The 268,522-nt window shown below is 47.2% G+C and overlaps 3 protein-coding genes and 1 long non-coding RNA gene across 8 annotated transcripts; 1 reads left to right on the plus strand and 3 right to left on the minus strand.

Moving 5' to 3' along the window:
• Positions 1-6,071: 6,071 nt before the first annotated feature.
• Positions 6,072-32,003, minus strand: TMEM242 (transmembrane protein 242; the record flags this gene model as incomplete). Its single annotated transcript, XM_081139904.1, has 4 exons — positions 6,072-7,282; positions 27,151-27,288; positions 30,922-31,022; positions 31,916-32,003. 4 exons carry the CDS (start codon positions 32,001-32,003, stop codon positions 7,184-7,186), a joined length of 426 nt encoding a protein of 141 aa, XP_080996030.1. The 3' UTR covers positions 6,072-7,183.
• Positions 12,026-32,032, minus strand: LDHAL6B (lactate dehydrogenase A like 6B). Its single transcript, XM_081139903.1, has 4 exons — positions 31,916-32,032; positions 30,922-31,022; positions 27,151-27,288; positions 12,026-14,820 (listed from the first exon to the last, which is right to left on the minus strand). Exon 4 carries the CDS (start codon positions 13,616-13,618, stop codon positions 12,458-12,460), a length of 1,161 nt encoding a protein of 386 aa, XP_080996029.1. The 5' UTR covers positions 13,619-14,820; positions 27,151-27,288; positions 30,922-31,022; positions 31,916-32,032; the 3' UTR covers positions 12,026-12,457.
• Positions 32,033-54,349: 22,317 nt separating this feature from the next.
• LOC308558321 lies at positions 54,350-59,791 on the minus strand. Its single transcript, XR_013998981.1, has 3 exons — positions 59,519-59,791; positions 58,490-58,627; positions 54,350-56,316 (listed from the first exon to the last, which is right to left on the minus strand). It is a non-coding gene; the product is annotated as an uncharacterized lncRNA (long non-coding RNA).
• A 1,004-nt stretch (positions 59,792-60,795) lies between these two features.
• Positions 60,796-211,883, plus strand: ZDHHC14 (zDHHC palmitoyltransferase 14). Of its 5 annotated transcripts, XM_081139899.1 has the most exons (10): positions 61,689-61,917; positions 67,841-67,935; positions 149,402-149,562; positions 169,378-169,536; positions 184,420-184,557; positions 187,750-187,798; positions 196,539-196,641; positions 197,327-197,436; positions 200,940-201,042; positions 210,509-211,883. In XM_081139899.1, exons 1-10 carry the CDS (start codon positions 61,789-61,791, stop codon positions 210,905-210,907), a joined length of 1,446 nt encoding a protein of 481 aa, XP_080996025.1. In that variant the 5' UTR covers positions 61,689-61,788; the 3' UTR covers positions 210,908-211,883. The 5 variants fall into 5 exon arrangements, with proteins under 5 accessions (XP_080996024.1, XP_080996026.1, XP_080996027.1 ...); XM_081139898.1 differs by lacking the exon at positions 67,841-67,935 and having other exon boundaries at positions 60,796-61,917; XM_081139900.1 differs by lacking the exon at positions 67,841-67,935 and having other exon boundaries at positions 60,796-61,917; positions 210,554-211,883.
• The last annotated feature ends 56,639 nt before the right edge of the window (positions 211,884-268,522 follow it).

Raw genomic sequence — 268,522 nt, forward strand, 5'->3', positions numbered from 1 at the left:
CTTCCTCCCAGTGGGACCCAGTGGGATCAGACCCTGGGCTCAGTGGCTGGAAGTCCCTGCAGGGGCCTTGAGGTGCTGCCACCAGCAGGTGTGGACCTCACCTTCCCTGAACCCGAGCGATCCCTACTTTCTCTAATGCTGTTAACGGGCAGGTGCCTGTCACATCAGCATTTGAGAATGGTCCCAGGGTGGCTGCTGCACTCCTGTCCACAGCAACCTTGTGGTTCAAACACCTCACCCTCCAGAGACATCACCAGGTCCCTCTCAGTTACAGTTCTGCCGTCCGCTCGCATTTTCTCTCCTTTAACGAGAAAAGTTAAGCACCAAGGAGGCCTATTAAAGTGCAGTCTACAATCCACCCCTGCATGCCCCGAGCCCTGAGCAGGGACCGGGCTCAGGAATGTCTGATCATTCAGGTTTGGGCTCTGCCGCCTTCTGCTGGCCGCCTGAGGCAGGTGCCCCACCAGCACTGGCCATGGTCCCTCCTTCCAGTCCATTCTCTCAGTCAAAATATCCTCCCTGTCCCCCTTTAGATGCCCAGTGGTCCCTGAGTGATCAGGGGTGTGCTACAATGGTGGAGGTGGGGACTGTCCCCCAACGGTGCCTGCTTCACCAGCAAGTGTGGCCTCTGGAGCCCCGGCTGGAGGGGGCTTCCACCTGCTGGGTGACAGGTGAGAGATGTGCAAGACCTGGGGACCCAAACATTGGAAGGAGCCTACCTGGGGGGGGGGGAGGGTGAACAGAGAACACTGTAGGAGGCACATTCAGGGTTATTCAGTGTAAACCAAACAGCATCAAACCCAGTATGCCCAGAACTCCAGCTGGGAGGTGTCAGGAGCTGGCTGCTATGTTAAGCAGCCCAGACATTTAACCCTCTCAACAGCGTGAAGACGGGAGTTCTCGTACCCATTTGAGAGATGGAGACAGTGGGCTTGCGTGGGCCATTTGCCCAAAGTCATCCCAGCTGCAAGTGGAGGGCCAGGCTTGTGGTTGAGGTTGGGAGTCTGGAGAAGGCTTACAGGGTGCCCCTCCCCCCACCAGCGGCCCCTGAAAACCCCTGGGGGAGGGTGGCCTGGCTACATGGGTGCTGCATGACTGAAAAATTTAAAAATGTGTTTAATGGGGTTTGTCATAAAGGAGTTTTAGCTGCAAAGAAAATGTTTATCGCAGTACTGAACAGAGACTCTTAACTCCCCATAAACAAGGACCAAGTTTGGGAAATGACCAGCCCAGAGCCAGGGAGGACGCTCCTAACCAAGTTGGGGGCACCGGGCAGAGCTCACAGGCCGCCCTGGGGGTCCCAGACAGGAAAAGGGGCTCGCAAATCACGCATCATCAGGTCCTCGTGCTGAGTGCAAAAAGAAACAGCTGAGGCTCATTTAACTTGCGGACATGCAGCTCACTGGAGTCTCCTTCTGAAGAGCTGGGGCTGGTCCTGGGGTAGGATTCACACAAGTGACCCCTGTCCCGACACCTGAAGAGGTTTCTGCAGGGGGTGGTGCAGAGCATCCAAACCCAGGGATGCTGAACCCCCCGCCTGCCCTGCCAGCTAAGAGGTTGGGAAGACTTCCCCCAGGTGGAGTAAATGTTCCTTTGCTTACACAGGGTCATGTCTTGCTTTTCCGGGTGTTCCTGGAGGAGGGGGAGGACTGGAAGGTAACAAGGAAATGGAGAAAGCCCAGGTGAGGCAGGAGGGAGAGGCAAGGGGGAGCTGTGGCATCGCCTTCCTGCAACCTCAGAATAAAACAAAGGGAGGAATGAGAGGTGGGGAGCGTGCGTGCCCTGCGCCTCACAAGAGGTGCCTTCTATTTAGCCAGGGGGCACCTGCAGTTACCGGGTGGTTTTGGTATGATTTTTGGAACAAACACACACAGGTACTTAGAGATACAGGCCTCCTGGGACCCCACTTAGCTCAGGAATCCCTCGCTGTCCTGCTGCAGGGGCTGGTCTGGGAGACGGTGTCTGCTGCAGGTCCGCCCCATCACCGGCCACCAGCGGAGATCGCCACTGACCAGCGTGGGTGACGCAGCTCTTGGGCCACTGAGCAGGCGGTGATTTAGAAGTTTGGAGCCACGGAGAATAGTCATTGACCTGATCGGGATGGCTCAGGGCCCATAAGACTCTCGGCCTGTTGTGTATTTAGAGCAGTTTTTAATTCTAGTTCTTAAAGCCCAGGCACGGAGTGTGGCATCACACATTGGTACCAGGAGGGATGCTATTAACCTGCCAGCCCGAACTTTCCTATAACCCCCGCTGTCTCCTGGCAGACACAGCCCAGGAAAACCAGCCGACCCGAGGGTTTGTCATGCTGAGTAATTAATGTGTGATGGCGCCCAGCTCAGAATGATTTAGTGACTAGTGAAACGTAAGATATAATGCTGCGGCTCACATCAAAGGCACAAACTGAGTCCATTAGGTGGAATTATCGGACTTCTTTCCAGGCCACATTGGGTTCACAGGGAAGTGGGTGGTGGATTGGTTTCTGTCTAGGTTCTTCAATGAACAGCTCCATGCCCAGGTGAGCCACGCCCATGGTGTTCCCAATGCTCTTCTCCCCGTTCTCAGAGTAGAACTTCAACTCAGGGCCCTGGCCAAAGGGGGGGCGGCAGGGACAGCCCATGTAGACGACCCACCGGCAAGGTTTCCAGTGAGGACGTCTACCGTGGGCTTCGCTCAGAGTAGGAAACAGGGATTCAGCCCCCACAACAGGGACAGTTGGAGAAGACAACCAGTAGCAATAAATAAAAATAAGTGCACGCCCATCACCCAGGTTGGCAGGGCAAAGAGGCTCTGCAGAGGTTGGCACAGCTCGGTAAGACTGTCAGGTTCAAGCTTTTGTTTAGATTCAGTTCTGTCAACGTGCTCCTTTCAGCTGGAAGCCTGTGCGTGCTGGAGACCGGGTCTGCGCCCCCGCCCCTTGTTCCCCAGCAGCCCCCTGGATGTGTCCCCCAAGTGCCTGTGGCTGCTGCAGACATGGACCCCACTCTGGGCCCAGGGGTCAACAGCAGTGGGAAGGCGAGTTTAGGGAGTGTTTTCAGACGAGCAGGTAGAAGGTGTTCCATAAATGCACCAAGCGTCCTGTTCGCCAGATTCAGCTTCTTAGGAGAGTCCATTGAGAGTGGCTCTACCCCGTCTGTCATTACGAACACGGATACCCTCTCCTGTCTATTTTCTACCCTTGTTTTCCTTTTCAGTAAGTGATCAGGCCTCGCAGAATGAAGCAAAGGGTCTGGCCCAAATCACTGCTGCTGCTTGGGCAGCAAAGTTGAAACTCTACCTGTGTGCTTCCTGGTAACTGCTGGTCTCACTTTCTCCAAAACGGAGTTATCTGCCTCAGACAAAATTGGCCAACAGCCTCACTCGTTACAGATGAATGTCATGCTTGCAAGAGGTGCTTACTTTCATCTTCTAGACTCACCGAGTCACAGCCTCTGATCATCAATCCCGGTGACACCAATACAGGCCCAAACACTTGACACGTTCAGTGACTCTTGGCAGAAAAGAAACAAATCCCACTTGAACGTGATAAAATACTATAAAAATGTGTATTCTGCTGCCTTTCATGAGAAATGTATTTAGAGAAAATTTTTAATTTTTTTTACCTAGCTGATTTTCATTTGTACTTAATTATTTGTTTTACTTGTAGAGAAAACTACATGAAGACAAGGTGAAATATACAACATTCTTCATGAACCAGACCTAGGAGATTAAATTTTGCCCCAAGTGAAATAGCTAAATAGTGGATTTTAATTACTTTTGTCCCCATGGGCTTCCCCCCCTTAATTTCTTATATTTTCCCCTTAGGTTGCAATGATTAATTTGCAAGTTGAGTCCCTTACTGGCCATGAAACTGAGCAGAATGTATGATGGGTGAGATTAGGCGTCACGTTTTGTCTGAGCAGGTGAGGAAAGGTTTCCCTGGGGCCAGAGGGGTCAGCGAGATGGAGCGAGGGTCACCCACAGCCACACCTCAGCTCTGCTGGGCCTCGGCGGCCGCTCGCCTCTGTGTCATTAGAACCCGTGTTTCAGGTAGACACAGACTGCCAGGCATCTTTCGAGGCGGTTCCCATGCCCTATTTTTCATTCCTAGGTTGTCCGGGAACCACATTTTCTTGACTCTGGATTCATTTCTACAGGACAGCAATAACTCAGCAATTTATTCCCTTGAATAAATCCCGAGGCCTAGGAAATCACCCCTTCTCTGCCCACCAAGTTTTTTGTATATTGGTTTCTCTAACAGCCCTTTAGGGGGCTGAGATTCTAAATACAAAGCTTGATGCTCAACTGGTGTAAGTGACGTGCTTACGGAAAGCTGCCTTAGTGTTGGCTCACGCGGGGAATGGAAATGGCTCAAGTTACACAGCCCTTAAAAAATTTCTAGTGCTCAGCCCCCATGAAATGGATTGCTTATGGGGAGATAACGTCTGCTCTACTCCTTTTTAAGTCTGTGAAAACTGTCATCCTGGTTAATAGGGTGATTAAAACTCTTTATGCTCCAGGAGATAAATGTGATTATGTTTGTCACACTCTACCCGAGATAAAGACAGCAGAGAAGGCAGACTTGAAATTCCGTAACGTTTCCTCTCTCCCATATCCAGGAACACTCAGAACTCAATACGCAGATGGTGCTTCACATAAAGAATAACATTATCTGTTAAACATTTTTACTTTCCATTAACCAATTTAACAATGTGCCTCTGGTAGAAAAGCAGACAAATGACTACATCTTCCGATATCTGAGTTCTGAGTGCAGAAAAATACCACTTCAGTCACACTGATTGTTTGCCTTTTAAGTTTCATCTTTGTTATTTCATTTGGGCTTTTAAATGCAACCAGAGCCTATGCTTAGTGCCTATTCTAGGGACTCTGTCCCCTCAAACTTCCCTCAGCAGGTGACTCACGACCATTCCTATGTGATCCCTGCCATCCCTCAGGGAGCACAGATATATGTATGCGGAAAAGGTTTTGTAAACATTAGGCATGCCACACTCTACGTATTCAGATGGTCGTTCCGCCAGGCCCCAAGGGGGCAGAGCGCACCACCATGGCCCCTGGCACCCTCCCAGGGTCTGGCTGCCATTGGCCCGGGCAGTAGGTGCTGTCACAAGGCCCTGAGAGGAGTCCCTACCCTTAAGGAGCTTACAAGGCAGGAATCTATTAAATAGAATCAAGATTAATAATGATTTTTCCTTTTATTATCCCAGACAAGCTAGAAATTCTCATTTTCTCCTACCCAGTGGAGGGCTTTTAAAAAATCAATAGCTATTCTCCACCTAAGAAAAATAAAAATCTAGATTTTAGCTGTAAGTAGTTGTAGGTAGCTCCCATTCTATTAGGGGAACCTGGATTCAGACTAATCATGTGGCAAAAACCTGTTCAATTGGATTCCAGCCTTTCTTTCCTTCATTTCATTCAAAGGCCAATGTTGAGGGAGGTCATGGAGATGTGATTGCTAGTTGACCCGAGAGCTGGACCCCGGGCACTAGGAGGCTCCCCACCACCTCCCCTGTCTCTGGAACGTGCGCTCCACTTGCCCTCTCGGCTCCTAGAAGCTACCGCGAGGATGCAGCCTTGAGACGGAAATGTGGCGTTGAGACTCTGGATGGTGTACATGACTGACCTGTTACGGCCTCTACATAACTTTTAAGAGTCAATGGACAGGTGCAGAAAACTACTCAGTCTTGTGGTGCCCAGGACAATGCTCGTAAGGACGTTCCTTAAACCCGCCACCTGCCCCTCCGAAGAGGCCTGCCCCTTCCTTCGGTCTTGCCCTGCCCTCCGAGTAAGGGCCGTTTCAGAAGCTCCCAGGGAGGTTGTGAAGCAACAACTAGAAGTCTTTCCTTAGCTGAGATTTAGTTAAAAATGAAAGGTGGGTGAAGAGGAGCTTTGCTACTCCACAACCCTTTCTGTTTAGCCTGGGAATTTTTGACAGGTTACATATGGATCCCAGAATTAATTAATAATGCAGCAGTTTGAACAGGGTAACGCGGTCCAGGGGAAAAATGTATTTTATACACTTGACATTTCATTTAAAACTTTTCCTTAGAACTAAAAGGTTCCATTATAACAGGTTAATTTCAAATGTACTTTATTAAACCTGATTGCTAATTAGAGCCTGAGCAAAGATAAAGAGATTGCACAAATTATATTCAACCAGAGGTTATTTTTCTGGACATGTTGACATATTATTTTTCTTTAAATTTTTTAAATCTCCAGTAAGAATAATTGCAACTAGCCATTATTCTGTTTTCTGTAAGAGCTCATGGAGGACAGAAAAGGGGTGGGTGTGTACATAAGAATTTACCCGTTTCATCAGCCAGGTGGAACTAAATGCTTAATACTGAGACGTAACACTCAGGTAACTTTCTGGTTAAAAATACTTACGACAGGTGATAACTGGGCAATTTTTCCATTGACAACTGAGACAAAACTACAAACTGCCAGTTACCGTTTCGGGACTCCGAGCCAATTTCTAAAAAGACTACACTTTACACCTGTGATGTCATTCTTATTTTAGCACAGCTGTACCTTTTCAAGTTATAACCCCTTACTGGCTTCTTGTCCCTGGGAGAACTCACAGGACGGTGGGTGAGGTTATCAGGTAAAGGGCACGTGCCAACAGGAGCACTGCGAGGGACAGGGCCCAGCCCTGCCCAGGCCAGGACTGCCCTAGGCGGCACCCGAGTCTGCCTGGCAGGCACGAGTCTCCCAAGTCCTGACAGTCACAGGCTGACGGAAGACTGTTGAACTCACGTAATTAGACACACTGACGTGCTGCTGCTGTTAGGAGTCTGTTATCAAGATTTTCCATCACAGGCTCTTACACTTTTTTTTTTCAGGTGCAGAACTTGGTTTCAACTGCTTTAGTCACACACAAGTATTTCCCCGGGGATCTCCTCCACATAGAGAAGGTATCCATATCATTGTTTTTAAAACAGTCTTCCTAATTTTGGGAAAACTTTATTCCCCCACCCCCGCCCCGCCCCCCCATCACATACGCACGTGCACGGGCGTTTTACACTAAAGTGCAGGACTGTGAACACACCCAACACCGTCTGTCCCGCGGGTTTGGACAACAACCGTACATCTTCCTGAGGAGAAACCAGTGAGTCCCTTTGCTGTTCGGCGTCCCCAGAGCCTCCCTCCGTGACAGTTGCTTTGGAACTCAGCCGCCGTGCGCATCTCATTTGGGTTTCAGCGCTTCCTCCCACTCCACGGCGGGTTCGGAGTTCTTGGGAATTGCTGGAAATATTGATTGCATTTTGCTTCGAAAGTCTTTCATCTAAGAGAAGGGAAAAGTTCATCAAATGTTAAAAGGAGGGAAAAGAGCCAAACAATTATAGAGGACGGCTGCTGACTGGATGATACCTCGCTGTTCCGGGGCACAGAGCCAAGGAGGACCAATAAAAGGTAAGGAGCTATCCCAGCTGCCTTGAAAATGACATACACCTGTTTTCTTTAAGTATAAATGTATTGGGCCTTAAGTAACAAACTCCACTCTGAATCTGGAAAGCACTCTCCCGTCAACCCTGCATAATAGTTACTCCCAGGAGGGTGTGCGTTGCTGGCTTTCTCGTATAAAGATGCAGCTGAGAACGAGAGTTGTGTATCTGAACCATGGACACACTCAGGCCGGTCCAAGTTAGAAGAATTTTAGAGCCAGAGAGGCGCGGAGAGAAGAAACTTAGTAGGGAGTTAATAAAAGAATAAATCAATGAATGGCAGATAAATGAGAACGTTTTTATGTGCCAGACAGTGTTGAAGAATCTAGGCAGAGGCTTTACCAGGGGAGGCTGATTTGGAACCCGAGAGTTGGAGCAGGGGGTTGGAAGATCTTAATATCCAGGGTCAGCCTGGAGCACCTGGCTCCACCTGTGAGGCACACCGCCCTCAGGGAGGGGAGCACTGATTTATGGGAGCTGGGTGATCTTTCCGTTAGATAGGACTAGCACATGCTCTTTGGCTCATTCTTCTTAATCGACATGGTCCTGCTATGAGGCTCTTTCAGAAGCACTCAGTGTAGCTCTGCCGTTTCTCATCAGCCCAGCCCATCGTGTATCCCAGGGACGCAGATCTCCTTGACGGGTATGTGAGGCACCCGGGCTCATCAGCCACATGCACGTCATTCGCAGAGGGGTTATCTTGAGAGTCGGCTAATTCTTTTTTATGGTGATGCTTACCTATTTCAATTTGAACCCAAATCCAAATTCAGGGGGTGCATCTTGTTTGGGACCTGTCAGTGCCTAGGTATTCATTCTGGTCATCTTAGCACTGCTGTTAGCAGCAGACTCTGGCAGACCTCTCTGTGTAAATCCCAGTTCAACACCTGGAAAAGCTGCTTATGCTAAGCAGCAGTCTCCAGGTGTGTAGAATGGAGACAATTACCTGCTTACAGGGTTGTGAGGATTAAGTGAGATAATACACATAAAGCACAGCACCTAACATGTGGTAAGTGTTCAATGTAATTAGCTATTGTCATTACAGCGTCATCAAAATACATGTGCTATATTCCAAGAACAAAGGTCATATGGATAAAATATTATGGTATGTTTATTAAAAGCATTATTTTATAGTAATGTATCATTTTAGTTTAAATATTGACACTAGAAGATACATAAGGTTACCCATTACATGTAGTCTGTAGGAGGTCCATGCCAACCATGTCAATGTCGGGTCCCAGACACCAATCTTGAAGACACACACATCCATGGGACATCCCCCCCTTCTTCTGTGCAGCTCTCTAGGCTATACTGTGATGAACCCTTCAGGAGAGGTTCCTAACTAGAGGCAGTTACTGGGGAAGGACTGAAAATGTAGGGTTTTTGGCTGTCACATCACAGGGGATTACTTTCATCTTGGAGGGCAGGGATGCTAAATGTCCAGGATGGCCCACAAAAAGAATTGTTTTGTCCAAAATACTAAGTACCCCCATTGAGGAGATGTGCATAAGCCTTTCTCAGTTGAAAGACAGACATCTCTCTGGCTAGGGTTTGCAATGTGCTGCCTGGTTCTTTTCCTTCACTTTTCTGGTTGAACATCTTATACACCTAAGCCTAATGACAGCTTTCAAATGGAGCGTCAGATAGCCGGCACATGAACAGAATCATCCACCACTCCACCTTCTCGGTGATCTGGAACACGGCCAGTTGCTGAGAAGGGGAAAGCTGGGAAACGCAGATGAGGCCGGGGTCAGAGAGTAAAGGGTGGCTGCCCTACTTCAGCATGGTTCTGTTCCTATTTTCTCCTCTTGGCCCCGATTTTTTTCTTTCCTCTCATTTCCCAAGTATTGTATTATTCACGTGTTCCCAGGGTCCTAAGTGAGTAGCTGAACCATTAGAAGGAATCGTATCTCAAAAATAGCCCACTAGGAATAGATAGGCTTCAGAGTGAGGCAAAGGGAGGGAGGCAAGTGGCATAAAGAACACCATTTAGTGCTCCTTTAAATTTGCAGCGGTGGAAATGGAAACCGAGAGTCCACATTGAAGTTATAAACAGGGCCTCAAGTTGCTTTAACAATGGGACTCCAGAGAAGGTTTTAAAGCTTATATTATTTATATTACGTGCAGTAAATGAAAACCTTCAATTTTTCCACCTATATCGATTTCTGATATGCAGTTCAGAGAAGGTATTGGTCTTATCGGTGAAATTCTTATCACAGGCAACAGAACACTCCCCTGCTTAAAAATGTACTTGAAAAGATTTAGTGCTTGGGTACATTTCGGCAAACTTGGTTATAAATGTACTGAATTCCATGATAATCACAGCCATTGCCATAGAACTGTCCCCTACTCTATATACAACAAAAGTTCCAAGTTTTAAAGTGTCTTTGCCATTGGCCAACTTATTTGCAGGTCTGCTGCCAGCCTCAGTGCTGGGTTTAGAATGATGAAAGCTTTGTAGGACCAAAGTCTTTGGATATGTCAATAATTATAGCACCAGTGTTAATTCTGAAGAACCGGGAAATTCGGCTTCTTCATAAACTAAAACAGTAAGACTGTAAATGTTACTGGAACAGGAATAATAATGTCTGCCATCTGGGATCACCTATGAGCCAAGTACTGTGCCAAGTATAAGGCAATTATTCAGACTTCATAATTCTATGTGGCAGAAATGAGGACCACACTTTACATGGAGAAACCAGAGGTCAGAGAGGTCAACCCATTCATGGTGACATGGTTTATAATAAGTACAGCTGCCTGACTGATGTCCAGAGCTCTTTCTTGACAGTCACTGTGGTCTGTGACCCGGAAAGACACGGTACCTCTATAACCTCTACTACGACCTTCACTGAAAATTACTTTACAAACATATATACCTCTTGCAATGTGGCCGGTTTTTTTAGAATGGCATGGCAGATTATTATCAATGTTCACCAAGAGCCAGTACTCATCTACTTGTGGATACAGAGGGATTAGATTTCTCGACCCTTTTTGAAGTTAGGTAACCATGTGACCAGTTGTGGCAAGTGAAATCTGAGTAAAAGAAGTGAGCATCACTTTTGGGGTGAAGCATTTAACTGCAGGTGTTGATTCTCCGGGCTTCTCTTCCCTTTCAGCAGTAATCATGGAAACCTGTGTTGCCACAGTGGCGCCTGGAGGTCAAGGTGGCCTGAGGTACCGAGCTAGCTGTGGAGGACAGCTTCCCTAGAGTCTCGTGTAAACAAACCCACAGTGGATTTTACATGAGACAGAAATAAACTTTTATTTTAAGCTACACATTTGGAGATTGTTTTTTACTGCAGCATAACCCAACCTATCCTGATATTAATGGTGAAGAGAACACAAAATAGACATGAGGCATGCTCTGATGCCCTTCAACAGGACATTAAATTTGACCGAAACATGGCTAAATAAAACTCAAGGCTTGGACCAAGGAGAAGAGGAACTCTGCACAGTTGAGCTTAAAGATAAAGAGCTCTTACAACTACCTGGAACAAATGAACCTGCACCCTGCCTGCCTTCAGGATTCTCAGTGCATCAGTCAATCCCATTACATGACACTGCTTCCTGGGGAATCAGGACACTTCTAGATGTTGTCAATGAAATAGTAAGGGGACGCAGATCAGCATGGTATAGAGTCATTGTTGGGGGCAGATCACTGTCCCGTGTCTAGTTAAATTCAACTAAGAACTGACTTAGAGAGTAAATGCTAGTACCCTTCACTTTTGATTAGGCCTATTGGTATCCACATGGATACTGAGTATGGTCAACCATATTTATTTAATATTCAATTGCATTAGGAAAGCTAACATGAGTAAAAAATCTCAACTTATTTTCTAAGTTATGGTACTATCATTTAGGTAAAGGTCAGACAAGCCCCTTCATTTCCTCCTAAATGCTCACTGTATCACATGCATAAAGTCTAAAATCTGTAGTGAAGTCCATTGATTTAGGAATAAAAATGAAAAGTGCAACTTTTTGAGAAATACAATCCCTGAAGTACTCACTGAAATGGCCAATTTTTATGACAGCGATTGACAACGGGGCACAATTCGAAAGCAAAAGCTTTCCACTAATGTGAGGAAACAGCAACAGGGATGACCCCAGAGTGTGTTAGGGCCACGGCCACGCTGCTGCTAAGACTCAGCCCAATAAGAACAATTTATAACACGCTTCTTGATTCACAGTGCAGACAGGTCAGGTTCTCAGAGGCAGTTCTAAAATGATTTCAGTCAGGCTTTATTTTTAGTAACTGCAAAATTTTAGGATGTTTTCTTTCTCTGCCAAATAAATGACAGTAATTGTACCACCTCTGACTGTCAAGCCTCTTCCTAAAAGCTTTATATTTTACTGCATTAAACACTTCATAACAGCTACCAACCTGATCACTATTATTTTCATATTTTAACCTCATGATCCTGCTTCACTGGCATGAGGGTGCACAGCAACATGCACACACACAGGCACACACACACACACAGGCACACACACGCACAGGAATACACGGGACCTGCTTGCAGCTACTATTTCCTGATGTCCTTTTAAAGGCCCTGCTGACAGGCAGTCAGGAGAATGAAGGCAGCTGATGGCTCCACTACAGAAAGGACTTCTGTACATTTATTTTTACAAATGCAGAGAAAGTTACAACTTAAAAAAAAAAAAAGTATATAAACAAAGAGTACATAAATCAGCCAGAATGAATTAGCATGTACTTAATGAAAAGAATCAATTTCTACAACACAATAAACACCTACACCCCACATTCTTTTGGACCAAATGGCAACTACATATAAATTCAAGGTACATCAGTGGTACAAAAACACCTTTGGTGCAGTCACTTAGAAATTGTTAAAAAACCAAAACTGGAAGCTAAACAAAAGAGCAGGGAGGCTAAATAAGCAGGGGAGGGACTCTACGTCCTTTCCTGTTTGTAACTTTTAAGAACCCCAGTTTATTCAGAACCCTGACGTGCACGGCCCATCCTCACCGCCTCGTCCCGTGACCTCGGAGCGGTGGTTTCAGCGGCGCTGAAACCGCAGGTCCTTCTGAATGGCGCGCAGGGTCTCCGCGCTCCTCCGCAGCCGCGCCTCCTCCTCGGGGGTCAGCCTCACCTTTATGAGGTCGGAGATGCCGTTCTCTCCCAGGACGCAGGGGAGGCTGAGGGACACCTCTTCATTTATCCCGTAGAGGCCCTTAATTATGGTGGACACCGGATGCACTCTCCGGAGGTTCTTCAGAATACTCTCCGTTAAATCAGCCACAGAAAGGCCGATGGCCCAGGAAGTGTAGCCTTTGGCCTTGATGATCTCGTAGGCGCTGGCGATCACGTCCCCGTGCACGTCCTTCCACCGCTCGGGGTCCCCGTCGGCCCCGATGGCCGGGTTCAGGTCCCGCAGCGGGACGCCCGCCACGTTCACCCCGCTCCACACGGGGACGCTCGAGTCGCCGTGCTCTCCCAGGACCCACCCGTGGCAGCTTTCCGAGTGGATACCAAGCTTCTGGCCGATCAAGAAACGAAAACGGGCAGTGTCCAGGTTACACCCACTTCCAATGACGCGGCTTTTGGGAATTCCACTCAACTTCCAGGCGACGTAAGTTAAGATGTCCACCGGGTTGGAAACCACGATCATCTTGCAGTGAGGACTGTGCTTGACGATACTAGAAATCATCAGCTCAAAGATGGCCACGTTTCGCTGGACCAGATTAAGGCGCGTTTCCCCCTTTTCCTGCCGCGCGCCCGCCGTGATGATCACGAGGGTGGAGTCTGCAGTGACGCTGTAATCCTTGCTTGCCACGATGCTTGGCATTTTCACGAAATGGCTGCCCTGCTGAAGATCCATCATTTCGCCCTTCAGTTTGCCCTCGGCGGTGTCCACCAAGGCAAGCTCGTCGCCCAGGCCTTTCAGCACGATGCTGACAGCACAGGCCATGCCCACCGACCCGGCCCCTATAATGGAGATCTTATTGTGACGAACGGCCTTCTCGGAAGTCAGATTCTTCATAAGCTCGTTCTTGACAGTCGCCATCCTGGACACGGGGGCAACAGGCCAAGGGCCCCTGAGTGGGATGCAGGCCGGCCGGCGGGGACACAGGGCCAGCCCCACACTCGGGAAGTCCACTCTCGCGGCGCTCACCCTCCGGCTGGCCCACCCGACTCCCGCGGCCCAGCTCATGGCCATTCACTCAAAAGGCTGGGGAAGTGAGTGGAAGAACGCGGCCGCAAGCTTTGAGGGGCGAAGGAAGGGGGCGAGTGATCCTCGGCTCCCTCCTCAGCCTGCACTTGCGTCTGCGCTGGGCTGTGGGCCGTTGACGCCTCCGCAAGCTTGGTCCTGCGGCTGCGCGAGGCTGTGGACAGTTGAAGCCTCCGCAAGCTTAGTACTGCGGCTGCGCGAGCCTGTGGGCCGTTGACGCCTCCGCAAGCTTGGTCCTGCGGCTGCGCGAGGCTGTGGACAGTCGATGCCTCCGCAAGCTTGGTCCTGCGGCTGCGCGAGGCTGTGGGCCGTTGACGCCTCCGCAAGCTTGGTCCTGCGGCTGCGCGAGGCTGTGGGCCGTTGACGCCTCCGCAAGCTTGGTCCTGCAGCTGCGCGAGGCTGTGGGCCGTTGACGCCTCCGCAAGCTTGGTCCTGCGGCTGCGCGAGGCTGTGGGCCGTTGACGCCTCCGCAAGCTTGGTCCTGCGGCTGCGCGAGGCTGTGGACAGTCGATGCCTCCGCAAGCTTGGTCCTGCGGCTGCGCGAGGCTGTGGACAGTCGACGCCTCCGCAAGGTTGGTCCTGCGGCTGCGCGAGCCTGTGGGCCGTTGACGCCTCCGCAAGCTTGGTCCTGCGGCTGCGCGAAGCTGTGGACAGTAGACGCCTCCGCAAGCTTGGTCCTGCGGCTGCGCGAGGCTGTGGGCCGTTGACGCCTCCGCAAGCTTGGTCCTGCGGCTGCGCAAGGCGGGCCCAGCTCGCGAGGCCGCGGGACGGCCTGTACAAAGTACTTCCCCTTGAATTCAAGTTTTAGAAACACGAGTTCTCTTCAGTACATAATGAGTGTCATTAGCCAGCCCGGATTTTGTATTTTCAGTACGTATGCCGAGTGGGAATGCTTTCATTAAGCACAGAGGAAAATGAGGTTAACTTCTACACCGGAACGCGCGGAGGAAGGAGCCTGGGCGTTGTCTCCCAGGGGTGCCCTGCACCGTTTCCTTGCGTGGGCGCAAGCGGGACCCTGTGCTCTGTCGCATCCAGTCTGAGAACCTATTGGGAAGGATTCCGCCGCCTTTAGCCCGTCGGGACCCGGATGCGCCGCTGGGGAAGCCACCGCGCAAGGGTAAGGGGGCGCCGCGAGCTGGCCGACGCTGAACCTCCCGGGGGGGGGGCGCCAAAGTTTCTGATTGAGAGCCCTGGTTAAAAACAATTTTTAAGTACAGAGGTGATCGTGTAGTCGTCTATTAGAATGAAAATATATCTTAAATATCCCTAAAGTGGTAAATATTAACCCATGCACAAAGATCATTGATTAAAGCAGTAAAATAAAATGACCCTTGAACAAGAGGGTTCAGCGCCCACTTGCGTGGGTTTTTCTCAGGTGACCCCGCAGGTGACGCCGCACTGTCCCGGGTCGGCTGCTGAGCTAGCGCGGCGGGGCGTGCCGCCCTGGCGCCGCGTTTCTCTGGGCATTCTTAGGCACTTCTTTCAAGTTTCTCAGGACATATAAACTTTACATCTGATGAAATACAGGGTGTCCCCAAAAAATGTACACACACACTTGAATAATTATAAAGGCAGTGTTTATTAAAATACATTTCATTTCACAGCTATCAGCTGTTCAAGTGTGTATGCATTTTGGGGGGCACCCTGTATACACCCTAATAAACCCAATAAACTGCAAAAGTCCAAGTAAAAATAATGGCACTGTCTCCCCACTTATTAGCAGAATGCTGACCGTGTGAGGCTCCCCGAGCTCCCCTCCGAGCGCGAGGCGCTCTCCAGGAGGCTGGCGCGGCAGCGAGCGCCCCCGCGGTCAGCACGAAGATTTCCGCTGTGGAGCAGCAAGTCGGCGAAATAAGTATTTCGTATTCAGGACTTGAAAAGCTATTCTCACTGTTCTTGCCACTGAGATGTAGTCCAAGAAGAGGAAAAATAAGCAAAGAAGCTGGGGAGGGGCGGAGAGGGAGGCAGCGGAGCCCCTAGGAGCCTGTTGGGTGGACGGCTGGCTCGGGGGGCGGGGCCTGCGCGGCGGGGCGGGGCCTGCGCGGCGGGGCGGGGCCTGCGCGGCGGGGCGGGGCCTTGCGGCGGGCGGCTGCAGCTCTGCGGCACGGACGGGAAGCACCACGTGTATGGTTTCTCTCCACGCCGGTGTTTATATTTACAGCAACAGCAACATTTTTAAATGATCATCTTTATTTAATGGTGGCCAGCATTTTAGAGGGATCCTTTTAAAAGACCAACTTTTGATAGTTACCATTTCTTTTATTCCAGTCATAACTTGAAATGTTTTAACCTAGTGCCTGTTCCCACCTTCTTCCTATAATGATGCCTTTGACCAGTCAAGTCATTTTCCAAGATAAGTGTTCTTGAGGATGAAATTCAAGGACATAAAGACTCTTAGCTAGACAGCTTCTTTCTACAGTAATTTTCTTTGTAGAGTTTGAACCTCTTTGAAAATATAATCTCTGTGAGAGCTGCCTCTTCAGTTTCCCCCCTTAACCACAACTAAATCAATTTTGAGGGGAAAAAATAACACTCTCCACAATCAAATACCTCAAACAAAGCAGTTTTTTATGTACCATAAGTCTTGATAAGAGAACTAAGAAAGATGAAATGTACATGACCTCCCCCGCAGAGTCTCCAAGGTGCGGCCAGCCAAGTATAACTAGGCAGCACCCTACCCTAATGACCTTCTATCTTAGGTGGCTCATTGTTCCTTTTGAAAGGAACACCTAACTCACATTATCAGTTCAAAATGCAGGAGAGTATTACAGCTGATGGAGGGTTATGCCATAGTACTTTTGGTTACACCGCTTAGGAGGAATGAAACAGGAAATAAAGATGTCCATCGGTCTCTGGACCAAGAATGATTAAAACTATTCCTTCCACCTGGACACTCACCCCCAGCTCCCCTGCTCTTTGTCAATCTAGTTCAATACAGATGCTCCTCAACTTACGATTGGGTTATGTCCTGATAAACCCATTGCATGTTGAAAATACTGTAAGTGGACAGTGCAAATATTACACCTAATCTGCCAAACATCATGTCTTAGCCTAGCCCACCGAAAACGTTAGGACACATACATTAGCTACAGTTGGGCAAAATCATCTCGCTGCCACTATCAAGCATCACAAGAGAGTGTTGTACGGCATAGTGCTAGCTCAGGAAACTGATCAAAATTCAAATTTTGAAGTACAGTTTCTAGTGAATGCGTATCACTTTAGCTATCATAAGTTGGGGGCTGTGTGTATGCCATCTTCTCCTAAATCTTCTATAATGCCCAAGCAGAATTGACTTTTTAAAATCCTGTACCACCAAAGCACTTTGTACCTCTCTCCATGACAGGATTTATCACACAATTAAATGTAACCCAAAAGGGATCACCTTTTATGTACCAGCATATCCCTGTCCTCTAGAACAGAGCTCGGTCTGTGAAGAGGAGTTCAGCAAAATGTCTGTAGTAGGAAAGAATAAATAAGTCATGACAGAACTGAGTTAAGGCTAGAGGGCTAAAAGGTGAGAGAGATGGAAAGGCACTGAGGAAAGGGCTAGGTAAAGTGTGTAGGTATCATTTGGGGTTTCTTAGCAAGGTTAATGCATAAATTTCAGGTAAAGCTATTGATAAACTAAAGATTTCTTAACCATTCTCAAAGTCAATACCTACCTTTAACAAGTTAGAACATACCAAAAAAAAATTTCTACGTTAGGAACACAGAAAATACACTGGCAGAGAGAATATTTTTAACCTTTAAAGTTATTTAAAATGTTTTGTTCTTTGGAAAGCTTTAAAAAAAACTCGATTGACAAGAAAAAAAAAAGTAATGAGAGCAATATTAATATTACAACCTGATCTAAAATAGCCTATTAACCCACCAGCATGCAAGTAGGGCATTATATAAACAATTGTGTTAAAAGTCTTCTTTGTGATTTGAAAGTCATAAAATGCAAATTGTAGTTTTAAAACAAATTAGTGGGCTGTAATTATATTGCTCATAGATACTAACATCTATATAAATATGTAGTCTTTGTGTGGGATCTTTACAAATCCAAGCACCTGAGAGTGTTTTCCTTTGGCAGCAATACTGGGAATGCTGGGGAAGGACAAGAGCAGGGCCCCAAAGCTTTGTTTCCTAGACAGAATAAAAATAAACTGTCAAATTGGAAAGCAGCACTGGGATCACCCTTCTGTTTACGGCCTCAGATACTAGAACAGGCAGGCTCTAGTAAATTATCCAAACCTCATTTTTGTTCTTCAAAGGCATCATCTTACACATATTTTTTGGTGCAGTGTAAAAGAGCTGCTTGTATTAATCATAAAAACGGGGGGAGAGGAAGTATTTTAATGTGGCACAAAACATGAAAAACAAATTAAAATTCATTAGTATGTGTAAACATCCCAAATTGTATCTAAAAATTGAGAAACTTGAACTGTAAGGTCTAATAGCATAGGTGTTTTATTACCCCACTTATTTTCTGCTAGTGGATGAAGTAATAGAAGTAGTACTGTAGTCCCCAGTAACAACAGCTTAGTCATCTAAAACAGGTGACATGAAGAATAGCTTTGTTACTTTCAATTTGGGGTAGATACTGAAGTTACCTTTATGAACTCAAAACTGCCAAAATGGATTAACTCTGGGTTGTAAAGGTTAAAAATTAACTTGCCTTGAGACTGTCTGGGCAAAGAACAGTGTCAGCAGTGGGAGAGGAAGGTGTGCTCCCAGTAGGGATGAGTAAGTGCAAGGCTCTGAGGTTAGGAAGGTGGCCTGTCCCCATGGCTAGAATTGAGTGTGACAGAGACTATGAGAGATGCAGCTAGGCTCCCAACCAAAGCATGACTGACATTCTGGACCAGATCATTCTCTGTGGACCTGCTCTGTGTAGAGTAGGATGTTTAGCACGTCCTGGTCTCTATCCACTAGATGCCAGTAGCACCACTGCAGTTGTGACACCCAAAAATGTGTCCAGAGAGTGCTGAATATCTTTCTTTTGGGGGTGGGGAAGGCAAAACTGCCCCTGGGTGAGAGCCAGTGAATCAGTGAGTAAAATCACAGAGGGACCCATAAACCATTTCAAGAAACTTGGACTTTATTCTCAAGGGAAGAGGAGTCATGGAAATGACAGACATAGTGTGATCAGATTTCGTTTGACAGATGTTAACTAAACACCCCTCTGTGCTGGGCACTGGTACAGGTGCTAGGGACACAACCATGAAGAAGATACATGAGGTCTCTGCTTTCTTAGAATGTACATGCTTTTTGTGAAGACATAAAACGGGAAAGTGGTCAGTATCATCTCATTTTGCACTAAGTGCTGTGAAGAAAAGAAAATAGGTAACATCAGAGAGGAGCTGAGTGGTGGGAGTGAAGAGGCGACTTGACTTTAGACCAGAGGGCCTGGGGAAGCTTCTCTGAGGAGGTGAAATAAATTGGGGTTGAAACCCAGGATAGCAACACAGAGCCAGCTGTGCAAGACCTGAGGAAGGGGTTTTCTGGGCAAAGCTACAAGGCCCGCAGCAGGGCTAAGGCTGGTGGGCGTGGGAGTGTGAAGTGGGGTGGTTCCAGGTGACCTTGGGGAGGAAGGGCCACATCCAGTGAGACATCAGGGGGAGCCCCTGAAGGGTTTTAAATAAGGAATAACGTGATCTAACTTACATTTCAAAAGTACCTTAATTGTGGATAAAATTCTAGAGGACGTCAAGGAGAGGCCAGTTTCCTAGACAGGAAACTATTTCAATGCAGAAGGCGAAAGGTGAATGGCAGTGGATGGAGGTAGATGGAGAGGAAAGGAGCCAGGCTGTGTTTAGCAGGAGAGCTAATAGAAAGGACTTGCTCGTGGATTAAACGAAGGGAATGCAGAAGAAGAGAGACTCTAAGCTGACTCTCTGCTGGGTTTTTGGCTTGAACAACTGGGGGGTGGGAGTGGCACTTACTGAAATGGGAAAGACTAAGGGAGGAACAGGTTGGGCAGAAGGGGGGGGAGTCAGGCTGTAGCTATCTACTTGGACATCAACGGGCTGTCTGTCCAGCTTGCTTGAAATACCAGGGTCTAGAGGAGACAGCACAGGATAGAAAAGAGGGGAGTCCAAGGGGGATGCTACTGGATGCTGACATTTAGCGGTCAGCCAAGAGAGGAGCCAGCGAAGGAGACAGGCAGAAGTGGCCGGGATGTAGGTGATGTCTCAGAAGCCAAAGACAGTGTTTCGCTGAGGGAGAAGGCTCAGCTGTCACATGTTGCTTGTGAGGTCAAGTAGCAGAGGAGTGACCTGGATCTGGCCACAGGAGAACACTGGCGACCCTGACACCAGCAAACTGGTGAAACTCAGGGGTGCTGGGGAGGAAGCTGAGGAGAGAAAGGGGAGCCGTGAGACTGCGACCATGGCAGCTCTCTCGGGAAATCTGTGAGAGGAAGCAGACACATAGGCTGGTAGCTGGCAGAGAAGGAGGAATGTCAGAGAGGATTTTCAGAGGTGGCAGAGACTAGAGCATGTCTCCACACACGGCTCAGCGGGAAAGCTGACAATCAGCGAAGGCTGAGGGTGACACGGGAGCACAGTCCTGGGGCAGATGCCAGGGGTGGGACCAAATGCCCAGGCATGGGATGTATGGGGGGGCTTTGGTGGCACACTGGCGTATGACCCGTGGGGACATGAAGAACGGCAGTGAATGGTGCAGGTGCAGGTGGCAGTCTGGGGGAGAGGAAGCCCAGCGCAGTCCCGCAGTGGTGGGGACAAAGGCTTGTGGGGGGCAAGGCAGAGGCAGGAGAACAGAGACTAGTTGTGATGATCATGGAGCAGGAAGCTGCTCCCACCCATGGACATGGGGGTGGGGGAGTAGCAAGACCTGGTGACCGATTAGACAGGTGAAAAGGAGCGTGGCCATGAGCAGGATCCCGCTTTTCTCTCCAGGCAGCTCTGCGATGACACCACCATTCACTGAGTATGACCCAGGAGTAGGCTGGGAGGAAATGATAGTTCAGTGGGAACACATGTGATGCATGGAGGGCACCCAAGTGTCAGTGTCTAGTGAAGCAGCCCATGAGCCGGGAGCTCAGGAGTCTGGGCAGGAGACACAGACCTGCAGGTGGACAAAGCCACCAGAGTGGAGGGGAAGCGCGAAAGAGAAAATACAAGGCAAAGGCAGGAGTCTCAGCACACTGTGAGCAAAGGAAAGTGGCAACAATTCAGAATAAACAGGATCCTGGGAAGCGAAGAATCAGAGCAAACTAGGGTCATGACCAACCACCAAAAGAGCAGAGAACTATAAACACCCAGGACCTGTTGGCACAAGACTCGAACAATAACTGTTACAACAGAGCCATCAAGAAACAAGATTGTGTTCAGATGACACACAGCACATTAAAAAATTCTTTTTAAACTTAGAAATAGTTCAGCCAGGAAAATTCAACTTGAGAGACACCTCCAGTGTCTGATCCAGGGTAAATGAATAATAATATAGAAGCTATCAACACACGTGATACTCCTCATAGTTTTAGATACTGGAAAGTGACTAACCAATAACAAGTACCTTTTAAACAAAGCTTAGGGGGAAGTGGACACTACCAGGTGTTCACTCCTTGAAGCTTTAGTTAGTTCTGCCCGCCTGCATCCCATTTTCTATGCTCAGAGTGAGAAGTAAGGACAAAGAGAAGGAAAACCCAAGTGAAACCAAGGCTAGCTTTCCTCCCTCCAGGGGAAGAGGCTGGGAACACTCTTGAGGTTATTACGCATGATTTGTGTTAGGCCTTGAGCAGGAGGCTTTTATAGCAGAGCTTATCTTTCTTAGTAATTGTTGCACATTCCCACTTTATAAAATGCCTGAAGCCCTATTTCACTTATAAAAGGAAACTGGTGGCTTTTTAAAGAGTTATCTTGGCAACAGGCCCAAACAGCTGGAGTCTCCCCTGCCCCCCAGAAAAAAATGTGCATTGGTCATTATCTCCCTTTGTAAACTGAGCAAAAGTCCCTGGGAGTCGTCTGTCACCAAATTGCTCCTCCACGTTTTCATAGAGTGCCTCTCACCACGGGGGCGCCAAGCCCATTAGAGCTGCCGAGGACAGGAAACAGGGTTACAGAGAAGTTCTTGTCACCTCAGACCTGGATTTAACTGATATGCTGTACCACTTCCCATTACTGGGAAGCGACTGCAGGGAAATGTTCCTCAGTTGAGCTGTCTGAAAGCTGAGCGTGACAGCTGTAACTGTCTCTGCAAGATCACGGTGACTGTGTGCTGGGCCTGCCAGTAAGTACTATTAGAGGAGGAAGCAAGGCTGGATCTGCTGACGAACATAATCAGAACAAGAAATTGAAGCTGGCTTCCTGGGGGCAGAAGCCGGTCAGGATCTTTGGAAGCTCGGAGATTAGATCAGGCAAGGACACGAAGGGAAATGTTTCGGCTGCTTTTCAGACTTTGGAGGATGACTCAGGAGTCTCTGGATTTGTTTTTGATCTTTGACCTAAACTGATGAAAAGTATACAGCATGAGGTTGGTTTCCTTCTTACACATCTTAGAAACTGAACACTTTTAAGCTTCTCCATAGTTTTATTTTCTCTGCCTCATTTGAAATAGCGTAAGAATAAATGTACTTAACGAGATACATAAGAATGTTGGTAAAACTGAAATTAGCAAATCCAAAAGAAAGAGATTTGACTATAATTAGCAAAAGCCCTCAAGTTAGTCATAAAGTAATTAAGAAGTGAGCCTAAATATTAACATAAAAAGTATGCCCAGCAGCAGCTACTAAAGAGAGCTGGAGAAAATAAATTTTATTAGCATGCATCTAATACTGTCCCAGAGGAAAGGGATAGTATTACTTGTCTTAAAGGATCTTTCTTAGAATAGGAAAGTCAAATGACAATTTTTAGAGGAACATTTAAAAAATATATGTTTTATTTTGTTTTTCCAAGAACAAGGCCTGAGCGTTTGAGAAAGAAGCAGCCTACCTCAGCAGAGAGGAGGCAAGACCCCAATCACAGATTATTTCCATAAAAGCCTTTACAGCAGCAGGGCGTTTGGAGAGATGCAGTCAAGGAAGAGATTACTTCCCATCTATCAGATTGGCAGACATTTCTGAGTAATAGAAGCCACCAGTGGCAAGGGTGCCAGGAAACTTGTATGCACTGTTGATATTTTCTAAATTGGATCAGCTTTCCCGGAGGGCTGTTTAGCAACAAATATCAAAAACATTTTAACATGCACTTTGATTCAACAATAACAACTCTGTCTTTAGGACAAATTTCTTGACCAAGAAAAGTACAAAAAGATGTGTGCATATTAGAGGTTTTCTGTGGTGTTTAATAGTAAAAAGTCACAATCTAAATACTGCTGGCAGGAGGATGTTTAAGTAAATTATCTTGCACAGTAGAGTACCATGTAGCCACGAAAGTGACAGATTTATATACTCTGCTGTGCAAAGAGTCCAATGACTAGTCAGTGAAAAGGGTTCTAGAGAAGTACAGTAAAACAATATTATGTACAATTAGATGAACGTGCCTACAGAGGAAGGTCCCAAAGGATGTTTCTACTGGAACAGGTGATTACAACTCAGTGAGATTTCTAGTAATTGTTTCCCTTCCTGTACTTTCCTATATTAATTCTTTTTTTCTTTCTTTCTTTCTTTTTTTTTTAACATTGAGTACCTTTTTTCTTTTTCTTTTAATCCTTACCTGAGGATATTTTTTCTATTGCTTTCAGACAGAGTGGAAGGGGGAGAGAGAGAGAGAGAGAAACATCTGTGTGAGAGAAAGACACCAATTGGTTGCCTCCCTCATGCATCCTGACTGGGGCTGGGATCGAGCCTGCAACCGAGGTACATGCCCTTGGCTGGAATCAAACCCAGGACCCTTCAGTCCTCAGGCTGACCCTCTAACCACTGAGCCAAACTGGCTAGGGCAAATACATTTTTTTTAAAGCCATTTTTGTTTAAAAAAAGAGGTCCAAAATATATTTTTCTTCAAAAATAAATACCAGTATGTACAAATAAAGACAAATACCTCTTATCCTACGGTAAAGGGTAAAAAAACAAACCAAAAAACTCCCTTCATTTATAAGTTAATTTTTAAATTTAAATCTCTGGACAATCTAAAGTATTTCACAGTAACTAAGAATGCTTTCATCATTCACGGTTTTATTTCTGTTGAGCTCCTATGAGGGCAACTGTGAATTATCTGTAAAGTCTAACTACGCCGAGTATCATGAACATATTATACACAAACCACAGTAAACGTCAGCAATGGGAGATTCTGACCAGAACTTTGAGGCTATAAACCTCACTTCAGACAAATGTAGGACATGGGTCCACAGGAATAAAAAGCTACAAAGCTTCCAACTTCATCAACCAGGAATTATTTACACCCCCATTGTTTTTCCTTCTAAGGGGAGGAAGAAAGACAAGGCAGTCCCTATAAGTATGCTCAACTTCTTCAGAAATCCTGTCAAACATTAACACAGTATCTACTATAATAAAAGGTAAAAAAGTTAACAAGCTATTACTTTTGAGTAACAAGCAAGTTAACTATAGGTAGCATGGTTTTTTCTTTGGTAACTGAAGAATTACCAGTTGATATAACTAAGGGTCCTGTTGACTGACTAAAGATCATTGATCCCAACTATTCTCCAGACTTAACCTGTGTGCCCTGGCAAAACAATCTATCACAGCGCCATGCTGGCTCCCACCTGGCCTGAATGTGCCAGTCTCCTAGGACCATAAGCCCATAATGACTGTTCATTCTTTCCACAGTTAAGTTACTGTGATCAAATTAATGCAGCCTCAGTCATAATCAGATGATGAAATACCATAGTTCAAAGTAACTGATGCACCCATACTGAGCCGTCAGGCCGTACTTGCGGTCCAAGGCTGATCAGCAGGTGGAGGGAGGGTCCCATCTTAAATCTGGATGCACTTATCCACTTCAGTCTACTGACAAAATAGCTTCCACTAGCTCTCCTTTTCTGGAACCTCTGATTAAATGATATACCACTGTGTAAAATACAAATTTATACTTATATTTCATGTATTATACGTATTCTATGTGAAATGAAATTCCACAGTAATTATCAACAAATAAAAAGTAAATCCAAAAGATTCCTAAGACACTGAAGAGCTTTGCTTTAAGCATTCCCTACACAGGCCAGCAGATGTAGCTGTGAGTTACAATAGGGAATGTAAGCTGCTCTGGGTCAGCCATTAGATGGCACCCCTTTTTTAAAAAAAAAACTGGGTTTATAGTAGAGATTTAATACAACTAAAGGCAGCTACCAACAATTATTTGACACTGAATTGATTCTGATCTAGAAATCTCAGTTATTTACTGAGTGTACAGACCTGGACCACTTCTGTTCAACATTCTCTGAGACTGTTTTCCTTACTCATAGAAAGATGACATTTCCCATTAAGAGGCAGTAAATAGTGAGAAACGTTCATCGCTGGACTTTTCTGTGGGCAGCCTCACAGTTCTCATCAAACTCTCTAAATGCAGAGCTGAAACACACTACATTGCTCTCCACAAGCCTCAGTGCTTGTGTCTGATAAGAATTTGCAAAGAAAGTCTTAAAACCTAAGCCGCCCGTACGTCCACTGGGGAGCTCTGTCTTAGTAGTGCCTGGCTCAGGGTAGGCCCACAAGTATCTTCTGAATGAACAAATCAATAAATACACTGCTTTCAAAAGATGTGCCCTTGACCAAGTGCCAGTGGTTCACTTTTCTGTGAGACAGTTCAGCTGTAGAGATCATGCAGACATGCCTAATGACCTGTGCAGGGAGTGTGCTTGCAGTCCCTAATAGTGCCAATCAGAAACGAGTATTTCTCCCCCAAATGTTTTATTTAGGGAATAATCCTCTTATCAGTCCCATACAACAAAGAAGTTCACATTCTAGAAACTAAAATAGCACAGTCTAGCCCATAAAGCCCAAATTCTCAAGCACATAATTTAATTTAAATAACCTAATTTTGTTAGTCTATGAAAATTTGCTAATTTGCTAGCAATTACTTTAAAAATAAAGGTTAGTCAGACTAGGAGAAAAGCAACCTCTGTTTGTTGGTATATTTTGAGTGAAAAGTACACCACCACCTATGTTTAGTTATGATTAAGTGAATGTGAAAAACTCAATGCCAGTAAAAATAATAATAATGTTTATTACTCCAGCAATTCTCCCCTCCCTTCCCCCCTAAGTGAACCACTCCCATCAGCATGCATACATGCTGCTAATCCTCCTAACTTAAAAAATAAACACAAACTCTCTTGACCCCAGCTTCTAACTATAACCCCACTTCTTTCTTTCCCTTTACAGCAAAACCTAAGACTTGCTTATACATCCTGCCTCTGGTCTCTCTCCTCCGTGCTCTTTGGGATCACTCCACTCAGGCTTTACCCTTCAATGACTGCCACATGCTACCTCAGTGAACCACCAGGTTTCATCTCATGCAACTTAGCCCAACATACACCTCCTGGAAAGGTTTTCTTGGCATCCAGGTCACCATTCTCCTGGCTTCCCTACCTCTTCACTAGGGAAATCTCATTTGCTACTTTCTTCATTCCCTACCCTCTAAACCTCAGGACTGCCCAAGAGCTCCTTCCTCAGACCTCTCTATATTCACTGTCTTAGTGAGGTGATCTAGTCTCATGGCCTTAAATACTATCTATATACTGATGAGTCTCAAATTGGTATCTTCACCTTGCACCTCTCCCCAGAATTCCAACTTTCTATATCTAACTGCTTTCTTGAATCTCCACTTGGCTATCTAACACATCTCTAACTGCCAAGCACCAGACTGAGCTCCTGACTCAACCCCCAACATCTGCTCCTGTCACACTGATCCCCATCCATTTTCCAGCTGCATAGGCCAAAAGCCTTGGAGACATCCCTGACTTTTCTCTCACCTTTTACACCCAATCTGTAACAAATCTTTATTGACTCTACCTTTGAAATAGATCCACCTATTTTCATCAACTCTACTGCTGCCACATATTCCACACCACCATCATTCCCACCTGTCAGAGAGCGTGGTCCACAGAGCTTCCTACTACTGGTAGTTTAATAAAAAAGAAGATAATCATTCTGAATGTATGGCTTTATAGCTTAGAGTCTAAATTACACACACACTCAGGGGCTTTTAGGATTTTCCTCATAATGTATAAACACATTAATAATTTAAACAATAATTTTACAATGCTTTAACTATTTTAGAAGAATACTTATATATAAGGATGTCAAACAGCATAGAAAGTTGTTCCAAATGAAATAATTTCGCTGTACAAGTAGCTAGTGCCAATTTACATAGAATGAACATATGCTATGAATTAGTTATTAATTATATTTGAAGTTTCACCACCTTCAAATACTTAAATTACTTATATCATTTACTAGTAATAAGAAGTTGCCTAGTTATTAGTAAGAATTTAGTCATCTTCTCTGTCATCACTTCCTAAGACAGTGTACAAACTATATAAATGTGAGTTTCAGGAAGATTTGGACCACAGAAAGAACAAACATTCCAGATACCAATTACAGGACTACAGTTACTTACACTGTGAACTCCTAAAGCTTTCCAGACTGCAAAGCTGATCACACCAACCCCGCACCACGCATACAGTGAGCCCCAGCCCAGGGCTCGCAAGGCCAGGGAAGACCCGCTCTCAGGAAGGGCAGCAGTGGCCATGCTTCCCTGCAATGAGACAGAAAGGTTGGGGTAAAAATCAGCAGTTCAGAAGAATAAATATTTGGGGAATGTTGATATAACATTCCTCAAAATAAATAAGCAAACATACACAAAAATACCCCAAAAGAAATCTTTGAAATTTATATAAAACTATAACTTACATGCCTATGTTAGTGAGAATGAACATTTTCCTAAGTTTTGAATTGTATGTTCATGTTATTTGCACACTGAAAGTTTTCTTCGTTGTATATTCTCCTTCTATATTAATGTTCTTCAGCCCTTATACCTATCATATGTACTATCCTATTTTCCTAGTTTGGTTTACTTTTAATTCCTTGTATTTTGCTTTTTAGTTTTTGGGTTTGGTCAAGATGTGTTCTAACACTTTTAAGCTTAATAAAACTTCCCCCATCTTAAAGTTAGTCATTTCTCTTTTCTGGTAGCTGTATTTTTGTTTTTAAGTTGTCTCTTCTTTGTACCACTAACTTTTTAGTTCATCTGGCATTTATTTTGGTTTTGATGAGAACTGATGACTCAAGGGAGTTTACTTCCCCAAAACCTTAGCAGCCGCCCTACTGGTTCGATTACTCTTCTCCTCCCAGCTTATTCAAGAAGCTTATACAGAGGTTCATTTCTAAGCTATTTTTGTACCACTAATTTATCATCTATTTTTTTGCCAGAATCACACACATTTAATTATAGAATAAAAAGTCTTAACATCCAGAAAGGACATCATACTCATTACTTTTTTTCAAAAATTTCGTTACTGCTTTTGCCAATTAATTCTTCCAGAAAAATCCTAGAACATTCTATCAAGATTTCTCCAACTTCCGAACAAGTGGAGAAAATACCCACTCATAGGCATTTTCATTAGAATGACATCAAACTAATTAGCTAATCTGATAAGAGATCACAAATTTATAACATTCTGTCATCCACCTGGAAGTGTATCTTCATTTATTTGTCTTTTTCTTTTTTAGAATAATTTTCTTTATATTGCTCAACACATTTCTTAATACAGGGGTTTTTTTGTACATGTATTTTGTGACTGTGAATGTTATTGACTGCACAAGGAACTCTGTTTACCTGTAGCCCATGTGTACCTAGCACGTGCCTAGACCTGGTAGATACTCAGAATTTGCTGACTTACACTTTTTGTAGATATGACTTAAACCCAGCAAAATTTTCAAGAAATTTTTCTTTAGCCATTCTCTATGATGAAAACAATTATGTTTTCATTTTCGCCTTTGCTTATGTTCCTGTAATTTCAGAGTGGTTCCCTACACCCACATAAATGCACAAAGTTCTAGCTGGCCTGAATTTCCATCCAGAAGCAGTACTTCTAACCAAATATTATTAAACTGGAGTCAGTTTAAGTGCTTTAGCCTAAATTTTATTTTAGAAACTTAAATTGAAAATTCTTTATTTTCCTGGAAAGGACAGAAATTATATATGTATTATATATGTGCATATATTTTTAAATGTCTACATAAACTCACATTTGTTTTACTAAATTAAGTTAAAAAGGTAACTACATATAAAAAACACCCTTAATGACATAGTAATATTCCCAATAAAATCTTAATTTTGTCAAACTTTTAGATTTAAAAAAAAAAAATAGTACGTGCTACATCAGCCTCAGGAATTGATTGTGAGATAAAATGAGTTATTCTTAGAAAGCAATCCAAACTTCACTATTCAAGCACCACTATCAGTTAGGTTTTACTAATTTCTGCCACAAGATATATTTCCACTCTGAAAATAAAGGCAGAAATTACCATGAGGTTCATAGTAGTAATTTGGGAAGTTCCATATAAACCCTGAGGATTCAGAAGGGGATCCAGATACACTTTAAATGTGGTCTCTTGCATTACAGTATTCATAGAGTTTAAGTATGATTATTGGATTATTAAAGATACATAAAATCCTAGCCAGTTTGGCTCAGTGGTTAGAGCGTCGGCCTGAGAACTGAAGGGGTCCCAGGTTGGATTCCAGCCAAGGCCACATAACCTCAGTTGCAGGCTCAATCCCTGGCCCCAGGCAGGGCTCATTCAGGAGGCAACCAGTTGATGATCTCTCTCACATAGGTGTTTCTCCCTCTCTCCCCTGACCCCACACTCTCTCTGTAAAGCAATGGAAAAAATATCCTCAGGTGAAGATTAAAAAAAATTAAAATAAATAAAAATACATAGAAGTGGAAATGGATTCAACTGGTTTATGGTTTTTTACAGAACACTATTATTCTAGAGCAGGGGTGGGGAACATTTGGCCCATAAAATCATTTGGTCTGGCCTTGCCAAGGCAACTGAAGGGGGGGATTCAAAATTCAATAAATCTAGGAGCTTTTTTCATAGCTAATTTTTAAGTTGATAATTTTGTATGGCCCATGAATGATGTTATAAATATCCAAATGGCCCTTGGGAGAAAAAAGGTTCCCTAGAGCAAACATCAAATTGTAATTATGTAGTTATTTGTGTGAATATTTGTTTAATATCAGTCCCTCACACCAAAGCTAGCTTTCTGAAAGGCAGATATGTTTTCTTCATTTTTGTATCTCTTATAGCTAGCGAGCACAGTGCCTATCACAAAAAAGAGCCCAATTTACATCTGCTGAAGCAATAAAGTAATAGATAAGTAAACCAGGGGAGGGCAGAGTCAGAACAATGCCTAAGAACAAGCAACCACAAGCAAATGTAAAGAAAATGTCTCATCAACTAGGTAAATAAGCTATGCACGACCACAACAGTGATTGCTCAATCTTGCTCCTTGAGTAAGGATTTTCTTCCTTAAGCATGTTATAGTCAACCAAAATTTACTGAGCACCTACTGTGTGCCAGGCACTTTTCTAGAGAGGAGGGCGGCAGTAATGCACAAGCACGTATGATCCCTGAATTCAAGAAGCTGACATGTTTTTCATCAATACTAAGATGCACTTTATTTCAACATTTTAATATCTCTGAGATAGAAATACCTCTTCCAATCAAAGTTGTGTCAGGAGTTTAATTGGCATCACATTTTCTTTCTTAGTAATACATAAAATATTGGGGCCACTTACAACTGATAGTGAATTACCTAGATTTAGATTCTAGAATCATGTTGGGAATAAAAAATGTACTGGATGAGCTTTCAAATTTTGTTTTGCTAAAAGTTAAGAAAGCACATAAGCACCTCTTTTTTGTTGCTGTTAATCCTTGCCCTAGGATATTTTTTCCATTGCTTTTCAGAGAGAGTGGAGGGGGGGAGGGAGGGAGAAAAAGAGGGAGGGGGAAAGGCAGGGAGGGAGGGGGAGAGAGAGAGAGAGAGAAACATCGATTGGTTGCCTCCCGTACATGCCCCAACCTGGGCCGTGAATCAAGCCTACTACTGAAGTACATGTCCTTGGCCAGAATCAAACCCAGGACCCTTCAGTCCATGGGTCTACGCTCTAACCACTAAGCCAAACCAGCTAGGGCTAAGCACCTCTTTTTAATGAAAATAAAGACTATTGATTCGTTTGTGCACTTCTTGAAGCTATGAGGTATACATAGGTTTACTTCTAAAAGCACTATGGAAGGCCATCAACATTTTTTCCTATGTAAAATAGCTGCCATTTACTTGTAAACAGTAACAGTGCTATGAATGGATTTCAGTGTCACAAACCTTATTGAACCATTCAGGGCTTCTCTTTTTAGCCAATGATAATGTTGTAACAAATCCAGCCAGCATTCCCGCTGCAGCAACAGTACCTAGGAAAAGTCCACCTGCCAAGAGTTTGGGGAGTAGGGCGTGGAGGATAGAGAGAGATTAAAGAAAGGGGGGAAAAAAACACCTGAAGTTAAAAAGATGTACACAAGTAAATTTCAGGTACTACTTAAATCCCATTCAAAATCATTTTTGAAATTCCAGAAATGATGGCTAAGCACCTCTTGCCAAAGGTAAAGGACAGGGCTGTGAAACCTGCCTGACCTCATGACCTCTGGTTCCTGAGATCATTCTGAGGTTTCATTTCCAAGCACAGGGAATGGGCGTAGGGATCCTTCACTGGGACAGATGGATCTTGAGACCATCATTTTAAGTGAAATAAGTCAGAAAAAGTCAACCATATGATTTCACTCACATGTGGGATATAAAACTGCAAGCAATAAATGAACAAACAAGACAAACAAAAACTCATTGACACAGACAACAGAATGGTGGGCACCAGAGGGTAGGAGGGTGGGGGGTGGGTGGGGGTAGTGAAAGGTAAAGGGGGTCAAATATATGGTGATGGAAGGAGACTAGACCTTGGGTGGGAAGTACAGAATGCAATATACAGGTCATGTATTATAGAAATGTACACTTGAAACCTATGTAATTTTATTAGCCAATGTTACCCCAATAATTTTAATCAAAATGAAAATAAAATTTTAGTTCTACAGATTGAAAAAAGAAAAGGGGGGCACAGGGAAACTGCAGAAGGAATTGCAGCTCGAGACACAGAACAGCTCTCGGAGCCAGCCCCCCGCTGGGCACTGACCCGCCAGGGCTCCGGAGCCCACCGGCCAAACTCAGGGGCATCGCGGGCGGAGGTCCCCAGGGCGGTGACAGTGGCAGTGCGCTCGGCGCAGGCAGAGCCGGGGAGCGCGCCCCTCACCCGCATCTCCCCACCCCACACCTTTAACCAGGAACAGCCGGTCATCGGCGGGTCCCGGGGCCTCCAGCCCGGGGGACCGCTCCCGGGTCTCAGGGCCCGCAGGCTCCATGTTTGCAACGGAGCCGCCACTCCCGGTCCGGCGACAACTGGGCCCGGGTGGGAGCAACAGCAAGGCAGGAGAAAGGTTCCGCTCCCACCTGTCCTGTACAACCTGAATATCGGTCCGGGCCGGCGCTGTCCCCAAACCCTCTCCGCCGCCGCGGGAGGGGAAAGGCGGGGGCGCCCGAGGCCGCAGCCGGCCAGGCGGGCTCCCGGGGACCGTCGCCGCACTTTAGCCCTGCCTCCTTGAAACAGACTGGGCGGCAGCGTGGGTCCGAGGCGGCGCCGGGAGCCGGGTTCCGGCGGGGTGGGGACCCGGCGCTCGCACCCGCGCCGCCTGGGCCGTCTAAGCTGCGCCGTTTCTTCCCCGTCCCGTCCCGGGGAAATCTAGCGCTCGTCACTTTAGGTGTAAGCGGCGGGCTGTGGCCCGGGAGGAGAGCCGGCCTGGCAGCCCGTACGCGAAGCGCCTCCCCGGGGTTGCGGAGAGGGCGGCGCCCCTGCGGGGCCGTGGGCGCGGGCGGGAGCGCGGGGACCGCCCCGCACGGCCCAGGCCAGGCGCCCACCCGCTCGCCGCGGCCGACTCCGTCAATGGCCACCTTTAAACTTGGGCGAGTGCAGCGTCCTGTCCTCCGCAGCCTGTCTCTGTTCTCAGACAGTACCTGCAAACCTGCGTTTACTCCTGAGCGCAGCCCACAAGTTTCTACCTTCCATCCAGCTCCCCAAAGTGAAGGACAGTTTTACGCCTTCCCGCCTTCCCGGGGGACAGGGGTGCAGGAGGCAAGTAGAGGGAGGATGGGTCGGCTTTGCCTTCGGCGGGCAGTTTGCATTTTGAGAATCCTCCTCAGAAGCACAACCCGAGCAGGAGGGACAGAGCCCCTGGGACGGGCTCGAGGGAAACAATAACCCGGTTCACGCCTCACTTGCCCCGGGCTCCTGCCACTGGCTCTGTCCCAGGTCCTGGGAGATGGTGATTCCAGAGCCTGGGAAACCCGCCAGGCACAGGACGGCCTTCCTGACCCTGAGGTTAGAATCACATCCAGGCATCCCCAGTTACAATGCTTAAAGAAAACGTATTTTAAAGACAGTGTTACCCAAGGTCTTGTATTCTACAGTGCACACAATTGGGTACATCAGGTGCCATCTGATGACCTGGCCTGCTTTAGGACCCCCCAAGCCCTCTGTAGACTGGTTTCTATAGCAATGCATGATACAGACAGGTGACTGGAAACTTGGAGCACAGACTGCAGGACAGGGTCGCTAGCTCTGAAACAGTAACACAAGCATTTCCGAGCGTGGAAACCGGTGATCAGAAAGTGTGGAACTTCAGTGCTCCACGCAATTCGAGCAAGACTGTTGTTTCAGTGGGAGCGTAATTCCCTTTTAGGAAAACAATAGAAATTTCTTGCAAGCCAAATGGGCTTCTGGGAAAGCAAGTTTCTCTGAGACTATGTGGCTATTTTGGTGTTTGTTTTAGTCAGCTGAAGTCCACACTAGCGATGCGTCTGACCACACTCTTATTTTAAACATTTTGGCTTCTGCAGATTTTATTTCAATTTTGAAAGCTAGAAACCTGCTAACGTTCAAATTCCCAGAATTCAAGTAGCCCTCACTCCAGGTAGTTCCAAATGCTGATAGGCTTTTCTTCCATCTATTTTTAAAACATTTTTTTGGAGCTTCCATTTCTCTCTGCTTAAATTATGAGGCTGAGTTATTTCTAAAATCTGACAAGAGTCACATATTGGTCATTCTTCTCCCTGCTGCTTGATACAAGATAATTGTCAAAAATATAGTGCAGAGATCTTTCAGAGTTACTATCTGATTAAGTGTGTGTGTAGAAGAAAAGATCTACTGGACTGTACGCTGAATTATTAACAGAGGCTAACTTGAAGAAGTGGGGAGGCGAAACTTGCTAATTCAGTAACTTTCAACCTTTTTCAGCTCATGGCATACATAAACTAATTTCTAAAATTCTATGGCGCACCAAAAAACATATTTTTGTGCCAATCTGACAAAAAAAAAAAAGGTATATGATTGGTCATAAGAAAGGACGCTGGACTGACTGAGAACCCGCGCAGAATTTGCCTCCCCCATTTGCTGTTCCTGTAGCCTCTTGAATTCATCCCAGCAGCTGCCCTGGGCTCCCACAGTTAGAGCCACTCTGATATGCACTGTGGTCAGTACAGTGCAATATAAATGGTAAGCGTGGGATTAACTCCTCTGTGGTGAGCTGAAACTACACTTCCAAAGCTTGAGCGTCATTTCTCAGTTCCAGCATCTCATTACTTATCTCTCAGAATTGTACTGTATAACTGTCCCAGGTCAAATAATGGAAGTCTGTCTTCATCACAGTAAATGGAAGTTGCCGTTATGGGCTCCTTCCTTTCCATTTTTCTTTTTTGAAGAGAGTAACTTTCCTATCTCTTTCCGTGCTATCAGTTGAATCATTACTGTTTATGATAAAGCAAAAATCTCTTTGAAAGCTGTTTTATTTCATAAACCACTAGATATTTACTTACAAGAGAGGGATGCATATAACCTTCTTCAACTACATGCTTCAGTCTTCATGTGAACATCAAATATGATTACATGTGTTCAAGCATTTTGTAAATTGTCAACTATTCTGACGATATTATGCATTATTATGTTTAGTCTTGTGTGTATCCCAGTCATAGAAAAACCCTTTATCATTGCCAAAAGTAAAATATATTTCCATCTGTGTGTTACTATCCTGCCAAGATTTCATACACAGGCACGTGTATGTCACATTTCCCATTATGATCCACAATATCAACCATTATGTCACTAATGTTTATTATGTTTATTTTTATTAATTATCTTCTATTCTGATGTATTAAAATTATAAACTACAAAATGACTAAAAACCAGCATATAACTAGCAATATGTGTGATGAAAGGGTGACTGCATAAACCAAGGAAACCTTTCATGATCAGATACTGTGTTTAGATTGACTTAAATTTTCATTCATTCAATGAGTATTAACTGAGCACCTATTATGGTCTTGGGCACTGGGTTTAGTGTGGTTAGAGTAAAGAGGCACAGCCCTCGGCTTGTTGTGCTTATAATTCCACAACCTTCCTTTTCTAAGTAAGTGAGAATTTTATCAAAACATCTGATTTCAACCTTTGAGGTTGATATTCTTTCTAACTGTATTTCTTCTACTTTCTGTGTTAATAAATAAAATATGGACTGAAGCAACATTTTTCTTTCTTTCTTATGAAATCTGCAGTGCTTCAGGTCAGCCCTCTTAGTATCAGCTGTTATTGTCCACGTGGGTAGAGGGGTCCTAGGAGGTCGGCTGTGTCTGTGCTGAACCTGGACTGACGGGTGCCAGAGTTCAGAGGGGCATGCAGGGAAGGGTTAGTTCCCAGAAGTAGGCTGAGCAACTGAGGCTCCAGCAAATGACCTGGAAGCAAGTAGGCTTGTTCTGGGAGACAAAGCACATGCCTGGGGGGTCATGGCAAGAGACGTCTGCAGTGCCGGTGGTCTAGTTGTGAGATGAAGTGTAAGGCTTTCCAAATAGGTAACTTGGCATCCTGGGATCCAGGGCAGGGGAGGGCCTTTGGAGCTTCAGGCAGGAAGGCTGGCATTACCAAGAGATTCATCTGTGGATAATAGCATCCCAACCCTGTGCAGAGCTGAAGATCCAGAGATGATTACTGGTCATTGCAACAAACCCAGTTAAAATAGCGAGGGCACCGAAACAAGGCCATGGTCAGGATCCTGGTTACCAAACCCGGGGCCCTGTGGTGCTGAGTCAGTCAGGCGAGTTTCCAGCCCAGGGTCCGTGGACGGAGCCTGATTGGGGTCAGGAGGAGGGCTGGTTTGCAGGTGGGAATCAGCTCAGCCCTACAGGGGTGGAGCGCTGGAGGAGAGGAGGGCAGCAGACGGGGCCCTGCCTTTAGTGGTATAACTTGTTCACTTGCCAGAGGGCATCCAGCTGGCGGGGAGGGCAGGTGGCACTGGAATCCAGCCTGCATTTTGTTCACTGAGCCCTGTACCCGGTGCAGGGCTGCCATTGTCCTCAAGAAAGGTTACTTTCTCTGGTTCATAAAAAGGCAGCACATGGGCAGTATTGACTTTGGAAACATGACATTTGACAACTTGATATTCAGAGGCTAGAACCCAATTTAAAATATCCCAGCTGATGGGAGTGTATCTTAGACCTCAGTGTGTTAAGGCAGAAAAAAAATCTTGAGAAAAATCCTAAAGTGTCCAGGCTGGAATCTCAGAAACACCTGATGGTAAATGAAGTGCCTATAGATGCAAAATGCCTTCGCAATTCAGATCATCAGTCAGAAAAGTGCTTCTGAAGCATGCTCAAACTACTTGAATTTACTCTACTTAAAGATATATATATATATATATACACATATATATATATGTATATATATCTTTATATATATAAAACCTTTATATATATATATACATAAAACCTTTGGACAATTTTTTATAATTTTGGCTGACCAACTATCACGCTCTGCATTACAAAAGAGATGTCTACAGTTACTCCTTGCTGGGCAGTCTATTTCCATTTTAGACACAAATTTAACTGAGATCTGACCCCTTTGATTTACTCTCCCGTACAAAAGGACTAACCTTTTAGAATGTGATTATACAGCATGATAAAATATTTCACTATGTAGTAAATTACATGCCATTTAAAAGATAGTCTCATTTATTTAGGTCAACTGTACAGGGCCCGGTGCCCTTTTAAAACATTCAAAGCTTTTGATGGTTCATTGCTGAGCGCACTATAAATAAGTACAGCCTCAAATTGCAGGCAATGAAAATGCGCTAGGGATACATCAGAGCCACCCCCATTAGTGATGCCTCTTTCAAGGTGATAGAAAGAGCCTGAGCTGGTTGTCTGGAAGCCTAGTCTGGTTCCCAGCCCTGCCGGTAAGGGGGCGTGATTGTTTCCACGTCTCTTAAAATGGGCTTTCTATTTCTCTCTGTAAAATGTGGGGAGTATTGAATAGATCAGCACTCTTCGAAGTATTTCAGGGCACGCCAGTCCCAGAAGCTGTTAGGCATTACTGAGGGGAGGGGGGGAGGTTTTGTGATCAAATAAGTTTGACAAACAAAATACAACAAGTTTCTTTGCTTCAGGGCTTCTCAGAGTCTTCACAAGAACACAGTAAATGATTGTGTAAGTTATTTGTCCAGGGAATCCTTTGTTTAGGAGCATCTTGTGCACCGCAGACTGCAGTTTGAGAAATACTGAACTAGTTGGTCACTAGTGTTCTTTCTGCCACTCCCCCTTGTATGATCTAGCTAAGTTTGGAGAAATGAGGCTATTTTGTTTAGGGGACACAGAGTTATGCCTCTTCTTCCTCTTGCAGCCTAAGGTCAGATCTAAAATGTAATGCCTTCACTCTGCCCTTAGTCTGAACCCTAAGGGTGGTTGAAAGAGCAAAGACCAGATTTCACTAAGGGATGGAAGTTTTAATTCTACTTAAGCCAAATATAACATCTCACTTTCCCATGTCAAATTTAGAGCTGTTCTTCACGTTCTAAGAAAGAAGAAAGAGAGCTATTTGTTGGGGGTGGGGTGGGAGTGGGGGAGAAATCCAAAATGGTCATGAACAATCTACTGCATTCCAATCAGTTAGGAAGAAAATCGCAGTCCCCAAACCACATTCTGAATTGGTATAGTTGAGAAATCAAAATAGACTGACTGACTTACAGTAGAATTAGACTTACTATTTCTTTCTTTCTTTTTTTAAAATATATATTGATTTCAGAGAGAGGAAAAGAGAGGGAGAGAGATAGAAACATCAATGATGAGAGTCACTGATTGGTTGCCTCCTGCATGCCCCCCCCTGGGGATCGAGCCCGCAACCCAGGCATGTGCCCTGACTGGGAGTCGAACCCCGATCGCCTGGGTCCTAGGTCAACACTCAACCACTGAGCCACGCCCAGCCAGGCTAGACTTACTATTTCAAGCCCTGCTATTTATTTATCCTTATTTGGTTGCTTTTCACAGAGTTGCATGACTGTGGAAATGGAAGTGACCTTGAGAGTTCATGTAGCGGGTCATCTTGTATCTGGGAAGGATTTCACTGAAATTCTCCTAAGTATAGATTCAGCAGCCGGTCCATCTTGACTCCTGATTGTAGAGCAGCCGGTTGCTTTGGGCACATTCTAGCTTATCCAGAAGTTCTCTTAAAGGAATCCCATGTGCTGCGGTTGTAGGAGCGGTATGTCTGGAGAAAGTCAGTGATGGGATGTATGCCAGTCACATCCTTGGTTCTGAGGGAAATGGCTATATACAGTTCCACCTGCTGAGGTGGCCCTGTTCCATGTCACATGACCCAGCTACCCTGGCCAAAGCAAACTGGATCAAGATCACCACCAGACCCAAAGACAGCCATCTGCAGACCAGTCACTCTGCCCCAGGCAAGCCCCACTTACCGCAAGGTTCCCCCGTCTACACGACACAGGGCAGCACGTGTTCTGACTGCTCCCTCGCCCTGAAACTCTGCCCTTCTCTCCTGTGTCCCGAAGCTGTCCCCTGATTTCTCCCACCCAGCCCCACTTCCTCTGGCCGCCACGCTGTAACTGTGGTGATCTTTGATGCTACTGTCACTGGCCCTTGTGGCCTCTTTGATAAAAGTGGAAAATTGCAGCTTTCTCTCACGTAAAGTTGTGTGACATTAGTAGGTCACTGATACCTGGCATGTGTGCCACACGCTTCCCCACTCACACACCCTCCAGAAGCCAAGGCCCACAGGGAGGCCTGAGCTGAACGGCATTATTACCCACACCCAGCCCATGGGGCTTTTCACTCCCAGAGTCAGGTCTGACCCAGCTTCTGGCCTCTCTCTGCGTTCCCTGCTCTACTGTAGCTCTGCACCCACAACCGGCCACACCTGATGGTCAGACGGAGCCCCGGGTAATACTGCGCTTCCCTGTCAGCAGCCTGTAGACAAAGTCCCTCTTCTCATGACTTCAACAGTAAGGTTGGTTGTACCTGAAGCCGGTTGAGCACCGTATTGACTCATGTATCACCTGAAAGGAAGCCCCTGAGGCTGTGCTGCAGGTCTCTCTCCACAGCCCCGGCTACATAGGCTTAAAAATGCAGAGAATGGTGCTGAACTTAAGGGTTTAGATGTAGATTCTCTGGCCATTGAGCAAATCCAGGTAAACAAAGCTCCCAAGACACAGTGCAGAAGTTACAGAACTTGTGGGCAGGTTAAACCACACACAAGCTCTCCCTGCCACATGGAGATGGTCTTTACTAAAAAAGAGCAGATTGTCCCTAAACCAGAAGAGGAGGTGGTGTAGAGGAAAAAGATGCCCCAGAAGAAACTAGAAAAACAAAAACTTATGGACTGGGAGTAAATTCAGCATAAGATAAATGCTGGTAAAAGTTTAGAAAAAAGAATAGTCAAGAAATTTTTGAAAAGGCAGTATAGTGAGTGGAGGCTTGCCCTGCAATGTTGAAATGCATAAATCACATTAAAGTACTAACCATAGCGCAGGAGTAACTAACTAGATTCGTGGAGCAGAATAGTAGGCACCAAAATGGACTTAAATGCATCTAAAAGCTTAGTAAACAATAAAGATTTTTCAAATCAGTGGAGAAAGTAAAAAAAAAAAAAAAAATGACTTTGGGGCAACTGGCCAATTATCTGGAAAAAAAATTTGAATTCTACTTCATGTTACAATGAAACCATAAAGGCAATGGGAAAAAATACAGATGACTATCTACCGAAACATCCTTGAGTTGCGGAAGAACTTTCTAAGCATAAAACCAAAGGAAGAAATATACACTGATTTAACTATGTAAATCTTAAAACTGCTCTATGGCAGACAGTGTAAATTTGCTCAATTAATTCCATCTTTCCTTTGCCCTTGCCGGCCCCTCACCTGCTGGGAGTGGCCATGTGACCAGCTCTGGCCAATGGGAATAAGCAAGAGTCAGCTGGTGTGTCTTTCTCCACCCTTCCTCCTTTTGCAGGGAATGCAGACTTGATGGCTGGTGCTTCAGCAGCCATTTAGTGATCATAAGAGAAGCAAGTGAAGGCCAATAGAGGGCAGGGATGTGAGCCCTCACCTTGTCTACCCTCTGAACCAGTTCCAGCTGCTGCCTCTCCAATAGGTAAGTCCTCTTTGTTTTAGTCAATGGAGTTGGATTTTCTGTTACATAAAAGTCAATTCATTTCTGAGTCTGAGCCTAAGGCAAAATGCCATGTTTTAGTAAAAGGCAAATAACAAACAGGGAAAGATATTTTGTGACATATAGTCACAAAAGCTAAATTCTTATTAATATAAAAACCTCTATAATAAATAAGAGGCAGTTACTCCAAGAAAAATGGGCAAAGAATATGAACAGGAAGGTTAAGAGAAAGAAATTTAAATATCCAATCAATTTATGAAAAAAAGTTTAGCTTCACTAGTAATCAGAAAGTTACAAATTAAAATAAACCTGATGATTTATCAGCTATAAAATTGACAAACACTGAAGCAATTATATTTTCTAGAAAGCAATCTGACAAAATGTCTCAGTGGTTTTGTAAGGCTCACGCCCTTTGGACATCTGTGCAGTGAAATGGTCAACAAAGTGCAAAGATTCACTGCAAGAACATCTCTTGCAGCCTGTTGGTAATCATAAAATTATGGAAATGGAAGAATAACGGAGCTCTGCTTAAATAAATTATAGGATTGCTCCACCTAAAAAAATGTATCCATTAACCTGCTGTAGCAGGGCCATATTTTTGACATACAAAGGTGTTCAGTGTTCATTAAGCAAAGAGCAAGTTGAAAACACCTCAGTAAGGATAAGACATTTCTGTCTTTGTTAATATGTACATTTGTGTATTTATGTGCATGAAATGGCATGGAAGAGAGTAAATCAAGGCATCAGCTTCATCCCTGGGCTTGGTGCACATTTCCTGATTATTTCTGTAATGAACATGCATTGCTTCTGAAATAAGAAAATTACTACTATAAAAGTATTTATTGGGGAGCACGGAGTTGAAATTGAGGAATTAGAGGAATTGCTTATTTAATGGTATCTGGCTGAGACAGGCAGGGCAGGGGGTCTGTCTCACTGTAAGGATATGAGAACCTTCCTCTTATTCAGGCTCCTGCCTCTGCAAGGAATCCTCGGAGCACAGCTGCTGCCTGCTGCCGCCACCTCCTTTAGCTGGCCTCTTCCCACTGACAGTTTTGCTTTACAGTTTAATATATTCAGCCAAGCGAAAGCCAAGCTTACAGCTCTAAGGGTCCTTCTGCTTTTTAAGGTGGCTTTGCATCTCTGTTTTAACAGGACAGGTGACTTAAAGCTGAACTATTCGAGAGTAATCTTATTTCCCTGATTTCCAAGATTGTTTAGGGTTGGGATAAGGGTATGCCTCATGGAAGCCCCTAAAGATTGGCTGAGGGGTAGGTGTAGGACTTCTGTAGAAAAAGAATTAGCATTTTGCTTTAAGGGAGGCAGCAGTGAGAAGGCAGTGAGCAATGACAAATGATCTTCGGAGAACTTGATTCTGCGAATTCCTGTACTGACAGCTTCGAACTTCCTATTTTTCGTATTTCTTAATACATGAAGCCACAAGAAAGGGCTGGATTTCCTTTGCTGTATTTCTCAGTGTCACTTCCAAGTAATACTAGAAATGACCATTTCCCTGAAGGCGATTATCACCACGACCTTGCAAAGCCACATGTGCCAGCTGGAAAGTCTCCAGGATTTCTTTTTCACAATGGAAAATATTCTATTAAACCAAGAGCATGACTGAGGAAGGCAGGTTGCATGAAAAAATATTGAAATTTATTGTAAGTATATCTATCAACCAGGGTCCCAGCAGAAGATAGAAAATGTCTCAGGTGATTCAACAGAAGATTGTCTGATGGAGGGACTCTACAGAGGAGCGGGCAGGGTTAGGGGACCAATGAGAGAGGTCAAGGCACCCAGTGGCTACAACCGTGGGAAACTGTTAGAAACCCTGAGCTGAAGGGAAGTGGGGCCCGGTGGGATCTGGAGTCAGGTAGGGTGTACTCACTGTCTGGGGCAGGAGGTGTAGCCTGTAAAGTGTAGCCACTCCCACACTCAGGCACCGGAGCAGGAGGGGATCAGAACAAGACTGCCCTGCTCCCTGCCCCTCTCCCTGCCCCTCTCCCTGCCCTGCTCCCTGCCCCACTCCCTGTCCCGCTCCCTGCCTGGCTCCCTACTCAGCTCCCTGCCCCGCTCCCTACCCTGCTCCCTACCCCGCTCCCTGCCCCGCTCCCTGCCCTGCAGTGTGCCCCGGGGCCTCCAGTGGGCCAAATCGGAACAGAAGGCAGCTGAAAGGGACCTCGCAGAGATCCCCGCACAGAGAGAGCAGGAAGGTGAGGAATGCATCCGAGGGCAGAGTGGACAATGACCAGCCCGTTCCCTGAAGGAATGTTTTGTTCTTTGAAAGGAGATAATCCTTCTGAGGACAAATTTGACACTGGTTAGCTGTGTTGCCTCAGGATTCAGCTATGAATGGCTTCAGGAACATATCGTTTTTAAGAGATTAAAAAAAAGTGTCGGGGTACGTTCCTGAGGCAACCAGTCGGTGTATCTCTCTCACACAGATGTTTCTCTCTCTCTCCCCCTCCTTCACTCTCTCTGAAAAACAATGGAAAAAATATCTTCAGGTGAGGATTGAAAAAGACAGTACTGTCATTTATCAAGCACAGGCTCCTCTCCAGGCCCTGTGCCAAGGGCTTTGCCTCCGCGAGCTCACTGACTCCCCACACCTGCGGGGCGGGCACGTTATCCCATCTGACCCGGGGAGGGGAACTGTCGTCCATAGGATCAGCCACCTCTTGTTCCAGGTCACCAGCCGGCTAGGGCGGCCTTTAGAACTGGCGGCAGGTGCTGCCTCCTGCGGGGGTACTGTGCACATGCCCGGGGCGGGGCAGCCGCTGGGTCCTCAGCCCCGGGGTCTGTGGGTCTGAGAGAGGCCTGGGGGAGCCGGCTGTGCTCGCTTATTGCCCGTTTCTCTCACTGGGATGAGGGGAGGAGCGCACAGGTCCTGTTCACCACCCTGCCCACCCTCCCTGCATGCGGTATGTGCCCAGCGATGTCTGTGAAGTGAGTCGTGGCTGCGTCTGATGGGACGGGTGTTTGTAACGCAGTCCTCCAGCCAGTCACTTTGCGGTCATGCCTTCATTAACCAGAAGCGCACCTAACGTTTTTAGCCCTGTGGTTTGGAAGTGTGTTCGGGTCTGGATGCCTAAGGTCAGCAGCCCCTAGAGAAGGCGCCTGCAGGGGGCTGTGTAGGGACACGGCAGAGCCAGCATGATGGCAGAGCTGGACAGTGACATGGCACATGTGCAGAACCAATCAGATCTGCATGTCGGCGAGAGTTGTGGCCTGGCCGTTGGGAAGATGGAAAGGACTCGATCTCGGGCAGGTAGTTGGGACTAGAGAAAGTCAACCGACAGCTCAGTGGGGATGCAGTTTCTGCCCTGCCCCATCAGGCAGGAATACTACCACTTGAACCCAGGCATCTTCAAGATTAACACCCTCTGCAAGGTGAGGGTTTGCAGTTCCCTGCTGTCCAAGGTCACGAAAGGTTCACCGGTCCACACGTGGTGCAGGTGGGACCCCGGGACAGATGCAGGCTCACAAATGGGGTCTCCTCCAGGACTCGGCTGCCTGGCCAGTGAGTCCAACACCTTGGAAGACAAACCAGGTTTTCTGGGGTGATGAAATCATTCCCTCAATGGGTGAACTGTATTTCTAGCCCTAGGAAAGTTTAGAATTGGGCATGGAGAGATTGAGGTGAATTAACCCTTAACACTCAGACTTTTGTGCAGTTCAGGAGGGCATTGGAAATCATTGGCAAACTCTGGGTGTAGTTGGATTTCATTGTTTGTAATAGAATCAATCGTATTAGAACAAAGACAGACTGGTCTTGCAATACCAATGTAAAATGTGTAATTAAGTAAAGATTTTAGACTTGTGATTTAAATGAAATACAAAAATTTGATTAAATTTATAAACAAATGAACATTTAAGTGAACTCAAGAGTCACAGTATTTAGAGTTTAATTTGTTAGATTTATTACAGTTATTTCAGTACTTGGAAAGGCTTTGCTGCTTAGGATAGGCATTTAAAGTAATTGAAAGGAAAGTGAATATATTAAATTTATAACTGTAGCTTTACATATTTTAGGGAATTTAATTAACCAAGATGTAAATGGAAGTGATTGTTTAAGGGAGTTTAGTCTATTCAACTTGATATAATTGGTCATTAATGAACGAAAAAATTATTCTTGTTTTACTAGTTGTAGAAGTAGACTAAGAGTTGCAATTTGAACTTGGAGGTGCAAGGAAAATGCAGTTTAAAAACCTGCCATGCCTCCCTCCTTCCCAGTTCCCTAAAGCTTTTGCCCAAGAGACTCAGGGACCCCTGTGGCTTTATGAGACGAGAGGATGGGCTGCCCATGTGTACTGGGAGACGAGCAGTGAGACGCACTGCCACCTCTCTAGAAGGGATCTGGGACTTACTCGCTTACAGGGTCAAAGGCAGATCGGGCACCACAAGAAAGCCACACCTACTCTTCCTAAAAAGATGTCCTCAGTGATGGGCCAGCATCGGATGGAACCAGACCACACCTGAGAGAGCCCCAGATCTCTCTCCCCACCCCCAACCTTGCCCACTCCCTGCTCTTGCTTAGATCAGAACCTGGGTCCTGGAGTAACATTAGCTATTACTCTCTGCCCAGTGCTATGGAGACACCAGTACCACTTAACTCTGCCCCAAGTTCACATGTAACTGGCTTAAAGAATTACAGTTCATATTTTAAAGATAATGGGCTTTACTCAGCTTTCAACAGCGCATAGATCTGGGCCTGACAGGACATAACAGAAGGTGCTCTTATCCAGCTGGCGACAATTAGAAGTGGAGTGGTACCTTTTGAGCCAAGGAATGAGGCAGCCCCCAAAGAGAGTCACACACCAGCCACATCTCAGTCTTCCCCTGGCTTCTCCAGCCGCAGTGACACCCTGATAAGCAAACTATGAGCAGCGTCTCCAAATAAAGACCCACCACAGGAAGAGAAGGACAAGCATGAGGTGAGTGTGGCAGGTCCCAGCGAGAACCTGTTGACTCACGTGGGCACCCAGGGGTTACGATCGGTGTCGGAGCTGGCTACGAGGAAGCAAGCACAGTGCCCTCCACACAGCAATTCTAGTTAAGCTGAGCAAAGGTAAAACCAATTATTAATTTAACTTCTTGACAGTAAAAAGAAAATTTATTAGTAATGCCCTTATTCTAACTTAAATTGACTTTTATCTACTAAGACTCAGGAGTGAATCCCTTCATGAGATTTTTATTAAGATGGAATAGAAGATCTATTTCAGACAATGGAAATGACATTACCAAAGACTCGGAAATATGTCTGGGCCTCTTCTGGGAGCGCTGCCTCATTCGCCCAGGAATAAAGAGGTGGACTGAGAACGGTACAGCAGGACCATCCCTGCGGTAGTCCCGCAGTGCGGCACGCATGTCCTCAACGTAGCGCAGCCCCCAGTCTTGTGATCGCTGGTGACCTTGCTTTCCCTTTCTAAACCAAGAGCTCCTTGAGGGCAGAAACGATGTGTTTGTTTTTTTTTTTTTTGGTATTTCCAGCACCCAGCCCCATCCCAGGTAGCCAGCAGACACTGAGTTGGTGTCTCGTTTATGGCTGAGAGATTGGGTCATACGTGAGAAGTGATGGGCTTGGATTAGGTAGAAGGAGTGTGGCCTGGACATGGCTGATTGACCCTCAGTACACATTTCAGTCTCCGTCTGGGACTTTCCTGTACGGCAGAGGCTAGAAAGCTGAAAGCTACATTTCCAGACACCCATGCATGTGAATTAGATTCTACCCATTAGATCATTTTCCTAAGCTGGGAAGTGAGATGGGGGGCGTCCTTCCCACCGTGGCTGTTGCTGCTGGCAAGCAAGGTTGTGGGTTTGTTCCAAAGTGTCCAGTCACTAGTGTTATAGTGCCTTTGTGGGGTGTCTGGGTGACTCCCTGATATCTGGATTGCAGCTGTGATGGGTTGTGTTTAAACTCAGCACTTCCAGCGCAGCCTCCTGCAGCCCACTGGCCTGTCTGGGGCAGAGGTGGAGCTCCTCAGGAGATCCAGTTGCTGGTCTTACTTTAGGCATCATTTCTGGAGGTCAGCCTGAAGAAGGCTCATCCAGCCTCACAATGAGCCTTTAAGCCCGGAATTCCCTGTATTCAATCTCTTTCTGCTTAAGATAACTGGCGTGGTTTCTGTCTCCTGATTTCTGTAATGAAATCATGCAGTATGTATTCTCTTGTGTGTGTCTGTTTTTTAAGTTTAATGTGGTGTTTGTGAGATTCATCCATGCTGAGTATTTACCAAGGTTTGTTCATCTTCATTGCTGTACAGTATTCTTTGGCATGCCTGTTCCACAATTTATTTATGTATTCTGCTCTTGATGGATGCTTGTGTTATTTTTAGTCTGAAGGTTACCGTGGATAGTGCTACGATGAACATTACTGTTGTGTCTTCTGATGCACCCCTGTTGGGTATAAACCTAGGAGTAGAATTAGTGGGTAACAGGGGATGTGTTTAGCAGATTCTGCCAAACAATTTTCCAAAGTGTTTTTCCCCTGTTAGCTTTTGCTGCATAACAAATCACCTGAGAGGGTGGTGGCTTAAAACAATAACTAATTGTTCTCTGGGTCAGCATAGTGGATGGGACCCACCTGGGATGGTCACTGTGCTGTGTGTCGGCCCTTGGTTTATGGTTTCGTTCACTTGGCTGGCAGTTGGCTGGTTGTTAGGAGCAATGGGGCTACTGAAGGTCACTCACCGTCTAGCCAGGGGGCCTGCACTTATTCACAGGGTGGCAATAGCAGGGTTGCCAAAAGCAGCAAAAAAAGACAAACTCCAACATACCAGCTCTTTTCAAGCCTCTATCGGTGTCACATCTGCTAATGTTCCATTGTCCAAAGCATGTTACATGTCCAAGCCCAGATTCAAGGAAGACCTTTTGGAAAAAGAAACTGCAAAGTCAATTGCAAACTGTGTGTCAGTTGTGAATGCTTACATAGACGGGAAGAATTTGTGGCCATTTTTAATTTGCCACAGCATTTGTACCAATTTCTGCTCTTAGCGGCAATGACGAGAGGCCTGTCACTCGTGGCCTCACCAATACTTGGAATTGTAGTCCTTTTCATTTTAGCCAGCATTTTATTGTGCTTTTAGTTTTTATTTTCCTGATGACTAATGATACCTAACACCTTTTCATATACTGATTGTCCATTTGGAAATACTCGTTTTTGAAGAGACCATTCAAGCCCTTCGCCCATTTTTTAAATTGGATTCTCGGCCTTCTCAGCACATACGTACATATGTTCATTATCTATGTATTTTTACAGCTGTCTCTTGCCTTTTCATTATTTTCATTATTTAATGGTGTCTTTTGATAAACAGAAATTCTTACTTGTAATAAAGTCCAATTTTCCACCTTCTCCTTCACATTTAGTGTTTTTATGTCCTGGTTAAGAACTCTGCTTACTCCAGGTGATGAAGACACTGTTTAGGTTACCTTCTAGGAGCTGTATTGTATTACCTTTCACATTTAGGTCTGTGATTCACCTGGAATTTATTTTGGGGTATTAGTAGGGAATTTAGGTTATTTTTTTCCATACTAATCCACCACCATTTAATGAAAAGACCATCTTTTTTTCTGAACTCTGCTATGCACCAGTGATCTAGTTATTTCTTTTCACCTTTATACTGAATCTTGATATCTGGTAGTATGTCTTCCAACTTTTTTTTCTTCATCAAGTTATTTTTTTTCAGCCCAGCCGGTGTTGCTCAGGGCTTGAGCGTCGACCCATGAACCGAGAGGTCACCAGTCTGATTCCCTATCAGGGCACATGCTGGGGTTTCGGGCTTGATCCCCAGCTGAGGGCGTGCAGGAGGCAGCTGATCAATGACGACTCTCTCATTGTTGATGTTTCTATCTCTCTCTCCCTCTCCCATCCTCTCTCTGAAATCAATAAAGATATATATATATATTTTAAATTAATAAAAACATATATTTTTTAAAAAGATATTTTTTCACTTTTTTTGCCCTTTGCATTTTCACATAAATTTTAAAAACAATTTGTCAATTTCCAATATTGGTCCTATTATGATGTGCCTAAGTCTGGATTACATTGTATGCATCTTTCTTAGAGATCAGGATTTCTTGACTCTGTGGCTTGATGTCTTTTGTTAGTTTTGGGAAATAGTTTCTGCCCCATTCGTTCGCCTCTCCTGGAGTGTTCATTACACATACAGGAGAATTTTCCACCATGCCCCATATCCCTCTTTCACTCTTTTCTCCATTTTCATATATTTTCCTCTGAGCTTCAATTTAGATTTTTGAACTTATCTATCTTCCAGTTTGCTAACTCTCTCTTCTGCTTTTCATCTATCATTAAATCTAGTTTTTGAATTCTCAATTCATTTATTATGTTTTTCAGTTCTAGAATTGCCATTTAATAATACTTTTGTAATAGATTCCAGTTCTTGGTGAAATCTTCCATACAGGGTGGGGCAAGAGTAGGTTTACACTTGTGTGTACCTGAAACACAGAGCTTATTCTTGTATTATTAATAATTAATTATTGTATTATTTTCCATATGAACAACTGTAAACCTACTTTTGCCCCACCAGGTATTTTAATCTATTTTCATGACCATTTCAAGCATAGCTATTTTAAAATCTGAGTTTGAGAACCTCTGCATCTGGATTGCGTGTATTTTTCTTTCTGTTGTCTTGGTGTGTTTTTTTTCCTCTCTTGAGTTTTGGTCATTGGTCATATTTTCTGTCAGGGCTCGTCAATTGAATGATGGGCATTATGTATAATAAATTATAGAGTCTAGATGATGATTAGCATCTTACAGAGGGGGTTTCATTCTGTTTTGACAAACAGATCACCTTGATCCAGTCAGGAATTGAGCAGACTGGAGCTGAGTTTCAGCTTAAGGCTGTTCTGTCTCTGTCTCTGAGTCATCCCCCCCTCACTCCTAGGTGTGGCCCTTCAGTGGTCTCAGTTGAAAGTTTGGAGTGTGTGCCAGGACTCCTCTATTTTGGAGGGCCCTGAACTCCAAGTTTTGTCTTCCTAGCACCCTGAGAACTATTAAAATCTCCAAGGACCCTTTTAGTCTGAGAAGCTTTCTGTTGTGTGGTTGCTTGGTTTCCACCTGTTGGGCTGTGTCTAGTTAGTTTAAAAATATGTCAGTGCCTTAGGGAGAAATTGCACAGGGAATGTGGCGCTCCAGGATGCTGGCTCCTCAAATCCTTTCCTCTGAAAGCCCTGAAGTCTACTTTTCATCTCCTTAGACCAGTGAGACTCCTGCAGCACCGGCTATTTATGTATCTGTCTCTGTCTCCATCTCCGTCTCTGGCTTCGGCTCTGTCAGTGTCTCTGTCTCTGTCTCTGCCTCTATAAACTATATCTAAACTACCTGGCTCACTTCAATGCATTTTATTTCTCTCCAGGATCTTGACCCCGTAAGTCTGGCTGCTTTGGTCACTGATCATTGTTTTAATAGTTTTTTTATTTGGAGGGGGTGTTTTTTAGCTGTTTGAGTCTGCTACAAGCTATCCATACGTAGGTGCAAGTAGAAGTTTCCCAGTCTTTAATGTTTAAAGAACAGTAGTATGTTGTCAGAAATATGTGCCCTGCGAAGGGAATGTCCCTTCTCTCCGGCGCAAGCACGGATGGCTTCCTGCGATGCATGTGTGTCTTCTGGGTCTCACTGCCTTATTCGACATTTGACCTCAAGCAGATTTGGAGAGTTCTGAAAATTTGGTCACAGCTTCTGTAACTTTCCACTGGTCCCCAAGGACCTGAAGTTCCTCAAACTAATCCCTGGGGAACAGAATGGTTTTCCTTGGCTGCCTAGCAGCTGGGAGTGTGGCTATGGCAGCGTTAGCTGATTCCCCAGTGGGCAGGATTAGCCTTGAAGAATCCACTGGGGTGAAATATGTGTTTGTGTTAGCCAAAGCTCAACAAGGGAAAGTGGCTTAAATAAGTCCCTGTTGGGAAATGGCCGTTGCTATGCCTAGGGAAACAGTTTCCATAGGAAACAATAATAAAAATAGCATTATTTTTAAACTGGGAAGAAATGGCACTTTAGGTACCCAGATTTAAAAATATTATAAAATCACAGAGGAAATGTGTGAAGATTCAGCTACTCTGGTTTACAGCATCCTTTGCTGCATTCTTTGGATTATATTACCTGGGACCAAAGGTTGCAAGTAAGGTTGTGAGTGGTCCCTTACTTGTGATGGTCTATCCTACTGTAGGCATATTTAGTTGAAATCACTTTAGTATCTTATTTCTTAGTCATAATTCTAGAGATAAGCTTTTTCAATTACCTAATATAAGCTGTTCTTAAAATTAAGCTCACCTTCTGAATATGAGGACATAGTTCCTCACATCCTGCATGTGTTTGAATGAGGTTTTGAAACACCTTAAGCCTTTTCTATAAGTCAAAAATGTGAAAATCTAGCACTCAATCGAATGTTTACATTTTTGGCCTATTGAGAGCTGTTTTCTTAAGGTGTACAGTTTCTTTCAGCGGACTGTTATCAACTGACTATCCCAGCTTCTCTTCTCCTAATTAATAATTCATCTTTGATAGGAGCAAATGACTCTTTGGAATTTTTCTTCAATATCTTTGACTTGTTTTCTATAGGTGTCCTGAAATTACTCGCTGCGTACAGACCCTTCTTAAAACATTCCCCCTTCCTCTGATGACTGTATTATTCAGGTTAGGGAACTATAGACTTCTGATGGGGGCAAATGAAAAGTGTTCTTAATCTTTTAAAAACTGACTTATTTTAACAATTACTTTCTGCTTTCTGGCAAAGCAACTCAGCCAACCAGAGACATATTTGGAGGCACAGGGTCAGATGAGGGTGCTAGAAAGTGCTGGGGCAAATGCCCCGGTCAGAGCGCCAGCTCCCACGGGTGAAATTGACCACTCAACCTCTCCATCTTCCAACTTTAAAGAGACAGAGAACTTCAGGATTTTATGTAACAGGCAACAATTAAAGGTGAATTCAGGTAACACCTCCAGCCTGGGACAGAGTGTGCCTAAAATGCCTCCAGGGTGAATTCCGGCTGCCTCAGACAATGCCCCTCCTAGGAGCTGCTTGGCACAGCACTCAGAGGTACCCATCCAAAGGACAATGGCTACTGTCTTTTACGGGGGTCACTGTGACCAGGTTATCCTGCCTCCGCGGCTTAGCCGTCACGGCCTGCGTTGGCGTCTGAGCCTCTGTGCATGCCCAGCTCTGCCTGCTATTGCCAGGGAATTTCAGGGTCCTGAAGGAAATAAAAGGTGACAGGAATAAAAAGATGCTGGTGCCAGTGATGCCTTGCTGTTTAGAGACAGCTTCAAAGGAGTGACACAAAGAATGGCAGTAAAAATAGATGATGTTTTGATTTTGTGGTAAAAGGAATTTCCACTTATTAAAATTCTTCCTCCCCTTCAAAGCCAGAGCTTAAAGCTGCCTCCTTTCAGAACCTTCTGGCTGGCCCCACCTGGAGGGAACACCAGCCCCTCTCACAGCATCATAGTCTTCTCGTAGGTGTTGTTAACTCTGCGTAAACAATGGGTATTAGCAGGAAGCAAGCTCCTCAGCCAGGGATAGAATGTCGCAGGTCACTGTGCCCTCCGCAGTAGCCAGGAAATGACTTTAAATCAAGTAGTTTGTGTGATCTCAAAACACATAACTTTTTCTGAGCCTCAGTTTCCTCCTCTATAAAAAGGGGGCAGTAATAGTACTGACCTAATTGGGGTTGTGTGAAAGGTAAGTAATTGAAGCGAAGTGGGTAGTGATGCTCACATGAGAGTCAAGTACGTAGATTGGGGAGTGTGTATACGTATTCTCATAACATTGATGGTACCCAGCCTAGGGCCACCTGGCTAAGGTAAAGCGAGAAAGGACGGTGCCTGGCACACTTCCTAAGCACATGCCTTCTCCCCCCCTCCTGTCCTTGTCTATTAGTGTGCGTGGCCTCATGCCAAGGGAACCTGGCTGAGAGGTAGGGAAGCCAGATGAGAAAGCATGTTCCCTGTCATCAAATGAGTTTACAAGCACTTTCTTGTCACATTGTGGAACCTTTCTCCTAAGGTTCATGCTGGTTGCTGTTCTAGCCGTGCTACGAAGACATTGCACTGTCGAGACCTTTGGTTCACAGGAACATCTTCCCCACTAAGCAAAGACTACAGGCGAGTTGACAGGTTACACGAGAACGAATGGACCCAGAAACCTCCGAGGCACCGCGCAGAATGCAGTGTTACTGCGATACCCTTCGCGGGGTTTCTCGGGTAACTGGCATCCCCGCATCCCGGCTTGTAGTCAGGCTATTCCTGGCTTTGCGGCCTTCCTTCCTCCTGCCCACTCTTCCCGCAAACCCTCACACTGGCCCACCACTCCGTCAAGCTGCGCCCCAAGGACAGCGGCCTCCCAGCGCCAGAGCAACATGCTCCCCGCCCTCCAGCAGCCCCGTGGCGGTGGCCACTGGCGAGCACCTGTTCCTTCTGCCACCGCCCTCATCGGCTTCTTCGGAATCACACCGCGGGGTTCTCCTCTCCCGCCATCCTTCGTCGCTGCCTCTGCCCGCTCCCGCCTCTGTCCTTTAAATACCAGCATTCCCCAAGGTTCTGCCCTGAGCTCCATTCTTTTCTTGCTCTATGTATTTATTCCCACTTGACTTTAGCCACTCATGTGCTTATTAACATAATGGACCAGTGCAGAAAAGCTTAATGGAGAAAAAATTTTAAATCACCAGTGACATTTGTTATGCATATTTATGTAGCTAGTTCCATGATTTTATAAAAATTGGATCACTCTATACATGTGTTTGATAGCATGCTTTTTAGAACTCAGTAATATGGCTTAAATATTGTAGAGTTTTGACCATCATTTTATGTGTACCATATTGAATTAGTTTGCTCATGTTGCCATAACCAAGTACCAAGGGCTGGTGGCTTAACCAACACACGTTTATTTCCTCCCAAGTCTGGAGGCTGGAAATCTGAGACCAAGGTGTCAGCAGGGTTGGTGTCTTTGAGGCCTCCCTCCTTGGCTTGAGGACAGCCATCTCCTCTCAGTCATCACTCACCTTCCGAGGTGTACGTCTGTGAAAGGGATCAGGGCCCGCTGGGGTTAAAGACCTTACCTCCAAATACAGGCTCATTCCGAGTCGCTGGGGATTAGGACTTCAATGAATGAATTTCGAGGGTGCAGGGGCACACTTAGCCTGTAACACATCTATTTTTTTAAAACAGTTCTTCACTCATGCGATTTTTCCCCAACTATTTAAACAATGCCTTGATAGTTGCCTTTAGTCCTTGGTTTTGAAATTTTCTCATTATACCTTTGACAGAGGGTGAGGAGAGTTTCAGTAAAGGTCCTGACTAAGTGCCAGCTTCCCCGTGAAACTGCCGGCAGTTGGTTACTTGGGTGCCCACCTCAGCAGCACATACACAGTTGGTCACTCCTCACTGGGCCCTGCGCTCCAGCGAGGGCACCATCACTATGGCACGAATCCCACGGCCTGGGGCAGGCCGTGGTCACCTTTAGGTCACTGCCCTGAGCACCGGAGATTGGTGCTTGGCCATCTCTGCACCCCGTCTACAGCGCGTGCCTGGGACTCTGCGGATGGGCAGAGATACAGTTCAGCAACATACTCAAGTGTCGGGTACCCAACACTTTTAAGGTTCAAATTTTACATTTTTCATATCACCTCACTTCTCCCTTTCCATACTTTTTTGTTTTTTCAGCCTGCAAGAGACTTTTCAAAACTTTGCCTTAAGTTCACTGAACACTGTTAATCTAGATATATTGATTGCCCTGTTAAAATACTAAAGTTAAGAAAATGGAATTTTTATTAGCCACTCTCCCTTTTGCCAGGAGGGTAGTAAATATTTAACAGAGAAGAGCTGATTGAGATCAAGTAACATGGTTAAATTTTTCTTGTGGTGATGGTTGTACAAGTGGACAAAGCCGTCTCAGGGGTCCCAACAAATATTAATATATAACTGAGCTCTTTACCCTATTTACACCGCACTGGTGAGTGAGACGTGCCTTTCTTCCTTCCCAGGCGCTCCTTCTAACCCTGCTGACGGCTCACACTTTGCCCACCCCTCGGGTCACCGCTGCTGAAGTGCTGCCTGTAGCTCGGTGAGGGGATGCAGACCTCCCTGTCAGTGGCCGACAGAAAGGGGCTGGCCGACTACAGAGTAAGGACGGTGAAAGGGAAAATCCCCTTACACTGGGTGGTTTCTAAAGGACAGATATTTATCTGGGCAAACATTATTTGAAAATGCTTTTATTCATTTCTAAACACATTGGGGTATGGAAGTGAAAAGATAATCCCGTGCTTCAAAAAATACAAAGATTGCCGAGTTATAAAAAAGTTTAGCTATTAAAATATAATAATCCTCCGTGTCGATCACACAGCTTAAACGCTGGCCCTCCTTTTTCTTTTTCCCTCCCTCCTTCCTTTTCAGAGAGAACAAAGAGCCTGAATTTTCCGTCTGGCATTCTTTGGGTTTTTTTAAAAATTTGGCATACATGTACATAACCACAAATAATAGACCCTGTTATCATTCATATAAGAACATATGTATGCAACCTTCTGCAAATTTCTTTTTTCATTTTATATCTTTTTTTTTTGAAATTTACATCTCTATTCTTATAGTTCCAATTTTCCCATTTCATTCTGTATAATATTTCATTGTATGAATAATCTATAGTTTATCAAGTCTTCAACTAATAGACATGTTATTTCAAATTTTAATTCTTTTTACTACTAAAAAGCACATTGCTTCAGTGGGTGTGCTTGTCCCTGCCTGTTCTGACTGCACTAGATGAATGCAGTGGACCAGAGTCCCGCTATCTCACCTCCTCACCAGCATTTGCTATTATTTCAACTGGTTTTTCATTATCATCAACACTGTCTACTGAATTTGGCACTAGGCAAGGGGAAGGGGTTGAGGACACTAATCTAAATCCAGACTGCTCAAATTTTATCTTTAAATGGAAGTATGAAAAGATTCAAGTATCAGTCATAGGTTTACATAGAAAATATTGACCAGGAATTTCATTTGAATGTGCATTGAATGAAAAATATAAATTCATTTTCTGTATTAAACAGTGCTCACCAAATGTGCCTCTCTTACTTATCCATAGAGGGATTGTAATTAAGCTTCGTTTGGTAGAAAAACATCAATTTGAATAAGTCTGTCTTGTCCCCTCCTGATTTTATTCTTAAACTACCACCTTCTCCTAAGCTTCAACAGTGAACTGCTTGCTCATGGGTAAGTTGACACTCTGAGAAAGGTCTCAATTTTCTTCTGAAAGAAAATGATATGAACAGTGAAACTGCTGAGGAAAGGGAGAGTAAGTACGATTAATGCCTGCATATGAATTTACTATTTACAAGGCACTGCCACACATTTTTTGATCTCACAACCAACCTTTGAGGTAGGTGGGTTTCAGTTACTCATTCAACAAGGATTTTATTTCCCATAAATGCCAAAGATGCCAAGAAAAGTCTGTTCTTGGGCCTGGTATTCAGAGAATAAATAGACGTCAAATGTTTCACTGTGTATCTTTAGTTCAGAAGTAGCATTAGACGTTTCTTAAAATCCATTCTTTACAGAGGAGACGAGAAATTTCCAAAATCCACTGTGGACTCTTTTTGGAATTCTTTCTAAGCAGCATTTTTGGTTGAGATAAATGTTTCTGTTTTGCACATGTCCTTTGAGGAGCATGTGGGTGTTGACTGTCCAGATGTAGGTGTTCTGAAAACAGAGGCTGGGCTCCCGCCTCTGGAACCAGCCTTGGGGAACTCAGAGCTGGACTCTGGGGTCTCCTGCCCAGGTGTGATTTTAGTAGAATTGTTTCTCATCACTGCTAGGGACCATCCCCTTCTACCATTATGTTTGCTGCTCTGGTGCACGTCTGATAAGCCATCAGCAAAATACTTTGAGAGCCTTGTACCTCTTCATAATTTTCGCTTCTCGAAAACCCAGCGTATAGTTTTTTGTTTCTTAATTCACAACTGTCTGTACTTGGGTGTCGGCTTCGGCTTGGGCTTCAGGCACATTCCAGATTTATCCAGCACCTGCAGCTAGAAGCAGTAGGGATATGCTTCTTCAAAAATGCTCTTATCAGTGTGCGAGGGACTGGGGGCCTAGGAGAAGCAGCGGCCTGACCCAGGCAAGTATTCTGTGGCTTCAGCGACGCTGCTGGCATGCACGTGGCTGAAACCTCCTGGGTTTTACTGTGAAGAAATGCCAGACAAACCCAAACTTAGTGACGCTGTACAAAGTAAATGGCCTGTACTCTTCTAAAATATCCAAAGCAAGAAACTAAAAGAAAGGGGAAGGGGGTACTGTTCCATATTGAAGGATACTCAAGGCACCTAATGTCTAGGTGCCATGTATGATCCTGAACTGGGAAAAACTGACTATAAAGGACATTGTTAGGACAATGGATAAAATTGGAATATGGGATGTATATATATTTGCCTATAACTATATTAGCCTGGAGAAGGGCATAGACCAAGTTGTTAACATCAGTTACTTGGTAAAGAGTGGGGGTGGGGGATTAAGGGGAAAAATACTATGATTATATATAAAAAGAGCATACAGGGTGAAAGCATGCATAATACAATTCCATTTTTGTCAAATGATATAGGTAGATGTGTGTGTGTGTATGTGGGCGTAAACGAGTTACAGAAGGACGGTCAGCAAAAGGTTACTGATTAAGATGATGGAACTTGAACTTTCCATTTAAAATATTTATGTGTAATATAATTAAAAAAATTTTTTTTCAACGCACATGTATTATGTTTATAAAAGTACTAAAAAGTAATTTTTTAGTGATAGAAAAGGCAAGAAAAAGTCACTTGAGAAAATTACAAGAAAATTTTGGATTAAATTTTTTTCTGTCTCATCCAATTTTTCTTGTAGTGCTGTTTATTCCTTTAAACACCTTACATGCTGTGATACAAGATGTTCCCAGATGTGCTGAGCACATGTGAAAATGGGAGCCAGCCCTCTGGGTTGGAGGGAATTCAGGTGTCTGGTTTTCTGAGGAATGTTGGTGTCACTTCCTGCCGTCTCAGAACTCTCTGAAGTAATCCCTTTCTGGAGATTTCAAAGTTCTCCTTCTAAGACCATGTCCCTTTGACCTCTACGTACTTTGACCACACTGGGCACATACTTGTCCTGGCCCCTAAAGGTATATAAATCACACAGTGTCCTGGGATCTGAGTATCTTCCTCCTGCACCAGGGATAAGCCCATACTTCCTCTTGACGGCCTGGAGGCATTCTGAGAATTACCCAGGTGGGTCTGTGGAATGCTTTGAGCTGTTCAGATGAAAGGTATAAAGCTCTAATTTCGTTGATAACATAACCCCTGTTGTCAGTGGCCCCTGAGTCAGATGACAACAGGGAAAGACCCACTGGAATCAAAGATCCTGTCGACTGTCAAGGGAGGGTCAGCCAGGTGCTCTGAGTGCTCCTGGTGGCCATGCCTTTGGTAGCGTTAGGAGGGTGGTCATGTAAAGAAGATAAAGAGTTAATGCTCCCGGAAAGAGCTCTCAACTGATAACAGACAGGTTGGTGGATAAAGTCCAGCTTCCTGGCCCCTCAGGTGGAATAACCAAGGGGCAGGTTCTGGGGCACTTCCCAGAGGATCTGAGCTTTAGCTGCCCGCAGTGTAACTTGCTCATCCCAGTAACCACAGGTTCCTTCTCCTCCTGGTCTCACTTCCCGAGTATCCTGGTGGTGTTTTCTGGAATCCCTCCCAAGTCCAGTCTACTCCAACTAGACAGCATGTTTTTCCACCATTCCCATTTCCCTGAGATCCTAAGCCTTTTTCCTCTGCCCATCCAAATTATCACAGTCCTGGAGTCCGTTTCTATGGCCTAGGTCCCCAAACAAATGTGAAATGAATGAATAAACTCTACCGTGCGTATAGTTTTTAGGTGGTGAGCTAAAATCTGTGGCTTTCACACCAGGTTCTAGTGAACTTCTTTAGGTATGTATCCTACATGAACTAACTGCCGAAGTTCTGAGTAAACATGGGGTGGGAAGAAACAGGTGCTCCTAGGAGACAACTGCAAACAATCATATCAGCTTATCTAAAAACTTACTTGTAATGGGAAACTCAGATATAATTAAAAAGAAATAATTCATTTCTCTTTATTAAGAAAATTTCAAATATAAACATAAGTAGATGTAGTAGATAAGAATAGCATACTGTGGTGGACACACCCTAGAGTGGCCCCCTCAGCCTAGTGTCCATACCCTTGTGTATATAATTCCCTCCCCTGAGTGTGTGGGAAACCTGTGACTGGCTTTCTCACCAATAGAATATGGCACATTTGATGTCACCTCTGTGTGATTATTTTGTGTTATGTAAGATTCCATCTTGCTAGCTTACTCACTCTGGGGACTCGCCTTGCTGGCTGGTTGAAGTCAAGTGGCCATGCTGGGAAAGCCCACTGACAGTGAACTCCAGGTGCTCTCCAGGAGTGGAGGGCAGTCTCCAGCTGACAGCCAGCAAAAAGCCAGGGTCTTCAGCCCTGTAGGTGCAAGGAGATGAATTCTGCCAGTGACCAGAGTGAGTGTGAAAACTGATTCTTTTCCAGTTAAGCTCCAGATGAGAAGGCAGCCTGGGCAACACCTTGCTGGCAAGTGTGGGACCCTGAGCAGAGAACCCCAGGTGCCTGGACACCTGACCCACAGAAACTGAGGTAATAAATCTGTATTGTTTTAAGCTGCTAAATTTGTGGTAATTTGCTGCAGTAGACAACTAACAATTTTCAACAGTTTGCCAATATTGTTTCATCTATACTGTCATGTTCTGGGGGAATGGGTGGGCTGGAGTATTTTAAAGCACATGCAAATACTTTAATACGTATCTCTAACAGGGAAAGACTTTTAAAAAGCATAATCACAATGCCAGAAAAATTAGGTTTTAATTGACAACAGGAATGAGAGTCTTTTTTTTAAGCCATCACGTCAATAGATCAAATATATTGATTGGACACCCCAAGAAAAGTGCTCAGAATAAATCGAATAACATCCCGTTGATCCTATGAACTAAAGGATTGGGAAAGCATATGAGCTTTCACTTGAAATGTCTGAGGCTTGCCAGTTGTTTTTTATTTTTTTTAAAATAGTGCAGCCAAAAAGTACTTAATTGTCCCCATAATATGCTCATCCATCATGCAATATCTAAAACCATTGGAACTCAATTCTGATTGTATAAGATCCTACCTATTCCCCTAACCTGCCTGCTTTGGAATGAACACTTGTAAATCCCATTTTTTATTCATAACTCCTTATAACCTGTGTCATTCTCCGATTGCCACCCCCACCACGTTTTCCTTCCTAGGAAGCTCTTCCCACCTGGCCCCAGTTCTTCTTCTCTTTTGATTAAACCAGTCTCTTCTCCCTTTGGCACAGCTCACCGAGGCAGCGCTTAGTGGGGGGAATTCTCGGGGTTTGGGGTTCTACCCCCTCTCTGCCTTTGTGGTCGCGGGCAAGCAGTTGAGCGTTCCCGAAGCTGGATACGGCAGTGCCTCGCAGGGTCGCAGTGCAGAATGTACCTTTACCCATTGCACAGGAACGTGCGTAATGTGGAAAATGCCAGCGCGGAGGAGGCACAGCCGTGCCCACCGCTCCCTTTGTTAGTTCCCGTCTCCAACCGCCGAGCACCAGCAAAGCCCAGCCCCGCGTCTCTCCCGCCCTCCTCGCGGGGGATGCAGGGACTTGTAGTTGTTTGGTTCCCAAGTCGCGTTCCTGGCGGAGCAGGGCGGCGAGAGGAAGAACTACACATCCCAGCGGGCCGTGCAAGTAAAGCGGGGCTCAGAGAGCCGAGCGCCGGCGCCCCGCTGCCTTCGCTTTCCGCTTCCCACGGGCTGCGCCCACCCGCTGCGGGCTCAGACCCCGCGGCAAAGCCGGACGGGGCGCGAGCGCAGGAGCCTGTCGGCCCGAACTGTGGGGCGGGGCGAGCACGCGCGGGCGGTCCCTCTGCGGCCGCGGGGACTCGAGGGGAAAGCAGAGAAATAAAGCGAGCAAACTGTGAGCGCCCGTGTCGTTGAAGTGAGAAAGAAAGGGCCAGGAGGCTGCAGCCCACGCAGAACAAGCCGCTGGGCTTGTCCTCCCGACGGGAGGCAGGGGCCGGGGCCGGAAGCGACCCAGACCGCTCCGCTCTCCTCCGCTCCCCGCGGGAATCCGGGGAACCCGGCCCGAGACCCCTGCCCGCAGCCCCCACCCCGGGGTCCGGCCTGTCTCGTGCTGTCCTTCCCCATCCCGTGGCCGGGCCCCCCACCCCCTTCCCAAGCAGCAGGAAAGCCACCCGCTACTCGACCACGCGCCCCGCTGGGGGAGGAAGAGGAAGGGCCCGAGCAGGCCCGGGAGGGTCACCTCCCCGTGCGGGGTCCTCAGAGCCCCGGAGTCGCAAGAATGGGTTTGCGTGTTGCTGTGCGCGCGCGAGCGAGCGTGTTCCGAGGCGGCAGCTGCTGCCGGGGATAACACCCGGGCAGAAACGGGGCGCGGACGCCGCTGCGGGGCCGCGCTGTCCTCGGGCGACGCCGGAGGAGCCCCGCGCCTTTCCTGGGGTCGCGCGGGGCGGGCCCGAACCGGTGCAGGGCTTCGCGGGGGAGGAGGAGCGGAAGGAGGAGCCGGGCGGGAGCGGCGCGGGCCGCCGCCCACCCGGCCGGCAGGAGGCGGACCCGCACCCGCTCGGAGCGCCGCGCGCGCGCCGGGCTGAGCCTCGCAAACAAGTGTCAGAGGCGCTCGGCCCGCGGCCCTGAGACGCGCTCCGCCGCCCCCCGGGCCCTCCTCGCGCCGGCCGGGCTCCTGCGGGGCAGGCAGTAAGGAGCCAGGGAGCCCCTGCGCGCAGCCCGAGCCGCCGCCGCGACCCTCGGCCCCAGCAGCCCCGCAGCCCCGCAGCCCGCGCGGGGGCCGCGGACTCGGCTCAGCCGCCGGGCGCGCCGGCGCGGGGTCGCCGCGAGAGCAGCACCGGGGCTGTCGCCGAGCCCGCTCCTGATAGAATAACGTGCTCGGTGTCCCCACCCCTGGGAGGGGTTGCCGGTGCCGCGAGCGGCCTCCCAGTTTCCATCTGTCTCCTGGGGAAGATCCGCCGCCGGGAGGAAGGATTAGAATAAACCTGGCCGAAGCGCAGAAGTGGCTCCCGAGCCAGCCGGCGCCGCGGCCGCCGCCTCGTGTTCCCTCCGGGCGCAGCGCTTGCGGATCGGCGGGCCGGAGCCCGGGCGCGGCCGGCGGGCCGGGGGCGGCGGGGTTGTGCGAGGGGGCGGACGCGCCGCGAGCCCGGAGCCCGCCAGGCAGCCCCGCGGGGCCCCGGAGCCCCGGCGCGCGGGCTGGAAGCGACTGAGGACCGCCGCGGGCTGCGGGCGAGCACCGTCCCTCCCGGGAGGGGAGCCGGCTATGACAGCTGGGCTCCCCGAGGGCTTCACCTGGGCGTCCTCCGCAAAGTTGTGGCCGAGCTCGGATCCCGCTTAGGGGCCGCGGCGCCGGGGCTCGAGGGGCGGCCGTGGCTCGGCGGGGCCCGCGCGGCCGGGGGGCTCCTGGGGCCGCGCGCCCCGCGCCGGCTGCCCTCGTGGATGCCTCCCGGCAGCGGCGGGCCCATGAAAGACTGCGAGTACAGCCAGATCAGCACCCACAGCTCCTCCCCCATGGAGTCGCCCCACAAGAAGAAAACCGCGGCCCGGAGGAAATGGGAGGTTTTCCCGGGAAGGAACAAGTTCTTCTGCAACGGGAGGATCATGATGGCCCGGCAGACGGGGGTCTTCTACCTGACGCTCGTCCTGATCCTGGTCACCAGCGGGCTCTTCTTCGCCTTCGAGTAAGTGGCGGCGAAAGCTCCCCACGCCGGGCTCCCCGCGCCTGCCCCCGCTCCCGCCCCTCCCCTCGGTACTTTCGTTTTCCAGAAGCCTTATCTACCGAATATTGTTATATAATGCAGCCCTCTCTCTCTTTTGAAGGTCTGTTTGCTTCTGGGCCCCGAGACAGTGCAGCTCTGGGCCGGGCTCTGGGAGGGGAGGGGGCGCTGCCCCAGCGGCCGGTGGCACCCCGCAGGTGCCTGGTTCTGGGCGCTGTCCCTGTTGAGTTTGGAGACTAGCAAACCAGCCCAGGTGTGGCCTGTGGGAAGGGGCATTAAATAGAAAGACTTCGTTTCTTGCTCAGAGACCGTAGGGCATCTTGCTAGGCTCAGTTGACTAAATCTTACCCATACCTTTGCTGAGTAATGAAGAACCTTGGTTATTTTTAGGTTTCCAAGTGTAGGCCACCCAGCCTGGCCTGGAAGGGTAATTTCATTCCCCTCAGATGTTCACTCCTGAACAACAATTTCTGATTGACCACGATGTTTCTGAACTGTTCACTTTTTAAAAAGTTTCAACGGAAAGTGTTCCAAACAAACACTTTTCCCTCTCGTCGGTATTTGGGACCAGGTGAAAGGAGACTTCAGACCTGGTCAGGAAAAGTGTGGCCCTGCCGGCGACTTTCTCGTTCCAGAAGCAGTGCTTTGGGACTTGAGCGCTTTTATCTGGAAAAAAGTGCGCGTGAGTCTTTGCTGTCTTCAGGAAAATGAAATTGGCCGGTAGCAACTATCCTCCTGCCAACTAATGAAAGATCTTCTTATTTATTAATGGTATTAGGTAAAGCAGTTTAACCTTGTTCCAGAATCAATTTCAATTGCTCTTATTGGGCCCAACATTTGCAATGCAGCTGCTGCTTACGTAATTCCTGGTATCTTATGCTCAATGAAAGTTGTAGCTACTTCCCTCCAGAATTGAAAAAGCTATATATTCCTGGGCGTTCCTTGTGCTTCCCATGTCCTGGTGGCGATGGGGCATGATACCCTTTTCATCTGCTTCTATTGCATAGGGTTAATTAAAACCTTCTCTGTTTCTTTACTTTTGTTTCTGATTAGTATTAATCGGCGTTGATTTTGTGCCTGGAATTTGATATTCAGAATGCTGTCTCAATCAGAAAGGAATGACCTCTTGACAGTATAACAATGTAATAATATTTACTTAAGGCCCTCTGACTCTCTGGGGAAACACTTTATATCTGAATATGACGAACCATTTTAACGGGATTGAGTTAGAACAGGTGAGGAGAGAGAGCTCATTCTAAGCTACTTCCCTCCTCCAGGTTTTTTCACTCACAAACTCTCCATTTCTGACTATGTAAAATTTCCAGGTCTCTCCTAGCGGTTTCACTTTTGTGCACAATTGAGACTAATTGGTGGAGTCTGTCGGGGGACCTGGGTATGGCAGGGGGGAAGGTTGTGGTCAGGCTTTAGGAGTGGCAGGAGAAATGCTCCATTTCTTCTGCTGCTGTCCCCATTGGGGGCCACCCTAGTCCTTACAGACCCAGGGAACTGAGGAAGGGGCAGGACATGCTGGGTGAGTTTGCATTCTGAGACAAATTCATGCTTTGGAAAGATGATGCCATGTGGTTGGTTGCACAGAAATGCCATCCTTCTAATGGTAGCTTTCATTACAGGTGGTTGTCTAGATGGAGGGTATTCACTGTGTTCCTGATGTTTAAAAAGTTTTGAAGGGACCTATATTGGCATTTTTGCCCTTTTTAGCAATGTTAAGAGTGGAGAAAACGGGTTAATTTTGGGATTGTGTTGCAGAGTGTCAGCCACAAGTGTCTTTCATGTAGAATGAGTATTTCATTTTTCCAAATCTCCACCATATGGCTAGGGGTCCCCCACCACCAATTATTACTTACCATCTTTTATTTTCTTCATTCAAACATTGCTTTTAACCAAACCATCATCAATTCATTTTCTCTTCTTTATCTCTGTTCATGTCTTCCAAGAGTTCCCCAAAGTCCTTGCTAACAGGCTGTCACAGATCTGTTTCTGCATCAGCATTGTGTTAACCAATGGCTGGAGGAATCAACATGTGCACTGGGGTTTTATTAGCTGCTGCTGGCAGCTTCATTTTTATATCAGCTCTGTGTGTGTGGGGGGGGGGGGGCGTGCGCGCGTGCACGCCTGCACCTGCATGTTTGGTCTCCATGAGTGTCAATCAGGCAATTTGAAATTTCAAGAAAGTAGGCCCATCCTCCTAGCATAATGCCTCAGTTGAGAAAATGATAGGGCTGGCTGTTCAGACTATAGAATATTATGGCTTGGCAAAGAATATTTGTCACTGTATTGCTCTTTAAGTTCTTTATCATTGCAAACAAAAAGTGAAAATAAATAACTTTGGCTAAATTAATTTAATAGAGACTCAGAGAACGAATTAGTTACATGCATAGGTAATGAAATGCAAACAGGCTAAAAGATTAAAGTGATCAAGAGAAAATGCTAGCTTTGTCTCCTCACTGCCTGCCTTCCTCTGTCCTTCCTTTAGTTATTTACTGAGCACATACTGTGTGGTTGCCTATTTTGATTATTAATTTCATGCCTAGATAACTGTAATGTTAATAGAATTCATTTTCAAACATTAGACTCCATGCTTCGCCATACAGTTACACAAAGGCAAATTCAAAATTTGAAAAGAATACACATAACTTCTGCAGTTAGTTTTGGACCTCTTATCCTGCCACTCTGCTCTTACCCACTTCTCATTCCCAACCTGAACAGATGGGTGGGGAAGTCTGTCCAAGGGGAATGAACTCTCTGGAATGCAGCAACAAGTGTTGTTACTGTCTTCAACGCTGGGAGAAAGGCAGGGTGGAAGTCATTCCCACACTGAAGATGAAGTGACAGGGGCTTGGAGAAGTTAAACAACCACCTGAGGTTACACAGTGATCAGTGGCAGGGCTTCTGACTGCAGAGCCAGCGCCCCTTCTGGCCCTCTGTGCCCTCTTCCTCCATATAGAACAGTGGTTACAGGCATGGATTTTGGATGGACAGAGCCCAAGATTCTTACTAGAAGCATGACCTTGGGCAAATTATTTGACTTTTTAAAGTCCCAGTTTCCCAAACTATTAAATGGGATTAATAATATCTACCGTTAAATGCTGTGAGGGTTAAATGAAAATGTGTACTTAGTACAGTGTGAGGTACATAATAGCAAGTGGTCAATAAACCATGTCTGTGATTAGAAGAAAGGTTAGATATAGCCTTTCGAGGACTCTGATTGCCCTTCTCTGAGCCCCTGAAGGAGGAGATATGTGGTTAATAAGCAGGCATGACAGTGATAGCTTATTAGGGCTGGAAAAATGCAGAACTGGGTAGTCTGTGGTTAGAATAAAGACCTTTAAATGACTGAGGAGTGGCTTCACTCTTGCCCCTTCAGTGTGGGGTCCCGCAGGGGTGTCTGGGGACCATCCTCACCCAGACCCTGAGAAAGAGCCCTGAGCAAGCCTACAAGAAGTGAGGACTGGATTTCACATCCATGTTTGGAGCTACCATCTCAGAACCATGAAGACAGCAAAGATTGCTACTGGGAGCGTACCTGATGCAACTCTGCTGTTCCCCAAGTAGGGCAGGGCTGTTTGTGTTTTGGCATCTTTCATTTGCCATATGGGGTATGGATGCAAAGTGACAGCATGTCACAGCTGTATGTAAGAGGGAAGGGAGGACGCTGGTCACAGTGTTACCGAGACAGCTCGCTGCTCTTTGAGGGGCTGGCTCATCAAAGACTCACTGCACTGTCCTCATCTCACATCTCAGAATTGCAGTGGGAAAAGAGCAGTGAGCATTATCAGTTTCTCTCTCTTCACACACACAGACACACACGCACACACACACACAGCCTGCTATTGTCAAGTTGAAAATTTTAAAATAAACTCTTTGGTCCAGAAATATTGACAATTTATAGTCTCTTGATCACAAGGGGAGAAAGGAGACGAGCTGGGAGGGCAGGGGAGGTTCCTGTTTTCAGGAGCATCCCGGGAGGCAAAGGGAGGTCTGCTCAGATCTTGCATTTGACTGCCTCAGTTCTGTGCTGTCACCATGGACAGTCTGGAGATGTTACTAGAGCTGAAACACTTGAGAATGTGGGAAAATTCTTAAATTTCCTATCGCTAGAAAGTCTATTGGTGATTTTTTTAAAAAGCCACATGTATTTTTTCCCTCCCACCACTCCTTATCCCTCTCTACCCCTCTTCTTTCCTTCCTTCTTGGCTAATCCCCTCTGAAACACAGTAAGTCCCCACCTGATGTCCTTGTTGATAGGTTCTGTGACTTTAAGCAAAATGGATAATGAAGCCAATTTTACCATAAACAAGAATTAAGTTCCTATGGCATCTTATCAATTATAATGAACAATATTGAACAAAATTGGCATATTTCTAGGACTTGCTGTAACTGATGAATAATTGGTAGTCAGTGGAACTGAGGTTATGTTTACCTTGAAGGTGGAACAGAGGACTGTCCCCATAAACGAAAGAGCCATTTCCAAGAATTTCTCCTTTACAGATTGGAAATCCTTTATTATCTAGCAGAAGGTTCTGCCCTTAAAACATATAAGCATCCCATCTTTTCTCAACCATTCTATTCAGAACTGCATCAAGCTCTCCACCATCTCAGAAAACATCTAGAAAGTGTCCCATCTTCTTCTGGCCAAATGCTGGCCATGCTGTGCATCGTAGAATACCATGGGGTTGATAGGTGATATAGATGACAGTAATGGCTGTCAGGACCTCACCACTGAACGCTCCCCATTAGCATAGCAGATGGTGTCAAGAACATTTTATAACCCGCTATGGCCCCACAGGAATTTTTGTTGCTTTAAAACTTTATTAATGATCTCTTGACATGAGTGCACTAACCCATTCATTTGTGCGCGTGAGCAACAGGTGTAAGTTCCTCGAGGGCAGCAGCTCCATTTGTTTTATTTGCTGTTGTATCCTGGCAAATAGCAGGCTCTCAGTAATACATTTGTTGTTTAATGAAATAATGGTAATATCAAAACACTGAAAAGTGGCTTCTTTATGTTTCAGTTTTTCATTTTGTAAAGTCATGAACATTAATAAGATTTATAATTACTAATGTCTTATTTGACACAGTTCTTATGAATTCAGAATCAAGTATCATCCCTTTTCAAATGCATTAATTGAAGCAGAGAAAATTTTAAAAAATTTCTTTTAGTTACTTAGAAAACTAGTGATAGAGCTGGAATGTTCTCTTTACTAACCAGGACTTCTTTATAGCTTTTCCTTATTTTTTAAGTAATGTTTTAAGCAAATAAAGCGCTATATATGAAGCGATATATATGAATGTTACCTAACAACCATCAGCACCTAGAATAATTTTGCGTTTTATAGGTTCTTGGCTTTGGATACATGAGTTTATCTAATAAAACTTGGAAGGATACTGTTCACTACTTACGTTTTATTGTGTTCAGTTGCAGCTAGTGGGAAGTGATACCAAATTATTCAGAAAAGACTCCTGTAGGTTTCTATAATAGTGATGGTCAATTATTTAATGGGCCATAACTACTACGTAACCTGGAGAGTTTTGTGTTTTTTTGTAGTACAGTGTTACACATAATTTATTCATGGCAGAGTTGTTATGTCTTGGCAAGAAAATTGAAATTAAGGGTTTTAAGGAAGTACGTTTATTCTTTTGTAGGTGAGGTTGTTAGACAAAAGGGAAAACAGTCATCAATAGATACTTAAAATTATTTACACTCAGGAATTTGGCTCAGGTAAGGGTTGGGTACCATCTTAATGCTTTTGTTTAGTTCTTCCCTAAATATGACCTCTTTTATTTCTGATAAGTTAGCTGTTATCTTTAGCATTTCCTTCTGTCAGTTTTTGTCCTAACCGATTTTATCTTTTGTTTTTGACAGCAGAACAGTGACATGCCAAGGTGTGGTTTTCTGGATATTTATCCTGCTTGGAGTTTGCTAAGGCTTCTTGGATCTGTGGATTACTATCTTTCATCAGGGTTAGAAAATTTTCACTTATTATTTCTTTTGTCCCCTTTTCTTTCCTCTCCCGGAACTCCATTTATTTATATGTGATACTATTGTATAGAATCCCATACATTTGGATACTTTATTCCATTTTTTTCCTTTTTTTTTCCTCTTTGCATTTCAGTTTGAATAATTCATATTAGTATGTCTTCAAGTTTGGAGTATGAATCAAGTTTACTGATTCTTTTCTCTGTTGTATCCTATGTTGAGTCATTTTTTATATTTTATTTTTTATTTTGAACATTTCTGTATTTTACAGATAGTTTTTTAAATATAGTTTAAAAAACAATTTCCGTTCTTCTGCTGAAATTCCTCATCTGTTCGGATCCATATTTTCTATTGGATAATTTAACATATTTTTGTAGTTATTTTAAAAGCCTTGCCTAATGATTCCAACATCTATATTATCTCTGGGGCTGCTTCTTTTGGTTGTTCCTTCTCTTGACTATGGGTTATATTTTCTTCTCTTTTGTGTGCCTCATAATTTTTTTATTGCATGACAGGTAATTGCATATAAAAAATTGTAGAGGTTGTAGTAATTTAAAAGGACGTGCTCTTCTATCAGGCCACTGGTGAGTGGGCTGAGTCAATCTCATTTATAATTGAAATAGGTGTGGGTTTTGCCAAAGCATTGGTTAGATTCATTTAATCACTGACTTCAGGTGTTTTGAGGGCAGTATCAGGACTTTCGCTTCAGCAGAAGTGGGATCTGAGTGAGTCCTGGCAAAACTCTGAAGCTTTCTTTACATATCATAGCCTAATACCAGCTCATTGAAATGGAAGATTTCTGTTCTTAGCCAGATTACCAGCTTTTTGCATTACTGGGGAGATTTCTTTGCTTTCACCTCTGCCCGAACTTTCTATATCTCACGACATCTCTCTCTGCCCCAGCTTTTGGAGACTGCTGCAGTGCCTTGGGTGGAGGCCTGAAGTACCTAAGAGGTTTGTTCTGACTCCTGCCTTACCCTTGGGGAAGTGCCCATAGGCATCAGGGAAGATGCCTCTCAACCTACCTGCCCTACCCCCAGCCTTTGGTGTACTCGACCTGTGTGTTTGGTGATAATCCATTGGGAAGAATTGGTTGGTGGTGCAGACTTACTCTGTGGCTGAGGCTCCTTGGAATTCTAATCCATGTGACAGTCCACATGTGGCCATTAAACTTGTTTAAAAAATTTCCTGGTTTCTCTTTACTCCTTTCTATAGTGGATTTCTGTTCTTCCTGCCACTTTGCTAGGAATGAAAGCAGATGTTGGCCTCTTTTCTTTTGGGAGGGGCTTGACACATTTAAGCTTCTTGGCAGCCTCAGTTCCCAGATATATTTTTAAAACAGTGCTTTTGTAGCTAATAAGGCTTGTTCTCATTGTTAGAGTGCAGTGATTACTCTTACAATTGTGTTTCACAGATTGTTGGTGTATATACATGGAATTAGGTTTTATTGCTATAATACTTGATTTGTGTAAACATGCTCAATTCATTCTTCATACTCTTTTTAATCTTTCTTTTGACTTCTCACTGATTCTTGGGATTTACTATCATTTTACAGGATAGAATATGCAAGGCTGCCTCTTCATGGGCTTTAATTTCTTACTCTTTTTTTTTTTTTTTTTAATGTGTTTTTATTGATTTCAGAAAGAGGAAGGGAGAGGGAGAGAGAGAGAAAGAAACATCAATGTTGAGAGAGTCATTGATCAGCTGCCTCCTGCACGCCCCCAACTGGGGATCAAGCCCACAACCCGGGCATGTGCCCTGACCAGGAATCGAACCCCGATCTCCTGGATCCTAGGTTGATGCTCAACTGCTGAGCCATGCCCAGCCAGGCTGATTTTTTCTTAAGCATGTCCAGGCAATGACTGTGACACCCACACTCAGGGCTTAGGCCTGAGTTACTGAAATAGAGTTTAGCAGTGGGGTCAATTCTATTATGAGTTCATATGATGATAAATCATGCCTATCAACTACTCACTGCAGTTGTATATATTTAAGAGCAAGGTTTAAAGAAATACATATCTTTATGATGAATGAAGTACTTTGTCATAAATTTCATCTTCATAGTTTAATTTGATGCTAGTTTTTCAATGATTTTCCAAGAAGGCTTTACTTTTCCTCCCTCACATACAGCACTTTGGATTTGGAAGCTCCCCTCTGATTGCGTGCCTGGTTTAGATACAGCCCCTCAGAGTACTTGTGATTAAGGTTCTGCTACCAACCTCTTCTCAGGTAGCTGGCTTTAGTTGACAGTGTGGATAGAAGGGAGTTCCGGTGGAACCAGCCAGCTCTCAGCTCTTACAGACTCCCTGTCTCCCTGACATTGTACATGACAGAGACAGTCTCTTCCTCTGCCAGGATCAGGCCCAGGATGAAGAGACAGGTGACAGCTGTGTGTGTCCCTTTCTCTCAACTCCATTCTTCCAGTCACTGGAAGTTGTACTATCCCTAGTTTAGGTCTATTTTTGCCTCTACCTCCTTGGCCCTTCACAGCTAAGAGCTAACATATCATTAGAATATACATCCCTGCTCCTTTCTAGAGATTTTTGAAGTAGACTTGCTTTCTACACCAAGGAGACCTTTTCATTTTAGAATATTTTAAGCACAGTTGGACAGAACACATCACTAAAAAACACAGGAACACAATAATTTTCATCTTTAAATTGGGCTTTAAAAATTGCTGACCTCCAAGTCCACGGGAACCGGTCTTGGCTGTTGAGAACCATCAGAATGTGACAATGGGCAAGGTGGTGATAAGGGAGGGTGTAGCCATGGCCCTCTGGGCTGGGAGCATTTTCCTTTAGATAGTCTTATCAGTGGAGGATTGGTGGTCTCACTCGCGTGGGAAAGCATTTAAGCTCCAGAAGCCTCCTGTGGTTTGGTGGTTTTCAGGAGCTTCTCACAAATACAGAGAAGCCGCCTATTTTAACACAAAATGCTGGAGTCTGGTAGAGGCATTCATTCAACTACTGAGATGAGAAATGATGGCCTCTTCTTTACAGGCAGTAGAAATAAAGTGGCTCTGCAAAATGTGTACTCCTGGCCACCTCCGTGACCAAGTCTGTCTCTTCATTTTCATTTCCCCCCTGACTTTCAGAGGTATGAGGCCGTGACTGCTTCCTCTTCATTAGAAGGTTTTTTCTCCTTCACTTTTTTCTTACCTGTAGTTATTTCCTTTCCTTGTGGAACTTGGAGGTCAGCAGTTTTTAAAACCCGGCTTAAAGATGTATGAAAATTATTACATTCCTGATTTAAAAAAAATATTTTTAAAGATTGATTTTAGAGAGAGAGGAAAGGAGAGGGAGAGACAGAAACATCCATGAGAGAGAAACATCGATCAGCTGCCTCCTGCACGCCCCCCACTGGGGATCGAGCCTGCAGCCCGGGCAGGTGCCCTGACTGGGAATCCAACTAGTGACCTCTTGGTTCATGGGTCGATGCTCGACCACTGAGCCACACCAGCCGGGCCATTCCTGGTTGTTTTTTTTAAATGTGTATTACGCCACTTGCATTCCAGCGTGCCTAGAATAGGAGAGAATGGGGTGCAGCTGGATAATCCAGCCACCATTGTGCCAACCCCCAGAGCTCCTTTGAGGGGTGTCCTTTGTCATGCATGTCCCAGTGGGAAAGGAGTTTGAAGTTTGCGTCCCAGTGATCTAGGCCTTCATCACCCATGCCTGGACCACGGTCCCAGCTTCCTTTCTTGAGCTCCCTTCCATGCTGTTCGTTACACCTACAGCGATAGACTCGCACACCCATTGTGTGGAGAAGAAAATCCACCCGGAATGGTCGGAATCCGTGTGCAGCGCCTTTCCGTTCTCCAATTCATTGAGAGGGATACGCAAGACCCTCTTTCTCTAAGATCTGCCTGTTGACTTAGAGGGTTGAGTGGAAACAGCGGGTGGGGTGCCTCTTCGACACTGCGTGTGACATGTTCGCTCCCCTCCGGGTTACTGATGGGCCCAGGCGCCTGGCTCACCTGCCCGCCTTGCTTTTCACCCCGAGGCCTCTCCAGCAACAGCCCGAGGTGGCCTCGCGTCTGCAGAGCCAGCTGCCCAGCAGTGGGCACCTAGACAGCTCCCGATGCCCGTGGTCTGATCTTCCCAGTGGGCCTCAGATTTATATAATCAACGCAATTTATCATCTTGAATGCTACTATTTTGGGGTCTTTTAATGTCATGAATTTCCCATACCCACATTCTTGGTGGCAGATAAGGGCATTTCTGAACATATAAGTCAAAGTCCAGTGAAATTCTGCAGCTATATATAGTCTGTTTGTCTTTCAGATTATCTCACATTTACTAACTCGATATAAACGTTCCTCCTTTTTTTTCAGATAGCAACCCATACAAATTAAATTCCAGAATGGCCCTAACACACACATCCCGATGGTGATGACCACTGTCTAGGAACACTGCGTTAGTGTGTGTTCCTATTTCATTAGCTATACCCATATTTTGCGCATAGTTCAAAGGGCATGCTCTTGTGTTTTCAAAGGTAAACGGATACTGGTAGTTGGAGAAGCCCACTCACCATCATACAATTATTATTTAGTCAGGGCCAACCTTGTTCCTGTCACCCAGAGTTGACCCTGGTTGGTGTTTTCGAGAACGATCTCAGGTTTTCATGAACTGAGAGCCCCAGTCAAGCATAAAAGGGGAGATAAGTGTGCAAATAAATGAGGAGTTGTTTTTCTTTCTCATTCCCTCTTTCCTCTGGACTAATTTTCTGTTATTGCCAAATTACCACACACGTAGTTAGTGGCCTAAAACACCACCGGTTGCTTATCTTACAGTTCTGTAGGTTAGAAGCCTCTCACGGTCTCCCTGGACTGAAACCCAGGAGTTGGCAGGGCTGCGCTCCTTTCTGGTGGTTCTGGGGAAAGTCCTTTTAGTTGTCTTTTCCAGCTTCTAGGGCCAACGTGTGCCCCCTCTCTCTGTCCTCAAAGCCAGCGACTGTCCAGCTCTCACATTTCCCTCTGACTATAGACAGGAAAAGTTCTCTACTTTGAAGAACCTGTGTGAATAGATGGGAGCCACCCACATGACCCTGGGTGACCCCCCCATCTCAAAGCCTTTATTTCATCACAGAGTCTCCTTTGCAATGTAAGGCAACGTATTCCCAAGTTCCAGGGATTAGGATGTGGACGTCTTTGGGTGGCCATTATTCTGTCTGCCACACCCCATCCTTGTAGCTCTTCATACTAAACTGGACTGAAATGCTGGAGACTTTTCCACACCCCCTGAGAAGGTACACGAAATGGACCCGTTCGTTCTGGAATTCCAAGGAATTCCAAATGCGAGGAGGCAGAGTGTCTGAAGGATAGACTGGTCTGGTGAACAGCACGGGTAGGGTCCCCAGGACCCTGACCCTGAGACAGAGGTTTTACCAGGAGGTGCTCTTGGATCGACACCCGGGAGGAGTGAAGGGCGCAGCATTGGGCCGGTGAGGTCACAGGCAAGCCTCCTGCTGGTCTGTCAGGCAGCGAGCAGCAGGTTCTTTCCCTCCTGCATCACCAGCCTTTGCTGTGAGCCGCCCTGGGAGGGGGCAGGATCTTGGCCCAGGAGACTGTCCAGTTGCAGGCGGTTTCCTGAGAGGGACTCGGCCCACAGGAGCAGAGGCCAGCATTCCAGCAGCTAGGGAAGGAATGCTTCTGCCCTGAAATAATAGACCATGTGCTGAGGGCAGGAGGGGTTATCTCTCTGGCTGACAACAGCATCCACTACAGGTAATGACAGTTGGATGTTGCATAGGTCGGCTGCCCAGTGGGATGACCCAGGCGTTGGTGGTGACAAACCAACTAATGGCAGGGGAAGGGGGACCCAGCCTGGCAGGCAACAGATAGGATGAAGGCAGCCCTGGTAACTTAATTTGGTAGAGTTTGGAGACAAGGAGGTGTGTCATGGAGGGCAGGGTCTCCAGCCCAAGACTAAGGGCCAGCAAGAAGCTTTGGGCCCAGGGGGACTGGTGGGGCCTGAAAGTGCCTGGACAAGCTCCAGTTCTGGAGGGTTACAGAACTGGGCCTCCAGCGCAGGCAACCTGACAAGGTCAGGGCGTGGATGTGGGACCGGGACTGGACACAGATTCAGGGTGGGACAGTGGCCAGCTGGTGGAGGACAGGCCCTAAAGCTCTGGCTGTTGCTGCTCCAGCTCCGCTGGGTCTGTGTCTTAGGGCCTGGGAGCCAGCCTGCATTTGGGGAGACAAAGGGAAGACGAGGTTGGAAGCCAGGCTGAACCTGACATGTAACTAAATTCCTTTTCTGTGTGTGATAAACCTGTCTCCCCAAGAGACGATTTTAAAATATTTCATTGTTTTCCTCCCCTCTCTCCACCTAAGACAGAACCGTGGGAGTAATTGGTGATGCTCTAGAAAAGAGCTTGAAGAAGTCTCTCTCTTTTGAGTTAGGAAGACTGGACATGTTTTATAGGACTGCAGTAAACTATATGAAATCGGACTATATCTTCTTTATCTTAGAACAGATTTTGCCGTTCTCATTTATTCTCTGTTTTTGATAGAGAAAGACATTCGATAGCCATACTGATTCCTCGAGCAGCAAGGCCACATTAGCCAGCACGGGGAGGAGGTGAGCTAGGACTCTGTGCGATGAACTTAAGTGCAGTGTTGGCATGTAGCTTGCTTAGTCCCACAGAATCCACAGTCAGTTAGGTTAATTCCGCCTCCAAAGAAAGATGGTTCTACCTGAAATGCCTGGTCTCATACATTGATCACAATTATTAAGACATTGATGAAGCTCTGGGAACCTGAGATGACTGTTCAGGCTAGTCCATCAGCCCCCGATCTCCTGATTACAGCACTTAGACAAACAGGTAAATTCATCCTTTCGGACAAGGGACTCGTTTCCATTTCTTCAAGCTTATTTTTTTCCATATCTTTCTTCATGAATTTTTCACTCTTCTTTTCTTGGTCGCTTTGTTCCAGAGATATTTGTTGAGTAATTATTGTATGCTAAGCACAGGGTGCCATGTATTAGAGATTCTGTGTGTGCTCTGTACAGTAAACACCTTTACTTTTTATCTCATGTTGTGGTGCTCACAGAGAACCAGAAAATACTCACCTTGGCCCTGACAGCAGACCGTAGCACCACAGACCACAGCAGCTGGGACCCAGAACTCAGCACCGTGGTTTCCTTTCTTAAACATGAAAGAGGGTGTGGGCCGGCCTGACAGCTGTGCCCTCGTGTCTCGATGTTTCTGTAGGCAAAACTCGCAGTTTTCAACAGGAAAAATAGGTATGAACTTGGGGACCACCCATTCACGGGCAAAGAAAGCTCCTTTCTGTAGAGCTAATTAAGCAGAGCTCATTAGCTTAGCTCAGTTTAGCAACTATGATCTCATTAGCTAATGTGACACTGTAACATGCACTCTCAGCCACCAGTGTCGGGGACGATGAAAGGCGGCCACGGAAGGTGGCAGGCCGGCTCAGTAGTGCGGATCTCCCGTCCTGGACACCTGCTAAGCCACACCAGCACACGCCCACCTGGTGCTGGCACAGACCACCAGGGCGGGTGCACCAGCATGGGCACGTTTCCTGGGGCGGCCTGCCTGTAGGTGTCAGGTGCCCATAAGGGCTGTTGTGCATTATCTTACTTAATCCTCACATAACCTTGATGGTAGGTACTGTTATCACCCCATTTTACAGATGGGAAAACAGATGAAGTCATCTCTCATGAGAGCCTGTTGTCCATAAAAATAGTATTTTCTGAAAGTGGCAATGGGTGTTTTGCTGAGAAACAGTCCGTGTCCCTACACTGATTAGTAGTGTTCTGTTTGTAGAATTCCCAGGGCTGACAGCCTTTGTGGATACTTGTGAGCTGCGTTATGGAGGTTTCTCGCCATTTCCCTCTGAAGTGCTGCCGGCCGAGTCTCACTTTTCTCTAAAAATGGGGCGGCATCAGCTTCTGGCAGTTACCTGGCGGCTCTGAGCGGAGGACGCATCTGCAGCGTTTCGCGCTACGCTTGCCTCATGCTCGCTGAGTAGGAGCTGGGTCCGTTTCCTTGGTTAGATAACTTGATTTTAAAGAAACGTTTTATTTTCGCATATTTTCGCTGTACAGAAACACTGTGAAACAGCTAACTCCTCAGTTTGGGTGTTCATGTCCCTCTTCCTCTTGCACACTGACCATTGATCGATTTTCTCATCTGGAATTTACAGGGAGAGTTAATGAGTGAGTTGCTTCTGCATCCCTGACAGCTCAGAAGGGAAACCACCCAAGTGACCTAGGGCAGCGGGTGAGATCCAGTCCCCGGTCAGTCGCCGCACAGCGCTTAACGCACGTGCCTTCCGAAGTGGGGGAGCTCGGCCTAGGGGTGCCATGAGCAATGGAGCCAAATCGCCTCTGTTATACTTATTTATTTTCCTGGCTTATTAAAAAGAAACATTCTAAATAGCTCAGGAATATATTATTCTAGGGTCTGAATCTAGAAACGTGAAAGGAGGAGAGAAACCCATCTGGGAAGGTTTTTACACCACCCAGATCCAGTGCACAACCTTCCCTCTTTTAGTCACGTAAGACGTCACGGTTGGGGCAGGTGGAAGTGTGGAAATGTGGTTAGTGAGCCTTTCCAAGAGTCTTTATTACTGATGATGGTGACGGTGGTGTGGATAGTGTGTGGTGGTGTTGATAGCAACCACGATACGTGTCTGCATAGGGAGCTGAATTATGAGCAGTGATAGTCTATACATGTGATATAATGTCATAAAATTATACGCAAAGACATCTCAAATAGGTGAGCGTTTGTGGAAATGGTGCATCCTGAGTCGGGTTTATAGTCTGGTTCGTTGCACTGTCAGCCGACCTCGTTCAGCCACGTAAGACGTCACGGTTGGGGCAGGTGGGCTGACGGGCGCTTGCTTACGTAGAAAATAGGGTCTGTGAGGGGTTAAGGTGAAGGAAGGAAGGGAGAAGTGAAAAGGTTGAGTACTGTCTGTACTACTTTTACTGTTTATTGTGTGTCTATAATTATGTCAAACAAAACGTTTAGAAGAACTTTCCAGGTGCCTCTGAGGTGCACCCACCGGGTTAGACCGCACTGTGATTGGATGAGTGTGCAATCCGTGCTTATCGGTGCGTTAGTGTAAAACGGGCGGGGGTGGGAAGGTTGGCCTGGGATCCGAAGTGCGTTGACTATTTTGTCAATGGCCGCGCAATGGAATACACTTGGCAGTGGGGATTGTCTTGGCACAGAGTGATCGCTGCCTTCCAAATTCAGGTGGGATGAAGAGCGACACAGTTCCCCTGGGGAGGGGAGAAGAGTCCAACTGCACACACACAAGTAGAAATCAGAGCAAGACAATAGATGAAACTTTGGGCACGAAGTTCTGGGAATAAATTTGGAGGAGCGCCCCCGTGATCGTAATGAGTTGGAAAATAAGATCTGTAAAAGAGAGAGGGTTATGGAAATCAGTGTTTTCGCCCCAGAGGTGACGCATGTAACAGCTTCAGATAGATGTGTTTTAGAGCACCAGCGGGGTTCGCCGTAGGCGATCATCAGCAGAGTGAAAGGTTAGCTCACTCCGCTGAAGGACAGAGCGGAGCAAGACGCCGGGAATGAAGTCTCGGCGTGGGGGAGAAAGTGAACGAGGGAGGAGATGATCCCTTGTAGAATGATATGGGGCCCCACTGGGGCGTCGGGTAGCCTGATCGTTTTCCTGTTTCTCTCTTGCGACCAGATCAAGACTTTGTTTTTACGACTCCAAACATCTGGAGGACAGAGGTTTTACTCATGAGAGGCTATGGAGGCTTTTTATGTAGAGAGAGAACTGGCGAACCACTCCCGTTCTCACCTTGTCACTTAGTGTCTTACAGGTGGACACAGTTTCTGGTTCTGTTTTACCAACACTCTGGTGTGATGCCAACGCCTTAGACCTTCCTCTCAGGAAGAAGACTTTCTTGGTTTATAGTTTTAAAATGACCTCAAATGGCTGACAATGTTCTTATAGAATGACAGGCTCTTTTCTTCTTTTTTCTTTTTTTGGTATCTCTCTTTTAAAGCATTTTTTTAAAAGTCAGAAGGCAGCCAAAATTTTCTCACATTCAGACACTTAGTGGGAAGGATGTGTGGGTGCTGAAAGTCCTTCTCCACTGCATTTTCTAAAATGTCTTTTAATGTCTAAAGTGTGTCTCCTTGGAACCTCAAGACTCTCCTCTACCCACAAAGGATCCTTTTCTTTCTCTGGGATTTTCATTCCTGAACCCAGGGTCCTGTCACCTTTCTCGTGGGCACTCCACTCGCCATGGGGACGTGTTTTCTGCCTGTTCACTGCCACTGTATTCCTTCCTCTCCAGAAAGGCAAGGCAGAGGAGGTGGAGAGAAGTGGAGAGATGTGAGACGTCTTGGAGAAGGTATAGCTGCCTGTATTTAGGTTGGATGTCAGGATCCTGGGTCACTCCCAGGTTCCTGGTTTGCAGTGTTAAATGGATGGAGGTGGGGGGTGGGGAGGGGAGAGAGCGCGAGCGAGCACAATGGCGACAATTGGGGCTTGTTGAGTCTCGAGATGCTCTGTCTAATCTGGGAGTTATCTGTGTGTTGCAGGCTTCTAAGGAAAAAGTTGACAGGAGGGAGAGGCCTCCTAGACTTGCAGAGGTCGGGTGTAGGAGGCTGTGGCAGATACTGAGAATGGCGGAGAGTGGGGGGGACTAGGGAGGGGCTGCTGTGGGTAGGGACAGGGAAGAGTCTATTTCAAGGAGGGGTCACCAACAGAACTGAATGCCTTTGCCATAATAGATGGCAGGATTTGGTGACATGGAGGTCATTGGTGACTTTAACGAGGGCTGTGTAGTGGACCGATGGTGGGGACACCAGATTGGAGTGGGCTGAGGAATCGGGGGCTGAGGGGCGGCAGGAAGCAACCAAGTTTGGCCACGAAGAGAAGGACAGCCATAGGCCAGCAGCTGATGGGGCTGTGAGGCCAAGCAACATTTTTCTTTTTTTCATAGTGGAGGCTTGAGTAAAATGGCAAGGCCCAGCTGACTGTAGGCGAAGGACGGTTTATTTACAGTGCAGGGGCCCTGAGGAGGCGGGAGGGGGGATCCAAGCCCGGGTGGAGGGCCTGGCCTCGGACTGCCCTTCTCCCTGGAGCCCGCTGGGGAAGGCTTGGGAAGGCAGACTCACGTCCGGAACCCTCCTAGGATGGAGCCGACGGGTTGAAGGGTCACTGTAAAACCCCCGTGACGTCCTCACCTGCCCCCCGACACACTCCATTCACCTCGGATCTTAGCTGGATGGTGATAACAGTTTCGTATCTAGTACCACAGACCCCTGCCAGTGAGGAAACATCCTGTGCTTTTCAGGGACTTCCTTAAGTAAACGTATTTCTTGGCGCATTTAGCATTGGTGATGATGCATTAGACAGAATTAAACTCTATAGCGGTATCTTTAAATACCAAATGCTAATAGCGTTTACCAGGGAAGGAGGAGGGAGGGAGGGAGGGAGGGAGGGAGGGAGGGAGGGAGGGAGGGAGGGAGGGAGGAAGGAAGGAAGGAAGGAAGGAAGGAAGGAAGGAAGGAAGGAAGGAAGGAAGGAAGGAAGGAAGGTGGCCAGCGTTTCAGACCGGCCAGAGCAGGGACCCTGAGTCACAAACACCCATTCTCACCCACTCACTCCCCCCGCACCAGCCCTGTTCAGGTGGGCGGAGCCCAAGGGGGGGGTCACTGTTGAACTTTAAATGAACCTGGGGCCGAGGCTGAGTTTCCCTCACACTTTCTAGAACCTTCTGTGGTGGCTGAATTCTCTGCAGGTTCTACCCAGGTGCCAGCCAGGTGCCGTCATCTACCTTTGGTGGAAACTGAGCTGCTCTCTCATTTGCCTGCGTTGGCTCGAGGAGAAGGCATCCCCAGAGATGGACACTCCCAGCCACCTTGGTCAGCCCATTGATTCCTGAGCACCGAAGACCTGACTCATTCACAGGGCATAATTTTGAGCTGTGCTTCTTGCCCTTTCAAAAGTAGGGGGGTCTAGAGATTATTTGTTAAGTTGAGACGGATGGCAGGCCCTGTGCATGGAGCACTGAGTGTTTGGCTTGTTTCTCTAAGAATAAAATCTAAAGCTACTTTAGACACTTGTTGTATGAAACCGTCATAGGTTCATGGAGAGACTGCAGGGTTCTTGGCCCAGCTCTACCTCTCTTCAGCTCAGTGTCCATGGCTGGCTCCCCTTCCCTCGCTGGGCTTTCCTGCCTTCATCTGTGAAAGTTACCTAGTGATCTCTGAGCTTGCCTCCAGCCCCAGCGATCTGTGAATCTGTAACATGGGCATCCTTGATTGTTAGAACCAGTTCCTCGTGGTGCCAGTTCTCCCCTCTCCCCTTTAAATAAAACCACAACGGATGTTCTACACTGGTCATGCTCTGCCCGGGAGGTAAGGGATCTCACAGGAGGTGTTGGTCCTGTAGTTGCAGGTTCCCAGGGGGCAGCATATGACTGTGAGGTGCTGACCGTGCCCACTGGGCCATGCCTGCAGCCCGAGGTTTCTGTTCTGACTGAGAGCCCCATGGCTGTGTGTGTAGGGTCATTCTACTGGAGCCACCAGTGGACACATGGGGCCCTGTTCATCATCTTTGTGGTATCAGCAAACACTCAACGTCCATACCACACAGTTGGTGGTGGTTTTTCTGAGTTCAAGTGACAGTCTTACGAAATTCTTTCCCAACTTCTTTCCAGTTTTCATGTCCTGCGTGGGCAGACCCAGCTCTGCGCCCTCTGGCAGGTTCCCAGCTCCTTCTCAAATCTCGTAACTGCCTGGTGGAATCCTGAACTCTCTTCCTTCTTCCTGCCTGTCTGCACCACAGTTTTCTATATGTTGTAATAACGTTAGATTGATTTCCTGTATCTCTTATACCTGGCTCTCTAGTTACAGTACTTAAGTCACCTCTGTGGGGATTCAAGGACTTAAAGGGCTGGATTTCATAGAGGAGACGATGGACAGATGTTGGCAGAGAAGGCGGGGTGCCTGGCTGGACCCACTTATTGTCAGAAGAATTGCACCAATAATATTTTGGACTTGCCCAGCTTTTCAATCAGTATGCCATCAATAAACCCTTCCAAAAAAGTTCTGTTGTGTTCTGGGCTGTGGTCCTGGCTCTAAATAGCTATTGAGTAATATTAGCAAGTAATATGGTCATAATAATTTATGTATACTGTCTTTATTGCCAGTAGGAAAGCTTTGCAAGGCATGGGAAGTAGTGAAAAATCACCCTCAGATGACTTGATAGGCAGGTGGTGGTATGTGAGGAATGGACAGGACCACCCAACACGCTTATTGAATAAAGAGTGGCGATTGGGTAATAGTAGGACAGATGAGATGTGTTCATGAGAGAAAAGCTCATTAGAAAAGAATTTGATGGAAACATGATGTCCATTTTTAAAAATTCTGAAATGCTTTAGGAAGATGGATTAAAAGTTAGTGGCAAAAGTAACTCCAAGGGAAGTACAATTTTCTTATGTGAAAAATACCAAAACCAACGTATTCACTCCCTGGGCGATTCTGATGACGGGCCAGGCCATGGGGCAGACCTGGGCTGGGGAGCCTGCGTCTGGGACACCTGAGCCAGGACTGCAGGTCTGAAATTTCCAGCCTCAACAGCGCAGGTGCCGTTGTGGTTAGAGAAGTGCATTTTGCTATATCTTTTCTCTCTTTCCCATTTCTCTCCCCTCTTTAACATTCAGAGCAGCCTGCTTCGTTCCTTGGGAGATTTTTTTTTCCTTTGCATAAATTTAGCACACATTTTCAGTTTTTCAGAACTGTTTGTTTTTCTTGGACCGCTCAGAGGCGCTGCGAGGAGCCAGGTCAGCGCTTCGTGCAGGGGACCTATATAAAGCCGGAAAGTAGGTCACGCCGGCGTGGCAGGTACAGCGCTGTCTGCCTTTCTCAGTCATGGAGATAATTGGTCCAGAAGGACCCAAGTAGAGTTTTAAAGATTATTCCTTCTATTTTCTAAGATCCTTTACGTTAAATAATTTCACTTGGATGAGAGACGATGCGATAGGAAAGGTGAAGGGCTCGGGGGAAGGTGTTTTTAAATGAGCTTCTTCAAGGCCCGGGCACAATTCCTCGACTAATGCTAGGGAGGCAGTTCTTGCCTGCCAGGATTTCAACTGGGAAACCAACAGAAGAAGAGCCAAAACCTGAGCCACGTGAGGAGCAGATGCTTGGTGCAGAGAAGGTGGCCTCAGGGGTCACCTGTCCTTCCTCTCTGCCCAGTTCCCCGAAGCCCACAGAGTCCCACTGCTTCAGCCGAGACTAGAACCATACAGGCCCATACACTTGGGGAAGACCATGTGTTACACAGAATCTGGGACCTTCAATGTGGTGGGACAGTAAGCCATTTACTTCCCAGGTGGCCAGGTCCCTTGTTTAAGGAATCTTCTGCCAGAACTTCATGCTTCTAGGGTGGTACCACCCGCTGACGTGAGATAGTGGAGCCCCACTGTGTCAGATAATAAGACTTCAGATTAATTTCTTCATCAAGCATCTGTTATTATCATCATTTTTACCTTGACTGCCACCACCACCAGGACCCACTGTAAACAGTGTCCAATGACCTCCACTTGGTAAATGAGGGCACCCCGACACAGGCACGAAGGAGCTCATCCACAATTATTCAGGCTTGTACCGGGCCGGATCAGAAGTTTCATCGCTGTCCGAAGTGCCAGACACTGTGCCAGGCTCTGAGGACACCACAGGGAACAAAGCAAGACCTGCCCGCCTTGGGGCAGTGTGGGTGGGGGTGGGGATGGAGATGCAGACAGATGAGCGAAGTGCTAGAGACAGCAAAGGTGGGGATGCGGTGGGTGAGGCCCGCAGTCCAGGCTGCTTCTCAGCAGGGCCCCTTCCCATTGCGTCCCGCGGCAGCCTGTAGGAAGAGCGTTCCCCAGGCGTCGAGCTGGCTTCAAGTGACAACAGCAGCAGAGGAGTATGGGTTGAGGGTAGGTGGCCAGGAAGCTTTCCATGTTGTTAAGATGAATGTAGACTGTCGGAGAAGCAATGCAAATTGTGTTTTTTCTCTGCCCGATGTTTCCCATACCTGTCCCACGGATGTTCCAGATTTTTTCTTTTAAATTCTGTGTCCACTTCTGGATTCTGCACCTCATCCTGGTCGAAGTGAATGGCAGGGGAGCAGCTTGCTCCTGCGGAGCTGGACTCACCGGCCCCTGGTGCAGGGTTACCCGGGGATGAGTTCTGATCATGTGGTGGGATGAAGGGCACTAGTCTTAATACAACCTGAGTCAACTGAGCACGTCTCATGGTCATTAGTACTTGAGCATACTATGATTTCTATTTTAATTTAGTGATTTTTGAAGACATCTCTTGTTTTTAAGGTTCCCCCCCTTTTCAGATGGGTAGGGTCAGCTCTATTCATGATGCCGTGTTACCGGAAGGGGGGAAAGAACATGTGTGAGGCATTGGCATGGACCTATTCTGTGCTTTTCTGTATCTTTATTCTGTATTTTTAAACATTTTGTACCTTTCTAGTTTGTATTTTGCACATTTTCTTGCAAAACAGAGCGGCTCTTTCTACAGTATGACTACCCTGATGGCCTTGTGGATGCAGAAACATTGGTCTTTGTAGTTACAGGAAAAACAGCCTAATTGTGGGCACTGCACTCCTCTTTTTAAAGGAGAATTCACCCCTTCTCATGCCTTCTACTCTTGGGTTGATAAGGAAAATGTTTTCCGAGGCCTGACAACTAGGCTGCGAGCGTGTGTGAGAGACACACAGACCTTCCCTCAAGGCAGCTGGGACTCCTGTGGGTAGAATTTATTGCTGTGGACATTCCTTAGCTTAATAAGGTCCTGAAAATGGCATTGACCTTGACTCCTGCTGCCTTTTCATGTGACGTTAGGCCTTTCTGTACCTCAAAAGCTGGTTCAAAAGCCACTGATAAGGAATGGTTTCCATTGAAGGACTGACATTGACATTTGAGTGTCCAAGACTTTTAATTTGAAAAGCAGGACTTTTGAAATTCTGTTTCCTTTTATTTAGAATTTGTGATAATTCATAGAGAGGCTGGGAAGACCCAGACTTTTCCCTTTTTCATAGACAGTGTAAAGGAAATAAGACCAACGTGATCCACGGGAAGTATATGAAATACTTAAGAGCAAACTGTTTTTAAACTTCTAAAGCTTGCTTGTCCTATGAAACTGAATGTAAGAAGCCTGATTGTATTTTTAAAATTTCATAATTAAATCTTCCCTTTTATTTAATCCACATTGGTGAGGTTTTACTAAGTATTGCAGGGCTTTCTAGGTATGAACTTTTTTCCAGCAAATAGAATATCTAGGTTAGACTGGGATGGGGTATTCTGACCTCCAGGTATTTGAGGTCCGAAGAGACATTAAAACATTCGCTCGCCACAGCTGGTTCTTTAGCAGAGACTGTGGAAAGCCCTATTCTGTGTATCAGGAGAACAAGGCCTGAGCTGCAGGGTCTCTTGAGCAGCGTGGCTCCAACACTGCCAAGCCCACCTAGACGCTGGCCTCTCCTGTTGCCATCTGTGGATCGGCAGGAAGGCATTGCCCAGGAGCTCATGAGAAATGAAGAGTCTCGGGCCCCACCCTAGACCTGCAGACTCAGCATCTAATAAGACCCCCAGGCGATTTGTGTGTGTGGGAAATTCCCGTACCCCGGCTTCAGGTACCTCATCAGTGTTTCAGATGGATCCAAAAGAAAGCCCGGCCTGGTGTTGGCTGAGGTAAGAAGCTGGGTCTCTCAGCTTGTTTCCTGCAAAGCACTGACTTTCGCCACCTGAGTTTTAACAGACACATGCTTTGTACCCAAAACAAACAGACATCTTTCTCATATCACACAACAGTCACTGGAATAATTTCTGCAGATGTTTTGAGAGGCAACTGCTGTGTGGTCTATTTAAACTCACTCTGCTGTTTGAAAACGTGTTGGAAAGAGTTTGGCCCAGGGGAGAAAGGGAAACCTCGAAGGGAGACTGCTGCTGACAGGCCAGCCCAGGGGAGGGGAGGGCTTTTTGGGACATTAAGGATTTATTTGTTTATTAAGTAGGAATAGTACGGGCAGGGTGGTGAGGTCCAGCCCCAGTCAAGGTAAACACTGAGCCCGATCAGGTCAAACTCGAACAGAATCACCGCCCTGTTTTTTCTAGCGCAGTTTCGAATCATGAGGGGAAAAGCGCAGGGGTCAGCCTGCTCTCTGGGGCTCAAACCATTCTGTCCACCGAAGATCCACACTGAGTGCCTGGTTCACAGAGTCAGAATGCAAAACCAGTGCTGCCTGTTGCTGTGGACAACAACTAGTTCAGAGCCTCATTAAACCTGGTGAGGCCTGTGGCCCAGAAACTGCCGCCAGCAGTGATTTTAGTAAAGAACTAAAGAGCGGATACATCTGCAGGAGATTTGATTAGCTAGCAAAATACACAAATCTGAAACAAGAATCATCATTGGACATTTCTCTCTCACCTCCCAGGTCCAAACGACCACCACGTCCTATGAATTTCACCAGATAGACATCTCACAGCTACATCCCTCCTCTGCATTTCACCCCCAGACCCAGGCCCAGGCCCAGATTTCCTCAGCTCCCACTTGGGACCACTGCAAAGTCTAGCTCTCCTCCCAGCCCCCACCCACATTCACTCCTTAACGCATAGCCATACCGTAACCATACAATTACATAAACTCTAAAATAACATTGTTTTGAATCTTTAAAAAAGTTCCATTGTTTTTATTGGGATTGCATTACTTTTCTAGGTTAATTTAGGAGGGATCTTTGAAAGTTCAGACCTGCACGACACTCCCGTGCTTCTTGCTCTGAAGAGGAAACTGTTCTCACCTGTGTCCCAAGGCCCAGGGCCTTCTGCCCCTGGCCCTTACCAGCCTCGTCTAGCCAGGGGGTGGGGGATGAGAAAGGGACATCTGAGGTGCCTGAGGTCTCTTCTTGGGTGATCTGATGGTGCCATTTGCTGAGATGGGAATTCCAAAAAGAGGAGCAGGTTTGAAGGGAAAAGCGATGAGTTTGGCTGGGGGCATTCATTTGGCAATCATTTATGGAGCGCCCACAGTGCCAGGCGCTGCGTTAGGTCCTTAGGTTTCAGTGTGACACACAAGACCAAGGTGGAGCTGTTGACCTGTTGATTTCAGGGACCCGTAGGACCCGGAGGGAGAATGCTGGGTCACTGGGTGAGTGGGTCTGGAGCTGAGGAGAGAGTGCGGCTGGGGCTTCAGGCTGGGAATGATCTTCTGTGGTTTGGATGGAGTGAATTCAAAGGGAGTGCACAACAGTCGAAAATTTTGGAAGAAGCTACTTGTAAGGTGAGAGAGGAGGAACAGAGGCTGCAAATGAGATGGGAGGAGGAAAAGGAGGCGGGGACCCCGGGACCTCATGAGGAGGGAGTGTCACGAAGCAGGGTGTGAAATGAGCCAGGTCCTGCAGGGGGTTGAGCAGGAACAGGGTGGAAATGGGTTACTGTGTTTGGCAAGTTGGAGGTCCCTGGTACCCTTAGCAAGGACATTTTCCATGGAAATGGAGATATCATCACAGTGGTAGCATCTGCTGTAGACCACTGGTTCATAAAAGGGAAGGAGAAGTTTAAGACAGTATCTGGAGTAGGGGAAGAGTCATCCCAGAGGAAATGGTAGAAAAAGTAGATGAGAAAGGGAATGGTGGGTGAGCCAGGGCCGGGGAGGAAAGGAGGGCACAGAGCACAGTGCCTGGGAGTGTGAGCCTGGGGCAGGGAGGCTGATCCCTTCCCCAAGCCAGCAGCGAACGGGGAAAGGAGAGAAGACGGTGGAAGGGGTGTTGAGGGCATTCTCACCCAATGGCTTGGTTTTCTTAGAGGCCACCTGAGAAGAGCTGTGAAGTTTGGAAGTGTCACTCAGTGAACTAGAAAGGGGACCGACCTATCTCTAGAGGTGAGGCGGGATTCCAGGGCCCCTAGGATTGGAGACCACTCACATTTGGGGGAATCTGCTCCCTGCACTGTGGTTTTCCCCAGGAGGGCCTGGGAGATGGGAGTGGTGTGCAGGTGGGGATGCCCAGCTTGATTCATTTGGGGGCTGGAAGATTTAGCAGAGAAAATGCAGCACCAGGAGATTGGGAAGCCGAAGACAATGACAAGATTGAAACCAAAGTGACAAATCCTGGAGTGCTGGCTGGCGAGAGAGGGGTCCACAGGCCTGGGGAGCCTGCCTATTGAATTGGATTGTGCTTCAGAGATAGCAGGGCTGTTAATCCCACAGGGGTGAGAATCAGAAATGTGACATGAAGTTGACCCACCTTCCACTAGCATGTGGAAACATCTAATGGAGGTCCTGTTTGGATGCTGTGGCCCCTGAGGACAATGCATGGCGGGACTCCAGTCTTCTCTTCCCAGTTGTAGCCTAAAAGGTGAATCCGAAGCAGTCCTGGGGGCATTGTGATGAGAGGAACGCTGAGTTCCTGGGGGGAGGGAGGTGGTCGTGCACTATTTTCAGCTCCTATTCACCTCAGCATCTTCTGCCAGAAAAACTATTGAGAAGACTAGGGAACCTCTGCAGGGGCAAGGTCATAATGTGACCAGACCCTGAAATTGCCACTGTCGTGTTTGTCCACCCGCCCTCCCCGCCCTTGTAGGGGAAGCTCCAGCACAGAGCCCCAAGGGCAAGGGCAGCATGCCCCCCCTCACAGACAGGGCCCACTCCACCCTCCAGTGCCCCTGGCCTTGCCAGCCCTGCTGCTATCAGATCTGCTAGGGGGGGTGGACTGGATTTGCTAAGCAGGGTGGTATTTTTCTAAACTAGTGATCTGTGCACTGGTATCAGTCTAAAAATAGCCTGTGAAAAGATAAGCTTTAAGATGTGTCATTGGGTGGAATGACAAGTCATTGAGAGTGAAATTTCCCATTTTAAAATATCCCTACACAGATCAGGGGCCCATACATAGAAGGGTCACATGACTTTCTCGGCTGCTCTTTGCAGGGAGCCGTCTGCCCCTGGTGCCAGGGCACCTGCGGTGAGCACTGGGAGAGGCCCGTCCTGCTCAGCTTGTCACCTTCAGCACAGGCTTGTGGGGATGGAGACCAGATCTTCTGTATATTCCCTGGTAACCTGCCCAGTGTCTGGGGGGTGATTACTGAAGTTAATTATAGCACGTTTGCAGTCACTGGGTGTTCTGTCCAAATGTTCTGGTGTTTCCCCTTACACCAAGTCTCACCTCCCCGCCTTGGTTCGGCGTGAACGGTCAGAGCTTCCAGCCAGGTGCTGTCCTTCATTGCTCGGAGCCCCTTGCTGTGGTCTCGTGTGAGTGACGTTTATAGTCATGTCCCTGATCAGTGGGAAGAGTGAGTTACGGTTTCCCACACTCGGAACCTTGAATTTCTTCCCTTCCCATCAAGGGGTGATGAGGTTGTGTTTGTGCTTCGGAGGGAGTGGGGAGAGGTGGTGAGAAGTCCAAAATAGGTTTCACTGGGCTGAACTGGAGGTGCCGACAGGCTGCACTCCTCCTGGAAACCCTAAAGGAGAATCTGTTCCCGGGCCCTTCCCCGCATCTGGCAGCCGCCACATTCCTTGGCTTGTGGCCTCTCCTATTTTCGAAGCCGCAGCGTTGGACTGGGTCCTCACGCTGCCTTCTTTCTGGTCTTGCATCCAATTTTCTCTTCCACTTTGAAGGATCCTGGAGATTACACCGGGCCCACTCGAATAACCCAGAATAACCTCCTATTTCAAAGTCAGCTGTTTAGCAACTTTAATTCCATCTTTGACCTTCATTCCCCTTTGCATGTAACCTAAATATTCACAGTTCCAGGGATTAGGGTGTGGACATCCTGTGGGGCCATGGTTCTGCCACCACACACTGTCTATGATTCCAGAATTACCAGTCGCCAGTGGCCCCTGCCAGGGCTTTTGTACTTGTGGGGAGGACAGCCAGGCTGGGCATGTGTGCCTGACATCTCATGGATGTGACCGTTCAGTGGTTCCATTCATGTAGAACTGGGCCATGGCCCCAGGAGAAAGACTGGTCTGACGGTTAGTTTGCCTGGGTTAATTTTCTACCCGGTTGCGATCCTCTCCTGTGTGTGGCTTTTGCAGAGCTGTCATAGTGTTGCTCATCTGCTCATGAAGTTGTCTATAAACAGCAGCTGCCTTCCTCTGGCTCACCCACTCCCACCTGCCAGGTTGTACCTGGAGCAAGGGTGAGTGAGTGTGAGTGTGGGTAGTAGTAACCCAGAGCCTTTGTCAAGCTCTGTGGAGTATTATTTGAATTTAATCTCCAGGACCGCTGTCTGAGGCCGGTGCCATTACTATCCCTGTTTAGAGATGAGGCAAGCAAGGCCTGGCCGGGGGCGGGGGTAGTACTTCATCCAGTAGATGACTCAGCTGGCCTAAATGGCAGGTGGCAGGGTCTGGGGGCCAGCCCAGCACATAGAATGGGAAGACCAGTGCCAGGCTGCTAGCACTGGGCAGGCATCTTTCTTGTTGGGTCAACCTTATGTTCAGGGTCCCCACCTCCGTAACAGGGTTAATAGCACTGGAGTCTACATCCAATGCAAGGGAATGCCTCAGTGATGGGGAAAAAGGGAAGGAGCTGCTCTGTGGATGAGAACTCTGATTGAATGACTGAGGATGAATGACCTTAGTCTATTTGATGCGGTTTAGGGTCACATTTCTGCATTGTTACTAGTGTGGGTTACGTTGAACTTTCTGAGGGTATCCAGGGTTACTTAACTCCTTAGGAAATTTAATCTGAACCGGGTGGTCATGATAAACCAAACAGGTACCCAACATTTTCCCTCTGGCTCTGTAAAGAACTGTTGCTTTAATTCTTTCTCTTGGCCTCATGGAAATGCTCAGCCAGGAACACTAGTGAGGTAAAGGGGCTTGCGAGTTGGCTCGGAAAAGGCTGTGTGAGGAAACAGCTTACTTGCAGCTTCATGTTTGTGGTGAAATTTACATTAAGACACAGTTTGAGGCTTCTTGTGCTGGGTATATTTGATTTTTAAAATAAATGGAAAACATTTTAGGCACAAAAAAAAACCTTGTCTTATTCTTGGTTGTGTCTCTAGGACTAGACAGAGGGGATGCATGAAAACTGTGTGGATGAATAATCACATTGTTCATCCCTTTATTAATAAAATGTCCCTTCAATAAGAGGCTGTGTGGGACAGGAGAGAGCAGGCAGAGCCCCTGCTTCATGAGCCTCCTGTCTAGCAATGTGTTCGCCCTGTGCTTTTCCTGAGGTTGTTAGTAGTTGCATAGAAGGTGGAAAGCACACAGAAGCGTTCAGAAGTCACCTGAGATTGGACTGTGTCACTACTTTCCTGAGCAATTTCTTTTCTCCATGTGATAGCCTTCCAATAAGAGGCTGTTTCCTGGGTAATTTCCATTATGATTTAATTTAAAACTTGATTTCCTGCTGAATAGAATAGAAGGTGTTGAGACTGCATAGAGCAGACCTGTTTTGTACCAGAAACCTAATTAGAGCTATTTCCACATGGTTTTATGAATGGCGAAATGGCTTTCATGCTACTTAAACTACTGACCTGAGCCAGCGGCTTCATCCTTTGGTGGTCACTAAAGGAATATAGAAGAATGTAGCGGCCAAGCAGCTCTTTCACACTTCTTGAAGTTGCCATATACCCCTGACATTTAAGCATGTGCTATTTTTTGGGACCATTTTTGTGTTTTTTAATCCAGATGGTTGTTCCAAAAGGAGCACTATCCCTGCTGATCAAGTGGGAAGGAATAAGGAGTTTTAAAATCTGTAGAGAGTGGTTCTGCTCCTGTTGTCGGGGGCTGTCGAGTCTCACCTCCAAGATGGGGTGTATCTGTTTTTGATGGAGATTTTCAATGGCTGGTGGTCACTTTTCTTTGAAAATCTTTGCGTGTGCCTTAGCAGATGGCATGTTTGCATTTGGGCATGAAATCCAGCACACGGCTGGCACGATCGTTTCTTGAGACTTATTTGGATAATAGGAATTTATACTTGAATTAAGTTGGCCCTTATAACAAATTATTTTAATTTTACGTGGGCACATGTTTGCAAGCTAAATACCAAATACCATCGTGTGTCTTTCCTGGTGATGAAAGGAGGGTGCTTTTCCTTGAATAATTATAGCCCCCTCTCGGATAATGCTTTTTATTTGTGTAAATGCAGAAAGTGATAGGTGTTCACTAAACAATGTGAGAAGAGCAGAAAAAGGTTACAAAAGCAGTGACTAAGACAGAGCCAGAGGCTTCAGACTTGGAGAGCCGGGCTGGGGTGAGATGTTCGGGAACAGCTGTTGAACCTCCAGGGGACTATTTTGTCCTGGTCACGGTTGGGGGAGTGGACCAGGTGAGCTCCAGTCAATTCCAGCTCTAAAGATTGTGACTGCATGGCTGGGGTACTTGAAGGGCAGGCTTTGGCCACAGCAGCCGGGCAGCGTGGCGTGTGCAAACGTGCACAGATGCACCCCCTCCTGGTCCAGAGCACAGCTGGTGGCCCTCGGTGACCTTGGCAAGTGTTCTTTTCCAGTGGAGATGTTAACAAATTGTGACATGACGTGCGCTGTGAAGCTGGAGGTGCTTTGCTGTCTTCCAGTGGCTGGCTTGCATCTTCCCTGAGGGAGCACTGGACTTTGGGTAAAGGAAGCAGCAGTGATGGGAGAAAAGAGACTGAGTCCCTCCACACACATGCTTATTCCTGGTAATTGTATCCGTATGGGACTTAGCCAAGTGCAGGCTTCATAAGTGGCTGTGAGCATTGTGATGCCACAGCTGATGCCCGGGTGTGGTTTTGGAAAAATCCAGCTCTGAGATGACAGCCTCCAACAACAAAAAGAAAATAGGAAAGAAAAACAGCATTATAACTAATATATAATTAGTTGCCAATAATCTAAAAATAAGAGAGGCTAGCTTATAAAATACAGTTTATAAATTATGTATTTATAGACAGTAGTTCTGTTATAGTTTGAGGTCAGGGTCATGGCGCTGTTCTGATGTCCTGAATAGATGGAGGCTGAGTGCAGTGGGGATCCCTCCTGTGCCCCCCCAGCCGGTGAGAACCCCCTGGGGAGCCGGGTGTTTTGTGTGGGCCCCACTGTGGCTGGCGAGGCCCTAGCCTTCTCCCTTCTGCTCTGTAAGTCCTGTGAGGACCTTGTCTGATAAAATGATATCAACTCCGCGGTGGTCACTCACACTAGTTCTTATAATGCTCGGAGGAGCCCTCACACATGGTATTTGGGTCACTGGAAACACGATGCTGTGAATCATTTAGGCCACAGCAATAGCTGCAATTGGCCTTTCTTTTCCTGCGCTCTACGTACTTTTAAAATGGACCTTTCACCCCGGCCGGGTCGCTCAGTTGGTTGGAGCATCGTTCCGCGCACCAAAAAGTTGCGGGTTCCATCCCCGGTCGGGATGCATGCGGAGGCAGCCGATTGATGTTTCTTTCTCACATTGATGTTTCTCTCTCTCTCTCCCTTCCTTTCACTCTAAAATCACCAAAAACATATCCTTGAGTGAAGATTTTTTTAAAAAAAAGGATCTTTCATCCAATTTTCCTCAGTTTACTCGATTTTTGTCAGTGTGGATTGGGCCACATGAAGAGCACTCCACAAGCTTTACATCATGGGAAGAGCCAGGGTTTTTTTTCCAAAAGGCGCTCTGGTCTCCTCCCTTCACTGACGGTGCCCACGGAGCTATTTGCTTAGTGAACCTGGACTTGCTGCGCGGCGGGGAGAATCCTCGCGTGGCATGTTCGGTAACAGCCCTGTCTGGGCGGCTGCAGTCTTGGGAGAGGGGGCTGTGCAGGGTTTCCATTCCTGGACTGCCAGCCAAGCTGGCAGGGGTGGGGAACCTTTTTTCTGCCAAGGACCATTTGGATATTTATAACATCATTTGTGGGCCATACAAAATTATCAATTTAAAAATTAGCCTGCTATATTTGGTCAAACATTTAATTAACTCACCCCTAATGTGATGGCTGGAACTGCTTCTCTTTGCTGAGGCCTTGGCAGGGCCAGACCAGATGATTTCAAGGGCCGCGTACTCCCGTGGGCCGGTTGTTCCCCACTCCTGCCCTAGAGGAATAAGGGTCTTATTCCTGGAAAGAGAGGAGCCGGGCAGGTCTGCTTTGGAATGGTGGTTTCCGTTTGGGCCTGTGGAATTTCCACACGTAGTTCCAGAGAGTTAGGAATGCTGTCCTGGAATGCTGGAGGTCGGCAGGTGGGTCTGCAGGGGAACACCTGCCCCCGCCGTCGGCAGGGAGTCCAGGGTTGGGGTGGCTGAGGACAGGCCTAAGCTCCTAAGAAGGGGCAGCCTGGGAGGCGGAGGGTACAGGGAAGCAGAGGAGGCCTTTACCTGCCGAGTGAGGTTGGTAATGAGACATGGCAGCTGCTGAGAAAGGGCAGGGGGCTGTGGCCATGCCTGTGGCACGGTGACAACAACTGGTCCCGCTCGCAGGTCTTCCCAATGCAACCCAGGTCTTTCTCGTAACCAGTGTGACCTAACAAGGGCTGGTGGGCTGGGGGGGCTGCAGCAGGAATCCCACCAGTGCCTTTTGCTGGGGTCATTGTTTCCTGTCCCAGGAAGCGTTTTGCCGGACAGCACATTTGCATTTCCGATGGCACCCACGAAGACGAAGTGGGAGCACTAAACTAGGTCAGTGGATGTGTCCTTCGTAAGGAGGCCATTGCCATTTCCCCTCCGGAGGATACCCAGATTCTCTTTATAGTGGTGTCGTGAAAACGAGCGTGTGTGCTAAGCTATGCTCCTGAGCCTCTTGGTCAGGCTCTCATTCTGTTCCTTCCCCCACCTTGAATGAGCTTGTCTCTGCAGTAAGATTGAGGTTCTTAATCTTTTTAAAAGGAAATAATGAGTCGCCTTCCCAGAAAAATTCCTGATGAGCTTATATATAGCATTAGGTCCATCCTGTGGGTTCATGAGTCCCCTGGAGACCCTAGTTTCAGAATCCATCCCTTAAAGGCTCAGCCTCAGCATTTTCTTGTTACTACTTATAAAGTGACCTTTATGTCGGGGTGAAATGCACTCAAATGCGTGTTACTGAAGACTAGCTCTTCGATGCAAGCCTGTTGTTGATTGCTATGGGATAATAAATTTGTATATATAGAACTGGGAGAAACTGTCTTGTGAGTGCTACGATTTATTCTTCCCCATATCAGTCAATTATGGGATCATGCTGGTGGAGGTCTGAAGACAGGAAAGCAAAGCTGGTTAAATTTACAGACCTTAGTGTTTCTATGAGATGGTAGAATTAAAAAAAAAATCAAGGTTCACATTTTCTTTATTCGATAAATTACTTGGTTGGGATTAAGCTAGTTAAAAGTTATGTGTACTGAACTATGGTGTAATTAAAATGTTTTTTTTTTATTCTAATGCATTAAATTAAAGTAGGTCCAATGCCAGACCTACTGTATTAGAGCCTCTGAGGGTGGGGTGTCGGCAGTGGGCATCTTCAATGGCTGCTCACCTGGCTCCAGTGTGCAGCTGGGACCGAGAGCTACTGCTGGTTAAAGTGTTGCCTGACCTAAAAACATCTCCTTTACCCAGCTTAAAATTCTACTATCCCAGCACTGTAACTTGGCTTAATGACTGTCCTCTTTTCTAATGTAAATATATCCATAAAGATTAAGTTAACCAAATGCTTTGATTCAAATGAGCTCAGTAAGAGAACTTTCTTCCTAACCTTTAGCTAAGGGCAGCCCCATGAAGGGACTGGAAGTTTAAATAGGGTTCGGGGGAAGAGAACTCATTTTGGGGTAGATGGTGAAATACTCGGGAGAGGTTGGCTCTGCGTAGGCTGCAGAAGGGAAGCGTGAGCAACCGGAAACCATCCTGGGGACACTGCACACGCACGTGTGGAAGAAGATGAACCAGGAGTAGCGGGAGTGGAAAGGAGGAGAGGAGTCAACCAAAGTCTGGTCGCAGCTCCTTAAAAATTTCACCAGGTGAAAGGGTACAAACTTCCAGTTATAAGATGAACACATTTGGGGGATCTAATGTACAGCATGGTGACTATAGTTAACAGTACTGTATTATATACTTGAAAGTTGCTAAAACAGTAGCTCTTAGATGTTCTCACCACAAAGAAGAAATAGTTATTATGCAATATGATGGCACTGTTAGCTAAAGCTGTGATGATAGTCATTTTGTCATATGTAAGCATATCAAATCAGCATGTCTTACACCTTAAATGTACACGGTGTTATATGTCAATTAAATCAGTAAAGCTGGAAAAAAAGTCTGAAAATATATTTTAAAATATATAGAAAATAAAAGAGTTTTAAAATCGTTTTTTAAAATTTTCAATGACAATTGACGTACAATATTATATTAGTTTCTGGTGCACAACCTAGTGTTTAGATGTTATGTGACTTACGAAGTGATCCCCCCAATAAGCCTAGTACCCATCTGACCCCATACGTAGTTATACAGCATTACTGACTGTATTTCCCATGCTGTACTTTACATCGCCGTGACTATTTTTATAACTGGAAATTTGTTCATCTTAATCCTTCTCATTATTTTCACCCCATCCTCCCTCCCATCTGGCAACCGTCAGAATATTGTCTGTATCTAGGAGTTTGTTTCTGTTTTGTTTGTTTTTTAGATTCCACATATAAGTGAAATCATGTGGTATTTGGCTTTCTCTGTCTGACTTATTTCACCCAGTATAATAATACCCTCTAGGTCCATCATGTATCTTGTAATTTTTTTTTATTGAAGTAAAATATACATAACAAAATTTACCATTTAAACCATTTTTACATATAGAGGTCAGTGACATTAAGGATCTCATTCATGTAGTTTTAATTAATCGTGTTGTGAAAAATTTTTAAGTCTTCACAAAGAAAGGAGAAAGTGGAAAAGAGTGTAATAAAGTATTTACTTAGAAAAATATACTTCTTTGACTGGATGCTGAGCGGCACAAACTTGGCCTTTTTTGGGTAAGAAGAAAGTAAGCATTTAAGATAAGAATGCTTTATGGCAAGTTCTCACAGATTCTAGAAATAGGATTTTTTTTTTTATATATATATGAAATGATTATTTTTATTTTGTTGGAGGAGGAAGGAAATCTCTAAATTATCCCAATAAGAGAATTTTAGAGATTGTAAGATTACAATCTGGGCTTTGAGTTGCATTTAGAAGTACAGAAAGGCAGTGAGACTGGAAAACAAATGTTAGGTGTGGACAAAGCTCTGCTTTTTCCATCAGCTGAAGTTAACAAATTATCCTCACAGTTACGTACAGTGTGGCCCAATGTAAAACCTCGAGTGAGTCTGCCAGTGTGAGAATCACCATAGTAACGTCTGTGTTAAACTTACCTCTTGGCATTGTTAGTAAAAGATGCTGTGCCTTTATAAAAGGACTTGCTCGGGGAGTAGAAGGGAATTTTCCCTTCTATTGTACCGCAGGATATTCCTCCCTTATCCCAGGCATTGTTTTTGAAATCCAAACGTCTGGATGTCATATTAGAAGCAGCCAAAATATTAGTGTTGGTGTCAGGAAGTTACAATACTATTTCCAATAGCAGCTTGGGCCAAAGCTGTGGAATTTATGGATGCATTTGGCTGTGGGGGATAGGAGTGAAAGCTTTGGACAAATACATCTTATAAGTGATAATTCAGGGTATTGTCCAGACCGTAGTGAGTTCCAAGAGCCAAATTCATCTGGAATTGAGCATTCATGCTGAATTAGCTTCTTCACCCCTTAAGGAATCATATTTCCAACAAAAACTCTTTATTGCAGTGAATGCGAGGGTCATTAAGTGACTTTTTTTAACATTCTGTCACTTAGAATTGGCACAATTCCTCAGCCAAAGAAACATCATTTCCTCCATTTAGTATAGTCATTTACATCTCTTATTTCCTGCTAAATATTTCCTTTCTTCATTCTCAGGACATCTTAGGGCCCTTAAGAAAATAGCAACTACAGTCGTAGAACACTAGAAATTATTTTTGAGAGTTTGTAGAGGCTAGGAGAAGCTTTGTAAAGATTAGAGGACTGATTCTCAGATACCTCTTACTAAGACGAAAAGAAGTCCGGGTGGGTATTGATTTCTGGCCTGCCTTTATTTGGGAAGGCACCGAGTTAGATAAGCAAGCCATCTGCACACAGGCACTGTGACATGCCCAGGACCCTGAGACACAGTTAAGGTGACTCCAGGAGGTGCAGAGGTGCCAACCTCACCGAGCATCCCCATAGGAGAGTCATGCTGAGTTTCACACTCAGAAAATGCTTCTCTCTGGGCTGGGCCCTGTGGAAGGAGCAGCAGCAGGATCCTTTCCTAGTCCACCCAGGGAGCCATTTCAGAAGACAAGGTATTCATACATGAACACTGACATCATGAAAGCTACACTCGATGGGATGAAGCAGAGCCACGTGGGAAGGGGAGAAGCATCAGTCTGCTTGGGGGTTATTAGGTCTTTTTAGTGTTCAGCAATGCAAGATGAATAGCAGCCAGGGGCAGGAACTCTGCAGAGCCAGGCTGAGTGGGTTCAAATCCCGGCTCTACCACGTACCTGGTGTGTGACCTCAGGTGAACTACTTAACTACTCGGTGCCTCAGTTTCCACATCTTTAAAATGGAGGTAATGATAGAACTTACTGAGGAGGGGTGTTAAGGGATTAAATTAGGCAGTAAATGTAAAGTGCCCGCCTCACAGTATGTGGTGTATAAATGTTCATGATAATTAAAATTATTCTGTAACCTTACCATGTTTATCAGTAAATCCCGACTTCCTACCTGAGAGTGTTATTGCTAGGAGTGCGTTTAGCTTATTGGACTTCAGGGTTCAGGGGCTTCTTCAGGGAACCTCTGCAAAGCTTGGTGCCAAGTAGATTGTGGGGCCTAAGAGAGTCCCTGTCACCCTGAGGGTTCTGAAATTTCAGCATCAATATTTTCGAAGTATTCATTTCCCCAAACAGTGCATTTGCCAAATATGAGTTATTTTGTTTTTTGAGGGATATTCACACATTCACACATGGGAAGAGCTACCCGAGCGGGCAGTCTGTGCCAGAACAAGGAGCGGTCCCTCCTTCATCCCTCCATATGCTCTTCCCAGCCCCTCTCCACGGAGGTGTGATACGGTGGGTCCCAAGAATGGAGCTTCTAGAATTACACTCATTACTGGCTGTGTGGCCCAGGGCAAATGATCCGATTTCTATAAACCTTAGTTTTCCTATCTGTGAAATGGGGCTGATAATGAGCTTACCTGGAAATATGTGATGATTAAAAAAAGATAAAGATAAAGCTTAGATAAGATGTTACCATTGGGGGAAACAGGGACAGGGACACAGGACCCCTCTACTGCTTGTGGGTCTGTTTGTCGAGCATGAGTGCTCCCTACTGAACGCCTTACGTGTCATTCATCCTCAGATGGCCCCTGAGAGGAAGGTCCTGGGGTGATGGCCATGCTCCGGGGAGGGAACCGGACTCAGGGAAGAGTGAGCGCTTATCCAAGGTCACCTCACGGGGCGCAGGCCGGGGCTGCCGAGTCCTGCGTTGACCCTGCGCTGGGGGCCCCTCCGGGCGGGTCAGGAAGGTGAGCCCCTCCCGTGACGCCAGGGCCTCGGCTCAGACGCCCGGCTGCCTCTTTACTTTGTCCCTCACACTGTCCCTCACACGGGGGGAGCGCCCCGGCCTGGCCCTGGGCTAGCGGGTAGTGTTATTTAATGATTTCCCGTAACCTGGATGGAGTCAAGGTTGGCACGTTTATGACGTTTACATCTAACACCAATCTGGTGGATTTGTTAATGTCTCGAAAGAGGGGAATCGAGTTCAGAGTGGGCTTGGGTCTGTATGAGAAGCTGTCCGTCCACACGGCAGAGCCTCGCCTGGACCAGTTCAAGCAGCTCCCGCGTGGGCGACACGGCCACGGCCACCGACGGATGAGCCCCGGATCCCGCGTCGGCCGGGGGCCCGGGAAGACCGCGTGCGTCCCTGAAGCAAAGCACTTCGTTGTATTAATAGCACGGGCGTGACCTTTTATCAGACCCTCATCGGAACACTGTGTTCAGTTCGGTCACTCAGTCTCCACGGGGCTGGGAACTTGTCTGGGAAGCAGCCTGAGTGACCGAGGCTACGCTGTCGCCATCTCACCTGGAAACGAAGAGCCCACGGGTGACCCTCGGTGCCGCTCTCAGGCTAGTGTGTGAGGATTTCTCCTCTTTCAGTTGTTGCTTCTCTGCTCAGCACGGTCGGAGCTCCGACAGCGGCTGGGAGGGCTCCGTGAGCTCACCTGTCTGCCCTGCCCCAGAAGCTCTGGTCCCAGCCTCTGCCCTGGCCCGTTTGCTCCAGCCGCCCTGGTTTCCTTGCTCCCCCCCCCCACCTGACCACTCTCCTGCGTTGTCTGGGCACTTGCTGTTCCCTCTGCTGGGAATTTTTTTTTTTTTTTTTTTTTTTTTTTTTTAAATATATCTGTATTGATTTCAGAGAGAGGAAGGGAGAGAGAGAGAGAAACATCAATGATGAGAGTCATTGACCGACTGCGTCCTGCACGCCCCCTACTAGGGCTCTAGCCTGTAACCTGGGCATGTGCCCTGACCAGGAATCAGACCTCCATCTCCTGGATCCTAGGCCGATGCTCAACTGCTGAGCCACGCTGGCCAGGCTGCTGGGAATTCTTTGCCCCTAGATGTACACACGGCTTCTTCTCTTCCTTCAGGTGTTCAGTCTAATGTCACCGTCTGTCATTCCCCCCTCCCTCTGGCTGCATGGCCACCCTGTCTACAATGGAAATCCCCCTGCACTCATAAATCCCCTTCCCTACTTTATTTTTAATCATTTATTCTGATCACTATCTAATACAGTACATGTTTTACTTCTTTATTTCACTTATTACTTTTTTCTTTCAACTAAAATGTAGGCTTCTTGAGGCAGACTTTTTAGGTCTGTTTTAGTCTTTGCAGAATCTCAATATCAGCAGTGGGACCCAGTTTATAGTAGGAGCTCAGTAAATATTTGTTGAATGAATGAATGATAACTGATATGGTTTATAATCAGTATCAGTCCCCTGATGATTAATGACATGCACCCATTTTTGTGTCTCCTGCAGAACCTGGTACAGTGCCTAGCACACAGTATGACCTCAATAAATATCTGGTACCCTCACCCCACAAACAGGATAGACAGTTTCCTGTGTTAGAACTTGAACTGTTTGCAGGGACAGAAGCAGGCCATGTGACTTATTAGGGTCTTTACTGGTTTCTGGGGTCTTTGACCATTTTAGTATTAGTCCAGAATGAACCTAAGAGTTCCCCAGATTTTCATTTCTACCCCTTTTTTGTGACTGTAATAGTCACAAGTGGAAGCTGCAAAGTGGCACCTGGCTCAGCTTTTGGGAGGTGGAGGCCATCGCAGAGTCGGGAAGTAGATGTCCCTTGTTTCCAATCTCATGTGGCTCAGACCTTCCCAGGCTGCTCAGATCCTGCGATCTGTCCCGGCGGGTTGCTGGTGTTTGAGAAGAGAGGTCCTCGCTGGAAGTTGTGTCCAGGCAGACACCAAATACCTGTTCCTGTTTCCCAACTCCTGTTAATTTGGTGACTTGTTCTCTGGGGCTGTAGCCTGCTGCTGCTTCAAGTGTCAGATTGGCAGCTGTGCTGCGTGGGAGGAAGGAAAGAAAATTTCCTATGTTCTCTCTGACAAGCACATGTGCAAATCTAGACACAGCCTCTTGTATAAAAAAGTAAAAGAGAAAAGAGAAAAAAAAGTCTCCACTCTTGTGTGTGTGTGTGATTTTCTTCTAGAAAAGGTCTCCTGTTTAATGTAAACCTATGTTCAAAACGTGTCTGGCTTCATCGCCTTCGCCCTCACGTGTAGGACTGAATTAGGAAAGAAGGTCCACATGTCTCAACTACAGTAGTTTATTTATTAATGGACAACATTGGGGAAGTAAGATTGTTAAGTGAAAAATAACATGAAATAGCTCCTCTTGATGACCGTGGGTGCAGAACTGGTAGCTGTTGACGAATAGTCAATAATATATATTGAATCCTTACTCAGTGCCTCGATCTCTGCCGGAGGCTTTCTGTGTGTTTCTCGTGCATTCATCACCACAGGCTGGTGAGGTGGATGCTCTTACAGATGCGGAAAGTGAGGCTCAGAGAGGTCTCGCTCAAGGTCACACAGCCACTGAGTGGCAGAAGCTCATGTTTAAAGCTGGTGGTCTCATTTCAGAGGCTCTGTTCTCACTGTACTAAAATCCCACCCCAGGAAACAGGGGAATGGCTCTTAGTGATGTAAAAAGGTATTCTGCATTTAACGCCTGACTTGCTCTATCATTCTTCACACCTAAATGCACACAGTAATAGTACCATTTACTTTGTGAAAAAGGAAAATAACCTTTGATTGCAGTGACATTTACGTAGCTTACAGCAGCGGAATAGCCTGGTACATCCCTGGCACACAGGTGGTCCTCGTAAGTACTTACGGGAAGAACTTTGCATGCACGGAGTCAATGATGATACCAGAGTGTCCCGATGAAACTAGAAAGGAGGTCAAGATAGTTTGGTTCTACTTAGCACAGACTGGCCTGAATGGTCCAACAGTGCACATGTTTAAAGACTATTTCACATTTCAATTCCACTGTTTAATAATAAATTCCATTAATTATTGACCATCATTAGTCCCCATGACCATCCAGTTTTCTGTGCAATTGAAAATAGCTCAGGCATGTTGAGTGTCACTGTTAGTCACCTGAGCCCTTCCAATGAGCCAAAGCAGGACCCCACTTGTGCATGTGCAAGGAAGTTGAAGATCAAACCCAATGGTCATATGACTCATGACTTAGGGCAGCATATCAGCTTTGCTCCTGTAAAACAGGGTTTCAAAAGTTCATTGGCTCTTAACACCGAATGTGTATTTTCTTGCTCATGTAACACAAAGCTACTCTTCAGGTAGCGTGGCCCACTATGGCTTTTCTCATCCCAGGAGCAGGGTCTGGGCACGCTGCTCTCATGGCAGAGGGCAGAAGCAAGATGCCACATGGAACCACCACATTGAACTTGGAGCCTCTCCTCTGATGTGGCGGGTGTCACACTTGCTCACATCCTATTGGCCGAAGCAAATCCCAGGGCCAATCTGATGGTGGGGCCAGAGGTATACGCTGCCCGCCAGGATGCCTCGCGGGTCACGCGGCCAAGGGCAGAGTGTACCGTCTTCTTGGGGATGGGCGGTGGGTAGTGTGAGTATGACTCTGGAGAAGCTGGCAGTCTGCACCTTCTCTCGGCCCATGTCGGGAAGAGGAGGCCTGCTCTGACGTTGCCACCTTGGTTTAGGTATTTGGTTTGGTTTGGGAATAAAATCTGTGCAACTAAGTTTTGCAATTCCTTGCTCTCACTCCAGTGTCTGAAATCCCTTTGGGAACTGCTTCAGGAATGGTAGGAAACAGCAGAGTGGTTGATTGGCCTCTTGTGTAAGAAGCTCTGGGAACTCTCTTGCCTTGAGAAGCATGACTTTGACTTTCAGTTGGAATTACTGTGCTGTCCCACCAGCGTGAGGCTGCCTGGGGCTCTGGACTGAGACGGCCAGAGCCCAGGTGGGGGAGGCGACATGGTAGACAGGAATCTCAGTGGACACTCGCCTTGAGGGAGGCAAATGGCTGCGGAGCGGAACCCATAGCTGTGATTTCAGATCTGTGTCACCGTCAGGGTACAGAGTTAACCAAGTCAACGGGTAGCCACGTGATTAAATACGGAGGGTGGGAGGTGAACTCACCTGGACATTGCAGCTCTGGTGTGGGGGTGAAAACTACTTTGGGCACATTCCTATCTAACCTCAGATAAATTTTTCAGAGCTATCTGGAGCCAACTTCTTATTTAAAAACTATAAACAGCATTATTTATTCATTTTTTCAATAGGCACTACATTCACAGTGTTCAAAAGTCAAAGGGGACAAAAAATATTCTCCCAGCTCCCTCCAGGTCCACCCTGGGGGCTGTTACTCGTTTCTCGTGTATTTCCAATCTTCCAACAGGTGTTATATTTTAACCTGTTTGTTCCTTGGTACAAATATTTTGTTACTCAGTATACAGTAGGAAAAGTATTTTGTGTTAATATAAATAAGTTTCCACTCTCAAGTTAAGTAATGAAAGAAGATGAAGTTAATAAAGTACAGGCCTGAGTAGTGAGTATTTCAAGGTTCAGTATTAGTATTAAGTTAACTCATGATACAAATCTTTTATCCTCAAGATGCCTCTTTTATTAACTGTAAAATTAACACAGTGATTAATGCTCTTTATCACCAATGAGCCACAGCAGAGCTCCGGGGAAGGCACATAGAATATGCAGGACGTTACCTGAAAATTTTGTCGTGCTATGTTCATTAACGAGGCGGAAATATGAGATTGGGCCGAGACAGATGAATCGATTCGTAATGAGGTACAAGAGCCTTCTTTCCCCCAGCTCCCGGAGCTCCTTGTAGGTCTCTAACGCCCCTTTCTCCTGGTGTGCCGGTTTGTCCAGGCAAAGTAAATATTATTTCCATTAACTAAGGAGAAAATAAATGTTTGCAGTACATCATTTCCCTGGCCGCCTGCCCAGGGCCCTCTCATCCTGATGCAGAAAGCTCCGGAGGCAGGAACAGCTCGCCCGCCAGCCCTGCGGGGGAAGCCCGGTCGCCCCACCGCAGCCCACGCCGGCCTCCTGGGGAGCCAGTCCCCTTCCCTTTCTGGTCACTCAGCAGGTGCACCCTGGAGGCGGCCTCTGCCCAGGCCGTGCTACCGGTGGGGTGTGTTGTATTTTTTTTTAAAGCAACAATTCTAAGACTTTTTAAAGGAAGATTTATCCAGAACTTGGTCAAAGAACATATTTGGGCAAAAGGGAGGCAGTCGTTTCCTTTGTGGCTAGTTTGGAGCCAGCTTAGGCAACTGTCCACGGGTCACTCGGGTTAGGGTCCCACTGTCAGGGTGAAGGGTCAAGCAGGAGGGTTGCTTTCATGACTAAGGCAAAGTCCTGAAGTGAACATGTGGCCAGACGTTGGATTTCCCATAGAGGGAATAAGACCCCACAGTGGGGAGAGTCCCTTTGGAAGCCAGAATTGTGGGCAGTGACTCTGGGCAGGTCCGCAGAAGTAGGGCATCAGCAGGGACCAGGGGGCACTCCCAGTGACTCCCAGCAAAGGGCTTTAGCACTGCCCTCCCATCACAGTTCATCTATATAAGTTATATTTATGTAAAACCATTGAAAAGGATTGCTCCGAATCACTGGGGATAAATTAGTATTACCCAAAGGGACCAAGGGATTCTAAGAGTTACCTTCGCCTCTGTCTTGTACCAGCTTCTTGCAGCATTTTTGCTTATACAAGAGCCACATAGTTTATTAAAAATCAACAGAACCAGAAACAGATAAAATCTTGGTTCATTCGTCTTGCTCCTGTCTTCTTCCGGTTACATTTCCATTCCATGTGGTTGTCTGGCCAAAATAGTTTCTATTTTTAAAGCAACAGAGGATGTGCTCAGACTTGAGTTGGAGAGGCCAGCCCTGGTGTGTCGGGGTGCAGTGCCTTATTTTGGCCCAACCTCTGGTCACAGCAAATCATGAGCCTCCTCTGCCCTCTTGGGACAGGGACAGAGCCCTCACCAGGCCTGGGCTGGAGAGAAGTTCTTTTAAGCCTAGTGCCCTATGGAAATTATCTGGGAAATGTATTTAATTAGAGTCTGGTCTGAAAGTGAAACGTCCCTCCTCCACTTTTTTATGCCAGGCTTTTAATGTTTTTATTTTTATTTTTAAAAAATATGTCTTTATTGATTTCAGAGAGAGGAAGGGAGAGAGGGAGAGAGAGATAGAAACATCAATGATGAGAGAGTCATTGATCAGCTGCCTCCTGCATGCCCCCCGCTGGGGGTCGAGCCCGCAACCCGGGCATGTGCCCTGACCAGGAATTGAACCTTGATCTCCCGGATCCTAGGTCCATGCTCAACCACTGAGCCACACCCGGCTGGGTTTTAATGTTATTTTTAAAAAACTATATTTAGATGCAGAAAAAAACTCCAACTGAGGCAAGTTGGTTTTACTTTGGAAAAAGCCAGAGAGAGAGACAAGGAGAGAGAGAGAGAAGTGGGGTAGTGGTGGGAAGTTAGGAAGTAAAACTAAATGCTTCGAAATGCCTAGAGTTTAATATTACGAAACCAAGACATTAAACTTAATATCCCTCTCCCTTAGCTGTTGGTTGAGCCCAAAGCCGTCCCTGGGGTCGGTGCCTTTTTACCAGCTTGGGCTCCATACACAGTGTTGACCCGAAAGAGTGAGTCTGGTGGCATGGAGCACATTAGGGCGATTTTGTGGGTTTTAGCAGTGACCCTTCCTTGTACTTCGATCACACGTCGCTGTTCGTAACCTTATAGCAAAATCCATCTGTGGTGGCTGTACTTCCCTTTTGTTTCCTGCAGTTAAGCCTGTATTTGTGATTTGAACACTTGGCGTCTGTCGCAGTCCTTACCTGTCCGTCCTTACCTGGATCTAGCTGTTCTGTCATCTAGCTGACATCTCCAGAAGCTCACCTTTTGTTACCTGATGCATAAGCACTGTCTTCACACCCGGCTCGAGCCTTCTCCCCGTGGCACACCCAGTCCACTCCTAAAAGCCCAGGTCACCCCCTACCTCATCCCAGTGCTTTCCTTGACCCTTCAGCTGGTGTATATCTCTTCATTTTCTAACTCCTTGACACATTGTATCACATAATTAGTGACCTGCTATATCAGAATTATATACTGATACATCAGTGTGTGTGTGTGTGTGTGTGTGTGTGTGTATATATATATATATATATATATGCACACATGAATGTGGAAATACACATTTATAAATACATGGTGTCTGACTATAATGCTGGTTACCTGCTGAAGGTCTTATTTGTGCATTTGGTCTCTGGTGTGGGCAAGAGAGGCCCCTGTTCTGGGCTTTCTATCGCTTGTGTCTCCCGTGGGGTAAGGAGTCCAAGGGGCTAAGTGGATGCACCGCCCCTTCTCGTAGAACTTGCTCCAATACCCGGGACCCAGAATTCCTCGTCCAGATGGCGTCGAGCCCGCTTACACTGGCCGTGCAGGCTCTTCCTGTGCTGCTCTGCACCCCTAGGACTGAGGAGCGGGCCAGGGGGCCGTTCGGAAAGGCAGGTGGGGTGAACAGCACTTGGCCGGGCAGACTGGGTTGTCCCCACATGAGGGGCGGGGAAGGCGCCTTGGGGGGAAGGTGGCCAGGGCTGGGAGCTGGGCGAGGAATGCCTAGGGGCCAAGAGTCCTCAGCTAGAACTTGACCTTCCAGGTCCTGTTGAAGACATTTGTCAAGGGGGATAACCAGGTCGTTTCAGTCTCTTGCCTTGATTTGGAGCATTCGCTACTTAGGCAGGGTGAGGGGGCCGCCTTTGTCCTGTGTACCACGATTGTTGGGGCTTTTCTCCCAGAGAGACCACAAGCTTTTGTCAGCAGTGTTTAAAAAATATTTTGTTTGATTTCTTTGCAACTGTGGCACTTAAACCTGACTTCAGGTAACTTAAAGGATATATTTGGGATAATTGCTGAGCGAAGTTTCTCTCTTTACCAGATGAGTGTTTTTCCTGTCTAGAGTGTGTGTGGTGGGTGGATAAGCTGCGCACAGCAGCCTCACAACCAAGCATAAAAAACCCTTTCGTTCATTATCCAGTTCATCTCAACAAATTATATTTTTCAGTTTATATTGCCTTCGCCTCTGCCTGCATATATTGATCTACCCTCTTCCCCGTCCTGTTATCTTCTATAGACATCATTAAGTGTGCTTGGAGCAATGGGAAGACAAGTAAGAAATTTAATAAAACTTTAGAATGTATGGCTTCAACTATAGGTGCTAGAGTACAGTAGATTGTCAGCATCTTGAAGAGACTCTTAGCCTATTTTTTAAAAAGATACCCTTTCCACATATTAAAATAATAAAAATGAGAGTGCTTTAATTTAGAATTAGCCTACTTAGTTCTCATAGACCTTTAAAGGGAAGCACTATGATCCCCATTTTATAAAAGAGAAAACTTAGGCTCAGAGAAGTTTAGTGCCTTGCCCAAGGTCACACAGCCATGATGCAGAGGGGCCAGGCCAAGAGTGGAAATCATTTGACTCTGAGTGAAGGCCTCTTTGCTCAAAACCTTGCACCTCCCAGGTGCCCAGGACCACAGGACCACGACCTTATCATACACAATCACAAACATTTGTCAGTCAGGGAAAGATAATTTTCCTGTGGGGAGAGGTGTTAGGTTCATAAAGAAATAGGAACTTCAACCCATGGAAGATGTTGGTTCTTCAAATACATTCAGGAGTTTCCCACCAAACATAGGTTTACCTGAAACTTGGACATATAGCATATATGCCTGGGGGGGGGGGGGCTGGGGCTGGGGGGGGGCATCTGTAATACTGTCAACAATAAATAAATAACAATTTAAAATTTTTAAAAGGAATAGAAAGGGGATACATTGTCTATTATAGGAATATTACTCAATTTCCTTTTAAGCCCACTTTTAAAAATCAGATTTATTATGGTATAGTTTACATAAAACAAAATCAACTCATTTCGAGTGTACAGTTGGATGAGTCTGACAGATACATTCAGTTGTGAAAACATCTCGACTGTTACAATCAGGAACCTCTCATCCTTCTGGGCCCCTTTGAAATCTGCCCTCCCCTCAGCTCCTGGCAGCCACTGATCTGCTGTCATCGTAGTTTTGCCTTTTCTAGGGTTTCATTTCCATGGCATCAGACCATGTAGTCTTCTGTGTCTGGCTTCTTTTACTTACTTCGAGCCCGCTTTAAATTGTTTTTACTTTGGCTCTTAGTCCCGGGGCACGTGAACTTGGCTTTGCTCTCCAGGTGCAGGCAGATGGTATCACCATCCCTGACTTATTATTGATGGGAAACTTTGCTCAGAGAGTTAGCACCTCAGGCAAACCGCTACCTGGGATTCCCCCCATACCCTGCTACGCTTTGATGTCAGACAGATTATGGTTGAAGTTGCAGGCTGTCCACTTTCCAACCATGTGATCTCGAGCAGGTGTGAGCTCCCTGGGCCCTGGAGCTCCCCCCTGCAGGAGAGAATGGTGTAAACCTCCCAGGGTTGTTTCAAGGGCTAACCGAGATTTTCCATGTAAAGTACTTAGCGGTATCGGGCGCAGCATAAGAATTCATAAGTGAGCATTCTTTAAGCACAGCTCTTACACCTGCTTTCTGACTGACCAGTGCTAGGGACCAACAAGGTGAGGTTAAGGAAATTTCCCATTTATGGTATTTTTCAAGCCAAACTAATTTGCAGATTTCTCTGTAAAAGATCGTGAGCCTCATCTCTGATGGTGCTTTGAGACACGTGGTAATGACTTCAGTAAATACTTATAAATGTCAGCAAATAAATGTATTTGAACAGGAATAGTTCCGAGCCTGTGGAATACACTGAGTTAAGAACTAAAGAAAGAAGAAAATCACGCCCTGGCTGGTTTGGCTCAGTGGTTAGCACGTGGGCCTGTGGACTGCAGGGTCTCCGGTTCGATTCCGGTCAAGGGCACGTGCCTCGATTGCAGGCTTGGTCCTGGTCAGGGTGTGTGCAGGAGGCAACCAACCGATGTGTCTCTCTCACATCGATGTTTCTCTCGCTCTCTCTCCCCTTTCCACTCTCTGAAAAACAATGGAAAAATATCCTTCGGTAAGGATTAAAAGAAAGAAATCACCAAATTGTTTCATGGACTTTAGGAATTCCTGGACACTCACTGTCCTCCTTTCACTTTTGTGTGAAATATTTTTTTGCAAACTGAAGGGTCTGAAACTAACCAGCCCTTCAATGGATCAATCTTACTACTTCAAGAGGTAAATAAAAAACCAAACCAGTTTCTAAAAAAGTCATATGTTTACTGCCAGTCTGTTTCTGCCTTTTGACAATTGAGTTTTAACACCCCTGCTCACATCTGTAGTCTGAGCTCAGGTCAGCTCCTGCAGCTGTGCAAATAGCAATACAATCGAAGGTGGCTTGTCTTTCTAGAAACATCACCCAAGGAGATTCTTAACTCAGATTTCCCGAGGGCACACATCCGTAATCAGCATTTTATTTTGGCCGGATTTTAACTTCTTACAACATTAAGGATCTCTTCATGCAAAAACATGTTAGTGTTTTTATTTCATCATCATTGTCACCGGTGGGAGAGATTTTGATGTCAAAAATCTGGTCTTGCATCTGCAGAGCTCGTGTCCTTTGCGTGTGAGCTGAGAGGGCTGAGTGAGGGTGCCTACACCACGCTTAGGATTGCCAAAGAAACCAATTAACCTTTGTGTGATCTTGACCTTCAGCACAGCTTACACATGCCAATCCTTGGGGCATCTTTCTTTGATAAATTTAGCACAAATCAATGTCAGAAGTAATAACAGTTTTTGAGGTATTTGGAGAAGTAGCAAATGGAAGAACAGTGAATGACCTTCTCCGTTTTCCATGTCATGCGTAGTCGTCTGGAACAGAAAGGTGATGTCTATACCTGCTCCTTAGCAATAAAAGCTGAGTCATTCTATGAGCTGGATTATGAGCTCCAAAAGGGCAGTGTGTCCCCAGTTCCTAGGACAGTGCCTGGCACACAGTAGGCCCTCTACTCGATCAACATTGATTTAATTAATATATATTCATTCAGTAAGCATTTACTAATAAATGAATACATGGGATGATGAAATAATGGATTAATCTACTGCTAGACTACAGCGAAAAGAATTATTTAAGAGACTATTAGGTTCAAATAAGCCAAACGCAATTCTTTAGGGTAGAAGCGTTTCACAGAAATTAAAAACAAAAGGCCCCACACTCAAATTATTTTATGGAAGCCTTGTTTCTTGAATATCAGTTATTGAAGGTGGTATGTACTTTTGAGGGGAAGCAAGAAAGCAGAATAAGGGAACAGAAAGTGCCCGCTGAGGTCCCGAGGCATGAATGGGGTCCCCGGACTGTGGAAGCTGGCAGAGAATGCTGATGGTCTTGGGCTCCTATGGGTTCTGGTGAGTGGTCCAGCAAGTCAAGAGGCCCCTGGGGATGCTGGCCAGCCTGACTTAGCACAAATTGCTACCAGGTCAGCAAGTCCTGGGGGTGAGGTCATGGTGCCCACTAGCCCCTCCTTCCACCCAAACCCAGCCATGGTGCCCACTAGCCCCTCCACCCAAACCTAGCCTTGAACTGGACAGATTTCCAGTTTCTGATGTATTTTTGCCAGTATTTCCAAACTGCCTACCACCTATGCTACTAATTTCCTAATGCTCTCAGTATTTTTCTACAAATGGATTCACTGGAAAGGACTTAAGTTTGCCCGTGAACCACTTAACCCACCTGCTTTATGAGACAGCCTCTACAACCCGAAATATACCACCTGGGTTCACCTCCTCTGTCCCCAAGCAAGAATGTCTGAGGTGGGATTTTTTTTGAAGTGTGTATGTAGGGTGTCCCAAAATAATGTGTGCACACTTTACAGCTGATAGCTCAATTGATGTTTGTTTCTTTTCAGATTTAACCCATTGGCCCTGTATATGTTGTATATGTTTTGGTATGAAAATTACATACCCTCATGGATTTTTAAAAAGAATCAGAACCTTATGCTAATTTTAAAATACAGTAGCCTCCACGAAATTATAACTTCAGCCTTTGCTTTTTTTTTTTTTTTTTTAATATGTCTTTATTTATTTCAGAGAGAGGAAGGGAGAGGGGGAGAGAGAGAGAGAAACATCAATGATGAGAAAGCAGCCTTTGCTTTTGGTAGAGCTTATGATATCTTAATTTTCTGTGCTGTCAAGGAAATTTGAGCTTAGATTTTGTAGCCTAAATTAAAAAGAAAAATGTTTGACATGTCTCATAAAGATCACTAGAACATGGGAAGTGTTCTTTTTAATAAAGAAACTAATCACTCCTCTCGTGGAGAGTAGTAAACAGTATTCTGGCTCCCTCCCCTCTCCCCCACTGCTTGTTATGTTTAGTTTCTTGCGTGATAGAAATCTGCCCTACAAAGCTTCTGTGATGAGGTGGATTTGTTTATTGGACTTGGTGTCTCCAGGTTCCTAGGGGCATTTACTTCAGACAGGAATTCTAAAGGGATTCTTCTTTTCATCTATGTTCTTGAGATTCATAGAAGACATTCTGTGTGCGTGTTGATCTTTTATTTTTAAGCTTTATGAAATCTGAATGACAGGGTGTCAGTACACAGAAACCTTGACAACCCTTAAGTCACACTCTCTGATCCCACAGAATAAAGCTTTAACTTTTTACAACTGTTAACTTCTTCTGTTCTCTCTGGCCCCTCTGTTGTAAAACTTGAACCATCAAAGAGCTTTAATTTTAAGGCACGTTTCACACGAACATGACAGTTTTATATTTTACTATTTTGATCTGTACTTAAAAGGATCTTCTCATAATTGGTCTCTGCGCTTAGATTGGCTAGCAGTGATGTCAGTTCCATTCATTCAGTAGATATTTTCTGAGCATCTGCTGTGTCCCAGACACAGCGTTAGGGGTACAGCATCTTTCCTTCAAAGACCAGATGGGTGATGAGGCGATCCGCCTGAACTTCTATTAGATTTTGTTCATCCTGTGGTCATTGTTTTTTGTGGGAGGGGACCATGGGTGACCCCCTGTATGTACTTCCTTTTGGTGGCCATTGCATTATTTTCATTTCTGGCTCTGAGAATAGCCTTGCTTATTCATTGGCAGCTGTGGTTACAAGTGCTTATCTCAGGTGCTTAAGTATGGGGTATATAACCTAGGTTGAGGTTTAGGGGGAAAAAACATTTGCTTAGACAAAATAAATGTTTATTTCCCTGTCATAAGCTAGGTTGGCGGGGCAGTGCTACTCCTCACATTTCTCAAGTCCAGACTCTTTTTTGTTTAGCTGTAGCTGGGTTACATTCCCGAGATTGCCTCATAGTCCAACACAGCTGCTCCAGCTCCAGCCATCGTATCTGCATTTCAGCCACCCTGAATGCCAGGGGTCAAAGAAATAAAGTCAAAAGACATGCATCTGCCATTTTTAAGCATTGTCTACTTATTTTCCCTCCCTGACCTCAATCTTTGCTACTGGTGAATGCACTTTTCTTCTGATATCAAAGAGTAATTCTCTGTCATCTTACTAAATACTGTATGGTAGCAGGCCATGCTCTTTAATTCTAGAAGGTCCCTGGCTGTGAAATGTGTTTATCCATAAAACAAAGAAGAAACATACAACATGATACTACTAATTTTAAAAATGCTTCTAGTGTATCTTTAAACATGAACTAACAAAATCAAAAGCAAACACGAGATTAGTGCTCCGATCTTTCTGAAAACTGAAAACTTTGAAAACTTTGACTATTTTCTCCATATTAACAAAGGGTTTGTGTGATGGTGGCTCCAGGCCAGCCTGGTACTTCCTTTTGTTAATGCGTATTTGATGCTGACATCATGTTTAAACACCGTCTAGGCCACAGTCTAAACAGTATGGATTTCAGCTGGACCAGAAAGCATCCTTTTGTGCGTGCCATTGACAGCCCTGGGAATGATGCCATCGTTACTTTGGTTGAAAACACGCCTCAGTTAGGTATCACCAGTTTAACAATCTTATTTATTGCAAATGGAAGCGCTTTGCCGGCTTTCTATCTGGATGTCTGTGGCCTGAAGTTTCCTGGGAGGTGCCGCCAGGCCACTCTGAAAGGCACTAAAAGGCTTTTAGAAGTGCACGGAGCAGGGCGTTTGCTGCAGTGGCATTTTCTTTCCCAGTTCTAGAAGCATCTCCCAGTCTACACCCACAGGATGCAAGTGGACCAGGCCACCTGACACACTCAGTCCTGGTCTGAGTTCAGTCACCAAGTCTCTAGGTAGAAGGACTCGGGGACCAAAAAGAACAAAAGCAAGAAAAGGGAGCATGCGGGCTTTGGGGGTCATGTGGGCAAGCAGGGCTCCCCGCCGAGTCACTGACCGTCACCCCCTCGCCCCCCCACGAAGCAGGTAAATCACATGCAAATCCCCCCTAGGCTTTTTGTAGAGAGTGGTTCTCTCCAGGGCTTTTTCTGAAGTTGGGAGGCCCTGAGAATGGGGACTTTTCGACTGTTTTTGTTTTGTTTTCTAGCTCCTAGAGTTACAGCAGTTGATGGGTAGGGTCCTGGGGCGGGGGGGGGGGGGGGGGGGGGGGGGGCAGCTTCCTGACTCGCAGCTGCTCTTTCTGCAGGCTGGGGCCATGCAGGGGCCATTGTCACTGTCTTCATGAGGAACAGAATGTAATCTTTCTTACTGTCGCCTGGGCAGACAAGCGGCTCTTGTTGGGGGAAGATGACGGTGGAGCCCAGGCCTGGCTCTCAGATAAAGCGGTTAGTTTCGACGGGGAGTTAGGGAAACATGTTGGCCCATTGTGTGTGTGAGCAGCCTGCTCCCCAGCACTTATCTCAGCACCAAATGACATCTTTGATGGCTGCCTCGGGCCAGTCCCCACCCCTCCCTCTGACTGTGGGCGTCTGAGAGAGAACAGAGGAAAGGGGAGTGTTGCTTTTCTGGCCAGGGCTCCGTTTCATCAGCGGTTCCCCGAGGTTGGCCCATTGCTGCTGCTGTTGTGCAAACAGCCTCGCCTGCCTTAGGAGGAGCCTGCTGGGGGGGGGGGGGGGCTCTTTCTGATCTGCTTCCCAGGGAAGCCGCCAGCTCCTGGCCCTAGATTCTGAGCGGCGGCCGGTCAGGGCTCGAGCAGAGGCAGTCCCCGCGCCTGTCCTTCTCGCCCGTCTATTTTGTAACCACTCTCAGGGGCCTAAACAGCCTCCCTTGATCCGTTCAGTGGGTTTGCTTTGATGCAGGTGCCGACTTCGTAGCGGGTGGTCCAGGCAGCCCTGTCCTTGCTCCCCCTCTAGTGGGCAGAGCCCGGGTGGGGGCAAGTATGGAGGCCTGGCCCGTAACAGCGGACGGCCCCTTCCCCGGGGGAAATTCGGGCAGCCTTGGCGTCATTGACCGAGAGCACTTTAAAAAGTCTCAGGACTAAAGACAAAGCATTGTCACCCCTCCCGTGGCCATTTATGCTTCTTGCAAGCTCAGGGTGGGCAGGGAGAGGAATTGATCCGCCTCAGCCTTCTTCTAATCTCTGTTTTGTAAAGCTTGGAAATTTGCCAGGGAAGGAGGCGGTGTAAGAAGAGGTTTGCAATTGTTTGGAAAGTTTGTTGAGCCCTCTGCACCTCTGCTTTAAATTACTGTGCAGTAACGTCATGGTTAGTGATTCCACTCGTTAGCCGTGCTGGCACGAACCTGAGCTGCCAGTGACAGTTCCTGGCCCCTGCACTGGCCTCGGATCGGGACTCGGTGTTGGGCCGCAGGGCTTCACTGATTTGGCCCCAGTGAATGTAACTGGAGCCCAGATCCACCCCAAGAGCTCGGGCAGGAATTATAGTCGGAACCGTAAAATCTGTTATGTGGACTGGGTTGGTCAAGGTCAGTTGGGAATGATATTTTCTGTAACTGAATATGAAATTGGCATTTTGCTCTAAGAATTCTAGAGCAGAACTGCTCTGTAATGTTTTAAAATGCACAATAGTCCTGCACTGTTCTCTCTGTTGGCCTTTGTCAGCGAGTAGGAACACACAGAAATTAAGTCAGGCTCTCACAATATTCGCTCGAATCTTTACCAATCATTTAAGGGTTTTATCTCTGCTTTTCTCATAAGCCTAATAATGTAGACACAGGATTTTCCTGTCAACTGCTATTAGGTGAGATTCGTGTCAAAATTATGCCTGGAAGTGTCATCTCTTTGGGGACTGATTAGTGGCTTCTGCATATAGGCTGCATTCTTTTTTTCTTTGTTTTTTAAATAATTTTTTAGAAATATGCTTTTATAGATTTCAGAGAGAAGAAGGGAGTGGGGGAGAGAGAGAGAGAGAGAAACATCAATGAATCAATGATTGGTTGCCCCCTGCACGCCCCCTGCTGGGGATCAAGCCTGAAATCCAGGCACATGTCCTGGCCCTGACCAGGAATTGAACCCTGACTTTCTGGTTCATGGGCCCACGCTCAAGCACTGAGCCACACCAGCCAGGCTACAGTCTACATTCTTGGTTTTAATTGTTCTAAGGGGGTGACATCCAGCAGCCACTGCCTGGCCCTCCTGGTACCTCCCAATCAAGTGCTGCATTGACAGAGGTTCCCCCAGGGCAGTTGTGGGCCTGGGGTTGTCTGTGTCCTGGTGACAAAGAAGAGCAAATTTGGACAAATTAAAACACAACACCAAAGAAACCAACTCTTAAAACACTGGTGAGCACATCTGCTTAGATGAGCTCTGCAGGGAAGATGAAAAAACAGCTGGTGTCTGTCCCCCCGCCCCTACCCCATGCACTTGTAGCAGCTTCTCCTCTTTCTGCGTCGGTGTACATGAGAACCTGGTTGTTGACATTTACTTATGTTTGAGCCTACGGGAGTGCTGTTGTGGGGGGCTGGAAGGAGGAGGGTTACTTGGGTAATTTTATGTGATTGCTAACAAGTCTTTTCTCCTCTCCATTGTTCCCATGGTGATTTTCCTCGTTAGGCATCGCATTGATCTTGTGAGTTTTAATTAGACTCTAATAGTCCCCAGGAGCAGAGAGTGTTGTGAGTCCTTAGTATCTTCTTTTATTTAATGTTTGTTGATGGTTGGACAGCAGAAAAAGGTAGAAAATCTATTCTGTTGGTATCTGTTACGTTGCTTGATATCACACCACGAATATAAGGGTGTTGTGGAAGGAAAAAAATTAATAGTAAGTGATTTTGCTTTTTTCTTATTGAAAATGATAATTCAAAATTCCTAGTAAAATTTTGGTTTTTAGAATTCACACAAGAGGATAGACCACAGAGGCTCCCAGTCTGTGGGCCTTAGCCCAAGAGAAACTGGGGACAGTGGGGTTACTTCAGGGGGTCAAGAATCCAGCATTGCCTGTAACCAATGAGTAGCATACCTTGCGTATGTGTGTGCGCTATTGCGTGTTTTCAAGCACGTGTAGATCCCATGTGACTCATCAAACATAGATTCAATTAAAAGCATTGCTGAATTCACAGTAGTCTTCTCTAATCACATATTTTCTCAATAATCAAAAGATATAAAATACAACTACTACCACATGGGGACGCACATAATTTTTTTTACATTAAAAAATAGTTCCTACCCTTGAAATGATCAGGAACTGCACTTCTGAACTATTTATCAGAGTAGCATTGATTCATGTGTAAACTTAGAAATCTGTAGGATAAAGCTGTTTCTCCAAAAGTGCCTGTGAAAGAATTCTCTGAAAAATAAATGATTGACATTTGTAATAATGTCCAAAATGTGCCTCATAGCTCCTGCTGTTTCTAAATGACAGTGTTCCAAATAACTGCTTCATGGTGGCACCAGGCCTTGCGGGCGGAACAAGTTAGTTTCTCCGTGACCTCGCCCTGTATCCCCGTCCCTCCCAGCTTTTACGATTTCCCCAGGTGTTAGGAATGGACGGATTCCTTGTTTCTGGGGTGGTGGCTGGAAGTTTGGAAACTTTGTTGGTGGGGTGATGTGAGTTACAGAACGAGACATCTTCCATTGTGTGACAGCAAAGCTTGACCAAGCCTCACTGTGTCTAGGTGTCACTCACTGATGATCACAGTCAACTGGTGTGGAAAGGGTTGGGGGGTGGGGGGAAGTCTGGAGCAGAGGCAGCCTCGGGATTGGAACCTCCAGGACAAGGAAGCCTGAGGACCCTGGCCGTTCATAGGTGGCCCGTGCGTCCCTAAATGGGGTGCAGGGGTAGCTATGAGAGGGGGACAGTTAGTGGCCAAGACCACATGATTCCTCTAAGTTGACCCGTCTATATGCAACTGTGATGTCCTTTAAAGAGAAGTCTTGCTGTGTCTACTTCTCCAAAGATCACATAGCAGTTCTTGAATTTCTGTGACCAGGAGTTTTAAAGAAGCTTGCTGCTTGGGGAATAAAAAATAAACTCCCTGAGTTGGAAAGAAATCATTTCGATGTCATCTAATCCGATTCCCCACCCCCTGCAGGAATCCTTCTATAGAAAAGCATCTGAGATACTGGAATCGGTATTGTTTTAATCAAGAGTTCCAGTTCTTACTGGCACATTCGACTTACACGGAGGCAGAAAAGAGCGTGCCTAACACTGGGCCTGTGTGTACACACTCCATTTGCTCCATTTGAAAAAATGAGTGAGGAAGGGTTTCAGAGGGCTGTGGCGACAGGCACAGGGCCGCTCGGAGACTCGCCCGTGCCTCTGACAACAGTCTCTGGCCAGTCGTGCTTCTCTCTGTTTGCAGAGGTTGGTGACAACAGGAGGTAGGCAAATAATTCCTGGATCTATTTTTTCCTGTTTGGACAATGACTAGAACGAGCGTGTGCTCAAGAGGACTCCCTTTCCTGCCTGCTCGCGCAGCGACTGGCCGGGCCAGAAGCACGTGCAGCGTGTGGCGGAGAATCTGATGTCATCGCTGTGTACTTCTGGGTTGGCCTCTGCAATCACACGCACATCCCAGGGGCCTGGGAAATTCCCGGGTGGCCACTGCCACGGACACTGTCCCGTTGAATCCGATTGAGCAGAGGGGTCTAACCTCAGATGGCACAAGGGGGCGAGGGGCTCTGTGGGGAACAATGCCTTTAAAAGGCAGTCGTCTTGTGGGCAGAGTCCCCTGGGCCTCTGTGAATATATTGGATGTGAATTTCTCTTCCTCATTGTTGAATAATGGTTGTTACCAAAAATAGCTTCACAAGGGACATCAGGATACAACTGTCACAAGACACAGGGATCAGGCAGATGGCTGTGGGCTTTGAACTTTGCTTTCCTGAACTCATATGTGTGGCTTATTACTGGCCCAAGTCCTATTGCTCATGTCATTCCCAATGGCAAAAGCAGTTGGACTGTTAAAAGCATGCTCTCTGGTCATATATCCTAGTTCTTTCTTTTCTTTTTTTATATATATTTATTGATTTCAGAGAGAGGAAGGGAGAGGGGGGGAGAGAGATAGAAGCATCAATGATGAGAGTTATTGACCAGCTGCCTCCTGCACGCCCCCGACTGGGGATCGAGCCCGCAGTTGGGACATGTGCCCTGACCGGAATCAAACTGTGAACCGCTGGATCCTAGGTCAGTGCTCAACTGCTGAGCCACACCAGCCAGGCATGCCTCCTAGTTCTTAGTTATTTCTGTAGCAGCAGCTGTATTTTGCATTAGGGCCTTTAAATTAGGAACCCCTTTACAAACACATTCTTCTAGATTTGAAATAAAAATACAAGGGTATCTGTTGTATTTGGGACAGTGTGTACCAGTGGCAGTGCTATCCCAGGTCTGAGGGCAGGGCAGGGAGATACCGACCCCAACCGGATACCTCCCTGCTGCTAAATAGGGGAGAGGCAGAAGAACAGAGATGACAGTGGTGGGTGGGGCAGGCAGATATGTGGCCAGCCATCTAGTGACACTCTTTTCCACTCTATAGAGGGGACACCAGGAAAGGCAGTTCCAGCACTTTCCAGCTGGACTCACCCACTGCAAGGGACTGGACTCGTGCTGTCTGGTCCAGATTTGGGTGGTGCTGGTTTAGTTGTTTAGCTGTGACCCTCCTACAGCTATTCAAAAGAAAATGGCCCTCTTTCCTTTCTAAGGAAATGTCCTGACAGCCCATAAAGACAAGTGATGCTGGGAGCAGCATGTTTGCCCGAGCGGTTCTGTCAGCTGCGATCAGGTAGGTGGAGGCACACTGGGTGATGGGACCCTTGTTAGTAGATGGGCAGACTTGCACGACAGTGTGAGAGGGTGCAGGCCGGATCGACCCCTAGAAGCGCTTAGTTTGGAAAGTGGGAGACCTGAGAAAACTGGAAAAGACAAAGAGCCACAGCCTCCTGTTCCTCTTGTCTCTCGGTGTTTGGAACATGGCGTAAGTAGGGTGTTGACCTTTGAAAGCTGTTTCTCGCACCCATGGCCTTGCTCATACATTTGTGCATTGATAGCGATGTTTTCCTAAACTCCTCCATGCCCCCAGCAACACCTCCCCAGAAGAAGCACTTATTGACCCCAAAGGGAAAATCACCTCTAATGAAAATAAGCCAGTGGGTCTGTCCAGCATTCCCATGCAAAGAAGTTCCTCCCAGGTGAAGGTGGCCCTTTCCGATGGATATGCTCTTAGATGCAGGCTAATTCTCAAGCCGAGCAGAAGTTGCTAGACTTTGTCCCACTCCCCAGCTCCTCACCCCAGCTTTTATTGATCATATCTTAAAAAAAAAACACCACTACTGATAAAGCTTTAAAAAATCGTAGTAAGCAAATATTTTTAAAATGAGTAATAAAATTCAGTTCATCTTTAAGTATTTCACCATTACAGCCACAAATATAGGTTGAAAATCCTTCGATCTGGAAGCTCTGAAGTTTTAGAGGCTGATTAGAATAGTTCCCTGGTCTTGAGAAGGCTGCAGCCTGGGGTGTTCTGTTTGTATGACTATTGTATGTCTATTTTAATACCTAATTGCGTAACTTTGTTCTTAATTATATATGCTGAATAATTCCTTAGACCTTTGTAACAATTCATTTCTTTAGCCCTTTACTCCTGTGACTTCATATAGTTCACTCAGACCAGGAATTTTTAAATTGCTCTCCTTAGTTTTGTACCTAGTCACGTTCAATAATATGAAAGGGTTCCTTCTACCCTTCAACTTACATCTATAACTTATGAAGTCGATTTTAGGATGAACGTATGTGAAACTATCATTTGTCCAAATTTACTGTAAATGAAGATTTATGAACAATAATCACATTCTCCTTTTTGCCTATTCGAATGACCTGTTATTGTTTAATAAACCGCCCCAAAGCGTGGTGGCAGGAAACAGACTTTCTCATGCTATTCCTGGTCCTCTGGGTTGACTGATTGAGCAGGGCAGTTTGTGGTCAGGGTACTTCTGGCAGCTTCGCTCTGATAATGACCCAGCTGGAAGCCCAGGGCTTCTTCGCGCCCGAGGGGGACTCTCTTGTGGTTGTGGCTGAACAGTGGAGGCTGGCCAGGCGTCTCTCCCTTTCCCTGCGGTTTGCTTCAGCCTCTGCATGGCCTGGTGGTCGCGGTAGTCAGACTCCAGAGGTGGCATTCCAGGAAACCAGGCTGGAGCTGCAAGACCTCTCATGTCTTAGAAATCGCAGTGAAGTCTCCTGTCACATCTTCTTGATCAAGTAAGTCCCTAAGACCGGCCCAGGTCAAGGGGAGGGCAGTTAGGTTTTATCTCTCAATGGCAGGAGCAGCCAAGAATTTGCAGCTGTCTTTAATCTACCACATGACATAGCAAAAAGTAGCATTTTTTTTTCCATTTTAATGATTGCTTATTGAGTTGGACCAGTTAACAAAAGGAGACTTATTTTTGTTTCAGAAAAGCACAAACATGTTCAGTTCTCCTGTTGTGCTTTTAGATGGTGGTAGTTTTAGATTATACTCTACTCACAAGCTGGGCAGAGTACGTTTAGGTGCCCACTTTGAAGCTAACTCGAGCATGTCAGTCTCAGGTCCTGACTCACTGTAATTCCGAGGGCCTTGATGAGAATTGTCTCCTTGAGAACAGAACTCCTGGGGCTGGTGGTGGTGGTGGGGACACAGAAAGTCACAATGAGAGCAGTAAAAACACCCAAGCTCGTTAGGTAATAACCACCCTCACAACAAAACATTTTCCCAGTAACTCCAAACATTGCGAAATGAAATAAAGTGGCCCAGTCAGAGCCCTTTCCTGGAGGACCAGCATTCAACCATGACATCCACCTATGACATCATTCTATTTAGCAAGAGAGAGGAGGAAAAACAGAACTCTCCCAAGGTTGGTCTTTCACAGATGCCCTGCAGCTATTATTAAAATACAATGCGCTCAGGTGTTCTGCCCTAAGGACAGGTTGGCCTGGTGGCTCAGTCTTTCTGGAAAAGTCTGAGCTTAGACATTCAGGCTCCTCTGCCCTGACCCGGTCTGCAGGCAGCCACTCTGAGCACACTCGCTGGTCTCTTAGTGGGAACTGGGGAGGGTCCTTTGCAGCCTTTGGGCAGCCAGCCCACATGCCAGCTCTCTTGGGTGTGCCTGCCAGCAACACCAGTTCCCAGGGCAACTCTGGGCCTCAGTTTGCCATGCTCCTGGGACAGCTCAGTGCATGCTGTGCAGTGCCATTTACTCCAGTTTTCCACGGTCTTTCAGTTCTATTTTCCCTAGATAAGCCAGTGTCTGGAATTCTGTTCCAAGGGTGGAAAATCAATACATTTTAAAATGCTATTATATATACATTTGAAAAACTGGGAGGAACCAAAATGAAATGTCCAGCCATAGGAGAATGATTAAGTAAATAATGATACATTGACTTTCTGAAATGTTATACAGCCATAAAAATAACAAGGAAGATCATACAACAACATGCAAAATGCCCGCGATAGTACATTGATTACAAATGTGTTAGAAAGTTGTGGATATTCATTGACCACAAATACGTTCGAATGAGTGCAGTTGAAAAAAAGACTGGAAATAAAAATACCAAAAAAATGGCAGGTGTATTAGAGTTGTATGAATGTTCTTCATTGTTACTTACATAGCTTAAAAAACTATTATTTTAAAGATATAAGGACTTCAGGAAAATAACGTAAATGCATTGATTTATTTATGCATGAAAACTATCAAGAAATTTTAAAGTTAGATACGTTAATACCATGGTCGACATAGGTAAAAATACTACATAATCTCCAGTTTCTGAACCCAGTGGAAGAAATTGGGTCAGAGATAAAAATGAAATGTTTTTAAAAAGCAAAGATAATAGAGCAGCATGTTTGGGCAGTGAAGTGTGTGCTCACACATATTATAATGACATCCAAAAGTGAGTAGGGGTGCAAAGTTTTGCAATGTGAAAAATTCTTTAGGAGTAGAAAACTCTTAAGACCTGGAGCTGCCCAGCCTGGAGAGCTGTTTAGCAGCCAGCCACTCTACTCCTTTGGTTGTTATTGGGGTGTCACCATGTCAGTCTCCCCCGAAGACACGAAGGCCTGTGTGGGAAATGGGTCTTTTTCATTTCTGTAATTTTGGGGTCTATTCCAGTGCTTGACATGGTCTTCAGAGGCTCCCAGGGCCTGGTTTCAAGCTCAGATTCTTGTATTTCCATCAGGGGATTCCAATGTCTGGAGTGGGGTTCAGGAATCTGTTTTTATGTTCTTGGTGTGTGAGGACAGGCCTGTCCCCAGCAGGAAGGCCTCCAAGATGTGTTTGTGAGATGAGCAAATTAACAAGACTTGAGAATTCAGCCTTAAATACTTACATAGCTTGCATTTTCCTGATGACTTCTGTGTCTGCTGGACTTCTGGCCCCCGAGCCTCCCCCTCCTGTGGATGCCCCCGACCCCCAACACACCTGCTCTTCCCTGGGCTCCCCCAGCAGCCGGGATTTCCTTTGCACAACTGGCTTCCCCAGGGGATTCCAGCCTCTGCAGAAGGAGTTTGTGCTGGTTAATGCCATCTCCTGTGAGAAGGAGATTATCACAGGAGGGAGCTATCTAAAATTAAGAGTTTGCGGCTTGAAACAGCTGGGGAAATGGCTGCCTTTGTGCAGAAAACTGGACCTGTTTTGCTGAGCACAGTGGTTGTAAAACGCCCGGGGAGAGAAGAATGACTTGGAAGCTGGAGTAGAGGGAAGGAAACAATCGTTTAATTGTTTCAGCCTTTGAAAACACCCCCTGCGAGCCAGTTGCGTGTTCTGTGGCCAGATCTTGAAGATGCTCAGAGACCCTGTGTCTGTCCCCTCATCTGTAAAATGGGCGTTACAGTGGTGCCTCCCTGTGGATCAGATGAAAAGCTGTAGATAAAGTGCTCAGCATGGTGGTGTTATTTTCCTGATGAGAGCATGCATGTGGCATTCCTGCAGGTGGGGACAGGGAAGAGCAGTTCTGTCACTGAGCTGCCCACTCTGCCAGCAGCAAAGGAGCCTCTGGTCAGGACTCCTGTCCACAGCCTGATGGTGGGACCTGAGGAGGCCCTGGTTTCTCTTGTCCTGCAGCCTGAGCCCTCTGACTAGGGGAAGCTGATAGTGTTGGCTGCGGGATCCAGCTATGGGACAGAAGTGTGTGCCTGGGCGAGAGCGTGAGAACTTTATTTAGCTTGGGTTATGTTATCTCAGGCTTGGGAAGGACCAAGCTCTTCTTCAACCTAACCAATCAGCTTTCTAAACTTTTGCAGGCTGGTGCTGGCCCCTCCCCGAACCAATCCATTCCCTAGCCTGACAGGCCTCTGTGGTTGCCGTCTTGGCTTCTGCTGGGCTTGAACCCAGCAGAGAAATTTCCCCTTTACTGTTCCCCAGTCATCTTCGGGGAATGGACCAGTGGTTCCCCAGGGAATGTGTGCATCTGCAGCTTCCTACTGAAGCTGGCCCAGTGTTGCATTCAGCTTCCCAGTTCATCAGGCTTCAAATGCTTGACTCCCTTTGCTCCCTTTCCTGTTAATACCTAGCTACCTGTGCTGACACTTTGAAAAGCGAAGGTAGCAAGGTGATGGGTGCTTTCCAAAATCTGTGGTCCCTTTTAAGAGTTGTATTCACTTTTGGTTTTTAATATATTCCTATGAATCCATACAAGTGGATACCCACCCCCAAATTAAATATAAAGTATATATGTATTTTAAATTTATCTTTATCATAAAAGAAAAAACTTACTTGGCTAAATAGTTCTTATTGGGCATACGGGGCAAAGGTGGGTTACAATAAAGATAAAATTGCAAACAGTTGTTTGGAATTTTCTCTATTTTAGGCCTCTCTGGAACCACAGCTTAGCTCTGGATCATGTAGCTGTAATGTTTATCTACATTTAGGAAGTTATAACACTGTCTTTTGCTTCTGGGATCTTTGTCATTTATTTATGTTGCTGGAAAAACAAGTAAGAAAGGCTTTTCCTACTCTTTTCATTAATATATTAGGAGTTTTTTCATATTGTTGTATGAATGATACTAACTTTCCTTTGACGTGGGCAAAACAGCAAGCAATTTCCTATTGTGTTTTGGTGCTGTGAGTCTTATCCTCTAGACATTAATTAAATACCCTTTGCCGCTCAGTTCCTGTATCTGTCTGTTTAAATCAGTTTGACTTTAACGCAGAGCCACAAGGTGATTAAAGCAGTGCAGTGCCACATCCTGGACTGATGCGGAGGCCCTAACTGAGGGGCACATCGCCGAGGACCTGTGCATTAAGCGTGCTCAGGAGTCTGGAGGTATTAAACCCTCAGTCCCCTCTACCTGGAAGCGATCGTGATTAAGAAACGTTGGACAATTGTAGAGTTCCGTGCTATATGTTATCTGGTAGCAGGCTGTAAGTTATGAAGCAAAGTAATAAAGTGAACACTCGGAAGCCGACCAGCTGATCTAAACTAGAACTTGAGCAGCACAGCTGCGCTCTACCAGCAGCCTTGCGGCTCCTGCCGTCAGCCTGGGACCAGCTTCATTTTACTTTTTCCCGAGGGGAGGGAGACGCAGACTTGAGACCTCTGCTTGCACATCTCACCCTCTTTCCTCCCGACCATTTGCTGGACGTGACTTTCCATGAAGCGGGCGACCTGCACTCAGGTCAGGCTGGTTTTCTAGCCTCGTGCACATGCTGGGTGGTCAGAGAGCGGGACCCTCCCTGTCTCTGGGGAGCGCCCCGAAGGACACTGTCGGCTCAGATTGTCCCTGTGCACTGAGTCTGCTGCTGGTGACTCTCCGAGTAACAGAACCACTAGAAAGTTTAGCTTCGTATCTTTAACGCTTAGAATAGCTCCTGGGACTTAGCAAGTGCTTAACAAGTGTTCACAGTGTTTAATAATTTAATAAATGCTCATAGGAAGAAATTTAGGTGGAAGACCGTTTCAGGACATTTCGTTTAAGATCAGTTTGAGCATGTGAAGTGAAATATATACGTATATAGCCCGGCTGGGCGTGGCTCAGCGCTTGGCCATCGACCCAGGATCCAGAAGATCACAGTTCGATTCCGGGTTGCGGGCTCGATCCCCAGTCGGGGGCGTGCAAGAGGCAGCTGATCAATGACTCTCTCATCATTGGTGTTTCTCTCTTTCTCCCTCTCCCTTCCTTCCTCTGAAATCAATAAAGATATATTTTAAAATATATATATATATGTGTGTATATATGTATATAGATAATACATTTTTTTAGCCATGAAGTGGGTTGGATCTGTGACCTCTCCAGCCCAGTAGCACCAAGGGGGGAGGGGCGAGCCCACATCTGGAGCTCCTGTGTTCTCCTTAGAGTCAGGGGCGGGAAGCTCATTCATTTTCTACTCTGCACAGCACCTGGCACGCTGCTTTGCATGTAGCTGGGACTCAATAAATATTTATGGAATGATTGATTGGACTGGGTTAGTGTCCCTGGAAATGGAAAGAAAGGAGATGAAATAATTGAAAGGCTTTGTAAATGGAAAAACTGTAGGATTTGATGAATACATTTGTAATGAGATCATGTGGGTTTCCTCCTTTACTTTTTTAATCAACTTCTGTAAATGAGCTGAATGTGAATTTCTGCATTAAAATTTAATTTGTTAAACTCAGAAATCAAAGGCTCAAATCAACCATTTTGGTGGGGAGTCCCCAAGCCATAGGCCCCTTAATCTGGCTCAAGTCTCGTAATAGGTGCTTTCGTGACAAGTGGCCTTGGCTGTCACCCCATCAACAGCTCTGGCTCCATAAACTGGCAGCTAATAGGAAACTGAAATGGATGTGGGACAGGCTGAGACTGAGTGTAACCACAGAGTCTGCACGTGGCAGGCAGCTTGGTCATAATTCTGAGGATCATTTTGATTATCAAATTATCTCTTGTACAGATTTGCCATTTTCAGAAGCGCTAAGAGCTCTCCCACTGGGCTGGCTCAGAGAAGCCAGAGTGCTTCTCCTGCCAGACCCACCTCCCCCTTTGTCATAGTATCAGCCGCTGAGTGTCATCTCATCTATTCCATATAGCAGCCCTCCAGGCAGACACTGTTACTATCCCACTTCCCAGGGAAGAAAAGCAGCCCTCACTTCCCTCCTCTCCCACCACCTTAGTCTAAACCACCAGCACCTCCTTCCTAAGTGCAGGTCTCCCCTCCCCACATCCATTCTGGGGCCAGGTGGATCCTCTGTATATTCAGTCCCCATCTGTCACCTCCTGGCTCAGAACAGCACTGGGTCCCACCTGGACCACCTGTGGGCCTCACCCTGCCTCCGCTGCCCTCACTCTGAGTTCCAGCCACACTGCCCTCTTATTCTAACAACCTGGGTGCTGCTTCCATCCCCGGGCCCTGCCTGTTCCCTGCCCTTCCCTTCAGCCATCACTTCCCAGGGGAGGCACAGCCAGTTCTAGAATTGGAGAGTGAGGCTTGGGGCAGATTCTGCTCTTCTGTGGGTGGGACAGCTGACATACAAAGGGAAGCCCTGTTCTTTACACATTTAATTCATTTGCCGGGGATCTGAGTGTCCGTCCTGTGTCAGGCCTTGCTCTAGCTGCTGGGAATATCACAGTCAGCCAAGCCGAGTCCCCGCTCTCATGCAGCTTGCGATCTGGGACAGTGGAGGCAAAGTTCACAACAGGACAGGCAGGCTGGGAGCTGGGAAAGGAATAAAGCAGGTGAGGCGGGGAGCCTGGAGGAGGGACCTGTGTGGAAGACATCGGGGAGTTTTAAGCAGAGGAGTTCCGTAGCAGGTTTTACAAGTTCTCCTGGCACTTGAAGGGGCAGAAACAGGTTGACCAACTGCGATGCTATTGCAACGGTACAGGCAAAGATGGTGCTCAGACCAGGTGGTGTTTTGAAGGTGCAGAGGGGGTCGGAATGAGATGTGGTTTGAGGTCGGGCCTACAGGCTTTGCTGAGAGACTGGATGTGGGCGTGAGGGGAGTCAGGGATGAGAGGAGTCCCAGTTGCTGAGGTTTGATCAGGGTTTCACTCTGTGCCTATCACTGTGATCTTTCCTCTGTGACATGTGCATGTGCCTTCTCAGAGAAGGTGCTCAGTCCCTGTGCCTTGAGCCTCTGGTCTGGGTCACTCCTGGCTTTACTCTCTGAAAGAAACATTCCTCCTGGGGCACCTATGTCAGTGTTTGCTTCTCCGTTAATTAGTGTGACTATTGGACCAAGTCCCTCACCAGACCAGGCTCATCAAAGCAGAGCTCCCTCCTCGTTCTCCCCTCTTCCCCCTCCTGCTCCTTCACTGCCTGGCCTTGTATCTCTAGTGCCTAGCACAGTGGCACATAGTAGGTGTGCAACAAAAGCCTGAATGCCTGAATGAGGCTGGGAGAAGTTAAGAAACTTGCCCAGATCCTGTAGGTAGCAAGTGGCTTTGGCACCACTCTTCACCTAAGGGAGCTCCCCCCCCCCCCATGGCTTTAGGGGCCGCTGTCTCACAGATGTGCTCTCCCCCCCCCCCCCGTCCCTCCCTCTCTGGCCCCTGCCCTCCCATCCATGTGTGATTTTCTGGAACAGTGCAGACCTTCTGGTGGAGGGTTTGTTTTCATGTGTCACCCTGTGACATGTGATTGCTCTCCTCTTTTAGGAAATCTGCCATGTGCATTCTGCGCCCCATCAGGGTTGCAGCCTAAATTAGACCTTCCAGCTGTGTTTGGGTTTCGGGCATATTCATGGAGCCTTCTACTCCCTTTGCTGCCAGTTCAGGAGAGAAGTCAGCCTTCCTGAGGCCTCGACAAACAGTCCCTTGTGGGAGATGGACATTTGTCAGTGGGGGGTCCCACAGAAAGTGGCAGGGTCAAAATGGGGTCCCACAGCCCCACAGCATTCATCACGCAGTGGGAGACAGAGAGGGGGTGCTCCAGGACCCCATGGGAGGACCAGCGTACAGGCAGAATCAACTGGACCCACAGACCAGAGGCCAGCCAGTCTGAGTCCTGCCGGGCCTGCTCAGGGTCAGGGGAGATGGAAGGAAGGCCCGTGTCCCCCAGGGGCGAGGGGCTCTGCAGGAGCCAGGACACACATGCAGAGGGGGCTTGGCTCTGAGAGCCTCAGTAACACCATTTTTTTCTGCAGTTCTTGTTTCAACATCCCTGAAGTCAAAAGCATGCCAGTCAGACATATTTTCTAGGGAAAACAGTCAACAACATGAAAGCTCTCCCAACCCATATACCCCCAGCTGTAACAAGACTCAAACAAGCTTGTTCTCTGACCATGACCCGGGGCCAGAGGCACGGTCAGGAGGACTCTGTGGGCGTGGCTCCAAAACTCCCCTCCCAGCCTGGGGATGCGGTCCTGTGGGTCCTGGGCATTTGGGGTGGAGAGGCTCAGGCTCCCCTGGAGGCAGCTGCTCCATGTCTCCAGCGCCAGGTCCTGCCATCTGGTCTGGACACTAGGACAGCACACACGGCTGTGTGTCCCTGCCTCTAGGTGGCAAGTTGTCCACTGAACAACATACTTAGGTGTCCAGGTTTAATGCCTGAAAAGAGTGCGATCAAGGAGTGCGTTTATACGTGGTTTGGGACGCCTTGTCTGTAAAGAAGTGTGGTCCCTTACATAAGCCCTGGGGGTCCTGGCTGGCCCATTACTCCTGAGCGGCCTCGGACATTTCCTCAGTTGTTTCAGCTCTGAAATGAGTGGGTTGGACTTTATTATCTTTAAGGAACCTTAACGTTCCTACAGTCTTGAAAGGCCAAGGCCAGAGTTGCTGTCAGGTCACGCTCATGCTATTTGACTATGAAGTGCTGGGCACTGCTCACTGTTTGACATGAGGCGGGAGACCGACTGTCCTTGGGTGCTTGTCCCTCCCCTGACCTCTCCCGAGCCCTCTGACCCTTGCTCTGCCCCACTCTCCCTGAGGCTCTGCATTCCCAATGGCGGTGACCACAGTCATATGGGTCCATCCCCTCATCTGAATCTCAGTCTGGAGACGCAGGCCAGGCATTTGTTACTGTTTCCATTTGGAAGAGGCTGACCTGAGGTTGAGGGAGGACATCCGGGAAACACGTGGACTGGACTCCAAGGCTCCTGCCACTCTTCCCAAATTCATGCAAGAGGCCCAAGACTGGGCAGATTCTTACAAAGGGGAACACGACTGGCTTTTCTGTAGAGTGCGGCCACTTGGAGAACACCCATTCTTGTAAACTCTTTTGTTGCAAGTGAAACTTCGATTCCTTAAGGCAGTTTAAAGGGAAATAACTTTATAAATATCTAAGAAATTCAAAGAGAGAAAATGTTAAATTGCGTTTTGTAGGCTCTGAGGTCTCAGGTCCATTTGATTTCCTGAATGTATAATCTTAATCCGTTTCATGTCCTGCATTTGAATAGTAAGGGGACTCGAAACCCACAGGCAAGGGATGACATGACATGCTGACAGCCTGCCTTCTTGGCCACAAAGAAGAAGTATTTTTTTGTCTCATTTTCCCCGGAAATAACCTCACTTGAACTTGTTACCTCAGCTTCTCTGTACAGTTGTCTGACGCTATTTAATGGGACTAGGGCTTCCTAGAACTCTTCTTTGGGCTTGTTTTTCTTTCCTTTTAAAGCAGATGTGGGAGAAGTGAACCCCGAGGAGATTGAGAGTTTTTGCAAACTCCATCCCTCCTGCCCTGTCCAAAGCTCCCATTTGTGGATTTCTTGCCAAGCACTAAAGAAAAGCAGACGCCTATATTTTGGAGCATTTAAAGAAGCACTAATTTTGTTGTCCTGTGTAACACTGAGACTTTTCTAAGGTGCTCTAAAATTGGGGCGGAGTCCACGTCTTCTGTGCTTCTTCTTTCTTTCCTGTAACGACCGTGTGGTGGCCGAGCACGGAGGCGCTGGGGAGGAGCGCAGAGGACCCGCGCCCCGAGGGATGGAGGAAGCAAGAAGGGCTGGAGCCAGGAAGGCGTGGGGGGCGCACAGAGGGGGGCGCACAGGGCCGACGTCTGGGGGGCATGTTGCGGAGTCTGGGCGGGTGGCTGCGCCTTAATTACGGGGGGGACGGAAAGCGGCCGGGTGGAAGGGCGAGGCGCCGTGGCTCACCAGGTGGCAGGGGAGCCGGAGGATGTGGAGGAGGCTGACCACCCACGTGGGCCTTGGTGCGGGAACGTGGTCCCCCCGGCCTGCCCAGGCCGTGAGTTGCTGCCAGGACCAGTCCCGAGGGAGAGGCGGAGGGGTCCAGGGTCAGAGAAGCAGGACTGTGTTGAGGACAGACGAGGTAACGGAGGGGAAATGCCATGTTGGATACGGAGGACACGGAGGGAGAGAGGATGGGAGCAGCTCCGACGGGTGAGGAGGCGGGCGGAGGCCACTGCAGGAAGCAGGTCGGGCTGAGTGTGCAGCCGGGGCTGTGGACATCGGCAGAGTTGACTTACCTGTGCACCTCCTAGGGCAGGGGCCACACCTGCGTCACTTTGGACCCACGGCCCCACCTCCGGGCAGGTGTTGCGCTCAGCTCTCTTCTGATTTGATGCTTAGTGTGACTGCAGTAGATGGAACAGGCACATGGAGGCTCTGGGACCACGGCGGCTGGAAAGGGAGCACCCTCCTTATGTTGGGTCTTAGTCCATGTGGGCTGCTGAGACAAAAAGGTTGGATAGCTTACAAACGACAGAAATTTACCTCTCACAGTGCCGGAGGCTGGGAAGTTCACAATCAAGGCACCAGCATGGTCACAGTCTGGAGCGAGCCCGCTCCCAGCTCATAGCCAGAGCCATCTCACTGGGTCCTCGCATGGTGCAAGGGCCTAGGCCTCTCTGGAGCCTCTTTTATAAAGGCACTAATCCCACTCATGAGGGCTCCGCCCTCATGACCTTCACACCTCCTAAAGGCCGACTGTTGTTTGTAAGCTTCCAGTTGGTGGTATTTCAGCATAGCAGCCAGAATGGAGTAAGACACAGGGAGAAGACGTCCATCTGGCTGGAGTGATGCACCTGCTCGCCAAGCAACCCCAAGGACTGGGGCAAACACCAGAAGCTGCAGGGAAAAGGGGTTCTCCCCTAGGCCTTCGGAAAGGAGCATGGCCCCGCCAGCAGCTGGATTTCAGACATCTAGCCTCCAGAGCTGTCTGCTTCTGGGGGTGTAGGGCACCCAGTTCGTGGTCCTTTGTTATGGCAGCCCTAGGAAACAGACACACATGGGCACTTGCATCGGCCTTCAAAGGCTTCCTCTGACACAGGCCGCGGAAAGCAGACTCGTCGTTTCCTTGAGCACTTCTCTTGGTCTCTCCTTACCTGCTTTTCTTGTGAACCCAGCAACATCAAGCATTTTGCGGTGAAGAGCCTGGCAGTGTAGAAAGCGGAGACCGAGAGGTCATTCTGCCCTCCCTGAGCAGAGTGGGTTAGGGAGAAGGGAGAGAGTTGTTGGGAGCCTGTCGCCAGAATGAGACGGGGCGCCAGAGGCCTCAGGGTGCAGGAGGCGGGAGGAAGCCAGGCCCTGCCCCGAGTAGAGCTGGAAAGGGAAGCCGACTGAGGGCGGAATGCAAACTAACTTCGTGACTTTGAACATGAAGGTGCCCTGGTGGGAGCCAGTCCTGCTTCGGGGAGTGATTCTGACTGTAGTGAGGAAGGGGGACGGCGTTTAGGAACCCTGGGTTCCATCGCTCACGTGATCGACTTCGGGAACTGGAAAAGGGGGAGTTTCTAGGGGTTTCTGGAACTTCAGTAGTTACAGGGAACTTGAAATGTATGGATTTCTATTTACCGAAGGTCTTCAAGGCACATTATCTCTGGAATCTTTTAGCAAATGTGTCCCACTGAGCGGGGAGAAAAAGAATCTTACTGAATGGATATCAGCACTTTATTAATTCTCCCTCTCGTCTCACTTCATTTCTTTCTTTTGCATGTAAAGACATTAAAATAAAAATAGGATATTCTGATAAAAGTGGTAGTGTATCCAAAGACTAATGCTGAAACATCTGTTAATTTAAATGGCAACTTTATTAATGAATTAAAGCTACTATTGCTTTTAAATATATATATATATTGATTTCAGAGAGAGGAAGGGAGTGTGAGAGAGAGAGAGAAAATCATCAATGATGAGAGAGTCATTGATCGGCTGCCTCCTACACGCCCCCTGCCAGGGAGCAAGCCTGCAACTGGGAATCAGAACGCAATCTCCTGGATCATAGGTCGGTGCTCAACCGCTGAGCCACGCCAGCTGGTTAAAGCTACTGTTGCTTTTATCTGTGTTTTCTTTGCACTGACTTCCATGCTGCTGTGTAGGGGTAACGAGCAGACTATGACCCCATATGCTTAACATAATTTGACTCATATGGGTTCTTAATAGCTTTGGTAAAATGGAACTGTGTTTGACACTGTTTTTGTTTGTGGTTAGATGATGTATTCATTTCTGAAAACTTGAAAAAAAAAAAAACAGAAAATGCTGACAACTTGCCTGATTTTAATCCCATTAGCCGCCTGCAGCTCCTAAAACTCCTGTAGCTGAACTTGCGCTGGGGCTCGGAGCGCACTGTGGGGTGTGGGCACTGCTGTGGTGTCCCTTCGCTGCAGAGCAGCATTCGCTCCGAACCTGTCAGCCCAGACCTACCTCACCAAGAAGGTTTAGGTACTGACACCCCCCAGACGTCATAGGCAGGCTCAAGTGATGAGAGCAGCAGGAAAGCTATGTGCTGTGTTGTACCATGTACTGGTTTCTGCTACTTGGATCATCCTGAGTATACACGCTGCCACCTGCTTATAATTATGGTGTAATCTATTTTATTTAAGAAGTAGGGATTTGTTTGAATTTTGTAACTCTTAGGTCTGCAATAGAGTCACTCATTTCATATTCAACAAATATTTAGGGAGGACTGGGCATCGTTCTAGAACAGTGTTTAGCAATGAACAAGACAAAGGCCAGGCCCTCCATGGCCTTAACATTCTAGAAGGGGTAACAACACACAATAAGCAAATCCACAAATAATTGTGTAATGTAATATCACATGATAATTGGGACCCTTAGAAGAAAATTAAAGAGGGTAAGGCAATAGACCATGACCTAGGGAGAGTAGGCTGTTTTAGTTAGAATTGTCAGGGAAGGCATCTTTGAAGAGGTGACACTGAGCAGAGATATGAAAGAAGTGAGGGATTGAGACTTTCGAATATTGGGTGGAAAGGCATCCCAGGGAGAGGGAACAGCCAGTGCCAAGGCTCTGCAGTGGGATGAAGTTGGCATATTTGAGGAATGGTAAGAAGGTCAGTATGGCTGGAGTGCATTGAACAAGGGGGAAAGTGGTAGAAGTGAGGCCAGAGAGATAGCCAGGAGCCAGTCAGGTTGGGCCTTATAGACAACAGTCAGGTTATTAGAGTTTGTTCATAGTATAGTAGGAAGTCATTTTAAAAAATCACTCTTAGTTGTATGGAAAGTTAAATGTTGAGGAGCATGAGAGGAAATGGGGAAATGCAGAAGCTATTGCAAGATTCCCGATGAGAAACGAGGGTGGACGTGACCAGAGCCAGGGATGAGCGACATAGGAAGTAATTGGAACGAGGAGTATTTTGACGGTTGATGTGACCTGCTGATGGATGGATTGGGGGGTGGGTGTCAGGGGAACAGCTCTGCCGATACTCTAGTTAGAGGATCCCAAGGACCATGGTTTAACCCCCCCATCACCCGCACCCTGCTCCCCAGAGTGAATTAAGGTCCATGGCACTTGAGTCCGGGGCCCCTCATTGAAGGCGAAGGATGAGCAGAACCTTAAATGGCTCTCAAAATTTAAAATAAAAATTTAAATTTTAAATGTGGTACATTTTTGGTAAAGAATAGAATGAAGATTTTGCTTGCTTTGTATCACCTTTTAAAAAAAACCCTTTCCTTAGCAACCTTTCAAAACCACAGCAGATGTTCCTTAGAAAAACAAAGTAAATTGCAGTTTTCAGCAAGAAGAGACCCATTATCGTGGGTTCATTACGAAGTTCGTTATTTTGCGTATTGGAGAGACTGGGTTTAATGTACAGTTTCTCCTGCTGGAAGGAACCCTAGACACATTCAGGACAGTTAATGGGGAAAAAGAGGCACATACTGAAAAGTCAGACTTTCCTTCCCTTGGCTCTGGCATTTGGGATTTTAAATAATTTTCTTATAGAAACAATACTCAGAGTTGGGCGGACTGTTTTTGGATTTCCCGTTTCCTTTCCTCGTTCTGCTATTATTCCTTCCTTCCTTCCCCCAAGGCTGTTTATCAGATTTTTCCCCAGCAAAAAATAATTTGACATGCTTTATGATATCTAAATGTTTCTAAGACAACTGTGTTACTGCTTTAGGCTACTTTTTAAAAAAATGTGCAAAATTGAAATAACGTGATTTTGGGGGGTAGAGGGCATTGGCTATTTCTTGGTCTTTCTCTGAATAATTATCCCAGGAATCTGTTCTGCTCTAACTTTGCTATGTCTTTGGATAGTTTGCTGTTCTTTAAGACGACATGTGTAGCCTGTGATTAGATATCTTCATTGCACCAAAATTTAAATTGTGATAGTAAAACTGTGTCAGCCCTAGTCTTGAATCTGAGAGGACGGGAGGTTATTAAAGAGTGCCTGCATGTTCAGAGTGCTCCCTGGTGTTGATTTGTTTGGGGACGCACAGACAGGACTAGCACCCTGAGGAGGCTGTGGGTCAGTGTCTCTCCGGTTCCTGGGGCCGCAGCTTTGCCCGTGGCGGGGTATCAGCGGTGAGTTTTGTGCTGAATCGGATTTGATAATACTGTCATCATTCTCCAGCTGACATAAATGCTGTGCAGATTCTCCTTTATTAGTAAGAATATAATTTATTAATGTTTTACTTCTTCCAAAGAAAAAACTTTTCCAGACTCTTTAGGACATAGGACTGTATGTTCTAGGCTTGAAGGGATTCTGAGGCTGAAGCTCAGCTTTTGACCACACCTGCCCCCTGGACCTCGGGCACTCGTCCTTCAAAGATGGTACTTTTCTGCACTGTGTAGAACACAGTTTGTGGTTCATAATGTGTACACGCACACACACACCACACACTGCACACACACCATGGGCTTCTTTGGGGAAAGAGAGTGATAATAATTTAATTGCTTATTTAGAAGTGAGTGAGTTTGTTGGAACAAATCAAAATATATGTCTTTCAGTGTCTATTTTCTAACTTGTGCACACGTTAGAGCTTAGGATCCAACCACACTAAACCTTGCTAAAACATTCTTATCGCCCTTATTGAGGAGTTTCGTATTTTACATGTTCCAGTTAAAAGGAAATCTTCTGTTTCTGCCTTTGTATACAAGGAGTATTTCATCATCAATGACAAAAAGTTCCAACGAACCCAAAAAAGAGAAACAAAATCTTGGTGTTTGGGAACATTGGACAAGGCACACGCGTAACTGTTGCATCAGTTTTCCAAAATAGTTTTTCTACGGACCACTTCTAAATATAAGCACAGTGATACTGTTATGCTTGAGGAGACTCTTTAGCTGGGGACATCGGGAGAGATGGCCCAGCCGATTCTTGCTGTTAAGCACAGATTGCTCTTAATAGCTTACTGCTCTCGGTAAGATGGAAACGAAATAGACTCTTCAACACCATTCCCTTCTCTCAGAGTCATTAGCTTCCGTAAATGGGCACAGAAATGGGGGCGTTGTCGCTGATGTGCCTAGAGAAAGATGTGTCACAGCTGTGAATGTGGCAGTGGCTCCAAGACCTGCCAGTAAAGCTGGTGCTGATCATTTAAGGAGTCGAATTCTGGAGGCGACTTAACGGATCCATTGAGGATTCAGAGCCACTGTTGTCTGGGATGACCGGCAGGCAGGTGGAGGCCCAGGAGCCGGGAGACTTGAATTCTAGCCTCGGCTCTGGGCCAGGAGCTGCGTGGTCGGGCACGTCCCTCTCAGCTCTTCCCCTGTAAGAGGAAAGGACTGGCCTTGCTGGTTTGGCTCAGTGGTTAGAGCACGGGCCTACGGACTGAAGGTTCTAGGGTTCAGTGTCAATTCCGGCCAAGGGCACGTACCTCAGACGCTCAGTCCCTGGGGCATGTGCAGGAGGCGACCAATCGATGTGTTTCTCTCACATCCGTGGTCCCCCCCCCCCCCCCCCCGGCCTTCCACTCTCTCTTCTAAAAGCAATGAAAAAATATCCTCGGTTGAGGATTGGGAAAAAAGGATTCAGCTGTTGTGGCTCATCAGATAGACATCGACAGAGTGTCCACTGGAGCCTGTAGCTCTGCTAGGTCCTGAGGGTAAAAAGCTAACCAACCAGTCCTGACCAGAAAGAGAAATGAGAAAATCAGCAAGTGCACGGCAGTGGGGAAAATGAGGGGATGTCCAGGATGCGATGGTGGCACTAGTGAGCCAGAAGTGTCCCCCAGGAAGACATGGAGTGGGTGGCATTTCAGCCAAGTTGAAGGGAAAGGGAAGGGCATTTGTGGGACAAGGGATGGTTTCCAAGGTCACTTCCAGATCTAAAATGTTGAGTCTAATTGAGGTGCGCGATCCATCCAGAACTGGAGGCTGATGGGTTTCCTGGGCTTCCATCCCAGTGCTGTGGTCTGGGGCGTGGCCCTTGACACAGGCCCTTCCCCATTCAGACTGGACGGAGGAACCTGCAAGGAGGCTCACTGCTTCCTTCAGTTCCTGCCCGCTACGCGCTTTGGCTGTCTCTGCTTCTAGGTCTTTCTTCCCCAGCTGTCATGGCACATAAGTCCTACTAGGACACAGTTAATTAGAGATGACGTGTTAGTCATGGCTTATGCAAGAGATGAGTTCCTGAAGACCTCATGATTTAAAAGGCATATAATTTGAGACAAGATTTTCCATAGGAATAAGTTTTTACACAGGGAGGTGTTGTCTTCAAAAGCATGAATCTACAAACATTTTTTAGCTTGTTTTGAGCAAAATGTTTAAAATGCACAATATATGCACATATTAATAGTGTTTTATAATCTGTAACTTTCTTTCCAAAGTTATTAACTTTCTAGTGTTTTCCAGTACCAGCCCTAGCACCTACTTCTTAATGAACATGCAAACATTTCTATGGAATGTTTTTTAAAGATTTTAAATTATAATAACAGTAAATCTTTAGATAACATGATAGTCGCCAAGATCACTTGCATGTGTTCTGGACGTGAACAGACATGTTGGCTCTAGGATGCTGAATCAAAGTTGGCTGGTATTTCGTTTGCCTGGGAAGGAGCACTTCGAGGGGAGGGGCAGTATGTAAGATAGATGACAGTTCATTCCCTGCCAACTTTAAAATGATATGGTTCTTGATAATTTGTTTTAATTTAGAGGGATCTGGATTTTTGCACATAAAATGAAGCTTTATTAACATGTTTATAATCACACTATTTCAAATACACATACATTCAAGTCCACATAAAATGTCCCTGCACTGTTTACTAGCGTGTAGCTGGATTGGCGGGGCGGGAAAGACAAATGTACGTGCAGATGTAAATTTAAAGCATAGAGCGTTCGGACTCAGGAGCCCGTGGGGGGCAGTAGCCCAACTTCATTTACAGGTGGAGAAGTGGCGACCGGGGAGGTCAAGAGCCCACGCCGTGAGTCAGGTCTCTTGTTGGGTTTTACAGTTTGGACTCAGGCATCGTAGCTCAGTGAGAGTTACAGCGATCCAGCACAGGGCCCACCATGGAGTATGGGCTCAGAAAATTCCAGAAAGCCTGGAGTAAAAGAGTCCCGTGGTCTCCACTCTGCACCTTAGCTTCAGAGCAGGAGGCTGCTTAGGTAGGAGAGGAGGTCCCCTGCTTCCCGGAGAGGCGGAGCTCAGGAAGGAAGGTGCTGACCGTGGACTAGCCGTGGGCCACTGGCTTCCACAGCGACGCCCTCCCCTGCAGGGAACTCGGAGCAGCTGCGATTCCTCGGTTGACAGATCAAACCTCCCAGTCCACACGGGGAAGGGTGCTTTAGAAACGCTAAGGCCATATAACAAAGGGGAAGTTTTGAGATGATTGCATTAACCTAATTAACCCGAAGATTGCTTGAGCATATCACAGGGTGCACTTGAAAGTCACAGAGCTGGGCTGCGCAGACACCCAGCTTTGGCACAAGGTGGTCCTGGATGGATTTGCCCTTTTCACTTACGACGTAGATGACCTTTGACATGTTGCTTAGTGACTCTGTTTCATCACCAGTCATAATACCCACACATAGGACTTGGTGAAAATTATAGGCAGTCTTTGGTTCAGGTCCCTGGACCTAGTCATTTATATGTTAGTTTATAAATATGAATATTATGTCAGAAGCTGGACCTATCAAAGTGCCTTTCACAGCTAAAACTTAGAAACTCTACCATCAGACAATTCGAGTTTAGACCTGATACACAATCTCAAATTAAATTCCGATGTTAAAGAAAAACCGGTGAACCTGTGTTCACGAGCAGTGTCACTGGTTTTCATACCAGCTCTCGTCAGGTGGGACGGAGTCAGCTTGTATGGCCCTGTTGTTTTTTCCCATTTTTTTTGCTTCCGTGATCATAGAGAAATAACTAACGTAGGACATAAAGGCTTAGGAAAAGAAATTCGGTCCCCTCATTTTGGGTGGTATAGATTTTAAGGAAATTATTTATTTTCTGATATCAAAAGCTGCCAAAATCATTTAAAAATAATTTTTTTACTATTAAAAAAGTCACTGAAAGCTAATTTTTATGATTCTTAGAAACCTACCTACTGTGTGCTCTGGAGGAGAGGCAGGGTCTCAGCTCATCTGTAGAAACACAGCAACTGGTGCTCCGTGGCTCAGTTTATGCGTTTTCCCAGAGGTCCTGTTCAAGAACTCTCCTCAGAGACACAGTTTTGCCAAGCTGCTATATTTAGACAACTCCAAAAGCCTGTCAACACTGGTGGGAACTTCTGGTTGCAAATTCTTCAAGAACCGACCAGAGTAAGCACTCTAGACACAAGATCTTGCCACTGAGCGTGGAGGTGCAGCTAGAGCACTGAAAAGCCTTTATTTTTTTTCGGTGTCCCTGCTTGCTGGCCTTCTGCGTTTTGACATCATTAAGACATGCAGTGATGGTTTTGGGCAGCCACATGACAGTCCTCCCAGGCAATTGTCTCTGGAAACGTAACAGACCATCCTCAGAACTTCACAGTTCTTTTGGGCTCATGAATTCTGCTGTTTAGACCAACTGCACCGTGTGGCACAAGCCCTGGGTGAATGAGGTCTGAGTCTGAGCCACCTTTTGACACTTTCCCTTGCTGTGTCTCACTCTCCAGCTCCCCGGGTGGTGCTCCAGCTTTGCCATCTGCTTGGGAAATTTCAAGGATGTGGTGGCAGTCATGTCATTGTTGTATATTTCATAGCAATAATATTGTCCAAAAATTCCACCAGGACAGCTGGGCCTGATTTCCGTGGCCCGAGTCCCTGTTGGTGATCGCTCATTAAATGTTTTTCCCAGAGGTCACTCCACCCTGTCCCTTAAGGTTGTTTCTGTGATTTCCCCCAGAAATAATGAACATGATTTTGCCTTTTCACCTCCCCTTTTTAAATTTTAACTAATGGTCATGTTTGCCACTGGGCGGTCCTCAGGAACCCTGTTCTGCTTAAAAATGAACCAAAGAGATGTTTATCTCAGAAGTCTGTGGCTTAAAAGAAAACTGAAGGGACAATATGAATGTTTAACCCCAGAAAATATACTTGAAAAGTGCAACTAGATGGGGGGCTGGTGAAGGCATGAATTGGTCAACAACATGTGGTCGTCTTCAGTTTTTTCCAGTGGGTTCTAGGAGTTTCATAAAAAGAATTATCATTGTGCTTGGTAGTATTTGGGAAGACATTCACACTACCTGGTGTTCCCTGATACCACCCCGCATCCTCCTGAGGTCCCTGGTCTCGCCTGCTGGGCAGGTGTGCATCAGAGCAGCACATTCCCTCCGCACTGGCTCCCCTGCCCTCGTCCCCCAGAAGCAAGTTATTCCTTGGGCCTCATTTTCAAATTTCAGGAAGCTTCTCTTTTTTCACAAATGAGAGATTTGCTTTAGCTTTATGCCCATCAGAATCCTCCCAGTATCAAAGCAAGTCAAGTGCAGGCTGTCTGTGTGGCATAAATGTGTTTTGAAGTCACAGGAGCAGTATTCGCCATTCAGCCTCAAAGCGTGGTTACCAGGGACTCTCAGGGTCCAAACCCTGCTCTGTGCGGAAATCATGTTATTTATCAAGTGGAATTGGGAAGCAGAGACCAAGAGAAACATTCTTGACTTGCGAGCTGATGAATTCTGAGCAGTGGAAGACCCTGTGTGTCCCTAGAGGTGCAGAAACCAAAATGTGGCCTGTGTCCCTTCCCTTGTGTCCCACACATTAGTGGTTGTAGCTTTCCTTGGACAGCAGCCACCTCCTGCTGCTCTGCCCATGAGTCGAGCCTCAGCCCCTGCTCACAGCAGTCAGGATCCTGCATCCTGGGCTTAGCTGTCTTTTTGGCAGGTCCTTGAATCTGTTCCTTTCCTGCCCATCTGCTGACGATCCATCATGGAGAGGTGCCGTCACCTGTGATTCCTGAGCCTGCCTTCTCCCCAAACTGGGCAAGGCACTGTCAAGCTAAATCAAGTTCCAGGCATTCTTAATTACATATAATGACAGCGATGAAGATCATTATAAAAACGTGACAACAGACACAGCTGTTACTATATTCTACCAAGAGAATGCAGAGAGAACCAATCAGAAATGGAGGCTTCACTGTGGCACAACTGAGAGAACGTGCCGTGGGCACGTGGCTCTGAAGATGTGCTCATCCGACTTGAATTCTGGTTCTGAATTTACCAGGGGGTTGCCTCAGTCTGATTAATGAGCCTCCTAGGGCGTAGTTTCCTCATCTGTAACCGTCTCAATAATACCAGGGTCATGGATTTTTCGCAGAGACTACGGGAAACAATATCTGTGAAACTGCTCGAAGCATAGGCTCTTGATAAATTAAAAAAGGTAAAGTTTCGTCTTCTCCCTGCAGCCTCCCTGTCTGGCTGCGTGTTACTTTAAACGCTGTGTGACCACGTCGGTGGCCTAGCAAGGGCGGGCCTCCCGCGGTGCCTGTCTGTTCCGACCCTGCCTCCTAAGGGGCTGATAATTACACGTAGGCGCCTCCCCGCCTCGGGCAGGGGGCGAGCCTTCAGCATTTTTTAGTACAAGGGCACTTTACAAGGAGAATAGTCAATACCATGGGCAGTGTTTTGGACGGGAAAATGAATCATCTGTTGGAGAATGCTGAGAAGGGGACAGAAATCAGCAGAAGGTCATTCTGTTCACTGTCCTGCCAGATGTGTGCTCTGGCCCCCAGCTTGGTGTCAGAGGGTTCGGCCTTGTTAATCGCTTGCCTTATTTTGTTTTTATTTCCCTCCTTTTGGGAAATGGAACATTTTCGTTCTTAAATACATGTGTAGCCTTTTGCTTCTCTAGTCAAAAGCATCATATTTCCATTTTATGTAAGTTCCATGTATTATTTTTCAAAGTACGGTGTCTCCCCTACGAGCGCTGCCTTGTTCTGTGCGCTTGTGGCTGAGGCCGCTCTGCCGTCCGAAGTCACGTGCAGTGCGGCCTAGACAGTCGGCTGCTGCCAGCCCGCGTTTGTCCTGTTAGTGACCCTGAGAGGCTTGTGATGTGGGTATGTGGAAAACCAAATCTTCAGTTCCTCTTCAACTTAGGGAAACAGCGTACAGGAAAGTTCACTTGGCCACTCTTCTTCCCGTGCAAAAGGAAGGATGTGGCCCTCTTTGTCCCCCAGGAATGGGAGGAAATGGACCCCGACAGTAGGGTGAGGGGGCTGTGGGTAGGAGAGCGCTGTGAGCAGGAGCAGGGAGTGCACTGAAGGAGTGTCTGCTCCGCCCCATACACGGTTTCTTTACGCTTTTCAGCTACGCGATGATCTTTGCTGTAAATCATCTGACAGTCACCACACACACTGTGGACCCCGAACTCTCAGGTCTGCTCTGGTGATTCTATTAAATTCGATTTAGCAAGTATTTCTCGAGAGCCAACAGGAAGTGTCTTGGCACTGGGCATACAGCAGGGGCTAAATTTCTATCAAAATACCAATGCCATTCTTCTCAGAACTGAAACAAATAATCCTAAAACTTATAGGGAACCACAAAAGACCCTGAAAGAAGAACGAAGTTGGAGGTATCATGCACTCTGATCACTATATGACAAAACTATAATAACCAAAACAACATGATACTGGCACACAAAAAACAGACACATAGATCAGTGGAACAGAATAGAGGTCCCAGAAATAAACCCACACACATGGTCAATTAACCTATGACAAAGGAGGTAAAAATATACATGGGAGTAACAACAGTCTCGTCAACAAGTGGTGTTGAGAAAACTGGACAGATACATGCAAAAGTGAATAAAAAACTGGACCACTGTCTTACACCATATACAAAAATAAACTCAAAATGGGTTAAAGACTTAAATATAAGGCTGAAACTGTAAAACTCCTAGAAGAAAACATGGGAAGTAAACTATCTAACATCAGTCTGAGTAATACCTGTTGGACACACCAATCCTCGGGCCAGGGAAACAAAAGACAAATGGGACTCCATCAAACTAAAAAGCTGCTGCCCAGAGATGAAACCATCAAACAAACAAAAAGGCAACCTATTGACTGGGAGAATCTATTTCCAAATGAAATATCCGAAAAGGGATTGATATCCACAGCATATAAGCGACTCATATAACGATACCAAAGAGCCAGTTTGGGGGCAGAGAAATGCTGGCTTTCCCCCTGTTGTTTACACACTAGCCAGAAGCCTTTGGCTTCCAGAAATTTTGAATCAGACTCAAAATCACTCAGCAAAAACTTTGAAACACCAGTTTTCCCTCCGAGCCCTTGCACACAGTCAGTGGTAGATGGGTATATTGGGCTGTTTACACACTTGGGCTTGAAGCCTGTGGTTGTAAATTACAGATTCCCAGGTTCTCTGTCTCTAACTGGGCCTATCTGGGTGGTGTGGGGGCCCCAGATTTAATCATGACGCTACTTTGTTACATGGGAGCTCTGCAGGCTTCAGGCAAGACTGGGCTGTGTCTGGAGACATCCCTATGGTATGTGGGCAGCCAGCTGGGAGGCCTGCAGGGAAAAACCAGATTCTTCGGGACTGTCCTCTTGCAGTAGGATGGGCTTCTCCTCCCTTCTTCCCTTAGTGAACCTAAAAGCTGCAGTTGTCAGATGAGAAAATAGATGGAGACTGTTATAAAATGAGCCTGTGGAGCTTTTGATGCTGTGGTGAGTCATCTTTATAGTCTACAAATCTAAACAGAGTTCCACTCTTCACCCATCTCTTCTCTCTGGGTCGGAGTTATTCCTTCCAGTTTTCTTGTTATATTTCCCCCTTTGGTCCCTGGGTCTATTTATTTAAATTCCCTCCTTCCCGATAATATTGGTAGATTCATCATTACGTGTGATTATTAAGAAGGGGCTTTGGAAACATTGTGTGCTGTCGTGGGGTGTCTTGTAGGGGAATGCCACTCTTAGGAATTTTATGAAACCATCTGTTTGTTTGTTTTCCATTGTAGAATTGTGAGTGGATGTTATTTCTGCATCTCCTTTCTCCTCTATTTGTCTCCAAGGAATGTGTTTGTCTTTGCCCTATAATGGTCCATTTCTATGTATGTGATTAAGGAACAAATAAATCATAAAGTTAATGGTGTTGATATCCCTGCCTATCAATGAAAAATACATTTATTTCACAGTGATTTGTACGAAAAGGAGAGAGATCGTTTTTATTACAACCCTTACAACCCCCATTCTTCACAGAGCTACTCTGTTATTATTTCAGACATGTGAGTCATTGGCTCAGATTATTTCCTTCTGTGACCATTTGCCTTAACTGTTTATTATGGAAATGCATCACACTAAAGACTCTGAAATTTAAAATAATAGGTTAACTTTGTGATTCGTGCAACTCAGAAACCCTCTGTGGCATCAGTGAGGCCAGGCCGCTTAGCTTCCGGTATAAACTTTCATTGCTGACCTTGTTTTGTTTGTTTTGTTTTGTTTTGGTAATCCTCACCCGATGATATTCTTTCCATTGATTTTTTTAGAGAAAGTGGAAGGGAGGGAAGGAAGGAGAGAGAGAGAGAGAAATATCAATGTGAAAGAGACTCATGGATTGGTTGCCTCCCGCTTGCACCCCGACCAGGCCAGGGATCAAATCAACAGCTCAGGTACGTGCCTTTGACTGGAATCAAACCTGTGACTCTTTGGTGTGCAGGCTGATGCTCTAACCACTGAGCAACACTGCCCAGGGCACCGACCTCACTTTGATGTATAAAGAAAAATATTCGCGTGCTTATGCTTTCACATGTACCGCACAGAACAAAATATCAGCCCCAGGCCATGTTGTAGTAATGGGTCCCAAGCTACAATTAATAGGATATTTGTGTGTGCGTGTCCGTTTGCAGGCAGAATATTAACAGACGACTCGAATTATTTTGATGTGGAAAACGATTCTCCATGTTTTGTTCCAAAGGCCACTTGGTTTTAATGTTTCTGCTACATCTTGTTAATATTGTTTTGTTTTTGTTTTTAAAGAAAGCTAATCTTCCTCCAAAGAATGTCCTGTGGAAAAACAGAGAGACCTAGCTACCCGATAATGAAATCCAGGTTTCCTATCTGAAATGTTTAAGAAATTAATTTAGTCCTAGGATTTGGTCCAAGGAATCAGTTTAAAACATGCATTCAGCAAATTACAACATGCGAGACAGTCTCTAAATGTGAGTTCAGGATTATTGAAAGTATTGATTCTGGGATGTCAGTATATGTTTGATGGTAAAATAATTTTGTCATAATTAATGACAAAATACACTAATTGCATGGTCTCAGATAATATAGCACCAGAAAACAGGCCCACTCTTCATGTGTAAAGATCAAAGCACATATAACTGTTTTTCCTAAGGATTTGAGAAGGTTGCTATTGGAACTGAAAAAAACTCCTTCCAGTCCTCGGCAGTGCTCCATTTGTACTTATTTCCTGGAAGGTCCTTTCTTTACCTCAGTGCCCCGTGAGCTGACAGTTTATAACAGACATTCAATCATCACGTCGACAGTGAAGCGGCTCGCAGGGGTGTGCACGGTAGGAGGGGACCGTCCTGAAGGCTTTCGTCCTGTGAGCATTGATTTGGTCTGTTGCCACCATAGCTCCTTCCTTTTCTGCTATGAGAACACATGCTCTCAGAGTCTCGTGTTTTCCCTGTCACTTTCCCACTGGCTTTATGAAGACTGAGGTGACCGGAGCCCGTTTTCCTCATGGCCCTGGGCCGTACGTAGGTCACAGCTCCTCAGACAGAAAGAGGGCTCCACTTGGTGTTTATAGCTTCGCAGCTGCATCCTCAGCTTGTATCAAATCCAGAGCCTTGGGGGAAGGGGTGCTCCGAGCAGATGGCACTGGGGATGGAGATCCCAGCACAATTGCTCAGACACGGGGAGGAGCCATTTGCAAGTGGCCTGAACTCGGCTAGGACCTGTCTTTGCTCCGCACAGTGCTTTGGCCCTTACGCCCTGCCAGGGTTCAGGGTTCAGGTTTCCCACTCGGAGGTCCAGCGATCTGTCGTGGGCAGAGTCTGCTCGCTGCCTTGTCTTTACCAGAAGGACTGCAGACTCGATTGCTTTTCTAAGCAGCAGCTTGAAGGTGTCTGTGTGGCTCTGATCTCAGGGTTTGCTTTGGGATGGGAATTCTGCTGCTTTTGTAAAGGGCGTTGTCCGAAATTTTAAGGAGAAACTAACATGGTTCTTTGTCCCACAGAGGCTGGTAGGACAGGGGACTGCCACAGAGCACCTGGTATTGTACAAAGTTGTACCAACATGAGGTGTTTCATCTGCTGGAACTTTAGAGCGTGGAGGAGTTACAAGTTCTGGTTAATGCTGGGAACATGTTCGTTTACACACTCAACGCAGGGAACCAAGGAGAGGCCACTCCTTCTAAACTCAGCCTGGGAAGCCTCCTGGACAGGGCAGAGCTTTGCGCCTGTTTGGAGAAACACAGGACCCAGCAAGCTGGGAAGACAGAGAAGCGAGTTCCCCTAAGTGAGAGAAGCCCAGAGCCAAGGAATCTAGTGCAGTCCGGGTTCTCGAGAAGACAGGAATGGGAGGCAAAGAGAGGTGGGGGTGGGCCCTGGGCAGGGAGAGGGTGCCCGTCTCTGTGTAAGAGGAGGAAGGGGAAGGAGGGCAGCGGTACCTAGGAGGCCATGCACTTGGGCTCCGTGGGCGCTTCTGAAGAACTCAGAGCCAGACGTAAACATCTGGTAGACCTGGAGTGCCCGAAGCCACCCGTGACGGAGCCGTTCAGGTCGGTGCTTTGCAGCCCCCTTCCTGCCCTGAGCCACGGAGGGCCGGAAACTGCACGTGGCCAGATGGGTGCATGGAGGAAGTGTCCTCTAGTCACTGGGGTCGTTAGACTTCTAGTGACCTAAATGAGACTGTTGGGCCCTGCCCGGTGTGGCTCAGTTGGTTGTGTTTCGTCTCTGTCCTTGCACCAAAAGGTTTGATTCCTGGTCAGGGCCCGTGCCTGGGCTGTGGGCTCAGTCCCTGGCGGGGGCCTGCAGGAGGCAGCTGGTTGATGTTATGCTCTCACATCAGTGTTTTTCTCTCTCTCTCCCTTCCTCTCTCTCTAAAAATCAGTTAAACTCTTCCTTAAAAAAATAAATTTTAAAAAATTTAATGAGACCGTTTGCTACTTGATGTGACTGGAGAACTTCCTGTTCCCTTCATCTCGTGACGGGAAAAGTCCTGGTACCCTCCTGAGTCCTCACGCAGGGCAGGGCAGGGGCGGGGGCAGAGCAGGCCTAAAAGGGAGGCGGAGGAAGTCGTATTTCAGATTCACGTGTGGTTCCTCCACGTTGGACGACGGGTCACACAGCCAGAAGAAGCCGGCAGGGAGGGGAGGAGCGTCCACTCGTCCGCTGGGCTCTTCCCCTTTTTTCCTGGAAGGGCTGAGAAAATGAATAGACGCTCAAGTACCAATAACTTAAGCCACGGCGTCTCTGCGATGAGAGCGTTTCAGGGGACACGGCCCTGGCTTAGAGGCGTTCCTCTCGAGTTTTGAGTACCAGGTATTAGCAGGGGCAGTGGACTTCCTTGTGGGAGGTGGGGAGAGGCGGGAGAAGTGACAGCGAGGCCTCTGGGACTTTCGGCCTGGAGAAGTGGGCGGCCCCCATGCAGTGCCCTTGGGACAACCAGAAACCGTTTAGGACATGGGTTACTCACTGACTTGTCTGAGGAGGCAAAACGTGAGGTCAGCCAAGTTACGTTTCCAACCCAAAAGGGAAAAGCAAACACACGGGAACCTAAGGTCTGTTAAACCACCTGCCCGGGCGGGTTCCAGCAGCACCGAAGTGTCTGTCCTCGGAGAAGCCACGTGGCACTAAATAAACCACAGCTCAGACACCCGAGGTGCACCACGTCCCCCGGGCTGGTCCAGCGTCACGCGGTGCAGCTGCGCCCTGGACACTGTCGCCGAGCAACTGTACCGATTGTTTCCTGTTCAAACGCGTTGATGATGTTGAGGAGGAACAACACTGGCCTTATTCTCTGCCTTTGTCCAAACAGGCATTCTTCTGGGGATGCTGAATTTAAATTCTGGAAAATTCTCTTCTACACAACTGGTCATTTTCCTAACCATTAAAAAAAAAATAGTCCACCTAGGGTAGATTCTTTTAGACTAAAGAAAATATTTTAGGGCTGATACCTATGAGTTGACATCTGGTGATGCCAGGGTCAGTGCTGTGCCTTCAGCGTGGACTGTGGGTTTCTCACTGTGGTGAGCTGGCCATGCCCAAGGCTCCGGACAGCGTAAGGTTGCTTTTTATGTGGCAAGCGTATCAAAGATAATGTCATATTTTATGACACAGATACTTTTTAATGATCTTCTAGAGTCTGAGTTCCTCGATATTAACTCCCGGTTGATATCGCAGAGATTTATTTAATCAGTAGACTTGAAGCAATTGATCTTTCACCCCAGCTCCTCATAGAAGCTCCACGTCAAAGTCCAAAGTGCCCCACTTAACATATAGACACGCCCTGAAAAGGTGTCTGTGCCCATGGCCCACTGCCCTGCGCCAGGTCGTGCAGCTGGGAGGCAGCCCCGCCTTGGAGTCCGAGTTCGATGCAGTCTGAATGGGATTTTTATCGTCACTTTTTATTGAACCTTAAAGGGAAGATGGTCGTTTCCTGACTGGACTTTTGTGTCTCAAGTTGAGTTGTGCTTTCTGCATTAGGCTCTTGCCCTGGCTAGCTGGCTCAGTTGGTTGGAGCACTGTCCCATAGCCCAGAAGGTTGCGGGTTCGATTCCTGATCAGGGCACATACCCAGGTTGTGGTCAGCGCGTGTATGGGAGGCAGCCAGTCAATGTTTCCCCCTCACACCGATGTTTCCCCCCCCCATCCTCCTGCTCCCTTCCTCTCTCTCAAATCAATGAAAACATATCCTGGGGTGAGGATTTGAAAAAAAGTCTCTCTCATTGTCAGGACTTGTAGATGCAGGACAATATTCCCTTTACAAATCCAGGAGGATACACTGAGTGCTATTGTCCAATTTCCTAAACTTGAAGCTTTTTTAACTTGGAGCTTTTCAGTACCTAGGATCATAAAATCAAACTTTTTAGAAAGACTGGAAGCCCAGTCTTTCTGAAGGGTATTAATTATGTTGTATTTGCCTGAAACACTCAAGGAAAAGCAATGATCTTTTTTTACACAGAGCGAACTTAGTTGGATTTATAAATTTAAGTGATGACTTTACCAAAGGAGACTTCTTTAGGTTAGACACTCTTATATATATGTTTTCCCCACAGCAAGTTCTTTGTATCTTCTGATACAATGACCACGATCATCACAGATCCCATTCTTCACTCAGCTCCAGGCACTGAGCTAATTCTCACTTGGTCTCTCTCTCCCTCTGTGGTGTCAAGGGGCAGGGACAGTGGGCCAGGGTGTGGCGCTTAAAGCTGTCCTGAGCCCGGCTGGCATAGACTTGAGTCTGTCCCAAGGGCCCCTTGCTGCTAGTCAGCTCCTGGGCTGAAGGACAGTGAGGGGGTTTCGTAGAATGAGTTGGGCCACGTTGATCAACGGTAGCTCAAGCCTTCTTGAAAAACAGCAGGTTATAGTATCCCAGCCACTGAATCCCCTTTAATCCTTTCTGGAAACTGGCCTGCAAGTTCATTTCCATAGCTCATTACCATCTTTTAAATAGATAAACTCCAAAATATTGAAAAATAGTAGGGTTTCTTTGCCTTTTGAGGGCGAATTTGCGGTTCTCAGCATTTTGTGATCCAGCAAGGAGACGCCAGTTCTAAGCTGGTGGCAGTTCCCGGGGAGGGAGGATGACCACGTAGATTCATGAGCTGTGCCTACTGTGCGCAGGGCACCGCTCCATGCACCTGGCACTGATCGTACCAGCGGACCGTTTCCATTCCGCCAGCGTCTTTGCTGGGTGGCACTGTGGGGGCAGAGGGCCTGGCTTGTTGTGGCTGGGGGAGGACGGGTTAAATCCTCTGCAGGAGAGAATGGTAGACCCCTCCAAATGTAAATGCTTAGCATAGATGAATTTTTAATGGAAATCAATTCAATTCTCCAAAGAAACCGTTAGCTTCTTGGAAAGTAGAGACTGCTTACTGTTGCTGTTGATGACTGACATTATCTCTCCTTTTTTTCCCTTCCCCTCCTGCCTTCCCCACCTGCTGGCAGTTGCCCGTATCTGGCAGTGAAAATCACCCCTGCCATTCCCGTGGTTGGTGGCATTCTGTTCTTCTTTGTGATGGGGACCCTGCTCCGCACCAGCTTCAGCGACCCCGGAGTCCTTCCGAGAGCCACACCTGATGAAGCTGCTGACCTGGAAAGGCAAATAGGTAACCTGAAGGTCTGCCCTTGGCCTTGGTCCCTTCTCCACTGTGCACAACCAGGGTGTGGGAGGCCAGGCTGGGGTGGGAGGCCAAGAGGGGGCAGGGCGCTGGATGGTGACGAGGAGCCAGAGAGGAGTCCCCAAAGTATTCACTCTGCTGCAGGATGGCCTGAATAGCAGGTGGGATGGAAAGTGCTCGGAGGTAAGGTGAGGACTGGTGCACCTGAGGCAGGCTGTGGTGCCACCAACCAAGGCACCACTGCTGAGATCTGTTTTCTTCTGTTTCCATGAAACCCAGGTGCCTCAGTTAGTCATGAAGGTCTGTGGTCAGTGCCTGTTCTCTGACCCTTTTATAATCATCATTGCCTGATTCTGGTTTCCATAGTACAAGCCTAGAAAGTTTACATCTTAGATGACTGTCTTATTTCTCTAGCGTAGGATCTGAGTTTCTTCTTTTTAAAAAAAAAAAATATTTTTTTTTATTGATTTTAGAGAGAGAAAGGGAAAGGGAGAGAGAGAGACAGAAACATCAATGATGAGAGAGTCACTGATCGTCTGCCTCCCACATACCCCCTGACTGGGAATCGAACTGAGATCTCCTGCATCATATGTTGACAACCACTGAGCCATGCCAGCCAGGCGAGAATTTCTTTATTATAGCATAACAAACATATATAGTTGTGATACATATGTTGAGATGAATAGCTTTATTTTTCCTTAGATATTGAAATCCTAGGATAAAAAGTTTACCGCAATCCATTTTAAAGCTATTAAAACAAATCTTAAGAAGTTAAGCATCAAGGCGCCATAGGACCCAGCAGGTCTCTCCCTAGGTATAGAACCAGGAGAAATGGAAATACATGTTCTGATATGTACATTATATCTAACAGCCAAAAATGCTAAACACCCTCAGTGTTCATCAGTGGGGAAATTGATGAATCATAAATACATGGTGTATCCATGTATGGACCACCACTAAGCAATAAAAGAGGAAAGTTTGTTGACATGTCCTACAACATGGATGAACCTTAACACATTATGCGGTGAAAGAGTCCAGATCAACAGACTACATACTGTATTTACATCAGGATGTTTATATGAAATGTCCAGAAAGAACAGATCGTTAGAGACAGAAAGCAGGTCAGTGATGGCCGAGACTGGGGGAGGGGGAGGGGTGATGCACCCGGACTTGCCAGAACTGTTTGAAATAATGAAAATGACCTAAAATTAGATCATAGTGATGGTTGTGCAAGCTAATAAATTTACTAAAATCATTCTGTTGCCCATGTACTATGGATAACTGTTACGGTGTGTAAGTTAGACCACAATACACCTGTCAAAATAAAAAGGAGGGAGGAAGACAGTCTCACCCCTCTCAAGCTAAGTGACCTGAGGCTGGCCGCACACTTTCTAAATGTCATCTGTAAATGGGGACAAGGGCACACAACCTATAATGTTCTTATCAGGGTTAGCTCAGGGGATGGTAGTATTTTTTAAAGAGAAACTCTCCCCTTTTCCTACCCAGTTCTCTTTTCCCCTTCTGCAAACATAGATTCTCATAAAAAGCGACCTGCAACGTGACAGGAATGAATGGCAGAGCTGGTATGGTGCGGGTCTGATCCTTCTCAAGGAGCCCTCCCATATATTTCTTCACGGTGGGAAATAAGATTATGTTTCAGTGGAATCTTAGCACATTTATTTTGTGCTATCTAACTAAAAATATGAAAAATGAGGTTTGGAAACTTTTTATTATTAGGGTTATTAATTCTAATTACCTGTAGTATACCTCTACTTACAGAAGCCCATCATAACGTGAAACCAGCCATCTGGGTAATTTGTTAAAGATTTGCCAGGATCTGAACAGCTTCCCCATCTTCAGCTTTCTGCAGAGGAGGGGGGAGGACACCGTGTCTCAGAGTCTGTTACAGGTCTTTTGAAACGCCTTACACTTATTTTTTCTGAAAGAACTTTCCCAATAACGTATGTTGCAGCCAAACAGACACAGCAAAGAATGGCAGCAGGGGTCCAAGGAGGTCTCTCGGGGGTCACTGGAGTCCTGCTTGGAAACTAGTTTTGAAAACTCAGTTTTTTCAGTTCATTCAGGAACAATCAGATATTAAACAACTGGTTTGGGATCAAAGCATTTTGTTTCAATTGGGGATAGACTCTCCAGGGATCCAAACAGAGAAAGGCAGCAGGCCCACCTCTGCTCACTTCCACGTGCATCGTGCGTCGTGCGTGGTCTCTTCCCAGCCCCTCGACAGCCCTAAGGATGCAAAAGCCAGGAAGTCAGCCATGGGCTGAAAGGCCACCTCGTCTGCCTGTTGGGCTCTGAAAACAAGGCCAGTTACTTAGGAAACTCCCCCTGTCAAGGTGACCCTGACACCAGGGAGTGGTCTTGCTTGGCAGTGGTGGATCAGATAACAAGAAGACGGATGGTCTTTAAAAAGTCTCCTGTACTGTGGCAAATCTGAACACCTATCCTCTCTGCACGATTTGCTGCCCTGCTAGAGGACCACCCTGCTAGACACAGTGGGGGGGGGTCTCCTCTCTCCATCTCCTCCCCCTTCCTCCCCCTCCCCCTCCCCCTCCCCTCTCCCTTCTCTCCTTTTCCTCCCCCCCCCTCCTCCTTCTCCCTCTCTCACCCTCCCACCCCGACTCTTTTTGGTCAAATTCTCACCCAACGACTTTTCTTGTAGAACACAGAACCAATCCCCATTTCTAAGACTAAAGTCCACCTTTCATTGTGTCCTGAGTTGGTCCTTGGCTGGATGTCCTCCTGAGCGTGGCACAGCCGCTCCTGGTCCTGGGGACGCCCTGGCCGAGCTGCCGCCCAGCTCGGCACCCTCCCGGGGAGCCCGTGCCTGGGAAGAGTTCCGTGGGGACAGGACGGTGTCACCACCAGTTCCACTTGCTAGACCTTCCCTGCCAAAGACGTCTTAATTCTGTGTTTCAGAGTAGAAACATTATTAACAACACTGATGGATTTTTGTTGAGAAAATACTTTCTGAGAACACTATTAAGCCAATTTAAGAATTAGTCCATTTTCTTTATTGCAAAGCTAAACTAGTTCCAATTTTTTCCCATTTACATTTTTATTTTACTCAAATTATTTTTATCGGAGTAATTTCTTTTCCTGCATGACATTTATAATTGGGGTTTTTATATCATGAATGTTGCCTTTACGAATTTTCTTATAGAACTGTTATTTCTAGACAAATTTTCCGGTGATTTAATTTTTTGGCATGTTCATTTTCTAAGCCATTATTGATTTCTTTTTGTGTTGGCTATTTCTCCTGGGGGTATTCACCATAAAATCGCTTTAAATGTTTGCGGTCTCCTGTGTTCTGCCTCGTGGCCGTCCTGCGGCCGCGGTTGTCCGTGACTCACTCCGTGTGCCGCGCGCTGGTGCCCACGCTGCTGAACGTGCCGCAGGCGACAGCAGGCGCTTAGGGGCTCGTTTGATTGCCTTTGCCCAGTTTTCTTTTCCGAAGGCGACATTTTCTGACCATTTCCCCCAATTTTTGTTTACACCCCCCTGCTCACCTTTGAAGTTTGTCCTGTGTGTAATTTTTGTTGGCAACGGTCAGTCGGCGTCTCGTGATTGTTCTGCAAGGCCCAGTGCGCCGTTCAGAATGCAGTCTCGCCGTCACTGTCGTCCCCCCGTGCTCTCTGTCCCGTCCTTTCCGGACCTGCCATGATGCCGTTAGATTGTGGACACTCCCTTCCATGCACCAGCGTAAGCGTTTACCCGCGTCTGTTAAAATGCAACACGCGCGTGCTTTTCCGGTGACGCAGTGGCTCGCTGTCCGCGGTGGACAGGTAAGGCAGAGGAACGCTGGTGGCTGGTTTCCCTCAGTGCTTCCCTCAAGCCGGGCATCGCGTAAGCTCCTCCTGTGATTATCTCATTTAACACGACAGCCGTGCGCCGACGCCGAGTCCCTGTAAGTGCTCCTCCTTCAGAAGCCAGTGCTCAGAAAGGAATGCGATTTGCCGAAGGTCTTGGGCCAAAGCGGGGAGTCTCACGGGGGTCCGTGCTCTGAACCACGACGTGGCACGGTGCTGCCCACCATCTAGTTGCCTTGGGGAGCCAGGCCCGGGGGGGGGGGGCCTGGTTTTCCAGAGCAGGTGGCACTTCCCGTTGCCTGTTAGTTACAGTCCGTCACCCCCCAGACTGTCAGCATCACCCAGCCCGCAACTCTCCTGGCCTGTCTGCTGCCTCTCTCATCATGTCCACGTGGATAGACGCCTGGCTGTCAAATCCCGGGTCCCGGTGGGCTGAGAAGGAAGAAGCCCAGGGAAACTCCAGACAGCCCGGTACGCCCCTTAGAGCCGCCTGAAGATCTAGGGGCCTTTTCCAGTGGGAACCTCCCCGACATCTAGATTCCCCGTGGAACTTTGTCGGAGCTGAGGAAAGTGGGCAACGGGCATCCCACCACGTCTGAAACACCTTCTGGAGGAAACAAGGGCTTTTGAAGAAATTGGCATTCTAGGAATAAAAAAAAAAAAACGGATTCCTTATTTGGGGAAACTCTAGCATTGTGTAGTGTGCACAGGTGCCCGGGCAGGGGAGGCAGCGAGTCTCCCACACAGACGTGGGGTGGCGGCTCCAAAAGTCAGAATTCCGCATTGTCTCTTTAAAAGCAAATTCCAGCCGGGGAGGGCTGGAAACCAGATGTCGCCATCCAAATGCTGGTATTTGGGGAAATACCACAAGATTTTGAAGGGCTTAGTTCTGAGGGAAGGAAGGAGCCGGAGGTTTTGTTTCCAAAGGGTTTGGAAGGATGGGTGATTTTCACCCGGGAAATTCCCTGGAGCCTTTATGATTTCCCCTTCCTATAGAAATGCCAAACCGTGGGAATGTCCTGGTCATGGGGACCAAAGCCGGTTTCTGATGCAAACGTACTTACTCGGTTGTAAGGTTGGGATGTGGACTGTGTGCTGGTCGGACGGGAGAATTATAATGACATAGACATCCACCCGCAACTCGGCTCCTCTGACGGATCCCTTTACAGGATCGTCTTCACAGTCCAGGCAGCTCTGTGGGTGGCAAGTGGTACTTTCCTCCTTACAGGAAAAGGAACTTAGACAAGGGGGCTTTTACCTTGATGAAAGCACACTTCTGAGCTCACACTGCACTGAGCCCAGGAATCTAAGTTCCTAAATCCGTGGAGGTGTTTTAGTGGCTCCTGTATTTGCCATACTGAATCTACTGGGTGTCTCTTAATATAGCTGAAGATGTGATTTACATGTGTGTACATATGTACAGTGCTATAGAAAAGATTGGAACCTTTCCTATAGAATTAGTGACGCCTCCCGAAAAGCAACGGTCTCACTTCACTCTCAGATAAGGGGAGTCTCTCTCTCTTTCTCCCTCTCTCAGCACCAATGTCACATTCTTTAAAGAGTTTGTGTTCAATCAGCAAAATGATGGCATAGGGCAATGCTGACATGCTTTGCTTAAAAAGAAGAGAATTGCACTATAATTATAACCAGTTCTACCCCCAGGCCATGGAAGGGGAAAGGAGGATGAACTTCCGAGGGTGAGGAAAAGGCCAGCCTGGAGGGAGCGGGGAAGCCAGAGGCCACCAGGAGGGAAGCACAGGATCAAGTGGCAGGAAAGGGTGGAAAAATTAGGGCCACATGGTTCAAGCATACGGCCAAAGGAAAGGGCAGGTGGCCTGGAGATGAAAGGTTAATGGAGATGAAAGGCCCCCTTGCCCAGGCAGGGGTGCTGAGGCCGCTGCGGATGCGTAGAACCCTTTGAGCTCGTGAAAGGGCTTTCTGACTCCAGGTGTGCCGGTCCGCTGCAGTGCTCTGCGTCACAGAACATTCCAGCAATCTTGGGATCATCCTGGACAACCCCTTCAGTTTAAAGACCAGTAGACTTAGGCTCAGAAGGAAACAGGTACGAACCCACCTGTACTCACACAGAGCTAATCGGTGTATCCCTGGACTCTAGCCCTGGGGTCCTGACTTCACATCCGGGTCCTGCACCTCTCCTTGGACTTTTTTGCTTCTGAAACCGAATCCCTAAATCTTGGCTACTCAAAGCGAGTCCGTGGAAGAGCCACACCAACATCACCTGGGAGCTTATTAGAAAGGCAGAACCCCAGGCCCTGGCCCACCGACTGAGCCAAAACCTGCCTTTTAAACTAACAAGATTGTTTTGGTTCCTGAAAGCTGAGAAGCCCGGCCTTGATTCTTGCCACCTCCCAGCAGTGACCGTGACTGTGACCGAACCCGTGACTTCCTCTCCCAGTCAGCATCTGCTTCCCTTCCTCTTAAGCTCTCAGGTCATATTTTAACTACACATTCATTTACTTTGAGCATTCAGTGTTATAACCTCCTTGCAGTACCTGTAAGTGGCATCTTATTTTGTATTATTTATTAAGAATAACTATATTAATAAATGCCATCTCTTTAGATAGTGCTTTATTGATTTCAAAGTCCATATATGTTTTTATTAGACCTAACTCTGTGGTTATTGGTTAAATTGGCTGATCCTGAGTCCCAGCTCTTCCACTTGCTTTGTGACCTTGGGAAATGTTTTTGCTTCTCTGGGCCTTGATTTCACGGTATGTGCAGTACACCCACTGAGCACAGTGATCCATTCTAGCATTATCATTCTGGTTCTAGAAGTAAATCCTTCCTCCTCCTTTGCTTGACCGTGAAACTCTGGGGATCTAAATACTTTTGAAGGTTTATTTATAGTCTGTTCAACTACTTAAACAGAAGGGAAGATATATGCTGTTAATAATTTTAGAAGGCAGAGCTACATGCACACCCATGGAAATTCAACAGGTGAACTGTAGGTGCTGCAACGTAAGTGAGATGTTTAAATGACTCACTGGAATATTACTGTCATTATTTAGCTGGTGTGCTTGGGAGGTAAAGCAAGAGGGTGAAACAATAGCTCTTTTCAGCGAAGGAGCGAGTCAGTCCACCAATAAGGTTTAGAGGGAAGTCAAAGATAAAGCCCTTCTTCCAAGAATCAGCAGGGCTGTTGGGCTGAGATCCAGCCCCAGTGGAGGGGCCACTGGGCATGTGGAGGCGGGGAGGGGAGAATAGCTTTTCAGGAGAGAAATGCCCGGGAGGAGGTTAATCAGAGGAGTGGGCAGGCCCTTTGTGCCTGGAAGTGGGAGGCATTTTCTTATTACAAGTGCAGGAAAGGCAGCTCAGGAACGAAAGGAAACAAAAGACTCCATGAGGAGGAAGGAGAAGGACCTGGGCGAGGAGGCAGCGGGGCCTCTGCGGGGAGGCTGAGCAGGTGCCCGAGAGGCGTTAGAGAAGGGGCCAGAGGGGCCAAAGAAGCCATAGGTGGTGGTCCACTGAGGTTTTCTAGGGAGCATCTTTTTTTTTCTGGCAGACTAGGGAGCCATCCCACACCCTGCTTCCTCATAAGCGTCTGCGTATTTGTGGCTGGAGTCTGGACTAGGGATCCGGTTTAACCAAGAGCCCCTTGCCAAACAGCATGCCTTAGCGCCCCTGCTTGTCCCTCACTGCTGTGGATGCCCCCTCGTCATTTGTGGGCTCACATCGTCTGTGAACATGGAGCTTTGCTGAGACGTCATCTTGGGGGGTGGGCTCTGCGATATTGACGAGACTATCCCACGATAATCACCCTTGACCCTCAGTTATAGTCAAACCAACTCACCATTTGCTTTCCCGGTAAACTGTCTCCTCCTTCCTTTTGAAGTTGAGTGCTGTAGAGGGGGGATGACAGCCAGTTTTAGGAGGGCTATGTCTCCCTTCCCTTCTGTGCCCTGGAAAACACAAGTCTGGGTTGTGGGAGACAGAGCAACGGTACTTTGTGTCTCTTGTGGAGAAGTTCTGAGGCCCAGAACCGCTGCCTAAGGACATGAGAACACGAGTAGAGGGCGTTTGCTGTGTAGTCCGGAGCTGGGGGTGGGCAGTGGGACTCAGCTGTGGCCAGCGCATGGAGGGTGGAAGGTACATGCAAGAGAGGGCAGAGGAGGAGGTGCCGGCGGGGAGAATGGCGGGGTCCTCAGTGAGGGCTCTTCTTGCCTCCAGGGAGAGGAAGGGAAAATTCCTCACACTTGTCACTTATCCAAATTTACCTTCTGAGGCTCCTGTCGGAAAAATTTGGCTTATGCAGTTGGATAGACGTGAAGACCATTTATTTGGAAACTGTAGATTAGAACCTTCTAGAAAACAGAACTCCAGGTGGGTGAATGCCATAGTATGGGCCATCAAAACTTGGAGTGTGCACTTTGAAAAATCTGTTTTCCTTTAAGGATGGACACTTGAAGTCCAAGGGTCCTTGAGGGAGTGAATGGTGGGTGGGTTGCTCCTTTCACTCAGTGGAAATCAGCAGGATGGGAATAGGCTAAAATCTCCAGTGGCCTCACAAGATAAAAGTAACACAGAGCGATGCTGATCAGCTTGTCCACTAGAAACACAACACAAACCCCACGTGTAACTGCAAGTTTTCCAGCACTGACATTTTAAACAATGGGAAGGAACAGGTGAAATTAGTGTTAATAATATATTTTAATCCAGGATATCCAAAATATTATCATTTCAACATGTATTCGGTATAAAAAAGTACTAGAGATGAAGGGTGCAAGCAGACAGCTCAGTTCTGTTGGCCCCAAGAAGGAGCAGAGAGGGAGACTAGGGTGATGACTGAAGTGGGGCTTTGAGCAGGAGGTGGCCGGGGAGGCCTGGGCAGGCCGGGGCTCGGGCGGCCGTGGGAGGAGATGGTTGCCGTCTATCGAGGGATAGACCAGGAAAGGTGATGGCTAGCCCTGGCCGGTTTAGCTCGGTGCTTAGAGCATCGGCCCTCAGACTAAAGGGCCCCTGGTTCGATTCCATGCCGGTCAGGGCGCATGGGGGAGGCAACCAATCGATGTGTCTCTCACCTCGATGTTTCTCTCTCTCTCCCTTCCACTCTTTCTGAAAAGCAATGGAAAAAATATCCTCAGGTGAGGGTTAAAAAAAAAAAAAGAAATGACAGCAACACACCAGTGTTTTCGACACCCTAAACCAGCCCTACCCAATAGAAGTGTACCGTGAGCTACACATGGAAGCCACACGTGCCGTTTTAAATGTTCTAGAAGCCACATTTTAGTAGTAAAAGGGAACAGGTGAAATCAGTTTGAGTGATATATTTTGTTACCCAGTTCTTCACAATATTATCGTTTGAACATGTGATCACTATCTAGAGAGTATTGAGATAGTTTACATTCTCCTTTCTGTACTAATTCTTTCAAATCTGGTGTGCAGTTTACACCTGCAACACATCCCAGTTGAGACCAGACACACAGTTTTAGTGTCCGAGAGCAACAGTGGCTGTGGCCCCCACACTCGACGGCGGGTCACTAAGCTTCCCAGCGGCAATGCTGCCATTCCAGAGCACGTACGGCTGGTAATTACTCTGAGCATGGTGGCATCTCTGCCACCCCCTGCTTCCCGTTTGCTCCCTAGTGTGCAAGAATGCGGGCTTGTGGTTCATTTCCCACCTGGGCCCATTTTGGTTACCAGAGGGAAACTGCTTCCAAGCCATCCATCAGCCAGAGAGCCCCCAATGGGCCATTTAGGGACAAGAGTGGCCCATCCAGAGCGCGGGCATGCAGCCATTAGCAACTCCAGAGGAAAGCAAAACCAATGACTTTGAAGCTGAAATGGAATTGGAGTGTGTGGGAAGAGGAATTTCTAATATAAGAAAGGCAACAGCCCATCAATAGAGAAAGATTGGATTCAGGCTAAAGCAATGAAAGGCAAAAAATTGTGTTTTTGGTTTTATTTCTTCTGTCTGAGATGCTCATTTCAGGTCCTTGTGATTCCATTTTTCCACTTGACTGCACTGGCTGGTTCTGGGGGGTTAGTACTAAAATAAAAATTATTGCTCTTGCATTTTGCAAAAATCATCCAGTGAACTTTGGGAGTGTGAAACCATATAACAGAGTTTAAATAACGTGCAATGGCGATTTCTCCTCTGTTGGAGGCGCCTTCTCCTTGCTGGCTGAGCCAGAGAGGGAGGAGTTGCTAGAGGAGAAAACATCTGGAAGGGTCACCTGGCCGTGGAGAGGGCTGCCCGGCTCCAGTTGCCGGGGAAAGTGAGCACTTCTGATTCCACTCATACTTCAGCATCATTACAGCTCAAAGCACAAACAGCGCCATGATTGAGAGGTTTCTGGGGCTCTCCGAGATAAAGGCGGTTAACAACTGCTCTTCCGCGGGGATAAATGGTTGTTGGTTTCCTTTCATCAATATTTTAATAACTGTTTGCACATTTGAGCAATTACGGACACAGTGAGTCTGATCGCGATGCCAGAAGCAGACGGCACAGGTGACTCACCGGACGCAGGTGGCCGTCGGAGGCCGCGCCAGCTCTGTGGCAAGCGGGTTGCAGCCCCAGCCCCCGGCGGCCTGGCAGCCTCCTGAGCCAGGTGTGCCGCGGGCTCTGCCGAGGGGCCAGAGTGGGCTCCTTCCCCCCTGATGCTCTCTTCTCCCCGCCAGAGCCCTGCAGACCCCGCTCCGGGGTCAGCCGCTCGCCTCCTCCTGCTGGTGCGATGGGCCGTTGGCAGCGCCGGAGGAGGGAACCTGACAGAGGGACCCGCCTGGCCTTTGTCTAAAGGAGAGAGCTCAGCCCCCCGCCCTCGTAGAGGGCACCTCATGGAAGAAAAGTGCCGCTTATATTTCATGGACACTTCATCGCTCAGTTAAAGTGATATTCAAATCACTTCTTTCACTGTTTTGTGTTTCCTCATTTCAAGCTCCAGGTTATCGTGAATATTTTTTTGTAGGACACCAGGTATAAATGTTTTTCACAGAAAAAAGTCCGATGGGAAGATGTTAAAGACCTAGAATTTGTAGAAGGAGCATTAGGAACTATCTTTCCACGTTGTATCGAGCTTTAGAAGCGAATGTGGGAACCAAAATAACGACAATGGAAGAAATCCAGTGTGAAAGGAAATTGAAGTAGGACTCACTTTACAGACCTTCCGGGAACAAAATTTAAGCCTTCCTCGAGAGAGAAGTGAGTAATTTATAATAGTGGTAAAGAATTAGGAGCAACGTAAATGTGCGACAAGCGCCGAATGGATAAATGAATTTTGCGTGTCTATGCTGACTGTCAGGATACATCAGCCTGAAGAAACTGAAAACAGCCGGCCTCCTAGACAGCGTGACCGTAGCATTGTGTCAGGTGCCGCGTCAAACCCACTGGAACATACGCGGTGAGCACTCGACCGAGGCCACCATCACGTGTAGAACCCGAGCCCTGAGAAACGAAGCTGAGCAACAGCGGCGCTCAGCTGCGCGGCTCGGGGGCGCCAGGCCCTCAGCGCACACGTGCTGGCTGATCCGGTACAAATGGGTTACCATCGCCTGCTGATCTCTGGAAGTGGAACTCAGTTTGCTGTTCATCCAGTCTAATCCCACAGACATTTAGCGTGTTGTTGACCGTGGCTGTGAGCACTGGAAAGAATACAGAGAAAAATGAAATTGTTTTGTTTTTGTCAAGGTCTAGACTGTGCTGCTATTGATCACAAGGTGCTTGCTAGTAAATAATTCATCTGAATTCTCTTCCGCGCTCACGGTTTTATTTCCCGACACCTGCAGTCCTTTATTAAAGCACCAACGAGCGGTAAGAGCAGACCAAGTTGCCACCGCCAGTGTCATGCTCAAGTTTAGATAAAGCTCACTCTTGGCCTTTTTTCAGACCTGGCACCAGACACCTCACAGGTCTGGGCCTTTGGAGGCCGCTGTGGGTTCACTGAGGCAAGGGTGGGCCCTTGGGTGAGGTGCTGGAGACTGTCGGTGAGCCTGTGTTAGTGAAGGAACTCACCCTCGCTGCCGCATCCAGTCAGAGTATCGGAATCATTTCATTCAGTCTCTGTAAGTGGGACGGCGTTGAGTTCGGGTGTTGGTTTAATGGCGGGCTGGGCTGAGGTTCGCAAGCACTCATTCGGCGCTTACCTCCTGTGTACCTTCAACCCACGTGCCATCTGCCGGTGGGACTGCAGCAAAATACAAGAAATGTGTTCACGGACAAGGTAGCGAGTTAGCGTTAATTTAAACTTAATGCCTTTGAGGAGCACAGAGCAAAGTGGAGCCAAAAAGTTGGGGAACACAGCCCTGTACGGAATCCTACACCCCAACACAGGAACCTCATCAGTCCTCTCTCCAGCCCCTGTCCTACAGATCTGAGGAACCCGGAGGAGCTGAGTCACACGGTGGCGGCAGAGTGTGGACAATGCAACCGGGCCTCCCGACGCCCAGGAAAATGCTCTTTTCCCCTTGCTTTCTCCTGGCGCAAAATCTGGACGATACTTGGGCAGGTGAGAGCGCAGTGCCCAGTAGCATGAAAGGCACTTTTCCTAGAGGTAAATGGTATGCTGAGATCATCTGCATTGTGACCTAATTTTGTGACTTCCCCACCTTTAGTCCCGTGTGGCTGCCAGAGGCCCAAGAGGAGAATTAAAATCCCAAGAGCTGCCAGTGGCCCCCGATGAGTCACGTAACCTCCTGAGTTTCAGGCGATGAAAAAAGAACCTCAGAATCCTGTTACAGCCAGCCTCCAGGTGAGGCAGAGAGGGCATGTTTTTAAAGCCATTGGTGAAACCTATGAATTTATACTTAGTTTTATAAGGAGCAGAGATATTCCCATTGACCTCTAACTTTAGGAACTGTAGGGAGCGAAAACTACCTCAGTCCCTTTTGCAAATGTTTTATGCCCCTTTCCAAACTCTGTTTTAAAAGTAACCTTTCTATTGCTCATTACAAATATAGGTTGTAGAAACCTTGAAAAGCATAAAAAATAATTTCATTCTTTATTTTTAATGAATTTATTTAATCCTACCAGAGGTGTCCGTGGTTAGCATTTTGATGTGCCCTCCAGTATTTTTTCTCTGCATAATATATTTTTACACAAATATGGACTCACATTGTACATGATTTTGAAAACAGATTCTTTTTTAGCTCTTATAAATAAGTAAATAAATAAAAATAAAATACACTCCTGGATATAGAATGTCTCTCTATGTTTTTCAAAACCTTCTTAAATCTCTATATTGTTTTATAGTTTTTTTCATATGAGACCTACTACCGTTTTTTTATTAGACTTATTCCTAGAGTTTTGTGATTTTTTTCTGTTGTAAATGGGATTTTATCCCTTATCAAATGGTTATTGCTAATATATATATTTTAAAACATTTGGAATTTGTATGTAGATAGGTAGATAAATATTGATTAATTGATACTAGTCCCTGAAGATTCCTATTCATTTTAACCAGTCTGATCGATGGGCATTTTTCCTTTAAAATACTGTGCATTTTTAAATACTGTCCAGTAGTTCTGTACTGGCATCCTTCGTTTTCCTTTCCTCAGTAAAGGTAAAGTCTTATAACATTACTATACTATACAGCATGAGATATAAGCTGGTCCTTGCATTCAGGTCCTTGCTGATGCCTTTGTATTGATGCCGCTCAGACTTCAATAAAAGGCTATCACATTTTCCTGTGATAATGGTGAAACACGGCCCTGCCTTGACATGAGTTCTAGTGCCCAGTTTTCGCCGTTGCTCTCATCTGCTTGTCTTATAATATTGCAAACACTAACCTCCCAAATTGATCTCTGTCATCATATAATATTTAGTAGTTTCTGACAACACAGAAGCTGTGACCTATGGAGTAGAAACACACAGACATTTCTAGCTTTGGCCTCTGGTAGAAGAATTGGTCTTCATTTATGCAGCACAGCAGTTTCATGTGTGTGCTCAGAGGACTTTAACAAAGTTTAAGAGAAACGAAGACTTTGCAAGGACAAAGCAACCTTGATTTATTTCACATTGAAGGGAAAGGCTCTGGCACCCATGTGGAAAATATAATGTGGCAAAAAATGAGACGGTCATTAATTTTCATTTTGCTACAAGCATATTTTGGATTAACTCAGTTAGTGAAAATTAAAAAGGTCATAGCTACTAAGCACTTTCTTTTTCTTGTCTGTAATTGCATTAATTAGTGAGATAGATATAACAGGCCCCCCGCAAAAAAGAGCTTCTGATAGCTGTGAACATCATAGCATCTGTCCAGCCCAGAGACCGGGTTGAATAGCTCCTACCCATCTTCCTTCACGATGTGCCAGCCATCCCAAGGCTTGGTGGCTTGTGCCCCGGACGCTGCAGAGCCCCAGAGCAAGGGGCCTCAGGAAAGGCCAGACCTGTCGGCTCCCGCAGCTGTGCTCCGGCGCGTGCGGTCGACTCAGTCCCGAGGACGTGGTGTGGAGCCTGTCGCCGTCCCCGTGGCGCGTATCCGGGCGGGGCGGGGCGGGGCGGGGCACTGCCTTCCCTCGGCGTCGCCTCCTGCTCGGTGACGCTGTGTCAGCTGGCGAGCCGTCTGTGAAACAGCAGCGCACCGGGAGACACCACCCTTCTGAATCCTTTTGGTGAAGGCTAAGAGTCATAATCTACACCCTTTGGAAGTTGGAATTTTCCCCTTTGCATTTTAAAAAGCTGAGTTCGTTACTTTATACAGTAAGTCCCCCCTTATCCACGAAGGATACGTCCAAGGCCCCCAGTGGATGCCTGAAACCGAGGCTAGTGCCGAACCCTATGTAGACTCTGCTTTTTCTGTACATACACACCTATGATAAAGTTTAATTTATAAATTAGGCACAGGAAGAGGTTAACAATAACTAATAAAATAGAACAGTTTTAACAGTATACGGTAGTAAAGGTGACGTGAGTGTGGTCTCTCTCAGACTGTCTCAGTGTACTGGACTCGCCCTGCTTGCGATGCTGTGAGATGACTCGGTGCCTCCGTGATGGCACGAAGTGAAGTACTCAGCGCACGATCTGAAAGTAATGAATTGTTTATTTCTGGAATTTTCCATTTAATGTTTTTGGACCATAGTTGACTATGCATAACTGAAACCTGGAAAGCAAAATCACGTGTAAGGTAGACCACTGTGTGGTGAAGGTCAACAATTTAAAAAGCTCAGTAATCTTGCCCCGGCCAGGTGGCTCAGTTAGTTGGAGCATAGTCCCATACACCAAAAAGTTGCGGGTTCGATTCCCGGTCAGGGCAGATACCTCGGTTGCGGGTGTGACCCCCCCAGTGGGGCATGTATGGGAGAGAGCTGATTGATGTTTTTCTCTCTCTCTCCCCCTCCCTCTGTCTAAAAATCAATAAGAAACATATCCTCGGGTGCGGATTAGAAAAGTTTAACAATTTTGTCCCCGAATTTGGGGCAGGACTGAGTAAGATGGCAGACAAATGGGTCTCTCCAGATGTGAGCTCTGCTACTCCCTCGGGAATGAAGATGAGCCCAGCCAGTGTGGCTCAGTGGTTGAGTGTCAGCCCGTGAAGCACAAGGTCACTGATGGATCCCACGCCAGGGCACATGCCTGGGTTGCAGGCATGATCTCCAGTAGGGGGCGTGCAGGAGGCAGCAGCCAATCAATGTTTCTATCTCTCCCTCTCCCTTCCTCTCTCTCTAAAGTCAATAAAAAAATATTTTTTTTTAAAGAAATGAAGCCCAGCCAGGTGTGGCTCAGCAGTTGAGCGTTGACCTAGGATCCAGGATCGTGGTTCGATTCCTGATCAGGGCACATGCCCGGGTTGTGGGCTCGATCCCCAGCAGGGGGCGTGCGGGAGGCAGCCGATCAATGACTCTCTCATCATTGATGCTTCTCTCTCCCCCCCTTCCTCTCTCTGAAATCAATAGACATATTTTTAAAAAAAAAAAAAGGAAAGGAAAGGAATGAAGATGACTTACTTTTTGGAGAGCAGCTTTGAAATGGGTGTATATTGACAAACAACTTAATTAAAATCTCTGGCAAGCCCGGGACATCTCTTTGAGTGAAAAACAGGCAACAAGCAGTTTTGCACCCCAGGCCTCACACTCACCAGCTCTCCCGGGCCCCTAATTCTCTGCCTGTCGGCTGAGTGTGTTACGGTTCCTGCTTCAACTCTCAACAACGGGGGTGGGGAGAGTGGGGCTTCATGAAGGAAAAGACTGTTTTAAGCTTTTAAGTTTTCTTTCAAAATGCTTGTGTATACAAATGTCCTTGAGAAACACTGACTCATTTAAACTGCAGGACTATTAGAGGTTCCCCTCCAAGTTCTAAGTGTTCTTTGGCCTTCAGCTCTTGCAGACTTCAGTTATCCTTTTGGGCAGCTGTGTCTAAACCACAAAGAGCAGCCCTAAGCAGCAGAGGCAGAATTGATGCAACAACAAAATCCAAAACCAAAAACACGCTAATTCCAGATTAGAACAGCAACCCCGCCTTCCGTGCCCCACGGCGCAGGGACGGGTGCTGGTCACCCCCAGGATGAGAGATTTCACAAAGGCCTTTGGTGTCAGTCTGAACGGTAAAGAGACACTTCTTTTGTCCTCAGGTGGGCATTTGAAGCCCTGGACTTAGGGCCCCAGGACCCCCATCTCTCCTGTATGGGCCCTGCCTGGAAGCCATTGGTCTGGGGTGGCTGTTGAATTTATCGTGTGAAAGAAACAGCAACTTTGCGTTACCCTGAAGTAGTCAGCTGCCCGTCGTGTCTGGCCCTCCCGGGTGGCTCTGACTGGCTGTGTGAGATGGGTCTCTGGACCAGCAGCGGCTATGGACACATTGAAAACGAGTGGCAGCCTCAGAAGGACCTTGTCACCGGCATTTCTGGGGAGGGAGGAGTCACTGGGCAGTGTGACTGACCAGTGAGCATGGCAGAGTGGAGGCATCAGTCCTGTGCACCCCAAATCATTGCTCCCTACCTGCCAGGGCAGTTGGCCTTCCATTCAGCAGGCAGTTCTTGAGGACCTACTGTGCTAGGTACCGCATCAGGCATGGTCCCGGTCTCCCCTCCAGCCCGTGAAACCACCAGCAGAGACAGTCTGTTTAGTTCCTGCTGTTTCCCCCCCTCCGCCCCAGCACAGCACTGGCGCCTAATAGCACAATACAGAGCTATGACTGGATAGATAAATGAGCTAAGTACAGAAACATCCCGAAGGAGGAAACAAACAACTGCTGGTGGGAAGCTTGAGCTGGGCCTGAGGATCAGGGCTCTCTCCACAGACAGCAGGGTGGGAGGCCCCCGTGGAGGACACGTCACATTCAAGTGTGGAGCAGCCTTGCCGGTTAGGGAGCGCAAGGAGGCCTGTGCTTTGGAACTACGGGTTCACTGGTCTGTCTTGACGGCTGGCAAATACCCTTTCAAGCCATTGGTGTGCAGGACTGGGCGTGTTCAGTAGTCGTTCTAGTGTGGATGAGTTTGTCATCCCTGCTTTTAAAACATCTCCTTGACAAATCAGTTTTTAAACTTTCCTGATTCAATGAACACAAATATTGTTGATTGGGTTCTGGTTGCTTTAAACCCGTATCTGACTTTCTAGTTTTTCTACCTATGTTTGCGAGAGCTAAACAGACACAGTAGATGTAACAGCTGACAGAAGGCTGGTGAGGCACGAGGTCATAATTAATTTAGGCATCAGTGGCACCCACTGGGCACCGGTAGAAATCTGACCTTATCTCTGATGTGTTCAAAGCCAGTTATTTCACCCCGGTGTTCGGGGAAGTACACAGCCTGGCCGTCTCTTTGTGTTCTCCTCATTACCGGATCGGTTGATCAGGGTGTGTGAATTCGGAGCTCAGTGCCTCTCCAGATTCCTGCTGAACTTAGCACCATTCCATAGGGCAGCCACCTGGGGTGCCAGGCAGGCAGGGCACATGCCAAGAGAGGGTGTCCTGCTCAGCAAGGCCACCCAGAGTCCTTGGGATGGCCCCACAGCCGTTTATCATTCTAAGTAGAAGGGTTGTCCTCACAGAGGTAAAGTAGAAAGCCTGCTCCTCACTTTTCCACCTCCCTGCCTTCTCTCCCTCGGGTCCCTCAACTCTCCTTCCTCTCCTCTCACCTGCTTGTGGAACTGTGATTTTCCATGAATAGTAATCACTCAGAATGTCCCCCTACCAATGGGGTAGGTATCTTTACAAATACCAAGCCTTAGGCTAAGGGGCTAGGGGCAGGTTTCGGGGCTCTGGGAGGCTCTTAAAGGAGATCAGCGTAAAGGGGAGGGGCCTGAAATCATCACGTGGATTCTGTCAGTGAGTTAGGGGGACCCTGCCGGGAGGGCATAGGGGGCCTCTCTACAGATACCACCTGCTGTTCCAAATCGCCAGGTTCTTCCCAGGAAAATGCGTGGGTGGCTGGGAGTGATTTGTGAAGCGGCTTCATGTGAGCAAAACACACGTGAGTGTTTTGGGCTACCTGATAAAGCGGAATGTGAGAGTAAGAGGCGTGGATGATGTGGGGCTGGGGAGTATCCACAGGCCCCCAGAGCAGGGTTCTCAGACTTCCACGTGCACGAATCCCGGGGCATCTTGGCAAATGCAGGTTCTGCGGCACTAGTTCGGGGCCCCGGGCCCAGAACCTGCTTCTCTGACAAGCACTGGATGAGCAGATGCTGCCTGGCCCGCACTTGGAGTGAGAGGCCTGGAGCCCTGGTCCTCAACATTGGCTGCGGAGTCCAACACCTGGGGAGCTTTTGAGACCCCTGATGCCAGACTGTCCCCCACCAATGAAATCAGGATCTCCGAGGGCCGACTATCGGTAGTTTTGACAGCTCTCCACGCGATTCCTGCCTAGGCTCTCTGGGGGGCCTGAACGGATGATGGAACTCCTTCCTACCACTTTGGAAATTGCCCAGAAGTATGTTGCAGTTGTCAGTCTCGAGTGCCCTTCAAGTGTATATGGATTCAAGTGAACTAGCTTTGTTTTGAGGGTCACTGTAAAGGTCCCTGAGATTTCCTCCAGCCACTAGCATCTGCTCCGCCTGTGTTCTCCATCAGAGCCCTAAGCGAAGGCCACACAGATATCCTCGCTACCCCCATGCCCCTGTGGCCTGTTCTGACTGCACAGCCAGCTGCCCCAGTTCTCTCTGGCAACTTCCGAGGGCTGGGAGGGGTGCACATGAGGATAAGCTGGATGTTTTACCTTCCTGTAGAGCAGGGTTCTCACCCCTGCAACACATTGCGGTCATCTCTGGTGACTGATTTAATGGGTGTGGGGACGGGTCCATGAGTTAGGGGAGTTTTTAAAGCTCCCTGTGATTCTAATATGAACTCAGGGACAGAACCAGGCTGGAAGATAACATGAAACTTAAAAATTAGACATATTTGCATTTTCTTCAACATTTAAAAAAAATTCTAAAAAAGAAAAATTCAGACAATAGACAAAGTATAGACATTATTTTTTTTAAATATACACTTAATGATTTCATATATATATTTAAATCTGTATTCCCCACCCCCCCATCCAATACCTGGTATTTTCGAGGAGGCTAGTGGTTAAAATGCAGAGGCATTTGAACTCTGTTTGGGTACACTGGAGGGTAAAGTGTTCCTTCAGTAACTGTCACCCGCAGTATTAATTAGGGCAGTGCTAGCTGCTGTAACGGGTGAAACCAGACCTCCAGATGTTTCACACTAGGAATGTGGCGCCCATGTCACTGTGGCCCAGTGACGAGTTCTCAGGGGCCGGCCTCTTGTGTGTGGTGGGTCATTCAGGGCCCCCAGGCTGTGGCTCCCAGGTGGTCCTGGGGCCAGAGAGGAGAGTGGGCGCAGCTCCGAGGAGGTTCCCACCCCACTGGCCAGAGCTCAGCCTTGGGTCCACTCCCACCTGTGTGGAAAGGAACCCCCGGGGCCCCGGTGCATTCATGTGACAGGTGTCAGGAGCCTCCCAGAAGGCGCAGGACCCGAGGCCAGGGTGCGCGTTGCACCTGGGAATGCAGACTCCGGACCCCTAGGCGGAGGGGCCGCGGAGGTTGCTGCTCTGCTAAGGGCGTGTGGTCTTCCTTTTCTCCACAGATATCGCCAACGGCACCAGTTCAGGGGGGTACCGCCCACCCCCCAGAACCAAAGAAGTCATCATCAATGGCCAGACTGTGAAACTTAAATATTGTTTCACCTGCAAGATTTTCCGGCCCCCTCGTGCCTCTCACTGTAGCCTTTGCGATAACTGCGTAGGTGAGTAGAAATCGCCTCCGTTCCCAGCTCCAGCGCTTGTGCTCAAATGCCTGCAGCTGATGGCGTGGCCGGTTTCCTTTGAACAGACTGTGCTGAACAGAGTCGGCATGTGGGTCTCTTTAATCCTGGGAAACTGAACAACTCAGTAAGAGTTAATATTTCAGCGTCCTTGCCTCCTGCCACGACCCAGCCACCAAGCCTCATGGTACCACGCTCTGGTTTTCTCTTTTCCGCCCTGAGACACCCGCTGCCCCAGTGCAGTGCCCTAGGCCTTCTTCCTGAGCACACACCCCAGGTGAGGGCTCTTCGTTCCTTGGAGCTACCAGGCAGCAGGCACTTGAAATAAAACCATTTCACGCCCAGGCACCCCCCTGCCCAGCGAGCTGGCTGCAGGAATTGCCGGATGTGCTTTGTAGGGTTCTCCCAAGTCCTCCGTGGGCTGCGGGTGTGGGGAGCTGGAAGCATTTGAAGTGAGGGAGAGAAAAGGGGGCAGTGGCCAGGAGACTTCCAGGCTACAGTTAGGGTTGTCACCCTTCCCAGAGACCACCAAGACCTCCCTTGTCTTCCTACTGGCTTCCCCAGGACAGACTAGGGACCAGATCGAGGGAACACAGTGGGGCCCAGAGGCCCTTCATTGTAAGACTTGGCCCTACTGTTAGGCCACAACCCACCCACAGGATTTCTACAACTGACGTGGGTCCCCAACCCCTTGGAATTATTTGACAAGCACTTCCTGTCACTTCAGACTGAGAGCTGCTACCCACAGCCACAGACACGCCCTTTCCCGGGCCGGAGCTTCTGAGATGAGTTTGGCAAGGAGACAGCAGAAGCCCCAAGGTGCAGGAAGGGCAGTGAGAAATGGGCAAAAGCTTTGCGCACCAGGGAAAGCAGTCGTTTCCTCAGTCCCATAGGCTACCTCTGAGGGAAATATCCAGGGACGTTCCTGAGCAAGTAGGCAGCTAAATCCTGTTACCTCCTACCAGAAAGGATCGAGTCCTCGGAACAAATCCGTTCCCTCAGTAACACATTAGCAATTGCCAAAACTCTGAGTCTACTGGAATATGCTGTCTCAATTCCCCTTGGGGAAAATAAAATGGTATCATGTACTTCCTGCTGTGCACAGCAGTTTTCCTCCTGTTTGTCTGAAATGTACTTCATTCTCACTTGAATCATCTACAATTTGTTAGGAAGCCCATGGTTTCCCTATCAGGCCTTGTCGTGGTTTTATTAACCTACATAAATTACCTTTAGCCTTTGCTCCCCAGTGGAACAGCATGGACTTCTGTTCAGTCTTGTCTGGGTAGGAAGTAGCCTGTAGTTAAGAGCCTGGAATCTGGCACCCCGTGGTGGGGGTGCAGATACTAACTTCGTGACTTAGACAGGCTACTTCAACTCTCTGTGCCTTGGTTTTCTCATCTCTACAATGGGGTCAATAACAGTCCAGTACCTCCCTCATGGGATGGTTGAGAGAATAAATGATTTAACACACGTAAAGCACTTAGAGTAGTGCCTGGTGTGTGGCGAATGCTCTGTAATTGTTAGCACTGTTTCCGTTATTACTGCTGCTCCCTTGATATTTTTGATTGGCTTTCTCTGGACAATTTCTTGATTTCCTATAGCCTTCTGCAGGTGGGATGACCAAACTATACCTGGCCCTTGATGTGAGGGCACATCAGGGTTTCTACAGGGATAAATAGCAGCCGTTGTTTCATTTCTCATACCCTTCTTGGTGACTCCAGCCCCATGCCCATCTTGAGGACACTATAAGCCAACACATCACAGTGGCTTACGTATCTTCAGGGGAACCATCTGTAGGGTTTTCAGGACCCTTTCTTGGGTTGTAATTCTGCTCTTACATATATTATGTGATGGAATGTATGTAAGTTACATTTTTTCACATAAAATCTGTTGTTTTGCATGCCTTGCCCTGGAGCCCAGTGACTTAGTCCAGTTGGTATTTATAGGTAGGGACTTTAACTGTGAACCTGAGGAGGTTACTGGGCACCTCCTCTTTATCATTTATGGAATGTTCACCCCTCACTAGCCACCTGACCCTTTCTGTTCGCTCACTTATATCAGATGGTCTCAATTCTCTGTTTCCTATTTCTAGGCTAGATTTTCTAATCATGGCACAACTTTCTTTCCCATCCCATAGTGTTTTAAAACCCCCTTTGTATTATTACAAACCACTTTCTAAAGATCGTGTAATTCTCACATCTGTTCCCTCCATTGCCCTTAGGTTTACGTGTTCCTTAAGGAACCCTGATGGAATAGATGTAAGATCCCCTTTAAAATTGAGACATCAACCCCAGAGAATGATGTGCTTCTCCTATGGTATAACTAAGATAGTGTCCTCTCTTATAGAAACTACCAGCTGAGAAAATAAGAGTCACTAGTCTGTAATACCCAGAAGCCCTTCTGCTGCCCCTCTGATAATCCAAGTCACGGTAGCAGCCCAGCACTCCGGGGTCCCCTAACTGGGAGACGCAGAATGGTGACAGGAAAGGAGAAGAAGGAGAGAGCTTGGGGGATGGGTTCGAGAGGAGGAACACTGGACCAAAAGCCCGTTGCCAAAGCTGCATCTAAGAGTCATTTGGTGGTTCTAGGGCTGAAGCTTGGCAACTCCCTGATCAGGGGCCCGCTCTGTGGAGGACAGGTGAAATAAGTAGCACACAGTTGATTTTAAAATAAAGCTACTCGCAGAAATTACACAGTGCTCAGACCTACACAGCTTTATTTTTCCAGTTCGTTAAGCTGCATTCGGGGTTTGCAGGGACCCATTGGCAGACCAGCGAGTTGGACCTTCTGCATCCAGGAACTAGAGTGGAGAGCAGATGTCCCCGACTGAGAAGTGTAATGGCAGAGTTTGCCACTATTTTATTTTTAGATGGAGAGTTTTTATTGAAAGAATTCTGTTCTTTGCAGCCAGGGAATAACATACGGTGATGTGCTGAGACCTGGGGTTGACTCTCGTGGCTTCCCTTCCCTGAGTAATGACTAGGTCTGGGTTGGTCCTTTCTAGGCACACAGATAAATGCTGCTTTGCACTGGGAGAGGAGAGAGGGAAAATGCAGTTTCCCAGGCTGTTGCTGTTCAGAAGAGTGTTTTTCTTTGTTAAGTAAGTTTGAAATGAGAGCAGAGTCGAAGACAGAGGAAAAGCTTTCTTGGGGAGCACATTGGGGTGCGAATATAGAACCTGCTAGCAGAGCCCAGTGACTGGGGACATGGCTCTGAAGACAGACAGACCCAGGCCTGAGTCCTGGTCCTGTCATTGATAAACTGGCAACTGGGCAGGTTATCTGACCACCCCCAGCTGTTTCCACATCTGTAAAATAGAGTTACCATGGTCCTATCTCCTGGGTGTCTTTTAGCGATTAGGTGACATAGTGCCCAGCAAGCGCCCAGTACGGCCTGACGCCCACTGAGGGCTCAGGAAGTGCTTGTCACGAATGCCGTTGCCACGAGTAACCAGACAAATGCCGTATGCTCTGAAATACTGTGGAGCACGAGGTTTGTCCCACAGTGCCAGGAGTCCCCTGTGTTCCTGTAATCTGGCAGGATTTAGACGATCTGCGCACTGAAGCAGATTTCCTCTCTCTCCCTGACCTCGTTACCTGTTTCCGTCTTTCTCTGACTCTCTCGCTCGCTCTCTCTGTTCTCTCTCTGTGTAGTCATCAAGTCACTTGTGTACACTTGAAACAGTGTTTGGGTTGTTTGTCCGTCGAGGCAACAACCAGCAGCTGGGCACTGGAGCCAGCTCTGCTCTCTCAGCCCCTAGGCTCCCTCGGCTGGAAAGCATGCGGGCGCCGGTGGGGTCCTTGAAGGTTGTGCACATTCTGAAGTCCCACCAGTCCCCTCCCCCTTCCCTGACTGGGGTGGGCTCCGGGCCAGTGTCTAACTGTCTAACTTGGATCAGGCAGAGGGCACTTGGCCTGGAGGCTGAGAGGTGGCCTCTGGACTTGGCAACCGCCTGGGTCCCTTACCTCTGCCCTGCCTGGGAAGGGGACCCTCTCTGCAGGGCAGTGCCACATCTGGAGGAGCTGTGAGGACAGGGAAGATGGTGCAGGAAGCCCTGAGGCTGTGGGAGTCCCTGGGGAGCTCTCAGCATTGCCAGACTCTTCCGGGGGGCTGGCCCCATTTTCTTCTGTCCCCTTCTGTCATTTTTGTTGTCGGTGGCACAAAGAACCTCCAGACACCCTCTACAGGGACTTGATATCCTTTCCTCTTGTTTTTGGAAGAGCTTCACCTCATCTTTAAAAATCCTTATAAACCCCTTTCTCCTTCCACGCCTTCCTTGCTGTGCTCTCTCTCTCCTGGGCACTTTGCTGCATGGCCTCCCTCTGCCGTTCAGTGCCCCCCCATCCAGCTGCTTCCTGTGGGATGTGGGTTCCTGAGCTGGGCCTGCAGATATCCTGTCTGTGTGCACTCTGCTGTGTGGCCCCGCCGCCCAGAGGGCCCGTGGCTGCCTCACAGTTGTACTGATATGAGAGTCGGAGTTGTAGCTGCCCTCCATTCTGAAGTGTGGGCAGCACTCTGGGATTTCCATTAACTATTTGGGTGGTGAGAGGGCCATAAACTTCCCACAGGAAAATTTGTCATTTAAAGGGGGTGGAGTAAACTGTCATTTGTATCCTACAAGGAGCCAAAACAAACAGGGCTTTACTGTGTCCCCTAGTTCCCAGGATCCTAGTTTCTCCCTCACATTTAATGAGCACCTGTGTGTCAGGCACTGTGCTGACAGCTGGATGCATGAAAATCAAAGACAGTCCCCACAGATCATTATCAAGAAGAGGCCAAGGACAATTCAAGGTAGAAAGCATTATAGTTATCTTATTACATGGGTCAAAGAGAGTAATTGTAAAGACTACAATGAAAAATGTAGCCATCAACCTACATGCACCAAATAACACTGCATAAAACATATAAAGTTTGTTAGAAAATGCAAGGATAATTTGTTATAAACACACTTCTAGTGAGAAACAATAGCATAACTCCAGTTTTGATGGCTTAGGTAAACAAACTAAAAGTAATAAAATAAGGGACATAATTCATAAGTAGATGCTGAACTTTGTTTCTAAAAAGTATACTTATCCTTTTAAACTGTTTATAGAACATTTACAAAAAGTAATCATATAAGGCCACATGAAAAGTCCTAACTTCCTAAAAGCAGGTTGTTTGCACAGACCATGTATCTGATGACACAACAGTAAAACTGGAAATCAGCCACAGAGATATAATACATAAACCTAACCAATCGTAATATTTTTAAAAGCTTTACATCATAACTCTTGGGTGACAGAAGCTTCAAAATTGCAGTTGTGGAATAGTTAGAAAATGACAATAAGAACCGTGCAAAAGAAAACTCTGCCGATCAATAATTCTAAATTTTAAACATACAAAACAGTTAACCTGAGCAGAAAAGGAATTGTTTGGAAAACTATCGGGTAGCTCATAGAAATGAAGGAAAGGGCTGGAGAACCAGGCTCAGAAGCCAGGAAGAGCCTGGAGAGGCGGGGAGGCTGCCAGAAGCCGGTCACATCTGCAACAGGACACCACAGAGGCCCAGGGGCCATGATCAAGGTGTTTGTTGCACCACCCCTGGGTTCTAACTCTGCGGCTACGTCAGCTTAGAGCCATGACCCTGTCTGGGGGCACCAGGGGTGCTGGGCTCCGAGGCCTGGCGGGAGCTCCTGGCCTATTGCGCTTCCATCCCAGGCACCAAGGAGGGGCAGAGGCGACCCCCCACTTTAGCTTCTGTAACCGGGCGGGAGGGTGGCGCCTGCCTTGCGCCTATTTTGGGATTCTCCCCAAACAGGAAGTTTACTTGGATGGTGACTGGCCCATGAAATAAGTTTTTAAAAGTCCAGCTACAAGAAACCAAAACCGAACTTAGAAGCAAATACACAAACATAGCATCCATCTCAAGAAGACAGAAAGGGGATAGCAGCATAAACTTAAGAAAAACAGGAAGAGAACAGAAAAAAAAGAAGTGATACCAGAACTAATTCTGTGGAAAATAACAAAAAGGTGAACTTCTGGTAAGACAGAGAAAATAACCAAGTGGAAATCAAATGAGACAGATCTAGGTGAGTTGTGTGGGGTTTTTTAGTTATTGGAAATATTTTGTGTACCGATTGATATGAAAATCTCAATGAAACATTGTTTTATGGGAAATTAGCCAAAGAAAGAGAGGAAAACTTAACGAGGTGACTATGAGAAACTGAGGGGTTGACTGAACAATTATCTGAGAGAGATGCTGGACCTGATGGCCTCTCCCTGTGCTCTGAACAGTGTTTCCGAGCTTGGAGCAGGTCGGACGGCTTTTCCGTTCATTTCTGCAAGATGGAATAACCCCCCAACCGGACAGAAATAACATGCAAGAAGGAATCTCATTTATAAGTGTTTGGAGCCAGCATGGTGACATAGCCACTTTCATAGCAGTATAGTAAAAGGATTGGTCATTGAGACAGAGAAAGGTGTATTCCAGGAATGTGGTTATTTTTCAATGTCATTAAACCTATTAATATATCAATAGGTCAAAGGCCAAAAGTATATGATCATGATTATAGATACTAAACAGAGGTTTACTGCAACCTGGCACCCATTTCTAACTCTAAAACTCAGAAAACCGAGATGGGAGGCATGGTTGGCAGAATTTTTATTTTTTAAAAAATCTTTATTGATTTCAGAGAGAGGAAGCGAGAGGGAGAGAGACAGAAACATCGATGAGGAGAGTGCCATTGATTGGCTGCCTCCCACACACCCCCTGCTGGGGATCGAGCCCACAACCTGGGCATGTGCCCTGACCGGGAATCGAACCCCAATCGCCTGGATCCCAGGTCAACGCTCAACCGCTGAGCCACGCCTGACCGGACAGAATTTGGGTCTCTGATTGTCATCCTGCGGAATTGCCCCATGGCTGCAGGTGCCATTAGGGTTACTAATGAACTCTCCTTAAATTAGGGAGAGGCTCCTGGGACATCCAGGTGGGCCCACTGTGATCACAGAGCCCTTCAAGAACAAAGATGGAGAGATTCCAAGCAGGGGGAGTCAACTCGCGTTGCTGGCTTGAGGATGGGGGGCGGGGGGTTGCACATGGGCGGGGGGGAGAGGAAGTGAACCCTCTAACTGCGCTGAGCTTGGAAAGATCAGGATCCAAGTCCACCTGAGACCTGCACCCCCGCCTTTGTGAGCTTAGCCTGGTGAGGCCCTAAACTGGGCTCCTGACCCACTAAAATTTCGAAGCAATGAATCTGTTGTTGAAAGCCACTACATTTGTGGTCATTTGCTCTTCAACAGTAGAAAACCAATGCTTTTTTTAAAACTAACTTTTTTTAATAGCAAAATATTGAATTATTTACATTAAAGTTAGGAACAAATTAGGATGTCCTCTATCACTGCTAATTTTTTCTAGCTTTTCTAACCAATGCAGTAAGATGAGAAAACTATGAGCATATAACCATCAAAAATGAGCAAACAAAATTATTATTTTTTGTAGATATAGGAAAACCCTTCGCATTAGCCTGTCACTTTTTTCTCAGTGTCTCTTTGGTTGAAGCAATAGATCCTGTGATAAAATATGTCAGTCATTCTAATTAATGCCTTTGGATGCAAGCTGCCTGTTGTGTTTCCTCCCTCTCCCTCTCATTGACCTCTCCGGAAAGTTCCTGCGTGCCTCAGACTGGCCCACAATTGTGTCCCCACGTCTGGCTTGAAATGAGCACATACAGTCATGAGATCTTTCAGCCGAGGACTAGCTTAGAGGTTTTTCTTTTCACAGATAATCTATTGTGGTGCACCGAGGGTTTAATGAGACTTGCAAAATGACAGATAAGTCAAGGAACGTTACTGTCACTGTGATGTAACTCACACCTTGCAAGATTTAGAGAGAGCCGGGGCTCGTTTCACGGCTGTGCTGGAGACTGCCGTTTTCAGAAGAGGTTTATACGTTGATACAGCTCAGAGCCGAGTTTACCCAGCCCTAAGCCGTGCACAGAAGAACGTGGGCGTGTATTTTTGGCGCTGACTTATTCCTGGTTTTCTCATTAGCAGCTCAAGTGGTTTTCAGAAAGAGATGGGTTTTAATTCCATCACTCGTTATCAGTGATTTCGTGTTAACAGCTCAGGGGACAGATGACAGAGTTCCAGGTCACCTTTCTGACTCATTTGGCTGTAAGATGACATTCTTCCCTGGGAGCCTTTTCTCTTCCTCTTATGTCCAATTAGAAGGGGTCCTGGTTGTCAGTACACCGTTTTCTCCGTCTCTACCTGCCAGTTCTCATTTCCTGTGTTTCACATCCGTCCCCTTCTCCTGTCCCTGGCTGTGCCCCAGCTCTTCTCTCAGTTTTGCTCTGTCTTCCTTGAGTCTTTGGGCTGTCGCTGGAGCCACCCTTTTGTTTCAGCCAGAGAAACCCACCCTTACCCGGCAAGCTCCTCTCAACTGCTCTCCCCACAGTAAGATCCCCTGTGCTCTGCTACCAAGAGTTTCTCTCATAAAAACAAATTGCAGAAGAGTCTAGGGATGCTTTTGAGGCAATAACCAAAATAAAATAAAATTCTACAAAGTCTTTGATAATTCAGAATAATTTCCTTCATAACATGTTTGTTATGGGCATAAGTACATGTAAGTAGATATTAATTCCTTAACATGGAACACCCGGGTTTAGGAGTCTGCACTTTCGCGAACTGCCTAGGGGGCTTTTAGGCAGAGTCCAGTTTGAGAACCCTGGAAATGGACTTTCTCTGACCCTCTCCAGGTTCTGCCATCAAGGTCAGGCCCTTGGGATGCGCTGGGAATGGCTCACCTGTCACAGAGAGCAGTGGCCTCTGACAGGAGGCCCTACTTCCAGCAAAGCATTGCTAAGGTGATTTGCAAGCTTGAAAAATTTATATAAATAAATAGCTATCATCTTTTGAGGCCTGGAAGCCATGCTCTGTAAGTATAATTTTACAGATGCAGATTCATTCAATGAGGCCGCGTTCCCCCTCTCACTCACGTTAGGACCCTCTTCCCTCTGGGTGTCTGAGGTGGATGTTGATGTCAAAACAGGGGTAGAAGTCTATAGAGTGGATGTTGAGGGTCAAGTTGAGGAGTCAGGCCTTGTCTGTGGAATGCCTTGGAAAGCAAGCATTTACAGCTAATCCAGAAATGTTTGTTCACTGGTTGTTAGATGCAAGTAGAATGCAAATTAACATAGGACAGGCTTCCTGCCCTTGACAAGCTTTCTGCCTGCTCATGAAAAGTTAGCTACTTGTGAAAAAAAGTATTTGACAAGGTTGTAGCACTCAGGGTATCTACTGTGACCTTAGGATGGTCATGGTAGACTACTTCCCGTAAAGGGGAGAAATGGGAGGAAAGTCTGGAAAACTTAGACACCAGCCACCCTGAGGCCCTTGGATGCCCATCTGAGGAAAAAGGACTGGACTCAGCCACTAGTTGAGATGCTTGAACAGGAAACAGAGGTGGTCAGATTCAGCCTTAGGAGGATTAATTTCACATAAGTATAAGTATAAAGTGAATTGATAAGCTGTATTAGTCTGCTATTGCCCAGTGATGCTGTGTAACAAATACTTCCCAAAATCTCAGTGCCTTTTAATAAACAGTATTTCTTTTTCTCTGTGCCTGTGGGTCACCTGGGGATAGGGCTGGGCTAGGCTCCAGGTATTGCTGACTCCAGGTATTTATTCTTCCCCTCAAATTTGATTCTGAGACCCAGGCCGAAGGGACAGCAGCTCCCAGGCATGTCTTCCTCATGCTGGGTCACTGGACCATATGGTAGGGTGCCGCACATGCAGTGTCTCACAGCTTCTGTTGGCAGCACATCTGCTGAGACTCATGGCCAAACAAGGCTGCTGACCATGGCTGTGACCGTGACTATGACCGTGACCTCTCCGTGGGGCAGGGAAGGCTACTCTGCTTCAGGAGGGAGGACAGTGAATGTTTCTGAAAGAATCTAGTTTATTGCGCGCAGGAGACTTGAAGACCAAAGACCAGTTACCTTCCAAGAAGCGATGTGTGTCTGATCCATGTCTTTAGAACACGCTGTGCCTTGCAGGAGGGGCACGGTAATCGGTTGTTCCCTTGAGAAGCCTCGCATTGAAACTGGCCTCCGGCAGCAGATTTGGGAGTTAGAGACACAAAGGATGAAACGTAGCTTCCCAGCCCGAAGTTTCTTCCAGAATATTTGTGGCTGTAGCAGCTGCTCCAGCTACTCTCTGGTGGATGTTAAACGGTCACGTTTCACGGGCTCCCACCCACTCTCTGCGGGCCGTGGGCGGCACCAAGCTGTTCGAGGCTGGATACTTGGATAGTGACCAATAACCTGTGTGCGTTGGTTTTGAAAGCTGATTACAAGTTTATACATTTCTTTTAAAAAGCTATGAAAATAATTTGATTTGTTGGAATAGGTTAGGTTTTATTTTATTTTTAAAAGGTATTTTAAGTACTTTTCTTCGATACCCAGAGAAGCCACAAGCAGTTACTTCATGAAAGCCTTTCTCTGTTTGTCTCACTGGCCCCACCTGTGCACCTGTCTGACTTGCTCTGTGTCCCCTGACTGTGGCTCCTGGCTGTGTCCCTGGGGAGTGTGTGTGCTCATCTCTGAGTCTCGCCCCCTTTCGCCTCCCAAGGTCTGTCATTCTCTCAGGCTTATGTCTCTCGGTCAGACCTAGAAAATTTGAGGAAATAGAAATACAGGGTGGGGCAAAAATAAGTTTACAGTTGTGCGTACAGGAAACAGAGTTTATTCTTATATTATTCCTTCTTAGTTATTGTATTATTTTCCATACAAACAACTTAGATTTTCCTAAAAGTTTTAGAGCAGCATGAATTATTTAGTGTCTAAGAATGTGGTCCTCTAATACTTTTTATCCAGTTAAATATTTAAATGTTTTTATTACCTAATTTTATGAATTATGTGGGAACCATAAAAGCCAGGTAACAGTAGGTGCCACTTTATCTCAATATTCATCCTTCTAAGAAAATAAGAGGTCAAGTTTTTCTCATCTTGGAGATAAAATGTCCTAGGTTTAAAGAAAAGCCCTTTTCCACTTCATACCTTTAAAAGCATTTAAGTCAATTAAAATAGAATTACCATTTAGAGTAGAAGTTTTACATTTCAGTTGCCTATGACGTCTATTCTTCACACACCTCTGCAGACGTCCCGGGAGAAAGAAGTTGGGTTATTCCTCCTTCCTGACCATGCTGAGGCTCGGCCTCCCAGAGCCCACGCTGCTCGGGAGAGTCAGCATCCTCGGCCGCCTCTGCTTGCCCCGTGGGTTATGGTCTCATCTATCTCCAGATCCCACTCTCGGGGACCTGGATTAGAGCCCAACCTCCAGCAGATTTCAAATTCTCTACATTTCAAACATTGTGTTCAAACACGACATTGGCGAATACTTTTCCCTTAATATTTCAGTGGATTTTTCTGTCCCATCTAATTTTAACACTTCTCCATTGCTCCTTGTTTTTAAGGGCTCTTTTTTATATTCCGTCTCTCCCAGAAATCAAGTCAGCCCAGTGCCTGCGGCCCCTGGGGGCACCTCCTCCCCTCCCTGGGAGGTTCCCTCTTGTGGAAAGTGTGGGGCTGTTGTCAAGGATGAATGGAAATAATGACGTCACGGGCACTCAGTGAATGGCAGTTTTCATCATTAATAATACTCTTCTCATTACTATTTAGAGTTTGGGGCTAACAAAACAGGGCCATAACTCATTTTCCTGGATGTTTCCACTGGCCGTTGAAGAGGCACCTTCGGCCCCAGGGAGAATCCTCGGGCAGGTGACTTCGAAACTGCTGCCCCTGAGTTTCACCCGCACCCCTGGGGGTGCCTGTGGCGTCTGCGGCGCTGTTGATAGTACACCCACCTCTGCCTCCCGCAGGTAGCAGGACAGGCCAGAGGCCACTTCTCCCCGAGCCGATTCATGCTAACAACTGTCCGCTCAGCTCCTTTAGCCTCGAGTGACCGTTTTCCGTCGCTCTGCCTTCTCTGAACAGACTCAGATTTCACAGACCCCGCCTTTTCGCGTGCCTGGCTTGCCTGAAATCTTACCTTCGCTATCATTTTTCAGCGTCTCCACCTGGCAGCCAGGAGCAGTGATCAGAAACCTACTTAAGGCAATGGAAGGTGTCTCTTCCTTCACTTAGAGCGTTCTTGTGGAGAGTCTGCTACATGCAGGCACTTACATAGGTGCCAGGGGTGACCTGGGGAAGGAGAGGAAAATCCACAAACTATCCCAGGGCAGAGCGAGACGCTAGCTGAGGTGTGGTCAGGGCCACCAGCTAGCAACTCAGGTTCAGATCCCCCTGATTAGAGAACCTTCTAGGCGCATCTGCTCCCCTATTCCTTCCCCCAGGCTCTGTTCCTGTGTGGGCTCCCTTAGGGAATAGCTCCTAGGAATCCTCCAGAGATGCTGCAGCATAGAGACCCCTCCCTTTGGCAGGATCCAGTCTTCAGAATCAAGGGATGTGGCAACAACTACAAAGTGCTTTTCCTAAAACGCTCCCACCCCACACAGCCGGCCCCACCCCCTAGGGCCTAGCACCCCCCGTCAGTGTTTCCGCACAGAAATACCCAAGCTGACCTCTAATAATAGTTGTTTGAAACGTCCAGATGTTGTGGTTGCACGCAGCCTGAGTTGCCAGCTGTCAAGCTCCCCTCTCCTCCTCCAGATGTTGTCCCTTCCAGCCAATGACTGCTCCAGCCAGGTCCCCAGAGCCACATCTGTGTCAGCTTGTGCCCAGATTCCCTTCTCTTCTTCCTGGGAAACTGAACGACAGTAACGTAAGCCTCCTGTTCAGAATGAGCCGGGCGGCACCCGGCTTCCCGCACCCCTCGGAGCTCCCGGGATTGCAGCCAGAGCAGGGCCTCGAGGGGCAGGGCGAGCCACCCCATCGGGTTTATCCATGACCCCTGGAGGGAGAAGGTTGAGTGTGGTGGGAGAGCAGCCAGATTTCAACCCTAAATTAGGCTTTCCTCTGTTAGGAGTCCATGCCTTGGGTCTGAGGAATATTCAGGAGTCTGAAAGTAAGTGTCCTCACCAAAGAACAGAAGGAAGGCCTGGAGGCACAGAGTCTGTGCAGCTGTTTTTCTCTTGCTAGTCCTAGCACTTGATACCGCTGGGCAGGTGGCAAATGCTCACTAAAGCACGTGGCATTTAGTGGCCGAGTTCTGGAGGCAGGTGGAGCTGGGCCCCGTCCCAGCCGTGCTGCCCATCAGCTTCGTGACGTTGGCAATGTGCTTGCTCACATGGGTGTCCTTTAGGTAGTGAGAAGGTTTATTCAGTCATTTGACAGATACTTACTAAAGGCTTAGAGTAGGTTGGTGGATAAAAGCAAATCAATAAGATGATTTTAGTTAATGGTGGGGTATCTGACAGGACTTGTTCATGGATGGGACGTGGGGGTGAGGGAAAGATCGGCATCAGAAGTGGTGCCTGGGCCCTGGCTGGGTGGCTCGGTTGGTTGGAGTGTCATCCCATACACCAAAAAGGTTGTGGGTTCAATTCCCAGTCGGGATTCGAACAGGAGGCAACCGATCAATGTTTCTCTCTCTGCCTCCCTCCCTCTCTCAAAAAATCAATAAAGACATATCTGCAGGTGTCCTCATGCCCTTTTCAAGAAACGAGCTTGCACTTGACATAAATAGGGTTGGGTGATTTATGATGGGCGACCAGAAAGTAATGAAGTTGACTGCCTTGCGTAACTTTGTAATGTTTCATTTACATTGTCACACCTCATCTCGCCCTCTCTGTACGTTTTTAAAGCACACGTGGGTAGATAAAATGTGAACACTGGTCAGAAGCTAAGCTTGGCCCCGAGTAGAAGCTAAGTGGTATGCCTAGCATGTCCCCTCCCGCAGGCCGTCCGAGGTGAGTGGGTGCTAAAGGGCTCCCCTCGGTCTTCCTGATAGAAGGTCAGCCGAGGGGGACAGGAGAGAAGCAGCTAGCTGTGCACTCGTGTGAAAGCCCCAAGGCGAGAAGTCGTGGGTTTGTGCTCAGGGTACCTGGTAAGGTATCAGAATTCGAGAAGCCCACGCCCTGTCATTTATAAAGTGCTGGAGGCCACCCGTCCATTCGCCCAGAGAGAGACTTGACCTCAGGCTCTAGTTTCACTGCTTCTGAACCGTGTGGCTCCAGGCAAACGGCCTCCCTTCTCTCTAAGCCTCTGTTTGCTCATCTGTGAAATAGGACGACGTCACCATTTTCTTTTTCTTTTCTAAACCACCCTTCCCAGACATTACTTCGTTTAACCCAACAAGAGCCCTATAGAGTATCCCTGTCTCACGGGTAAGGAAGCTGAGAACTGGGGGCTGAAGGATCTGGTGTTACATGGCAATCGAAGGTCACAGTTCACTTTAAAAAATAATAACAGTTCTCCTACGACTATTGAAGTAGCGGAGACATTTCTTAGGAAACAGTAGTTATTGGGGTGAGAGACCAAGGGTTGTCCCTCTGTCCTGTCCCAGGCCCCTTGGGGCGTGTCTCTGTGGTCACTTACCATGAGAAGTGGCTGCTGAATACAACAGTGTACCCACGGAAGGCGGAGACCCCGGCCCGCCCTTACATCGGGGGCCTTGGTCCCCCCTTAAGGAGAGATTGTTCTGTGAACCAAAGAGGTGTTTTTGTCCTTGTTGTTGTTTTACAAAAGGGTGAAATCTTTACTTTTCTAACTGTAATTAGCCAAGTTCTGTTGAAAGAATAATTATGTCCTTGAAATGCCTTAAAGGTAAGCCTTGCTCTGAGTGGCTAATTGGTAAATACGGAGCATGATATCATTTATTACATTATCAGAGGGTTGGGTGGTGGGGAGAGGGGCTCCCTCATGTAAAAAATACATTTTATTAATTGATTTCCTTTTTTTTTTTCTTTTCTGCCTCTCATTTCAGAACGGTTTGACCACCACTGTCCCTGGGTAGGCAACTGTGTGGGGAAAAGAAACTACAGATTTTTTTATATGTTTATTTTATCTCTGTCTTTTCTGACAGTCTTTATCTTTGCATTCGTTATCACCCACGTCACTCTTCGTAAGTATGCTGGCGGATTCAGGTTGCGTACGTAACCCTGTGCCTGACCTTGGTTTTCTGATTTAATTTTGATTTAATATTTTGATCATTTGGGGCTCTCTCTTCTCTTCCCCTGTCCCCCTCCTCACTTCAGGCCGCCCCCATTGCGTTTCTGCCTTCCCCTGCCATGCCCCCCCATGCCCCCTCCCCCCCCTCCCTCCCACTCCCCATCCCCCACCCTCCAGGGGCAGCTGCCAGGTCACACCTGGGACAGGCTCTCTACCTCCAGGGCTTTCTCCTTCATACACTGTCCCTATTCCAAGCTCAGTGACTTCACTGTCTCTTCTGCTAAGGGGTCCCCTGGAAGAATCAGCCCCACATTTGCACAAAGGACAGCTTGCTGCCGGGATTACCATAGAGCAGCCGGGCTTTTTATTTTTTTAACATGATATCTACTTAAGCAGAACAGTCACCTCCCTAGAAAAGAGTGTCTGGGGATAAAGCCTGGGTTTTCTTGCACCCGAATCTACACATTAAAGGTATGCATTTGATAAGATGTTCGGGTATCTGCTAGAACGTGAGAGAGCTAGCCCTGGCATATAAAGGAAGCAGCTTGGTTAAAAATGAGATTTGGGGATAAATGACTTCAATATATATTTGCCTAAGCAAAGGGCATGTTTCATTCCCCATTCTGAAGGTCGTAACTTCGAGTTTCTTTTGTCTCTTGGCCATTCACTTTCCTGCAGTAGACAGTGACGAGAAGGGAGTTAATTGGCTTTGAGCTATAAATTTGAGACTTTAAAATCCCATTACAGTGCCATTAGCAACATTAAAGTCCAGCGGGGCCTCTTGTCCACATTCCTGAAGTACAACCACCCATTAGCAAGTACGGAGCCTCTTTCTGGAATGTTCCAGAAAGTATCTGAGCACACGCCTCACTTTCTCCCGGAGCCGCAGCACTGAAACCGCAAAGGGGGCGTGCTGAGGCTGCAGCTGGAAATGCTTTCCTCCCCTTCTCTTCTGGGGGGCTGTATGTGCCTGCATGGGACCTGGGGAAGTGGATGGTAAGGAAGTTTCACTCTCGTTTTTTTTAAATATTGGTCAGTTTTGGACGTTAAATGGAGTACCCCAGAATTTCATGGGCATTTTTAATCCGCGTTCCCATTTTTTCTTACTGAAATCCTTTCATCTGAATGTGATACAGATCTGTAATATATGCTTGGGAGCCGTAACTTGGCGGGACTGCAAGAACAGGGGTGACATTCATAAGGACCTTTCCCACACACCGGGGGCTGATGCCAGTGTGGCTCGGCAGAGGCACCTCGCCTCTCAATTTTCAGAGTCGAGAAATGGCAAAAGTAGCCAGGGTCCTGTCTGGGTGTTAACAGACCAAAGGTTCCAAGAGAAGAAGCCCTTGCATGCACACGTGTGGAAGAAAGAGGTACTGGTATCCAACATACTACCAGTGACACTACAAAACAGTGTAAATGGTGCATTTTCATGTCGTCTTTAGCACCTTCAAAATGCTTTCCTATATACACAATCACATTGTAGTTATGGCCTTGCCCTACATCCGGGACAATAAGGACCTGTTTTCATTTGCTCAGCCACACACGCAAACTCTGGGAGCCCACGCACAAGCCCCGCCTCACCCCGCAGTGGGGTTGTCATTCCACTGGCACCTCCTCTCAAGTTTCGCTCACCAGGGCTGCGGAACGCTGGCTTTTGCTGTGGTTTACGCTTGTATGTTTTAATCCAGTCTTCCACACAAAAAGCGCTCAGAATGTATCTGCCTTCAGGTTACCCAAATGTTTTGGACAAAAGCAAATAAAGATTTTCCTCTCCTCTTATTCTGCCCCCCAACAACCCCCTACTCCCCCCCTTTGGCTTGACCTGGGATGCTTTTAGGAAGGGCAGAGTTTTTATATGGTTCCCATGACCCCCCTAAGATTGCAGCTGGGAAGCTGTCGCCAGAGTTGTTCCCACCAGGTAACGGGCTCTGAGCAGAGGACGGGGCTGGGAGGGGAGCGGAGTGAGGGTTCTGTTATCGCAGATTCCTGACAAGTGACGTCTGGAATTCCTCACAGAGGAGGGGACTTTGGGGAAGTGATACAATTTGGGTTCAGAAGGGAAAGACAGATTACTTCTTCTGGTCTCGTTTGGCCTCAAGGCTGTATTTGCTCACAGGTCTGCCTCAGCCTTGCTGGTTTTCCCTCCTGGCCCAGTAGGGACACCCAAGCTTCCCTTAGCTCTCCCTGGCCGGCACCCTGGCACACGCGGCACCCCCTCGGGCCTCCGTGGTGGCCAGTGGGTGCAGAGAGAAGGGGGGCACGCACAGAGGGAATGGGACCTCGAGGAAGAGTGTGGAGCCATCCCACTCAGCCTCCCGTGGCTGAGCAGGCTTCCAGCTACACAGAGGGGCCTGGGACCTGCCTGTAACTCCCACGTTGCAGCCACGCCCACACCATCACAACATGCCGCAGGAAGGCACTAGAACCGTCCCTGTATCAGTATCACCTCATTGCTGCCCCGGGGCCAGACCGTGCCCCCAAACACATGGCTTCCTGCAGTACAGTGGGGACCCGGCATCACCACCCCACGATGGGAACCTCAACAGTTCTTCCTTTGAGCTTTTATTTGTAAAGACCATAATGTCAATACATAAATAAAAATTGCTTCTTGTCAGATGCATCTTTGCTCAAGCCCTTAAAGAAATGTTTTCTGGCATAGACAGTCATGTTAAAGTGTCCCAAACTCAAAAGGAATCTAATAAACCTCAGCTTTATGAGTGTTTACTCTGGGCGCAGAGAAAGATGTCTTTTATACGTAGCCTAGTTTCTAGGACATCCAGGGTCAAAAGTTAACAAACCCTGGGAAAACTGTCTTTCAAAAAAGAAGAAAAAATGAGGAAAACAAAGGAGTAATCAGAACTACAATTTATGGGAAAATATGCAGACATCCATCTGCTTTTACTGAAAACACATCCTGCAGATGTTGGGTCTGGGTGTGATTCTGCCGTGTGCTTGTTGAATAACTTCAGGGGGAGCTCAGTCTCGGATCAGGACCCCGGGTGCCGCAGCACATACACAATATAATTATTTCATTGATCCTGAGACACCTATGATTTTCATGTAGATGAGAGAGCTCTGAGCGTGACGGGTTGTTTTCCGGGGGTGACTGTTTGAATACTAAATGTTGATTTTATTCCCACAGGTTCACAACAAACAGGATTCCTTAATGCTCTTAAGGACAGTCCTGCAAGATATCCTTTGTGGTGGTTGTGTTGTTTGCAGGGCTGACGTGTTGTGTTGGACCGACCTTCTCCTCGGTTACCTCTTCACCTGTGCCTTGGCTTGTCTCCTCAGAAACCGTATTCTTTTTTGTTCCGTGAAGCACCTGAAAGGCCCCCTAATGCTGGCTTGCGTGCGAATGGCGTCTGAAAGCTTGGACTTCGCAGCGGCTCACTTAGCCTGGCTTCACTTGAAGCGCCCTTTAGCTGGAAAACCTGGTGAACTCCTGCCCAGCCCCAAGAACCCACATTGATTGTGTTAAGCCAGGCTGTCTGGGGAGAAGTCAGGCTGCAGGCTACATCTGGCTTCGCGTTGATCAGCAGGTGGTCCCTACAGAATCTCTGCGGATGCCCCTGGGGGGTCCCTTTCTTGGCAGGCAGCCACCAGATGGGACTCCCGGAGCCTGCGTGTGGATTCGGTCATGGGGGTCAGTTTGGCATCCCTCTGGGCAATATAGATAACCCATATTTGGTTTCAGAAACACCACCTTTCACAGCCCTGAACGGTCAATGTCAAGTCACTGGATTAATCCCATCCTCTCAAACAGTATATATGAGCATGTACTGTAGTATTATATTTTTAAATATATCTTCATTGATTTCATAAAGAGGAAGGGAGAGGGAGAGAGAGAGAAACATCAATGATGAGGGAGTCGTTGATCGGCTGCCTCCTGCACGCCCCTGCTGGGGATCGAGCCCACAGCCCGGGCATGTGCCCTGACCAGGAATCCAACTGCGATCTCCTGGATCCGAGGTCGATGCTCAACCGCTGAGCCATGCCGGCCAGGCTACTGTAGTATTTTGAACTTCTTGAAAGAAAAATGTTCACCCCTTAAGTTCTCGCGTGGGCTCCCGCTCCCTCGCATCCAGCTAGGTTTTACAGTAATGGGTGTAGTGCCAGCCAGCTCGCCCCACTGCCCAGTTCCCTCTGGGACCCAGCCCCCTTCCGTCTATATAACCAGGTAGCCTGGACTTGAACTCCCTGTTCCCCGGAGTCGTCGTCTTGCGGTAGGGAGCTCTTAAAGGAAGGAAGAACTTCACTGAGGTTACATATCCCTTGTCAGTGGCAGGGACTCCCTGGTGAGAAAGGCTGACCCGAACCCTGGAGGATTTCAGCGGCTCCGCTCCCTGGGGCTTTTGGGCCACCTGCCGCTCCACGTGGTTCTCGTGGGCACCTTCACCCTCAGCCCTCCCCACTGGAGCTGTGTGGAGCTGGGCTTGCTGTGGCCGGGTGTGTGTGTGTCATCCACTGCAGACCTCCCAACCCAGGGATCTTACCATCTCCCAATCCTGGGATGAGTCGTAAGGAAAGACCAGTAGCAAGTCCTCGATGGGTTAACAGCTTTTCATTCCTGCTCCATCACATCTGTCACAGCTAATTATGAGGTACGGGTCATTGCTTTTAACCCTTTTGTGTCTCAGCTTTTTGGCCCACGGGAGTCAGCCACTCTGTACTTGACAATGCTGTGCTAACAAAATTAACTATTGGAATCTATGTGAGAATGCTCAGCGCCCAAGCATTGCTTACACACGTGGGAGGAGCGATTTCAAGGAAGCTTCTTTCTGTGGGGGTTGGTGCGATGGGCAGGCTCTGCCAGAACCTTCTGTTAGAGCTCACACGTCCGCTGTTCTCACGGTTTGGCTGTGCTCACAGTCTGTATAATCAAGAGCATTGTGTTCCCCACAGGGGGAGTAGACAGATGCTGCTGGTGGAAAGGAAGAATGGCAGTGCGTTCGAAGTGGCACGCTGACTGTGCTGCAGAAACCATTCACATGGGAAAGGGAGGGAGAAATGCTCTTATTTGGTCCAGAGAAAATTTTAGCTTAGTTTCTCTCAGAATATCATTCTCAGGTGGAGGCAAAGAGTTTACCCTATGGCCCGGATTTTGAAAACTCATAAAAAAATCTCAGCCACTGTCTTCCCAGTGTTGCTATATCTGCTGAGCCTCACCAATAGCCTGAGGTTTTCTCCTTTGAGGCTGTTCCCTCAGCATTGCCTCCAAGTTCAGGATGTTGGTGGCCAGGACCTGCTGTGAGTGCATGACAGGCCCTTACAGCATCCAGGCGTGGCTTGGCTGCAGGACATCTGTACCGCCAGGCCAGGGCCTCTCCCAGGCCTGCTCTGGCACGTTCCTGGCTGTATTAGCTGCCTGTTGCTGCTGTAACAGCCACAAATTAGAGGCTTAACACAACATAAATTTATCATCACACAGCTCTGCAGGTCAGAGGCCAGTAAGTTCAGCTGGTTTCTGCTGCAGGTCCCACAAGGCTTAAATCAAGGTGTTGGCCGACCTGGGCTCTTACCTGGAGGCTCTGGGGAGAACCCTCTCCCAGGCTCATGCAGGGGGTTGACTGAATTCATGGGGATAGGACAGGTCCCTGTTTCTTGATGCACTCCCTGACTTATGAGTCCTTTTCAACGCCAGCAACAGTGGATCAAGTCCCTCTCATACTTTGAATCTTTCCTTTTTTTTTCCACCATCACTCTGACCTCAGCCAGAACCTCTCTGCTTTTACAGATTGGCCCCACCCTGATGATTCTGCGTAATCTCATCCCAAGGTCCATAACTTTCAATCCACAAACTCCTTTTCGACTTGTCGTCAGTGTATTCTCAGGTACCCGGGATTAGGTATCTTTGGGGAGGCCATTGTTCTGTCTGCCCCACGGGCCTTCGCAAAGCTCACTAGCAGTCGGTCACTTCTCAGCCCACCAAATTGGCAAAAATCATAGCACTGGTAGCACGCAGTGGGGGTAAAGATGTAGGAAAGTGGGAGGATGACTTGGTACCATCTCTTGAGGGGGCAGTTTGGCAAGTCAGTCAACATTTAAAATATGCTTAACTTTCAACTCAGCGATGACACGCCTAGTTGTTAATCCTGGAGAAATACTAACCTTCATGTACAAAGAAATACAAACAAGAAAATCCACTACCCCATTTTTGTGAGCAGTGAAAGAATTAAGAAATCTAAATATCCATCAATAGAATATACTATGGTTCATCTATACTCTGGAATTTATAAAGCAGTTGAGAAAAATGAGGTAGATGTACATGTTGACATGGAAATGTCTAAAAATCAAATTGTGGAGTGATGCAGAGAGTATGGTCCCTTTTAGGTACAAGCACCCGCCATGTCTCACAGCTTCCCTGGGCTGTCCCCTGTCTGCCGTCCAGTGGTTAGCGCACCCTTTCTCGGTGATCTGCCCCTCACAAGTTTCTGCTCAGCCATCCCCATGCCACCTCCAAAGCCACACAGGTGTCCAGCTGGAAGGCAGGAGCCAAACACACTGATCAACTGTCCTGATGGGATCCTGCCCTACTTATCACACATACATCCTCACTAATGACCAGAGCTTCATATTTTTTCTGAGCAAATCGTAACCCAGTAGAACCTAAAGCATACTTCTGGAATATAGATTTATGATGCATCAACATTTCTCAACAGACTCACTCAGTAGACGGAGGCATTCTCCAAAGCACGCATTTCAGACAGAAAACACTCGTCAGAACAGGGGTCTTGGGCAGTCACATTGCTGACTGGGGTTAGGGGTAGGGGCACACATGAAATATGTGCTTTTTAATTTAAAAACGCAGCCCCTCACTTTAACTATGGGTTTGCGTGATGCTCCTTAATTACTCTCTACTTCCAAAAAGAATAAGGAAGGTCAGGCTGGGAGCAGCTCAGGACCCATCATGTCACCTGCCTGCTCTTCCCCACGGGGCACAGGCCGCTGGGCTGTCGCGTTCCACCCGAACCTCACTCTCGCCTCGCCTCGTTTCCTTTGGGAGAGAATGGGGTGGTTTTCTCAGACTCGTTTGTGTTAGCCGAGGCAGCTGCTCTGGGGTATTTTGGCTTCAGTGTTAGGTCACCTTTTCCCAGGCAGGAGCCCAGCATGACAACGGGTCAGGAGATGCCACAAAACTCCCACCCCTATGGTGCTTGCTTTCAAAATGTCTTACCTTTTCTTGTACATTTTCACTCGTTCCATTTTTTATATTCCAGCTGGAATTGTGATGAGAATTATAGTGACTTCATAGGTTAATTTGGGACAGGTATACACCTTTATTGCTGGTATAAAAGCGTGTAGGAGAAAAGGAGTTGAGAGACCGAAAGATGGTCAGATGGTTTCTTCTGAGGGGTCTCAGTGACTCTCCATTTGCAAGGTGTCTGCCATGTACATCAGTGTGAAGGCAGTGGCCCCCGTCCCCGGCACAGTGGTGGGCACTCGGGTGACAGGCACAAGCTGTGTTTCCCTGTCTCTGTCTAAGGATTACAGGGTCGTCTAACTGCTGAGGATAATATGCCGACAGGTTCCTGAGCCTAAATATCTAACAGCATTAAGTGCTGTTGTGGACACTCTGTCTAGAGAGCAAAGGGAATTGCCCCTGATATCTGCCCTTCCCTCCAAGCTCTTCCTGGAAGTGAGCGTTGCTCGTTTCACTGTAGTTTTTAGGGGGGAAAAAAAAGAGTTCCCAATAGCACCTATTTCTATACTTAAATATCAGAACCCAAGACAGAGACCTGACGTAGAATAAGATGCAGGAGGACTCGGGGCACATGCCTGGTGCCCACAGAGCAGTGTCCCTCAGCACCGTGTGGCACCCAGGGCCTCGTAAGCCCAGAGCTGAGAAAGGAAAGGACCCGAGGCAGAGCCTTGGACTTCAGCAGTCCCTGGCCACTGTGGGATCTGGGGGACTTCGGTCAATAAGAAAACCCACATAAAACACACAGACTTTTCAAAATAAACTGCCATCTGGATTTGGCAGTAGGAATAAAAAATCAGGCCGTAAGCCTGACCGCTGGAATGTAAAGAGATGGGCTGTGACATACTAACGAAGATAAGCTCTCCACCCAGGGGTGGCCCCGAGGCCGTGGGACTGAGGAGCAAGGTTCAATGTCACAGGCAGTCTCTGTCTTGCTGCCGTGAGGTCCGAGGCCCTGAAGTTACGGCCTGTCATGTGGCACTGTCATAGTTTCGGGCCTTGGGAAGGGTTCTGTCTCTCCCAGAAGCCTGGAGACCAAGTTCTAGTTCTGTTTTACCACGGACTGCTGTGTGAGCTCCAATACGCGGCTTGATGACTCTGAGCCTCACCTTCCAGTCTGTCAAATGGAAGAATTCGAGTAAATCAGGACACCTTACCTTGGGGGCCAGTGTGTATCCATGGAACAGCATCAGGGGAGTTTTTAAGCCTCCTGAAATTATAAGAAAAAATGTGTGTGCATTTTTTCTGAGATTTAAAAGAGTGGGGACACAAAACAGTTGAAAAGCTTTAGTTTCATGGTGTCTCACTTTCACCCTCACCAGCCTGCCCAACATTGTTTCCAGCTCCCTGCAAGGCATCAGCCCTTGCTCAGCTCCCCAGGGGTGGACAGACTCCTGTTCCCTTCGGCCCGGAGCTCATCTTCCTCTCCCTCGCCTGTCCCAGGACAGGGCCGGTGCATAAGGCTCAGAGTAAGCGCTTCTGGAATTGTGCAGAGACCCAGTGGAGGAGCATCTAGCCATCAGCATTTTCCAGTATTTTTTCAGTTTCATAGTCAGCTAGTGAGTGCCTCGGGGTGCAACATCTTGGGCCAGGGGCTTCGGGGGATTTACAGCCGTACCCCTGGCCACAAAGGAGACCCACTGTCTTACTGGGAGTTGGGTGGAGACAGGAGGCTGCAGTGCTAACAGCTACAATTTGGAGCTCATCTCTGATGCAGTAAACTTCCAAGTGCTTATAAATTAGCTTCTAGTGGAATTGGCACGTTTCCTGTCATTTCTCTTCTTTTTAAAATCAGTAAATGGGTTTTTATACATTTAAGAGAATGTATATTATTCTTATTCTGGCAGAGACAGTTTCAACATCCAGCTGTTAGGTCAGTGAGATGTATTGTCCAGGTGTTTGTACCGAAGTCTGAGACTGAATGTGAAGGGGACTGTCTCCCTCAGCAGCCCCAGGCTCCGGAATCTCTGACAAGGACCCCCTCCCTGCAAGCAGAGATGGGGACGGTGAGCTGGAGCCACCACCCCTCAGCAAGAATTAAGAAAGCAGCCAGGCCATGGCTTGTCTGGCGAACTGGCAGCGCCACACCCCAGGGTTCAAATCCTAGCCCTACTGTTTCTTAAGCAAATTATTTAGCTGGTTTCTGCCTCAGTTTCCCCATGTGTCAAGTGGGAATTGTGCTTCTCGCTGGGCTGGTCTGAGGGTTCAGTTCGTCCCTGTGAAGCCTTTGGACGGCACCTGGCACAAGCCCGTGACGCCAGCCATTGTTCCGAATGGTGGCGATTCTGCCCTCAGACTCCCCGTGGGAGGAGCGGCTGCTGTGGGGGGGCCAGCGTGGGCCGCGGTTTGCACCTCACCTCGAATTCATGTCATTTTGACACAGGCGTGAGCTAACGGGGAAACTGCCTTCTGCTATTTATAAAGTGTCTCTAAAGCATGAAATATTAATATAGAAAGCTGCATTTTGTTGTTGTGCTAAACCTTTAAAATTCCACGTCCACGGGCAGGACAGTGGCTCCTTGTAGGGTGGCGATCGTAAGCGGCTTTGCAAAGGGACAGCATGGGCAGTCGCCGCCTTAACTGCTGGCCCTCACCTCGGCTCTCACGCCCGTGTTCTGTGGTTTGCACAGAGGAATGGTACGTGTCCTTGGGCTTCACTGTCGTGCTACCTGGACTGTAAACCTCTGGCGACGCGCGGTGCTCCCGAGATCAGAGCTCGGCTCTTCACGTGTTCTTCAGTGAATAAATCTCTGCTTCCATTTTTTATTCTCTCTTTCCTGCTCTTGACCATTTCTTGCTTGGCTTCACGTGTCCCCTCCTCTTCAGTCTTTCTATCTTGTCTTTTCCTCCAGCCTGTGCAAATGCATTGCCGGAGTCACCTCCTGGTACCCCCGGTTTCCTGACCGTCCGCCCCTGTGCACCTCCTCACTGTCCCTTTCAAGCCGGCGCAGGGCGTGGCTCCGGCGCGGTTGCCTCTCAGTCTGTCCCCTCTTGGATGGGGCATGAGGTTAGGAGAAGGGGCACCTGTGAGTGCTGACCTGTCGGAAGGCAGTTGAGAATGAGACAGTCTTTGCTACGTAGGCCACTGCCCGTGTGTCCCCGTGTGCACACCAGGCCTCCCACCATAACCGTCTGCCCACCTGGGTAACCCTGGGAGAAGGGGAGGGGTTGCCCAGGCTGGCAGTAGCCCCGGGCAGGGATCTGCTTCTCGGCATCTCCCTCCCCCTGCTGACCCTCCCCACCCGTCTGTGTTTATCTGCTTCCGAAATAACCGCCTTCGTTTTCCTCTCCTCCGCCCTCTGTGAGGACAGGAGGGCCCCCCGGACGCTGCGTGTTGACGTTCTAGTGGGCTCGGCTGTCCCCCTCGGCTAGCTGGCACAGGGCACTCTCCTCCTCCTGGGTGGTGCTTTTCTGTGAACTAGCAGTTTCTCGAAGTTTAGCCCTTGGAAGAATAATGCATTTTCTACCGCTTCGGGAGCAGACCCAAGGGTGCATCCTGACGTTGACTGTTGGTCGCAGGCAGGAGCCGTTCGTTCCTCCGTTCGGTATGCAGCCCACGTCCCTGGACAGTGGCGTTCGTTCATTGTGACGTGGCCAGTCATGGCGCTGCCCTGGGTAATGTGTTCATTTCTCTGGTCTAAGGGTGAGTTATATCCAACCCTGAAAAAAAAAATCAATGGAGATATATTACAGTATGGGGCATGGCTCCCATCCCTGGAAGCATTAGGAAAGCGCGAGTATTTTCTCTGGCCTATAATTCATTGTTGGGGGATGCATGGTGCGTACTTAAACTCCCAGACCTATGAAGAAATTTTTTCCCCAAGAAACATCTGTATCTTATAAATAGAATTTTATAAATGTTTGTGGGACAGAAAAATTCTCTGGTCTTTGCAAGTCGCCAGGCTCTTGGCTGATTCTCTGTCCTGTTGAAGAATGCCAGCCAGCCCTTTCCTCCTTTGGCTATAACACACCTGTGGACTGTCCGTCACCCAGAGCCTGGTGAGCATCCAGGGTTCAGCGCTTTCTGTGTCAGCGTTGGCTGAGGGGCTGGGAAAGCGTGCCCTAAATAAAAATGACCCTCACCATGATGCCGCCCTGAGAAGTGCCCCCACTGGTTTAGAAGTCCACGTGCAGACGGGAGCAGGCAGCCACCGGTGTGGATGGGCTGCCCAGAGAGAGCCATGAGGATAAACCCTGCCCGGTACAGCCACCCACGGTCAGTCACTCACAGCCTCCCCATCAGGCTGGGGGAGAAGCCTCTTGGGTACTACAGCCCTCAGCCCTCGGAAGCCAAAATTAGAGTCTGTGATTGAAGCGCTATCCAATACTGAGTCCTTCCATCAGAGGCCAGGGCTGCTGCCAGCCCCAGCCGGTGTATTTTCTGGTGTTGCTGCCACAGTCGGTGGCTACACAGTGAGTCACAGTGAAAAGGCGAAAAGGGTCGGGTGGGGGACAGTCGAGGAACCCATGGAAAGGTCAACAGGTCAGGTTCAGGGAGCCCGTCCATTTACTGAGCCCGATGCCGCGCAGGTGGCGGGAGGACATGGCATAGGGCCTGCCCGAGGGGGTCCCTCCAGGTAGGGAGAACACCCGTGGGAGAGGCTACATAGATGCAAGAGGCCTAAGGGAGTGCCTGTGGTGTTTCCCGTCCAAACTGCAAGCCATGGCAGCCCCGCGGGCACCCCAAGAGCCTCCCATGCTCCCGGTTCACGTCCTTGACTCAAGGTCACCGTGCTGGAGGCCGTGGTGTGCTTCTTCTCCGTCTGGTCCATCGTTGGGCTCTTGGGTTTCCACACGTACCTGATCAGCTCCAACCAGACGACGAACGAAGATGTAAGTGGCCGGCAATGCGGGGCCGGTGTGTGTTCTTTTGTGTTCAGCAACCGAGGGGGGAAGGGAGAGAAGAGCTTAGGAGCCAGGGTCTTCCGTACACCCCGTTCCAGATGGGAGCCCTGGGAGCAAAGAGTGTGCGGCACGGGAGCCTTTCATGTGTCACGCCCCAAGGCCTCTGTCCGCGGTCTCTACGCTGTCTCGCTTTCGGACCACGTCAGTTAACTAGATACTAAGGTCAGCCAGGTGACACCCAACTCCGAGCCCTGCGGAGGACATCCTGTTCTCTTTTCAGTGGTTTTGTGACCAACTTGTCACCCCTCCCCGAAGAGAGACCAGGGCAGGCTGGCATCCCAGGTGAAGGTGGAGTCTGCCTTTCCTGGTCAGCGTCTCCGTGTCGTTTTTGGAGACTGCCCAGCCCCAAAGTTTAACTTTTGTGCAGGATCATCTGCTTGGTGTAGTAGAAATAAGCGCATCCCAGAGAATGTTACTTTCTCCCTAATCTGACCTGCTGTTTGGGGATATTTCCAGGTTTGGGATAAAAGCCAGTTTCCTCGTGGAACTGTCTTCGCTCTCCTGCCGAAGACGAGTGGAGATGGTTTGCACTCTTATGGGCTTCTCCTGGTCCAGTTCGCTCCAACGGTTGTGTTCGTGTGACGGATACTGTGTCACTGTCTTTTTCTTTCAGATTAAAGGATCTTGGTCAAATAAAAGAGGTAAAGAGAATTACAACCCCTACAGCTACGGAAACATCTTTACGAATTGCTGTGTTGCCCTGTGCGGGCCCGTCTCTCCGAGGTGAGGTTCAGAAAGCAGCGTCCAGTCACCAGGTTCAGGGGAGCACACACCGTAGCTGCGTGAGCACGGACCTCACCAGGGAGAGCTCTGCCGCTGCTGGTGGATCAGGTCACACAAAGACGTGGCCTCGGTGAAACAGAGAGAGACCTGGCTGTCTTTTGTGTTATACTTGACACCTTCTTGGTTCTACCATTGAATTCCTGTCAAATAGGGAAACCGAGGCACGTGACCACATTAGTTATTGAATGATGTAGTGTGTCAGTGGTGAGCAGGGAGCTGTGGTTAGCACAGTGAGGGAACCAGGACACTCTGTCAGAAGCACTTGGAAAACGTGTAGAAATGAGTATTAAGAGCTGAGTTGTGTAGAATGTAAATGCTAAGATAGTTCAGAGGGAGAGATGTGTATGACCTGAAGCTTTTGAGGTTGTGATAAGACAACAATAATAATAATAGTATCAGGAGCTGTGTGCCCAGAACCATGCACTCGAGTTGCCTCTAAGCCATTGTTAAACCATATGACAGTGTGCTCATAAGAGTGGGTCTTCCTGTTTCCCAGTGCGAGCTGCAGACCCACATCCAGCTCCCTGCAGTGTCCTGGGAGGTGTGGGGACACCAGGGTGGAAATGGCCAGGTTTGGGGAGAGAGGTTCCTCATACAGGTCTGGCAAGAGGAATGAAAAATTGGAAAGATAAAATCCCTAGGTGTGGTCAGGGCCAGCCCTACGGGGCAGGGGTGTGGGTTGGCCAGCTGTAAGAATTCACTTGGCAACCATTGCTGAGCCCGGGCTACGTGCAGACCCAGGATGGGAAACCCTCACCGTGGCGGTGGGGCTGTAAGGAAGGGCAGGATGCAGGTTCCCGGGACACCTGGGCAGGCTTCCCAGAGGAGGGGGGCTTTCAGTGATCTGTTCTAAAGGATGAGTAGGAACTGGGGAAAGGCATTGTGGGAGGACAGACAGAGGGAAGAGCATGTGTGAGGGCTCAGAGGTGAGGGGAGAGCCTGGCTTGTCAATGGAGCAAGGGGGGGCCGGTAGGGAGGGGAAGACAAGGGATGAGATGAGGGGAGCGCAGCCAGATCTGGAGGGGCTCTTGGACCACGGTGAGGACTGGACAGAGACTTGGGGCAGAATGGCAGCCCTGGGTGGTGGCCAGTACATGAAGAGGCTGAACCCATAGGACGCAGGTCGACGGCTTTGTTTTCCTCCCTGCTGTCCCTTCACACACTTTCGATGACGCATTTCTTTTTCTGCTCCTGGATGAAATCCCCTGCAAGTCCCTTACTTTCTCCTGTCACTTAAAAGAAAACAAGGACTCAGAGAACTTTCCTTTCATCCAAAATAGTGTCATTTCAATGAATCAGAACTCCAAGGTTCACTGAAGGTTAACACTTTCCTCCCTGGGTAGGGATCTCTCTCTGTCTCTGTCTCTCTCTCTCTCTCAGTGTGTGTGCTAGATGCTTTATCCCCCCCCCCTTTATTTTACTTAATTTTTTCCCCATCACTGTTTATCCCACCTCTACCCTCTTCTACCTCTACCCCCCCCCACACACACACACACACAATCACCACACTGTTTTCTGTGCCCATGAGTTCATCGTATCTTTTGAGGGGATATAGTTCAACCCCTGACACCTATCTTTGAGTCAGCTCCACGCTGGGTCTGTCCCACATCTGGCCTCACCTTCACCTCTCCCCCCAGCCCCAGCCCCGGCCCCAGCCCGCCTGGTCTCTTCATCGGTGGGGTGCAGACGACTCCTTTCTCCAGGACTTCCTTCTTTGCTTTTTTCACTTTTTCTCTTTTCTCCCCTTGCACACTTGATCTGAGACCCTCTTTGACGTCCTGCGTGGGGGGTTCAGCAGCACCTACTGTTGGCAGATGGAGACTCCTGGTGGCTGTTGTTTTTCTTAAACTTCTGGGGATTCAACTGAAACTGGAGCAGAGAGAGTCCCAGTCCAAGATCCTGTCACAAGCATTTCTTAATGGCTTGTTCTTCTGTCACTTGAAGACCGGAAGGCTGTAGTTGCCATGATAACCCCCATCTTCTGAAAGCCACACTGACACGCAGGAGCTGCCTCCAGCAGCCCCCCTCCGGCCGCCCAGGAGGGGGTGGAGTGCACTTGGGCATTTCACAGAAGCTGCTGGCGTGTGGCCCGGGCCCCACACAGTGGGGGCCACAGCGGAGTCGCCCACTTATTAGCCAAACCTGTTGTCCTTTGCAGTTCTGCCCTTGGACTCAAGGTCAACACTGAGCGCTCGCTCAAGGCAGCTCTTTTGAAGGTGAGGGAAGCTTCACCGCACCTTCTAACGGGGCAGCCGCCGTGGAGCACAGAAAAGACGTCTGTAGAAATAGTGTTCAGAAAACTCATCTGTGGGAGACAAAGGACCATTTTCATTTAATCTACAGCGTTTGCCCAGCACCTTCTGGCTGTGGGCCAGGGAGAGACAGTGACTAGGAAGACTCCGCTCTTGCGCTCATGGATCTCACACCCCATTACAGATGCCAGTGTGGGTACAGGCGATGCCAACAGGGTGGGATGCGGGTGCCAGGGGACGCCGAGCCCTGAGTCCTCTAGGCCCAGGTGCTGTGGGGACAAATGATGAAGATTGCCCTCGGAAGCTTGCAGGCTGCTTGACCTACTGTATAAAGTCACTGTGACCCCAGGCAGACCCCATGCTGCGCTAAGAGAAGCCAAGTAAGGATGAAAAGTGGGTACAAGGACAAGAGCAGGGGCCACTGGGCTTTTGAACCTGGCTGTAAAGAATGGACAGTGGCCCTGGCCAGTGTGGCTAAGTGGTTAGAGCATCGGCCCGTGTTCCAAAGGGTCTTGGGTTCAATTCCCAGTCAAGGGCACATACCTGGGTTGCAGGTTCGATCCCCGACCCGGGTTGGGGCAGCACATGCAGGAGGAAACCAGCTAATGTGTCTCTCACACCGGTGTTTCTCATCCACCCCGCCCCCCCCACACACACACTCTCTAAAAAAATGAATAGAAAAAATATCCTCAGCACCGGGTAGGTGGCTTCTGTCTGGGGCAGAGCGCAGGCATGTGGAGGGAAAGACCATACGAGCGCCGTGTGTGTAACAGGAGACAGGGACTTAAGGCTGGAGAGGGAAGCGGGGGACAGGTGCATGAGGCCTGAAGGCCAAGCACAGGAGCCTGGATTGTGTTTGTGGGCGATGGAGCCTCACAGCTGTGCCAGCAGGAGGGGTGACGTGGTCAGGACTGGCCCTGGGGACCATGGGTGGGAGGGCAGTGGCTGGTGGGCCTGAGACCTGAGGACAGGGTCGGGTCTGCAGCAGGTGGCCGGGAGGCAACAGATGCTATAGGCATTTGAAAGAGCAGAAGTGACAGCATTTGGTACCTGACTACACGTGAAGGTGAGTAGAGGTGTCTTGGTGGGCCCAGCACAGAAAGAGGGACCCCAAGGTGGAAATAAACAGTGTGGATGGCATCTTTGGTTTCTGCTCACTCTCCTCCTGTACTGTTTTGTTCTCTCTTGTAGCCTCATTGACAGAAGAGGGTACATCCAGCCTGACACACCTCAGCCAGCCACGCCCTCCAACGGGCTGGCCGCCTATGGGGCCACCGCTTCGCAGAGCGACATGGTAGGAGCCGCCTGCAGGGGCCCACTCCCTGCAATGGCTTCCCTTCTGCTTCTGTGCTCACTAACCCTTAATGACCCACCAGGCACACCCAGACAGCTCCTCTGTGCCAGGGACCCAGGGACCCAGAGACGAGGCTCTGGCGAGGGGAAGTGGGGTGTGGCCGCCAGGTGACGGGTGTGTTAGGGCTTGTAAAAGAAGGACACACAAAATCCGTTCCAAAAGCAGCTTGTGACACCTCGTGATGGAAAGTCCCCTTACACAGACCATCTGGGGACGAGATCCAGCTGCCCAAAGCAGGGCTGGCTGGCTAGCAGTCCTCGTGTCCCATTCTGTCCCTTTGCCTCAGACTGCTCTGATTCCCACCCCCTTTGGTGTGCCGGGGACAGCGCTGGCAGTTCCCGCACTCAGCCGAATCTTAGCCCCGCCACACACACCTTAGTGCAAGTCATCAGACCGGCGGTTCATTCTCTCCCGGGGATCGCAGGCCGTGGCCACGTGGAAAGGCAGCTTTGTTTCCCGTTTGCGGGGGGGAGACTCAGGGCAGGGCGGGGGCTTTCCACGGGCACCTGAAATTGCAGCCTGGCCGGCCTGACCGTCTGTGCCTAAAACCCCTTAGGCAATGGTCCCTCTTTCCCTGGCACAAGTTTCCCTAAAGAAGTTCCATGTTTCTGAAAAGGATCCCTGCCGTGGGGGCCTCCAGCGGCACTTTTTGCTCTCTGTGGACCTGAGTCACCCACAACAGAGTTTCCATGATTAATGTCCCTTTCAAGATGGACTGGGGAACGAGCCTCCTGGGCCCCTTGTTTCTGGGTATGAAGAGCTTCAAGGTGAAAGCCAGCAGTCTCCAGTTACTTGGGGCTCAGGGAAACCACTTATTCCCTGTGACCTCTGGCTGTGTTTATAGACAGGGAAGCGGGGCCCCAGCCCCAGCAGAACTTGCTGGGTTTGTTTGTTGGGAGCAGTGTTTCGTTTGTGTTGTTTTGCTTTGCTTTGCTAATAATTCGTCTTTTTTAGAAGCAACTGTGTATACATCAGTCCTTGCCACTCTGCTCCATGTGATCCCAGGGCATCTTGTTCTGTCTGCACTCCCCACACAAATGGCCTTAAGGGTCACCCTTCTTATTTCTCAGGAGAGGAAAGTGAGGACAGAGAGAGTAGAGACAGGCCCACAGGAAAGGAGATAACACTTATTGGGCATCAACTGCATTCAAGGATGTGATGATGGGTTCTTGTTTAATCTCAAACCAACAGCAGGACATAGGCATGCTGGGGTTTTTTTAAGCTGGGAGAAGCTGATTGTCTACCCAAGGGCACAGCCATTGATTCATGGGTCCAAACCCAGTCTGATGACTCTAATGCCCATGCTCACTCATACCCTGCATCCTTCAAGTGCACAGGCGTGGAGGACAAGTATGTTCATATTTGAAGTCTTTCTCACCTACCTCAGGTGCCAGACAAAAGTCGTGTAAGGACGAAGCTCACCAGAACTCTGACCACAGCACCTATGATCACTTCTCTATGTACATAACCTCTTGTTTATTCAGCAACACTTCCCAAGTCCCTAGTCCCTACTGTGTATTGAAGACTCGACTAGGTTCTAGGAATGCAAGGTTTGTAGAGTACATTGGCCCTGTCCTCGAGGTCAGCAGTCTGGGGACAGGACATAAACAGTTAGATGAAGAAAAGTATTATGAAGCATCACCAGAACAGATCACTGATGACTGTGGTCCTTACCAAAACCAATGAACATATGTTAGTTTCACCCTGTGACTCACACAATACTGCTCCCACAATGCTCCAGTTTTTTCGAGATTTAAAAAAATAAGCAAAGGCTATCTCAAAGGTACTGATGCCACTGAGCCACTTTAGGTCAAGAGTGGATGGGACACAATTCATTAAGTCAACAAACATTTATTGAGCACTTACTGTTTGCCTTTGTGATAGCCAGAGAGGGCGCGTTTAACAGAGGAAATGGGGACATTGTTTCACTCCATGTGGTTAGTCAGAGTCACCGAACTGCTATTGTGTCTAACCTCTGCCTAAAAGTTTTCATTCATAAATGTTTTTATCCATGGGAATATTGGTATCCTTGCCTTGTAGGGTTTCTATGAGGAATGAGTTAATGTATTAAAGCACTTAAAATCTTGCCTAGCACAGATGATTACTAGATAAGTATTAGCTATTATTCTTTTATTATTATTTCCCTGATGTCTGTGGGTGGCAACACCAGCCAGCTCAATTGCATCCACCCTGAGTGACTGGACAACAATGGACGTGACTGGGGTAAGGGAAAGAGCCGTGGATGGGAAGCTTAAAGTCTTTACCTGCTAAGTATATCTGGGCTAACTTGGGTCCGGTGTCTGCTGACCACTTTTTTTCTTGACTCGAGATCACATTTTCCTATCTCTTTGAATGTCTATTGATATTGTTTGAATACAGTGTCATATTTTGGACAGTATATTGTAGAGACTCTGGATTTTATCTTCTTTTGAAGACTGTTGATTCTTATTTTAGCGGGCAGTTCAATTACTAGCTAATCGTCTTGAACTTTCAAAGGTCTCGCTTTAGGGCATGGTTCTTGCTCCTAAGGCACAGCTTTCCTAATGCCCTAGCTGGATATCAGGGATGTTAACAAGATGTTGGAAGTGTTAATGAGGTCAGTGTCCCCCAACACTACTTTTTTCAACCTCTAGTATCTTTGTTCCTCTATCAGCCCCACTGCAGCTGCTATCTTGTCAGCCTTTGAGGGAGGAGACTCATCCTGCACATGCACACCATAGCCGTTGGCAGCAGACTTGTGGGGGACCCCCACTAGGACTTCTGGCCCCCTCTCTCTGCACAGCACCCTCTTCGCCAATGCCCTGCCCTAGGATCCAGGTGCTTCAGCTTCCTCACACTCTGATCTCTGCTTGCTCTACTCAGCAGGACTGCTGTACTCTGCTCACACTTTAGCCTACAGTGTGGTTGAGAAAGTCCCCCCAAGGAGAGAGCTGGTTGACTGTGGGCTCACCTTGTGAGATTCCCTTCTCTCAGGGATTGTGATCTTGCATTGTGTGTTGTGCATTATTGGAAATCGTTTGTCTCTCTTATTTTGGGCAGTTTTATACACCCCCGTATACAGAGGGAGTACTAGTCCAGTGTCGGTTATGCATCATCCCTTGGAACAGAAGCCTGTCTCTATGATCAGAGGACACATTGCAGCCGACACTGCCACAAGCCCAGATGCATGTTTTTGTTACCCACTCTACCAGTAATAAATAGTGAGTTAACCTTGAGATATGATTACTCTAGCCAGAGCTTTCCTTGAAGGAGGGACATTTGGAGACATTTAGATTTAGCACCAGACTCTGCATGTTCATTTGCAAAGGAAGGAAATGAACAAATTATTTTATTTTAGGACCAAAGTCCACATCAGAAAGGTACTTCCTGAATGATAGGGAAGCACTTCCGGGGAAATATGTGATATTTTAGAAATTAGAGGTAAAGTCTTTAGGTCTTAGATAAACACAATGATATTGCAGGACAGGAAAATTAGGTAAATCTTGATAGATAGCCCTGGCATCCAAGTACCCACTGAAGTCTTACCTATTACAGTATCTCAAAAACAGGAAAATTCACTGTTAACTTACCATCTCCCATTGTTGGGAGTGGGGATAGGTATATAGTGCCTAAGTGATCTTCCCTCTACTACAAAGTCCCGAGGAAGGAAGTGTTACAGAAGTAAGGAGGTGACATCTGCAGCATTGAAATGGTGCATGTAACCCCAGTGTAGCCTTTGTCATTTGCACACCTATGATGTTCTGAGGAGCCACACTGGAATTAAGTGCAGATAACCTCGGTGCCAATGGAGGATCCTATCTTCCTCATTATTGGCTTTTATTATTACCTAATATTGAAGTTCTGTGCATGTGTGTGCAGTGATGACATCCACTCGTGGTCCAGTTTTTAGTGTATCTCATTTGGTTGTCAAATAATTTAAATTCTGTATAGCATCAGGGTCACAGTTTATGTTTAAATCTGGCACTTGTAGCTACAAAGTTCCTTTGGGATCAGAGTGCTAAACACAAAGATAGTACATAGTTGTTGGAATTTCTTTTTGTTTTTTGGAAAATCATTTGCTATGTTTTCTTAATCTAATTTTTAAATACCCCTTAATCCAATATCAAAACAAGACTAAACCTAACAGTGGTATGATTTATTATTTAATAGTTTATTTAGTTTAATAAATCATACCAGTTCAGAAGAACTCCATGCCTAATCTTTAAAATCAAATACTGTAGAAAAAAGAAGTTAAACAAATTTAAATGATAATGTTAATAGAAGAACAAAAAGGAAGTTCTCCCAGCCTACATTTTAGGTAGATTTTAGAAGTTTGCAGTGTTTCTATAACTGTAAGTGAGCATTCATAAGACCCCAGAGCACAGCTCCATAGGCAGGCAGAAATAAACAGTGCCCAACATTAATACCTTGACAGAATTGGAGCAAATGGAATAAATCATGTCATTCATTCTTAATTTGTATAAAGACCATCTAGAAAACGCCACGCTCTGCTCTCAGCAGCATTGAACGTGGTCTGAGGGTCACTGCAGACACGAAGTCAGCCAGGGCAGAATGAAATGTATTCCGACACGAGCGATTTTATTTGAAAATCTGCAGAAACAAAAAGTAAATTATCTCTGGGATGTTTTTAAGTTGTAACATTAAGTGATAATGCCTGTGACATTCGAACATCTGAAGCCATAAATCTCTTTGCAAGTTAAATGCCAGCGCACTTCGTTTGGGCAATAAATCAGTGGCCGTCACAGTGACTTATTGCAACTGCAGCCCCGCTCCAGCACGCAGACGGCGCCGGGGCTATGCTGCCAAGTGATCGGGTTTCTGTTCTGTCAGGATGCAGCATCGGATGATTGTTGACCAAATAAGTGGCAAGTTCATATGGTTCAACCCTGTATTTGATAAACAGGAACCTGTAAAGGGGCTGTTTTGGAATGAAAACATGAGTTTCTCAATTTCCTATTCAGAGTAATGATTTTCATCGTCCAATACCCTGGGGCTTGGGTTTGGTTTTGTTTTCCAGCGCGTATAGCCAGTTAGATAAATTAAAATACTCCCAGCAGCTTCCTGGTGTTGGTGCTGGGATATGAACCCTGCCGAGCTGGGAAACAAGTGAGCGGTGATGTCTCCCTCTGCTGGGTGAAGACCAGAGTCCTCAGACGAAAAGCCAGAAGGGGGGCGGTGGAAGGGAGAGGGGAGAGGGGGGAAGGCGGGGAAGGAAGGGGACGCAGGAAAGAAGTGGGAGGGAAACGGACCAAAGGAAAAGGCGGAGGGGAGAGAAGAGAATCGGTGGGACCAGAGAGAAGGCAATCAAGCTGAAAAACCAACCAGAAATGGGCAAATAACTGGAAGCAGAGGCAGGAAGGAAGAAGACCTCATCGCCACAGAAACCCTAAAGTACTGGCCACTTTCTCCCTTGAAGTTTTCAAATGGGATTTGCAGCCACGGTTTGTCAACCCATCCTCCGTGGGACTTTGGCAGTGTGCAAAGTGAGGAAAAGCTCTCACCTGAAAAAAAATCCAATATCCCCTGATCATTGAGTATCTTCCAAGGAGATGTTCAAAACGTGCAAAGTTAATATTATGAGAATTATAAATCCCACTGGCTAGAGTCACTGCACTGTCCTTGCTGGAATCTCATGGAACCCATAGCGCCCCGTTCCAGTGGCTGGTCGTGAGCTAACAGGAGCTTTCTGGGGGCCAGTATCCCGTAGAAGAAGCCTGGTCCTGCGGACCCCCAAGTGGGCCTGGTCTTCTAACGGAAATCAGTTGAACGTGGCAAACTATTTGCAAAGTTAATGGAATACAAGCAGGATTTTGACACTTGGATTCACGGTCCCAGTAACTGTGCTTACTGATGGATGCTTTTAATGAAAAGCTTTAGGCTAAGTTTTTTCTTTCACACTTTTTAGTCCTTAAGTTCTCCCTCTGGTAAACTGGAGAGCATTTTCATTGGGATCCTGGCCATGAGGCTGAGGGCGGATTTGTTACAGTTTTAACACATGGATCTGTTAGTTTTAACAAACTGTCAGTTTGGCCACGGGAAGCACCAGTGGGTGTGTGCAGGAGTGGGTCCAGGTCCGAGGGGCCTGAGGCATCCCATTTGGAGCCTTCTTTAAGAAAAAGCAAATAATATGCAAAATAAAATAATATGCAGGGAACAAAGCCTTGGAAGGGAGTCTGCCAGCAAGGAGCCCCCCTCATAGCTTCAGAGTAAATTCACCTCCGGATGTGTGCTCCTGTTCAAGTCAGCACAGCGATGTTTAAAGCCTCAGCTGCTCATGAAACTCACGTGACTATCCCGATAACTCGAGCTCTAAGGAACTCAACGAACTACTATTTGCAGCTGCTGTATTCCAGAAGGTCCTGATGGGTGCCCAGGAGCTCTGCTGCTGCGCACGACCTGAGGAATGATCTGGAAAAAGAAAGAGGGCAGGTGACCGAGAGAGGAAGGGAGAAAGTGAGAATGGGAGAGGAGCCCCCTCTCCCCTCCTCCTTGGCCTCCTCACCTTGCCGGCCTCCTCCAGCTCTGAGCTCTAGCATATTCCCCTGCGAGTCTTCAAGAGCCAGTCCCTAAACCAGGGCTGGTCCCTCAAACAGAATGGGTCCATCAGCTTTCATCACAGAGACAAGCAAATCTGATTTACAATTTCATCTTTCCCGAGAGCTGGGGTCACTGTGTGGACAGAGGTATTAGGAAGCACAAGGGCTCCAGAAGGAAGGTGGACAGCAGGGTTCCGTCCTGCAGGGTGCGGCCTGCGTCTGCGGTGGCCTCAGCCCTGGGCCACAGAGGGGCCGGCTCCCTGGGAGGCTGTACTAAGCCACAGGAAATGCAGCACAGCGGCTCCATCAGTAAGGAGACGAAATGGTACTTTCGTAAAGCATTCTTTGCAAAGGCCCTGGGATAGTCCCCAGAGGGTGTTCAATCAGGAAGGTCGCTCTGGGCCACCTCTGCCCACCCAGACTGAGCCGGTGTGTGGAACCGGACGGACGGTGTTGGGGAGCAAGACGGTTGCCAACCAGAGCTGTCTGCAGCCTGCCTGCCGGGCCGCTCAGCGCCTCCCAGAAGAAAGGACCCCTTCCCGGAGCTGAAACCCCCTGTAAGAGCTGAGAAATCAGCTCGGTCGCCCCTTGGAAAAGCACTGCTGTGGGTGATGATTGGGGGAACAGCTACATTAAATGATCGTTAATGCCTAACAGCCCCCTTCAACCACCTGCAATGGTGGTTCCATCGCATCCTCGTAGCCCTCCCTTCTCTATCCCCAGCCCTTTCCTACCCTTCACCAGCTTCTCCGTGGTTTTGAAATTCTCTTGGCTGTGATGAAACGATAGAAAAGCCAGGAGCTTCCCTGAGACTTGCTTTCCTCTTCAAAGCTCCATCAGGAGTTTACTCTTGGCTGGAACAGGGTCTTTGAACTTCTAAAATCTGTAAATTGCTTAGACTGAGGCTATGCCACCTCCTCATGCCAGCTTGGGTTGAGTAGGGGATGGACTGCCACCTGACCTTTAAGAAAGAAGCCCATTTGGCTGGGAAGGACACATGCACTGAAGCAAATGAGATAAAAACCTTAAGGAATTTTGACTTCGGGTGAACTCTCTTCCCTGAGGCTGCATTTTGCACGGATCTGGCTGCTTCCTTGCCTGGAGGTAGGTCAGTGAGCAGTCCAAGGTGAGCCCCTCACAGGAAGAGGGTGACCACGACCATCACGAAGCTGTCGGTAACTCCAGAGGTCCAAATGCGAGAGGGAGGGGTAATAAGACAAGTCACATTTATAAAGCACCTACTGTGTGTTAGATGTGTAGTGAAAAGAGGTTTGCAGTCAAGCAACCCCAGCCCCAAACCTGGATCCCTCCCTTGGTTTTATCTGTGAGGTCTTGATAAACCCACCTCCACCTGCACCTCAGGGTCTTCATTTGTGAAGAGGGGAAGCGAGTTTGTTCTAAGAGCTTCTGAAGACAGAGTGGAGCTCCTAGCTTACTGCTGGAATGGAAAGCCCCAGTGCGTTCACCTAATATCTGCAGCAATAGGAGAGGTTCGAACGAGTTACCGCAGAGTCAAGTGTAGGATCACGAGTGAAGCCTCCCCTGGCTGTTCTGAAACTGGCCCTTAGCTCCATGGAAGGGTTTAGGAAGGAACTGGAGATCCACATTCCACACGCCACATTCCTTTGGCCAGCGAGTAAAGTGAAAGAAATGACATGAGATGTATAAGATTTGCAAACACTTAGTAGGAAAGGGAATATCTTGTAAAATGTTGGTTTCTCTTTTGCAGATTTAAAAAACCACATTAGCTCAATTAGTGGTTCTTGACGTGATGACAACTCAGCAACAGGGAATTCTGGGGCTTTTACCAGTAGTCTGATCAGACCCGTAGGAGCTTCTGTTGCCCCGGTGTTATTCTTTCTTTCTTTGTGGTAAAATGTACATAATGTAAAATTTATCATTTCAACTATTTTTAAGTGTACAGTTTTGTGGCGTTAAGTTCATTCACAATCCTCACTACCATTCATCTCCAGAACTCATCTTGCAAAACCGAAACTCTAAACATTAAACAGTAACTCCCCATGAGCCCTCCTCTTAGACCCTGGCAAACAGCATTCTACTTTCTCTCTGTGAATTTGATTACTCTAGGCACCGCGCAGGTGGACTCATACAGCATTTGTCCTTTGGTGTCTGGCTGGTTTCACTTAGCATTATGTCCTCAAGGTCATCCGTGCTGTGGCCTGTGTGAGAATGCCCTTCCTTTCTGCAGCTCGTTAATACTCCATTGTCCGTATAAACCACATTTTGTTTATTAATTCATCAGTCAGTGAACACTTGGGCTCCTTCCACCTTTGGGCGATTATGAGTAATGCTGCTATGAACATGGGGGTACAGACCCCAGCATTTTTAAAACACTATAGTAAAAGTGGTTTTTAGCAAACAAGAAACAGCCACCAGACTGCAGCTGGTGGTAAAGCCTGCCACTCTGCCGGAGGGATTGTTTTTATTCATTTATTTAAATTGAATTTTTAAATTAAATGTATTAGGGTGACATTGGTTAATAAAACTATGTAGGTTTCAAGTGGACAGTTCTGATGCATCGGTGGGATTGTTTTAAAATGAGGTCCTGTCTGTGGACAAGGGCCAGGAGCATGGTGGGCTGACGCTGCACCTTACTCCCAGGGCACCTGTCGTGGGCTGTGAGCTTGAGCAGCTTTTTAAGGGGCCGGGTGTTGGCATTTACCGCATGCTGGGTGTCTCCAAATGAAACCGGGCTGCTGTGCACGCTCTCTGCGCCGGCTGACTGAGGCGTCACTAACGGGTTTCTCTTTCTCTTGCACCCTGCCCTCCCCCTGCCCCGTGCCCCTCCCCTCCCCTCCCCGTGCCCTCTCGCCCGGGCCTCTCTTTGCTGCCTCCCTCCTGCTCTCCAGTGCGACCAAGACCAGTGCATTCAGAGCACCAAATTCGTTTTGCAGGCCGCGGCCACGCCCCTGCTGCAGAGCGAGCCCAGCCTCACCAGCGATGAGCTGCACCTGTCGGGGAAGCCGGGCCTGGGCACGCCCTGTGCCAGCCTGACGCTGGGGCAGCCCACGCCGCCCTCCTCCATGCCCAACCTCACCGCCGAGGCCGGGCTCACGGACATACTGCCCCTGAAAGAGGAGCACGTGGGCCACCAGTTCCTGACCCCCGAGGAGGCGCCCTCGCCGCCCCGGCTGCTGGCTGGCAGCCCCCTGGCGCACAGCCGCACCATGCACGTCCTGGGCCTGGCCAGCCAGGACTCTCTGCACGAGGACTCGGTGCGTGGCCTGGTGAAGCTCAGCTCCGTGTGACCTCGTGGCCCGGCCTCGGGGAACCGCAGACAGTGGGAGCGGACAGGGCGCCTGCTCCCTACAGTAACTTTCTCAAGACTCACTGCCTTGGGGGTGAGGACGACTTCAGGCCCTGGGTGCAAGGACCTCTGAAGAGCAACTGGATCCCATCGGATGGCAGAGGCGGCAGGACCCAAATGCTTACCGCTTGGTTTGATCAGAATTGTTTCCCCACCCTGACTGCTTGGACAATAATGAGAATAGAGAAGTTGCTATTTTCAGGCATTTGGAATATGAAGGGTGAGTGTGGGGATGGAGGGGCCTGGGGGTCTGTGATCAGAGGCTCCAGGGAAAGGACATGCCTGGATGTCACACGGCTGCTTGCTGCTCTTGTGACAGACACACGGAAGGTGGGAGACTTGTGGCCAGACTGAAATTGCACTTACGTGTTATGCTACTAATATTTGAAATAGACATGCCATTCCACTTGTTTTTTGTTTTTTTTTAAAAATGCCTAACGGACAAAGACGACCAGATGTGGATTGCATGCCACGCTAGCTGTTTACAGTGGTGTCAGTCTTCAGAGGGAGTGCGGCTTTCTTTCTTTCTTTTTCTTTCTTTCTTTCTTTCCTTCCTTCTTTCTTTCCTTCTTTCTTTCCCTTTCCTCCCTCCCTCCCTCCCTCCCTCCCTCCCTCCCTTCCTTCTTTCTTTCTTTCTTTCTTTCATTTTGTGAATTTTCAAGTGCTGTTTTATGGGAAGCCAGTGCAAGAAGCCAAGACTAGTGGACAATGCCGTCACTCGCCATCTATTCAGCTTAGTCACGCCGGGTAGGTGATGCCTGGGCTGCAGAGGGCTGCTGGGGTTTGATCACGTGGAGAATCAGCTAACCGTCTGTTTAGCAGTGAAGCAAGGTATTGCGTTGTACCACGCCCGCCATGGTCTTCACCTGTGTGACCAAACTGCCTGTGGACAGCCAATAAAGTGACGTCCTCTGTTATTTTGGATCTGCGCGCAGTTTTCCTTGGCAGCTAAATGGCAAGTCATCAGGGTGGCTGCAGAGAGCTTGTTCTTATTGAAGTACCCCTGGCGAGGAATGGTCCCCAAATAGCCACTCATCAAACTGTTGAATTGTGGGGTATGTAAGAGGGCAGCTGCCTGTCATTTTTTCTCTTTTCTTTCATCATCTCTTTTTTTAAAAATTTATCTTTATTGTTGAAAGTATTACAGATGTCCCCCTTTTCCCCCACTGACCCCATGCCCTGCACCCTCGCCCCATCATCTCTTTCTGACAGAGCTTTAGCGCACCTGCCCCACATTCACAGGCTAGCCGGTGGCAGTTCGTCTGGCATGTAGAGGGGAGCGCGTGCGGGGGGACAGGTGTGCCGTGGGGCCATCGTCTCCTCTCTGCCTTGTGCTAATGTAGCACCAGCACTCAGAAGGGTAGCCTGCTATCCTGGTAAAGGTATCAAAAAAGGAAGGAGACATTCTTACCTAGACACTAATCAGAATGGAATTAAGAAAATTACATTCCATTCAGGCCCATTTGTCATCTAGAAGGGAACTGGCTTTGTACTTAAGGAGTAAGTCACACCGGAGGCGGCTGCAGGGGCTCAGCAGACTCTGTCCTTGCTTCTCTCCGGATGATAAATCCAGCAGCCAAGTCTACTCAAGTTGAAAATCGTGCTCAGCCTCCTACAATCATATGAAAGGCAAGACCCATTGATCAGTGATGAGAGAAGCCTCAGATGATTTGCATGTACGGAAAAAGGCTGTTTCCTCTGAGAAGAAGCTGCCATTTTTATAAAAAAGGAAAAAAAGCACAATTTCAAGTCTTATTTGGGATAAAGCCAATTCTTTGTAGGTCAAAAAATAATTTGTGCTGAAAGTAACCACAGAATTCTTGCGTCGTGGTATCTTTGAACTATATGTTTCATACTATGTATACGAATAGAAAATACAAAAGGTAAATTATGTGTAGCCATTGTTTATTTTTTTAAAAATTTTATATTGATTTTAGAGAGAGAGGAAGGGAGAGAGAAACATCAATTTGTTGCTCCACCCAGCCACACACTCGCTGGTTGATTCTTGCACATGCCCTGACTGGGGATTGAACCCACAAGCTCGGTGCATGGGAATGATGCTCCAACCAGCTGAGCTACTTGGCCAGGGTGCCATTGTTTATTTCCTAGACCTCCTAACTACTTGTACACACTTGGAATTTAGAATAAGGGGGACAGAGTCCCCCCACTTAACCACTCACGATCATGAATGCACAGGGACTCTCCTTGCACGCACTGCCTGTGAGCAAAAAGCAGCAGCCCACTGCCTGCCTTCCACACTTCCCACCCCTCTTCACTCTTCACCTCCTTCCATCTGCTCCCCGGAGACCGAGGAGAGAGCTGACTCTGCAAAAAGAGAGGATGACTTGTTCTCACTCTGGTATCTTTACCTGGAACACAAAGACAATGGTCTTGGAGTCTTCTCATTCCCAGCATTTTCTAATTCAGTGTTTGCTGATGTCCCATAACCAACCCTTCCCATCTCATTATGAAAAAATCCAAAGGGCAAGGACCATTATTCATTTGTCTTTACATGATGAACATTTACTTAATATTTATTGTCTATCTTCCACCCCAGCCTATACCCCGTCCCCTGTACCCACATCATTTATCAAGGAGGGGATTGGGAAGTTTGGTGAAACGAATCAAGGCTATTCAGGGTCCAAGAGGGAGATTAACTTAATGAGCCAATTTTCTAAGACAATTAACTTCTTAAAATCCCAAACCAGAGAGATACCCACAGCCCTTTACTCTGGCTTGGAAAAGAATGGAGGGTCCTCGGAGTGAGCGAGGTGCTTGCAGGAGCTCCCTTCTTCCTCTTGGGTGGAGAGAGAGGGTCTCAGGACAGTGGCTTGCCTGGTGATGAGCTTGCATTTCCCATTAACTGATCTATATATTTTTAAATGTGGAGTGGTTGCATCTAACTGTGGCTGAGTAGACCCTGACCTTCCTATATTCTGTCAGTGTGTTGCAGATTGATTGCATGCTAGCAATAAAAAAATAAGATAAATATTTTACCGGGCTATTAAAGCTTGGACCATTATCACACACGTCCAAATCCACACTCATTTTCTTGTTTAAAAATTTACCTGCTTCTATTCTCACCGAAGTGTTCCAGGGATGACAGGCTTTCCAGGCACTTGAAGGCTAAATTTAGCCTGAAAGCCCTGGTCGCCTAGGAAGGATGTTGCATGGAGCCAGTAGCCTGCATCTGAAAGGGCACAATGACATGTCACCCTGTGCTGGGGAGAATTGGCCCAGCTTGTGTGTGTGAGTGTGAGCGTGTGTATACTATACCCACTTGAAAAATGCTCATTCCAGCTTCTAAATGTAACTATTTCAGCCTGTGGGAATGATATATACCCACCCTGTGCCAGCACAATGCCACTTACCTGTTCTGGTCCACAACAGCACGCAGGAAGAGACTTTTCTGAGCTCCTCCGCCCCGCTACGTGCACTGCAGTAGTCGCCTGACGTGTTTAGGATACGGATGGATTCAAAACAAGAAACAAACCCCATTTTATGAGCCAGGTTCCTCCTCACTCCTGAGTGGGTTGGGCTCCTTCGTGGCTTTGAAAGCCCCTTAACTCTTTTTTGTTGTTGTTGTTAATTTCATTTATTGATTTTTAGAGAGAGAGAAACATAGATTCATTGCTGCACTTCTCTGTGCATTCATTGGTTGATTCCTGCATGTGCCCCTTAACTCTTCCTGCTGTAGGCCCGGGCCCTGGCCTTCTCATCTGATTCAACAGCAAGAAAAATGGATTTGCCAAGATGGGCAGTAGGTCTCCTTGGCCCTGGGACTTGTGATGTCCATCTTCAGGGAAATCCAGGAACCCGAGCCATGTGGCCCACCTTTCAGTGGCTGCCGAGGCTTCTGAAGGGACACAGCCTGGCCGGCCACTTTGCGGGTCTCAGGGCCACCCAGCTCTCTGCCCCAGCGAATGGGCTCAGTAACTGGGCTGTCCCCTTCGGCCCGCAAACCGACCTCTCCACGGGAACCCAGTGCTCACCCAGCCGGCTGTGGCTCCTGAGTTAGCTGGAAGGGTCAGGGGTTCTCATGAGGAGCATAAGGAGTGTTTCCAGAGTCACTTGCCTTTCGTCCCTCCACGTGAGCACCGTTTAGCCCATGAGTTCTTGCTCGGCCGGGTAAGAGAATGAAGGGAACACATGTTAAATATACTTTTCTGATTAATGCCTTACAACTGTTCTGAAGCAGAGCCCAAATCGAATCGATGTTTACATTTTCTATAAGTACCTAAGAGTTGCGGGAGTCTAGCATGTTCTTGTCCAAACGAGGGAGCCTTTCGAAGGACTTACTCCTCCCGGTCCCCTCACTGGCCTGGAGGTCCGTGTGGCCTCCTGTGCTGTTTCCCGTGTTACCTCGTGAAAAACTGCCTCTCATTTGTTCCCTTGAAATGTGTGTGTCTCTCTCTGTGTTTTATACAAATAAGTTATTGAAATATTAAATGAGCTGAAGCATTGTTTTCTTTCAAATAAATGTCAAAGATGCTAACTTTTTTTTCATAAATCAGTAAATCCTCTCTCTACTTGCCCATTGCACGCAATCCTGATAATACAGCCAAGACTGATTTTAAATACAAGAGGTTAGTACATTAATCCAGACATTAAAGGCAATTGGGACTTGAGATTATTTCTGGAGCAACTGAATTTGCAGCTGCCACAAGACTAGATAAATGTCCTCAACTGGCATTATTTCTTCAATCTCATAAACCCCAGGAATTATATACTGAATGGACAGGAAGGCAGATGAGTATCATGTGCTTTGCAAATACTTTTCTTCCATCGGTTGTTGACATTTTAAGAGGTGTTTGGTGTTGCTGATGAAGACAGGAATGAACAACTCTCTTAAATGCATGGGATGTTTTAAGACGGACAGATCCACCGAGAGGCAGTACGGCATATCCAAGGAATCATGTATTCTGGGCTCTGTATGAATGGAGATGATTTTAGCCAAAAATAATAACATAAAAAATAATATAATAAAGGTTGAAGTCTTGCTAACCATTTGCTCAGTGCATCAGGGCATTCTGGGTTCATATTTCATAATAGTCAAACATTTCGCATGAATGAAAAAAAAAAGCATTTTAAACTATAGTGTATTCTAAGCCCTAAATCTGAACAATGGTGAACATAACATGGCATGTTTTCAGAGATAATTATGCTTATTGAAGTGCCTTTCGTGTTTTAATCAATGTTTGCAAGGTTGATCTTAAACTTGGAATAAATTAAGGAAGTATCTCCCTCCTTCAGTAAAAACTGCTAATTGCCTGGCTAGTGTGGCTCAGTAGTTGAGCATCAACCTAGGATCCAGGAGATCGCGGTTCAGTTCCTGGTCAGGGCACATGCCCTGGTTGGGGGCATGCAGGAGGCAGCCGATCAGTGACTCTCTCATCATTGATATTTCTCTCTCTCTCTCTCTCTCTCCCTCTCCCCCCTCCCTCTCTCTTCCTCTCTCTGAAATCAATAAAGACATATTTTAAAAAAACAAAAAACTGCTAATGGCCTCAAATATAAACGTCAGTCTTTATAAGGTAGATATTGTCAAGGTCAACAAGGTGTAGGAAAGAGCAGGATCACCTTGAATGCAATAAATTTTCACTATGTAGGTACCCATCTGGATAACAATAGGGTTTTCTCATCACAGATGCCCAGATTGGTCTCCTACAGTTGTGATTCTCAACTTCTTCAATTCATAAATGACTTTAGAGCTATGCAGATCCTCAAACCCCCAATCTGCTTGTTCTCTGTTCCACCTTCTAACACACACACACGGACGTGCACCACACCAGCCTCCAACTTCACCATAGAGGAGTTGTGTTTGACTATTGATAACAAAATCCCTAAATAACAGTGGCTTAAACAGAGATATCTTTTCTGTCATGTAAAATAAGTTCAAAGTTAGGCATTCCAGTGTCAGCGTGGTGGCCCCAATGTCCTCAATGTCCTCACCTCTTTTTCTGTGCTGCCATTCCTAGCATTGGCTTTCGTCCTCAAAGTCACTTCATAACTACAAGGTAGTTGTTGCAGCTCCAGCCATCAAAGCCATATTCCAGGAAGAAAAGAAGGGGGAGGAGCAAAACGGGAACATGACACTTTAGACAGCTCCCTTTAAAGAGCTTTCCCAGAAACCTCACTGTGATTTCCGTGGCTACAAAAGAGGCTGGGCAGTGTAGGCAGGGGCGGGGTCTCAGGGAATCAGCAGGGCGGGGTGAACAGCGTGAGCCTGGTTGATGGAGACTCAGATGCGGTGCGGCCCGTTGGCTCTGTGGTGGGCTCAGCAAAGGGACAATGGCCTCTGCCAGCTCTTCTGTCTGGGACAAAGCTGCCCCTCCAGCTCTCATCCTGATTCCAGGCAAGTGAGTCCCTCCCCGAATGTCCCAGGTTCCTTTCCAGCTGCTACTCCAGCGCTGGGCTCAGAAGCAGTGAGTGTAAGTCCCTGCACGGCCCCTTAAGAGGATCTGCCTGGGGCTCCAGCAGCCTCTGCGTCTCCCAGCCTCAATCCCCGCTGGTTTTTACAGCCAGGAGTTGTGGGGGCTTCTCTTCCCAGCATGGAACCCTAGGCTGGGGGGCCTGTGGTGGGGCTGGGACCCCTAGCTCCTCGGGAAAACCTCCACAGCCAAGATAGCCCGCCTGATTGAAAACACGCCCCACGTGGGTGTGGGACCAGCTGGTTCCATGATTCTGCCCCTAGTCTCCCCCTTCCCACTGGCCTCCACGTGCTAATGCTTTAATCCCCTAGCTGTAGGCCTTTTGTTCGGCTAGATTTCAGGTGGTTCTGAACGACGGTTCTGTATTTTATTTGTGAATGTTGATGTGGCTTTGGGAGGGGGTGAGTACGCGGTTACCTTCACCACCATCGGGACTGGAAGCCAAATTCACCCTTTTAAAATGTACAATTCAGTGGTTTTCAGTATACTCACAAGGCTGTGCCACCATCACCACTATCTAGTTCCACAGCATTCCCATCACACATTTGACGGTCTTTATAAACTACCTGTTATTTATATTCATGTGAATGTCCTCTCTTGCTGTAAACATGGGCGCATGCCAGGCAGGATACTTCGCCTCCAGGTGCCAATCAAATGCTCAGGAAGGTGTTGGTGCATTTTCTCTTTTATCCCTTTATGTGTCCTAATTGTAATGAAATGAAGTTGTTGAAATGCGTGTCCATATGAACTCAGCAAGTCCTACTTCATGCTCATGAGACGTCTGGCTCACCTCCACCTGAGGCCTCCCCTTCACTTCTCACGGCGAGGTACAACTTCTAATTTGGGATAAAACTGAAGCCTTAAGTCAGTTATGTAATCCCAATAGAAAAAAAGCTATAGAACGTTTAACATATATAATTTGTGTCCAATAGTAAGATAACTTGGATTATTTGGGGACTGCATGATTTAAATTCTTAAAAATAAAAATCTATTAAGCAGTTCCAGTAGCAAGCATGTGTTGGCACATTACACAAGGCTGGTCAGAAAGTAATGTGCCACAGAAGGTATGTGCCATACACTCACATTTCACAGTTATAATTAATTTCTGGATAATAGATCTTTGGTAAAAGATACCCTTGAAATAAAACGTAAATATTTATATGCAACTTTTCTAAAATCACATTTTTACTTGGAAACAAAAACGGGCAATTCAGTGAAATGAATGGACAAACAGTATTATCTTCTCCATTTAACAGAGCAGGAAACATGAAATGTCTTGGTCAGGGTCACACAGAATATGAGCGTCAAGGTATCCTCTAAGGTTCTAACTCTAATTGACTAGGATTTCTGCTCTAAAAGGGCGGACACCGTCTCTCTCGTGTTGACCGCTGCCACCACGGAGCACAGCACCGTGCTCGGAACAAGTACTTGGAGAGCCCACTGTATTTGTTGAAGAGGCAGAATGACCGATAGGTTGACAGTCCCTCCCTTTCATATCACACAGGGCTACTCTGTAATGAAGCACCGAGAATGAAATGAGTGTATGGTATATACTCATATGTGAAAGTATATACCATCAATTATAGACTGTTATATATTAGTACATACTAGTTTTATACAGTAATACATATTATTATGTGTATTTTTTATCAATGGATTGATTATATTCCATAAATTAGCTTGAAACTTAGAACATATTTTTTCAAAAAATCATAAATGGTATTTAGTTCCTAGGCTAGTCCACAAAATTATCCATAATATGCCTGAAATAACACTAATGACAGTCCTAGGACCTAGACACCCCTAAGCATTCCTGAACCCCAAACTTCTCTAAGTTCTGAGCCCTCAGCCTGGTTCTATGACCCTCGGAGCCCTGGGCCCCTAGGCCATGGACTTCCCATCTGCTGCTATTTCTGCTTTACTACCAAGTAGGTTACATCCATTTTGAGAAACACCTGAAACTTGTGAAATTTTTTTAAATTTCTACTAGAAACAAACACCTAAAAGAAATCCTTAAAATATCCTATTTCCACAGATTCAAAATAGTTAAATTCACTTCTAAGCTATCTCTTGAAAATAAGCTTTTTGTTTTTCTTTAGAGCCTTCAGGAATTTCAGCTGAGATGATTGTCTGGCAGAAATTCCAGATGACTCTACAGCTAAATTCAACTTGACTCAACTCGGGATTGAGATTTTATTTTCCTGTCGATCCCTGAATCAAAACATGCAGTGTGCTTTGAGGCATGTCTGTCTAGCTGACACTGGACATCATGTTGAAAACAATATTGATTATTTTATAAAGCCTCTTTGAAAGGTTTCCTTGACCTAATCAACATTCTGGAAAGGTCCAAAGCAGATGACAACAGGCAAAGGCTCGTCTTCTTAATGTCCCTTTTTGATTGAAATCGGGCCTGAGGATTGAAACTTAATTAGGTTGTTCGGTCAGTCTGGAAGCTGCACTAGAAAACACGGTTTCTGGGAAGGATGAGAACAGATGGATTTAGAGGCCACCAAGGGTTGTTTTAAAGCCACTGTTCTCATGGAAATGCCGGACGGGGCTCTCGGTGTCTCTCAGTCGTGGCCGTAGACAGACTCTGGGGAGGTCACAGCAAGGCCCTGTCATCCAGCGCTCTGCTCTCTCACCCGAATCCTGGGGCTGCCTTGTGCAGTTGTCTTCCAAGTGAAAATTAACAAAATAAATCCTAATCCAAGACCACGTTGGAAAGTAACTGAAACTGACTCTGAGGAGCCCCTTTGTGAAGCTCGTAGGCACCTCAGACCCACCTTTTACTGGTGTGGGGCTGTCCGGCGCCTCTTCCTCGCAAGGACAGCCTCCTACCCGTCACACACAGGGTATGACCCGGGGACCTCGGGAGAGGAAACTGCCACCCCTGGGCTGTCAGCCTCCCTGCGATGCGGCGCTTCCTGTGACCAGGGGCTTCTATATATTTTTAGAAATTTATTCATGTGTGAGCTTCCTGTGGCCGCGCCGCCCTATTTTTAAATCCCGCACCATCCAGAGGAAGGGGCCGGCCTTTGCCCCCGCCAAACCCGCCGCGTCCGCCCCCGGCGCCCGCCGCTGAGAGGGCTCCGCAGGCCCTTCCTGGGGCCCGCACTCACCGCCGAGGACGGGCGCTTTCGCAGAGCTTTTTCTTTTACTTTTCTTTAAACAGAATCTACTTCCGTTTTTTCTAACCTAGGGTAACCAGCCGAACTACATTCAATTTGTTGTATTTTATTTAAAAAGCCAATGCGTATCATCCGAAAGAAGACATTAGAAATTATTTGACAGCGGGCTCGTTCTGATGTGGTTTGCGGCGGTAGGAAAGGGTAATGGGGCATTTGGGAGGAGTGGGTGACCCACAGACGGAAGACTGTGCCCTCAAGTCGCCCACGTTGAACACACGTTTCTAGAGTGAAACTCGGGGAGGGAATCCAGTGTTGATGGTTCCTCCCAACTCACAAACCTGGGCGCCCTGACACACAGGCAGTGGTGATGAGCGGGGCAGATCTCGCATGAGCATTTGGGTTTTTAATGTTTTATTCTAAGCAATAAAGGGAGAAGGCTCCGCGTGGTGTAGTTACAGAGGAGTCGTAACTGGTTATGAGCATGTTACTGGTCCCTAGTCCCAGCCTGCCTGGCAGAAGCCAGTTCCTGTTTCCTGGCTCGCCCGGCCGCAGGCGCAGACACAGGAGAATCTTGTTCAAGGGCCCTCTGGTGTCAGGACGTCACTTGAAAGACCACCTGACGCGGTGTTCCCCACCTCGGTGGGAGCCATGCGCAGGGCGCGGAATCGGATCAGTGGGTGCACATTCTTTTTAGATGGAGTGGAAGAGACTAGAAAGGTTAGGACAGAAAGTGTCAAATGCATGGCATGGAGGAGACTAGCAGGATTAAATAGGACGTGGCAAGTTGCTTTGCCTGGAACCGGAATAAGCAATTGGACCATGATATAAATATATTTTCTTACAATGGTCAAAAAGAAAGTTTGAAGAATACTGAGCTACTCCACCCACTCCCCCATCCTACAAAAGAGGAAACTGGAAACCAGGAAGCTGAAATGTCATGTCCGGGTTCAAAGGGCTTGAGCTGAGGTGTTTCTCAAGCCATCTGAGATAAACAACAGTTCTATTTTTTAAATTTCCTATCATTGCACACTAACACTTCCATTGTATTAGTGTAAAATGTGACACAAATGAATTACTAGAAAAATAAAATTGAAAAAAGTCATGTAATAGAAAAGCCCCAATCTCTCACCATTCTATTCAATAGATACAACATATCAACTTGTGTATCACCTTAGAAGTTTCCAAACCTGTGTACACCTGGGTGAACTCCTTTGTGTCTACAGGCCTCCGTTGTTTGTTTGTTTGTTTTGTCTATAAGTGGGCCCCATACCACATCCCCTGCAGACCACTTAAGGAACAGAGATGGGCCATGCAGAGCACATGGCTAATACAGTAACTCTTAATTAGTGGTAGTTATTATATCTGCCATTGTGACTTACAGTTCTTAGGGAGGTGGGCTGTCAGACGTCTACACTGATGGATTGTTGGTGACTTTCCAGAGTTCTGGGTTGAGAAGAATCCTGAGGCTGCACCAGAAAGAGTCGTGTGTGCCATTTGCAGTGTCTGCCGTGAGCAAAGCACAGGAGTGATGCTTATACCATGAACCTGGCATGCCTAGCCTAACCCACCGCTCTTCGGTGAGCCTCTATTATATGTGTATCCCACGGAAAAGCTAACACGTGCTCATACTCCAGTGTGACAAAGGCTTCCGAGGAAACCAGCCTTTACCCAGACCCGAGAAACCGTGGCAATGAGTAAATGTCCTCTCCTCCTTGTGCTTTCCTGGTGCCCAGGGTCTGAGTCAGGGATGCTTTTCTCAGTTCAGCTTCTTCCTAAGCCCTCGGGTACTATGGGCGTAAAGAAGCCAACCCCATCTGTATCTGCTTTTATTAGTCTCTTCTGCAGAGGTTATGGGATAAATGGCCCATAAACAGAAAAGAAAAGTCAAGATAAAGTCTAAAAAATAGGAGTCCTGGCTGGGTTTGGGCAATTCTTTTGTGTTTTTGCCATGTGACTCATTTGTGAGGAAGGCTCAAATTACATTAAATTTATGAGTAACTTGATGGTGTGCAACCAAGGAATGAAGAAATCTTGCAACACAGCTTTGTTTTCCAGGGCTGAGCATCCCAAGCAGTGAGTTAGAACAACCCTCGTGACCAAACTGGCAGGCCTGAGTCCTGGCTGGCCTGGCCCAGGCCCCCCAGGGCTCCAAGCAGCAAGGGTGGGCCCCCATCATTCCAGCCTGGAAAATAGCCCCACTTAGCCGAGGGAATAGCTGACCACTCCCGCAAAAGAACCAGGATGCTGGGAACCCCTCTGCATCCCGAGCTTAACTGAAACCAGAGCTGGGTGGACCCCACACAGGGCTGTTTCCTAGGGTGACAGGAGGTCACTGTGTGCTTTGCTGTTTAGTGAGGCAGAGACGGTTCTTCACTGTTTCTGTCCTGCTCAGAGATAGCAAGGAAGGAAGGCAAGCCACGGGCAATGCGACCATGGTTGGATGGTTGACTGTCCTCACAGCCAGACGTGAGGAAGCCGTGGGTGAGGGAGAGGAGACTGCAACGTGACAATAACCACCACGGTGGCTGCCGTGTTTCAAGCCACTGTGATGAGGCAGGCGCTCTCTTGAGTCCTTCGTAACCCTTTTCATTTATGGTCACGGCCCCATAGAGGTCCGTTGGATGGATGAGAAAGCCGTGGCCTTGGTCCCTGTGCTGCGAGGCGGCCACGTTCCCCGCTGCACCCAAGGGTGGGTTTCTGAGGCCAGAGGCGGACACGTGGCGAGGCCTTGTAACAGGGACGCAGGAAAGCTTTCTGTTCGCAGGATTTTCCTTGGAAGTGTTCAAGCTTGTGTGCTCAGCTGGAGGCTTTTTCCCTGACGCACTGCATTCTGAATTCAATGCCCTGGCGTATGTTGAATAGACAGCTCCGACTCCATTAGGCTTGTTGATTTATAGCTTTTCCGCATTTAGAAGGAGCGGCTTTTAATGGGAAATGGGTTGTACGCTGCAGCCCATTTTAGAAATTTGTCTCATTTTGCCAGTAAGTGATTTATGCCATGCTTCCATTATTGCCTCTTTTTGGAAGGAGGGGAGAATATCAAGACAAAGCAAATTCAATGTCCAGTAACTGTGAATCCTGCTCAGCACTCCCGGGGCCCATCTCGTGGGCACCACACTGGCCCGGCTGGGTTTCACTCGCCGGACAGTAAGAGCCGTGGCGTCGGCTGCAGGGTCAGCCAGAGGGCTCTCCCCGGTCCATCCACCATCATACATTTTCTAAAGGTGACGAGAGAAGAGCTGTTGGGATTAAACCAAGGTTGTTAGAGTTAATCTCTGTCATCCCTGCTCATTCGTCATTGAAAGCAGCTTGTGCTCTGCCTGGCAGGCCTTCCTGGGCTATATGTGCCCTGCTGTCTCTCCCTCCCCAGCCTGGGGAGGGAGGAAAACCCCTCTCTCCCCCTCCACACCTACCCCTCCTCCCTACTAGTTCTCTCAGCAGTCTCTCCATTCTTGCATTGTCCTGCTAGTCACTGCCCTGCACTCCCTAGACAGGGTGTATCCACAGGCAGCTGGACTGTAATGCCTTCCAACCCCTAACACAGGCCTTGCACACAGTAGGTGCTCCATAAATGTTTTGTGGAAACAACAAGCCACAGGCGAGTAATTGAGGCTGAGCAGACCCGTGTTAGGGTGGAGCTGTATGCTTTCGCTATAGGGACTTGTCGTGAGCCTCTTTGAACCCAAATCCTGTTCCTTATTTCTCTGTGCGTTCTACAAAGACACCACAGCTTGAAAGACACAAAAGACTTTGCCATAACATAGAAATTCTACTTCGATGAGTTCAGAAGGCCTGAATTAGAGATGAAGGCTAGTTCAGCTTGGCATCATTCATACTAGACGTATGTAGCGAACTGTTTTACTGAACGGGCTTAACTTGGTATTCGAGGCTAAGCAAACGTGAAAGTGCTTTATTTTTCTTACTCATGAGCAGTTCTTTAGCAATCCTACTGTGATTCCATATTTCTTTGATGGCATGGGCTTATTTGAGAAAACATAGCTCTGTGCAATCATGCCAGTCCACTTCCGTTTCCCACCGTGAGAAGGGCAGGGGGGCTCCCTCTCCTCCCTCTCTGCCTGGCCCTTTCTTCCTTCAACGAGCCCTGAAGAAGAGAGGGGGCGGAGGAGGTCAAGTCCTCCCTCGGCTGGTCCCAGCACGTCCTTCCTTGGTGTCGGTGCCCAGTGGTAGCAGGTCTTCCCTCTGGAGGTCCTGCAAGGGATCCTTACCCACAGCCCACTTGACCCCACCCCAGGCCCTGCCCCCAGGGTCCACCCCACAGCCTCCCGCTTCTGGGGCAGTAGCAGAAGGGCTCAGTGAGGCTGTCTCCCAGGTGTCCCTGGACCTATCAACATGCTCACCTCTTCGAGAGCAGTGCCACCACTGACCTCTCCTCCCACCGTTGAGCTCAGCTGGGCACAGCTGGAGTGACAATCAAATAGGTTTTCCAGACTCCAGAGTCAAGGGAAAACCCATCGCCTCACCCTTTTCGAAGATCAGGGGGAAATTGTCTGGCTCTTGCATAAAAATTATGAGGGCAACTGTTATGTGCATGGAAGGGAGCCCAAAGCCAGAGAACACACAATAATGGTAAACCCTAATGCGTTTACACTTTACTTTGGAATTAAGCCAAGGATTCTAACAGAAGCAAACATTTAGACGCTGAGAGACAAACTTGACTCAGGTTTGTCTTTTCCTGAATCCTGCTCAGTCTCCTGGGACTGAGTGAAGATAATTCATTGATACAGTGTTTTGAAGGCAGTCACTATTAGGGAAAAAATACATGTATCATATCAGGAGCTCAGTGATGCAAGAAGGAAGGAAGGAAGGAAGGAAGGAAGGAAGGAAGGGAGGGAGGGAGGGAGGGAGGGAGGGAGGAAGGAAGGAAGGAAGGAAGGGAGGAAGGAAGGGAGGAAGGAAGGGAGGAAGGAAGGGAGGAAGGAAGGAAAAAACTAGAGGTAAATTTCAGCTTCCAGTGTGAATCTGAAAGAGTCAACACTTAACTCTCCGGGTTTTTGGATAATCTTGAAACTTGAGTATGCCTGGTCACAAAGATTTGCTAATGAGATATTAGTCATGAGGAATTTTGTTTTCCTTCAAAGATAAGGAGCGTTCCCCTTCCCAAACGCTGCAAGGGACGTGAAGGAGATCTGGTGGTGTCCTGTCGTCCCGGTGGTTGCCAGGGCTGACTCGCTGACCTGGCTGGGGAGGCAGGTGTCGCCCCGCCCCCACCGCTCCACGTGCACCCCTCCCGAAGCGGTTCACTCAACCGAAGAGCATAACCTTCCCCGGAAGGGGAGGACCGTTCTTCTGTCCAGGGCATATGCTAGAAGCCCAACCAGCTCCCCAAACTCCTCACCAACACAAGAACCCAAGTGTCCCGGTGCCCTGTGTTGTACCCCTCTGGGGATTGCTTTCCTAAGGGAACTCAGATTTTCGTCGTCGTTGTTAATCTTCACCCAAGGATATTTTTTCCATTGCTTTTTAGAGAGTGGAAGGAAGGGAGGGAAGGGAAGAGAGAGAAAAAGGGGGAGAGAAACACTGATGTGAGAGAGACACATCGATTGGTTGTCTCCCGCATGGGCCCCGACCGGGGCGGGGACCGAAGCTGCAACTGAGGTACATGCCCTCGACCGGGAATTGAACCTAAGACCCTCCGGAGCCCAGGCCAACACCGTAACCACTGAGCCATGCCAGCCGGGGTGGGAGCTCAGGTCTTCATTCAAGTAGCCTCCTCTGCCTCATGCAGCCCCTGGATTTGGGGGGGGGGGGTCCCAAGCTCGGGAGCCCCTGCTTCGTCTCGGATGGAGGGCGGGGTAATTCTGTCTCGGACCCCGCGGAGTGGGCTCAGCACCGAGGCTGACACTCAGGCGATCACAGCCTCGGTTCCGCGCTCACCCAGCGCGGGCCCACGGGACGCGGCAGAGCTGGATGGAGGAGCCCGTCTCTCCCCCGGGTGGTGTGTCCTGCGGATGCTGAGGCAACGTTGTCAGCAGGGAGGAGCCAGGCTGAGGATGACAGGAGAACCCAAGCACCCGATGCCCTCAGGGAGGCAGAGGAGAGACACGGGGAACCCAGGCTCCTGAGGACACGGTGGGGCCAGGCAACCAGCCGTCCCCGGAGCTCCCTGGCTCCGGCCTCGGCAGGAGGACCGGGAGTCTGCTCGGTGCTCTGAACAGCGACTGAAGGCATTCTGGGGGGGTGAGCGGACACCTCGCCGCCCGAGCTCAGCCACTTTTGAGAGTGGAAAGGGCACTGTTAGTAACCCTACCAGGACCCCAGACAGAAAAGGAGACTGTTCCAGGCAAGCAGGAAGGCTGGGCCGCTCTGGCCTTAACTGCTAGAAACCAAGCATCATCCTAAGTCGCCACCCTCAGCTTGGAGAAAATGTAAAGTCGGTTACTCAGAGGGATTCAGCACTAACCTGACTCCGGTCCTTCTCTACTTCCTTCTCCAAACTACAGGCAAAGTGAGCTTTTCAAAACCCAGGTCTGATCATATTCTGGCCCCTCTGCTTCCAACGCTACAGCAGTGCCCCAGCTCTCTTGGGGTGAAGCTGAATCAGTGCATTTGTTTGTGGGGCCTCTGTGCTCTCCAGCCTCTCCAGGGGCTTTGTGAGCACCACAGGGAACAGCCTGTGCTCCCCCCTCTCCTCCCTGCCTCTGCTCCAGGCCTCACTCCCAGGAAGCCAGCTCTTCAGGCCTCCAGTGTCCGCCCCACCCGGGGCCAGGCCAGGCTCTTTTGTTGCAGAACCCAGTAGGCCCACTCTTGCCCTGTGCTTCTCTCGGCTGCTCAGTGAACAGGGATGTGTGGGTTCTTGTTTGTGGTGAGAGCCCCTTGCACAATGCCCAGCCACATAGAGATACTTAAAATGCCTGTGTCCACTGACTGAGCTAAGCCTAGGAATGAACCGAACACTGAGGCGGCGGCAGAAATCCCTAAAGAGCCGTCTGCCCCAAGGACAGAGTGGCTGGCTGTCCCTCATGATGCCTTTGACTCTGGACTGAGGTTTGCAGCCCCTGCCTGAGGCCAGTGCCTTGAGCACAGCTTCAGAGGCTCACCTGCGAGGGGAAGGGGAGGGGTGGGCGCTGGCAGGCGCCCTAAAACCATCCAATCTGACGCAGGTACTCCCGGCTCAGGAGGGAAAGTGTTGTGATGTTTTCTTCCCAATCCCTAAGCCGCAAAGGGGCAATCTTTTCTTACACTTTCACTTACCCAAAGGCCAGAGCTATTTCTCCAATAATGACCGTCCCTGTTTGGCTGGCATAAGTGAAGGTAAAATCCTCTCTTTTGTTATTTCAGTCTGATAATGGGCTGCTCCCTAACCACGATTCCTTTAGTGAGGTCGCTGGAAGTGCTCCAGACAAAAGATGAAAGGAAAATCGTTGTAAGTCCTGCCTAAATCTGTGGTCACACGGGATCTAAAATCTGCACTTCAGGGATAAGAGGGCTTCAGCCTCTGTAATTACCTCGCTGTTCTCTCCACTGTCTCGTAACCCCAGCGTTTCCTGCCAGCTCCTCCTGCGGCTGGGCTGCTCTGTTATCAACAAGTCTTGCAAAGGCTTCTCTCTGCCTTTAGTCACCTTGGGAGGTTGGCAGGGGGTTGAATGAACAGAAGCTCGGAGAAGGCACAAGACTGGTCTTCCTGCAAGTGGACTCTGACGCTCCCTGAAATTGTCTTTCTTGTTTGTTTTTTTTTAATCTTTTACAAAATCACTGCAAAGACGTGGTTGAAGGTGCTACCCAAGGCTCCTCATATGAGGATTCCTACCAACAAAAATTCCTCATAAAATTCAGTACCTGGAAAATATTCTCTCCAGAAGGTTTTCTCTAATCTGGCTACAGGGACTGTACTCAGTCACGACCACCTTTATGTCCTGAATCAGAGACTTCTAGAATGAGCACTAAATTTAGCCACCTCACGCCTGGCCCCTGGCTTCCGAGCTCCTTCTTGTCTCTGTTTTCACTGCCCTACTTTACGCATGCTTTATATTTTAAGCCACCTTACAACCCTTTTTAAAGTAGACAGGGCCTCAATGGTCAAAATTCTTTTTCCTGATATTAAAAGTTTCTTTAATCTTATGAAACCACAGTCTCTTAGAAGAATAGAATAGCATTTTTTTAAAAATCTCTCAGCTAAATTCTCACTGTGAACTATTAACTTCAGGTCTGTTATGCAGCCAAACCCGTTTCCTGTCATTTAATTTCCTCGGACTCCGGATTGGCTCCTCCTGAGCCAGATCCATCATTCAGGCTCGGCCCTGGGAGCTTTCCTCCCGGCACCAAGAAACCAGCCTCCCAGAGGCTGCTGAGAACCGGCCAGGCTTTTCCTGTTTTGGCTTGAATGAATATTTTATAGGGAACCTCTAGATACCCTCCAAGAACTGAGCCCCAGGATGCAAAATTGAGGGAGAAAGGAGACTTAGCTCATGATGCAACCCAAGGACATCTGTAGCCTTGTGAAGCTTCAAACCATGTCAGGGACAAGTGTCCAGTTTGACATCCTCCCTTGGGGACAGGGTCAGTCCCTCTGATCACTGATCACAGCCCAGTGGGTGAGGCCTGAACCGTCTCCTGCTGGTGGGAGATGCCACACTCATTACAGCCCATCAGTTACCAGCAGTATTGCCTCGAATTTTTTAAGAAGTGATCGGATAATCATGCCACAGGGGCAAAAGGAGATGGAGCACATTCAGCTAGAGCTCATTGTAATCAAACTTTCACTCAATGACACGGCACCGTGATGTGCAATCATTGTGAAGCTTCTGGTGCTGCTGAACTGTAGGCTTCAGGAATACATGAGTCATCTGATCGTTCACAGCAACGTGCACGGCACCATGCGAACAGGACATGTTCACTGTGTTTTTGCTGGAAAACTGATCCTGGTGATGAACAGCAGTCATCAGTTCTCATAGATGACTATAATTCATATTGCTTTTCCACAGTAAAACCACGTTGTTGGTTCATGCCTCTTTCCCCCCACTTATATATCTTAAATGGTCCACTGTTGATAGATTTCCTGATGCTGAGTACAGGCCGATTCTGCAGTCAGTGACCCAGGCACACACACACTGACTCGGTAAGAGATACTCCTCTTTGATACACTTCCAAGGATTCGCAGCTCCGGGTCATCCCGTATCTCCCCTTCCAAGGGCCTGAGTTGACACTCCTCAGGTTTCACACACACACACACACCCCTTGTTCAGCATAATTGTCAGAAGCACAGACTCTGGAGCCAGATGGGCACAAATTCTTTTTGCTGCGTCTACTTCCTTTGGCGGTGCTCTCCCACGTCGACTCTGGGCTTGGACATGGGCCTTGCTTTAGCCAATAGGATGACGGCATTAGGAAGCAGGCAGAGGCTTGACCTCACGCTGCCTTGGGATTCTGAGGCCACTGTGTAAACAAGGGCAGGCTAGTCAGCTGAGGGATGAGAGGCCATAAGGGGAGAAGCCCCAGTCATCCAGCCACTCCACCGAGGCTATCATAAACCCCAGTCAGCCTGCCAACTGGCCATAGATGTGTAAGTGAGCTGAGCCCAACCAAGATCAGCCACGCCTAGCTCACAGGCTGCCCAGTGTAAGTTAAACAAATGGTGGTTGTTATAAGACATCAAGTCTGGGGTTATGCGGTAGGTCAAAATTTGGCCTCAAAATTCTTTGACACTCTTCCATTGACAGATGGGGTTTATATCCCTTGAATCTGAGTAGGCTTTTAACTTGCAAATAATATAGGGCATCAGAAGTATCACTGTGAGATTTCCAAGCCTAGCACATGAAAGTCCAGGAGGCTTCTCTTTTCTCTTGGAATGCTTGCAGTTGAGACCCTTCCTCTAGGGTGCTCCCTCTGGGAACTCCAGCTGCCATGCTGTGAGCAGTCATGTATAGGTGCTCCAGTTAACAGTCCCAGCTGTGCCCAGACTTTAGGTCACCCCAGCTCAGATATAAGACATGAGTGAGGAAATGTCTAGATGATTCCAGCCCCCCAGCCAATTAAGTTTTTCAAGATGAGATCCCAAACATGGTGGAGCAGAGACAAGCCAACCCTATATTCTATCACATGGTTTCCATTCCCATGCTCTTTACTGATGTGTAGGTTCATATCTTTTTTTGTTTTTCTGTCTAAAGAATTTTACAAAAAGTTGGAAATTTTTCAAGCATTGTTTCTTAAAATGCTCGCTTAAATGCTCACTCTCCTCCCCTTCACGGACTCCAGTTAGCATAGATTAAGCTGATCAAAGTTGTCCCACAGCTCACTGGTGATCTGTTAATTGATAAACTCTTTTTTTCTCTGTGTTTGGCGGCGGGGGGGGGGGGGGGGGGGGGGAGGCTAGTTTCTATCATTGTTTTGAAGTTTACTACTTTTTTCTTGGTAATCTACTCTGCTTATTAATCTCATCCAGTGTATTTTTCATCTCAGACAGCATAGCTTTCATCTCTGGAAGTTCAGTTTGGGTCCATGTCTCACCTTAATTTTTTTAAACGTTTAGAATACAGGTGTTATGCTCATTTTAATATCCTTGTCTGCCTATTCTAACATCTGTCTCAGTTCTGGGTTCATTTTTATTAACTTTTTCCTCATTATGAATAGTATGATTATGGTTCTTTATGTGCCTGGTAGTTTTTTATTGAATATCAGACATTATGAGTTTTATCTTGTTGACTACTGAATATTTCTGTACTCCTGTAAAGATTCTTGAATTTTTTTTAAACAAGTTGAATTACTTGGAAACAATTTGAGTCTTTCTGTCTAACTTTTCAGATTTGCTAGGTGGACTAGAGTCATGCCTATTCGAAGGCTCATTACTCCCACTCCTGAGGCAAGAGCCTTCTGACTACCCAGTGCCCAGTGAATCATGAGGTTTTCTTGTCTGGCTTATGGAAACTGGCTATTCCTGGACCCGTCTTACTGTTTAACTAAAATATTAAAAATAACACAGGAATTGAATAAAACTTAAAATTCAGAACTATCATAAGGCTGCTATCACTAGGAATTATGCATGTATTTGATAAAATGTTATTTAGCAGCTAACATTAGAATTCCACTCAGAAAAAGAATTGCCTGTATTTTCAAAAAATACTTTGACAGCTCACTCTGGCTGGGAGGTGAGGCGTCGATCATCCATCTGGAAGAAAGCAGTGCAAAAGAGAGCCACAGTGCTGAGCATACGTGGATAGGAGAAATTTGGGTGAAAGTGGAAAAAAGTGAATTAAGCAATGGGGAGAGGTCTGGGAAGAGCGAGAGGATACAAGACAGCACAGAGGCTGAGAGAAATGTGAGCAAGACAGAAACCCTTGATGAAGTAGACAAAGTACCAAAGCTGAGATGTCTCATATTCACTTTTCAATGTAATTCAGTTTTAACTCCCGACTTAGATTCAGATGCTATTATATAAACCCCTTCATGGCCTCAAACTGTCAGTAAAAGTCAGCTACATGCCCAGCCGTGGTCAATGGCGTTTTGGAAGATGCAGTCATCAAAGTCATGACCAATGAGGGCAGGGAGGTGCAAGTTGGGATGCAGAGGTGTTGCATAAACTGTGCTGATTTTTATGGAATCAGGATTTCAAACCTGGAAGTAACCAGAGGAAACGTAGTATATATGGCCCTCACCCTGTGAATCCCCCAGAGCCTGCAGGTACCCATGGGACAGGGGACAAGTCACTTTCACTCAAAACCTAAAGTGCAGGGTCATCTCCAGTTGACAAGTAGGTGAAACATAATTAACTGTCAAATTAATGACATTAGCAGTGCGTGGTGAGAGTTCAGAGGAGAGAGCCTGTCAACAGGACGTGGTTCAGCGGCCTTAACCTGTATCTGGAGTAAAGATCCACCTTTGCCTTTGCATCTACCCTTGGAACAACTGTTTTAGAGCGTTTGCAGTATGTGAATTCCCGATGGTATCTGTTCTGCACACTAAATATGACTCCAGGGCATAGCCCAGAAGCAGTATCACCTTTTCCTCCTCAAGGTTAGATTTTACCTGTGATTCCTGGCTCCAGTCCCAGAGTCTCGGGTTCCCTGAAATTTGCTTAGAGGGTGTACTGCTTTTTACAGCAGGCAGAACAGTTTCTTCTAAAAGGGACCCAGGACCCCCCCCCCCCCCCGAGCCCTTTAATGTTCTAAGGAAGGCACAGCTCACACTGGGCTTCACACAGCAATTGCCAGAGAGGAGAGGTCACAACTGCCACCAGTTTTCCTCAAAGTTAGGGCCCCTGGCAGGGGCTCTCTCACACCCACCCAGCGCTGTCCCAGTCACCACAAATGTCACAGGCCACATGGATAGCCTGGCAGCCGCTGGTACCTCTGTGGGAATGTGGGGGAGTTCAGAAAAGACATAGGCCCTAGAATTAGATGGGCCTGAGCTGGAATCCTGGCTTTGCCATGAACTAGCTGTGTGACCTTAGAAATGTTATTGAATGTCTCACAGCTTCAGTTTAACAATGGAGATAATAATATCTACCTTATAAGATTGTCATCGAGATTTTTATTCTAATCAGATAAAATCTCTAACACATACTCCATGCTCATTTAATCTATGCCTCTTAAACTGGGCCATTCTTTTTTTTTTTTTTTTAAATCCTCACCTGAGGATATTTTTTCCATTGCTTTTCAGAGAGAGAGAAACATCGATGTGAGAGAGACACACCAATTGGTTGCCTCCCGCACACACCCCAGCCAGGGCCAGGGACTGAGCCTGCAACAGAGGTATGTGCCCTTGGCCAGAATGAAACCCAGGACCCTTCAGTCTGCAGGCTGATGTTCTAACCGCTGAGCCAAACTGGCTAGGGAAAATTCACTGTTCTTAGGAATCACCTGAGAGTCCAGCTGAGCATGCGATTCTTGGGCCTCGCACCCCAGACATTCTGGTTGATGCCTCTGAGCCCAGGAACTTGCATTTTCCACAGCTGCCACCAGGTGGTTCTGGTGTAAATGAATCACTGGCCACACATGAGAAGTACCGCTGATGCTGTGGTGTTGCTATTGGGCTGTCACTTACTAGGTGAATTCTGAGCATGATGAATAAAATAGCTCATGCAACAAGAAAATTCATCATAATTTTACTTATCTATAATTAGCTGCACTCCGTTAAAAACAATTACATCTGCTGTTTTTGAGGCATGCCATGGTCCCATTGGTAAATGCTGAATAATTCCTGTGGCATTCTCCTTGCACGAATCAACCAAGCACAGGGACCTCCAGTAGGAAGGCCCTCCCCAGGGAAGGAAGGCAGCCACTCCTACCTTTGCAGCCAAAATAAGACTCTCAGTAAAATCACCAAGTGGTGCGATTCTAGCAGACAAACTCTGGCCTGGATTAGTGAGGAGTTGGGCCCCACCTGGCTCTCTAATTCGGTCTGTCCAGTTGACTTCCTGCCCCAGGAAAGGTGAAATGCCCAGAAGAACAAAGGTCTCTTTCCCTCCCCCGGCCCCCTCCCCCACTGCAACAACTTTGGTTCTATAGATGATCTCAAGAGGATATGACACTCTTATTGCCTATTTCCAGGCCTTGGCTTCCAGAGACGATACCCTCTTACCCTGCAATTCCTGTTACTGCCCATTGTTGCAAAACCAGAACAGAAAACATCTTGCAGAAGCTGTGACTTGGGACAAAAGAGCAGGGAAGAGAAAAGACAATCCAGCCACATCTGAGAGCTTAGAAGGAAATTTAAGGACAGTGGAAATGATGACACTTGGTGGGGGGAAGGGTGTGTTGGGAAGCAAGCTTTTATGGATTGGGGGAGGATTGAAGGAAAGGGCTGAAGACAAAGCTGTGTTTGACTGTGTCATGAACAGCACTGGGCTCCTCCTGCCTGGCTCAGAGACACTTGGCAGCAGTCAAATCCTTGAGGAAATGTGGTCTAGATGAGAGCGATCAGCTACTCTTTTCCAAAAGGGCAAACCAAGGTCAAATGAAATTAAATGAAATGAGATGGGAGGGGCTCTGGTTAAAATCCAGTGGCTCCCAAGTATGGCTGGGTGTCAGAATCACTGGGAATGCCGGTTAAAACACCTGGTCCCAGGCACCACCCTGACTCCTTTCCCAGAAATTTGATGATCGGGTATATTTGGGAACCACTGGCCTAGTGGTCCCCAGAGGTTTCTGGCTGATGGCCTTCAGGGCGATGGTGTTTCTTGTAGATATTTCTGAGTAGTTAATGCGTTTTTCTATAATTCATTAATCACATATGTGATCAATCCTCATAGCCAGCATCATCATAAGAGCTCTGTGAGTCCTGAGACTCTGCCTTTTGGGGCCCCTGCATCACAGCAAACACAATGAAAGGCACCCACATCCCACTCTACACAAAACTTTATCACATGACTTCTAACAAACCTTGATTTCACCCCAGATGGTTCCGTTCATGGTCAAGGAGATGCCAGAGAGTAGAGAACTGTGACAGCCCTGCCAGGCTCCAGGAAGGGGGGTGGATGAGAGTGTCGGCATCACAGAGACGGCAGTGAAGTCCGTGGGAATGCACAGTCCAGTGAGGAGAGGAGCGGAGTCGAGGACCCTCATCACAGGACACTCTGGAAACAATAGCAAGAGGACAGGAGAGAGTGTTTTTTAAAGTCAAGGAAGTTAAAGTTTCAAGGAAGATCTGTTTCTTACCCTCAATACCTGCCCTCCTTTCTTCCATTAGAATTAAATTTTTAACAAGGCCCATCGCTACCTGGAATAAAGACTGCACCTCTCGCTTCTATTGCAGCAAAATGTTGTTTTATGATTGAGTTCTGGCCAATGGGATAGAAGAGGTTGCAGTGGTTTAGCAATTGGTGATATCCAGCAAAGTCCAAAGCACATAAATCCACTGATCCTGTATAGTAAAAGATTGGGAACAACCCACAAATATGCATCATTAGGGGACTGGATAAACAAATTATGGTACATCCATACAAAACATACTCTAAAGCAGTTAGTGGATTAGTAGAGACAAAACAATCAGCAGAAAAATCATTTGTTTTCTCCTACTTCCAGTATTTGCTTACATGCAACCAACTCCCCACGGAACCACTGCTGACACCCTCATTCGTCACTCAGTCCTCCCTGTCCCAGCGGTGCATGGCCCTTCCAGGGGTGCATGTCCCCACCACTCGGGACCAACAAGGGCCTGGAAATCTGGCCACCCCAGCATCTCGTTCCCTTAACCCCTCACTAGGGGCCTAGTGGGGTACCTGCCCTTTTCTGGCTCCATCTGGACTCCGCCTTCCTCTGTCACTTCAGGAGGACGAGAGCCAGTGCAGCAGGCAAAGGTTGAGTGGTAGAAAGTGACCGAGTTCTGAGTCAAGCAGAGCGAAGCTCCGAGCCCACTTTTGCTATTTACTGCGGATGTGATCTGGACAAGTTTCCAACTTCTCTGGGCCTCCGCCCCCTTCATCTGCCACATGCGGATAAATCACCTCTTCTGCTAGGCTATTATGAGAAGTAGAACTCAAAGGTGTCAACAGCCTGGTAGATAGTAGGTGCTCACCTAATAGTAGCAATTATTACAGCCGCAGCCAGGTGTGAGTGAAGGCTGCAGTGCTCAGGTGACAAAGCCATTTGGGGTCAACCTGAGAGTCCAGGCCTGGCTTTCATAGTTGGCTCCAGAAACGTTTCTTCCTTTCCCAACCTAATAAACTCCGCAGGCGCGGAAACCTTTCCCACATATTAAGTGCTGATGTTGTTCCTGCTACGATTTGTTGATCCAAGAAGAGAGGACTTGACCTTCCCAGCCGATGTTTGATTTGAAGTCAGGAAAAGTTGCCTAAAAGTTTGGCTCCTCTGTTCCGCCTGGAGTGATGCTAGCCTTGGTGGCCTCTGTGCAGGCTGAGGAAGGGTGAGTCACTGACAGGGCATGTGTTCTCCTCTGAGTGAGCCCAAGAGCGAGAAAATGAAAGATTTACTTCTAGTGGGGAAAGTGGAGTCAACAAATAAATGTATGACAAACTGTGTCCCGTGCTTCGATGCTTATCCTGGGTGGGGACTCTAGGAGGCTTTTTAAATCTTGAACTGCTCCAACCTAGCCGGTTCCTTGATCTACAATTACTTTTTTTTTTTCTTCAGCTACACTTTGAAAGCATGAGAGCAAATAGATGTAGGGGGGATTTTCAGCCCTGTTGCTTGTTACATAAATATGCTGCTGTTCCTCGTTAAATTCACTAGCCCTGGCCTTTCGGTTCTCCTGTATGCAGGAACACAAAAAGTCAGAAACAGAATCCAAAACAGGAGTCAATAAAAATGCACGGAATATTGGAATTAATAAATGGCATCCCACAGGTAGAACCCCAGGAACCCGCTGTACAAGGTGCTGTGAGTTACTTTTTAATTTCTAATTACGTAACTTCTACTTTTACATAATCCTTCTGTGAAACCCTGAAAAATGTGAGGAGCATTATGCCTACAAGTTGAAGTATCCTGAGATTGAATTTGTATATATTTATGGCACAACTGTTTCTCCTTAAAAAAATAATCATTAAAAATGCAAAACAGGTCATTTGTGGTAACTGCACAGCCTGCTGGGCATGGCGTAGTCAACAGTCACTCTGCTGAGCTTGTCTCCAGGCACAACGCTCCATGTGACCCTTACACACTAAGTGTCAAGGGGCGTGTTTCTGCTCACGGGGTGATGTTTTCAGGAAGTTACTCTTCCTGTCGCGTGGACAGCAACCAAACACCCACATCAGAGGCCCAGGGTGAGGCTCAGAGTGATGAGGGGGCCTCGCCAGGGGAATGCATAACCAGTCGCAGACATTTCCGCAGGTTTCTGGAGGGATCCAAAGACTTGCTGGCGATTAGATTAATCAATTTTTCTGTTATTTGAAATATGAACTCTGAGAAAATATATTCTCCAAAACTCAGACTAAAGACAGCCTACAAGAAGGTATGTCCCCAGCCTGGCCGGGTGTGGCTCAGCTGTTGAGCGTCGACCTAGGATCCAGGCGATCGGGGTTCGATTCCCGGTCAGGGCACATGCCTGGTTGCAGGCTCGATCAATGACTCTCTCATCATTGATGTTTCTACCTCTCTCTCCCTCCCCTTTCCTCTCTCTGAAATCAATAAAGACATATTTTTTTAAAAAAAGAAGGTATGTCCCAGCACAGAACAAAAGAGGGTCAGAGGGAACTGGACAAAATGCGTACATACACATGTGTGCACATGCATGTGTGCACATACATGTGTGTGTCCATACATATGCGTGCACACACACACACAAAGACATGTTTGTCAAACAAAAACAGAGTCTATTTCTCAGCCAAACCTGACCAAATGATGCCTTATTGCAACAGTTCACATCTTTTAAAAAGTGGTCAACGAATTGCGACTTTACGAGCAGAGGGTAGAGTTCAGTGGTCAGTGCCCCGACCTTCGGAGCAGCTGGGCTGTCCCACCTTTATTCACGTCACCATGCGCCAAGTACAAGGGTAAACGTGTCTTATTAGTTCCAGCAATAACGGTTTGGACTCTTCACTCGGGCAAATGTTAATATTGCCCCAGATCGAGCTTATCTCCAAGGGACCAGGCCGCTTGGCGCTGTTCGGTGGTGGCACCTCATCGCCACCTGCTCTCGAGGATTGCTCACTATCAGTGTGCTTACGCGTAGAGTTTGATCACTTTGAACACGAAAACAAATGATTGAAATTATTCATTCCTCACAAAGCACTACTTACAGAAAATAGGAATCCTCTCATTAGTGTTAATGAAGCAACGCGACAATATTCCTAACCATAGCTGACATTTATTGGCCCCTGTGATGTACCAGGCACCGTGTGAAGTAATCAATAGATGTTACCATCTTTAATCTTTACTTGAACTCTTTGAGATGACTGCTATTATTGCCTCAGAGAGGCTCACTAACTTGCCCACAGTCACACAGCTGGTGAGGGACAGAGCTGGGATTTTAACCCAGACGGCCTGAAGCTGGAACTGAAACTCTAAACATAGAACCAAGCAAGAATTTTCCTCTTTATGTCGTTAAACACAGCTTATTTTATTTCAACAAAACAACATCATCCATCAGATTGAATTAATGTTATTAGTCCGACTTTTATTGGTTTTGCCATTTTGGTTTTATCTAATTTGTAAATTTATCTCAGTTTTATAATTATATTAGACCTATCGGTATAAGGCTCTGTACCTAGTTTTAGTTTGTTCATATTTAAAAAATCATTTGCATTGACATCAGATATCTGTAAGAAATTTTTGCTTTAAAAAAGGGCCCATCCTTTACTTATGTTTTACAAATACCAATGTAAAAATAAGGACACCCCTAACTCAACACAACGTTGCCTTCTGTCCAGTGTGAAACCTTGGGCATTAAAGGATATTCGGCCAATAGCTGATAATTCTGATTTTTCATTTTCATTTTCACGGAGCCTTTTCTCCTGAGAGTTTAAGGAGCAGAATGGAAAATTTTCAACAAATTAAGATGTTCTATTACACTATCAACATCCTAGGAGTGGGAAGGAGTTATTAAAATCACATTAACAGTGGCCTGGCATTCTGTGGTACTTTTCCTCTCAATATTGCAAAATGCTTTTAGATACATTATCGCATCTATCTTTCATATCCTGAGGAAGTGGGGAGTGGAAAATCTCTTTGTCACAGCCTCACAAATAGAGAGTCTAGAGTACAGCGAGGTTAAATAAACTCACAGGAGAATTCATGTCAAGCAGTGAACTTATATACTTGATCACCTTTAGAATCTAGATAGATTCCCCACCTCGGGGGCCTCACCTACTGATGCTGAGCAGACATCGGGCGGAGAGGCACCGGCCTGTGGACGTCCCCCGTTCCGCGGCGAGCGGGGTGCCGAGTTCAAGGTGATGGGCCAGGGTGTGGCCAGAGTCTGACTTCGCCCTGAGCTCTATCCTTACTTTCTGTGGGCCTTGGTTTTCTCATTCATGAAACGGGAATGATCATAGTCCCCAACTCCTTCCTGATGGGGGAGAAAATGCAGCTGAGGGAGAAAAGCCCCAGCTCAGAGTTTGCGGGCGTCTGGCTCTGAATGTATGCAGCCCTGGAGACTGCTGAGAGCCTGGCACAAGTTCGGAGTTTTCTTTTTTTTCCCCTCAAAGACTAAAGGGGAGGAAAAAGGGGCCTTTTCCCACTATTCGATTTAACTTACTGAAATAGACTATAATGTGACAATGTCTCTGTGACTTAAGCTTAGAAGTGAGGAATTTAAAAGCAGTTGCTTGAAAAGAGTTGTTTTTGCCCTGGCTGGTGTGGCTCAGTAGTTAGAGCGTCGGCCCATGGACAGGAGGGTCCCGGGTTCGATTCTGGCCGAGGGCACGTACCTCGGTTGCAAGCTTGATCCCCGGCCCTGGTTGGGGGGCGTGCGGAGGCAACCAATCGATGTTGTTTCTCTCACATCGATGTTTCTCTCCCTCTCTCTCTCCCTTCCACTCTCTCTGAAAAGCAATGGAAAAATATCCTCGGGTGGGGATAAAAAAAAGTTTTGCATCTTTAAAAAAACAACATGATTTCAGAATGGCTTTGACTTTCTCTTCCTACAAAGAAACAAAGATAAATGCTTTTCCTCCTAAACATATCCTTTCATAATTTCTAGGATCACAGCCTCAAGACAAATTGAAAATCACCCGCAAGATGTCTCTCCAGTAATAGCATCTGTCTCCCTCTGCTGCGATCTTCTCAGATACTGCTGGCGAGGCGGGTGGAAAGCTCGGGTGCTACGGAAAGATAACGCTGGTGAGTCACATTCATTGTTTTTGTTTTCCTGTGAAACTAGACCTCGTTTCAAGTGTGACCTTTGAGATGAGACGCGGCATCAGCTGACTGACAGGACAGTTACCCACAGTCACATCTGATGACAGCAAGTGTCAGTTTCCAGCAAAATATCTGTTTTATTTCATTAATGCCATCCTCTCCAGTGTGGCTGAAAGGGTTAACTTTGAAAATGTACGTCGCCTCCTCTGTAAACTGCAAGCTGCCCGTAAATACAATTCCACTGGGCACAGAAACGCCTGTCGTTGCACTGAGAGTTCTTCCGATTTTCAGTTTACATTTTTCCAAGATTATTAAAGTTTCTAGGTCTTTGAACGTGGACATCATATCTTGAGGACAGGAGTTGCTTCTCTAGTTTCTAACACGGCATGAAGTTAGGAGCTACTCCAGCCAGCGAGGAAATATTCACCGAGAATTGGGCCTGGTCCCTAGGGGGCAACAGAGTCCAACACACCGAGAAGGTCTGGAGGCCGCCGGCAGAGGGCGGGCAATAGGCACCCGCCTGCCAGGAATGAATGACCGGAGCCAATATGCAGATGAGGCCAGGCTCCAGGCCCTGGAGCTGCTGGGAATGGCCAGATAATCCAGATGTTCTTGGCAGTGATTCCCTCGGATTTCAGCTGTCGTGTGTGTGTGTGTGTGTGTGTGTGTGTGTGTGTGTCCTCACACATCACCACACTAGATCTTGGAATAGCTGTCTATCTTTTACACCCAACGCCCACTCACACCCCCACACCCCACCCTACCCCTGCCCCAAGAGCCAGCAGTTTAAAAATATCTATAACATCAGGACCATGCCACTTCTGTAGTAAAAATCAGGAAGAGTAAGAGAATAATTAACAACCCGATGAAGGGGAGTACAGAAACGTGAGCTGTGAAGCACAACACAGAAGCCACCGAAGCACCTAAAAATATTCTATTATTATAATAGTTGTCATTTACTGCCCCGGACCCAGTGCCTGAAGGCCGCTTTCCTCACATAAGCTTCACACTTATTGTATGAAGGAGCTGCTTTGTGGAGGGAGGTGCCCAGGCCGCACTACAGGGGAAAGTCAGCAGCAGGATTCCCTCGGGGTCCATGCCCTGGGGACCTCATCGTGTTATTACTTGTGCATTCATTCCTTTAATAAGGTTTATTGACTACTTACTTACCAGGGCCCTACACACTCCTTGTCGTCATGGATACAGAGAGAAAAGACACAGTCACCTCCTTTAAAGGCTTGTTTTCCAAAAAAAGCACGGGGACCAATACACAGGTGATTACAGCGAGATATGGCATGGCCGTGACCGAGAAGAGTCACCAAATGCCGAGTGGGAGGCGGGAACACTTGCTGGAGGAAGTGACAGGAGCAGCCCTGTCAGTGGCCGTAATGGCACTGCCCACTTTACCACCAGGTGCCAGAAAATGGTCCTGGTGACTACAGATTCAAGCGGCACCCTTCCCTGGTTTTGCAATGCCCACTGCACAGCCATACTTGCGAACCCGCATCAGAACGAGTTTTGAAGGATGCGTAGGAGGGGCAGGCGATCAAAGAAGGGAATGGGGGCGGGCGTGGCGTGGGAGGGTGGAGGGACCCCAGGCAGAGGAAAGGGTGGGGAGGCCTGAGAAAGGTCCCCGTGGCTGGAGCACAGGTCCTGAGTGGAATGGTGACAAGGAGAGAACGAGGTAGACAGGAGGCCGCGTCCCATGGAAGGCCTGGCCTTGCACATCCCACCAAGGAGCATAGATTTTTGTTCTGAAGACTATGAAGGTATTTGGGGAAATTTTATACAGATAGTTAGTAATATGATAAATGTGATTTCAGAAATATAATCACACCAGCACCATGGACTAGAACGCAGAAAGCCTCTGGATGGGGGGACCAGTGAGGGGCCTCCTGCGCAATCCAGGGGAGAGATTACAGGACCTGAGGAGACAGTCACAGTGGGGCTGGAAGAAGAGGAAGGGCTCTAGACTTGTTTAGGAAGTGGAAGAGATTAGATTTACTAACCAAATGACTATAATTAAGTAATGTGGGCAAGGCAGGAATCAAGGGTGATTCTGGGGCTCCGCTTGGGTCACCGGGCGGATGGTGACACCACTTCCTCTGAATAAGCTGCATGAGGGCTGGGACTGCTGTGGCTCATTCAGTGCTGAATTGTCAGCACACAGCACGTAGTAGCTGGTCAGTAAGTATTTATGGGATGAATGATAGCACAGATGCCTGAGTAAGGACTATAAATAAAGAACAGGTGAGGGTTTGGAATGATGGTACTTGTTAAGTATAGGATGCTTATGAGATGGTCAGCAGTTATAGATAAGAGCCTGAAGTTCAAAAGAAAAATCTGCTGGCTTCGCCGGTATTTATCCAAAGAAACCCAAAACACTAATTTGGAAAGAGCTGTGCATCCCAATGCTCACTGCAGCATTATTCGCAATCGCCAGATACGGAAGTACCTAGGTATGTCCATCGATGGACAAACGGATAAAGACGAGGCGGTGCATGTATACAATGGAATATGACTCAGCCATAAAAAGAATGAAATCTTACCATTTGCAACAACATGGATGGATCTAGTGAAATGTCAGATGGAGAAAGACAAACACCGCATGATCTCACTTACATGCGGAATCCAAAAACCAAAATGAACAAACAAAACAGGAACAGACTCCTAGACACAGAGACTGCTGTGACGGTTGCCAGGTGGGAGGGGCAGGGGGTGAAAACGGGGATGGGATTAAGATGTACAAATTGCTAGTTATAAAAACAGGCACAGGGCCGTAAGCTACAGCACAGGGAACACAGTCAATAATAGCTATTTACGGTATCAGATGGGTACTAAATTTATTGGGATGATCACTTCATAAGTTATATAAAGTCTAATCACTGTGTTGCAAACCTGAAGCTAACATGATATTGTATGTCAACTGTAATTTAAAAATTAAAAATTATTGTGTAAAAAAAGAGAGATCTGGGCCAAAGGTATAGATTGGGAAGACATCCGCATTCACCTTCAGAGTCAGGAGCGTGGAAGATCAAAAGAAAGCGTGGTCGGATCCTGGAAACATCAGTTAAAGGGCCAGCAGAGGAGCAGGAGCCCCCAGGAACGGGTTAGAGATAATGGCAAGAAAGGATGACGCTGGAGAATTTCAAGGAGCTGGTGTCGTGGGCCCGGAAGGCCGAGCAGAATAAGGACTGGCCCGTCTACATTAAACGCAGCAGCCAGGAGCACAGAAGTCCAGGGCCCCGGCTGGTGAGAACCCTGAGGTCCTGCAGGCTGCCGGCGGCGGTGGGAGGAGAGGCCCCGAGAAACACACCCGCAGTGCGTGCGGGAGCTGCCCGACAGGCTCAAGAGAACCAGCTCAAACACAGCCCACCAGTAAACATTACACTAGATAAACTTACCAGTGGAATAAAGTATACTAAACGCAAAATTAATGAACACCTAAAACTCATCACTTCCTGACGATTTACGTTTCCACACTGTCCAGGTTATTTGCGTATATTCCATAGTCCAGTGGAAGTGCCACATGGCCCTGGCTGCTGTGCGTCTCTCCGCAGCTCCGTACTCGGTGACGTCTTGGAGAGGGTTGGCCATGGTGGGAGGGCTCCCACCAGGTAGCGTGATGCAGGGCTCTTTTCTTCCAGGGAGCAGTTGTTGACATTCACCAGCACACCACTGAAACCGGGCCGGAGGGTGCCTCCCTCCACGTCTCTGCCCCGGGGAGTAGCATTGACCTCGACTGGCCTGGGGAGGCTGGTGTAGGAGAGGACTTACCACAGTGGGGGATACAGACAAGGCTAGCTCTTCATTTCAGGGATGCCAGTGTCACCTTTCTAGAGAGCTCTGTCCGCATTGATGCAGAGACCAGTCACCAAGGATACAGAGGACTTGGGGACAAGGAGGAAGTAGGTGGCAGGGATTGGGGTACCAGTTGCCTGACACTCAGGGCTGGATTTGAAGGTCAGAAGAAACCCAGGGTCAGGGCAGAGGCCACCGTGGTGGACTGGTCATCACACTGTGCTTGAGTGGGGGTGGGGACAGCAGCAGACTGACCCCAGTCCCCACTCCCTAATGGGGAGGGGGTTTCGGTCCTCACTGCCTCTGGTCTGACTGACAGGAGCCTGCAGGCAGCCGGGGAAGGCAGGATCTAGCAACCAAGTGGTGGGAAGTGAGATTTATTTATTTTAAAAGAAAAAATAATAATTTTGAAACAACCTGATCTGACGGGTAGCATGAATCACTGGCTACACTTGGTGGTGTGCTGAGGGGGAGCAGGGAGTCATGGGAACTGTGGCGCATTGTCTGTAGAGAATTGAAAAAAATACTAAGAAAACCAACTAATTGGCCTGCTTTTTATTACCACCGTATGTGGCACTTCTAAGTAATGGCAGAGAGAAAACACTTCTCCTTTGGGGAAGACTGCCCCCCACGGCTGAACGGTGGGAGGAGGGGTTATCATGAGGGTCTGGTGAAACCCAGCATGGGACAGGGTGACGCATATTATAAAGCTTACAGGACCCAACAAGGGGGAGTGTGTGCCCTGAGCGAGCACACTGAGGAGGTTACATGTGGCTTTCCATCTGGAACTTCCACTTCCCCTGCAGACACAATGTGCTTGAAAACGTCTGAGGCCGGCAGAGTGAAAACCGGAACTGGGACACTGGGTAACAGCTCAGTGGGGAAAGGAGCCCGGCCAGGGCTCTCGAGGGGTGGGGCTCACCCCAGGAAGGAAGAGAAAAGGAAGGTTCAGGGGAGCAGTGATCACATCAGGGGGCTGCACCTCTCACCAGCTCAGAGTCCCTGTGTCAGGCTGGGAGGGGAAAGCTGGGCCTAGAAGCAGCTCTGAGAGCAGCATCCCCAGCACCACTTGCCAACTGGCAGACTCGGTTTATAACCAGATGACCTTCTCTTTTCATTGGCTTTGCTGCATTTTTGAAGAGTGATGTTTCTTCTACAAAGGACAGCGGTAGAAACCCTATGAACCCACCAAATCTCCCCAATCAAATAGAAAATAAAGCAAACATGCATGCCTTCCGCACTCTTTCCAGGCCCCTCTGCACAGATTAAACACTGCAGTGTATAACTTGAGCTTTTTCTTTGCTACCTGAGACCAAATGGCAAGTTGGTTCTGAAGGCCACTGATGTTGGCATCGGGATGATGGGTGGCAGACTGCCAGCCCTCCCAGGCATGGTCCACCTGCCCTCACTGATGCTGAGTGGGGGCTGGGCTCCCCTGCCATGTGCTTCTAGCCAGACCCTCCCAGAATGAAAGGAGCTTTCCCCATAGATCTCCAGGCCTTCTCTGTGGAATTTAGGTAAGTAGTGGCAGAGACAGATCAGTACAGAAAAGGGCCTGCTAACTAGTGCTTAACGAACAGGGTCAGGCTGAGAAGGGAACAGAACAGACCACATTTTTTTTCAATTACTGTTTATATTCAGTATTATTCTGTATCAGTTTCCGATGTACAGCGTAGTGGTTAGACAATCATGTACTTTACAGAGTGGTTCCCCTGATATTTCCAGTACCCACCTGGCCCCATCATAGTAGTTATTATGATATTATTGACTATATTCTCTAAGGTGTAATTTACATTTCTGTGACTATTTTGTGACTACCAATTTGTACTTCTTAATCCCTTCACCTTTTCCACCCAGCCCTCCCAACTCCCCTCCCCACTGTATCTATGAGTCTGTTTCTATTTTGTTTGTTTGTTTATTCATTAGATTCCACATATAAGTGAAATCATATGGTATTTGTCTTTCTCTGACTTATTTCACTTAGCATAACACCCTTTAGGTCCATCCATTGCTGTCACAGACCAGATTTAAGAAGCAAGCCATCAAGATGGTACTGGGGTTTAGATGATTGACACAGCCGTGGGTCCTGGTCAGGCTGGGAGCCACCAATCTGGTGACCCGCCCTTCTCAGCTGGAGGGACACCAAATGAGCTTCCCTCCCAGGTGGAATCCCACCTTCTCCATGAGTCAACCCCTGTCTATGCACCTGTCGGATTCCAGCGCCCCACCCACCACGCCAATTAACAGCTTAACATTTCCCAGGGGCTTGACAATCTGTTCTATTGGCGACTCCTCAAAACACCAGGCGAAGGAACGTGAAATTTTATCCTGGAAAAATTTGCAGGTTCAGAAACAGGGCCAAGTGCCTCCAATTAATTACTGGCAATTTTAGAATCAGCCTCATTACGTTGCTAGCATGTTGCACAAGCTGCCCAGGGGCAGCCGCTTCTTGTTCTCCAGATGTAACATCTATGAAATACGCCGGCATCTCACCAGGCAGGCCTTCCACAGCAGCGGAAGAAAGCAAAGCAGGCCTCAAGGTTCCTTAGCCTCACCTTGGCCCCCTTCTGAAAACTGACACCCTGAGACATCCAGGATGCCTTTTAGCATTATATTCATACAATTCAAATTTACACTCGCTCTGTGTATGCATTTTTAGGTTCCTTTCTGAGCCACTTGCTGCGCTGAATCAAGATACTTTCCACTCTGATATTCTGGATCTAAAATAATCTGCTGCAGTGTGTCCCATCCCTGTGCCCTCTCTGAATCTGTTTTCAAATCATTATTCTGCTCCTGCCCATTGGCTTTCACATCGGAGCGGCCAACGGATGCAGAGAGACACAACCTTCGCATTTAATTGAGGCCACAAAGGCCTTTCCTTGGTAAAACTGAGGGGGGTGCATAAATTATAGAAGCAGTCAGGGCAGTAACGGCAAATAAACTTTGTATCAGAAGCTGGCTCTCTCCCCAGGCCACGTTCAAAAGCCGTCTCTGTACAGTAAGTATGCAGAGGAAGTGAACCTTAACCACACCGAGGCTAAAAATGTCACACTGGTTTCTGTATGTGGCTTTTGTAAATCAGTTTAGTTACGTCACATTTCCACCTTGAACATGTGATAATAAGGTCAGGGTTACCCAGTAGAAGGCAGAAAAAACCCCGGATGTATCACCATATGGCACCTTCCTACACAGTCTGTTTTTCCCTGTGAGCTGACGATGAATCATTTGTTGACATCGGCAGGACCATCACACGGCAGACGCGAAATGGGCTTCCTGGAGCCAAGCCCTGCGGAGCAGGAATGTTGCTGGAGCTGGAAGGTCTGACACTTCCTCACGGAGGCCAAATGTGAGGAGTCGGTACTGTAGGGAATGAAATAACCACGTGTCCCAAAGTTACAGCTACTGCCTGCAACGCTGAACTGTAAAATGTGCTGCACCCAATGCCTCTTGCAAAATGTAATTACAGATACCAGTGCTTTGAGAATTTGCCTGGAAATGATCCAAATCAACTTAAAATAGTAACAAAGGCTGAGTATGAACCTGTGATGTCCATTTCTGAAAAGGGACCGGGAGGAAGGCCAAGAGTCAATAAGCCTTTTGGGATCAGCAGGTGATTGCTCCATTCAACAATGCATGTTACCCTCAGAGACAGCTAACCCCCCACTCTGACCCTACCCCCCTCCACAGAGAATTAGGTCTGAGATCCTTAGGGCAAGTATATGTGTGGATATTCCCAGTCCCACCACATTGCAGAAATGAGCAACTACAATGGTGGGGACTTTGAAACATTTGTTTTTTACTTTATTTGTTTATCATGTGACTCAGTAATTTTCCAGAGAGAAAGAACCTGGGTTAGATTGGGCAGAGTCCACCCACCGTCATGAGCCAAGAATTTCACATCTGCTAATGTTCCATCCAACTCTCTTGCAAAAAGACTGTAATAATTATTCACTAGGGAGCTTCAGAAACCAGTCGGACACGAGCCAGGAAAATCTATCGTGGCAGACTCCTTTGTACCAAAACACTTAGGAACGTTCTCAGGCCCATCCGTGTAGTTGACTGGGACTACATTAACATATTTCCCCACTAAAATATCATTACAAAATTTTTAAAAATCAAAAGCTTAAGCAGAAGAATTGATCACAACAATAAAAAATATTTATAGTACATATTTTCTGGAAGGTTTTAATGAAATAAATACTTAAGTATCTATGTATGAATGCAGGCCCTTTTAGCTGTATCATGGTTTTTGTCTGGATATTGTCATAATGCTTCATTCTAACTTTTTAAAAATTTTGACACCTGGATACATTCTGACACCTACCAGATCATCTGTCCAGCTTATAGGGGGACAAGGGTTTGTTGTCCTAGGTCACCACCTGCCTCCCGTCTAAAGCAGTGTAGGTGTCCACCCTTCTGAGGCTTAGCCATTCACTGGCCCTTCTCCAGGAAAATGAAATGGAACAAAGAAATCTTCCCCATTAACTGGACTTAATATGTGTGAACTCGGGAGCAGCCCGTGACCATGCTCCCCTCCCCTCTCCCCCTTTGCACTGAGGAACAGGGGAAGTTGGTCTACAGAAACCAGAGAGAAAGCCCTGATTTCTTCCCAGGCTGGTGGCCAGCCCGGCCCAGCCCAGCGGCCCAGCTGCAGGCTCATTCCTGGTCCCAACTGACAGTCCTGAAAACTTACATTTTCCTTGTTTTTTTCACTCCGGGTGTTTCCTGTCACATACAGTCGAAAGCTCTCTAACTAGCACAAATTCTTATTTCAGAATCACATCATTCCATGGGGCTTGGGGCTCTTGCAGCTTCTCGCAGACACTGACCCTGAGTTCTTTCTGCAGAGGAGTCAGGCGACGGAGGTGTGAACCCTGTTTATTCTAAGGAGGTGAATTTAGCAAGTTCTTTAGCCTCAATGATTCTTAGTTCCCTAAACTGTAAAGTAGAGAAACTAACTAAAAAATAACAATGTGATAAAGTTCAAAAAGCTGGAACTTTGGGGTTCGCATTGGCATAAAGTCCCAGCTTGGTCACCTCTCGGAGCCTCAGTGCCCTCACTGGACTGTGTTAAAAATTAGAAAAAATGTAGGTGCATGCACTTGGCATGTGGCAAGTCCCACATAACAGGCGCTTGTGTTACTACTATTACTGTCATTACTGCTACCGCTCTGCCTTCTCTTCCCAATGAATGGAAAGTTCTTCATAAAGAACAATTCCCTAAGTAAAAGGAGAAACCAAGAATATTTCTTAAATTTAAAGAGCAGCTCTGACGGTTTCATCTCTCCTACTCAGCTGCAGGGGTTCCCCTCTCAGGCAGCATAACTCCCCAGCTCTGACCGGCTGATCTGGCACAGGAGCTGTAAGACTGGCAGAAAATAGACTTTTTCCACCTTTGAAGAAAAAGAAACGCAGCCCAGTAGTAGGGGCGGGGGTGGGGAGGGGACTCGGGTGCCGCTAACTCTGGAGGCAGCCAGGCCTGATGCCTCTGTGAAACCAGGATGGCACTGCCACCCACTTCTCAGGGTGCTAGAGACACTGGAGGTCGTGGCATCAAGCGGTGCTCAGAGCTAGTTATTTTTATGACAGCCCTCACTAGAATGTACCCTGACGTTCCTAATCTTCCACCCACTTCAGCAGAAAGAGAATCATTTTTGTGTCTCTGTATTAGCATGAACCCCTGACGTGTTTTTCTTCCATCAGCGATTTTCCTACTAGGTCATCATTTTAGGGAAAGACACAAATCAAACCTCCTTCCCTGAACATTTACTCCCTTATTTGGGGGTTTTTAGGAACCGAAATTTGCATTCTGTGCAACTTAAAGGGAACAATTTTGACAGTTCGGATGTATCTAAAGCTTAGTTCATGCCAGGATCCTGGTTTCTCTTCAATCACAAATCATTTTAAAATAAAAGTTAAAGGGATTTTGTTCTAGAAAATAAAAATACAAAACAAAGTGACATGCTAAGGATAAAAGTATGGTCTGGGTTCCCAACTGCAGGCAGAGTTGAGTCTCAAAGTGCCCTGGAAGGTGGCACTGCTCCGAGGTCCCTGGGTGGTCTGGGGGAGAGATGCTGAGCCAGGTGACACCATAATCGGGTTGTCTGAACTTCCCGTCTGGCTCCCAAGCTGTCAGGTGGCAGGGTGGTTGGCTCATCTTGGTTTGTCCAGGACCACCTCAGTTGTAAGTCTGGAGCCCAGGTCACTGTTCAGTGCCCGGCAAATTGAGATGGTTGGTCACCTCACCAGGTGCTGGTCTGCCCACCTCAGGTGCATGGACTCCATGAGCCTTACTAGGCATCTGATCCCTTCCTCCTCGGTCCCATGGACTTTTCTTGAATGTCGTATCTTTTCCTTTCTTACCTATACAGCAGAAGACAGATAAAAGAGAAGGAAATCAGTGTTTGAAGACAGTCCAGTGAGGCTGGAAACCATTGCTTTGTACGGTCGTGGCCTTGGGAAGGCAATCACCCTCACTTGTCTCATAGCTCAGGGCCTCAAAGCATAAACCCCATTCCTGGGATCAGCAGCACTCAGGGCTTAGCTTTTTGGCTGTGTTTGCTTTCTTGCTTTTACAGAAATGTTTCAAGAGAATGTTAATTATATTAATTGGCACCGTTGACACGGTACCACCTTCCTCACCCTTTCTTCTGTTACGTGTGGAACAGTGTTTGGGGGTCCCCTTTCCAGCCAGAGGAAATACATTTGCAAAAAAAATAAATCCCAATAGGAAATTCCTCTTGCTTGGCACTTTTTTTTAAAGCAAAATTTGCTGGGGAGGGGTGGTTCACTATGGTTACCAAAGTAATACATACGTATATTATGACAAACTAGAAAAACAGAGCATTAAAAAGTCACACAGAATCTCGGAATGATGCCTTTTATTTTTTACTTTTTACTTTTTTGTTAATCTTCGCCTGAGGATAATTTTTTCCATTGCTTTTCAGAGAGCGTGGAAGGGAGGGAGGGAGGGGAAGGGAAGGAGACAGAGAAAAACATCGATGTAAGAGACACACATCGACTGGTTGCCTCCCCCACGAGCCCCGGCCAGGCAGGGATCAAGCCTGCAACCGAGGTACGTGCCCTTGACTAGGAATCGAACCCAAGACCCTTTGGTGCACAGGCCAACGCTCTAACCACTGAGCCACACCGGCCAGGGCAAAATAGTACCTTTTAAAACACACTGAATACCCACAAGCAGTGGACACCGTCAGTGAACAGTCTTGTTCAGATGGGTCCCGCGGTCGTTCACCAGAGCCGCCAGCTACGCAGAACGTTCCTCGTTCTGTGGCCTTTTAGGCGCCAGCAGCCGCAGCAAACAGGTTTCCCTCGTCACTGACAGTATCTCTTGCTCCGTGAGACTGAATATGTGGCAGCGCCTGGAGTCAATCAGCAGCAAATACTTCTAGAGTTCCTACGGCAGTGCAGGCACCTCCGTGGGCAGGAGAACACGGGGTGAGTGTAACAAGTTGTACCAACTGGCAGAGAGGGTGCCTGGGGGGTGGGCGGCCAGGGCACCCATCCTAGCCTGGGAGGCACGGAGAGCTTCCCGAGGACGTCAACTTAAGCTGAGACCTGACGGGAGAGTCAGGTGAAGACAGAGAAAGCTCGGCCCGGGCCGAGGGGCAGCCTGTGAGAAGACTCAGAGGCGGGAGGTCCCTACTTGTGGGCAGCGTGGAAGAGAGACAGGGAAACTGAAACTCCCACGGCCGGGGAGACAGAGGTGTGAGCTGAAGGTGCCAGAGAAGGGAGTGGGACAGAGAGGCCAGGTCTGGAGGTCTGTGTTCTGGTTTGTGGCCTTTCACCAAGAGCAATGAGACGACCTCCAAGGCTCGTCCACATGGGCGTCAGGACCCCTATCATGAGCAGGGTGAGCTTCAGAGAGCAGGGTGAGTGTGGAAGGGGGTGGCCAGAGGTGAGAAACAGCTGGAGAGGATGTGAGGGAAATGGGTGTGTTCACGGCTATTTAGGTGACAATATCAGCAGATCCTAGTGACTGATTAAATATGGGGTGAGAGAGGGCCCAGAGGACCGGTGGCAGAAGGACAGACCAACGGCCTGGCAGCCTGATCGTTTTTGAACAAGGGGCCCCACGTTTTCGTTTTGCGTGAGGCCTGCAAATTACATAGCTCGTTCCTGCCCGGGGCTCAATGTCTTCTACGTGTTTATGTGGAATCTTCACTTGGCCAATGGGACTTGAACTCCATCCAAGGCCTTGAGATTGTTGATTTATGTGGACAAGAGTGTAAGACAGCCCACAGGGCCCAGCTCAGTGCAGTGTGTGTCTACGAGCATATCAAGGATGGTTTGTGATGAAGTTCCCAAGAGCAGGAGAGAGACTTACTGTTCAGGGCATGTTAATAACACGAGCTTCGAATTTGCTGCTTCAGTAAAACAGGAATTACCCCTGCCCAAGTTTCATTTAGGTTAGTAAACCAAGCTTAAAAATTCCGTCAGCTCAAGCCAAAGCTCAAGGGAGTATGCAGTTTGGTAGAAAAGACTTTTTATAAGTGTATGATTTATTATTTTACTTGGCTAAGAATTTCATAGGATGTCTGAATTTCATGCAGTACAAAATTTGCATTTGAAAGAAAATTATTATTATTGAAAGGGTTTAAAAGAAAATTTATGAATATTCCTGTTTGATTTTCAGGGAAGAAAAAAAGAGAGACAGCTTCCAGGGCAGAGATGGGTCCAGAGCACAGATGGAGATTAGCCCAGGAAGGGGAAGGAGGGCCCTGTCACAGTCTGATTGCAGTGTCTGCCATATGAATAGCTCCTTTACAAACCCCGCCAGGGCCTGCCTTCCTTTGGTATGTTTTGGGGAAGCTGAGAGGCAGGCAGGGCAGCTATGGTACCTTTTTTCTTGCATCAGTCTCTGCTATCGCCCTTACCTGGCTCCAAACCAGGTGCGAAGGTGGGTTGGGGGGATGTTGTAGACAGTGAGCATCACCTGTCTGGCCTGAGAGCCTGCTGTGGGTGGGGGGGGGATAGGCTGGACAGGCGGGTTAGGGCCCGGTGGTGGAAGGCTTCCACGTCACACCAGGGGCTGCTAGAGAAAGGGAGCCTCTAACAGTGAATTAGCAGCAAGTTCTGTCTCCAACTGTCAGCCATGGGATGGGAGGTGAGGAACACAGGGGAAGAAAAAATGTGTATTACTCGGACTGCAGATTGGGGATGATTACTGTAATTTCCTCAATTCTTCAACAAGGACAACAATGGAAAGAGTCAAAAGATGTGTTCTGGCCCCACCTCTGGCCCTGTGTGACTTTAGGCAAATCCCTTAACCCCTCTGCAAATTGGTTTCCTGTCTTCCAAAGGAAGACAGTGGCACCTGCTCCATCGAGTTACTGGGAGACCGGCTGGGATAACGCGCTGGGCGTGTTACCACAGAGCCAGGGGCCCCGCCTTGGCAACACTGTCGCTGGCTGTGGGTGGCCTGAGATTGCTTTAGAATTTATGAAAGCGGCAAAAAGTTCACTTAAATAGTATTTGAAACTATAAGTATTTTAATTAGATTTGGGTGAGCTGTTTTTTCCTGTGTGTGGGTGAAAGAGTCTCTGCAGAAAGTGGTAGGTGCCCTCGCCCGGGCAGGGCCTGGGCTTTGAGCTCCCCTCCTCCGCTTGGCAGCGTGTGCCTCTCGGTCTCCAGGCCCCTGAGCCCACATTCTCCATCAGCTAAGTGGGCACAGTCAGCACACGCGGACCTGTTGTGGAGATTAAATTCGGTCGAATATGTGGACTGCCTGGTCGCTGAGATCTTCAGTCCGTGTCCACTGATGTCATTTCAGGGTGGAACTGTTTTCTTTCTCTTCTTACCTTCCCTTTTAGGACACTTACAAGGAAATTCACCTTTTTGGGGGGAGAAACAAAGGGTGAGTAAACCATGCCCTCCTCTGGGGAAAATATCTGCCTTCAGTAGTTCTCTTTCTACATATTTTTGTTCTGGTCTATTTTATTTAGCAAGATGAGGGCCGTTTAGAATGTGGAGTTTCCAGGGGTCTCGAGCATCTTCTTTATTCCTCTTTGGGCTTTGTCTGGGCTCTCATGATGTGAGGCTCTGCGAGGCTCTTCCCCGCTGGGCTGCCCTGTGAGTCAGCCCCTCCTCTGCCCCAGTTCACTTTATTGTAAAATAAGGGCTGTAGAAATACTCACCAACCTCAACAGGATGTCGTGGCAATTAACAAATGAGTAATTACAGAGCACACTCACATGAAAGCTCCTGATAAAGCTAAATATTATTTTTACAGGAGCTCCCAAAAGGAAGGTTTTCCTTGCAAGAGTCCAGCTGGTGACTTTAGGTGACTTATAAGCGGGGCTCCTCAACTGGCATCTCCATCCTCCCAGGAGTGGGACCCTGAACATCCCATCTGGAGGCCCATCTCCCTAGAGTGTGGCCCCATCCAGGGCCAGAGTTCTGTCCCCTTTGGGGGGACCATGGAGTTGCCAGTTACATTTCCCAGGAATCCCAGGTAAATGTGAACTTCAGATCAATGGCAAACAATTTTTTCGTATAAGTATGTTTTGTCTAATAGTTGTAAGAGAAGCAGAACATACTTATACTAAAAAAAATTTGTCGTTTATCTTAAGTCCACATTTAACTGGGTATCCTGTTTTTATTTACTTGTTTGTTTTTGCTAAAATTGGCCACCCTTAGGTCCATAGTTTTAGTCTCAGTATCTCAGGACCATTGTAATATTTAAGCATCACAATAATCGACGCCTAGCTTCAAGAAATGACAACATCTGTTATTGGTGTTAGTGTTAATGTGTAATGTAGTGTTACCCACATCTGGCAATACCCTCCTTAAGGCAGAAGTCTCTCACTGGGGCCGCTCCCCTAGTTTTGCCCTCTAGAGCTGTGATTCTAATAGCCAGGTGCTGTCCATCCTGTCTGCGGGTCTATATATCACAACCAGAGAGTGTTCCTTTAGCCCTCGGGCTTTGTGGAGAAAAATGTTCGAGAAGCGTTGAAACCCAGACTCTGTAAGAGACCATTTGGTTGAACTTGCAACATCCATGTCTTCAAGGTCATAGAAGAGTCAACAGTGGGCATCTCACATGGCTCCACATACAGGCTACTACCCAAGAAACCACTGAGGGTGCAGAGCGGAGTCTGCCGTCAGGCCCAGCGACCCCTCAGTGACCCAGTTCAGATCCTCTCTGTATGGCCACACGGTCTTGTCTTCATACGGGTACCTGCCTGTTGCATTTAGGCCCGGAAGGCAAAGTCTCAGCCGACACGTGTGCATCTTCCCAAAGTAGTGCGTGTTCGCTAATAGATTTCAACGGAGGCCTTTAATGTCTTACAAAATTCTCTGAAAAGAGTTGACTGTGGAGATTAGGTTTTGGTAAAAAACAAAGTAGTTTGGTGAGTCTAAGCCCCAGAGATAACAAGGGAAAATTCTTTTAATATCTGAAAGCAGTGGAGAGTGACAAAAAGCAGGTAGAAACTGGAGTGGAATTTACCCTGGAAAAGGGGAAACTGGTGAGACTTGGAGGTTTGCAGCTTCTTTTTTTCCCCCTGAGGGAAGTTCCTGAACGCTGTGCTCCTTATAGGCAGAAAACACCAGCCAGGGACTGGCTCGAGGCAGATGTAATACAACAGTAGCACAAGGAGTGTGTGTGTGTGTGTGTGTGTGTGTGTGTGTGTGTGTGTGTGTGTGTGTAGCATATGGAACCACACTGCTATATAATCTGATGAGGTATTTGATGTAGAACGATATTTCCTCTAAGTGGATTGTGATAAATTAAAGACATATATTTTAACCACCTGAGCAACTCCTAAAATATGCAAAGAGGTATAGCTAAAGAGTCAGCAGGGGATTAACATGGAATGTTAAAAATATTTCATGCAAAAGAAAGTCGGGAAGGAGAAACAGGAGAAAGAAAGACAGCTGGGACAACTGAAAAACAAACGTGAAGATGGTAGACATCAACTCAACCACATCAGACAAGCAAGACCTGATTATATGCTGCGGTCAGAGAGGCCCTCTAGACATAGGTGCACAAATCAGATGAAAGAAACGAAGATGAAAAAATTCACCATGGAAATTACGAGCATAAAACCGACAAAGAAGGGAGAGAGGGAAGGGAAGGCCGCAAGGATGGCTTCTTGGATTTTGTTCCTGGTCAGCTTGTGGTGAGGTTGAGAGGGAGGGCCAGGGAACAGGAGTCATGCCCAACAGCCCTCTTCTTTGTCACCATTTACGAAGGAGGGCAAGACGCAGGCGTTTCCTCCCCTCCCTGTTCTCTCCTCTCAGCCTGCACAGGTCAGCGGGTGTCGCCACTGGGAGGATCACAAGGGAAATTCCACGGTTCCCAGGGGAGGGGCCTGGTGCAGCTTCTGAGCTCGGCTTTGATGGTGTAATTGGAGTTTGTCTCTGCAACCACACTCCACCCCCAGCCAACTGTCCGCCTCTCCCCCAGAGAGTCTCTTTCTCCCCTCACCTGGTCCTCCAGCACTTGGGGTCCTGTGTGGAGAGGAAACTTGCCTTTCCGGCTCCCTCCTCACTCCCTGAGCAGCAGAAGCAGCAGCCCCAGTAGCTTGCAGAGTTACATGCTCCAGAGGGTGGAACAGCTCCTAACCCTTTTGATAATCATTGTTGGATCCTCTTGGGAAACCATAAGATGAGAACAAATTTGATCTGAGTCACTTAGATGCATTTGAGGCCTGTAATTGTGCGTTTGTAGTAAGATTGCTTTTGCTGTTTCATTTTGTTTTGTTTACAAACAGACTGTGTTAGAGAATTTTTAAGTGAGCATCTCTCAGACTCCTGCAGGGCCAGCTTATGCTGCTGAATGACTTTGCCACTATCTGTAATTCTCCATTTTCCCAAACTGCATGCACACGTTAAATTAATTCAGCGAGTCTAAATTACTGATGATAATCTTCTATTACTACTGTCTGTTCCATTCAGAAGAAATTTTTGTCGTCTTAATACATACAATCCAAATTACTTTTCCCAACAGCGAAGCAAAGAATGAATTTAGTCTCTGTCTTCGAATGTCAACGAGTCCCTCTCTGGGACTATGCAGTCAGTCAGTCACCTGTTTGGATGGACTGAAAACACCTGAAATAACCATAAGCCATAGCATCCAGGCCTGGTCCTTGGTAGGTTTTTTAATAACTATTTCTTGAGTAAATAAATGAGATTCATGATTATGCCTAGTAATGTTTTTGAAAAGCTCATCTTCCTCAACAAATGCTTCTCTAGCACTTGGCAATGTGACACCTTTCTTCCTGGCACAGACTGTGGGTGCCACATCAGTAACGTGATGAGCTGTCAGTCAGTCCACAACGATCGCTAATCAAACCACTTCAAGGAAACACTTGACGTGTCAATAGGACAAGCTCCTGCATTGTGTGGGGTGATGACAGCCTTTCTCTTTACCAGTGTCTTAGCTGGGAGCCAACACCAAGGAACACCAACAAGTGACTAATGACCAAAATTTCTGGTCAACACAAGAGATACTTATTGGTATGGCTGTGAAGGAACCATTTAACAAGGGGTTTGGGAAAAACAATCCAGCAGTAATCAACCTGCTTTGGAAACATCTGAGCCCTAGGGTACTTAATCGGTTATCTGGGAAAAAAGTAGCAAAATTCCTTCCTAGTGTGATAAACCCTTGCATGTCCTTACTTCTTAAAAGAGCACTTATTAATTATTGTCATTATCGAGCATGTGGTGTGTTTGCTCTGGCTTCCGCCCTGCCAAAGGATGCTCTGAATTTCTTAACTCCCAGCTATTGTTCCTATCTCTGCCCAGGGCGAGGCTGATGACACTAGAAGCACTTTGGAGAAGTATTGTAAGGGAGTCACTTTATCAGCCTCAAAATATAATTTGAAGCCTTGATAGCTGAAGAGGTCCATTTCTCAAACTCGAGAAGCTTAGCATTGGAAATATTAATACTATGCTGAAGCTATTCCCCATCCCCCCCTTTTTATTCATTCCCTTAACTGTTCTGTGTTCGTGCGCTTCTCCCCACCCACCGGCTCTCCAGTTCTGTGGCAGGGGCGACCTTGGTCTTACCTTTGCGCCCACCCCCCCTCGGCAACCCCAGGACCTAGCGCAGGTCTTCATCCAAACAGCAAATCCACAGTAAATGCTTATTAAATAAAATAAGAGATGAGTCAAATACTAGTACTTATTTTCTGTATGCCTTGTAAATGGATTCTGAGAGTATTTACAGAAATGTTCTGATGGGTGGGCAGCCTCGGAGAAATTGGTTGATGGCTCCAAGGGGCCTGGTTGAAGAATCATCCTTCCATGGAAGCCTAAGACCTGGTGGATTTGTTGGGGAGACAAAAAGATTGGTGTGTTTTTTAGTCACACTTTATTATGAAATTCTAGAATGTTCCAAGTATTTCTTTTCCACCAACTAGGCCAACCTTTCTCAAGAAGAAACCAAGGTTCAGACAGCTTATAGGACTTACTCAACCTCAGTTCACCGTAAAGGCAGGACTAAACCTCAGTCTTCCTATTCCCTAAATCTCTAGCTAGTGTTTTTCTACTTCCAGATCACATCGCCCTTAGAAACTGCTAAAACAAACACGTGAATCTCATGTTTCTATCTTTTTTATTTTTAACTAGGAAACTTCTTTGAGGAATGGGTAAGAAAAGTCTTAATTCTGAAAGAAGGCCATTATACTTAAAGATTTCTAATAAAAGTTTCTCTTTCTGACCTAGATGAATTTTGCAAAAAGCAAACCTGAAGTCATATCACCCAAAGCATTTTTCCTCTTATTTCCCAGCACCCTTGTATCTATTTTTAGTGATTTACTTTAGAAAAGTAGCACTTAGCTAACACACATTTTATGAGATGCTTTTGAAAAACGCTAGATTTTCCCAGATACAAGGTGAGAATACTGTCTTGCTCAAACTTCCCCCAACTGCCCCCCCAAAAATGTATAAAAGTAGACTTGTTTTTTTAAATGAAAGAAAAGTGAAGGAAGCAAATCGATATAAATTTTAAAATACAGTAAATTGATTAACAGAGGCTGGAAACTGAACACGCAAATGTAATATGTGACCGAGTTCAGATCCCAAAACCAAACTAAATACAAACATGAAATATAAAAATACGCCTTTGGGATAATTTGACTATGGACTTAGTATCAGATATTCTGAAGGAATTTATTGTTAATTTTTTTAGTGGTGATGATGGTTTGTAAGACAATGTCCTTATTTTTAAGACATGAGTAGTGAAGTATTAAAGGGCGAAACGTTGGGGAGACAAAAAGGTTTCCTTGCTTTTCAGCCTGAGACTAGCTTTGAAATACTGTGGCAAAGGGGAAATATAAAGTGTGTTTGACAAAATGTTAGCAACTGTACAATCAAAATGACAGTTTTACGAGAATTCACCACCTTATTCTCTTTCCTTTTATACCTAAAATTGTGATACGTGTTCATGTGAACAACACTGAAAAGCAGTGGCAAAGGCACTCTTCTGATCTAACCTTAAACACCATTTCAGGGTCGAACGACTTCTGGTGTTTATGTGACAGTAAAAATCTCTTTGCCGTGGAAATACCAAACCAGCCAACCAACAAAAGTTGTACTTCTCACTTTCCCATGATGAAAAAGATGTCAGAACTTAAAAAGAAATTCTAAGAACAAAATCAGTATTTTCTTGAATGGGGAAGTGTGACCTTGTAGGATTGAAGGAAGTCAGCCCCGTGTCCCTCCCTTTCAGGAATGATTCACATGAGACGATGCAGCAGTGATCTCAGTGGGCCTTGAGTTCCAGGAATTCAGGCACCACCAACTCTTCCTTTACAATGAATGCTCTTGTGCTCTTCAGTGCTTCCTTGGTACATGAATATTTGTTGTTAAATGATGTCTCTAGGTAGTTATGTATATTCGTATGTATATGTATGTGTGTGTACACATGTGTGTATATATGAACTTTATTTCTAGATAAAGACAAGAACCTGTGCCCTACCTTAGATAACTGCTTGTCATATCAAGGGTGGCTCATATGATCTGAGGCTCGTGGTGAAGATGGGAGACAGGGTGGCTGGGGAAGGTTGGGAGAATTGAGGACGGCAAGTCCAGAGCAGCCGCATTTGGTCCTGAAACACCTGCCCAGCAGTCATGCAGTCTGAGGTGTAGAGGGGCTCAGGGGGAACCTGGGGCAGAAACCTGGTCAGCAGGAAAATGACCAGAGAGGCACATCTGAGCTCAATGTAGGGGAGGGTTTGCTTAGTTAAGGCTGCTCCCAGTGGGATCATCATTTCCTCCTCTCCCCGGTGCCTCTGAAGATGTTCCTCACATGCAGCAGAGGGGGTGACCCAGATGGTGTCCTCCCCCGGCCCCCTGCATGTGGTAGAGGTCAGGGCATATCAGCTGGAACCAGGCCGCTGAGGTGCACAGCCTGAGCCTGCAACCGTGGAGCCACTTGATTTCTGTGTCTGTTTCCTCATATGAATCCCGGAGATGATTAAAAAAAATACCTTTGTCCGAGGGTTCCTGTGTCATCAGCAAAGTTCTCAGAAAACATCGCCATTTCTATTCATCTTTATGAAGCACTGTAGGCAGAAATAGAAATAAGAAACAGAGAGTCCTAAGAACTTTCCATTTCCTTATTAAAGGGTCAGTTATATTTTTACTCTTGGGTTCCATGAAACTTTCCTGTATCTATGATAGTTCCTTTTTTAGTTGATGCTAAATCAAGTGAGTTTCGGATACCTGCCACCAAAGAAGCTTAACTAATACAGATGAAGAAAATCGAAAATAGCCTCTGAAAATGGGGTTAAGAAATTAAGAAGAGGGGAAACACGGCGCCAGCATTTGGGTCACCGTGGTGTTGACCCCTGCGCTTACTTGGTGGGCCCTCTCTGAGCTTCCTATTAGAGGACCTCCGAGTGTGAGCAAAAGTGCACGAACCCCTCATGCCACAGGACACCAGAGAGGGAAGGAAACTAGGGGCCGGAGTGGGGAAGAATCTCCACTGGCCAGAGTAGGTGAGGTTGGGTTGAAAATCACTCTTTTGAATCATCCCGGCCTTTCCCTGAGGCAACCCAGAAACGGGTGGTGGAAAGCAGGCAGAGGCTCTGTTGGGCACCATTAGGAGCTCCTGTGAATAGCCTGGGAGCACTCCTCTGAGCAAGCCAACTTGTCCTTCATGTGGGAGAGTAACACAATGATCCCAAAAAGGCACCATCATAGAGCTTCCCGAAAGCATTGTTCAAAGCTCAGGAATTATTTGATGATGATGATGATGATAATAATAAGTATTGAAATCAACTGAGCATATACATTTTGGGATATGGTTTCAAAACCGGTTAAGCAAAAAACAATTCTTAAAAGTATTTATATGAGCAAATATTTAACCTACGTTATAACACACACACACACACACACACACACACACACACACACACACAGAGAGGGGATGGGAAAGGGAGGTCTGTACATAAGGGAAAGTGTTGTTCTTAACTCTCATAACTAGAAAAATTGATTATAACCATGTGGCTCTTAAAGCTAAAGGCAACCTTAGACTTAAACAGAATGTCTACTTCCAAATCACTTTGGGAGATGAAAGCAAATACAGTACAGCATCGGTCCCAGATGACCAGAGATGAAAACAAAGAAAATAAGAAGGTGGTGTGATGAACAGGAAGCACACATCGAGAGGACTGGATCGGGACCGAGAGTGTCAGCAAGACCCTCAGTACTTAATGACACACCAAAATGCGTTAGAATTGAATGCTGAATGAACAGGCAGGATAAAACACCATACACATGCCAGTACAGTTGTGTAAAACATGGATAGAGGAATCTGGAAGGGAAGTGGGGAAAAGTTTAAATTAGTTGTACCAGGGTATAGGTGAGTTTCTTCTATTTCTTTGGTTCTTTTCTGTGACTGCAATTTGTCAACAATGAACACGTAGTACTTTACTAGGCAAGGCTCCTTACTGCAAGCAATAGAAACTGACTCTCTTCTGTTTGCAGGGCAGGCTGGAGGCCCATGGAAGAGCTAACATTGCAGCTGGGAGAATTCCCTCTGCATCAGCATTGGGGGTGGGGATCAGTCTTTTTTCTTCCAAGGCCTTCACCTGATTTTATGAGGCCCACCCACATTATGGAGGGTAATCTGTTTTACTCAAAGTCTGCTGATTCAAATGTTAATCTCATCCAAAAATACTTTCATGGCACCATCTGGACTAGTGTTTAACCAAATATCTGGGTCCTGCAGCTAGCCAAGTTGACACATATAAGCAACCATTACAGCATTCAGGTTCAATTGGTTGAACCCAGGGCATATTCCTGGCAGCCAGAGTATGAGAGGAGGTGGGAGCCCCCTTTCACTCCTACGATGAGAAGTAGCACTCTGTGCCCCACCAACACTACCCATGGGGGTTCCCCTGAAGCAGAAGCAGCCTTTTAAAAAGACAAACATTTATCAGTTATGTTTATAAATAGAAAAAAAATTTTTTTTCTCTCCAAAGGCATCGCAAGTTGAGCAGCAAGCCCTCGGCGAGATTCAGAGACCTCCAAACCACATTAGCATGTTCTGTGACTTCATCCAGGAACCTGCAGCTCCTGCACCCCAGCGCCTTCCACTTCCTGACTCTTCTGTGCCAGGTAACTGCACCACAGTCCACCCAGTCACCCCACCAGCAACCAGGACTTCCTCCTTCACCCTCCCTCTGTCCACTCCGCACACCCAGTCAGTCGCCGAGTCCTGTCATCTCAAATATCCCTCCTCTCTGTCCCTGGGGCCACCATCCTGACCCAGGTTCCATCATCTCTCACCTGGCCTATTACCTGAGGCTCCCAGTGGATCTCTTCTCCCGTATTCCCTTCTCTCCCATCTTCAACCATCCTCAACATGCCTCCAGTGTTTACAGCACATCGCACCCCCACTGTTCTGATCCTTGCCTGTCTACCTGTCTCCATGTGGGTTCCCCGAGTGTCCACACTACTCCAATTCGCCAGACGTAGGGGACTCGACACAATGTTCTGATGTCCTGTGAGAGAGAGGTGCTGAGGTGCACTGTGTCCCACCACAAATGAGGGAGGAACACAGGACGCCAATCAGAAGTTGTAAACTACAGAACTGTAAATACATCTACGTTTCCCGACAGAGGATGTGAAATAAAGCTTAGATTTGTTCCACTTTGCTCAAAATGTTCTTTTGGGTAAAATTTTCACTCAATTTGCCTGTTTATGGCCCTTGATGATTACCCTACTATCTAAATACATGCCTGTGGTGCCCTCTCCTACCCTTTAATGTGTCACTTACACATACACTCATTCAGCAAATCTTCACTGAGTGTCTCCGTCGGGCACCGTGTCCGGCACTGAATAGGCCCAGACGTGTAAGAGGCTGATACACTATAGTTCACCCCCTGCATCAGTTTTTCCTGGCCGCAGGCCTGGTGTCGAGGTCAGTTTAGCAGTGCCTGCCCCAGTAACAGACACCCGTCCCACTGGTAGTCTGTGAGTCGAAAGTTGCTATTTGGACATTTTATTGGAATTCCATGCACATAAAAAATGAATAAAAGTATGTTTCTTTCTTTCATCAGACTATTAAAAAAGATAAACAGCCCAAACGGTGTTGGCCTAAAATTGAGCTAGTCTATAGAACTCTTCATCGTTTTAAAAAGAATAAACGAAAGGCCTCTCTTCCTCTTGGCTTCTTTCTCTGCTCTGTATGGTAAACCCATCATCTAGGCCTTTTCCCGTCTCATTTCCACTCCTCCCTCTGCATATGCTGTAGGTCACTGAGTCACTTATCCTCAACAGATGTAACAGTTACTCGAACCCTCCGAAATATTCGATAATTGCAAAGAGGGGCACATTGTGAAACTTCATTCCATGGGTACCACTTTGGCTATACAGCTTTTAGTGGGGAAAATAAAGTATCCAAATGTTTCTCTTATAAACTTTTTTTTTTTTATGTACAGCAAATCAATCAGCTACTGCATCCCACTTTCTACTAAATGACCTTAAAATCAAGTGAAAATGGCAGCTGGTTGCAACCAAACCAACACTCTGTCTTGATGTACTGTTGATTCTTGAACAACTCGGAGATAAGGGGTGCCCACCTCCTGCACAGCCAAATATCCCTACAGAACTGCATAGTGGAAGTAGATAATTTAAATCAATTGCCAAATATTTATTTTCCTTCTGAAATTTAAACTCAGTCTGTCATGGCAACAGAACATTTGAAGATTGAGACAACTACATTTAACTTCTTATGTGAATCTGAACAGAATATCCTTTTTGGCTTCTGGACTGGCAAAGCCCAGTACAGTATTTGCAAAAATGCTTTAATAATCACAATGAGAATATCTTTAGGGGATTAATTTCCTAATTTGATTCCATTGGTCATTCCAACTGCCTTCTATTGCTCCCTGCGTGTCCCCTTCACTCCGGTCATCCTGGCCTAGTCCCCAGTCCTTTACTAAGCCATGGACATTCCTACTACTTTCCTTTCTTAGCATCATCCCGGGCCTTTCACCCTAAAACAACGCTCTTTCCTCTTCTCACAATCTAAATAATTCCTCTTCATCCTTCAGAGATGAAAGCAGTTGTCACCTCCTCCTTGAAGCCTCCCTGGGTGGATGTCTGCAGCTGAAATATCCCTTCAGATTCTCAGCTGCCGCATGTTCGTGCGGGGTCAGCCCATTTGGCTTCTGCCCCTCCTACCAGTCTCAATGTGGCTTCTGCCCCTCCTACCAGTCTCAATGTGGCTTCTTTTTTTTTTTTTTTTTTTTTAAATGTGTTTTTACTGATTTCAGAGAGAGGAAGGGAGAGGGAGAGAGAGATAGAAACATCAACGATGAGAGAGAGGCATTGATCGGCTGCTTCCTACATGCCCCTACTGGGGATCAAGCCAGCAACCTGGCCCTGGGCCCTAACTGGGAATTGAACCATGACCTCCTGGTTCATAGGTCGATGCTCAACCACTGAGCCATGCGGGCTGGGCAACATGACTGCTTCTTTATATCCTTAGTTATAGGACTTCTGTTCAGCTAATCTTCAGATGGTTACCCGGGATGACTGTTCTACAATTTAGTTGTAATTTTGATGCGGTCATGGGAGGAGGTGAGTGCAGTGTTCACCAACTCCCCCATCTTGGCCAGAACATTGATTTGAATGTTTCTGATGATGAGAATGTTGGACACTTTTTCATAGACTTGTTGGCTATTTGTCTGTCTTCTTTGGAAAAATGTCTATTTAGCTCCCTTGCCCATTTCTTAATCAAGTTATTTGATTCTTTACTATTGAGTTGTATGAGTTTCTTATATATTTTCCATATTAACCCCTTATCGGATATGTGGTTTGCAACTATTTTCTCTTATTCCATAGGTGGCTGTTTCATTTTATTGACGGGTTTCTTTGCTGTGCAGAGCTGTTCAGTTTGATGTAGTCCCACTTGTTTATTTTTACTTTTGTTGCCTGTGCTTTTGGTGTAACATCCAAAATATCCCTGCCAAGACCAATGTCTAGGAGCTTCCCTATGTATCCCTTTAGAAGTTTTATGTTTCTGGTCTTACATTGAAGTCTTTCATCCATTTTGAGTTAATTTTTATGGCATAAAATAAGGGTCTAATTTCATTCTTTTGAAATTAATTATTTTTTAAACATTTTCATTTTGCTCTGAAACTTGTAAATTATGTAGCTGGACCTAATGACTATGCCTACTGAGGAAAGCACTTGGATTCCTGTTTTACATGACCTGGGCCTACTCAGAGCCTAGGTATCTGATTTCTAACAGAGTCAGTAACCATGTTGCAAAATTATTCACCTCCCCTCATTTCAATGAATTCTATCTAGGAATGAACTGGTGTTATACAAGGCACGCTTCTTAACCCTTCCCAGACACTTACATGTATATATTTTCAAGAAAACCTGCTAAATTAGGCTCCAATTGTCCCATTCTGGTGGGAGAGGTTTGAGGCAAGGGATGGGTGCAGGCGCCTTAGCCCTGGGGCAGGTGTGTTGGGGTGAGGTTGGGGCAGTGTGGTTTGACTGAGCCTCTTGAACTGGTCTACATTTTCACAGCTTTCCCTTCTTATTTCTGAAACCACACTTCTCTAAAACACAGGTGCTTCTCCCAGTGGTTCTCATGGCAACTGCACGAGAGTTTTGGTTCCATTTGTTCAGTAGGACTGAACAGGCAGCCAGGACTGTCTTAAGGCCTCTAACTGTGGTGGCAGGATGGATATCTCATTTTCCTTCTGATATTTTGCAACCAATGGGAGCATAACATTCATTTTTCATGACTTTATGCTTATCTACCATAGTTCTTTGCACATTGTAGCCTCTCAATAAACGTTTTGTGAATGAAATTAAAAGTAGCTAATAAACCAAACTAGCTCAAGTAAAAGCCACTGCTTCTTGAGCACCTAGTATGTGCCAAGTGCTGGGCCAGGACTCTTGTTCGTATCACTCCAATCAATGACCTAACTATGGCCACCTGAAAACCACACCCTCACAAATATTGACATGGACAGGTAACTGGTAGATAGTGACGGTTTATAAGAACCATATGTGTTTCTGAACAATTATTTATTTAATACTTTAAAAAATTAAGCTTCGAATTTCTCTCTTTCCACAAAGTATAAACATCGAACTTGTTACATATTTTGAAACTAATGCAGAACTTGTTTTTACAAGAATTGTTTCTATGCACTTATTTACTGAAAAGAGTATTTTGCAGTTTGACATTTCCTGACTTACTCAAAGGTTATTGACCTTAAGACGTGGAAAAATAGCTGAAGTGTCTGTGAAAATTCTGAGAAACTAGAGTAGAGGTGCTCGATTCATGAGAGGAGAAATTAAATATATCCAATGACTGAAATGAAACACAGTGAGAATGAAGAAAGAGAATATTAAAGAAACAGAAGAAGGAATGGAAAGGAAAAGAGGAAAGAGTGAGCACACAGAGCTACAGGATGTAAATCATAAAAAAGCTATAATGATTGTGAAACAGCACACGAGGAAATCTGTTATAGATCCGCGAACCACAATAAGAATGTGGTTATTGATCACCATGAAGACTTGTTAGAACAGCATGCTACTCCAGCTAAAGGTACTCTCGCTAAATCTTCTAAACAAGCCTCAGAGCAGAGAAAACCGAGGATCAGTATTAGATAACCAGCTCATATTCACACACGCGGTAAGCAGCAGAAATGAGCTTCAAGCCAAGGACTGTCCAAATCCAGGGCTACCTGCTTACCATCAGCACACGGCAGTGGGTGGCCTTTCTGATCAAAGGCCTGGGGGAGAACCGTACTCCAAGGGACAGAGGCTGTAATTCACAGTGCCCCGCAATAAAACCTGCTCGTAGCAGCACATGTCCTGCCCTTGTGGTTAGCAGCACTGTCATTAGAACTGCCTTCCCCAAAGAAGGAATGGTGTGTGCTTGTGTGTGCTAGCATATTAGATGGGACTTGTAGCTTTCAGAGTAACTCTCTATAGCTTGTGACTTGAGCAATGACACATGAGCTAGCACCACGGCCTGTGCTATCCAACTGCTGCTACTCTCCATGTTATTTGCTCCCTTGTGCCCAGTCACTGTCTGTAATTGTTTCTGAGAACTCACACCAGTCTGTCCGTATCAGGTCAAAGAATCAAGGCGATGTCCTAGGGTAAAGTTTTAGGGGATGTCAGGAATCCTAGAGGCTGAGGGCTAACTCGTTAGCCAATCTTACCATTACTGCACCAATCTCAGTATCCTGTCCCAGCCTTCCTTCCAGGAGTCAGAACCACCCAGACCAGGCCAACAGGCCAGTACAGAGCCAAGAGCAGACAGTCCTTGCCGCAGCCTGACTCTGCCTGCTCGCGTCACCCCTGCCACATACGCAGCTTCACCAGCCTCCAGCCTTTTCCCGCCATTGCCTATGCCCCTTCCTGCCTGCTCGCATCCCAGCAATCAGATTCCTGCTAAATCTCCAGGTCTGGACCCCATGTCCCATTATTACACATGGATCGTGTCTCCCAGACAGTGAAGAGAGAGAAGTGACTTAGTCAGCACGGAACCAGTTTGCCAACCAACCAAAACAAACAAGAAACCATCCACTTTTATACATATCGTTGGCTAGCTTAACACCAAGGGACAGCCTTATAGAAAACACTCTTTCCCATTTCTCTAAAACCCTTGATCTGCTCGATGTTCCACCAGAGCACATACTAAGGCATCTGATGTTATATAGGTAACTGTAGTCTATTGCCTCCTCCACACGCTTTAGATTCCACGTTCTAAAGGAGCAGGGACTTTTATCTCCAACACCTGCAACAGTGCCTGGGACAAGGTGAGGACTTCATTCATTGATTGTGATTGGAAAGGCACCTGTCACACCCCTTTGTGATGTTTATTTTCAGGGTCACCCCAGAGCTTCCCCTTAACTTCACTTAATTCATGAAGTGAGAGAAAACACACTCTTGTTCCAAACCCAGGCTGACTCTGGGGGTCCGCATTGTTCCCCACTTTTTCTGCCCTCCCACATGCACAGTGGGTGGCCGCCACGCTTTG

Source organism: Miniopterus schreibersii (assembly GCF_964146895.1).
Source record: "Miniopterus schreibersii genome assembly, chromosome: 6".
Classification (NCBI taxonomy): domain Eukaryota; kingdom Metazoa; phylum Chordata; class Mammalia; order Chiroptera; family Miniopteridae; genus Miniopterus; species Miniopterus schreibersii.

Coding starts and splice junctions, on each gene's coding strand:
- ZDHHC14 (XM_081139898.1), top strand. CDS start 61,676: ATGCCTCCCGGCAGCGGCGGGCCCATGAAAGACTGCGAGTACAGCCAG. Junction 149,563..169,377: donor TGACCTGGAAAGGCAAATAG/GTAACCTGAAGG, acceptor TTTTCTCCACAG/ATATCGCCAACGGCACCAGT. Junction 196,642..197,326: donor ACCAGACGACGAACGAAGAT/GTAAGTGGCCGG, acceptor TTTTTCTTTCAG/ATTAAAGGATCTTGGTCAAA.
- LDHAL6B (XM_081139903.1), bottom strand. CDS start 13,618: ATGGCCATGAGCTGGGCCGCGGGAGTCGGGTGGGCCAGCCGGAGGGTG.